Source organism: Corvus cornix, chromosome Z, assembly GCF_000738735.6.
Source record: "Corvus cornix cornix isolate S_Up_H32 chromosome Z, ASM73873v5, whole genome shotgun sequence".
Taxonomy (NCBI): domain Eukaryota; kingdom Metazoa; phylum Chordata; class Aves; order Passeriformes; family Corvidae; genus Corvus; species Corvus cornix.
This window is the reverse complement of record NC_046357.1, coordinates 23757084-24009226: the sequence shown is the minus strand read 5'-3', so window position 1 is coordinate 24009226 and position 252143 is coordinate 23757084. Positions and strand designations below refer to the sequence as shown.

At 41.1% G+C, this 252143-nt stretch overlaps 5 protein-coding genes, 2 long non-coding RNA genes and 1 other non-coding gene across 13 annotated transcripts in view; 2 read left to right on the top strand and 6 right to left on the bottom strand.

Moving 5' to 3' along the window:
• The first annotated feature begins 15773 nt into the window (after positions 1-15773).
• Positions 15774-39385, top strand: AGGF1 (angiogenic factor with G-patch and FHA domains 1). Of its 4 annotated transcripts, none has more exons than XM_039566850.1 (14): positions 15774-15977; positions 17006-17102; positions 17566-17747; positions 18483-18629; positions 20441-20629; positions 29042-29393; positions 30899-31010; positions 32296-32347; positions 34378-34479; positions 34839-35004; positions 35251-35333; positions 36361-36488; positions 37364-37463; positions 38291-39385. In XM_039566850.1, the coding sequence occupies exons 1-14, from the start codon at positions 15789-15791 to the stop codon at positions 38492-38494; spliced, it is 2103 nt and encodes a 700-aa protein (XP_039422784.1). In that variant the 5' UTR covers positions 15774-15788; the 3' UTR covers positions 38495-39385. The 4 variants fall into 4 exon arrangements, with proteins under 4 accessions (XP_039422784.1, XP_039422783.1, XP_039422785.1 ...); XM_039566849.1 differs by having other exon boundaries at positions 17566-17771; XM_039566851.1 differs by lacking the exon at positions 29042-29393 and adding an exon at positions 24485-24554 and having other exon boundaries at positions 17566-17771.
• On the bottom strand, positions 26785-34379 carry LOC120411487. The gene is made up of 2 exons (XR_005603805.1): positions 33643-34379; positions 26785-32367 (listed from the first exon to the last, which is right to left on the bottom strand). It is a non-coding gene; the product is annotated as an uncharacterized LOC120411487 (long non-coding RNA).
• Positions 39296-41748, bottom strand: LOC104698558. The gene is made up of 2 exons (XR_753340.3): positions 41403-41748; positions 39296-40349 (listed from the first exon to the last, which is right to left on the bottom strand). It is a non-coding gene; the product is annotated as an uncharacterized LOC104698558 (long non-coding RNA).
• On the bottom strand, positions 40573-40701 carry LOC120411576. The gene has a single exon (XR_005603981.1). It is a non-coding gene; the product is annotated as a small nucleolar RNA SNORA47 (small nucleolar RNA).
• A 25600-nt stretch (positions 41749-67348) lies between the features above and the next one.
• Positions 67349-140884, top strand: PDE8B (phosphodiesterase 8B). Of its 2 annotated transcripts, none has more exons than XM_039567641.1 (22): positions 67349-67717; positions 99415-99471; positions 104125-104315; positions 105645-105704; positions 107628-107685; positions 111991-112079; positions 114750-114828; positions 115285-115425; positions 116784-116872; positions 117294-117354; positions 123677-123728; positions 126735-126812; positions 127715-127791; positions 128996-129160; positions 129931-129976; positions 130406-130541; positions 131733-131931; positions 132775-132992; positions 134085-134220; positions 136393-136560; positions 138108-138237; positions 138742-140884. In XM_039567641.1, the coding sequence occupies exons 1-22, from the start codon at positions 67406-67408 to the stop codon at positions 138855-138857; spliced, it is 2658 nt and encodes an 885-aa protein (XP_039423575.1). In that variant the 5' UTR covers positions 67349-67405; the 3' UTR covers positions 138858-140884. The 2 variants fall into 2 exon arrangements, with proteins under 2 accessions (XP_039423575.1, XP_039423574.1); XM_039567640.1 differs by having other exon boundaries at positions 99412-99471.
• WDR41 (WD repeat domain 41) lies at positions 140637-169333 on the bottom strand. 2 transcript variants are annotated; one of them, XR_002273219.2, is made up of 14 exons: positions 169209-169333; positions 165065-165180; positions 162103-162151; positions 160143-160274; positions 159711-159773; positions 159133-159244; positions 157719-157781; positions 155524-155634; positions 154057-154241; positions 150437-150558; positions 149376-149464; positions 145746-145879; positions 143651-143863; positions 140637-141114 (listed from the first exon to the last, which is right to left on the bottom strand). XR_002273219.2 is itself a non-coding variant. In XM_010413943.4 (13 exons), exons 1-13 carry the CDS (start codon positions 169257-169259, stop codon positions 143711-143713), a joined length of 1380 nt encoding a protein of 459 aa, XP_010412245.2. In that variant the 5' UTR covers positions 169260-169333; the 3' UTR covers positions 142685-143710. The 2 variants fall into 2 exon arrangements, 1 of the variants encoding a protein (XP_010412245.2); XM_010413943.4 differs by lacking the exon at positions 140637-141114 and having other exon boundaries at positions 142685-143863.
• A 46017-nt stretch (positions 169334-215350) lies between these two features.
• Positions 215351-221666, bottom strand: LOC104698551 (orthopedia homeobox). Its single transcript, XM_039567514.1, has 3 exons — positions 221554-221666; positions 220208-220617; positions 215351-216408 (listed from the first exon to the last, which is right to left on the bottom strand). The coding sequence occupies exons 1-3, from the start codon at positions 221588-221590 to the stop codon at positions 215878-215880; spliced, it is 978 nt and encodes a 325-aa protein (XP_039423448.1). The 5' UTR covers positions 221591-221666; the 3' UTR covers positions 215351-215877.
• An 18879-nt stretch (positions 221667-240545) lies between these two features.
• The window catches only part of TBCA (tubulin folding cofactor A), a 25655-nt gene continuing 14057 nt past the window's right edge, over positions 240546-252143 (bottom strand). The window contains exons 2-4 of the mRNA XM_010413939.4: positions 250223-250328; positions 244250-244336; positions 240546-241046 (exon numbers count right to left, since the gene is read on the bottom strand). Of these exons, the coding sequence (XP_010412241.1) occupies positions 240966-241046; positions 244250-244336; positions 250223-250328 (274 nt within the window). The 3' untranslated portion in view covers positions 240546-240965. The remainder of the gene's footprint in view (positions 241047-244249; positions 244337-250222; positions 250329-252143) is intronic.

Here is a 252143-nt window from a genome sequence, read left to right as displayed (position 1 = left end):
TTCCAAGTCCACCATTAAACCACACACCAAGCACCACATCTATGTGCCTTTTAAATACTTTCCAGAGATGTGACTCCACCACTTCCCTGGAAAGCCTGTTTCAATATTTCACAACTCCTTCCAAGAAAAATTTTTTCTAATATCCAGTTAAGCTTCCCTTGGTGCAACTTGAGGCCATTTTCTCTCATCCTGATGCCTGTTACTTGGGAGAAAAAGCCAACTCCCACCTGGCTACAACCTTCTTTCAGGTAGTTGAAGAGAGTGATAAAGTGTCCCCTGAGCCTCCTTTTCTCCAGGCTGAACAACCCTTCATATTTCTATATTTAGAAGTTGGATTTTATGTAAGGGTTTCTATTATGACTACTTGCTCTCTCAGATATTCATAAAAAATGTATATTATTTGATTTATCACTAACAATTAAAGACAAAAGCCTCCTCTTTAACTCCTGTTAGAGAAAAACTACCCCTCCATTACTCTGTTTTTGAATGCAATTCCACTAGATTAATTGTTTCAGCCATTGTTCCATTTTTCCTGGACGCTGTTTCCATATTTCCTGCCTTTAGGCAATGATGATAAACACAGTCTTCTTTTGCACAGTGACAAACCTACAACACTTCTCCATACCAGCCAGCACCACGATGCAGCAAAGTTATGCAAAAGCCACTAATGCAGCTCAGCTCAGCCTTGGTTGTCCAAAATGGATTTTTGGGGCCCGTAGATATACATTAAAAGCAGTGGGACTATTTAAAGACATCCCTCATAAGCACTGAGACAAAAGGATTGCATGTTAAAGTTACTGTGCAAAAGGATGGCAAAAAACCAGCTCAGAATGTTTGTGGCCTGAAGGGGGCTAATTGTTTCACAGAAGTTGCCTTGCTATCACTTTTTCTTCCTATGCTAAGTTATTCAACATACATCTTGGTCTTGTCCAGACCATATTTTAATTAGTCCTGAGCAGATGGGTAAGAACTGGAGTTCTGTCTCTGAAAAACTTTGAGAGCTCCCTGACATCTGGTGGAGTATAATGATTAAGACTCATGAGCTTCTTGAAATACTTTCTCACATCAGTCTGAGTCATACTTTCAGCCCAAGATGAGAGCTTGTTTGGTAAATAGAATCTGAAGAATAGGCAAAAGAAGTTGTGTGACTGCTTTCTCCTAACTTCCAGCACTGGTAACTTCTGGCATTACTATTTGCAGGCATCTGGGAGCCATGTCTTTGCAGGCATCTTTGAAGCAGGAGGGGAGGGTACCCAGGCTGCTTCAGTGTGGAGTTCATTCTCCTTTTTGGTCAAAGATTGACTCCTGCACAGACAGGAAGAAGTGGTGATGATTTGGAAATGTTTCTTCTGGTATTTCATTGAAGATATACCATTCATGGATTAATAAATGGAAGTATCTCTCCAAAGTGCCTAAAAGAGTATGATCATCTATTTAAGATCTTTCCAAGGAAAAATAATGATGTACTGAAATAGGGTAGCAAATTCATACAATCTTGTAATCAACTGACAAGCTGTAGTATCAACAACAGACATCTTTGATTATACACACAAAAAAAGAAAGTCTGTATTTGAGAACATAAAAAAGACATATGTGGAAGAGCTGGCAAGCCAGTTGATACAGACCTGTGACTAGTGTTCAACTCAGAAATATAATTCTGCTGTATATAAAAAAATAATTTTTGAGACATTATATTACAGTGACAGCTATGTGGCAAAAATTGGCACATTTTTGTAAATGTTTTTTAATGCAGAAGTAGAGCCCAGCTCTGTGAGATCCTGTTTTCTGGCTGAGGAAAGGTGGTGAGGCAAGAATCAAAACTAAGGATGAAATGAACCTACTTAATTAGGTATGAATGAGCACAGAGGCACTTCAGGTTCTGTTTCCCAGTATTTTGCTAATATATTGTAGCACGACTTCCTCTCTACCCCAGAAGAGCTTATCTTTTCTGTCTATCAGGTGGTGCAATAATTCAGGGCATTTTCCCCCTCACATGAATCTGCTAATTGGTGAGATAACCCAAGCCGGATATCTGTCCAGTAGTGAGTTATCTCTGGTGCCATGGAGGTAGCATTCCCAGCTGAAAATAAACCTCTCCCCTTGAGAGCAGATTGAAGAAAGATAAGCCTTGAATTTCAGACTGGCAGACACTTTACAAATTATAAAAGTTACACAAAACTTCCACAAAGCAGAAGTCTTCCACACATTCCCTGGAAATGTATGGGGACCTCTCTTCAAAACAAGGTTGCCTGTCTTCAGCTACTTTCCCAGGAACTGAGTGAAAGGAAAGTCACGTGCTCCATCATCAATTCGGTGGTAAATTATATTGATTTCCTAAATCTATACTATTTCTTCACTAGCTGTAATACAGATACCTTTATCATGCACTGTTTAGGTATCTACTAGTAGTTCTTTTGTTTATCCTGGGTAGTAAGTAGTTTATTAAAATCTTTTGTCTGTTAATCTTGTGTCTACTCAAAAAAGAATTCATTTTATAATAGACCTAATTGGCCATCTTCAAGAACTTGCAAGTGAGAGCAATTTGGGGTGCAGGTCACCTCAAATAAAGCCACTGCCATAAATCTAAGCCTAAGGCAGGACTTGTCTAAGCTCTCACTGCATTTGCAACATACATATATACATTAAACATATATTAACATTACTTAGCTCAAACTTGGGAGACCGTCATAGAATCATAGAATCGTTACGGTTGTAAAAGACCTCCAAGATCATCGGGTCCAACCATCTTGCTGTGTGTGATCCTCAGATTGTGCAGGAGGAAAGAAGGTGAGGGCAAGGATCAAAACTCTTGCGGAGACTGATGGACATTGAAGTAACATGACAAATCCTGTAAAATCTGGTTTGACCTCATTGCTGACTCTGTTCTGGGCAGGAGTTTGCTCTAATGACCTCTGAAGGTCCCTTATGACTTGACTTTTCCTTCAATCCCATAATCAGACACAGACTATAAGGATATTGTTGCTGAAAAGTGGAGATCTACACATTTTTCTGAAATCAGTCACCACAACTGACTTCATTCAATTCACAAAATTCACTTTATTTATAATTTTGATCGCTATATTTAGTGTGTGTAACTACACTTCTGAATAAGAGGGAAATGGCTATCTCAAGAGACAGCATCTTTTAAGTGTTAAAGTTGGAGTCAGATTAGCATTCAAGTACTGCATAGCCCATTGGTATCTGCCATGGCTTGACAGAAAAGTTTTACCACATCATAGAGCTTTAGGCATGTGACTGCTCTTTAAGGATTATTTTAAGAAAGCAAGACACCTACGTCTGGAACCCTCTTTGTACAATATCCTAATTTAAACTTTGCAATTAAAGTATGCAGATGGGGATTTAACTGGAGTCATTATAAGCTACAGTGGTGGCCTACCTGTCACCCACAGCCTTGAATTCACTTGTGATGGGAAGAAAGTCTCCCCTGCTGATCTTTGATTCAAATAGACACAGCACAAATAATTTCCTTTGGTCTTCCTAAGAGAAGGCAGTTCCCAGCCTGAGCAGCTGGGGTTGGCTTTAAGCCCAAAAACGGCTGAATGGATGGATTTAGGTACAGAGTCATAAAATGACTAATCGAAACAGCAGTGCCTAACCCTCTCAATAGTCACATGCTGTGCTGACATTTTCAGTCAGGTCAGCTCCAAGTGGCCCAGTTACTCAGTGGCATTCAAATCAAACCTTACAATGTGGCCCTATTAGGTCCAATCATTAATACCCATTTTTGCCAGTGCTAAAACACTTAGACGAGGCTCCAGGTGACTCTGCAAGCTCTTGAGATGAGAACCTGTAATGAATGTATAACCTGCTGAGTAATGAGGCCATTTCTAGGTAGAGATGAATGTTTACTTGGGAGCAATCTTATGGTTCACTTCACCTGAAAACCTTCTCAGAAAAATGTGAATGTTTCCTTAATGGATTCCAAGGGGAAACATCACCTAAAGAACCCTCCAAGGCTCTAAATTTTAAAAATTTTTATTGTAAAGGATTTCATTGAACAAACACTGGGGGGAAAGACATTTACTTGATCAGATTTTCCAGGATGAAGCATTTTATTAGCAAAGTTAATTTTTGGCTATAGGGAAGAATGTGTAACTTGTGGAACACTACCATGACCCACTACCATGGTGGGTGAAAACATGAGTTACAGGTGCTGATAGCATCTGCATGGAGAACTGAACATTAAAGATTTGAAAATTCTTATAGCTAAAATGGATTTGAAGATGCCCTGCATTTTTATTTGGAAAAAAAAAACCAGTCTGGAGCTGGAATCTTACATAATGGAAACAAATGTTTTCAGTAAACTTAGTACATACAGAACAGTTTGCACTGGATCATGTGGGCTTGTATGATATGTGCAGTGACTGCTCATGCCCTACATGTGTAGAGTATGCCTTCTCTCAGCTAGAGGCACCTTCACTCAGCCCTGATGTGTTCTTCCACATATTGTTCTGTTGGGTTTCTGCCGATCTTCTGCATCTGTCGGACATTTCAGGGAAACTGTTCCTTCTCATTTCTTGTGACCTGGAAGATCCTTGTGCACCAAAGGCCACTGATTATAGAAACAGGAACTTCCTTTTCCCTTCAAATCCTGCCCCACCCTTCTCTTCTCCTCTTTCAATCAGTGACTGGCATATTTTCTGGCTATGATAGAAAATTCAAGCCTGACTATCAAATGACTCACCCTGTTGTGACCCCATTAGAACTGCTGCAGTTCCATTTGTGCTCACAGGCCACAGGCTGGGGCTCACCCAGAGGGGTGAAATAAGCTCATATCACCTTGGAAAACCATGCTGCCAGCAGCATGTGCTTGCACTGCAGTCTACCAGCACCTCACAGGACCAAAAGGTTTTTCTGAACAGACCAGAACAATTTTTCATATTTTCAACCACTGTAGTCAGGTATCTCTGAAGTATCTTAAGAATCACCATATACTTACATACTAAGAAGTTTCTATTTTATTCACAGGACAACTCTGAATGACAATCCTTTGTGAATATCACCACCTTTACATACCAATTCTGTGTAGAGATAAAGAAATAAGATCCATATATGTGACTCCATACTTCATCTGCTGTTTGAAGGGAAATACACAAAACTTTTCACAATGTGCTTAAACTAGTAGGTAAAGGCAGAAGACAGACTCACAGTCTGTCATATGCCTTCAATACTTCAGCATGGGCCTTCTAATCTGGTTAGGGGAGCAACTGAAGGGATATCGCAGCTGCTCCCTGTGTGTGCTGGATGCTTTATAAGATCCGCCTCTGAAGCTTTATCTGTGCCGTACAGTGTGTCTTGCATTAGTGATTTATAGAGTGGTTGCTAGCAAGCAGGTTTATTTACAAAGCACAGTGCTAGCCCTGGTGGTGTCTGTTACCAGTTCTAAGAGTGGTTCAGCTGTGGTACTGTGATACCTGCCCAAGTTAAATTACATTTCCGTGCATGGACCAGATCCAAGTACATCAAAGGCAGCAGCAAGAGCTAGCTCTACCTTAAATCTATCCCAGCTAAAAGTAATTTATTGGTTTTCCTTGAGTGAAGAACTGGAATGTATGCATACAAGAATATGCTAATTATTTAAAGCAAGTTAGTCCCTGGTTGGTCTGCAATGTTTTGAGGTTAAAAAGCTAGGGCGAACTACAGTTCTTTATATAAAACCCAGGGTTAGTCACAGATGATGGATGAAGACAGATACTTCCTGAGTCCAAAGACAAAACCATGCTGTGCTCTGGTCTGAGCTGCAATTCTTCATGGCCACCAGATCCTGGACATCATCCTAATGACAAGATCTTTTCTCTGAGAAACAGAGCATCTCAGCAGCCCACATGAGTACTCAAATACTCCCCCCCTGCAAATTCCGTTAGAAATCCCTGAAAGAAATCTCATTGATCTCAAAATTTTACCACAACATCTCAAGAAAACTGGTCTCAAGAAGGGAAAGGCACAAGAGCCTTGAAGAGTCCTCTCACACACATTCAGTATTCACATACAGCTATGCGAGAGCAGGGAAGGGTAGGCTTGCTTGGGTAACTCCAGAAGCTGAGGAGAAGCTGGAAGGGGGCTGAATAGCGATACAGTACAGTTGTAGTGACACTAATAAAATTCAAGCACACATGGGGACACTCCTGAGCACAATTCCCCAGGACAGCACACTTGTACATCATGCTGGCTGTACCTGGGGCCTTGCCGCACAGGAAGGAAGGGCCCTACTGGCCACCCTTGTCCTAGGGTGGTGGGCAGCTGGCAGAGGAGCCAGTGCCTCTTGGCTCTGACTATGCCAAGGTGAGAGCATGAGGGGCACAGAACCACCAAGGACCTGCTTTTCCCTTCCCCATTCAATTTCTGCATATGCCAGAGGCACTCAAAAAACTGTGCAGAGGCTGAGGACTGGGGCCATGTAGGATGTAGCTGCAGCTGTGGTCTTTACCTGCTCTGTCAGTTCTCCACTCCTGTGAGAGGGTCTGACTTTCCTTGCAGTTTTTGTTCACCAAATCCAGGCTTGAGGGCCCAGATTTCCAACTGCTGATGATGGCTTTTGAACAAGCTAGCCTGGCCTCAGGTATCAGCCCTGACCGTTTCAGAGAAGATCTTTTCCAGTAGCTGTAACCACCTGTAGTCAGGCCTGGCAATCCAGCTCCCAGCTCCTTCACATAACCTCGAAGGGTATCAGAAAGACCCGCAAGAGAGAAAGGATCAAAGTGGCCAGGGGAAACTTCACCACGCTGTGGAACAAAGTGGTCCAAGATGCTTGATTATAAGCAAGAATTTTTGTGTTGTGAAATTTTCCACTTTTCTCTGAAGAGCTATTAGACAAGGATGTGTGCAACAGTGTCACAGACCTTTGCCAGTGGCAGCCATCCAGCCCCTCTGAAAGTTTTAATGGCTTGAGAATATATTTATTTCTCAGTACATTATAGCTGTTTAATAAGTTCCTAATTCTTGCCCAGTTTTACATCAAAATCATCCAGTATTTTTATCTCTCCGTCCCTCCTGGCTACTTCGGCAAAAGATAAATTGTTTGCTGTTAAAATGTCTTGAAAAATCTAGCTAGCACAGGGCAGATTTTTTTCCCCTCTCATCTGAAAAGCTATTTGTATGTTCCTCACGGTAGAGGTGATTAGTTTATACCGGCAACATAGTAATAAAATTTTCTCCTTAACCCTCTCATTATGCACAGGAAAAATACAGATGTTTTCACCAGAATTATGATGCTGGGGCTGATTACTGACCAAGAAGTCATTTGAACAGAGGCATGACAGTGAGTAGCATTACACTTTCATACTACAGTATTTCTGACATGAGTAGCTGGGTTCTGAACATCATTGTGGGTATGAATAGCAACTTCTAGAAGTGTTTGTGCCCCATCTGCAGTGCAAAAGAGGACTGCTGAATGACTTGGCACAGGCAACACTAGCAGCAAGGAAGAGGGAAGAAAGACAAAGAAAAAAGCTAGCAGCCTCATATATAATTTAGGCTTTCATTCAGTTTTGCTACTCTTTCAAAGTTGGTTTTCATCACTAATTCAGTAGCTGGATCAGATATCAAAAACTGCAGTAACAGTGGTAAGTTTGGCTTTCTGTTGGTCTCACTTGTAGCCAGTCTCATACTCCTCAAAAACTGGGCAGGCAAACTGGCACTCTGGACTGAGAATAAGAAGTCCAAATAGTGAGTTTTGGTGTGGTTAATAGTGAGGCAGCTGTCATGCTCTGCAGCTGATGGGGATCTAGACAGAAATTTTGTAGTGACTTGTTTATTTGCACATGTAAATCTCAACAGAAATTTAAGGGAAAAATATAATGGCAAACAAACAGTATAGGCTAGTCAATTTCAAGATAATTCTAGCAAAGGAACTTGGTGTATTTGTGTTAGCAAAGAGAGAAAAGTAGCCATTACCACCTCGGGAACAACCTTCTCCTACATGTTTCTTTACATACTCACCCTGAGGTGCCAATTAAAAAGAAGAGTCTGGTAAACCCAAAGGTTTCAAAGCAGCTGATTTGTAAGAAGAATCTCCATGTGGAAAGAAAACACTGTAATAGCTTCTGGGGAAGACAAAAAGACGTATGAACTGAGGACTGCTTTGAGACCATGGTCTTGGTGGAATTTTCACAGCTAGCCTTCCTGTTTTCAAAACACAGATGCATTCCTGCTTACTTGCTGCACTTTTCTAACACACAGCAAGAAAAGAACTTTTTCAGAGCTCTGCTCATATAAAGAAACACTGAATTTTGTGGTTTATTGATGTTTGGAAGCCAACTAAGCAGAGTGCTGGGACAAGAAAGACCACAAGTTTCACCACCATGCAGAGCAAACCCTCTGAAACACCTGCTACATCTCCCTACTCTGGCTTGTCAGCAGCGTGTTTGGAGTTGAGCTCAACCTCAGCTATTGACCCAAAGTACAGCATGTCCCTTTGAGTGGACAAAGTTCCTAGTCATGCATTGTGTCTTCTTTGCAGTAAATAATATAAATATTTCTGATGAAGATTATGTGAAGGGAATAAATAGAGCCCCTTTAAACAGAGTGACTCAAAACCCCCTGCATTTGTCATGATAAAAGCCCTAAATCCTCTTCAATTCACATGTGTGTGTGTGACATGAAAATACAAGTTAAATGCAGATACAAATTCTGACAGTATATTTACAGTTTTAAAGTTTGTACTGAAAGACCTGTTTTACATGGCAGACTGAAAATACTACAGCCTGAATGTTCTCTTCCAGGACTAATGGGCCCCCAGAAGGAGAAACCACAGGAAAATCATAGGGGTATAATTGGGAACAGGATATCATGTTGAACATTGCTTATCTGACACAACTTTTGTTCCATTCCAAAGGGATGGAAGCTGTTCTGGATGTGAGGAATGAATCAGACTCAAGAGGCTGCCGAGAATGAAAACAGCTAGAACTCCACAATCGTAAATGTTACTTTATCACAGAATAGAAAAGATGGTAATTTTTGCAGAAAAAACCTATGCACTAGATAAATCAGATGTATTGCCTATGTCAACCCAAAGAAATGTAAAAATTAAAAATTTGGCTTAGTATCAAAACTACTGATAGCCTGGACATTGAGTTGCATTTGGTTCACATTTAATGATATAATAATTATATTAAAATTTGACTTTTTTTTTGTTTTAACTAGATTTAATTCCACTTGGCGCCAATTCAGATAATAAAGCTATGAGATAATTTTAACTCATCAGGCTTCCAGCAGAATTTCAGGTAATTCATATGGCATATGAATTATTATGGCATATTAAAACAGGTCACCCCTGATTTGTCCTTAATGAGAGCCTCAACTTAATAATGTTGCAATATGAATAGTTACATGCATCTGTCTATGGCTATAAATGACAGCAGTTTTGGGATCACTACTCCATCTACTTTTTAACAGATTATACACCTATAGAATTTCTGAAGAAATATGAGTCAGGAAGAAACCTGCCAGTTTAATTAACCCAGTGATGAGTTTGCTTACTTTGCTTCCTATTTTCCCTCACAAAACTATGCCTTTTGCTTGTTTTCCCCCCACAATGACCCAGATGGAAAATTACTGCATTTGCAAGAAAAATTCCTTCAAGGAGAGCTTTTTAATTGCCAGCATTTGTTAAAGTGTTTCAGATTCACACCTTCACATCATCCAGTATTTTTTGCTCCTTTTGATTCTTTACTAAAACCAGAACTTAAAAATTATGCAACCTGTAGCATGATGAGAGGAAGTGAGAATACTGCAACTTCCACAAATACGTGTAATAAATAATACTACAAGTATTATAGTGTTATTACTAGCAATTACTAATATTTAAGCATTGCTGATCAAACAGGTGTAAAACCCTGTTTGATGTTCTTACTGTGTGATCGGCCATGGAGAGATGGGCACATTTTCTGCCCTGCTATCATGTGATAAAAAAACCCACACAGGCAGTTTTCTTGGTTTTAGCCATCTGCTTTTTATTGACTTGTGTGACTGTTGTGTGACTGTTTCTCTTCCTGCAACAAGCACTGTCATCTTTGTTTCTGGGGCATGCTACAGGCAGAGAAAGGCCCTGTAGGCAGTGTGCAGGCAAACCACATACTTCTATGTTGTTGCCTGGCCATTGATAGCCTAAGGTTTGCCAGAGGCCAGGGTGAAGAGCAGGAGACATGTCAGCAAGGCTGGTGCAGAAGTGTGGATGGAGAGGATGAAGTGGGTTTGCATATAGGTACTTGGAAAGAGCAGAGTGGGAAGGCATGCTCCTTGGGTGCAAGCACATGACAGGCATTGGACACCACAACACCACACCCCAAGAAAAGAAAGAACTATCTCTCCTGCTGCCCTGACAAAGGGGCATGCATGACACAAGCTAACAAATCCACCATGATTGTCATGCCAGTGGGATCCTTCTGGGATAGGGATGTAGCATTGCAGAGAGGGTTAGCTGCAACTATTTTGGCATCATTAGCATGATGATGATGATGTTTTTTCTGGGATCTTCAGCCTGAGCCCCAGATACTGAACTCCGCTGTCTTCCGAGACCAGTCCTCATTTACTACTTTTGACTCTTACCTGCATTAATCTATTTTTGCCTTTGCAGCTGAGCAAAGTTGTCAAAGTTTATTTGCAAACACTAAGCAAAGATGTCAGATGTTTAGAAGCTTTATGCCACTGAAAAAAAATGTGTTGAATAGCCTTTATAAAACATGTAAGCAAAGTTAGCATCTAAGCGAAAGAGTTTAGGTTGATGCTGTTCCCATGACCTGTCCCTGCTGGCAGGTGGATGGTGACTCACACGTGCTCTGAATGTGCATGTGCTGTTTGAGACAAGCTGTTCAGGGGGCAATGACAAAATGCAGGCATTGTTATCTCTTGTACAGCAAGAAAGGCGCATCCATATTTATTCCTCTGCATCAATAGCAAGTTCAGAAAAGAACATTGTGACATTGGACCTTTGGATTAAGGTATCTGTTCACTCTACAGCACTAAGGATAGAGATATCTCCCAGCAGCAGATATTCCTCAGGAGAAGGGTGGAAAAAAGCTGTCCCTCAGATGCAGGTGATTCACTCTCTCTAGGGTACCAACTCCTACAGAAACAGCAGGTAAGTCCTGTTCCTTTACTCTGCTGGCAGCCCTTAGATCATCTCAAGGAATAGCCAAAAGCCAATTTCAGTGACTCTCTCCAACAGCTGGAGGGAGAGAGGAAACTAGGTTAGCAATCCATTTTGCCTAGTTAGGCAATTTTCAATACTGTGTTTCAGGGTATTAAAAAAATAAAACCGAAAACAAACAAACAAAAAAAAGAAACAAAACACACACAAAAAAGAAAAGAAAAACAAATACAAAGCAAAAACACACCAACGAAACCACAACCACCACCAAACACAATCCTTAAATGCCACCTAGTGGCAAAAGCTATTTTCTTTTAACATCCCTGCCTTACAGGGAAAAGCAAGAGGAAAAGGACCACTGCACGAAGTCACGGTTAGACAAGTTCGGATTTTCTGAGTTCACTTCACATTCTTATCCTTGAATGTCTCAAGGTTAGAAGTTCTAGGAATACTGGAAATATGTTCACAGGGCTCAAGCTCTGCAGTGCTGCGTGCTGTGATGTCTCACTTTCAAATGCCTCAACATGGGACCATTATCCCCAGCTGCAAACTGAGGAGCCTGTCCTTGCAGTAGGACAATGGGTAGGTCTACTACATGCAGTTGGCGTCTGTGTGAACCCAGAAGCCTTAAGATGCTGTGAAGGGAGACAGCCACCCATGGTGCAGGTACAAAAGGAATCTCACATGCAGAAAATTTAAAGCCTTATTAATACTGGTATCTTAAAACCAGTTCAAAGTTGCTGCAGCAAGATTGTAGCAAGTAGTTCACTGATTCTATCTGAAATCTCTGTGCTCTCAACAGTGGCTGAAACGGTCTGCACAGCACGAATTCCAGCTAAAATTACTGACCTTTTGCTGGTACCTGCAGCCTCTCACAAACACATACTGATCCCGCTTGAGAAAACCCTCGTGCCACAATATCATCAGTACCTATCAGAACATAGGTCACCGACCAGTTGTCTTCTGTTTGGATACAGTGTTCTGGGGCTACTTTTCTGCAGAAATACTCCTCACGTCTCTGAGAGGATGCTGCTGGGACCTCTGATCAGCTGGGACCCCCAGACCAGAGCAAAGCTGATATGCCCAAGCTCTGAGGAACTGCATGAAGATCTCTGGCATGACACATTCTGCTTTCCTGTCGTTTTAACTCCCATTACAGCAAAGGAGCTTTTAATCTACCCACAGGCAATTTGCCTTCTTTAAAGCAGCACCATGGCAAGAGGTAGACAATGTGACTCCAGTGGATGTACTAAAGAATTTGTTCTCTGAGAAGTGCCATTCTAGACAATGTTCCCACCTTAAAAAAGCTTAGGACCACACTAGAGAGCATAGATCAAGTTTGGAAGCATCTATTTTTCAAGTAATGTACATCCATATGAAAAGGAGGGTGCTGACAAGGAAGAAAATCTCTGGATTCCCTGCTGAAGAGCTCTGCAGCTTGATCTACTTCAGCTGGTTTTCTCTTTCATTTCCCGGTAGCTGACTTCTCTTTAAGATATATGTGTATGTTGTGATGTGTGCAGTAGTGCTACTATTACTTAAAATAGGTTTTTAGGGCACTGAACTTGGCATTTGTCACTGCCTCATCAAATGTGGTATGATAAAAGAACCATTAAGTTCCAGGAATATTTTTGAGGATTTCCCTGTGAAAATACATAGCTCAAGATATGCTATCACCATCTGAAGAATTTTCTCGAGAATCTCCATGTCATTGCAAGGCTAGAAACAAGTGTCTGACAGGCTCATGATCACCACTTTCTAAGAAACCTCAAACCAGAAAAGTGCAGCCAGAGATTTACCCCAAAACCTGAAGTGCAGTGGGGTTGGCACCCATGTGGAGAAAGAGAAGACAAGAAACAAGGATACACGACTACGAGCATCAAGCTTACAAATCTCAAGGAATTTGGAATCACTACGCTTAAGCTCATTTTTACAATAGAGAACACACGTAATCATACTCATAGCAGCCTTTACCATTTCAGAGGTGGGACAATGCCTTGAAGATGCGATGGCAAGAATAGCTTCAAGCACACCTCTGTGCACTGCCCCTCAGAAGAAGGAACCTGCAAAAAGCAATAGATGAGGACCACATCCTCCCCTGGGGTAGGGCAATGAGGGAACAGAGAGAGCAGTCCTGGAGCCATGCATGCTGGGCTGGCACATGTTCCTGAAACTCTTGGTTGTTCCTGCATAGCATCAGTATAGGGAAAGAATAGACAGTAACAGAGCTCTGTGTCTTCACCCTTCCTACACCTCCAGGCCCTCTCTGACAGCTTTGGGCTCCTGAATTTTGCTTGTGCAGGCAACATGCACTGTGGCATTCTCTTTCAAGGAGATCTGGGCTTGTGACGGCTGTTTGGTGAGGAGAGCTCCCCTGGAAATAATGCCCTTGCCAGACAGCCTGTATTTCAGCAGCCTTGTTGTCCCCACTTCCTACAACCACTTCATCTTTATTCCACAGTACTCTGTCCTTTGGTGGCAAATGCCCCTGCGATTGAAATCCTCACCTCCTTTTAATCAGAAGGTGCAGGAGCTAGGCATCTGTTTTCTGTCTAGCTGGATTGGGATGCCACCTGCACTTCCAAGTGCAACTACCCCATCCCAAAGAATCAAGGAGTACGGACAGGATGGTTGTAACAGCAGTCCATCAGTCCATGTCAAGGGCGCACTAAGAACATGGGTAGGAAAGTGGCATATTCAGAGGCACTGACAGCTTGGTGGCAGGGATGCACATCACAACCCTCTCCATTATCATCTGATGCAAACTTTTAGGAACAGGCACTGTTTGAAGTGCCAGCTTCAGTTTTCATCTTCTTTTCACTGCTTGAATTGCAACATCCATTACTTTTACAATTGAATATTTAACTTGCAGATCAAAGGCCAGTCTTTTAAAAAGAAGCTAGTGCTATTCCCTAAACTTAATGCAATTTAACACAGGGCAGTGAATGAAATCTGCTCTTTCAGGAAGTATCTCCCTCCAGCTCAAGTCCTTTTTTACTTATACACATTAAGCAAAACCATCCTGATACAAATAAAAGCATTACCCAAAATAAAACACTTTTTTGATAGAGACACTAATTCTCAACTGATGAGATATACCTTTCCAATGAGAAATTTCAGAAGAGCAAAACTGACATCTGAAACTCTGTTAGTTATTTTAGTATCTCTTAGGATCTCCAGGCCATGCTAGAGCTTTACTTCCTTTTACAAAATGTTTTAGAGAGGACAAAATACATGTATTTTTTTCCCATTTCCTTTGAGTTAGGATATGGACAGATGTAGATTTGCTTCTTGCCTGCTCATGTAGCCCGCCTTACAGAAGTCAGGCATTTGATCCTGGCGGTTTCCAGTCAGAACAGCACATGACTCCATGTCTTTGCACTGAACAGTAGCATTCTTCTTAAGTTAGCACTGCCAGGTACTGTGGTTTTTGAACTCAGGGTGTATTTGGACTTACTACTTTTTGGAAATGTAATATATTAAAAATATATGCATGTAAATGAAATGGAATACATTACTTGAAGAAACCTGATGAAACCCAAAGTCTAAAGGTGACGCATCATTCAGGACATACCTGAAGGCAGATGCAGATGTCCATGTATGCAATACATTTAATATTGCCAGATCTAAAAGCTATTAGGCTATGACCCACTACAATATACTTCTCATTTCTGCAGCAAGACACAAAAGCAACAGAGTGTATCAGAGAGTTTATTAACAACTGAGAAGCATTGCAATCAGCAGAGAAAGCACACTTCAAATAAGAAGTTTGCGAGGCTAAGTTTGAAAAATTATGGTATTTGAGATGGGGCTCTGGGGGAAAACCCAAGAACCTTCTGCAGCTGCTTCGAGAAATACCAGGAACAGAAGTTTATGCAGGGCTGCAGTACTGCAACTCTCCGCACTGACTGTGAATGCTGTTTAAATGGCTCCAACTGCAATAACGTCCAGACACGGCAATTTTCTAGCCAGGATATGGCGTGGTTTGCCACACTGTTGAAAGAGAAGTCTCAAGAAGCTTCCCCCTCACCATTCCAAAACAAAGAACAAACAAGCACAAAAAAAAAAAAAAAAAAAAAAAAAAAAAAAAAAAAAAAGAACAAAAATATGCCATACTTTTGTATGAAAGTACACGCTAGAATTACTTTTCATTCTGCTATATGATGCAGCTGGAACCCTGAGGCCCACTACCAGCAGCCAACTCTGCCTGGCACGAGTAAGCGCAGGTGACGGCGGAGGTCGGGAAGAGATTCGAGCACATCCGGCCCCGAGACCGCCCCGCCTTTGGGGGCTGCTGCTCATCCTTTCAGCTTTCCCCCGCCGCTGCCGCTGGACCGCGAGCAGCCCCGCGGCCCCCGCTCCCGGTGTGGGCCGTCCCCACGAGGCCCCGCGCTCCGCCCGTCCCGCGGCAGCCGAGCCCTCTCCCGGGCGCACGCGCACTGCCGCGCGCGCCGCTTCCGGCTGCTCCCGCCGCCTTTCCGGGCCGCGCGCCGCGCTCCCGCCCCGCGGGGGACAGCTCTCGGTGCGGCGGCGGCGCGCGCCCCGCGCCGCTTCCTGCCCTCGCGCCCGGCGGGCGCCATGGCCGTGATCGGGGCCGGCGGGCGGGGCCGCGGCAGCGCCGCGGGGCGGGCGGAGGGCGGGCGCTGAGCAGCGGCGGCGGCGCAGGGGCGCGCGGGCGGCCATGGCTTCGCCGCCGGGCGCCGAGAACCGGGCAGACCCGGGCGAGCGGGAGGCAGCGGCGGCGGCGGCGTTGTTGCAGGCGGAGCTAGGCGCGTGCCGCGCGCAGCTGGAGCGGGCGCGGCGGCGGCTGCGGCGCACCCAACGCCTGTACCGCCGGGAGCGGGAGGGCGGCGAGGCGCTCAGGAGGCAGGTAGGGCCCCCCGCCCCGGTTACCGCGGCCTCGGGCCCTTCCACCCCCTCCGGCCCGGGCGGCACGGAACCCCCGCGGCCGCCAGCCCTCGACCGGGTGCCGCACGGACCGCGCTCCGCTTGTCCCGTCCACTCGACGTGCCCGTTCCACCCGGTCCCTCGGCTCCCGGAGCCAGCCGGGCTCTCCTGGCCTGCGGGCGGCCAGAGCCGGTCTGAGGGCTCGAGTCAGACCTTGGTGGTGAGAATGGTAACGCCTTCTCTGCCGCAGGGTTAGATTTGGAGTCAGAAGGAAAGATTACATGTAGCAGAGGAAAAGAAGTCTGTTAAACGAAGTGTGATGTAAAGGAAGAGTGGAAGGACTACCCTGTAAATGCTTCTGACAAAACAGGGAAGTTTATGGGAGCCCTCATCGCAGTGTACAGCTTCCTTGTGAGGGGGGGCAGGCGGACAGCACTGAGCTCTCTGGCAGAGCCCGAGGGAACGGCCTGAAGTTGTGTCAGGGGAGTTTTAGATTGGATATTAGAAAAAGGTTCTTGACACTGGGGATGCTTGGGTAGTACAAGAGGTTCCCCAGTGAAGTGGTCACAGCACCAAGCCTGACAGCTCAGGAAGCGTTTGGACAATGCTCTCAGGCACATGGTGTGATTCTTGGGGATGTCCCATGCAGGGCCAAGAGTTGGACTTGATCCTTGTGGATCCCTTCTAGTTCAGAACATTCTGGGGTTTGTAAATGCCACAGATGTCACCACGGAACAGTGGTCATTGCTTGAAATGCAACTTTACAGGGTGGGCATTTAGGAATAACCTCAGTTAAGTTTCTCTGATCCTTTGTGAGCAGAAATTATGTGTTTCTTTATGCCAGCCGTTCAAGTACAAAATTATCTCCTGCCAAACAAAATCACTTCAAACACCTGTGGTGCCATTATGTTTTGTTTGAATTATGAAATGCAAAATAGGCTGACTCTCTTTTCTGAGATGCAGACCACTAAAATACAGTACTGTGTTCTTAACATGCAATTATTTTTTCAGGTAGAAGAACTCACTAAAGAAATCCATAATAGAAAGGAGAAGGATACGTCTAGTGTAGAAGTACAGACAGAGGACTGTGCTGCATGGTCACAAGCAGGTAGAGGGGGTGGTGATTGTTTAAAAGGGCATCTAGAACAATATCTTAGTTTGAAAATTTTGTAATATAGAATACATTTCAAGTCTATATCCTTTGCTGAATTAAACTCAGTAACTTGACATTATCTTTCAGATTATTTCCTATTTATTCAAGCCATTAATTCAGGATAAAATGTGGCATGGACTAGCAGAATTCATGCCATTGTACTTTGTTACGTAGTAATCTCATGTTGCAAGCATGCATGCTTCACCAATCTTTGAAGTATATTACAATAAGACATAATTTGTTCAGTAAGAGTAGAGTAAATTCAAAGTAGAGGCACTACCTAATATTTGATTTTCGTTAGACTACTTGCATAAATTTCCAGTTTAAATTTGGCATCCTTAAACTGCATTAGTAAAATACTGCATTGCTAATTTATGCAACTTCAACTTTTCTTTCTCTTCCCCCCTCCCCCCTGCAGATTATTACTACTATGAAAATTATTACAATCACACTGATACTCAAGATTGTGCATCTGAACTACCAGTGCAGCACAGTCACGGGACTGAAGGCACTGAGCATAATTCCACAGAAGAATCGGAGACAGGTGCTAATATTCCGCTAAGGAAGGATAGCATCAAAGTTATTGAAGATGGGGAAGAGGAAAGTTTCGTCCAGAATTCACAGGTTTCTTTCTGGACTGTCTGGGGTTTTACTGGTTTTGAAATCAGTACTCTGTTAATATTCCATCTAAAAGATGTGCTTGTGATCCTGACATCTTTGTACAAAATGACTTTTTGTGATAGTCTGGTGCTGATAATATCCTTGTACATCAAAACTAGTTCTCTTTTTAGTATGTAGTAAGTGTATCATCCTCTTAGATTTGTGTTCTGGAGTTTGAGAGTTTTTGTAGAAAGGCACATATATCCCACATAGCCTGGAAGCAGGACCTTTTTTATCAGCAGAGTGTGTCCAGTATGTCCATCCTGATTTTCTTAAATAGTACTTTGTATTTTTTCTTCCATTGACATGAGGAAGCAACATATAAGGAGAACAGCGTTGTTGGTGGGGTTTGTTTATTTTGTGCTGGGTTTTCTTCCCTGCTCTCCAGCCTTCTCTTAGGTCACTCGCTTAACTGAGTTTGTGCCTTAGCATCTAGCAGCTGAAATGGAACAGAGAGCAGAGATCTGTCTTAGGAATGCTCTGAAAGATGTTTTCTGTGTGTATTTTTGATGTGAATCACTTTTGAGTAAATCCAGGATAAAATGAAAGACACAGGCTGAGGTCTTGGTCCTGTTGAAATCAGTAGGCGTTTATCAGTAAATTACAGCCAGATTTTTGCCTTCTGAAACAGTCCACGTTCACAGAGCCCTTACCTTTCTTACTTTCTGTTATCAGGAGACAGAAGAAACTTCAGTACCAGAGGGTTCTTTGGCAGAGAGCTTGAGAGCTGCTGCAGAGGCCGCTGTTTCACAAACCGGATTTATTTATGATGAAAATACAGGATTGTATTATGACCATAGCACTGGATTCTACTACAATTCAGTAAGGATCATTTCCAAAATGCTTGGCATTTTTCTCTATTGCAAAGGTTTTGTTAGTAGAAGTTGATATGAGCAAAGAACTAAGATCCAAGCTGATCTTGCGTTTTGAAAAACAGGTTACTGAAGATAAATAGCGTTAAAAGTTTGTTCATTAATTTTTTAATTATTTCAGTCAAATTAAAGATAGCAGGCTAAGATACAAATTTAGATTTTAATTCAGTTCTTTTTGATGTCTCCTAGATCTTTAAGTTACTTGGCATTGTAGAAATTTTGTGCTGTAAAGTTGATCTGTAACTCTTTCAAACGTAAGAGCTTGAGCTTAAAGATGTCTTGTTTAGAAAAAGACTTATTTCTGAAGTCAGTTATTTCTCCACAGTGAAAAACATGTTGAGAGAAAATACACAAAATGTTTGTGCTTTTACTTGAGTACTGTTACCAACTAGTTTGATGCTACAGGAAAGAAAACACTTCTTTAGAAAAACAGATTAGATGATGGATCATAACTTCTTAATGGTTACTTTTTGTTACACATTTTTATATAGCTTTTGACAAGGTTTTCTTTTTCTCCTATGAGGTGTGTATATATATACAGATATATGGATAGATACGTATACAGTACTGTGCTGAAAACAGAATTTGTTTGCAGTATTATATTCAACTCAACTTTAAAAAATGCATGAGGTACACAACTGTTTATTTTCGGGATGCTTCTGGACTTCATTTTTAAGGTCTTAAAAGGATAGCATTGCTTTTGACATAGTTTGTGGATTTAGTTATACCTAAATGTTTGGGGCTAGAGATTACAGTTTATGGTACAATTATCCAAAATAGTATCTTTTCTTGGTCAGTAAGTGTTCTGAATTACAGGAAATGTTCTTGTAGTGTGTTTACTGGCAAAGTTTTGATGATGGGGCCAGGGACTGCAGAGGTCGCCTCTGTGGGAGGAGGCCAGGGGCTACCTGGGCATGGCTGATTCCACTGCAGGGCACAGCACAGCAATTAGAGAAGCTGGTGGTGCCTCTCTGAAAGCAGCGTGAGAAAGGGTATAACTGTGCACACTGCAGTGTGTATGTGGGGGTGAGTGTGAAAAATAACCCTGTGAACACCAGGGCCAAAGAGGAAGGAACAGGAGGAGGTTCTCCAAGTACTAGACCAGGCCATTTCCTGCAGTCTGTAGAGTGGACCACACTGAAGCTACTCACAGTACAGTCCATGGAGGATCCCACACAGAAGCAGCTCCTTAGGGAACTGACCTGTGGAGAACCCAGGCCAGAGCCCAGAGTAGGTCTTCCAGGTAGGAGCTGTGGGCTCCTGTGACCTGTGGAGGACCCATGCTTGAATCAGTTCTTGAAGGTCCCATGCTGAGCAGGGGAGAAATATTTGCAGCAGAGATCTCAGCCCCTCTACTCCTCATTTCCCTGCACCACTCAGGTGGAGGAAGACCGGCTGAGAAGCTGGGGATGAAGTGGTACAGCTGAACTTGTGAAAAAAAAGAGACTGGGAGACATGTTTTTAATTTGGGCTTTATCTTCCAGCTGTATTTTAAATATTTCCAAGTTGAATCTGGCTTGCCCATGATAGTGACCTCTCTGTCTTGACCTATGAGCTTTTCATCTTATTTTCTTCCCCAGTCTTGTTGAGGAGGGGAATTGGCAAAGTGGTTGGATGGGCATCTGGTAGCCATCCAGGATCAAGCCACCACAGTTCATTCATTTTATCAAACTTCAAATGTGGTTCTTTATTAATCAGATGTTTCTTTGATCAGTGTATTTACTGAAGTGATGATAGTATTGTTCTTCATTTCTTATAAAGGAAAACCAACTGTATTATGACCCAGCAACTGGAATTTATTACTACTGTGATGTGGAAAGCGGCCGATACCAGTTTCATTCACGAGTGGATCTGCAGTCTTACCAGTCCTCTGGTACTAAGCACACCAAGGATAAAAAGGGGAAAAAGAAGAGAAAAGAACCAGAATGGATTGCTGCAGATGAGTATAAGGTAACTTCAGAAATGACAGAGAGAAAATACAAAATCTGTTGGGTTTTTGTCCATGATGCAACTTACAGGTTGTGGGGCTTGGTTTTATGCAGAGAATGTATGCTTATTTTTTGAACTATTTAAACATATGTAAACTATATACAGGAGGTTGCTAACATGTAGTTACTTTCAAATAACTTTCCCATTGAATGATTAAGGGTGAAACTTTTAACTTGGATCCCCTTGCTTTTTCAATATTATTTTATTACTACCCAACTGTAAAGGAGTCTAAAACTGAGTATCAGTGAAGTTTCTTGATTAGCAGGCACACGAGAATGAATTCAGTGTTGTGTGGGTTGGATTTATGTCAGAAATGAAGTGTTAGTGGCAACGTCTTGGGTTTGGGATTTTGGCTTGTGATTTTTTGTTGGTTTTTTGTTCAGTTGGGTTTTTTTCAGATTCACATTAGGAATCAAAAAAGTGTAAATTTTGAAAATACACTTATGCACAATCCTTTCTCTGTGACTGCATTCCAGAGCTTAGTCCACTGGCATTTTACTGTATCTCTGCTATCATTTGGGATTGGTGTCTTGGAGTTCTATTTCTTTGCATATTCTGCTCTCCTATTGATACTTTACTTGGTCAATGTATTTTCATAGTTGTTAGTGTGTGGATAAGCTGTACATCTTAATAAATGCTTATTGTAATTAATTTGTATTTTAAGTTACAAAATTTTTCTGAGTGCTAAGAAAGCATACCATGTGGTGTATAGTGTCTGCCTTGAAAAACATTACTCACTGTAAAACACCAAGAAGTTCTAACACAGCTATTAAACCTCAGGAAGCGCTTCCTTCATGAACAGTCTTATTAATGTTGAGTCCTGTTCTGCCAAGTTGTTCTATTATGTTGAGATAAAATTGAATATATTGATTTCTTGGTTTGCATTCTTCAAAGCTATTGCTTTAACCATTACATAGTTTCGTTATGTAGCCCTCAGACAAGCAGATTGGTTGAAATCTGAAATAATTATTTTACTGTACAGGTACCTGTACATAATAGTCACATAGCATCAGTTAAAAACTTTTAATCAGGATTGAGGTCATCTGAAAGATTTGAAAATAGAAACTATTTACATTAAGGAAAAGTGCAATTAGGTTAAATGGATAGTGGTTGTTGGCTGGTAACACATTTTATAAGCAAATCGTAGCTAATGCAGGAATTCTTACTCCTTGAGGAAACTTCACATGAACCTTCCATTTGGAAAACTTGATCTGGATACTTAGCAACACTAAGTATAATGATTCTTTAGACTTAAGAGACGAGAGCTAATGCAATGGAAGTGCCGTTTTAGCAGCACCCAGGTTCTGGGCCTGCTCTGGGCAAATACTAAATTAGCATTCTGCCACTCTCAAAAGACATTGGTCAATACAGAACTTTATCCATCATGTGTCAGGAAAGAAACATGAAAAACTTGTAGGAGTACCTTTATCATAAACTGATTAATAAGTCTCTTAAATTTAGTTCTGTAATGAACTGTTACCTAAACCAACAAGAGTGTTTATAAAAGTTCTTAGACATGTATAGCTCTGACCTAGCTAATAATGTTCACTACGTTTTTGAATGCCATCACAGTCTGCTTCTGTAATCTGATTAAACTCGAAATAGAGGTTTGTCTTTAACTTACTTTATACTGATATTTTTATTTAAATAGTCTTGTTAACAAATCCTTTCTGTGAGACTTCACAGTCGCAAGGTAGGAGGTGAACATCCGTTTTTTCTCATGTGTTTTATTGATGGTGAACTGAGTACTTTGCTTTATTTGTAAATTCATTTGTTTGACCAACACGGTAACAGGGAAAGCATTTAAGTATACTCTAGTGCACAGATCTTTCCTTCTGTGAACAGGGAGTGAAGGTCAATGTTAAAGAAGTAATCATGGCCTTTTATAATTTTTAAACAAAACCAGGGAGAATATGAAGTGGAACATAAAACACTCTCCATTTTAAACTTCAAAATAAAAGAATGCCTTTTTGTCAGCGCTCTTCTTTGTAAATGCAGTGCTGGCATTAGAAGAAAAAAGTACCTTGCTGACATTGTTTACATACCTAAGACATTTTATTCTTGTACTGTGGTTATTAATCACTTAAAAAATCTATGTTACATTAATATAAAAGATTCAGATTTGCTAAAATAAAAGATTATATTTTTCTGTTATAAAACTGAAAATTTAGTTTATAAACTGCACAGTCAAGTGCATAGACGCATGGTATTTTTTGGGAGTATAATTGTTGTCGAGTTTAGTCTGGTATTATCAAAGGCACTAATTAGTTCATAATAGAATAAAACTAAAAACCTCTGGTTTTAAGTAGGACTTTGTAGTAGAAGCATTGTCTATTGAAATGCTTTTCTCCAAACTTACTGCCCAGCCTTCTGCCCTTTCTTTCCCTGAACACTGTTTAATTTATTAGAGTTATGACAATGCTTTTGAAGACTAGTACCTCATTACTGCTTTTCCCAATCAATTATTAAATTGTGCTGCTAGCCTGAAAAATGGTCCCAACATTGCCTGCTTTTTCTACAGGTGGTACAGGTAGGAGAAAGTTCTGGTTAAATGCCTGGGCTGTGGACCACTAGTGTTAAGAAACCAGGGTGTACTTTTGGAAACAATGTACACCCCCTGAACGTTATAATTCTTAGGGAAGCTGAGGTGGTTTATAAGATTATCCATGTGAAGCAGGGGAAGACAGCTGTAGTTAATCTTAAATTAGCTGTAGAATCTTAAATTTTTTTTCTCTCTTTTTCAGTTAAAGGAATAAATGTAAAAAAATATTGATAGATATTTAGTATTACTTAAAAATTGCCAAATACAAGAAATAAAGAAATTTAGCAGCTATGTGTGTAGATTATCAAGCATATGTTTCTATGTAGATGGTTTTGGTAGCTATGGTTTTGGTAGCTATGGCTATACCAAAATATTGTTGCATTTTCAACAAGCTGAATTACCAAACAAGAAAATACTCATAAGTGTCTGCTAAAATGAATGTACTTCTAATTGTAAAAAAAACAGTAGTGGGGGGAACCATGGACTTGCTGTCACCTGGGGAATGTTCCTAATTTATACAAGAACTTTCATTAAAGAAATCCTTTCTTTTCAGTCACTAAACTGAATATATGACAAATAGTTTTCTTTTGACTTATGAAACAAAGTATACCATCTCTACTTACTTGCTTTTAATAGACAATCAGGATTTTTTTTTTTGCCAGGATGAAGTATTAGCCCCTGTGCAGGTCACATAAAAAGATTAGTGGGATACCTTGAAACTTTTAGGCATATAGTTTAGTTCAGGTATCTTTTTGTAGGGGTAGGTTAGAAAAAAGGTGGGACAAGAAACACGGTATTTTCTCTTGTACAAAAAAACCCCTTAAATAAGTAAATTTGGAAAAGTTTAAAAAGCAAAAAAGTTGGCATAAATAATAATGGGATCCCTGGCCCAATGTGAAGGTCCAGGGCTTTCATACAGTTTGGAGAATAGACTGTGCAGTAGTGATCCTGCAGTTCTAATTGCTCCACTGGCACCATTAGAAACACACAGCAAAATTTAGAAGGAAGGTCTGACACGTGCCATTTTTTCCCATAAATTGTTTTTAAATTTAATTTTTTTTTATTTTCAAAGTACCACCTAGTAAATTCTATTTCAGATTGGTATTCAAAATTAACTTCTAACATATTCTTTCCATTATAGACACATTGTAGCTACTTCTGTAGGAGAGACAAGGCAGTTTCAGTAGTATTTCCCATAGAACTCTTGAAGCAGTGATTTTTACTTTTTTCATCACATGTAGTTTACTTTTTGCTGATATTCATCCCATCTTTAGGTACGTCAGTTGACAGAAACCATGGCTAATCTGAGGATTTCTTCTTTTGGATTGGCAGCTTCTGGTAAAGGTAGAGTTGAGACAACAAACACATTGGTCCACGGATGTTTACCTTTAACCTTGATATTTTTATTAAAGGAAAAATAATATCTAGTAATTGATGTTTAGATACATTTTTTCCTAAAGGAATTAATATTTTTTTTAAGCTATTTGATCAAAATCCATTCACCTGAAAAGTAGCTTTGAAATATATTTTAAATACTGTGTAAGTAGCATCTGAAGAAAACTTTGATGGCATTCTGGAATATTTGGGAAGAGAAGTATTTAGCATCCCTGTGTAATATAAAGGCTCTGGACTAAAGAAACTACTCATTCTTTAGGTAAGGTAAATTACTGTTCTCCATATTTCAGAGCTGTCCACCAGTGTACAAAATGGCTCCTATATGATGTAGGAAGAGCTTTTTTTTCTGGCATTTAATTAGATTTTTTGCACTGGAAAATTGAGTATTGTGTAGGGTGGATGAGAGTAACTGAAGTACTTGTGAAATGGTTTTAGCACATGAAAGCTTAGTCATTTGAGTGAAAGAGCTATTTTTAAGTGTTTGAAAATACTTTTTCAGTAAAATACTGAATTGCAGATTAGTATTTCAAATTGAGAGAGTCAGTGCTAAAGATGTACTATTCAGTCCTGTAGAAGAGTTTTGAGAACCCATGATTCTGTTAAATCACCTACTGAACTTCTAGCAAACCAAGAAAGAACAGGCTACACATTTGAGAAGTTGTATTTGTCTATATTTCTATGTTTTGTATAAAATAAATTTAGAAAAAAATAGTTTAAACAGTGCAGTTCTTAGAATTGAGCTAACTATGTTCACAATAATAAGTTCTAATTTTTAGGCATGCTGAAGAATTGCATGAACATGGATGTTGATCAGTCATAATACAGAAAAATTGAAGTTTTGAAAGACAAAATATCTTGCTCTGTAACAGTAAAGCAAAAAGTATATTTAAATGCTTAAAATATTTTGAATTTTTCAGAAAAACAGTTCAATGACAATGATAATATATATTTTCTAAGTAGAACAATCTGCATTTCAAAAGGTCATTGTAATCAGTAGTTTGTGGCCTATTCTTTATGTAAAACCATCAATTCCACTCACGTAAGCATGATTTGTTATTCTTATAAGATCAGTTCTGATGGGATACATAAAAATCCTGATTTCAAAGTACTTTTGCCTGACTTGGTCAGGGATGCAGAAATGTGAACCAACTCAACTCTATTAAAAAATAGTTTATTATTGATCAGATTGATCACACCTCTCAGCTTAGTGAGAAAAATCCCAGAGATAGTGTGGTAATACCCAGTAGATAGAAAGTTTTTCAGACCTGGGTCACATGGAGTCAGTCCATGTCTAACTCATGACTGTTGGTGTCAGTCTACTATTTAGATGTATTGGGCAAAGCAACACTGAAAAAATGTATGTGCCTAATATCATGGTGTAAAAAATGGCTATAATGAGCATGTACTTGCATACTTTGTGTCTCGTAGCACAAGTTTGGGATGAAGAGTTAGTCACTCATTGAGAAATCAAGTGCATTGCTAGAATTTATTGCATTGTTCAGGGTAATATTTACCAAATGTTGTGCTCACTGCCAGTTCCTGGTTTTTAAGCAATGACTATGTGGAGGCAAGGCATTAGGTGGTGTTTGCATAGTTACGCTTTAATACGTGCTACACGTGTACTGTGTTAGTACTGGTAGTCGGCCATGCTTTAACCCCAGCCAGCAGCTGAGCCCCAGGCAGCTGCTCACTCACTCCACCTTCAGCAGGACTGGAGAGAGAATTGGAAGGATAGGAGTAAGAGGACTTGTGGGTTGAGATACAGCCACATGCGCAGAAGCAAAAGAAAGCAAGAAACTGATTCACTGCTTCCCTGGCTGGGCCGGCAGGTGCTCAGCCATCCCCAGGAAAGCAGGGCTCCAGCACAGGTAATGGTAACTGGGGAAGACAAAGGCCAAACTCTCAACATCCCTCCTGCTTCCTTGTCCCTTCCCTAGGGTTAATTGCTAAGCATGATGCTATGTGGTATGGGATACCCTGTGGACAGTTGAGATTAGCTGGATGGGTCGTGTCTTGTTTCCAACTCCTTGTGCACTCCCAGCCTCCTCACTGGTGGAGTGGTGCAAGAAGCAGAAGAGGCCTTGGTTTGTGTAAGCCCTGCTCAGTAATAAATAAAACATCTCTGTATTATCAACCATGTGTTCAACACGAATCCAAAACACAGCCATACACTAGGCACTGTGAATAAAATTAGCTTTACCCCAGCCAAAACCAGTACATTTTATACATAATGGAAAAGGATTTCTTCACCACAAGATCCTTTCAAATGCTTTAAGGTTCATTCAGTATCCCCATGCTTAATGTTTATACACTTTGTCAAGATCCATATTCAATTTTACAATCCTTATTTCATACAAGGTTTTCTAAATGTGAAGACTGCATTTTTATCAAACTTGACTATTTAGTTTGCTTTCTTAACAGCTGAATGTAGCAAAGTGAAAAAATACAGAAGCTGCTGAGAAGAGGCTTAATGGTCATATTGACAAAATTGTAGAATGAATGTATGAATGGAATCCTTAGTCTGCTTATAAGAGTGTTCTAAAAATTCCTGTTTTCAACACAGAACCAAGTGTGTGTCTTTAGTAGCCAGGCTTTGAACCAGCACCTTTTTACTTTCTAGTTTAAAATACCTGAAATGATGCCAAAAATCCTGGGATATCACGGGATTCACTGTGGAGAAGGAGTTGAGTTGAGTGGTTGGACCATTGTACTTGGGCATTAGTGCATCACAGTCAAGTGTTGTTTCACCTTGCTTCTGATTTGAGCAGATAGTGTAGTTTCTTTGTTTTCAGATTAGATTAGATTAGAACACCCTGAGCTACTTTGTTAGTTTACAGTATTATAGAAGCAATATGTTTTAGATTGCAGAACACCTTGGTATGTTTGGTATCAATCTAATACCCGTACCAAACATAAATATAGACAAAGACAAATACACTGAAAAAACAACTCATAAAAGGGAAAATAAGATTTTCCAAAAATATTTCTAATGGAAGTAATGTGTTTGACATGTCTAAACTGTGTAGGCTTACTTTTGGCAGGATTACTATGCTTTTTGTTTAAAATAAATGACATTACACAGGGACCTTGCAATCCTGTTCCTTTCTGCTCAAGGATTTAGAGGATTCAGGGAGGAGGGCGAGTGCATTATAGAGAAACCCTGAACAAACCAACAGTCTTTCACTTAAAGCATGAAAACCTTTTTAAAAATCACTGGTTTTACCTGAGAACCTGCTGTCTTACTGAAAGTGTTTCAAAAGTGCGCTGGCCTATCCAACAGCTGAGAGGAATTCTTGTGTTTGTCTTAGTCTGTGCCACTGATGCATTTTTACAATTCTGAAAGTGGTTTAATTTCCATGATGTTAACATTCATGTTATTTCACGTATCTTGAAACAGAAACACACGGAAAGAAGTCGAGGAGGTATTTTTTACCTGCTGCATTGCAATATTTGGTACAATTCAAGGCAATTGAATGCATTCACTCTAAACTTAAAATGACACATAATTTAATCTGAGATTTTATCTTTTAAAGGCACTTCTGTTCATTTTTCTCTTTTTTCCTCCTTTTTTTCCTTTTTATTTTTTTCTAAGATAGTTGTCAAGCTACTAGATTGAGAATTACATTTTCAAGGTACTCTAGCAAAAATTAATATGAAATTTTAGATTTCTCAGTTAAAAAAATGTTGGGGTTTTTTTTCTTTCTGATGCTGAAGTAAGTGGAAGTGGAAGAACCCGTAATAATCCAATCTGTCTGATATTCAGTAGAGAAATTGAGAAGTTTCTTGAAGTAGAAAATGGATTTTTAGTAGAACTGTTTCACATACCAGAAGTTAAGCTTATACCCTCTATGCTATCTTGATTAAAGACTCTCTTAAAGATGTACTTTTGAAAGGAGGAAGAACAGGTCTATAGGTGAAGCATGAGTGGGCATTCCAGATATTCTAGACCGTGGTAATAAAAAAGAAGACAAAAACAGGAGGAAGATACAATGAAGATAAATTAAAGACCTTCTAAGCAAGTTGCAAGAATTGAATAAGAGAGGGACAGAAGTGAGTGTCATAAAAGCAAAATAGGAAAATATTCAAAGTGATGTTGTACGCATTTGAAAATGAGGACAAGATTCTAAAGTTTCTAAACATTTCTAAAGTGTGAGAAAAGAGTGAAGTTTAGAAGAGGAATAAGTGAAGTTTAGAAGAGGAGGGCAGTCACACGTTCACAAATAGAAGATGGTCTCAGTCACATAAGATATGGAAATATTTTTACTGAAATGTAAAAGTTCTGCCTACTGCATGTGTAAAACTTTCTGGAAATTTAACTATTTCTTAATAGTTCTAAAAATAATTCTTCCTAAGTGCAGAATTTACTTCCAGGCTAACAGCATTCTTTAGCAAAACTCAGTGTGTAAAGACTGTAACATTGTATAACTCCCCTCCAGGATTTGGACACAGAAGAGCAGAAGTCATCTAACAGTCTGAGTTGCTTTTCCACCACTGAGCAAGTAAGTTCTACTGAAGAAGATGAGTCTCCAAATGTAAGAAAAAAGACTAAAATGGACACAAAACCACGAAACAGTCTATCAGCCAAAGAATCAGTTTCTACAGACAGTATAAATTCACATTCCTATAAAAGTACACCAGATGCTGCAACATATACAGATCACAGTAGAACAGCAGACACAGAGAGTGAACCAGAAGAAGGTGAAATTACAGATTCTGAGGGTGAAGCCTACAGTGAGGAGGAATTAACGAGTGAAGAAACTGGTGATTCAGAAAACTCAGAAAATGAAGGTGAATTATTGTGGATTATATACGATATTACTGTATTTTTCCAGGAGCCTGTTAAAAAAATTACAGTTTGGATAATTAAAAGAAAATATATAAAAGCATTTGACTTGAGATACTTTGAATTAAAAAGTGCTGTATGTTACCAGCATTTCTTTCCCTTTCTTCACTTGCACAAAAGTAAGTAGTAGTGTTTTTATGAAAGCTGTTTCTTGAGTATAACATCTGTGCTTGTGTGGAAACCTCTGGGATTGCAAAAATGTGGTTTGATTAGGAAAGTGAAAGGAGAAAAGAACCTCTGCTGCTAAAACAGGGGTTCTAGACCAGTAATTCACAGTAATTCTATGTATTAACTCTCTTAAACTAATATACAGTATTTCTGATACTGTTTGTAAACCATCATGTACAGTTGAATGCAAGATGGATCTACTGTGGTGAAAAGCAACATGGAGTATTAGTTGAAATCATATTTTGTTTATATTCCAATGGCAACTTGTAAGAAATGGATATAGACAGGAAACCTGTATGCTGTTTTATACCTACGTGTTCTGCTAGGTCCTTAAAAAAAAAAAATGAAGGTTACCTGTGAAAAGCTTGATGCAGCCAGTCAGAGCAAAGGATAAGCCAAATCACAGAATGAAATATAACCTATAGAAAACTGTATTGTATTGTCAGTTTGTTTCCTATGTTTTCATTACTTTACGTAACTACTCAGATTCTAAGTGATTAATGCTAACCAAAATGTGCTTGCTACCATCAGGCTTTCAGACTAAATTGTCTTTTCTTAATATCCAATGCTGCAGTAATGCTGAAGTAACAAAAACTGGAGCATTTCTCTTCCCCCAGTACCTTTAAAGGTTTTGTCTTCTCATCTATCTATTCCTAGCTGAGATCATTGGAGACTGTTTCTACAAATGTACATCCAAGTACAGAATTCATACAGCTGTTAGAATATAGTATTTTAATGGATAATGATGCAAAAAAGCATATGCATCTGTAGGCTCTATTATTTTTTCTAATCCATGTTGATGAATAGTGCTCCTAAGAGAAAAAACTGGTAAAAATACACTTGACATAGAAATTGTCATATATAAAGTTTGATATGCAGGAGGTCTGTGATGTGGTGAACAGAAAGGTGCTGCCTTTTCTCAAAGTAAAATTGTTTTCTAATCTGTTACAATTAATGATCCATAAATTACAATATACTAGTAAATTTTGTGAATGTATATATATTTTACTGCTGTAACTAAAGACTTGTCCACATATAAATAACTAGAATTAGGAAAACATTTGTAATACTTTGATGTGCAGTCAGAAAGCCTTTGAAACAATAATCTCATCAAAGTTTTCTCTCAGATGTGGTTACACATTTCTTTTTATGAAAGTTGCATATTATTCTGCTAGGTAATGCCAGAATGTTTTTCAGTTTTTTAAAAACTATGGACTATAAAGTTAAAACTGTAATTTGTTGGTACTAATGGTGGTGGGGTTTTTTTTCTATACAATTATAGATGAAGAAAAGATCTGGCCTCCTTGTATCAGAGTAATTGTAATAAGATCACCAGTTCTACAGACTGGGTCACTTTATATTATCACTGCTGTGAAGTCTGCTACAATTGGAAGGTAAAACAGAATGAAACTTTTTATATATATATATTTTTTTCTATCTGAAACAACCTCACTTTGACAGCTGTGGAAAGCACTTAACACTACTCTTCATGCTTGTGTTCCTAGGCTGCAGCAGTTCTGTGGTTCTCTGAGTTTGGTTAGTCCACAGTAAGAAATTCAAGTCAGGTCACATAACAGCATGTTGTCGTGATAACATAACAGTATACACAGTTAGTGCAGCTCAGCAGACCTGAAAATTTGTTAGTGGCAACTCGATCTTGTGACCAAGCCCCAGTGGCAGCACAGCTGCAAGTCCTTCTTTGAAAACTTGTTTCCTAGAAAGTAAGTAAATTTTGTTCCAGGCCACTAAAGTACTTTTTTCAAAAATGGAAAAACGCCCTTCAGAAATTCAGGATCACAAGGAAGAATATCCTGGACTTCCTCACACATTCAGATTTCAGTAGGGTTTGTTCATGGGCTTTAGAAAAGTAAGTTGGTTTGTGCTAGACTGTATTCTTACAGTTCTAAATCTGATCTGTTCATTGTGGATGATGAATTTAATGATGATGCAAAGCTTTTTCCATGCTTACTAAAAACCTCACCCTGGAAAAGCTGTTTCTATCTAATGCTGATAGATGTGTTTTGATTTGCTCTTAAAGGTGAAGTCCATGTATGTGAAGATGAACAGACAACTCTACTTTGAATTTGCATATAGGGCTTTTACTAGCTGCATTGCTTCTTAATCCCTTAGTCTAAGAATCTAATACACAATAATAATAATAATACAGTATAATAATACAATAATAATAATACACAAATCCCTTCTTCCTGCTACAGTGTTTTAATAACAAAAAATGTAGACCAACCAAAACCCACCCTGTACAGATTACTCTTTCTTTACTTGTATTGCCTGCCTAATGCGACCAAGAATTTAACTTCACTGTTGAGGACTGATGCCAAGATACACTGAAGAGCCTGAAGGATGCAGAGTTCAGACTGTTACTTACAGGCATTGCATGACAGTTCAGATAGAAATGTCAGGTTTATAGATAAGAATTTAATGGTACCATTTGATCACTTACTAATCACCTGCTTGGTATAGTTTATACAAATGGCAGAAGGGACCTGAAGCAAGTCTTTACATTGTGTATATAGCAATACAATGTTTTGTATCTGTAAAAATTCCTAATAGCTTAGAAGAGAAATACTATATTACGGTTCAACGGAAATACACCTTTTATAAGCCACACAAGACGTATTTCTACTTTGTTGTGATTTGTATATCAACTTGCCTTTCCAGAGAAAAAGATGTTGGACACACACTTCAGATTCCTGAAGTTGGAGTCAGTAAGGTAATTCTTGTTCATGTCTGCTGAAAGGTAGATCAAAAGACATAAATGTATGAATTAAGCTTTCGATTTTATGGCTTTAAATTTGGAAAATCATGTTAATTTTTTGAAAGAACTTTCAGAGTGAGATATGGGTTTAGCCAGACTTGAATTTAGAAAAAAAGAAAACACACACTATTTTACTGAATGGGAGCTTAACACAAACAACAGCATGTTTTCAAAGTCTAGAAAAGCTAAATACTCTTCTAAAATTGGAGTTCTGCTAATCTACAGTGTAATGCACAGTAAAAAAGTTATATTTTGAATCTTGAATTTTATAGTTATTGAACTTGAGGAAAAACCCTGTTAAGTACTAATGGTATATAAAATTTTGATGTCAGATAGTAAGAATTTTTTTACCAAGTAAAGCAGTCCTTGCAGTATGCTCAGAGCAAAATGGTTTATTTTCTTTTTCTTTAAGCAACTGTGGAAATGATGTAGAGGGAGTTTGAAAAATTAACAGAATTCCTTTCAGTGGTAGATTGAATGGAAATTCTTGTTCTGTTATAAATTCTGTGCTCTGTTTTGCTAAATACTTCAACACAGACCCTAAATATAGCACTCATAATAAAAGAAAACTGTAGATTGACGTCGTGTCATCCAAACAAAAAATTAGTTAAAAACATCTGTAAATGCAAGTATCTCATGAAACACACTTTGCTGTGTCTATTTTAAATGATAGTTCTCAGTAATCAGCTGCTGTATATCATACTGAATAATTTCCAGAGCAAATATTTCCCTGCTATTAATAACTTTCTCAGGCATGTGTTTGAAACTGGGCAAATAAAAACCCAAAAGGCTTTTACTTTTCTGTAATGTTACCAGTTTAGTACTTCACAGGTACTGACAGTTTATATAAGAAGTCACTTCACTTTTCAGAGAAGGAGTCAAAGGTGAAAAGATAAATTATATATCTGTGGAAACAAAAAGTTACATACTAGTTTGTTTTCTATAGTATTCTTACTTTTTAGCTGTGGACAACTTTGATGTTTGCTTTTCTTGAGTGGAAAGTGAGATTTTAAAAAATGCTACACCCTGCAGATTTAGCCTCTTTAGAAGTTTTAGTTCTATTCAGTAAAACAGAAGTAGAAAATAAAATATGTATTGAATGAACTAGTCAGTCTCCATCATTATGGGAATATTCCATTTAGTAAGAAATGCTAGCTAATCTTCAAAATATATATTTTTATTTTTTTTATTGAAAGCAGCAACTTCAATTGCCTGAAATTGTCAAATTTGAAACACTTTTCTAGACTTACTGCTTTTATTGGAAGTTCTAGTAGGCTGGAGAAGTTGGTACTTTGGTTTGTTCAGTGGCCTTTTCTGGAGGTTGTGCATCTCTTTATTAAATTTGGCCAGGAGTTGTGCTTTCTCTGGTCTGTGTGGGCTTGGGAGCAATACCTATATAGAACTGCAACAAGACAAAAAAAATAGATTGTTAGTCTCAATATCAGAAAGGAGATGAAAGAAACGGCAAAAGATTGGTACTGATTCTGTCCTAGGTATTAAGATGCAGGAGGGGGTGAATTATGTGAAAGTTACAAAAGCATGGCATTAAGGGAGTTATTTCAGATACGAAAGACCAAGTAAATGGAAGCAGAATGAGATCTTTTTTTAAATGACAATGCTATAACATACCGTAAAAGCAAAAAGCCTGTTATTGACAAGAGCAGTTTAAAAGGCTATATTACTGAATCTTGCAGTTCTTTAAGTAAATCACACTTGCCACATTGGAAGAATATAGTTGTCCAGTCCTGAATCATCGTATGAACAAAACAGTTACATTATTAACTGTATATGTTAGCTCATGCTATTGTGGCTTGTTCATTTACATTGCACAAGAATGAAACCATAAGATGTGAAATACTCTATTAAACCAGAGCTGCTCATTTTTAAGGTCTCAAAATATATTCTGAAATCTTACCTTAAAATAAGATTTAAATTGTGAAGTACTCGCTTGACAAGAACATTTAACTTAGGCTTCTATTTGTCAGTTTCATGCAGAAGTATATTTTGACCACGATTTGCAAAATTATGTTCTTGTGGATCAAGGCAGTCAGAATGGAACAGTGGTTAATGGAAATCAGATTCTCCAGGTGAGTACCTGTTGTTTTAGTGCTCTATACAATGCAGAAAACTAATCTTGTGGCCATTTAAAACATGTTACGGCAAATCACTTACAATGCCATTGTATGTCTTCTTTCATACATGAAGGCCTGTCTTGGTTTCTTTCTGATTTTAGGGCCACATACAGTGCTTAATGTTTGGTTATACTAGGAAAAATTCACTATGGTTGCAGTTGCTAGAGTGAAATACCCACTGTAGTTAAAATACTTGCCTACATTTGTGAGGCCATACTGAATTACTGAGTTGTAAGCAGTGTGCATAAAATAGAGTTCATGTCTTTCATGAGTAGTTTAGTAACTTGGCTGCCAAAACTTTTCTTTTACTGTAGCCTAAAACAAAATGTGATCCCTACGTCCTGGAGCATGGAGATGAAGTGAAGATTGGCGAAACTGTGCTTTCTTTTCATATTCACCCCGGCAGTGATACTTGTGATGGATGTGAACCAGGACAAGTTAGAGCACACCTTCGCCTGGACAAGAAAAAGGAGCCTTCTGGTTAGTCATATTATCACTGGGTATATTTTTTGTTATGGCTATTTACTTTATAAACATAATAACTAGTTCCATTTTCATATCATTTTCTCGTCAACTGGGAATAGTTATATATAATGATGTATTTTCTTCATGGTATATGTATCTTATGTATAATTATGTTAGAACAAAAATTTTCACATTTGTTGTTTGTTTCAAAACATTGTTACATTAGTAATTAGAAATCCAATCCTGTGTTCTTCCTCTTAGTTTGTCCAGCACTTAGCAAAGAAGAGAGAGAGTTAGTCAGAAGAAAAGCATTAAAACAAATACGGGTAAAATACGGTTTACAGGTGAGTTTACAGTAGAAGTTGATTTAAGTTTTTGTGGTTCTTACCACTTTTTTTTTTTTTTTTAATTACTTCGTGATTCCTATTTTAAGCTATAGACTTCGTTAAATAAGCCAAATTTTCAAATGCCCTTAAACCTAGCCTGGTTTGTCTTTTGTACACTAAGTTATTATTCTTTACAAACCTGTACAGAGAAAGATGATGGTAAGAGGGCATGAAAGTTCCATTGAAAATTAGAAGGAAGATCCTTTCAAAGGATCAACAAGATTCCTAGTCCTTTTGAAATTAAGATTTTGCAAGACACTTCTATTTTTATTTCTGCAGAGTAAGTTTTCACTGAATCACAGTCCTATCTTTTATTTGGAAAGGAAACACAATAAGCAACTGAAAAAATTACGGAAGGAAGAAGGAATTTTTTCAGGTTTTTAAGTCCATAGAAGAATATCAACAGGAACATACAGGCAATATAATATATATGTATTCAAATTACTTCTGTTGTAGAGATAATTTTAACTATGTGGTTGCTTCCAGCATTTGTACTAAGTATTAATGTAGAAAACAGAATGCCATAATTTGTATCAAATTCTTCAGGTACCAAAATAATACTGATACAGAATCTGTAAACATGCTTAATTCTGTCATTTATTCTGAAAAAAAGTAGTTGCTGAGGAACAGGATAAATGTTTATATAAAAAGCCAGTGGCATGTCCACATGGTTTTCTGCTTAATATTGAGAGATTTACTCTTTATACCAAGAGAAGATTCAAGAGAATCTGTTATTTTATTTACAGTTTCTGAGAAATTACTGAATTTGACAATATTACATGATGATGGCAATAATGCGATTTACAAGGTATGCCTGCAGGCTAAGAAAATACTAAGTGAGGACTACAGATTTTGTTATAAGATTTAGAATTAATGAAATAGGCTGAAGCTGCTATACTTCTGGAGGGAAAAAGGGAAATTACCAAAAATAAAGAATTTAAACCCCACCCTCTTTGTCATGATGCAATTTAATCTGCTTGGAAAGAACACAGAGTATGAAGACAACAAGGCAGTGAAGAATCCAAAGTACAAAGACAGAGCAGGAAAACGCAGAGAGACCATTGGAAGTGAAGGAACCTTCCAGAGAGATGATGGTTCAGCTTCTGTTCATATGTAAGTTGGGCATGGGAAAGGTATCCCCCATGTCTTTCTCTTGTGAATCTTAAAAAAAATGATCATAAAGTAAGTATCAATTTGTTACTAGCATACAGCTTGTTAGATTACAAATTACCTGTATATATTGTGTTAGGAGAGATAGAAAATTTTAACCTTTCACACTTCCCATTTCACATGGTCTTATTTATTAACTCCTCACCTTCCATACAGAAATTAGCTTGGCCATAAAGATGCTTAGATCACTTCCTTACCAACTCGAAAATTTAAAGAACTCCCCAGCTGCACTACTGACATCTTCAGTAGTGTCTGTTTTTCAAGTGGCTCAATTTTCATTTTTGTGTTCAGTCCCAGTAATATGTATATATAAATGCAGACTTTTTCACCTGCAGCTTCTCTCACTGTCAGTATCCAGCCACTCATAGGACATGTATTTATTTGATGTTCCTTCTGTTGTTATTTTGCCTCTGTAGCTGTAGTTGGGTTTTTTTTTTTAAGAAACATGAACTTGTAGGTGCCTGTAAATTAAAAAAAGGAGGTGTGAGATGATGAAATAGGTGTATTAAGATGATTTGGCAGCGCTACTGCATTTATCCTAGTGTAATCATGCTACCCATGATGTATCTTTTAACTCCTAAAGCAAGCGAGTAGTTCTGGAGTTTTAAGAAAGCTGATATTGACCAGAGGCTTGTTAACCAAAGATATTCTTGCAGGAACTTGCAAAAGGTAGCAAGGATCTTCTGGATAGCTCTTGATGGATTGATTACTGGTTTCTAGAGCAGCATGTGTATGCACATTTCTGTTGTTCAGTAGTTGAAAACATACTCTATACTCTCTAACTCTTGCTTATCAGTTATCTTAAACTTTCTTTGCAGTGAAATCAGCAACAGCAACAAAGGACACAAAATGTTGGAGAAGATGGGATGGAAGAAGGGGGAAGGCCTGGGAAAGGATGGTGGTGGCATGAAGGATCCGGTAGGTCTTTCTGGTTTTCACTTGAAACTAAAATAATGGAAATGTATTTGTAGTGAAAAGTATCTAATTGTATGCCACTATTCACTATGCCATGTTTCAAAACCCCGGTTAGGAAGAAATCATCTCAGTAGGATTAATCTCAAATTATATTTTCCTTGACTAATGAGGTATTTTGAAATTTTTCAGTAGTGTTGTCCCTTCACTAGACTCTGTTCATTAGAAAACTAAGCAAAGGAAGACAGACAGCTTCTAGCCATTGAATTAATAATCTCATGTTTGAATACAAAGTCTGGAGGAAAACTGGAATAATATAAGTGATGTGAATTAAGATTGGTTTAGGGTGGAATTCTTCACTTTCTCGGAGGCTGATGTAGCACAAAAATCAAGCTAGGTGATGGGCCATTAGAGAGGAAAAGCCAGCTGAAGTCACTGTAGCCACCAAGTTGTGGGTCTCTGTGGCAGCCACGTTAGTCCCATTTTTGTCACCAGAGATGTGTTGTCTTTTGGCAGTAATGCTGCTCAGAGCCACTCCATGCCCTGTGTTGTCAAACTAGCCAGCATAGGAATCATATGCTGCTCACTCAGTGAGGTGTATTTCACAGTAGTGTTAGTGGCAGGGGACATAATTCAGCACTCTAGATCATAGTTCCAAAGGTGGTGATTTGACACATCATTTTCATGGTATTGTTTATATATGATCTAGGTGTATTAGAACATGAAAGAGAGCTGCTTGGCGACAGGGGGTGAAATGTGTATTAGAAAAACAGAATTTGTAGTATTTAGAATACCTAACTTGCAATTACAACAATATTTAATGTATTTGACAGATCCAACTTGAGTTACATCAGAAGCATGCAGGTTTGGGTACTAGGAGACCAGCCTCAATTGAAGATGTTCAGCTTGTCCAGAGCAAGAATAAAAAGAACTGGGATAAAGCAAGAGAGAGGTTTGCTGAAAACTTCCAAGACCCTAAATCATCACAAAGGGATACACCTAAGAGTACACCTTGGGTTAGAGGGACTGTAGACTGAAGTATCTAGTCCCACAGCAAGGTAATTCTTGAGTATAAATAGTTGGGAGAGAATTTTTTATTCCTTTTGCTTTTGCTAAAGCAGGAGTTTGGTTATATGTAAAATACAGTGGTGGAAAAACTTATTCAAGATTAACTCTGTTATGTTAATTGGTTTTCTGTAGTCTTCATGCTTTTATACACATTTTTAATAAGAAATGAATGGAGTTTAGAGGGATATTCAAATTGAAGTACTTGAAAATTATTCTCGTCACAAGCAGGAATCTCCCATTGTGTTTTTACATTTACAGAAAATTACACAAAACATCTGTTACATTTAGTTATGATACCTTTAACATTTGAACAGTGATTAAAAATCAAGATTAAAAAAAAAAAATCCCCCAGATCCCTAGTACCATAGTGCTGTTTCTTCATGTTTGCCATTAAATGCTCGACAAGAGGCACACCACTCTTAAATTCGTACAGTTCAGTACTAGCTACATGTCTCAGCATACCTGTGGCAAAGGAAAAGGGGGAAAAAGCTTGGTTTTAAATGACTCAACATTACTGTTCATAAATACTGTACTCCATGAAATAAACTACCAGCATTAGTGAAGAAAACAATGTTCAGAGACAGCTTGTAGCAAAATTTTCTTCTGTGAAGAACTTGTTTGAGATTTGTTTAGTAAATCTGTATCATGCCTTTAAAAGAGGAGGTATGTTTAGAAAACTGCTGTCTGTTTGTATTTATTAACCTCTTTTTCTGATACATCCATTGCTGGCAATGGAGTTTATGCCAGAAAAAAAAAACAACACAAACAACTGATTTTCGATGGGGAAGGATTCCCAAACTAAGCTAAAAGACTGGTATTTATTGAATGTTCCTAAACACAATAAATCATTGTCAATTTAAGCAGTGTGCTTCTTCATACTGTCTTGTCCATATGTTGAATAGGAGTGCTCTTCTAAAATGAGTAAAATTTAATCCCACTTTGTTCAAGTTTAAGTTCTGATACTTGTCCAAGGAAACACGGTATTCTCACCATCCTACCAGATCTTGCAGGCACTGTGGAGTAAAACCAGAACAAGTTACCAGCCATTTGTCTTAATCTAGATGCATACACTATAAAGCAAAAGGTCCAATCTATTATTTAAATCCTGAAATGCACCCTAGTTTACAACCTGAAGCACACCTTACTTCTGCAGACAGAGGTGAAGGTACAGTTATCCGCACTCAATGCCTGGAGCAGCATAACTAAAATTAGTTTACTGTTTGCCTTTGTAAGCAGTTAGTTGTCTACTGATTTAGTGATAGACATGTATTACTGCTCTTGCAATAATATACAGGTATTGCTCTATTATGTACTTTGCTGTTGCATTCCTTTTTATTGGCAACTTCACATTTTCAGAGGCTATCCTTTTCTAGCTGTGCAAAAATGTTGTTCTGTAAGTCCTTTTCTGTACTCATTAAGTTTTAGTTCACCGTTGATCTAAAAAGCTATTCCTGCTAGTAAGAGGAAAAAATCACTGTGTACTAAAAGAACATTTTGGCTCTTTCTTTTTTTTCTTTTTTTACTTCTGCAGTCTTCAGAGTAAATCAAATTATAAGTTTTAATTTGATGTGAGTAAGAACCGTAACTTTCCCTCTCCCCAATTATTCATGTGTAACAGCTCTAAGAAAAGTGAACCACCGAGTTCGCATTTCATGAAATTTTTGAAGTAAGACATCATTTGCCTTCTGTGAGAGGCATGGACTCATGCAGTCAAAACTGACTGCTTTCAGTACTGCATCTTCCTCTTTCAGCAGTTCCATATAAAGGGCTGAAGCTTAGTCTTGGTTCAGTGTCGGTGTGACAAATATTCTCTCTTGATGCTGCCTAGGGAAGTGGAAAAAGCAGTTCCATTAATACACAGATTGTTAACAAAACAACTGGAAGTAAGGTCTGAGTAATCCTCATCAAGCAGTTGTGTGCCTTTATTGAGTAGGAAGACTTGTACTGAGCTAAATGTGACTTCATCCTTTACCTCAGTGACCTCTTGCAAAGTTTTAAGTACAAATGAATGAGGTGAAAACCACCAATGGTGTCCAACCCTTATGTGCAAATGCAGTACTGCTTTCCCTCATGTCAGGAGGGGAACAGGAGTTGCCATTGCACTATTATAATTTTGGAGGCTATAACCAGTAAGATACAGCATAAAGTTTAACTGTCTTACCTTCTCAGTCCTCCAACCATCCCACTGTCTTCCCCAACTTAGGATACTTAGACTTGTGTTTTTATACAGCCAAAGTCAAGTTTTAGCAGTTTGCATTACATATAAATACTGCTAGTGAGTAAGTATAATCCTAAAGTTCTTAAGGATAAAATTAATCCGTTTATATAAACAAACTATTTTCTGTAGTCCTAACAGTGAATTTTGCCAACTTAGCAAGCGTATTTCTGAAATTTAAAATAAACAAAGAATAGTAGGTACATTCTTAAGTGCTGAACAATCCAGCTGACACATAAAGACACGGAGTGCAACCAGTGTTGTGCAAAAGACACTGAACAAAACACCTATGCCAGCAGAGGCCCTGAACTATCTGCGTATGAACCGTTTTTACAAAACATACCATAGGATGAAACTGAAATGTTTGTTTGAGCAAAGCTGCTGCAGCTGGTTGTGTGAAGGGTACCTGACTGGGGCTTTATGCCAGCAGGTACAAATCCTTCACATCAGCAGGAAGAGAAGTCAAAACCAGCATCCTGGTTACCAACAAGACGTACTGAAAGGTGCATTCCAACGGATTTTTTTCTGTGTCGTCTTTTTCCAAGTACGGTGAGCTTTCAGTGTGGGATTTTTTTTTTTCTCTGCGAGTTCTGATTTCTAAACTGAGGGTTTCATCTGCACCTTATTTTAATCCAGCAGTGTCTCTCTGTTGATGAACATACCTGCGTACGGATTTCAGCAGCAGTGATCCTGGTTCAGCCCTTCAGCGCACCACCCGCTGTCCTCCGTCCGTGCCCAAGTGTCCCGGTGTCATTTCAGCGCTGCAAGCAGTACACACGCTGCCTCTCCTGCCGCTCCTGCAGCTCCTCGTTTAGTAGTGCATGGGAAGAAATGTGGGTCACGGTCTAGCTCCCTGCGCTGTGCCGAGGAGGCCGCGCAGCGAGCCGGGCCCCGGCAACAGCTCCCGCCGCAGGCACCGGCCGCGAGCCTCCGCCCCGCCCGGACCCGGCGGCCCTGAGCTGCCGCCATCTTGTGTGGTCTCACGGCGCAGGGGGAAGAGCGGAGCGGGACCCGCCCAGCCCGGCACGGCCGCGGCCGGCACCGCCCCGCCCGGGGCTGCCCCGCCGGGCTCGCCAAGGGAACGGCGCTGGGATGTATGCCTGAGGTTGCGGCTGATGTGCTGCTCTGCAGCTGAGGAGGAGGGAAGGGAGCAGGGAATCCGTCACCTTACCAGAGGACAATCAGACAAGTGAAGACGGCAGCCGTAGATAGTAGTTTAAAAATACACCTACATGACTTTTTTTAACATTTTGACTTACAAATGCTCCTAGGAATGAATGAGAGGCGTCTCAGGAGTGATCTTGATAAAGACATGCCAGGAAGGGCCAGCGCGGCCCACCAAGGGAGCCAGCACTGCAGTAGTCTCAGAGTACCTTATTCACATCGAGCTGACTTAAAATTTGCCATGCCCTGCCCCGTCTGTTGTAAAAGGTCTTATAGTCCCTGCTCCTTAAGCTCCCTGGGCCCTGTCTTCGTCTTCCTTCCCTTTTCTGTCCAAGGACAATGGTAGATTGGTGTTGTCTTGGTAGCCTTCAGTCAAGCCTGGTTGCTACTGCAGATGGTGTGCTTTGGTCGAACCTCAACTGCCGGACTTCGTGGGACTAAAAAGTTCACAGTTTGTCAAGCTAGAATTTGTAGCACCCTGAGTCTTGCACAAAAACCTGCTTACCTCCAACATTTTCCTCCTTCAGTGCTTTCTTTGTTTCTTCCTTTGTTGTTTTCCCTGGCTAATTTTTTTCTTTTAGATCATCAGATTTCTTCATTTAGCTACTTTCTACACATCAAAAAACAGTGTGCTGATTAAGTAAAACTGTGATACTTAAGTTACCACCATCAGATTCCTCACTGGACTTGTTTATTCGTCCTTTTATCCTCTTTACTCAGCCTGTACCACCTCCAGGCAGGAATAGTTTAAAGTGCCCAGTGATGTTGAGTAAGGTTTATTGTGAATCAGAATTATAGTTTCAGTTCCATAACTTCCTTGGCAAATCCTTAATCTTTTGGTTTGATTGTTTAGCTACACACTGGAAATAATACTATTTCCCCCCCCTTTAGAGGTATTCAAAAAGCAACCACTTCTATGTAGCCCTTCTTGAGCAGGAAAGTTGGACAAGATGACCACCAGTTCATTCCAACCTCAGCTGCTTTGCAACTCTGTGATTACCACAGTGAAGAACTGATTGGTATTTAGATATTGCAGGGGTGGAGGCCCAGACATATCAGGCAGACAGAAAGAAGTCTTGAACTCACAATAGCAAGAAAACCAACAAAAAGCCCAAGGAGAGTGGGCAATAGAAGATTTGCCAGCAACGAAAAATCTGCTGTCCACTTTACCTTTCACCAGCTATCCTTGAAGCTGGGATTCATGATCCAACAGAGGTTAAGTTGCAAGAACAATAAGCATGTGATGAGTCTGAATGGTAAATATTGAACCAGTTTTGAAAACTGCTTGGCAAGCTGGCAAGTCCAGCATTCCTCTACTGAGCATAACAAAGAAACAATAGGTTAAAAAAAAAAAGTGGTACAGTCAGTAAGTGTGACAGGAGCCAGAGAGCGAGAAAAGCTGATAGCTGCTCAGGTCTTCTAGCCTTGGTGCCACGAAAGCTGTGGGACAGATAAAAACTCAAGGCAAGAACAAGAAGCACAGACAAAACAAAGCCCAAACCAAGAAAAAGAGGCAAACATGGGACGAACAGGATGACATGACCTGAGCCTCTGGCACAAAAGGATGGTTAGCCAGGACACCACAAGAGGGAATCTGCAAGGACTTGATAGTGTTGCTATGGGAGTAGGGGCAGGGGGGTTTGAGTCTATGGATTTGCCCAGGACTAGTAAACTATAAAACGCTGGTAACTTGTACAATAAGTTGTCTTTGCTTGCTAACACCCAGCAGAGTCCGTGCCTCTTCAATGTCCGCAGCAGTGGACCATTTTGGCTTTTTAAAATGTTGTCACATGCTTTTTAAAGAGGCATTTTCTGTTGTGTAATGTTGTGCAAAGTCCTGGTGTTCCCAAACTTTTGCTCAGAGGCATGTCTGCATGCAACTATCTATTAGACTATCTATTAATGAATGGTTGCTCAGTGTAATGTAGCTCCACTCATCCTCCACAAAGACAGTGGCAGGAAAAACCCCACTGAGCCATATCTGGGGTGTGTTTTCTGTTTGGAGGTCTTTCTGAGAGACTTTCTGACCTGTGTTGAGCAAGAGGTTTGGGTTTTTTGGTTGCGATCGATGTGGGAGAGCAGAGCTTCTGTCTGGGTGTGTTATTTGACCATGAGCAGTTGTTATCTACCACAAAGTCAGTGTGATGGGAACATGATAACCAGGGGCACTAGAAAGTTGGCTTCTTCTGTTTGTTCAGGTTGACCACAAGATAATTGGGTGGACAATTATCCATCAGTTTAGAGCTGTTTAAAGCACTTGATGAGAAGGAGAGTATAACTGGGATGTTCTTGTAAGGAATGATTTTTTTTAATGCAGTAGTTCCATTTTTCGTTTTGCCATATAAATGCTTTGTTTGAGACTTTTATCTTTTTACAATAAAGACTCAACTTGGAAATTGTTCACAATACACAAGTTCCTTAAAATAGCTTTATCCACTATATGTCTTAGGTGTATTTAAAGAAGGATGTATTTTCTGATGAATTTGCAATATGTGGAGCTTTTCTACAAACTGAGGTACTCTTTGTATGCATTGACTTGATGGAGAAATACATGGGAAGGATGACTGTGACCTTCTACTTTATCTGTTTTCCCATGTCTGTATGTGTGGCACCCTACAGACACCGTGCCTTTAAGATGACAGTTGAAATCTGCACCTTGCTTGCTGAAATGCCCATTTACATTGAATTTTGCCGCAGCCAGAGTTTAGTGAAAACTGAATGTGGTTTTTAAGCTTGTAACCTTCCACACTTTGGAAGTATGAACAAGCTGCTACATTCCTTCTTCCTCAGGCCTTTTGCAAAAACCAAGGTTAGCTGATTCTTCCAAGTCTGTTTATTTGTAGTTATTTGAATGATGGTGGAACATTGCAAAAATGTTTAAACAACTGTCTACGACATGTGGCATGATCCTCACCTCTTTCCTCACTGTCCTGTGACTTGCATTCAGTGAAGTATTTTCATTCCCCTAGACACTGCTCACACCTGGCTATGGTAATATGCCAATTCCCAGTATCCACCATTAAAACTAATGAACTGTTGAAGCCTAGATAAATCATTTTAGTCATTACAAATAAATATTAAGAAGGCTTAACTGAGTGTAAGGCTCATTTTTAAAGTGCTGCAGTAGATGTGTTATCAGGAGATCTTTAAGTTGAGATCTCAGGATACTTCAAAGGCCTCCTGTAACAGCTGGCAGGATTATTAATAACTGCCACTACTGATTTAGGTAAAGAGTGTGTTTTCTTGGGGGATTTTAACTAATGAGTCATGTCATTTTCTTCACCATAGTTTTTATTTGTTTTGCTTTGAAAGAAACAAGTTTCTGTTCTCCAGACATGGATATAGACAGTGTGCCTGGGTTTGACAGCTCAAAAGAGCAACCTACAAATTCTGGAATGTAAGGGTAGGAGTCTCAACTGGGATTTCACCATGACTTCAGTGAGTGCACACTGACTGCCATCATCTAATGGCCTGGCTGCTGAAGCTCATAGGCCAGTGTTATTAAATAGATAATGGCTTGAGTGTTGGTACAGAACTCTACACACGTATACACGTGCCCTAGTTCTTCAAGCTGGAGGAGAAATCAAAATGGTTGTGTCAGATTTTGCAGGAACAAAGTAGTGATTTGATGCTGGCTGGATGCCAGGCACCCACAGTGGACGGGAGAGAGAAAATATAACAAAGGGTCATGGACTGAGATAAGGAACTGGACAAGTTGCTCACCAAATACCATCACAGGCATGACAGACTGAACTTGGGGATATTAACTGAATTTATTACTAACAAAATCAGAGCAGGATAATGAAAAGTAAGATAAAATCTTAAAAACTCCTTCCCCACACCCCTGCCTCTTTTCCAAGCTCTACTTCCTACCTGTGCATGGAGACAGGGAATAGGGCTTAGGTTCAGTTCATCATAAGTTGCTCCTGCCTCTGCTCAGGGAGGGGAGTCCATCCCCTGCTCCAGTGTGATGTCCCTCCCACAGGAGACAGTCCTCCACAAACTTCTCCAGTGTGAGTCCATCCTACGGGCAGCAGTTCTCCATTAACTGCTCCAGCATGGGTCCCTTTGCACTGGGTGCAGTCCTTCAGGCACAGCCTGCTCCAGTGTGGGTCCCCCTCAGGGTCACAAGTCCTACCGGGAAACCTGCTCCAGTGTGGGCTCCTCTCTTCATGAGCTCACAGGTCCCTGCCAGGACCCTGCTCCAGCAAAGGCCTCCCACAGGTTCGCAGCCTCCTTTCAGGCATCCACTTGCTCTGATGTGGGACTCCTCCAGGAGCTGCAGCTGGATCTCTGCCCCACCGTGGATCTCCATGGGCGCACCTGCTTCACCTTTTCTGCACCACGGGCTGCAGGGGAATCCTGAGACTTGTGCCTGGATCATCTTGTCCCCATCCTTCTCCACTGACCTTGATGTGTGCACAGCTGTTCCTCTCCCATATTCTCACTCTGCTACATCTGCACAATAACTTTTTTCCTTTTTAAATCTGTTATCAGAGACACCTTACTGCCAGTTCTGATTGGCCCAACCTTGGCCAGCAGTAGATCCATCTCTGAGCCGGCTGGCTTTGGCTTTGTCAGACATGGGGGAAGCTTGTGGCAGTTTCTAACAGAAGCCACCCCTGTAGCACCCCTACTACCAAAATCTGTCCATGCAAACTCAATACAGTCTACACACACATAAACATGCCCTAACTCTTCAAGCTGGAGGAGAAATTTCACAGAATCGCAGAATACTCTGAGTTGGAAGGGACTATCAAGACCCAACTATCAAGTTGGAAGGATTATCAAGACCAGCTCTTAAGCGGATGGTCCATATGGGGATCAAACCCACAACTCCGGCATTATTAGCACCATGCTCTAACAAACTGAGCTAATCTCATTTTGTGACTTAAAATAGTTACGTCAGGCTTTGCAGGAACAGCATGATCCCAAACTGAGTTCTACTTTTGCAGCACCATCCTCCTGCCAAACTATGTATGTTGCACTACTGCAATTAGCCAAGGAAGGTCTTTCTATTGTCATTGATTTAGATCCCCCATGTTTGCTCACCTAAACAAAGCATTTACTGGCTGTTTGTATTCAGCATTTTGGGTGACAGATGCACTAATACTTGGTGTTATCATAGTGCTGGCCAAATTGCCGCAGTGTTACATGTGTCAGGATACTTGCTTATTTTCAAAACACTGCACTTTTCAGATTGTGTATCTTTCTTTTGAATAACTACATGTTTTATATTCTTCTACATACTGTTAAAAACAGCCTAGAGCCTTGAAATACCTAACTCTTGACAGCTGCAGTGGCATTATTTTTCTACTGGCTTCAGTTGGAGTCACTCAATTGACAATTAGCAATGTTTTTAGAAAGTGTATTTTGGAATCCATAAGACTCATTTAGAGTAAAAAATCCTTTTATGCAAAAGCATAACAGTCTTCACTTTAGGCTTTCAGAATGGTATTTTTTGCCAGCTACTTGCCACTTGTAAGTTTCTGTTGATTATGTAAGAATAGGATATTTTTTCATTGATGGTTGCATCTGTTTGTTTATTTGGATTTTTTTATGATGACGCCTCTTTGAGTTCAACACAGTTACTTGGAATTTATGCTAGCATTAATAAGAAGAGAAATACGTTCCTAGCCCTAGATCCTCAGAATGTGAGGTAGTAACCAAAACCAAAACATGGCTGAGCACATTGATACATCACAATGAAAATCAACATAAAGAGTACATTGTTATCCTTGCAGTAAGGCCTTCAAGTGTTGCAGAAATGCAAGAACCATAGTTTCCAGTTGTTGACTGCTTTAACTGCATGGTGCTAACACTGTCATCTCAATGAAGGTTTTTTTGCTTCATGATTTAATGTATAGTTATATTCTCATGCTCTCTTTACTCCCAGAGTCCCTAGCTTTTACTGTGCAGGACCAATGTATTTAGCAAGCAAGCAACTGGATCAGATTTTTTGCCTTCAGTTTCCCTCTCCCCAGTCATGTCTCCTATTCTCATCTTCTGGCCTACAGCAAAAATCTCATGCTGTTTCTTGGATGAACATGTTTCATCACTGGGATTCCCATGCTATCTGCTCTGCACTCTACATCAATACAGCTACAACCAGTGCATGAACATGAGGCTGAAGAAGCTGCAGTAAGTGGTGGCAACAATTGAATTAATGACTCTTTTATGATTTTAAATAGAAGCAGATCAGCTACCTACTGTTTTCATGTAATAGAATCATAGGTTCATAAATAGTTTGAGTTGAAAAGGACCTTAAAGATCACCTAGTTTCACACCCTGCCATGGACAAGGAAACCTTCCACTAGACCAGGTTGCTCAAAGCCCCATCCAACCTGGCCTTGAACACTTCCAGGGATGGGGCATCCGCAGCTTTCCTGAGTACCGTCTTCCAGTGCCTCAATGCCCTCACAGTAAAGAATTCTTCCTGATACCTGTTATAAACCTACCCTCTTTCAGTTCAAAGTCATTCCCCCTTGTCCTATAATTAAACTCCCTGATAATTACACTCCCTCCCGTCTTTCCTGGAGGTTACTACTTAGGTAGTGGGAGGTTTCCCCATGACCTTCTCTTCTCCAAACTGAACAACCCCACCTCTCTCATCCTTTCCGCATATGAGAAGTGCTACAGCTCTCTGGTCAGTTCTGTGGCCCTTCTCTGGACCTGCTCCAGCAGGTTCATGTCTTATGCTGGAGGCCCCACCAGCATGTGCAAAGATCTTCTTTGGGCTGTTAAAGTCTCCATAAGGTTTTCAGCACATATGGAAGAATTTGACCAAATTTCAGCCTTGAGAACTGCAACTCCCATTGGATAAATTTCCTGTGCTGAATTTTCTCTATGCTGTTCCTTGTTGTTTCATGTCAAAAGTGATCATGCTGTAGCTATGCACTGGCATACAATTGCCTTGTTCCTGCAGGGTACTGACATTATCACCAGGAGTGCAAAAGGTGGAGACCACTTTATTTCTAACATGGCCACATAAGTAGAGATTATGATCAGAGTGATGTCACAGAGGAGCACACCCACACAACGTCTCCCAGGAGCAGAAAATATTTCTGCACTGGCCTGACATGGCCTATTACAGGTTGCTGAGGTAGAGGCAGACTGAAAGTATGCAGAGAGTCTGTTATTACCAATCTGGTGGTTTCAACACTTTATAATTGCAGGCACAATTGAAAATTCAGTTGCCTGTTTGGCTGATGGTCAGAGGGACGTGAGACCTGGGTTTTCTCAGATTGGAAGAGTGACTTACACATCTCTGCCTTCATGCTTCTGCAGAATGAAAGCCCTTCTTCTGCATGTAGGAGGAGTGCTAGAAATTTTGGAAAGACTGATTTCACCAAGAGAATGGCAGTGGGTTTTCTCATTATCTACAGCTTCATCTAAATGCACCTCATACTATTATTAGTACATCTCTCAAATTCAGGCATTTGCAAAAGCAACAGAAATCTTTACTTTTCTGAATATGTTTTTCTGAACTCATTTTTCTGAGCTCTTTTTCAGAGTTAAATGAATTCACACGATGCCACTAACCTGCATACTGTGCAACCTTTACATCTTGATGGAGTTGGACTCCGTGTTTTGCATTTCATTTCAGTGTGTTCTGTGAGACTAAGTGGTACTTACAAGGAAATGGATTTTTTTCTAAATTATTTTTTTAATTTATGTCTCTTGGTCATGTTTTCCATTTCATCTCTGATTTCATAGATCTCTGTGTTCTTGGTCTCAGTTTTTCCTGCTGAGAAGTGCTGACTGCTGTGTGGCATACGTTTTTCTTGTAGAAGCACAGCTATAATAGTAAAAAAAAAAGAAAAAAGAAAAAGACTGTCTTCATATTAATCAGGAAAGAACGTGTCCCTAGCAGTTTCTGTTCAATCTGAGCCCAACATGGAGGCTGATATAACAACTTGCAGTACTGATTGAAGTGCCACGTCTGCTACTGAGAAATAAAAACCTGATGAGTGAGCTTTTGTCAGGACCTATTTACACATCTAAAAACTCAAAGGCATTTTTAGTGTGTAGATGTAGATTTAGATGTAAATCAGCTTTGACCCAGCTATGCAGTTTTACACTACCTATTGTGTTTTGCACCAAACACTGTCCTTCATATTGGCAATCTTGCCTCCAGCTATTTAGGACTATAATTTGTGGATCTGTGGATTGGCACATGTGAACATGGCCAAGCAATCCTCAGCAGGTCAAAAGCTCTGGAGCATGGTTTTCTTTAAGGTTGGCCTCGTTCTCCAGATCTGTATTTTTCAGTTTGGATGATCTAGCCTCCCAAGATCATTCAGTGTGAACAAATTGAACAAATATAGCTTCTAATAAAGCTGGCAGGACTTATGTTGCTGAGGTCCTCCAAGAACCTAATGCCTCTTCAGCTGCTTTCAGAAAATTTGGAGGAAGTGAATTCCAAGCAGGGGATTTGCAGCTATGGTAGCCTGATGTGTGTTACACCTACAAGTCCTGGGAGCATGTCCCGTCTTCGCATAATTGAGGTGGGGTAATTAGAGTACTGTAAGCCTAGATGCAGACTTTGCTTTGGCTGAATGGTTTATTTCAGCATAAGCCTGTGCTTCTCTGACCCAAACCTGATGAAATGCTGGGTTTAAACTAAGGGAGGACTGATTTTTGCTGGCTTTTGCACTGAAAAAACTACATCAAGGTTTAAATCACTTCTTTGAAAGAAGACACCACAACTCTGCATGCAGACAAGCCTTTTTAGCTTCAATTTGTTTGTGTGATATACAGACCAGAGAATACAAAGGCCATCCTTATTCTCCCACCAGCTCTGATCCACACATCTCTCTCTTCACTTGTTGTTCTCTGCTGGACCCATGAGGTCATCTCAGTTTGACTGTTCATTTGTGACTGCAATAATAATTTTTTAGAAGATGACGCATGTGGTGAGAATACCTGTCCTAATACTGTTAATGGCATGGTGAAAGGCAGGCTGAGCACCTGTCCAGGGCTGAAAGTAGACTCTAGAAGTGCTATTTTCCTTACCTGGGACTGATTTCAGTTTCAAGTCTATTTGCCAGTGTAACATGCCAACATGCCATCAGATTTCCAAAATACTCAGAGGAAGGATTTGCACTTACAGCTGCACACTGATGAGTGCCCCTTCTGATTCCCCTCCCCCAGCTCATTAACATGCATGTCTTCCCTTATTAGTGTTCGTCATTATGTGAACAGCTGGTAACTGTTCTGTTTTTCTTCTCATCAAAAAGAGGGCTTCACAGCCATGAGGAAAATTAGTATTAGGGACAAGCAATTTTTAATACTGACTCCAGGTCCATTAATTTTTTCATTATCGTTCTCATCATCATCATGGCAAGGGTGGGCAGGTAGGCTGCGGACCTGATTCTCATCTCACTGGGAGGTTATAAAGGGAGAGAAAGTCTTTCAAAGGAGCAGACTTACACCAGTGCAAACTGGGCTAGGTGCAGATCAGGGTCTGGCTCTCATTACATTTTTCATGGCTGCCTTTAAAATATGAGTCGTTTCTCTTCCAAATCCATTTTAACTGTAATTAACTGTAATGAAGATTTTTTTTCTCTGCTTGTATTTCTGAAATACATGCTCCACCAAAGATTTTACATTATCCCTCTGCTACATATCTTCTAATCAAGGTATAAATTATTTCTGTCACGTATTAAGGAGAAGATGAAAAACTAAGAGATAATTGGTAACTAGGCACATTATCTGGGATTCTCACTTTGATTTTTCTCTCAGTAGATGACTGGTTAAGAAGGAATATGCTTTTTTAGTGGACCATTGTGGCTGTGTTCAGGACTCTGAGCAAGGACAGGTCAAAAGATTTTGTGAGTCATCTGAAATACTCCAGCATTTAGATCTCTGCCTTCCAGGCTGTTTACCATTTTGGAGTGATATTTTGCCTTGGATTTTTAAATTACTTGGGATGGTTATTGTCTTCCATGCTTTTCATCCAGCACATATTTTCCATTTTCTCTTCTCCATCCATAAGCCCAAGAACATAGTAATTTTCCATAGGAACCCAAGAAGTATACACATGAAAAAATTTTTTCCTGGTGTGGGAAACTTAGGTAAGCTGTAGTAGAGGTAATAGAATATAAGAGCTGGACTTCTGTCTGACAGCACTAGTTCAACTCTTTCTAACTGCATGTGCTTTTACTATGCAAAGTCTCCAGAAATTATGTCTGGTGGATCTAGAAGTGTTGTAAATATGTGAGATTTCCATAGGAAAAAGATGTCTCATGCTATGTTGGGTGAATTTTATTTTTCTTTTAATAGTGTTTTTAAGTGCAGCTCCTCCCTCAAGGCCCCCTCTCTTCCTCTCCCACCCTGGTGGAATGAGGAGAGAATTGAAATAAAACTTGTATGTTGAGATAAGAATAGTTTATTAATTGAAAATAAAGTAAAATACAATAATAATGGTAAATAATAATAATAATGGTAATAAAAAGGAAAAAAATATGAAATAAAGATAATAATAAAAATGGAAAAGTGCTGCACTCTGCAATTGCTCAACACCCAATGAGCAATGCCAGACCACCCTTCCCAAACCCAGACTGGCTCCCCTTCCAAATAACTCCCCCCAGTTTGTATACTGGGCATGATGTTCTGTGATGTGGAGTAACCCTTTGGTCAGTTTGGGTTGCCTGTCCCAGATAAGCTCCCTCACAGTTGTTTTTTTTTTTTTTTACCTCTTCACTGGCAAAGCACGAGACAAGGGAAAAAAAGAATCTTTGGTTTAGAATAAACAGGACTTAGTAAAAAGCCAAAACATCAGTGTGTTATCAACACCGTTCTCATTCAGAATGCAAAACACAGCACTGTCACAGCTACTGAGAAGAAATTAACTCTACCCTAGCTGAAACCAGGACAAACAGTAAACTGTTTTTACACTTCTTGAACGTTGAACCCAACTGATAACAGACTGTAAGTCAAACAATTGTGGAAAAGAGCAAACACGAAACATATTCTGTACATATGTAAAAACATCTACATATATAAAATTAAGTTCTAATTTTTCCGGAAAAATATGGAACTATAAAGCTGTGATGTATGAACACAACAGATTAGATCACTCTCCAGTCTTTTTCCAGGTTAAATACAAGCGCAAAATAGTGAATAGCCTTGCATTCAAACCAAACAAATTCAGTATGTTCTGCAATTAAGTTAAAATACACTTTGATGCCACAGATATATTGGAAATCAGTTCAAAATTGATTTCTGTTCCCTCCATGTCTCCCTCTGTATTGTTATACAATAGGATTTTTCATTTTTTTCTAATCTCACATTTCAAAGAAAATTAGTTTAAAACAAATTGGGAGAATAGTTTTAAATGAACAGAAGTCTTTAACCAGTCAGATGACATGAAAATTAAGGAAAAGCTGAGAACACAAAGCAGAAAGATAAATAATTAAATTTCTTTTGAACGTTGAGTTGTTACCCTGTCTTCCAAATGAAAACGTACATACAGTCGTCAGTTGTCCGACCAAAGTCAATGAGACACTGCTTTCTTCTGTGTTCGTCCACTTGTGGGATCACGTTTTCGTCTCTGGACCTGTTTATTCTCGGCCACTAGAGGGTGCTCAGATAGCAGTATTACTGGGAGTTTATAAATCGTTTCAGGGATTTGGGGCTTTTATGCAGCTAGCCATGCATTTAATTCTCACGTTCCTACTTGTTTTGGCTGGTTTATTTATTTGCTTGTTTATTTTCAGTCTGTCTCTTTATTTAGAGCTTCTGCAAGGTGAGGGGTTCTTGCTGAATGAGTTAGTTCTTCGTCATCTTGGTGTTATTCTAATGATCAGCACAGCACAAATAGCCTTACCATGTCGCTCCTCATATGGCCAAACATGCCTTACTACTCTGCAAATGTGAAATCAGCGTTAAAAAACAGCTTCCAAGTGATTAAAATAGATGTGATAGAATCCAGGAATTCAGGACTACTGCAGGGTAAGCAATGGTACATGGCTCACTCCCTTCTCTCTCTCCTTCTGAGAAATTCACATCTATGTCTTCTCCAAACATACCAACTTCCATTTCCCATGCAAGGAGACATTCCATGTCGTAAAACTATTCACTCTGTCACTGGTATTAAAAGCCTAAGCAAATGCACAGGTCTTGCATAAGCTTCATGCATGATGAGTGTTTCCACTCTTCTGTAAGTATATTTCACTGCGCTGTGTAGTGTCACCCTGTGTTAAAAATCTCAGCCACGTGGGAGCCTTTGTGGTGACTTCAAAAACTTTGTGTGTAAACTCTTCTATATTCTCCAGGGACAAAGATAGGAAATTTTACATAATCGGGACGTCTGAACAGCTAGCAACCAGCCTCAGATTAACTAGGCTTTAGCAGTAATTGAATAATCTGTGGAACACCACATACCTAGACAGTGCCAACAAAACCCAAACAACATTATTGTTATCCCCCATTTCTGCTTCAGTCTACAACATAGGCCAAGAAACTGTAAAGAACCATTATTTAATTAAAGATAGGTTTGAGAGATTATAGGTCAAAAAAACCCAAACCAAAATGAAGCCCACCTTTTAGGGGATTCCAGGAATGAATGGATTGGAAGGAAAGAGAGCACCCAAAGGACAAGAAGAAAAGTGTGTGTGACTGTAGGCTATTGGCAATTTTCAAAGATGGGTGAGGAAAAGGAGATAAAGTCTCTATAAAGAAAGAGTTCTGGAAAAGTGCCTGACCACCTGTGGATACAGAATTGAGTGCCTTTGCTGTATACAGTTCTGCAGGCATATTGTGTATGAAATTGTTCCAGAGTAAGCCAGAGCTTTTAGTTAGTTGGGTTAGAACGTAATTTTTCAGGGACAAAGACAAGGAGTTTTCTTAGAGTTTCAATTAATTAACTCCCTTTGAGAATAGATAGTACCTGTGATTCTTTTCTTCACTGTCCTGTGCAGAACTGAGTATCACCATTTCTTCAGGGAGGTTTTGCTGATGTTTTTGCTGAAGCAAATATATCTGGGTAATTGTGGTCCTATTAAGTACTAGCTGATGCTAAACTACTCCTTGTACAAAGGAAGATGAGAAAGTCATCCATTTGCCTTCAGTATTATTGATCAGTATTATTTCAGAGTCGTGAGTGAAAGAGCAGCAGTAACTATAGATGATGAACTTGCAATGGGCAGAAGTATCATGTGTGTGCAGTTGGATTAGTTAAATTTTGATCATCCAGCTACTCTTGGTCATAAGAGGATGAACATGTGATGATGGTCACAGATAGGAGAAGGCAGAACTGCATTGGGATAATTTTTTCTCTTGGTTTTATTTGATCATATCTTTTTTCCAGTCTTTTTTGTATTAGAATTGTACTTCTGGTTATGGTCAATCAACTAGAAATTGTGATTGCCCTGTGAGGGAATGGTCACTATCACTACTAGATCTTCCAGCCATGTGGAGGGCTCAGATAGATGGGAATATCATCAGCCTTTAAAAGAACTGTTTGATGGAATAGAGAAAGCAGAAAGCTGATTTAAGGGGTCACCATTTAATTACAGGAAAATTAGGTAGAGAAAGCAAACAGCATAATCCAAAATATTGGAGATGAGAGAAAAATGGTGTGAGAAGGCAGTAGCTTTACAAACTATTATTGCTGAGTAAAAGGTTTTTTGGAATAGAAACCCAAGGTGTGGCCCTGTAGACAGGTGGGGCAAAAGGGCAAAAACTGTAAGGGAGAAAATGCTCACAGAGGTGGAAGAAGACACAGGGAAGGGAGAAGCGATGGGATGAATTTGGAAGTCTGAAGGGAAACTGAGGCAGGGTAGTCTCCACAAAGGCACATTTTAATAAAAATTAATGGGTACTGTCATAAGTCTAAGGCAGCATGGTTTTTTTACTGGGGTTTGTTTCCTTCTTTAGCTGAAGTTGTGGTATTTGTTAGTATCTGGTATAATCCACTATGGAAAAACAACCCCGCTCATACAATGCACTGAGAAACCCATTATGTCATTTTAAAGGTCAGATTTTAAAATGGATTTGAACTTGTTTTGTAGATATGAGCCTGTAAACATTGCACATGGTGATTTGCAACTGCAAATAAAGAATGTTTTACCTACCTGACTTGTGGACAAAAATGGTCTGGGTCAGCAAACAAGTTGCAAAGGGTTGTATATTGTTGCCAATGGTCTTACTTCCCTAGGTTTTTCTAGGAGGCGTTTTCCAGAAGTAGGTAGGACTGCCCCCTGACCTGAGATCTCATGTGTTTATTCTGTTACTAGAAATAAGTTGGGGAAGAATGGTAGCTTTGATAACTTTTGTCCTTGCGCAAGAAGTTGTCACTCAACTGAGTAGTACCTTTGCCTTTGTCTGTGAGTTCTGTGAGGAGTGCTTTTCTTCTGGAGATCTCACAGTCTAAGTGGTGGGGTTTTCCAGCCTAAGGGGCCTGTGAGAAATCAGCCAGTCTCCTAAAGGGGAGCACATTCAGCTGCTGTAATCACAAAAGTCACTACACAGCCATGCAGAGCACATACAGCAACCCAGCACAATGGCAAAGAAGGTGGCAAGACAGTAGGACGTGGTTACCACCCCTCCAGCAAGCCATCCATACCCCTGTGGAGTCTACAGGGACGAACTGCAGACATCGACCAGACTGGGAGTTCTTGGCTTGGCAGATATCATGTTGCCACTTTGTGAGTAAAAGTACTGGTATGCAGCAGGCAATTCAGTGACTCTACCCCCAAGTTTATGAAATTTCAGGCTGCCTTCAGGACTGAGGCACCAAGGGGTAACTGCACCTGTTTGTTGCTGCTCTTAGAGCATTATGCCTTGAACACACCACAGCTTTTTGTACTCTCATTTGCCATGTGCAAAGGACTTCTGTGCCTTTTGTGCAGATATGTTTTTAACACACCTACTACCACAGCTGGGAAGAAAGTAGTGAAGACACTGCTTGGATGCTTCTTGGGGGGGGAACACAAGTCATCTTCATTGCTTGTGGAAATAAGCAGATTGCAGCAGTTGTACTAAAGACAGGACTGTGCAGCTCAGAGAGAAATGTATAGTTCTGCCACCAGATCCTTTGCAAATTGGTACGGTTTATTATGGTCTTTACGGTTTGTTTGTTTGGGTTTTTTTAATGTTGCTGGTTTTAAATTCCTGCTCTGGAAATCGTTTTTCTCCAAGCCTGACATAACTACAACTAATTTGTAGATACGCTGAGACTAATGTATGCAAAGGATATACAGTTTTAATGTTTCATGAAGTAGAATGGTTTGGTGACTTTTTTTCTGCCAGCTGCTGGACCTAGCGAACCTTCACTGTATTTCTAAAATTACATTATTTTAGTCATTCCTAGAGTAACTCATTCTTGTATGTGCTACACTAATTCACCATATGTACAATAGAAAGCAAAAATTCCAAAAAGAGGGTTAAACTTTCTAAACTGAGTCTGTTTGTAGAAAGCCATGACTTGCACATCTGTGTACACCATTTTTTGGTGCAATGGCTCTGCGTTAAACATTATAATATGGAACAGAAAGGATTCTTTCTGCTGTGTCTGTCTCATTAGTTGTTCAGGACTGATTGTGTTTGTGCAAGTTCGCTGCATTATTGCAAAGAGATGAAAAAATTAGATTATTTCTGTACAATGAGCTGGGTAGTATTTTCTTAAGCAATAACATTGGAGAGTTTTCAAATGCACCTGTTAAAATATTTGTATTCTAGCAGGTGCAGAAGCGTTCCTTTGTAAACATCATATTAACACACGTTTTGCACAGGTACATTATCTTTTGCCCCAGAACTGATGAGTTTTTAAAATGTCACGTGAAGTCGTTTTTAAAATGACTCACATGAAGTTTGTATTCATCATAGTTACCTTGGCATGAGCCCTGTGCCTGCCTATCCATGCATGGGTGTCACACAAGTACACAGTCTGTGATGTAATAATCATCTGTGACAAAGGATTGCTTACAACAGGGTCCTGCTGTGGAGTGCTCTAAAATAGTGAATTCATGTTTGTGTGTTTGAAGCGTTACCCTGAGAGATTACAGGCACAGAATGATTCATGCCGCTTCCTTCTTTTGTGCCCCAGCCAAGTAACAGGATTCTGCCAAGTATTTGTAGGTCTTGAAAGCTGTGTTCATGTCTTTCCAGGATGGAAGATATCCTCAGTAAGTACACAGCCTGCCAAAATGAGAAGAAGAATTCCCCTACAATGGCTTAGATGAATATTCCTAGTACTATTTTATAGCAAAATTTATGTCAGTGAATACTCAACAACAAATTCCCAAAGCTATTAGTTACTGTTTGTTTGTGGGAGACAGCAAAAAGTGCAGAGAGCTTTGCTTGAGCTAGAGAAGATTTTTATTTTACACTACTTTTAATATGAGTTTGGTCTGCAATTCCTTATTTTTTGAAGAACACAGTACAAATGAGGAATTGCTGAGTTCTTTTAAACTGTTTTTCAATTAGAAAATGTCTCCTTCCTCTGATTCTGTAAGTGGCATGGCTTACTACAGAAACAGGAGTGGACCATATGATCCACCAATGATGCATAATGATCGAACAAAACAAAGTCTTCATGCTGACAAAAGGACCTGTCCTTAGGTGTCCTAAATATACTTGAGAGTGAGAAAATCTCATCTGAAATATGTGGTGAAATGTATGTTCCCTATTCTAGACAAAAATGTCTTACAGTGCTTAATTCTGCTAGTCTGGCTCCTTGAATTGGGCATTTCAGTATCTGTAGTTCTTCTTCAGTGTTGTGTAGTGTTCTCTTCTGGTTTGCAATAAATCTAGAGAGAAATAATATCCCTCATGAGTATTTGCCTTGTGTGATGTTTGTGGCTTTCTAGTTTATATTTTACAAGTTTTGCTGTGCTATTTTTATACTATTTTTATATTTAATTACTTTTTTTACCTCATAAGAACATAAAATAATTCCATCAGACCACATCTGTAACAATAAATGGATTGTCTGCCAACCAATGAACCACTCCAAGGCAAGACAAGACGCTACTGTATATATCAACTAATACAATTTGTAACATCAGCTGATATGTACTTAAAACATTATGGCATTGGTTGCATATAAAGATTACACTGTGAAAGATTAACTGTGGCAAATTAAATGATTGATACATTCTGAAACCTATAGATAAGAGGATTAGTGAAGTATTCTGCAGCTTTTCACTCATATTAGCAGTCCCATCAAAGTCAAATGGTGTCAGGACTGTCTGAAGCCTGCTGGAAACTCTTTGAACTGACACCCCTCACTCCCTATCCAGTGATTCCATTTCATCCCCCGTGGTTCTGAAAACCAGGCTCAAGAAGTGGGACTGAGAGTGCCCAAGAACCAGGCACCTAAAAAGCAGCATAAAGCCCACTGCTTTGTCACCTTTATCTTTTACATAAAATGGCAGCGAATTGTCCAGGAACGTAAATCTATAGCTATTGTTACTATTGGTAGTAGTAGTAGTAGTAGTAGTAGTAGTAGTAGTAGTGTTACTGATTGACACTTCCTCTCTGAAAATGGTTCCTTCTTAGCCACAAGCAATACTTTTCTGAGTACGCATCACATGATAAATCTCTGTCAGGCAGTGTCCTGTTCATCCAGCTGTGCTCTACTAGAGAGTTTTGTTAGGTATCTGTTTACCTCAGCTTCTAACATCAAACCTTAATGATTTTTTTTCTGTTTGTTCTTGCAGTGATCTGAAAACTTGAGGAGAGATTAAATTCAAGCTGGTATATAAGAACTGCATTAAAAAATAGTGAAGGAGAAATGCAGGGAAAGGACTGTGAGGAAACTGCAAAAAGTCTATGTTGCTGTATCCAAAACTTAGTGCTGGGGGCACTTTTGAGCCTGTGTGTCCAGATGAGCACCCTGCCCTGATTGTGATGCAGTGTCTAGGTAAGATACTTCTTTTGGGTTTTTGTTGCAAACAGAACATGGCTGCATAGAATGGCAAGAGTAATTAATTAGACCCTAATTTGTCCACCTAGGGAAGCAGGCTCCCAGGGCAGACTGTGATGCTTTCTTCTCTGACAATTATTGGAAATAACTGGGCAAAGCTGATTCTGAAATTTCTGGTTGACTGGTTGATACCTGGCACTTTTGCAGAAGAACAAGAATGGTTATACCTCCTCTGAGACTGTATCAGGGCTGCAGTCCCAGGTATCCAAGAATATGACTGCATGCAGCTGAGGCTGTAGGAAACCTCCCACCCACCTCATCCATGCAGGACCAGGACCTTTGAGAGAGTGTCAAGGACATTAGCTCCCAGACAACAGCTCTTGCAGATGTATGGCCACAAAAAGGGGGATGTTCTGACCTGCTTTTGAGGGTATTTCAATATGCGCACTGTCTAGGGTTTCTGGGGAGCTCAGGGATTGTATTTGCTGACTGTGTGTCTTTTTCCCCTAGAAATAGGGCAGATCTTCACAGTCCCTAGCCTCAATCTGACATAACTTGCTGATCCATGCTTGTTCTGCTTCTCCTGTCTAGAACAAATTTTCTGCACAGGTTCAGTGTGCTGGGTTTATTTTGTGTAGTGGTTGGTGGGGTTTTTGGTGGTTTTGGCTAGACAGTTGCTGTAACTTGACCACTACTTGTCCCAAAGCTCCCAATCATCTTTAATATTGCTCTGCTTTTGTGACATTCACATGCTTTCCACTGCCTTGTGTGCAACCCCTTGACTTTTTTGGGTAGGGATTGTTTTCCATGGTGTTGTCTGAGTATCTTACAGAGTTCCCTCATTGAGGCCTTGTGTACCTCTACAAAGCATTGACAATATTAATGAACTTTGCAGAAATAGCAAAAATCCAAAAGGAAAAACAGACATTAACTGTTTTTAAGGCAAGAGGGGAAGAGTAAGAAAATGAGAGAGTCAAGTCAAGCCCAAAGATGTCATACCCAAGATGATGCTTTCCACCTGCCTCGTACTTGCTGTATACTAGAATACCTCAAAGATGAAAATAAGCTGTTTGAAGTATGTTTCCAATCCTGCCTCTGGCAGTTGAGATTTGCTCCAGATCATGGTTATGCTGCTCTCAACTCCAGGCAATTTGTGTCCCTTCTCCTCCTGGGTTTTTCTGGAGGATCCTGAAAAGCACCAGCACCAGCTATCAGCTCTGTGTGTGGATTTACCACTCTCTCTCAAAGGCATAACTTTTAGCTATGTGAATCATGCCAGGCTCAGAGCACCTGGTTTGCTGTACTTCCCCCGGGTGCTTTACCCCATTACCAGATGTTCCCGTCGGGGCAAACAATGATCAGTACAGCGCAGGGGCAAGAGGGTGGCCCGTGTGGGCAGGTTAACTCGGGGAAGCCGTTTTGCGCTCCTTCCCTACGGGAGGCTCAGAGGCGAAACTCATCTTTCTGGAGCGCTTCCAGCAGAGCGGGGCCGGGCGCGGGGCGGTGGCGGGAGCTCCGGGGGCGGGCCAGCCCTGGGGAAGGTGGTGGTGGCCGCCGTGCCCGCCCTGCTCACCTGAACAGAGGCGCCAGCGCTCCGGCGCCGCTCCCTTCCGCTCCTTGGAGGATGAACGGGCCGGGGAGGAAGGTAAGGGAAAGCCGGGCGGGTCAGGGGGTGGCGGGGCAACCCCAGAGGTGCCCGAAGCCGGGACACGACGGCGTCGGGTGCTGACACTTTCCGGGCGTTCTCCTGCTCCGGCCGGCGGGGCTGGAGGAGAAGTGTCCCACCGCCGGTGCCGCCGCGGCGTCTGCCCGGCCCCGCTCAGGGCGGCTCGGCTTCGCCGGGAGTTGTACTCAGCAGTGCCCGGAGCCCCAAAGCCAAGGAGTCAATCTTACCGGTGGTGCCGTGACCACCCGAGAGGGATTTGCTGTGCAGATATTCCCGGAGAGGAATAAATCAAGGGAGAATAGTTCTGTTGTTGAAGTAATAACAAGCAAAGAACAAGCTGCTTGTGACGAAACGACCACTTAAGTGCTTCTGGGGGGACTGTTCAGTGCTGACAGGAGAGCTGCTGTTGCATTTCTTAACTTTTGAGTGCGGTGGAGTATTTGATTCCAGCCAACCCAAAAGGTAAACCAAAGAGTTTGCTCGAGAGCACCAGCCTAAACCTTTTACATGTGGTGTGATCACTGTTGTTCTAGATAATTTGCTCATAACTAGAAGTATTTGGCCACCGTCCTGCCAAAAGTTAAGCTCCTCGGGTAAATGCTACCACCTATTGCTACTGCTAGTGGCTGAAGACTGTTGTTGCTATGTGTTTCTATATGTTACTCTTCGTCTTCAAAGCAGTGTAGTAAAGGTTTGCTGTGTCTCTCAAAATAAAGCTGATAGTAAGGACAGTACCAATTTGGCCCATTCTAGGGAAAATGGCTGCAGAAGTCCATCCCCAGGAGGGAATCTGCATCCCTGGGGCAGCTCATCATCTCTCACCAGTGAGGAGCAAAATCCCAGAACTGCATCTTCTCCTACCCCTAGGGAGGGAGAAACAACTGCGCGACAGAGTAGGGCAGGAACCAATGCACTTCCTTGCTCGCTCACAAAGCGGTGGAGAAGGTAGAGAGTGAAGGAAGGCCCCCTGCCCCTCTCTGCGCTCTCAGAACAATTTGTGCCTGGTACACTTATACAGTGGCAAGGGCTGCTAGTGGAAAGGAAACCAGACTGAGTTTCCTCTTCATCTTTGCTGCCTTGAAACAGGCTTCTTTCCCCACTTGCAAAACATCCATAATGTAAAGTATTTTATGAACTTCTGGGCAAAACTGAACTAAGTGGTGTCCAAGCCAGTCAAAATCTGACTGTTAAAGGAAGATCGAAGTCAAGTTCTATGGTGAGATTAGCAAGCAATTCCAGCAACCTCATTGTATTGAATGATACCTACTGGAGGCTATCTTTTTTGTAGGATTTTGCAACAACTATCAATTTTGTAGTATTAACTGGGAGACTGTTATTCACAGTATGGTAAATTAAAACACAGTTTTGCTGCAATGAGTGATTTTTTCAAAGTTATGAAATTAAAGGAATTTGGTGCAAGAATTTAAAAAAGAATATTTTGCGTTTAGGTTGAGTTTGAGAGACGTCATTGGTGCTAGTGATGTTCCTCTTTATTTTTTTGTTGAGTGAGTAATTGGATTTGTGGACTGAAAACCACACTTTGCTCTTTCTCAAGCAAAAGTAACCTTCACCTCTTGTATTAAATAATCTTTTTGATTTCCAAGTGCCATAATTTCTTGTATTGTTGATGAGTAAAAGCATGAAGTTAGCATTTTATAATATATTATTCATTATCAAAGTACCATAAAGATGGGGGGTTTTAAAATTCAACAGAAGTGTACAAAGAAAAGTTCTATTCTAGCTCTCATGATTATTTTTCTCGTATCTAGTTTAAGTTAGAAACAGTGCACATAGTCTGGATAATTTAAATAATTTTTAGGTATTGACTTTGCTGTAATCTGGGTGTACAGGATGTTAGATTTTACTGTAGTTAAGAAATTTGTTGGACCAATATGAAAGGAGTGAGAAACTGTTGAGCCTCCTAAGAGCCTAGTAAATTTTTTTTTGTACAGGCTTATTTATACATTCGTAAACTGGTTTTACAGTAAATGAACCATGAATAGAGGTAACTGTCTTCAATAGTGGGTTGTCAAGTACCAGATTTTCAAGTCTCTGTAAAATACGACCTCTGAAGTAGTATATTCTTACTGCAATGAACTGGGATTTACAGATGATACTTCCAATAGTGCCGACATTATCTTAGCAATCTACTCGTAGCATAACGCCTTAATATTGAGGTCAAAGGGAAGCCTATGAGTGGCTTTGGAAGGGATATCAAGTTTTGAGGAGTATATTTTCTTCGTTCTGGAGGGATTTGCAGGTGTAAACACCATAGAGAATGTATATCCACTACTTTCTACTCGAAAAAAACCCCAAAAATACAAGATGCTTCAGGGTCCCACTGCTGGCTTCCAGAATCACTCATATGTTTAAATTCATCATGCTGAAATTAGTCTGGTGTAAAAAATGGGTTTCCTGTGAGCATAAAATTAGTTAAGATTTATAAAGTTGCAGTTAAAGCCAGCAAAGGCTCTTTAGTAGTGGAAAAACTGATACATGTGAATATTTTCCTGTAGCTGGATGCACTGACTTCATTCTGGGGCCATACTAAATATGCATTTCTGAGGGCAGATTCTAGTTCAGTATATCTGTCCCTTCTGTAGGTCTTGGCTGGCACATGCTACTTGCAGTAAAGCCTTCTGCTTTAGTGCTCATCAGTCAGGGCATACTGCAGCAAGATGACTTCAGAGGCATGACTGGAGTGTGCTATAAGAGGTGGTGCAAGTGTACATGCGTGTGTTTTAAATAGTCCTTCTTTCTCCTTGTTCAGTAAATCCATGGTTGTCTTCTCCCAGGCAAGATGCAGGAAGAGCACTGATGGTAGGAAAAGGAGTCTTTAACTTTCCTTCAGTTCCTACTTCAGTGACAGACATACTTCCCCTCTGCAGCCATTCACACAGCTCCACTCCAACTTCTGCTCACATTGATCATCACTTTCTTGTTCTGTCCCTCTAAGTTCCTCCTGAGCACCATGCTTCTGAGGAGAGGCTGAGAGTTGAGACTGTTGAGCCTGGAGAAGAGCAGGCTCAGGGCGTATCTCATCAATGTATAACTGGAGGGAGGATGCAAGAAGGACAGACTCCTTTTCAGTGGTGCCCAGTGACAGGTCCAGAGGCAATGGATGTGGAACAAACTGTAGAATGGGGAATTCTCTCTGAACATCAGCAGGGAACTCTAAGGGTGGCTGAGCACTGGAATGAATAGGAAGTCTAGAGGTGTGGTCTTCATACTTTGAGATACAAAAAAATACATCCAGATATGCCCATCCCAAGCAGCCAGCTGTAGGTGGCCCTTCTTGGGTGTGTGGGGGATTTGACCAGATGCTGCTTTCGAACTCAACCATCCTTTGGTTCTATGATTTTGTGATGCTGCTGTCAGGCAAAGCATTGTTACTCTTCCCACTTTTCTGTTGCTTTTCAGCAGTCACATAGTTCCCCATCCTGCAGCCTTCACTCCTCTCAAGCACTCTGGCACTTTGCACAGAGAGGCTCATTCTCTTTAATTGTGCTCTTTCACCATTAACCTAAAGTAAACAGCATGGGGGTTGCTGCTTGAGGGCTGCATTTAGCAACCCTTCTCCAGAATTGTGACTTCTTATTACTACAACTTAATTTCTGGCATCAACTCAAATGTATACCTAAGCAAGGGAAGTCCATGTGAGAATGGGCAGATTCCTGAAATGCTGTCTGAAATCAATAGCAAAGTTGTCACAGGATTCAATAGGAACAGGGCAGAAACCGGAATACTAGGATGTTAAGGAAACTTGAGTATTGACTGACTAACAAAATAACTTATCTGATAATTGATATCAATTCAGAAAAAGGGACTGTGAATAGCTAGCAACACAGTTTAGGGTATGACATAGTATTTTCGCCAAGCTCATGCTGCAAAGTCAAGATATGGTTTATGTTCATATCCTTTATTAAAATTCTAAGTGCTGTTGATACCTGGGATGGATAAAATTCCATGGAAAAAAGTATCAAACTAGATACTCAGCAAATCTTAGAGGTCTTTTGGGTAACATTGCTTACCCAAAAGCGATGGGTTTTGGGTGTACCCCACAAGTGTATGGATTCTGAATGGCATTCCTGTGCTCCTGGCTCTCTTCCAAATCTCAGCTGTGATGTAGGGCAGGCAGCTCAAATCCCCAACTTAAATTTCCCAACCATTAATAGAAAGGAAGAGAGACTTGAGAGTATTGCAAGGAATGCATAAAACTGACTGCTCCTCTTATTAGCTGAGGTTTTAGGACACGTTCATCTGCAACTAAGTGCATTATGCTCTGGGAGGCAGCGAGGTCTCATCCAGAACTGCAGTCTAAGCAGCAAGAAAGGCTACATGGTTGAGTGACGAAACACAGTCTGCTTCATTTTAGTTATACTGAGCCTATCTTCAAGGTTGTCCTCAAAGATAGCCACCAGCAGAGCACTTTGGCAATGGGCAAACATGCAAATATGTAGCATATGCAGGATGTAAGCCACAAGTTTATTTGTGAACAGTGACAACTAGTGGGGAAAACAACTAGAAAAATGTGATCACCAGGGCCAGCACGAGTTCACTGTGGCAACTGGAAATCTGAAAATACTTGGTCAAACAGATTGATGATCTCAGTCCAGTTTCCTGATGGATTAGTGCCTGTCTATATTGCCATAATTGCAATGACCCATGAACTGGATCAAGAGAGACAGAGGCTAAAGGCTCGAAGTCTCTCTAAACTGAGGCATTTTAGCTGTGAACTCATCACTTATGAATAAACTGATATCTAATTCATGAAAGTGCTTCAAAAGCATTAAGAACCAAAATAACATATTCAGACCATTTTGTCATTCAACATCATAATCCTTGCACCAACCACGCTTCACATTTCTGGTATTTTTATACCACTTACTAAAACTAGGTGGAGAAATAGCGGTCAAACATCAGGTAATATTCCAAGAGGAAGAAAAGGTGTATACACAAGCGTTCCTTGGTGACTGGGTATCAGATAAATGTTTTATTAGGCAGGAAGCATACTGCTTGGATGACATTACCAATTCTTGAAGGATTTATTATGTGCCATTGAAAACAGAGAGATTTAAACTAAAATCTTGCAAAGACTTAAAACCTCCATGTTTAGCTTTACACCTCCTACATAGTTTCATTGAGGTCAATGAAACTATTCACTGTGGAAAGCTAAGAAGGTGTGTAAATCTCTGTAGCATTAAACATTTTTCTTGATTATCTCCCCAGGGACTGGAAGCATGGATTGGCAGCTATCAGACACCTAGGGTAAAATGGCAACTTGTGTCATTGAATGCTGGCTTAATTGAAAAACAGCATTAAGAACTGTGAAACAATTCTGGCCTTTTTTCCTTAACTTGCAGTGAGTGCTATGTGGCTCTAAACTGCTCCCTTCAGTACCTCCAAACAGCTGAGATTTGCTCACCCATGGCTAGGGCACATTTTGACTGTCAAAATAAGTGTTTGTAACTTCTTTCTTTGAAAGTATTTAGCATAACTGAGGTTGCAGGGGAGGTGTGTGTGTGTGTAATGTTGTCCATACGGGAGGCTTGAAAGCAGACCCTCTGCCTAGGTCGCGAGGGTGCTGCACCACCGGTGATGATCCTTCTCAACCTTCTTCTCATCCTTGTCCTCATCCTCCTCCCCCCACCCCAGGTGGACACAGCCCGGTGGTCGCAGGCGCTTCGTAAGACGCTGCCGAGGAGGGGAAGGGGCTTGGCGGGTCTGGGGACCCCGGAGGCAGCGCGGGGAGCGGGCGGGGGTGACGGGGAGGCGCCGCAGGGGCGGGAGTGGCCGGGGCAGTGCCAGCGGCGGGGGGAGGCGCCGGTGCCGGCGGCGCGGGGTGCGCGGCGCAGGGGCGGCGGCCCCGCAGCCCGGGCGGGCGGGCGGCAGGTGGGAGCGGAGCCGAGCCGAGCCGAGCCGAGCGGCGGTGCAGCGGGGCGGGGTGGCTGGGAAGGGAAGGGATGGGCTGCGCACCCAGCATCCACGTCTCTCATAGCGGTGTGATATACTGCCGGGACTCGGAGGAGTCCAACTCCCCCCACCAGACCACCACGATCTCGCAGGGCACCACCACCCTGCACGGCCTCTTCGTTAAGACAGACGCGGCCGACTCCATCCCCTCCGTCCTCGCCTACCAGAGCCGGCAGCCGCCGCCCTCCGCCGGCCCCCGCCGCAAGGAGCGCAGGGAGTCCGGCGGCGCCTCCGCCCGGTCCAGGACGCCCCACTGCTGCAGCGTTGAGGCGGAGACCCAGACCAGCAGCTCCAGCCCCAAGGTAAGCGTCGCCGCTCCGGAGGGGTCTCCGGCGGTGCTGATGCTGGTCCCTGCCGGCCGCGGCAGAAGGAGGACGGTGCACGGAGCCAGCGCCTCCCCCGCCGGAGGATGCTCGGCGGGCGGGATGCAGCTGGCGGGAGCGGTGCCCTAGTGCCCACTGACTCACCGCAGCTGCGGCGGCCGGGCCGGGCCGGGCTGGCACTGCTGCGGGGGGGCCGCCTCGCCTGGAGCTCGCCGCGGGGGGAGCAGAAGCCGCCGGGCCCCTCGGGCTCTCTCCGCCTCTCTCCGCCCGGAGCCCACAGCCTTGGTGCTGCTCCGGGGCGCCCTGTGCTGGGATCGATCACGCACGCCCAGCGAGCGGCGAAGGGGTTTGTTTCGAGCTCTGTGACTGATGGCAGAGAGTGGGCGCCTCTGGGAGAGGCGGAATACGATCTTCCCCCCGAGTAATTCTCAACTGCAACAAGCCCCGTACTTAGCGCTGGCTTTACTTCATCCCTTTTTCTTCCCGCCGTATCTGGTTAAAATGGACTGTTGCTACTAGGCGTTGGTGTTCGGCTGAGAACCGAACCACTGTGACCAGCACACGTATGCAGATGCACCTCGCTGGTGTAGGGCTGTGGAGATGTTCCTGGAGGGGCGGGCGGGGGCTGTGTCTGTAGGGTATCTTGAAGGCTTGGGTCCCCCTCTCAGTGCTTAAGGCAGGCACTGCCGCAACCCGTCTGTCAACCTCTTCACTTAAGTTTAGCACTTGAAAAGAGATGATTGCGCTGAATTTTTTTTCCATGATGTTTGTTGGGGTTTTTTTTTAATATCAGAGTAGGTTTTTCATTAACTTCCCTGAAAGCCTTTTAGGAATTAAATTATGCTTTGTTGCCCTCTTCCAAAATTTATTAATATAAAAAGAAAAAAAGGTGTCATGATCCTAGCTGCAACTTAGGTTACTTTTCTGTTGTACTCATAAAGCAGGATATCATGTCACAAAGTAATCCTAGTATTTTGTTAGAATATCAGTAAGAAATTCCAAAGTTATAAATTATTCCCTAATAATTTAAAAATTCAGAAGTCATCTTAAGGAAAACATAAGTGGAAGAAATCACAGAAAAAACCCCAAAAGCCGCCACAAGCCATTGTCAGTTTGTTAGTTCAAATGCTGAGAAACTTGTAGACTTGTCTGCAGTCACATTGACTGTTTTACTCATTCAGATGAAGAACCTGCATCATCAATGACTGGGACAAAATTCAAGCATGACTGGAGTAAAACATTTCTTATATTTTTTGGGTTTGTGGATTTTTTTTTTTTTTCCCATTTCAGAGTGCAATATTTAAGACAAAATATGATTTCTTTTTTAATGTAGAGGAGAGCAAAATGAAAACATTTTCACAGTTGTTTTGAGAGTAGAAAAAAATCAAAAGAATTGAAAAAAATTTTCGAGTGGTAACTCAGTTCTCAATAGTTGTTTATTATACATTATTACATTATGTGCTGTTACAAACAAATACATTTCCCAACTTCCTAGTTATTAAAACTGAATGTATTTCAGATGTTTTTGAACTTTCTGATTTGTATTGTAATATTACTGGTTCAACAAGGCCAAGTGCTGGGTCCTGCCCTTGGGTTACAACAACCACAGGCTGGGGCAGAGTGGCTGCAAAGCTGCCCACCGGAAAAGGACCTGGGGGTGCTGGTGACAGCGACTGAACGTGAACCAGGGTGTGCCCAGGTGGCCAAGAAGGCAAATGGCATCTTGCCCTGGATCAGCAATGGTGTGGCCAGGAGGACCAGGGATTGTCCTCCTTGTTTGGCACTGGTGAGGTCACACCTTGAATCCTGTGTCCAGTTCTGGACCCCTCACTACAAGAAGGACACTGAGGTGCTGGAGCATGTCCAGAGAAGGGCAAGAGAGCTGGTGAAGGGTCTGGAGCACAAGTGAGGAGCAGCTGAGGGAGCTGGGGGTGTTAGCCTGGAGAAGAGGAGGCTCAGGGATGGCCTCACACTCTACAACTGCCTGAAAGGAGGCTATAGCCAGGTGGGGGTCGGCCTCTTCTCCCGGGCAACAAGTGGCAGGATGAGAGGAAACGGCCTCAAACTGCTCCATGGGAGGTTCAGGTGGGACATCAGGAAGAATTTCTTCACATAAAGGATTGTCAAGCATTGGAAGGTACTGCTCAAGAAAGTGATAAAGTCACTATCCCTGGAGTTGTTCAAGAAATGACTGGATGTGGCACTTAGTGCCATGGTCTAATTTACAAGGTGATGTTAGGTCATAGGCTGGACTTGATGATCTCAAAAGTCTTTTCCAACCTAGTTAACTCTGTGATTCTGTGAAAAGATGTCCAAGATTGAATCCAATCTTTGATCAATCACCTCTGTATCAATGAGACCATGGCACAAAGTGCCGCATCCAGTCTTGTCCAACCTAAATGATTCTGTGGTTCAGTGATTATTTTTGATAGCTTCACTTCTTTTCACAAATTATGAGAGTCTGGGATTTTTAAAGTTATTTATCAACTATTTCAATTATGTAGAGAAATATTTCCATTCTTATAAGAATTAAGATCTGTAAAATTTTTTAGATTTTTTTTTTAAGTTGAGGTAGAGCTGCCATTCTTACTGCCAGTCCTGTCATAATTTTGTACATCACCCTAAAGTATTGACTAAAACAGGCTTAGATTATTACAGAACTATCATAAAGGCAAAAGAGTATACTACACTTGACAGAGTATAAGAAGTGGTAAAGTGTGGAAACATGCTTTTCCAGTAGTACATGATAACAATATTTATTTCTACAAAAGTGAGGAAAAGCATTATTTATTTTGATACAGAAAGAGTGTCTAGCAATTCCACATGGTTTTAGCTGCTGTAGTGCTTAGTTGCATGTATTAGCTGTATTGGATATTCCGTACCATATGGCATCACACTCGGGGAAAGAAGGAGAAGGGGGGGACATTTGGAGTGATGGTGTTTGTCTTCCCAAGTAGCCACTGCACATGATGGGGCCCTGCTCTCCTGGGGATGGCTTTACACCTGCCTGCCCATGGGAAGTGGTGACTTAATTCCTTGTTTTGCTTTGCTCATGTGTGCACCTTTTACTTTAGCTACTGAAGTGACAAAATTAATGAGTTGTTTCACTTCTACTCTTCAGATTCTCTCCCCATCCTGCGGGTGATGGAGTGAGTGAGCAGCTGCCTGGGGCTTAGTTGCCATCTGGGGTTAAACCACCACAAAAATCTCATCTAAGTGTATTAGGGGACGAAACCAATATACTGGTCAAATGGCTGTTAGCACTATTATATATTAAAATAATCTTCCAGTTGTGTAACTGCTCAACCTGCTTAAACCATGTTTCTTGATGTGTCTTCATTTTGTGTTCTAAACTGTTCTTTAGCTGTTTACACAATCAAATATTGCAGTATTTACATTTGACCCTGCCTTTTTACAATGTTTTAAAACTCATCCACACCATGGTATGAAACTAGCACTAAAAGTAATCAACCTGTAATAATTTCAACCCTATTCAGTTCAAATAAATAATAAAATAAAAACCAACCAAACAAAAAATTATCCCATGTCACTTAAAACATATGGCTCATCTAAACCTTACTTTCAAAATCAATTTGATCTGTATTCATTTGGCTTGAGGTCAGTGTTGCAATTTTTTTTTTGTTCTCTTTTCTTCTCCTTTCCTTAATGAAAAGTTCTGAACTGTCCAGAGCATTGAGATGTGTTGGTCCCATCCCACTCACACTGTTTATGAGTAACCATTCAGCAGTTTTGGTGGGTGTATGTGTGTTTATTTCAATCTTGAAAGCTTGGTAACAAGTACTGGCAGGTTGCCTGACAAAGATCTCAAGTGGACTTGTTAAGTGTTAGAAGATGCCTCTGCACCCTGATTTGGAAAAGGACCCACAATTCCTGGTGCCCAGCCATACACTGTGCTATTAAGGTACTTGGGCAGAAGCACTCAATTGAAAAAACAGACACTCCTTCCCTTGTACCCTCCTTAACAAAGCCAAGCAGTATCATGAAAAGAAAGAGTAGTAATATCTCAAACCCTCCATCAGCTTTATATAAAGATACAAGGCATTTAGCTTCCATCACTGAAGCATAACAATGAGATGAGAAGGTGCTGATTGTATAATGGCTGCTTGACCCATTGCTCGGTTATTGCTGGTTCTGAAGTGCAACAGTACCAGCTGTTTAGCAAGAAGTAAACAGTTTTTTGGACACTTCCTTGGGGATTTGAAAAGGTAATAAAATGCTTACCTTATCTACTTTTACATCTTTTAATTATGGCCAAATCTTAAGCAGAAGTTGTGAATAGTTCTGCTTTTCTTGAATATCTTGAGACTTTAGCATTAACGAAACCTTACAACAACAGACAAGTTTCAAAGCTCATGTTGCTAAAATATTAGCTAGATGGAAAAAAGCCTCCAAACAATTTGCAGTCTTCCATTGATTGCTTTATTATATTTTTCTTCTTGAAATTACAAGAACAGCAGGTGTAATCATTTGGTTCTTCTTATGCTGTGTTCTTTGTGGAAGAGAAAGACCTGTTTATGAACCTCTCTTGATCAGTCACGATAGGAATAGGTTTTGACAGTTTTCAGGCTTTTATGTAGCAAAATAATTATTAGAAGCAAAGCTCAGAAATAAGAAAAAATATGGTGGGACAGTATGTCTTACCAGCATTGGTCTGTGTTATGTTCCAAGGTAGAAGTATTGGGACAGATCCTCCAAAATGTCAAGGACCTAGCTTTTAGAATTTCTGGGGGGGGGGGGGGGGGGGGGGGTTGTTTGGGTGGGGTTTGGTTTGTTAGGTTTGGGGGGTTTTTTTTGTTTGTTTTTTGGGTTTGTTTTTTTTTTTTGTTTGGTTTTTTTTTTTATCTGGGGGAATATGTGAAAAGAATGCAGCTGCCAAATACAAAGTGGAGAACACTGAGAAATCCAGTCATGAGAGAGTTGCATCTGGTCCACAGGTCCTGGAGAAATGCAGTCATAAGTATTGCCTTGATTTCCAATGCAGTTGCCTTTCAAGCAGTACCATGTGTAAGAAAACTCCATGTACTTCTTGCACTTCTTGTTTTGTTTGAAGTGTACTATGGTTTAACTGGCTGCTAGTAAGTTCTCTGGCATGTGGAATATACCAGATGTAGTGTAAACTTGGAAAATAAACCTCCCAACTCTGCAACTTGGTGTGATGAAGGTGCATTTCACAACTCAGTAGGACACCTGAGACATAAGACACCTCTTGAACATAGCTGAGGTCTGCAGAGTTGGCATAAAAAAATTGAGCAGGCCAAAAAGTTTTGAAATATGTTACTGTGCAGGACCTTGTTAATTTAGGCTAGCTGTTCTCTGAGAGATGCTGGCCTGAATAGCTCTTACCGTAAAGAAAATTGCTACTATAGAAGTGTTCTTCTCTGACTAAGCCCAGACATCTTAAATGAATACACTAAAAGGACTTTTGCTGCTCTTTATCTGACCTTACCATTCCTCCTTCAAATGATGCAGGTAAACTTCAGCAAGCACTGTAGTTATGCTCTTAAGCAATGCTACACAGAAGAACTGTTATAGAACAGATAAAACCATTTCTTCAGAAAATACTAAACCACCTGGCAAAGAGAAGCCTAGTGAATGACTTTGCATTGAGTCACACAACGTTCTGGACTGCAAAAACTGCTCTGGATGATATGCATTTAAATCGTTAAATATAAAATGAGCACATGTGTGTTCACACACACATATATAGGAAAAGTGAATTGCTGAAAGATTGTAAGAGAACCATGAGCCTCAGTTGTTTCATCATTAGAAGTCAACAGGTCCAGGAGCCTTCTAAGTCCTTAAGTAAAAATTTATTTTGGAACATTGGTTTTCAGTACCCAAAATACCAAGCAGTTTTAAGTAAACTGACCACTAGTAGCATCTGTTTTCCACCCCTTACTTTTGCTATGCACGAGACTGAGGTTTTATCTTCTGAGGAGCTTGGAGTGAATCTCTCAAAACTGTCTTTAGTGTACATGTGTAACTTTTCTAAAAGTGCCTTTAGTGAACACTGTGTGTTCACTATATACCTGTGTGGCTGCTAGAAAATAACATGTGAAGTGCTTTATGATGTAGCAGAGTTTACCTCTTTTTGGTGAGTCTTGTCAAACCCAGGATCATAGCTTAAGGCAATGAACAATCACATTTACTCATGTAAAGACAAAAGTACAGAGCATTGTGAAAAGCAGCCTGTGTGTTTGAAGTGATTGAGGGCACGAGCTTACCATAACAACTTCCACCCGATGATCTCTTGTGTAGTACTGTCTCCCTCTGGCACAGATCAGTAGGTGCATTTCTGGCCCAGTAAGTCACCAGCCTTGCAGGGCAGCAACACAACACCTGGCTGTCCCCTTGCTTCTCTGAGGGCATCTTCTCTGGGGCAATCTCATAGGCCATAAAGTAGAATGAGCTCATTCTGCAGGAGCTTCCACAACTCCCCCAAAACACCGGTGCTTTTGGCTTGTGAAGCTTGAGTCACCTTTGCTTCTATGTGAGGAAGAAGTGCTGTCTAAGGATACATTATTAATTTTGAGTTACGGTGACATTCTGTACAGCTTTTTGGAGGTGGTGTCTACTGCAGGTAACTTTCTTCACTTTAGAGGACCATTAGTCCATTTGCTGGTGAACTTTATTTTTCCCTTTCACTTCAGCCATTTGTGTCAACCACAGCCCCATCCTTCAGCATCCAATTATTTATAAATGTCTTTCTCACCCATGTTGTCAGCTATAAAAGAACAAAATGCATTAGGGACATGCTGTTCCTTTGTATTACCTCTGACTCTTTGAATAGAGAGGTACTCTGGAGAATAGTTTAAAAAAATCCCTGTATATCTCTACCCACTGACTTGGCTATCCAGTGCCAAATATTTCGCATCTTGGATATAGAAAGGGTAGAGTATAGATTTATGCTGAGAAACCCCTCAGCTAAATGGTGCTACTTCAGAAACTGTCTCAATATTAAACTCTTAATAATGTGAGTTATTCCCTTTGAAAATGCAGATCTAATTTTGATGTAGATTTACAATTCATTGACCTTTTGCCCTGGATTCAGACTGCATCCGAAGAGGCAGCTTTAGTTCGAAAAGTATGGGAAAACTGGACCAACACAGTTGGTTTCATAGCATGAAAGAGTGGAGCAGGAATTGCAAAGATCTGGGCCACCTGGACTCCAGCACGCAGAATTCACAGACAATGCAGCCAAGTGTGAACATGCGTATAGATATTATTAAACCACATTTAAATAAGAATTCCGATGGAACAACGGCTAATTGAGAGACTCTGCATCAGTAGGGTCAGTAATGTCCACTGCTGAAATGGGAAAAATGGAGTTTTGAAGCAATATAGGTATTAAAAATCAAGCTATTCAACGTCTGTTTGTAAGCCTAGGAGAAACTGCTCACAGCCAGTTTGCATATAGAACTATAGCCTGTTAGATTTAATTCAAATCCGTATGTTTATATTTGGAGGAGTGAGGTCTGATTCCTATCTTGTTATATGCTTGTTTTCATCAGATAGTGATATAGTTACAGGTGGTATACTTGTCAGTGCTGTAAAAAAAAAATCAGTGTAATTGAATGTGGAATTAGATATGAGGTCTCTGGTGTTAGCTTGGTCTCTGGTGTTACCTTTGCTCTTAGGTCAGCATCTTGCCACAGGGACAGTGAGAGAGGCTTTCCTCTTCCCCTGTCACAGATTTGGAAGGATGTCTGAGGGCACTGTGAACTTGAATGTTGTCCGTGGTCATTGTTCTCCTGCAGTTATCGTGTCCATTATGAAATGCAATTTATGAAGCCATTGTGCTAGCCAGAAAACCAAGAAATCTCTTTTAGAAAAGGAGAGAGAAAATGAGGCTTTAGCTTTTTGTGTGTGTTCTTTTCCAAAGTTTATCAAATTTCTTCTGAGCCCCCAGGACAGGCATTAATGTGATGGTTAGGGTGTTTTTTGGAGAGATACCCAAGCTCAAGTCTCTGTTTTGGAAGAGTCTAAAGAAGTTCTCCCATGTGAGTACCCTTCTTCCTGGACTGTTGGCTATTGTGGGTTTCTTTTTCTCTTGCTTCTAAGACTGCTTCCCTGAAATCATGCATTCTGAAGAGTTCCTGCCTGAATTGCTACTTCCTCTTTGTTGCAAAGACAAATCTTTCTTAAACAGCTGTTTAATTATATTGTGAAAAAACACAAGCTTTCAGAAAAGGTGGTTATATTACATTTCAGAATAAAGCCATTCACATGTGTTAAATGGTTAGTGCTGTGTTAATGTTCAAAGCAGCGCTGTGACTCATGGAAGAAGTCAGTAACTGCCATGTCAAACATCTTGCCATGGCCTTGTTCCAGGCTGCTTCATTTTACCTCAAATTGCAATGTGAGGGAGACCAGGATAGCAAGACAAAAAAGTTAAGATTTCTTTCATTCTCATGGACATGGTGTGCTGGTCTGCAGCTGCTGGACAGCACTCCCTCCACATGGAGCTCTGGATGGCAGCCACAGTGTGCTGGTGGAAACCTGGGAAATCTTTGGCTACCTTTATTCTAAAGGTTTGTGCAGACATCAAAAAGGTCAGCTGGAGTACTATGACAGTGTGGTGGCTGGTTAGAGAAGAGATGGATGAAGTGAAGATCTGAGATGGGCTAAGCAGGTGAGGCATCATTGTTCAAGTGGGAAAAAAAGTGATCAATCTAGCCTAAGCTGGGGTGGTTGTGGATGGGTCATATGTTATGGGCTGGGGGAGGTCAGGGCAGAGACATGCCAAAGGGAGTGGGGCTTAAGGGGCATATGGGTGGAGAGATGTTTTGGCAGGAAATAAAAGGTCTTGTCTTGGTGGCACAAGATGTCTTTGACACTTGGGAGTCTTGAGGAGATGCGATTCCCAGTCTAGTGATTTCTGTCCAAGTCTTAGAGCTGTACATCAAAAAAGTGTCTTACCGCTCAGTACTGCTGCAACAGGAATTGCCTCGATGGTGTTCTGTGTACAAAGTTTTAGTAATGTATCCACTACTGCCTAAAGTCACTTGATAGTCTGTGCTTGTCTCTGTTTTATTAACGCGCCCATCACAGTAGCAGAGGACTCCTTCTACATCTTATAATTGAACATTTGAAAGCAAGAGAAAAGTATCTAATATTTGTCTAGACAAATTGAAGATTGTTACAGTGGGGAAACTGTAATACATGTATCAGATAACGAGGCCCGTGGAAAAGAAATATGTATGGACCAATTCTTGCTAGATGTTTCAGAGATGCTTATTTCTCCAGCCGCATGGCCGGAGCTCTGCCGAGGAACTGCTCAATCACAGGACCCGAGGGTCCTTGACCGCGCAGGGGAACACAAAACAACCAGTGAGGAATGAGGCTGACCAGGGGCTCGGGAAACCCAGTGTCTCCCCTCCACAGCCCCTCTCCCAGGACCACATGGTGGGGGGAAAGGGACCCCGACATTTCACCCGTTTATTTTTAACAAAAAGAGATTTAAGACTTAAAATTGAAAACAACTGGATAAACATGAGAGAACAAGAACAGTTTCAAAACAAAACAAGCCACCCTCCTGAGTCTTTAAATGTCCAAACAGATTCTTCAGAACATCTTAAGGCTGACAGAAGGGAGACAGGATTCTCCGGGCATGCTTTGTGGGGAAACTGAGGCAGGAGAGGGTTTATTCCATTTGTACCTGTTGGAACTCTAAACAACAATAGTTAATTTCTTCCTTCCCCCTCTTCATCCCCCACTCAGCATTGGAAAGGGATTTTTGGGGAAACAATTGGCAAAGGTATGGTTTTATGAGGGAAACCATGGATGAAAAAACGGATTGGGAATACACTGGGGGTAATAGGACACAGGATGAAAGGGAAAGGTGGGATTAGGAAAGGGAGACTGTAGGGGGGCCATAATGGATATATTGTCTAACATGACTACAATTTTTAGCATACATACTGCCTTTCACAGAAACTCCATCAGTCCCAGTGACCTCTGCCCCTTGTAACCCTTTTCTACCTTGCACAATTTTGAACTCTACTATTTCTCTATCTCCTAAACTTGGGATGTATTTTTCAAGGTTATTCTTTTTAATTGCAGTTCTAGGAACGAATATGTCTTCTTGGTTGTCACATCTTGTTATAAAACCATAATTTTGTTTAACATTATACCATTTTACTATTCCTAAAACCTTAGCTATGATGATTTTTTCCTTTTTCCAACTGGCTGCTGTTTTCTGTCTCACTGCGTTTTTGCTTTCTCTTTCGCTTTTGCTCGCTCCCGTGTTGGAACTGCCAGGGTTGTCAGTGCTGCTGGGGCCATGGGGGTTGCTCGTGCCTGCGCGCTCTTCCCGGGGTCGCATTCGGGGCCACGCGGGCTGGGCCAGGCTGCACCGCTCAGCTCCCCGTGTGCCAGTGCCTCTGCTCTCAGCTGCGCTGCGCTGCCTGGCACTGCACCCATATCTCAGCCAGGCCCCAGAGCAACGACCCCCCTGTGCCCTGTTCCAGCATGCATTTTGGCTAGGTGCAGCTCCGCTCCACCGCCACCGCCACCCAAGCGCTGCTCCTCTCACGGGGCTTGCTCCACCACGCGCTGCGCGGGGCCGGGCGGGCACCACTGGGTCGCGCCGCTCCCGCCGTGCCCTGCTCTGCTACCGACACTGCAGCTCGCATCGCTCTGCCCAGCGCGCGGGAACTGCCTCGCTGCTGCTTGGAGAGTGCTCGGTGCATGTGGCCTGGGTCTCACGGGCTCTGAGGCACGCTTCCCTCCACCAAGACACAGCTGACATTGCTCAACAGTCTCGGTAATTAAATAATATTCACGAAAGTATTCTTCCATCGGCATATATTTTGACTCAGAAATTTACTGTGTCCAGTCTTCCAAAAGTCTTCAATAAGACTTAAATCCCAAGAAACGTAGAAAAAGTTCTTAAACAACCATGAAAGAAAATGTTTCAGTTCCTTTTGAGCTTGAATTAAGCTAAAATTTACAAATCATTGTTCAAGAATCTTCTCAAGTTTAAGATAAATGTCCATATGCGGCTCGGAGAGCCAAGAGTCCTTCCACGGTTCCTCCATAGTTTAGAGATGGAACAGCAAAACAAGAACAAGAAGAGAAATCCAGAGTTTACTCACAAATCAGTCGCTGTAGGGATTGGGGATCGTTCGACTCGCAATTCTCCACCATTTTTTACAGTGGGGAAACTGCAACATGATATATCAGGTAACGAGGCCTGTGGAAAAGAAATATGTATGGACCGATTTTTGACAGATGTTTCAGAGATGTTTATTTCTCCAGCCGCATGGCTGGGGCTCTGCTGAGGAACTGAGGCAATCACGGGACCTGAGGGTCCTTGCCCACGCAGGGGAACACAAAACAACTAATGGGGAATGAGGCTGACCAGGGGCAGGGAAACCCCATGCCTCCCCTCCAGGGCCCCTCTCCCAGGGCTACATGGCAGGGGGAGGGCCCCAACAGAAGATCACTAACCACCTGTTTTCTGGAGAAAGCTTTGACAAAAGAGAGGCAGAGGTATTCTCCCCAAAACCAAAATTACAACAAAATAACACCAAAGCAAAACAAGTAACCACTAAGAATCCAAATTGTTCTAATATGGAGATATTACTAGTATAACTGGTTTTGGTACAACTTCTGTGATAACTTTGTTGAATGGCAGCATGCACTCCTGCATTGCCATCCCAATTAGAATATTGCCAGGAGAGGACCCATATGGTATGTTAGCTCTGTGAGTCTGGTGCATGGGCATCGTTTAATGTTAATGGTAGTTTTTTCTTTCAAATGCAGCTTCATATAAATGTTGTCATTTTATTTGGTGCAACAGTTTCTTTGATACATTCTGGCATTTTTTTCATTTCAGTGTGACAGAGCTTTTACTACTCTAGTCCTTCAGGTGAACTTGGACTGAGCAACAGAACTGGGGTTTTTTTTCTTACACCATTAGTCGGTTAAAAACTATGTGTTTGATAGATATTATTTAAGGCTCACATTCAAGACAAGAGTTGTGCAAGTCTTAAAGATAATATATTTAAAATGTCATAATTTTAAGTTAGATTCTGTGCTTCCTGGTGTTAGAGATATCAGTCTTTTTCTTTCAGGTTTAGGAAAGTGGAATATAAAATTATCAATAACAGAAAAACTAGTGGGACTGATGAGTATTACACTCAACCAGAATGACTGTTTGCAGATACACATTAAATAGAACAGATGATGCACATACAGATCTCTTCTGCCCCTCTGGCATTTTAGTGGCTTAGAGACTATAACCATACAGTTCAAAGAGTTCAGTAATGAACTATCTTCAAAGAAGGGAATCTTTTTCATGGGTTCCACTGCATTTATACAAGGGGCTATTTTTAGATGAAGGGTTTTTTTGCCCCTTTGCAGCTATAAGACATCTGTGACCTCACCTTTAAATCTGCTGTGCTGGAAGTAACTCCTTTAAGGCCATCCTTTCATGTTTGCTTTATTGTTATTTTTCATTTGGTTGCAAATATTTCCAGATCTGTAGACAGTTTAAAACTGAAAAGGACTCTGTATTTTTTTAGCTCACATGTAAAGTCTTGTCAGAGAATACTGTTTTCCTGTATGGTTGATGCAGATGGTTGCCCATCAAAGGATGACCCTTAATCACCTGAATTTTCTGTGTATCAGTTCCTATCATTGAAGAAATAGAAGCATTTTATTTCAAAATCTAATGAACGATCTTAAAATGCAAAACAGTGTTTAATGATACAACAATAAAAACTTGGTATGATTTTGCACTTCTGGCCCCAGTGCAGAAATGGGAAATGCATACATGTAGCCCAGTAGTCCAAATTCAGCAGTCACCACTCCATATGTTAGAATGAAAATCTTGCATCTGGAAGGACTCCACTGACATCAGTGAGATGAAGACCTGACTTTTTTTAGATAGGCAATGGGCAAAAGGCTATTCAAATTTTCTGAAAATTTTCCCATGTTTTATTTTTAATTCAATAGAAATAAGTGACTGGGCCTTGATACATTCTCTTGTCATTAGGGGGCTAAAAGGGATCAAAACAACCCCTGCACAGCCCTTGACTATTTTAGCTGTACTTGGGCTGGGCAGTGCTGCTCTTCCAAATGGCTTGTTCCTAACTGTCCCTGATAACTGTTCAACATTTCTTGATTGCTGAAGGAGGTAGTGGCAGGGCATCAGTGCAACATACAAGATTTGCATCACTTGGAGATGTCAGCAGTGCTTCTTGCCACCACACCCTTTGGTTCATCTGCCACCCATCCTGTCCCAGGATTTTTATTTTTCACCTGTTCTTTCAGCATAGGATCACTGAGGAAGTGATCACATAGGAAGAGGATAGTCTGCCTTCTGTGAAAAATGGGAGATTCTTTTGTATGTTTGTACATGTACTTGCTGTATTCTTATCTGCAGGTTGGGCGAGCCATCTGCTGGCATCTTTCCTCCAGTTTTGGTTGGTTTTATTGCCAAAATAAATTTTATTTATTTTATTCCCCCTCTCCTTGCCCTTTTGAACAGTTGCAGAGGTATTTCCTTTACTGAAAATGGAATAAAAACAGGATATATTTGAATGTGTGGATTTCTTGGTACTTTTGGGTCACAGTTCACAGCCTGCTTCTACCAGCTGCTAAATATCTTCAATCATTCTTCCTCACTCTGAAGTAGAGCTGTTCTTTGTCTATTCCAAGTATTATCTAAACTGATTAGTATCTGACAATGTACATATATCTTCTTTTCTACTACCAGCATGCATGCCATGGACAGGAAAAATAATGGCATAAATGTGAGACACAAAAAGTACCTTCATGCTGCCTATCACAGGATTAAGCGTAAAACAGGGAAGAGCCTTCTGCGCATCTTCTCTAACCTCCTTCCAAACTTCTCCTGCTTGCCCGCTCAAAAATTCACTTGGCAACTGAGTTGTATGCTAATGGGAAGTCAGTGAGAACTGGATTCTCTGTTTATTTGAAAATTTCACTTCAACAAGGGAAATATTTCAAGGACAAAATTCTGGAAAAATGTTTCACATAAATCAGAAGTCAATATAGTCAATTTGAGATTGTGGTTATCTTTTGATAAAAATCATCACCTGATTTACTGCTTCTTCAAAAGGCTTTATTTCTAATACATTAATATCTTCTATTAGCTGGGAGGATCCAGCTGAAAAATTTTTCACTGTCTGGTATTGCTAACTTCACTTCATGCTGCAGTGCGGAGGTCCAAAGGCATGTTACCATAGAGATACCCACAGTAGTTTTAAACCAACTTTAGGTTACTGAAGCTTGAGTGCTAATGATTACTGCAACATCAGCTGTGGAATGCACGCTGTCAGGCTGGATATATGCTTCAGCAGCTGATTGCATTGACTAGCCCTAACTACAGCCCAACAGTACTCCTTTCTGAAGTTGGAAGCATAGGACTGAGACCTTACAGCTCTTCTGAGACACAGCCACTCTCATACTAGGGGACCTGACCAGGTGCATAAGCACCTCAGTTGTGCCACTATTATTAGGGAGAAGTAGGTGGCCTTTAACGACTAGATCAGATCTACGGAGGCCCAGTGTCTCCCCAGGTGGAATTGCAGTGCTTGCTGCTTTTCCTCATTTGGTAACTGACATGTTTTTTTACTTTTTGTGATGATGTATTTCACATTTTGGGCAGAGGTTGCACTGTTAGATCAATATTCAGGGTGAAAAATAAAATGAGTGATTATTTACTCATCTCACCATCAGCCATAACATCTTCCATGTAGTTACAGATTTGCTCCACTGTGTTTAATGCTTTCAGATGTGTTCAGTGAGCACGTATGGAAATGGAAGTTTAATCCCTTTTGAAGAAAAAGATGAAGTGGAGCACTAAGGTGAAGAACTTAGCAAAAAATCTTTAAATAAATATGGTTTCTGATTTGGTTTCCTTCTGATCCCAAATCAGTCAACAGAAACTAGGCAAGGTGGATGAGTAGGCTGTTGCTGGTTCTGTTGTCATTATCTTTCTTTCTGTGGAGAACCTAGTCATATGAGGAAGCACATGAACGAAATGAAATGCTTTCCTGATACTGCTGGCAGCAATAGAAAGGTCAAATGTATGACAGTGGGTCATGTATGTTCTGCTGTGCATACAAATTCATGAAGACTACTGTGCTGCTTCATGCTGTACACATTTCAGTGAGAAGTAATAATCTCAGGCAGAAACACCTGCAAGTCTACCTGTCAGGAGCAACATAGACAATCATTAAACCAAGCCACCTTAAATAAGATGGGCACTCTTGAAGCTGTTTAATTTTCTCAGAATGTCTGTAAAGTAGTAGTAAAGCATGCTTATAAATCCTTTCAAAGTAGAGTGTATATATTCTTCACTAATCTTCCAAGGATAATAGAGTAATTTGTGGTGGGTACCAGTGAAATTACTGTGTTCATAGTATAATCTAGTTACTTGAACCTGTGTAAACACTGTGCAAACCTGTGTCTAAACCTGTGTAAAGTGCTTTACTACTACTTTACAGACTGATTCTGAGGCCTCCCCAGAAAACACTGGCTGCAGAGACAGTTTCTGCTTTGGGATGAGGATTCCTGCAACACTGCAGAGGTTGTCTCAGTGTGACCAAATGGGAGCAAACTCCCTTGGCTGGAAGGGTAGTTTCCAACACACTCCCAAGAAAAATGGGAACTGTGCCTATGCTTGCTTTTAGTTTGCCTTTGTAAACTTCCAATTATGTATTTCTTAGCTTACTCACGGTAAATGTTTTGAGGCAGTCATATTGTGAGTGCGGTAAGAGTGACTGAATAATTTAAAAATACCTCTGCATACATCATGATTGAAATTAAAATACAAAATTAGAGAGTGACTTCTTTTAATTTTTTATTTTTAATGGCAAAGTGTATTTTTGGGGGCTGTTTTAATGAAGTGAAATGTAAAAAACCAAACAGTTAATGCACATGTATTTCATTGAAGCTTTTATGGGACAAACTGTATCTGCAAATATATGTGTGACTCTACTGTAAGCTGCAAGAGGAATTGAAACTCAAGAAACTTCTAAAACATGAAATATTAAGCATAAGCCAGCACTTCAGACTTTTATGGGGAAATGGCATTTTCTCAGCATTTTGTTTGTATTCAGTATATTTTTTTAAAAAAATTGATGCTGAAATGGGTCAGCAGTGCTGGCTTCTATAAAATCCCAATAATTGTCATCACTAGCAAAATGACTTCTCACCTTCTTTCTCATCTTACTGCTGACTTTTATGGAGGCTTTTTTCCTGAGACCTCCACTTGTCTTTTAGAGTACACAAGGCAAACCCCAATCTCAGAACAGATCTCTCTGCCTGGTAAGTCCACCATGCTGACTGTAAAATTGCCTTTAAGTCTATCAGAGCTGTTGTCTTTGACCTACTGCAGATTCATACCTACTGCAGTGGTGTGTCAATGCTGCTTGTTTTTCAGAGTACACAAGGCAAATTCCCATTTCAGAACAGATCTCTCTCCATGGTAAGTCCACCATGCTGACTGTAAAATTGCCTTTAAGACTATCAGAGCTGTTGTCTCAGACCTACTGTGGATTCAGGGTATGTTGATTCATACCAGCTTTGAAAATATGACTGTATCTACCTAGAGAACTTAAAAATGGCTTTGCTTTATTTTTAATGAAAGTTTTCTGAATAATCTGTATCTTTTACATGGCAGTCTCTATGAAAAACAAAATGACTGCAAATTACAGAATGTGTCAGACTGTGCCATGCTTCTCAGCTATATATAAAAAAGGAGGTAGTGTTCCGTGGTGCACATAGCATGAGCTCCCAGCAAGAGTACAAAAATAAGTAAAAGAGTGATTTTGGGAGGATTAATAAGTTAAAAATTACTTCTGTGTATTTTGGAAATGTCTAAGGCCTTCAGTAGGGAATGGATGTGGCAGGTGTCACATGTGCTTACACTTGGTCTGGTACATATTATCTTGTGTCGACCCTTCTCAGAGATACGATGTTAGTTTGGTGGCTTGATATGACCCTGTGCAGCTGTTATGTCTTCGCAATCCTGACCTTCATTGAAGCCTGACTTAGCAAAATATTTAAGGGCACGAGTAGAACCATCCAGCTTGACTGGAAAAACCAGAGCACTGGTTTGACTTAATATTTTTGCAGGGTCATCGCACTCAGAAGAAGTCTAAAACAGCCTTGGGGTGGTTATGACCTGTGTCTGGCGGCAAAATATGGAGCAGTTGGTTTGTTCCATGCTATCGAGGTCTAAAACGGAAAAGTGGGATTTCTCGAAGAAGTGCATATGTGAAAATTCATTGTTTTATTAATTTTACGTGGATCTGAAGACTTGAGGTATAAAATCTGTAAGGAGTAGTAGTAATATATTTGCAGTGCCATAACTGAAGGGCTATGGGGTGCTCTTGTGTTAGTCATTGTGAGGATCCAGCAATCTGCATTACCACTTCATCGCAGGATTTCTGCAGTTGGGACCAGTGAGCAAATCAGAGTGTTCTATGTGTGCCCAGAAATGAACTCTTTATGTTTCTTGACTATAACAATTACAGACATTTTATTACAGAGGAGGAGGCCTCCCAGCCCAACATTTCTTATTTGCTTTTGGGAAAGCATTTTATCTTCAGCAGTAACTTGCTGTGTAAAGTAAAATGTAATTTCTGGACTCTAGGGTCAGAGAGCTGGCCCTTGCAATTGTCGGAAGCCACCTCCTGTATCTCCTTTGGTTTCATCAAAGCCTTCAAAAAGTTTACTTCTGATCTTCTCTGATTTTCTGATGGGACTCCTAAGCTGCCATCTCTGCTTTTTCTGTTGCATTCAGCTAAAAAGCTTCTAACCAATAGCAACATAACTCTTTGTATTGTTTGAATTTCACCTCATTACTATGACTCCTGCAGTCAAGGTTCTCTGCTACCCTACCTACATTGCAGTTGTTCTTTTTCCTCCAGTTTTTTTAATAGCTTTGCCTGTGGCATTCCAGCAAGCCCTTTTCAGCAGTCTTGAACAGGGCAGGTTTATTAAATTTCCTTTCTCTCAAAAACCACATTTATGATTTTATATGTTTTTGTATTTTGATATACTTTTATAAATATGGTTTTATCTGCACTCATTTTAGAGTGACCCCATACATTTTATGAAATGATATTGAATTGCATTTTCTGTTCAATGTAACTCAATGTTTTTGTTCTTCCATAGAACTCTGTCACGGAGTGACACATGAGCACCGCATGAGCAGCCTGAATGCCCAGATCACTTTACCTGCTCTCTTGGCAGCTCATTTCACCCAGTTTATGCCAATCAAATATTCTTAACTTCTTTGAAAACTGAATGGTACCCAATAAGAAACTTACAGAAGTTACTGTTTCCTGTCTTGTGACATGCACTTGTAATAAGTGCAATATTAACAGGAAATACAACGTATTTCCCTGCAGACTCCATCCAAAAACGGCTGTAAAATAAAGAGATATGTGAGAGAGATATATAACAGAAAACTCAGCAATATACTTTACTGTTGTAATCTCATGGACTGTAGTCTAACAGTGTGAATAATTTACACATAAGCAGTTATTCATTAGAGTTGTACATGATACAGGGTCTAATCCACTGAAGACATCATGTCTTATAAAATCTGTGTTGGTGAAAATGTTTGTCTATGAAATGAAACTAAAATATTTTATGGCTTTCAGAGATTGGATTTCTTAATAAGGGTGGTTGGGAAGTGTCAGGCTTTTAGTGCCCATGTGATCTCTTGGAGAGGAATTTAATACTCTTCCACAATTCATGATATGTATACAGTTCCTGTTGCTTAATAAGGGCTTAATTCAGTGAAATCCTGAACATTTGGGCTATGCTGCCTTTAACTGTAGAAAAAGCCCTTTTTGTCTCCAGAAATATTGCTCATAAAATAGAATAAAACAATTGCTGAGCGGAGTTCACCTTCTGCAATATAAGGTGCATTGAAACTAGTCAATTGCAACTCTTCTTTGGGGAGAGAAAGTTTGGCAGTTAACACTGCACACAGCAGGCAGAACTTCTGCTTTTAATTCTTAAGGGTGGAAGTTCATGCTGTGCATGTGCAGAAGCCATGGGAGAAGATTGATTGCCAAGATATTTGCAAGAGGGTTGTGCTTCACTGTCTGTGGAGAATATAACAGTGCAATTTTTTTATCTTCTCACTAATGTGTTGGTAGGAAGTTGCATAATTACAGCCTAATGATGGGCAATTCCAATGGTGGACAAAAATTACTATATTGTGTTCAAAGAGATGTCAGTACATAAAAACTGGAGTAGCAGTAAGAGGTCTCTGTAGAACATTTGCGTGACTTTTGTAATGCTGGGTCTGAACTGTGGCACTTAATTTGATGGTGCTTCTCCTTGGTAAGGCTGGAACAAAATGTCCAAAAAAAACCTTTTTCCAGAAAGCTTTTAATTTCAAACACACACACTGTGTAAGTAGATGAGTAATACCAAAACTGTTATTGCTTATTGCATAAGTAATAATTCGCACTGATGCAGCAGACCAGGTGAAGGTCTATGGTATGCCTTCTCTCCATGCTTTCGCAGAGCTTATTTGGATTGCAACTGTATGCAAAAGTTAAATCCTAAAATCAGATGCTGATCCTACCTGAATTTACATGAATGGAATAATGGCAGTGAAATTTTCATGATTGCATTCAAGTTTGTAAGACTGAGTAACTAAGTTTCATCAGAGCATTTCTTGCTCCTGCAAGGTATGGATTCCTCAGGTACATCTAACACCTGCTGCTCTGTTCCTCTGAGTCAGCGCTTCCCCTTTCTCCCCACTTCATGTATGTAATTTATACCTACCTTGTATAAATACTCCTTCTACTCTTCCTCACTCTTCATGTCTATTTGGGTAGAGCTTATAGGATCAGTCAGCCCATGTGCCCTATTATAAAAGTGACAGGTGATCTTTGTCTTTGAGAACTGTAAAATAAGTCAGACAAGCTTTGTAAACACTTTAGTCTTGAATGACAGAACACAGAGGGTGGAAATGCTGGGTTTGGGTAATGTCTATGTGGCTTAGTTTGATGAGTCACAAGTGGGCAAGGCACTGTGCATATCCCAGAAGGTGATATGTGGATATCAGTCTTGGAGTATTTGAGATATGACCGCTGCTCTCTGGATTAGCTGCAATGGCTTTGTCTAAACTAAAATAGAAACTTGAGCTGAATTAAATGTAATCATGAATTATTCAGTCAGCATGAGAGCCTTGAAACTGTTTATTTTGATGAGAATTTGGCTTTGATTTTCATTGTCTGGACAATTTTTAGTGTGAGACATGGCACAGACTTTCATGTTGATAATTTGTAGTTTCACAATAACAGACTGTTAAGCTGGAGGCTTTGTTACAGGAGACAGCATCACTTGTGATACTTGAGATGGTAGGGTCTGGTCTGGGAATAATTCTATTTGTGCGTTTCTACCTAAAGGATCAATGGCAAAATAGTTAATTTTGACACATATTTAAATGCTATTTTTGGATTTTAAGATCAATGTTAGACTGTAATGGGAAAAGTGTCCATAAGTGTCTGTTATCCTGAAAACTTGGGAAGATTTAATTTTTGTTTTATTGGTGTTTGTACTGTGTATTTGCAGTTTGGACTGTTGTTGGGTTTTGTATTTTGGGGTTTGGGGATTTTTTCGATAGAGTTCCTAGGCATAATTCTAAGACATATCTTGTGGATGCTAAAGTTTTAATGAAAAGACAAACTAGTTGTTTTCAGTTGCCTTTTCCCAAACTCAACAGTCAAGACAGAAGTGCTGCAAAACAAACACTGTTTGACAAAGTGAAGGAGCAGGGAGGAGAGAACATCATGTTTTCAAAGGATGTATACCTGTCCTTTATGTAAAATATCATGTTCTTTACTGGAGTTTATTTTGGTATTTTTGTAAAATGTAGATCAAAGTTCAATGCTGAGGTTTTTTTCTAACTGCAAGACAATTCAGAAAACTTCAGTAAATGACTCACTCTCATCAGAACATGCTGGTTCTGGGTTTTGTTGGGGTTTTTTTGTCTTTTTTTTTCTTTGTTACAGCAAGAGGAATATATTGTTTTATAGAGGTTATAGTCTGAGATAGTATGTAGGTGGCTTTCAGGAGCTGGCAAAAGAAGATAGGAACAGACCTCTTTGAACCAGGAAAAAAATCCTTCCAGCAATGCCCACCAAGAGAAGAAGTAAGAGGAGGTAATACAAAGCCAAAGCTCTAATGGTGACGTCCATCATGCATCTCTGGAAAAGCAGCCTGGTAACCACTGCAGCCTGGGGTTGATGTTGAAAGCTAGCAGTATCTACAGTGGGTAGTGATGGAGAAGTGGTAGAACAAAGCCACAGGTGTTGGTTTTGTACGGCCTGGCTTTTGGTAGCAGGGGGCCACCGAGGTGGCTTCTGTGAGAAGCTGCTGAAGTTTCCACTGTGTCCAGCAGAGCCAATCCCTGATGGCTCTGAAGATGGACATGGTGCTGGCCAAGGCTGGGCCAATTAGAGATATTGGTAACACCTCTGTGATAACATATTTAAGAAGAAATAAAAACCAAAGTGGGACACAGTTTTTCCTAGAGAAGAGGAGGATTTGAGAACATGTGAGGGAAACAACATGGAGACACCAAGGTCAGTGGAGAAGGAGGGGGGGAGGTGCTCCAGGCAGCAGAGCCGAGGTTCCTCTGCAGGCCGTGGTGCAGACCATGGTGCAGCAGCTGTGCCCCTGCAGCCCATGGGGATCCACAGGGGATGCAGAGATCCACCTGCAGCCCATGGGCGAGGTGCCCCTGCCAGAGTGGGTGGATGTCTGGAGGAGGCTGTGATCCAGTGGGAGACCCAGTGGAGAGAGGGGGCCCTTGCTTCCAGGCCAGAGCAGCCTGTCCTTGGAGAACTGCACCCCGTGGAAGAGTGACCCATGCCACAGCAGTTTTGGGAGGACTGTTTGCCCATGGGAGGAACTCCCGTTGCAGTAGTTCTGGCAGGACTGCTGCTCGTGAGATTGGAACCACGTGGAGAGGTTCACAGAGAACTGTCTCCTGTGGGAGGGACCCCATGGGGTAGCAGGGGAAGGACTCCTCTCCCTGAGCAGTGGAAGAAAACCTCAGGTGATGAACTGACCAAAACCCTATCCTGTCTCCTTGTGCTGTTGGTCGAAAGGAGGGGGAGGGGTTGGGGAAAAAAGGTGTTCTTTAAGGGCTTATTTTTACTTCTCATAATTCTCCTCTGATTTTCTTGGTCATAAACTCACTTTGCATTTCTAAGATGAGCCTGTTTTACCCTTGGAGTGTTTTCTCCCTGTCCTTATCTTGACTCATGAACCCTTTTTCTCTCCTCTGTCCAGCTGTGGCAGGGGAGAGTGAGTGAATGGCTTTTGTGGGTGCCTGGCGTTTGGCCAGTGTCAAACCATGGTGCCACAGCACGTACCTTGGGTCAAATTTTTTTTTCCCTTTTAACCTTTGTAGTAGAGTCCATAGTTACCTACATGTGCACTTGCACACCAGGATTTCAGGTCCTGATTCTGACTGCTCTCAGGCTGTTGAGGGGCATAATCTTAGTGCTTTTGTGTACTTTCAGTAAAACGCTATGTAGTTTATACTAAACAGTGGAAGCCAAGACAACTACATTTTTCAGGTTATCTACTACTGGAAGAGTAACGTTAAATTAATTGAGTATGCAGATAACTCAGGTGGGTGCAGGTAACTTCTGGATGCTTTTTCTTAATCAGTGTTTGGAAGGCAAAGTAAATTTTGCATTTTAAAATGATTGTTTGATTGCAGACTAGCAGTATGCTTCACAAGTTATGGGTATTTACCTAGGCCAAGAGGTGATGGAAGACTATCATGACTATTTAGCTAATATATTCCTGTAATATTATGTTCTAGCTGTTTCTGTTCATATTTCTATGATCATCTTACCCGAAATTTCCAGTATTGAAACTCACTTATTGGGGTTTTTGAATCAATTTTAATAGCCATGCCCAAGAATTGATCTACTGCATTGTAAATCTGTCTGCCTGTTATCTTGTCTTGGGCAAGTGTAAGGAGCCTTAGACAACAGAGAGAAAAGAGGGCAGGTGGAGAGGGATCACTCCCCAGGCTTCTTTTATCTTATAACTGAAGGGCTTGTGAGTTGAGGTTATGTTCCTACTGATGTGTTCTGCAGCAACACAGGGGCCTACCTTTGGTAAGTTTTGTTCAACTGCTTTTTTAACAGTGCAACTTCCAGTGGCCTGCTCTAAGTGCAAGCATTGTATTTCTTGTATTGGGAATACTCTTGGTGCGTCATTCTTCATTCTGCTCTACACTACTCCTGATTTTAGAGATGCCTATTCAGTTCCTTAGGTAGCTCTCTTCCTGGAAGAAGCAGCCTAGCCTTTTTAGTTATCCAAAGATATCTTGAAATTTCCCGATTATTCTTTTTGCTTTCTCTTTAATTTTTCTAGTTTTCATTAATTCATCTCAAGGAAAACAAAAGATTGTGTACAACACTGAAAGTGTTTGTTCACTATAAATTTACGTGGTAGTATAAAGTTGTTTTGTTTGAATCTTTGTTCCTATCCCACGTTGGTTGCTTTTTTGACTACCTCAACATACAAACATGAAAACAAGATTAATTTTTATATCTTTCTTTATCTGTTGTCTTGGGTCTTGCTCTCTCCCAGACACAGTGCACAGTGCATTTTTGAAACAGCTCAGTCTCAGTTGGTGTGTTTTTCCCTAAGGTTGATGTAAAGAGATTTGATTGGGTTCCACAGTAATGTATGTGACTCATGCTCCTGCAAAGTTGAGAATGGACAGTAATGACAGATGGATTTACAGAAAGAAGTCTCACCATGACGATCCATAAGTCTGGACATATTCTGTTCAGTCTGACAGATGTTAGGAAAAGTTTGTTTTCCCCTCACCTCTTCACACTGCAAGGACATTAACATAACTTACCTGCCATGCATATTTAGTGAACTGAAATTTGTGTGCTAACAAAATAAATATACTTTCAGAGAAACTGCTGTTGATAAAGTCAAAAGTATTCAAAATAAACTTGATGCATTCTGTCATTGATTTTCCTTCCAAAAATCTAAGAACACAGTAGTTTGGAAATTAAAGCACTTGTCCAGTAAATGGATTTTAATTCCTCTCTTGTCAGTACAGGCTGGAATGTGGTTGCTGAGCAGCAGCCATGCTGACAAGGGATAGGGAAAGCTGTGGCTGACCTGATCAAGCATTGCAATAGCACCACTTGGAGGGACTAGTCTAGTCTGGAGGGACTGTCTACTTCACCTTCTCCCACCAGGTGAAGGCAAGATGGCCTTCAGGGGTCCCTTCAAGCCAAAAATTTTGTGATTTTTTATTCATTGGTGTTTAATTGAACATCTCAAGCCATTAGCCTGGCCCTTGCTCTTATTCAGGTTCTTAATATCTGGGGGAAGGGGAGGAAGTTTCCCAGTGCTGTGAGTTTTGAGACACTGTACGTGGTCAGTGAAGAAATGGATGATCTTCATTTAAATGCCCTACTGCTTTGCGAGCAGAAAAGCATAAGCTGAGATGAGCTATAAATGTCAAAGTTAGGGGGTGTAAGGGACCATGCACTCTGTGCTTGCCCTGGTTTTGCCTTTTCCAGTTTTCCATCTGCTTTTGGCCACTTCTGAAGACAGGATATTGGGCCAAGACTGGTTGGTCTGGCCGATTTTTTGATTGTTCCTCACAGGATTTTTAAAAATGTGAATGTGTTTAGAAATCTCCCTAGAGATTTTTTGGTGTTTTTTTTAAGGAGCATCTTAATCAAATGTGTTCAGGCAACTGTATCTTGGACACCAAATTTGCTCTGTGCTGACATCAAGAAGCAGAATTTTGGTAGTGGTCCTAGTGGTAGATTGTGATGCTTGAATCCACGTAAGAAAAATCTGTGTGGTGAGAAACTGTGTGTACAAATTGCAGGACAGCTTCTAGATGCTGTTGAAAGCCCTAATGTGCAAATTATAGGAATAAAAGGGATGTGGACTACCTTCTAGGGATTGAGGGTTTCTGAGCCTTTTGTAGCCTTGAAAGGTCTCAAAGTAGCTGCTGCTGTGCACAGAATTGAGGACTGCTCAAAAATGGTAGTTTGTATGCCAAGTGTAGCACCATAATGGCTGAACCAGTGTCTTTTCTGCTTGTTTGTTCTATTGTCCTATTATGATAATGTATTCATAAGGAAGCTGCTACCAAACTGTGAGCAGAATATAAAAAGTCCTAAAATAATATTCTTTCATCAGTTACATGTTTATTATACTAGAGCTCATAGGATTATTTTACAAGTGTCAGCTTCCTTGTTCAAAAAGTCATCTAAAATCTCTATCAACTTGACACGGGTATTTCTTTCTCAATTTTTGTTCTCCTTAGGATGATCCATTAATTATGACCTGTTGGTGCTAACTGCTTCTTGTTTCCCTCTCTCTTCCCCATGTCTTTCAGAGGTTTACCTGCATTCCCCTGTTTGCTTTTCTTCCCTTACCACTGATTTTAAATTGAAACAGCAAGATTATATGATCATTACTGACTTTAGTTGCTTAAAAACAGATTACTTATGTTCTGGGCTGGAGAAAAGGAGTGAGAAATAGAGAAGTAACAGATCTGTGGTTTTGACTACTCATTTCTCTAATTTCTTGTTTGAAACACAAGTCAGGAAACCATATAGAGAGGAATGGGAATGAATGAAGAAAGAAATCTTAACATCTGTTGCTGAAGCTGACTCTGAGACAGATCTTTTCAGCTTTGCACAAAAACAGTTGTAGAAGCGGACTCTGAGAACCAAACACAAAAAACCCCAAACAAATTAAACATTTAATATGTTAACAACTGTGTAATTCTCACAAATTCAACTTTAGGCATTTTATCCTTACTTTGAAGTTTTTATGAAGACTTATTCTTGTCTCCAGAACTCCTGACCATCTTATCTCTACTAGGATATGAAGTCTTGGCACATGGCTCACAGTGAAGAACGTGTGGAGTTCACAGTCAGAGGCATCTCTGTGGCAGGTCCTCTGAGGAACCCAGTCAGGCTGCTATTCAGAGCATGGGAGAAATGCAGGGACTGCAGTGGGCTGGTGGATCTGATATATGGTGTTCTATGCCTAGCCATGCTTGGTTTGAAATGCTTCACTCCCAAATGGGTGCTCTCCCACCAGGTGAAGGCAAGGTTGGTGGGGAAGAAGGAGATGTGAAGAAAGTTAGGGCTTAAGGCTCCTTTTCAGACACAGATCACTGCAAAAAAGGAGCTCAAGGGTCATGGGTGAGAGTATGCAACAGGAGCTGGATTTCATCAGCCAGGAGTAAAAGTAGTAATGGAAGGAAGGGCTCTTTTTCCTCTTGACTTTTTCCGCTCCCTTGTAAATTTCTAATTCTTTTGTGTGCAGACACAATTGGGGGTGTCAATATGGCCTTGTCCCAATTCTTGCTTTTCAGAGGCACAAGAACCAGATGTAGGTTTGTGAACTCTACCCTTGAGCTACATGTAGGTACAAAGTACGGCAGAGCCTGCCAAACATACGTGTCTTGTGGGTTTGGGGTCCAGTGTGTTGCCTGTGCCTGTAGTATTTTCATGCTGCGCACCTCAGTGTGTGTTGTCACACATGTTGTTAGCAGGCCACCACTTCCAAATGCGTATTTTTTACCTGTGTACCTGATGGGTTGGGCTTCTGTTAAGGGTGCTTGCAGAGACTGCAGCAATGAAACTTATTTTTTCTAAGTGGTATGTGTGTTTGATGATTGTTTTCAGAAAAAAAATAGCATGACCTTGCATTAACTTCAGAGTTGAGCTATCCAACCGTCTGATGCTCCTCTGGACTCCTTGGATAAGTGTCAGCCAGCTAGCAAGAGGGGAGCAGCTTGTGGAGCAGAGTGAGTTGGCAGCCCTCTAGTGGGGGCGAGGAAAATGAAGGGCGTGAGCATCTCAGGAAGTAGATGTAAAAGTCATCCGGGAAGCATAGCAAGGAGAATTTGACGGGGAAAAAAATAACAACTACAAAACCCAACAGAATTTGACAACAGAGGTGGCAGAGAGCAGTGCTTCCTGAAAGAGAGTTGTGACAGTAGCTGTACTGGTGGGTGGAGAGGATAAAGAGGCAGTCAGTCAAATGAGTGAGGTAGGGAAAGATGGTTTCTGAAAAGGCCAGGGAGGAAGGTCAGGCCAAAATCCATCTAGCTCAGGACCAAGTCTCCAGCAGTATGAGTATGTACTGTAGGAGTGATTCATCCTACCTAGTCTCCCCCTTTTCCAGCTTATCATTTAGGGGCTTTTTGACTCAGAGTTGAAAAGAGCTCTTCGGTTTTCTCCTGTAAATCTGCCCTTTCTTTATAAACACAAATTGCTAAACAGGTCAAGTGATATTCTGTGTAACAGTTGAAGCTGGCAAAGAAATATAAGGAGACTCCAAACAGAGAAAGAGTGGCCAAGTGTTAAAAACTATACCAAAATGCCAGTGGATTGGAGTTGAATGGACCAGCAGTGATAAAAAAGAGGAGAAAGATTGTGATATAGTTCTACTAAGGAAGACAAGACAAAGAAAAAAAAGGGGAAGAACAGAGAAGTGTAGATTTGCTGTCGTGTGCTCTAGCAGGTGGAGGAACAGGACACCAGCTCCAGGCCAAGGGTGTTGGAGAACAGCTCTTGGCCCTGTGTCTCATAAGGGAATTCATGCAAGACTAAGGCCAGTGTTGAAGTCACACGTTTGTGGACTGCTGTTTGACCAGGCGAAAAAAAAAGCAAAGGGCCTTGAGGTTCAAAGTCAAATCTAGAAATGGTAATAGCCAAGAGAGAGGCTGAGGTGCCAATCTTCACCATCAGTGTGGATAGAGGAAACTGAGCTGCAGGGAAAGAACAAAAGAGCCCTGGCAAAGATAGGGAGATGTGGCCAGGCAAACACAAGGCTGTGGTGAAAGCTGGGTCAAAAAGAGATTCCTGTTAACCTGCTTGAAAAACCGAAGGGGAAGGCATCTGAAAACACTACAGAGCTGAACGAAGGGATGCACCAGGGAAAGGGAATAGGGCAAGGAGCCCTCAGGGCAAAAGGGCATCCAAAGGGACCTTGGCATCTGTGTGTTGCTTCTCAACTGGCACATCCATCCTGAGCCTTTTTAAGAGACTGAGCTCACCAACACCTTTGCTTCACTGCTTGGTTGGCTATAGCTGCTTTTGTTGCTCCGAAGCAGCACAGAATTATGCAAGAAGATGTTGCTGTACTAATTAGTCAACACTAATTACAATGGCGTGTTGGTAATTATTGATGATTCATAAACTGCAAGGGCTGTAAGTCTGCAGCCATAATGAGGTGAAGACTTTTGTTCTGGGGATTTAGAAAGGTGAAAATTCGATGAAGTAGTAAGTGCATTTTGCTTAATGGCCCTGCTACAATAGTAAGATAATTGATGATCACCGATTTACACAAAAGCATAAGAGCTAAGAAAGTGCCATTGACTTTGTCTAATTATTTGTTTCATAGCTGATTCCTTTGGAGGTTGCTTAGGAGATTATAAAATATAAAAAATAGTAAAATAGTATTCAAAAGTTAAAGCTGTTAAACCTTTTTTTTTTACTGTTTTTAAGCTTTTATTATTTCTAGGTGGTTATTTCTTTGCTTTCAACAGAGTGTCTGTTCCTCTGCTCACTGAAATTGGGGATTTTCTCACTGGCCTCTTTGGAATCAGGCTTGTCTCTGCATGTTTTACCAGAAAAGTCTGTTATGAGCTACTACACTAATTGATTTAGGTTGCAGATCTATTAGCAGTCCTTCCTGGCAGCCAGTCAAATAATGAGAGCTTTATTTAAATTGGAAATCATCAGCAATGTGATATCCACTTAAGTGAGGAAATGAACAGAGGTATGGTCATGGTATCACTAATACGGAATGTCCACATGATCAAATTCTTCTGGGAGTTCAGAAGATGTGGAATTATTCCCTCCAGGCCAGTGGGAGATCCATAGGAGATTTGTGAAGGCCAGGAACACATGTCATTATTTTTGCTGCTTCCTTTAGCTGAGTCTTGAAAGAGAAAAGTGAGTCAGTCACTTATACCTGCAGCAATTTGGGCATATAAATCCGAGGGTCTGATTCAGGTTATAAAACAAGACTCAGAACTTAAAGACCAGAAAGGAGGATGTCAGACATAGTTTTTGCTGTATCTAATGAGAAGGTTTATTTATCCTTCCCAAACTCAGGTCCATTACCTGTCTTGATTTGACAGTCCCATCTGTTTCCATCCATTGTATAAGTAATGAAGTTGAGCATTTTAGGGACTTAAAGGCTATACATAGCAATCTTTCAGACATAAGAGCACCTATTCTGCATCCCTGTGTGGTTCTGACCCCATCATGTCTGCACTAAGCAGGACAGGGACAAGTTCACCTACATCAAGGCTCTCAGATTTTCTAATTTTTACCTAGCTTTCCTGCTGTTAGCAAAGACAGGAGCACCCTGAAACTGGAAGGAAGAGAGATAGAGAGAGAAAGACCCTGATTTTTTTGTCCTTCTATTCAAGTGCTTTCTATTCATGAGGCTGACACAGAAAGAGCCAGGAGAAAAACTCTGAGTCAGAGTCTGAGTGAGTGGATTATTTTGTTGCTGTTTTAAAATAAACAGGATAAGAAAAGTGGCTAATCTATAAAGTAATCTCTGTAAAGGATTTGATAGACTTGCCTGCATTGATCTGTGTCTTGGACATAGTTATTCCAGTTTTGACAATACAGAATGACTAACACTGGATGTCCTCTGAAGTGGTAGAAAGTGGAAAGCATTCATATACAATGTGAGTTCCCTAATATTTCTCTGGCATTAATAAATGGATAATAAAATAAATATCTGTGTCTGAACATACATGGATGTGTCTGTATTCCTTTGTTGAAGAATCTCAGGCTCCTGATCCACAGATTCTGAGACAGTTTGAGCTATGTATTGTCAAAAAATAAGCTTTTGCTCTGAGACTGACTGAAGTCTGTTGTGTAATCTTACAGATTTGTCTAATAAGATTACTTCAAAACATTTTTTAAATCAAAGTATATAATGATAAAAGATTTATTTAAGAGCTTTGTACTTAGTTCCATTGGAGTGTGAATGTGCAGGGTTTGGGGTTTTTTGGTTGGGGGAAGAGGGGTTTTGAGCTTTCAGAGGACTGTTTCTTTAACTTACTCTTAACTCATGGCTGATGATGGGTGCTAACTTCCATTTCTGTTCAGATAGTCTTACTGGCACTAAGCTATGTTCTGCTACAGCAGGAGCTCAAGTGGGAAGTGAAGCTTTTCTGTGAGAAAAGGAGAGGTTAACTACACTTATATTGGGGGCAGTTTTTGCTTTGGAAAACAGTGGCAGGCTTTGTAGTTTAATCTTTTGGAGTGCTGCCCGTTACCACCTTCTGACGTACGTTGTTGGGCTGAGAAGAATCGATGTGCAGTGGTGCATGAAAGTCCAACGTGTCAGTTGTAGCTATACATAATTCCACTGTCTCACATGCAGGCAAGGCTGTTAATGCTTAACATGGTATTGTATTCTCTAAAGAAAAGAATGGAATACTGGGAACTTCATCTGCTCTAAATGTTTATACACATTCCTTTGAAAAATACATTTTTTAAGGATTAAGTGTTGCCTGTATCAAAGGCTCAAACTTATGAGTACCACAGAGCAAAATACCACAGAAATAAGGCTCCAGGATTCCTGTGTGTCAGGGAATGGCCTTGGGAATCTGCCTGCAATTAGGGGTTTGGTCAGATTACGTCTTGCAGGGTGATTGCTTTAACTCACCTACACCTGGGGCACCTGGGCTAACTGGTAACCAGGAAACCAAAGAATCTGACTTTTTGGAGATTGGTGACTTGCAACTAATTCTCCATATACATGAACATTTTAAGGGTTTAAAGACTCTTCTCGTTAAGTGTGTGCACCTGTGTGAGGACATATGTATTGTTGAGTTGCTTAACAACCTTCTGTAGCTAATGATCTGAAGTGAAACAAACCAGTAGTGTACAGGAGAAGTGTACTGAAATGTATCAAGACACAAAAATACAAAAAGTATTAGTGTGGTCCAGCTCCTAAGAAGTAAAACAAACAAAGCAGCCACAGCCCACGTCTACTGGCTTTCTTGCAGTAGGTTTAAATTATGATGTGCTCTCATGTCTTCTGAAAATGTCACAGCTCACATGGTAGTGATATTTTTACCTGAAAATTAAAGACTCTGGTTCTGGGAAACAACTTTAAATCTGCAACCCAAACAAGTTCCCTTTTCTGAAAAGTCACTTCTTTCCTAATCAATACCATTAAAACATTATCATTTAGGATATGTCACAAGACCTTAATAAAAATTCTGTACTACATTCAAATGAATAACTTTTGGCCAGAGATAAATAGCTTTCTGTAGCCTTCAGCAAAAACAATCCTTCTATGTAACCAAGGCTGGGGAAGGAGGGAAAAGGAAATGTGTGTTTCTTGCTTCCTTATTTAAAACCCTACAATTTTTAACTTACAGGCAAGTAAAACAAATATACAAATTTGGTAAATATGACCATGTAAGATACACTTCAAAACAACCAAGTTAGGCTGCTAGTCATATGCCACTGTGCCTTTTAGCATCCTTTGTGGTTCTGTTTGATCTTTAATTCTTGTGTGTAAAATGCTATCTCATTAAGAACCAGACTAAAAAAAAAATCTGTATTACTCTTCTTTAGCAGGCTTCAACTACAGAAGTACAAGTTGGGCCCATGAGACTGACACAACACCCAATTCAGGTAAGATGCTCCTTCAGTTTCTGATAGAGCCAATTCAGTGTTAACAGGTGAAGAAATTAAGGTTCAACCTCTATAGTTAAGTATAATATTTTAATTTCACTTGTACAAGGACTGTGAGATGGATAATGTACATTTTGTGTATCTGATTGCTTGAGAAGAGATCTACAAGTAAATTGACTCGGTAAACAAGACATTTAGATTTCCATTAACGTCCCCTAATTCCTTTTATCTGTCCTGCCAGTAGGAGTGTGTGTATGTGCATTAACTGGGGAAAGAGCTGCCCCTATGGATATTAAAAACTGTTCCATTTTGATATACCAAAGCAGAGAGCTTCATGAAGCTTACGTACGTGTTCAGTTTTGCTGGATTTTGCACAACAGGACAGAGAACTGTAACAGGACAGAGAACTATGTTCTACAGACCACCAGTCCAAGAAATCACACGACCTCCAGCAAGATAGGTTGAACTTCAGCTTAAGGAGCAACAGCTCTTATCCATACCTGCTTCTTTTTCTGTAGATTTTGTTCCTGTGACAGTATCAGATCCCAAGTGGGTTTTTTTTTAGCTTATAATGGATGTTGAAACTCTCAGATTATAGGAAATGAAATAAATTTAGCCTTTAACATTGTTTTAGTGATACGTAATTAATCTGAATTAATTTATGGGTCACTTAATTCTGTAAATTACAGAGACATTTAGTCACCAGTCACCCTCTGTGTGAAAAACCTATGTGTGGAAGAAATGCATCATAAGGCTTTACATTTTTATGTCATTACATTCAGTCTTAATGATGACTCAATCTGATGAAATTACTTGTTGATACTGCAATAAGACTGTGGGGCAGTGGCTTCAGCAGTAGAACAGTCTTTGGTTTTGCAGGGAATTTCAACACATAATTGTGGAACTCTTCACGGAAAAATGATTTTAAGTCATGTTCATCTTCAGAAAGATTATCAAGCAGATATTTAACAACTACAAATACTCTCAGTGCTTTGGTCAGGATATTACTTTCTAGAAATTGGATTTGCCCAAGGGAAAGTTGGATTTTTGTTGTTTTTAAAAACTGACATTCTTCTTGGTATCTTTTCAGATGGGGATGTTATTTTGTCCTTACATTGCACAAATGAGAATCTGTGTACGAAAAGAATCTGTCTTAAGCAGAAATTATTAAGGAAAATCATTAACTGAAGAATTTTCCTTCAAGATGTTGCCATAAATTAACTTACTTACAGTAAAGTAAAACACTTTATGTAAACCCACCTCATTTGTTTGTGGAACAAGCCACATTACCTCAGATAATTTGGCAAGTATTGCACACAGCCACGCATTTAAAAAATGGTGTGCTAATCTTTTATTCCATCTTGACAATACAATTATGTGTTTCTCTGTGCAGTGCAAACAGCTACTGAATATCACATTTTAAATGTCTATTTGTGGATGATTAATCATGTTTACAATTGTCTGAGAGAAAGTTCAGTTTGTTAAAACAATTGCTACTGGGGCTTTTCTTAGTGAAGTCCATTTTATTGCTGGTGTGTTTTAGGCGGTTATGGGACACCTGTGCCAACCTCAAAATGGCACACATTTTTTGTCTGAGAAGTGACCTTACTTGTGCCTGTGACCTGCCATAAACCATTTAATAGATTCCCCATTGGACTTTATGACCATATATGTCAGAGGAAAAATCTGGTTTATTTTGTACAGAATTGTGACCCAGGTGCTCCTGGCCTTAAGAGACAAAGGGAAGAGTCCAAAGCAAACCAGCCTACTCCAACTCTCCAAACATCCCATATACAGCTTGCACAGTTGCCTAAATTTTGTGCCAAGTCTTGCAAATAGGAATGGTTTGATTTCAAGACCTCAGAAATGACCGTGCTGAAAGTACGTGAAAATGTGTTTCCTCCAGGGGACACAGGAGATCGGTGGTTTTTATAAACAATTAGTGCACATAAAAAAGGTGTTGGATCCTCTTGCAGAAATGTTTGCTCATAAATGTTTGGGTGTGTTCCTATTCAAATGCTGCATTTTCTCACCTTTTAGGACATTTATCTGCCATCATCTCTTCCACAGTGTTGACACTGTGATTTTCCCCGATGAGCTGCAAATGAAGCACGATGATGCACAGCATTTCACTGTTCCTTCATACCAATATAACAGCAGCCCCTCTGTAAATTTATTCAGAGATACTATGTATTTTCCACCTTGAAAGTCTCTTGCTGGGATATGATGATTTGAAAATAATAAGTAACTTCTTAAGCTGCTGTAATTTTCTTTTTCCATTTGGTAGCCTGTGTGTCCTCAGCTGGTATTTCTTCTTGTTTTTCAAACTCTTTAAAGCAAATTTCTGTCCATTTTCTGTATTTGTATAATGAACTGGGAACAAGATGTGCAATGGTTGTGTGAAGCAAATACTTAGAAAGAGGGTAAAAATTTCAGTACATCACCAAAATTGTAAAGGCCTCTACAGAGAAAGTCCATGGTGTTCCCAGACTAGGCAACATTGAGTAAAATTATCTTTTTACAGTAACATCGGTATACTATGCAGCAAAAGAACAACTACATTTGGCAGTTTTTTGCCAAGGAACACATATTGAATTTAAGCATTTCCTTGATCATGTTGTTTATACGGATTGTTATATTTTTATCTTGACTTCGACAGCATTCTTCAAATGTACTTGTAGTTACGTTATGTTTTGATGATTTATAGTAAGCTTCATACAAATGTTAATGAGAAAGCATAGTATTAATACTTTAAAACAACTTTCAAAGTTAATATTCTCAGAAGGATTTGCACACTGATAATTAGCTACTAGTGAGAGATTGGATGGTTTAATTAATCTCTGTTATTTCACAGCTGGTAAAGGATTGCATTTTGCCATCCTTTGTTTCCAAACTGGGAGTGCTAGAGAAGGAAGAGATCAAAAAATGAGCCGCCCCCAACCTCCTCAAATTTTCTTTCCCCACAATGTTGCAGACTAAGAACAAAATAAAACTAATGGCAGTTGGAACCAAACAGAAAATTGTATCAGAGCAGGGACTTGAATCAGGAATCAGCAAAATCTGCAGCTTGGCCACATCACTGCTTTCCAACACACTGATGGCTGGGAAAAAAATCAGTGATTAGGAGGAGTGACAACAGTTATCTTGGGTGTTAAGTGCCAGTAAACCAAATCTCCTTATTGATAATGGCAATCAAAAACCTTCCAATAAATTGAAACTTTTACATTCTTAATATTTACAGAAATTCTGAGTGTATCATTTTCTTCCATTGTTTAATAAAACTCTGGTTGTCCTGTCACAGTAACAATGATTGATTTTTTTATTGCTTAGAAGTCAACAATACAGACAACTAAAGACAAGAGGAAGGCTACTGTCACCTTTTCTAGCTTCTAGACTGATGGTGTTGAAATTCATGTGCTGACACTCCAGCTGCATAAAGCAAGACAGATAAAGGTTATTGACCTTTCCTACAGGCATTTGGAGCAAATTTTGCATATTTTTCTTAAACAGATTGCTTCAGTAAAGTCAGGGGATGACTTTTATTTGTGAAATGAACAGGATTTTGCTTTATACATAACTAGTCTCTGGGTGCTGACTTTTTGTGCAATTTTAATAGCTGTGGATAAACTTTTGACTTTTTGATGCCTTCTTTTTCACAGCATATTGGCAATAAATGAGCCCTTTTCTATATCTGACACATAGGGTAGCATGGTTAGTTATCAGTAGCCATGGTAAATATGTGCAGTTGTAATGGGAAATGTCTGCACGACTGGTATGAATAAATTGGACGCTGATAATGTGTGCACTGTAGGGCTAGGAAGAAAAATTTATTCTCTCTGAAAAACACTTTGTTTTACATGAGAAGCACAGAAATACAGCTGTTTTCAGCCTCTCTTCTCTATGCCAGCTTGCAAACAGGCTTCCTACAGCATCTCCTTGATCTTTAGATTAGTGCCTCAGTACACTTCCTACCTTGTGTGAGCAGTTCCTTAAGTGTTCAGTTGAAATTGTCTAAACTACTTCATATGCTTAGGGACAATTTGGGACAATTTATTGGGTAAAAAATTCTCGTATTTGAATATTTTTCCTCCATACTCCATCCTGTACATACCTGCTTGTGTGTTGCTCTTTTTGGCTTTGAAGTAATATTGGTTAATGCCATATTTTTTGCATTAAAGGAGAAAGAACAAATAAAACTGTGTTAATTGCTTGCCCATGTCTTCAGGGATGATAAGGGATAACTAAGGCAGTTGCATTTCAGACAGTTCATTACAATCAAAAGTGTGTGCGGCTCGGATGGCCTGATGAGAGTGGCAATGATGTTTGAGAGTGGCAATGATATTTGAACACTCCAGCTGGTTGCTGATTGAATTGGAACAGGAGGGAGGAAAAAATCATCATGTGGCAAGTTGGTTTTGTCCTAAATATCAGTCCTTGTTTAAAACAGGTAACTATTGATTATCTATTGATGACCAGTTTATCCATTAAGAAAGAGGTACTACCGCATTGGCTGTTTTACAACCTGTGGTTCAAGCTTCCCACTTCAAAGCAGACTCAATCTTCTACAGGGCAGAAGTGTTTGTTAAGACTTGCACCATGCAGAGGACTACTTTATGTGTTTAATGTGGTGCTGCTGTTTTCCATCCCCTGCAGGTTTTGCTGGTCTTTGCAAAAGAAGACAACCAAAGCAATGGCTTCTGGTGGGCTTGTGACAGAGCGGGATACAGGTGCCACGTTGCCTGGACTCCAGAGTCAGCGCTTGAATGTTTCCTGGATAAGCATCAGGAAATAATTGTTATAGATCACAGGAACTCCAAATATTTTGATGCAGAAGATATCTGCAGGTAACCTAAAGGACCTTACGCTTCTCTTAAGCTGCAGAATACATTGTACAAAACCAAACCTCCTAATTTTAAAAGAAAAAATAGGGGGGAAAAGAAGATAAAAACAACAAACAAAAAATGAACACCTAAAATTGTAGTAAAATGGAAGTTTGGGGACTGAGGCCAGGAGGTTTGCATACATCTGTAAGAGAATAACGATATGAAAACTACACTATGCCAAAGTTGAATTGTAGAATTGTCTCTAGGTCATAGGGGCTTCTATCAGAGCATAAGCCAAAGCTGTTGTGAAATTATTCCTTGCTCTCTGTGCTGCATCTTTCCTGGCTTACTGCTGCAGCAAAATCTGAAGCTGCAGACTTCAAAGGAATGTGTTTGTCCACAAGGTCAGGCACTGCCAGTTCTTCGCAAAGGTTTTCATCACACTTCCAGTCCACATGGTTGTGTCTAAGGTGCATTAAGATTATGAGTGCATAGTATTGGAATTCTTTGCTAAAATACACTGTTTCAGCTGCAGCATGTATTTTGCACCATACTGTGCTTCTAGTCTGCCATGAGCTGAAATTCGCCGCGTTTATGACAAGGGGCATTTAGTGCTCAAATACTTGTGCTGATGTATGTTCTTCTACCATACTTCTAAAGACCAACAGATGAACATAAAGATTGTTTATTCGGGACAGTGTGATATGAGTCCAAAAACCTATGATTAGACAGTAAAACACAAATGGGGTGTTCTTCTGATAGCTGGTAATATCTTTTTCGGTTTCTCAATAATATGCAGGGTGGTGAAATTTTGCTTATTCTGTATATAATAAACTATAGTCTTTCGTAATTTGTTATGCCCACTTTTCTTACTTGCATGCCTTGAAAGTACTTCCCATCCTGTAAACAAAATTTTGTGATGTCTAGAAGGACAGTGGTAAATATTAGAGGGGGCAGAGATTCTTGTTTAAATTAGTGAAGGGCACTGAAAATGCTTTGCATGGACTGACCTTTCTCAACTCTTGAATTCAGGGCAGTCTGCCCCAGATAAGCTGAGTACACAGGGGAAACCTTCACTAGGTCATGAGAGTGGGTTTGAAAAGCTGATGTTTGTACTCTGTGGTTTTGGAGCTTTTGCCTTCTTACCTGCTTAGAGCAAAATGAGAAATCTGGTGGCAAAATGAAAATGGATTGTCTAAGTGGGGATAGGCAGGTTTGGCAGTGTACTATCGTATTTTCTAGCCTCAGTGGTGTCTTTCAGTCCTGACTTTCATTTATATTTTCAGTGAAGGTACTCAGAACAATATTGAGAAAGCATTCAGTGTAACTGACAAATTTTTGTTTCCTCAGGTCTATTCGTGCCACAGAGCCATCAGAGCATACTGTAATACTTGCTGTGGTTCCACGCACGTAAGTATTACTGGTTTGTGAAAGGTTTTTATTTTACTTTGTAAGAACAGTAATTTAACATAGAACAGTTATATCTTACTAGCAAGTCTTACAGAGTAAATGCAGTATTTTTCACCCAAAATGCGCTAGTGATGTTTTATGTTTTATTTGAGTGTTTTATAACTTTCCTTTAGTGCAGATTAGTATTATCACTGTCACCTTCGGAACGGGTTGTATAGTAAGAAAATCAAACAGGTATGTGTTTTTTCTAAGAGAAAAAGAAAATCCAAACCAAAACCAGAAAGCTGTGTATTACTTTCTAAAGGAAATTACTAGATAAGTAACACGTTGTTTATTGAACTGGGTTCTGGGGAAAACTTCAATCCTGTTGATGCTAAATTCACCAGAATGTTGTCCTGAAACCCTTATTCACTAATTCACACCCCATGCATTTAAGAAGAATTCTTACTGATTTAAATATATATTTATCAAATACCTTCAAATACCCTTGTTATAACTCCTACACACTACTGAATCCATTGTCATTTTATTAATTTCCTAGATCAATTAAAATATTAGGAAATAGAGTGGCAGGAGAACTATTACTGGCAAGATTTGAAAATCAACTAGATTTGCTGCTGAACAAGATTTTGCAACTTAACTTTATCTTAATAACATTTTTTTAAGATTGTTTCTCATAGGATATCACAGAACGTCTTTTATCTTTTTCATACTTTCTTTTTGCAATTGCCTTCTGTGTATGTAAAGAGATACAGGACTTCTCTGGACGACCTGTCAGGTTTGCTGTAGGAATAACTATCAAGCTGTATAAAAGCTGCAAATACCTATAATAGAAGGCTATAGCACCAACTTCTGTAATAGTATGATTTTACGTATGTATTTTAGGAAAAACTCTTCTCACTGAGTTCATTATAGTCAGAGAACTATGTCAAATTCATACCATCTAATCCTCAAGTGTTCTGTGCCCATACAATGTACCAGCCCTGCTTAATATCTGTTTCAATGTCCTGGACAATGGGATTGAGTGCACCCTCGGTCAGTTTGCAGGTGACACCAAGCTGGGTGGGAGTGCTGATCTGCTGGAGGGCAGGAAGGCTCTGCAGAGGGATCTGGACAGGCTGGATCATGGGCTGAGGCCGATGGTGTGAGGTTCAACAAGGGCCAGTGCCAGGTCCTGCTCTTGGGTCACAACAACCCCAGGCAGTGCCACAGGCTGGGGCAGAGTGGCTGGAAAGCTGCCCACAGGAAAAGGACCTGGGGGTGCTGGTGACAGCGACTGAACGTGAGCCAGGGTGTGCCCAGGTGGCCAAGAAGGCCAATGGCATCCTGGCCTGGATCAGCAACAGTGTGGCCAGCAGGACCAGGGTAGGGATTCTCCCCTCATACTCGGCACTGGTGAAGCCACACTTCAAATCTTGTGTCCAGCTCTGGGCCCTCATTACAAAAAGGACATTGAGATGATGTCCAGAGAAGGGCAACAGAGCTGGTGAAGGGTCTGGAGCACAAGTCCTATGAGGAGTGGCTGAGGAAGCTGAGGGTGTTTAGCCTGGAGGAAAGGAGGCTCAGGGATGACCTTGTTTCGCTCTACAACTACCTGAAAGGAGGCTATACCCAGGTGGGGGTGAGTCTTTTCTCCCAAGTAGCAAGGGACCTGACAAGATGAAATGGCCTTAATTTGTGCTAAGAGAGGTTTAGACAGGGCATTAGGAAAAATTTCTTCCCTGAAAGGATTGCAAGCGTTGGAACAGGCTGCTCAGGAGCGTGGAATCATCATCCCTGGAAGTATTTAAAAGATGTGTGGATGTGGCACTTTGGAAATGGTTCTGGTGGGCTTAGCAGTTCTGGGTTAAAGGTTTGACTAGATGATCTTAACAGTCTTTTCCAACCTGAATAATTCTGTGGTTCTGTGATTTTGTTTTGTAGATCTGCTGACCAAGAAGAGACTTCTGTTCTTCCCCTTCTTGATGCAGGCTTTGATAGGGTATGTATAAATTGCCTATGTAATATAGGAAACATAGTAACTTCATCAATTACAGACACTTCCACTTCCTCAAATTGAAAATTATACATCCTTTTCTGTCAGAAATTTATTGTTAAGAAAGCAGTGGCAGTTAATTTACTTTTCTTTTCAACAGTGTGTTCCAGAAGCATATGAAATGAGAAACTCTGTGACGTAGCTAGTCCTTTCAGAATGGCAGGAGTACTGAGATTACTTCCATGTGGTCTGGCTGGGTAGTGGGTGGGTTTTGTTGATGACTGCACTAAAAAACAATGTTGGGAGACTCTGATTAAAATATTGCAACATGCTGGCTCATCACCCAGATCCCCCTGTGTGTCTGAGGCTGCTGGGATTTCTCTTCTAAAGGGACTACAAACCTGTCCAGCTCGTGGTGTGAAGAAGAATTTTTTTTCCCATTATGTCTGTTATGTTGGTTTGCACAGTTCTTCTTAGTACAGAGTTAGAGACACTCCTGTACAAGCAGCAGAAGGGAAGATAACTGTTGACGCTGTTTCTCAAAGGGTTTTGAAGGAGAGAGCCAAAAGGCAGGAGTTCTCAGCTCTGAAAATCTAGGTTGCTTATCCTCTCCTAATCTTTATGTGAGTGGCTTTGGATGGATATTACTGTTACATTACTCTAAAATAAACCAGCTGCATTTTTTAAGTTAGCCATTCATAGGGAAGGATGTGTACTTAAGCAAAAGAAGCACATCTGGAGTTAGAATTAACTGTATTTACTTTCTTAAATATATTTATAGTTAGGAAAATTAACTATAGTAGGTAAAATCAGGGAAGAGATGGAATTAACCCAGCCAAAATCTCATGTTCCTATGCTCATACTGAGTCCAGTGTCTGAGCTAACTCACATTCAGCCCAAGTTTGTTTACACAGCAGAACATGAACCAGAATTACCATTTTCAGATCATCTCCCAAAAAAAGAGGTATAAGATCTTGCCTCTACTGCAAGGGTATTGTGGGGCCAAAGCATTTCTAAAGCACTTAGATGCTCTAAAAATTGGAAAAGGTGAATCTAAGAGAAAGGTCAACCCAAGAAGGCCAGTGCTCTATTAGTGTAGTTTCTCTCTCTCCCTCTCTCTCTCTCTCTCTGGCTTTAATATTTTTCAAAGAAAACTTTATTACTTCTCAGGTCTAGGGTTTCATTCGAACATGATGCAGGGCAATATGTTTTGTGAGCTAGATTGTAACTCTAGGTGTAGCACTGGGTAAAGTCAGAGGAGACTGTGCAGCTGTGAGACACGGCTCAGTGGTGCTCTCTGCCTTGGAAAGAAAAATCTTTTTGCACCTGACAGCTGCAGTAACTACTCTCTCTTGCTGTCCCAAATTTATCAGAGAGCTTGCATAATGTAATAATTCCCTATTGGAATTATTTTCAAGACTTTAAAATGCATCTGATGTCAAGATTTCTACTTTTGCTGTGGGGTGCACATAGGAATCATTTTTGCTTGGATGGGGATCGGTAGGGACTAAATCCATTACCACACAAAGATTTAAAAACACCCTTCTTCAAAGAGAAAGGTGTATTTGTGGGGAGTCTCTTCCTCAGCAGCAAAAATGAAATTTATTTTTGGAAAATCATACCTGCTGAAATCATAAGTTTTTCTTTATGCTGACTTATTTCTGTTTTTTCTTCCTTCTTCTCAAGAATATATTTTATTACATCTTCTGATTTTCCCCCTATATCATTAACAGCTTTTGTGTTTGTGTATTAATGCTGTTGCTAATCCAGTACATTAATTATGCTGATTTTTTTTTCCTCTCAGCCTCATAAATCTGATAGTGGTGGCCTACTTAGGGTGGGCTAATTTGAATAAGCAATTTAGCTTCCTGACTGATTTTTAGCTATGATTTAAATCAGCAAACAGGGGATCTTAACATTTGCAGTTACTGAATTACAAACTTGTATTGTATTTTGAACTTTTTTCCTAAACAAATGTTGATTCTCATTGACCAGATACTATTAAAACTTTCTGGATTGGAATAAAAGAAGTCTTTAATATTAAACCTAATTTTTATTGCTAAGCAAGAAGAATTATGCATCCCTGTTGGCTTATAACTCTTGTGGCTTGTACTAAGTTCCATAAAGAACAACAGCAGAATCCCATTATAATGAAGTAAAAAATAATTTAAGAGTACGTATTACTTAAATCACAATCTACTATATACATACGAAACTTTCTGTAAAGAAAGTGTTTTGTCTGCCTTCTAATATCTGAGAGTTCAGAGATCTTCTTATTCTTGTGTCACATTAGAAGCACAGATTACAAAAGGAAATGTCTCCTGCTATTTTCATGTCCCAGTCAATTTCTCAGCTTTGAGTCAGCCAGCAAATGACCAGCATCAACACTGTGAACGTAGGGAAAGTGATTCTGTACATCTGCAAAAGATTATACAACAGTTAAGAGCACAGTTAGAACTTTGATAAGCTGCAATTCTTGATTCTTAGCAAAAGATTTGTGCCAAGAGTTTTGTAGGTGAACAGCAGTGGTTAAATTTTTTCAGTAAAACACACTACTGTAAAATTTAGTTTATAAAGAGCCTTAGTATATTCTAGTAAGTCTATTTCATAAAATAGGTTGCCATCATTGATAAATTTTATATTATTGATAGATTTGTTCTTATTGTTTTGAATTTAGCACAAATGTATTTGATTATTTAAAAGAGCACCCTAAAACTGAAAATCTAAATCTACACTGCTGTAGAAGAGAAGTTTGTTTGCAGGCAGTTTGATATACAAAAACAAAACTTTGTTTGCTCCTTTGCTTCTGCCAGCTTGATATTGTACCTTTTGTTTTCCCATGCATTCTGTAGTGTATGAAGTGAAAGTTACAGCAATATTTTAAGATCTTAACATTAAGGAGTGAAACAGACCCATGCCAACAGTTGTTTTTAATTTTACTTTTTTTATGTTTTGCTCACAACTTGGAATTAAGCCACTGGTCCCCAAAACAGAGTTTTTCATCCAGGACAGAAGCATAGATTTCTTGAAGGCTCTGCTTTGGACATTTGCATGCTGCTCTGGACTGTGTGTGCAGCTGTGCTGTGAGAACTAGTGACAACACAGGGCATTTCCTGTGATAACTAAAGTCAGTGCACGTGATTGATCAGTAAACTTTAACTGAAGTCAGAGAATCTACTTCTTTTGTAGCAACATAAAATTTCTGATTTCAGCAGGACCAAGCACAAGCACTTTCAAACCTAACAGAGAGAACATTCTCTCCTGTCTAGAGTAAAAGTTTTTTCACTGTGGCCAGCATGCTTCTACTTTATATACTTTTCTGCACTTCTGAATTCACAGTGACAGCTCAGTGAGATTACTTGTGAAGCAAACTTACTTCCTTTTCTGAGCTTCAGCCTTAATATTTGCTTGGAAACAAATGCCAAATATAATTCTTTATCTTTTTCTTTTTTGCATGAATGTTTTTATGTCTCTAAGGTTTTCCATTTCCCTTGTGAATGAAGGATAGGTGTTCAAAATAAAACATCAAGGCAATACTGGTTTTGTGTGAGACTGTGTTTGGGGTTCTTTTAAGAGTATGCGTTGGATTGCTAAAACCAAATGGGAAAATTGAGTTAAGGATTTAGCATATTTTTATGCTTGCTTTGTATTTAGATATTTGTGTTGTCTTAAAAAACAGAAACTCATTCCTGAGGAAAAGATGATTATTCACAACACAAAAGGTACAACCAGAGCTTATTTCTACAGAAAAGGAAAGTATGGTTGAGGTTGGGAGGGACCTCTAGGGGTCATCTTGCCCAACCTCCCTGCTCAAGTACAGCCACCTAAAACAAGTTGTCCAGGACCATGCCACACAGCTTTTGAACATTTCCAGGCATGGAGACTCTGCAACATCTCTGGGCAACCTGTGCCTAGGTCACCCTCACAGTAAAAAAAAAAAAAAAAAAAAAAAACCCAAAAAAAAAAAAAAAAAAAACCCCACCCTGTTGCCTGATGTTCAGGTTCCCTGAACCTCCTGTGCTTCTGTTTGTGCCCATTGCCTCTGGTCCTGTCACTGGGTACCACTAGAAAGAAGCTGGCTATGTCTCCTTATAGTCTTCCTTCAGATATTTATATACTTTGATAAGTTCTCCACTTCAGCCTTCTCCTTTTCGGGCTGAGACAGCTCTCTTGGCCTGTCTCATGGTAGAGGTGCTTAATCACCCTTGTGACCTTCACTGGCCTCGTGCCAGCTCTCTTTAAAAAGTTTAAGTTTTAGATGCAGGAACAGAAATAACAGCCTATTTAATACACTCTTGATTTGTCTTCCAGCAATTCATGGAGAACAGCAGTGTCACTGCTTGTTACAATGAACTGGTTCAAATAGAATACGGGGAAGTGCGATCTCAGTTCAAATTACGGTATGTAGAAGTGTGAGAAACTGCAAACATCAACCTCCTGGTCTAAATAATTGTATCATGTTGCTTTCTGCTTCTTCCCAGCTCTGCATATGTGTGTCTTGCATCTGTATGTATGTGTATGTATGTATGTAATACACTACATTTTATATTTTCTCCTCCTGTTATTTTGTAAAGGACAAACTGAAGTGCCTTAGTAACTGGTACCCAGAGAAAGCTCAGTCAATGTAGGTATGGACTGCGAATTTACATGATGGTAAAATTTCACAGAGTCATTCTTGATCTTGCGTGTCTGAGATTTCATATTCAAAGGCTTGATCTGAATACGATCTTGATTCAGCTCTGAGTTTTTATTTTCTTGCTTGGCCGAGACTTGGCAGGCCAGGAGCACAGTTGTATATGATAGTGAGAAGTTAAATTATGTTTATTCCCACATGCACTTTTTCCTTAATGTGACTAATTCTATATTTAATATAGGTGCTTTTGCATGCATGTAGATATTTGTGCAATGTAACCATATGAAATGATAGGAAAGAAATGCAGAGAAAGGGCTGTTCTCTCTGTGGCATAAATTAATTCCAGTTCCATCTACAGAAAATACTATCACTTTTCTACAAGTTTCAGTGTGTCTATTTAAGAAGGTGATTTTTCTAAGATTTTCTTTGCAAACTGATACCAAAGTGACTTCACATTTCACATGATTGCATGTTCATGCATGCAAACTGCAATTACAGTAAAATTTCAGGGAAAAAAAAATTGAATTTTGGTTTACACAATTTTAAAAGTTGTTTTCCATAACTCAGCAGGAATTCCCCCTACCTCTGTCTTATTAGGCAGATGCCATTAAAAACTAATCAGAACTGATACTGGTTATAGCGTTCAGGTACAATTCTTTTTTTTCATTTGTGTGGTTTAATTAAGTGGGGAAAAAGGTGCTGCACTTCATGTCAGTGCCACTTGCCAGTGATCTGCAAGTCTTCTACACAGCTTTGTAAAAGTGAAAGGGAAGAGAATGCAGGAAGTTTGTTGAGAGAATTAAACCCAGGATATGTCACATGTTCAGACACAAGAGAAATGTGATGAAAAACTAGCACCAGCCCCAGAGAGCAGTATATGAGGTCACATCAGCGGTCAGAAGTGTCTTTCTGTTCCTAGCATGGACTCCACTTTTCCACATAGCTGGTTCTGGTTTGAAACTTGGTTGGACATCTGTGTGCTAATTAAAGGGGATATGGGCCATTTTAACTTGTAATTTTGCTGGCTTGCTTGCCAGATCAAAAGAAAATACTAAGGCTTGAATAGTGCAAATATATGTGTGTTTTCTTACAGAAATTCTGTGTAATTACATTTGTTAGCAGCTGATGTACCAGACAGGCATCTATCACTGAGACAAATTAGTTCCTTCACACAGCACAAAATCACACTCGGGAACCAGCTTGAACTGCTAGAAAATCACATATAAAATTATACTCCGAGCTCCTTTTACTCTATGAGCAGAAACACTTCTGTCATCTTCCGTATAAAACACTTACTTCCTACAAATCTTCATCCACATAACTGTGTGTCTGTGTTTCTGTGTATATCTCTTCATGTATCCTATTTGGTTTTGAGTTACTTCTGTAATAAGGAGAAGTAGCAATGTTCTGTATTTCTTAATTCTCTAGTCACTGGTATTAATTCAAACTCTGCTATGCAGCCTGGAAGCAAGATGTTCCTTTTAGGTAAATACTGTATACAGGAATGTTTATGCACAGTGCGGTTTTGCTCCCGCAATGAGACTTATTTAGAATATAATTAGTCTTTAGTGCAAATCAAAGATGAAGTACTGATACCTATCAAAAGAAGTATGCCTGGGTTGTTTCTTCTAGTATGTACTCTTCCTGGCCATGGTAGGGTGTTGGAACTACATGGTCTTCATGTCCCTTCCAACCCAAATCATCCTATGATTCTATGAGATATACATTTTTCCCTAGTATTAGGAGCCTATATTAATGTTAATGTCGTCCTGTATAAATCATAATTTAAGCAATTTGAATTCTGTAGCAAGAAGATAAGGCTTCTGTTTTCTGGCATTAGTTCAAGGATAGCCCTGGAAAAAAAATGGGGATCAAAGATCATCTGGGTTCTTAAAGATCAGGATGTATGGAAGTCCAGTCACTGCATTATTACTTGGAAGCAAGAAAATTGGTATTTTTTGAACTAGAACTTTGACATGGTTCTATTGCTTCCTTTAACTGTGTTGTATTACAGTTTCTTTTACAGTGCCAATCTACTTGCTGTATTGAAAACTTTGTATATACCTGCTGTCGTGATTTTTGTGTTCCAAATTTTTAATGATCACAAAACATTTTGATGTAATAGTATGTGTTATTTTTACTGCTCACTGTTAGTTCCTGCTGTCCAAAGCATGTATGTAGGTACAAGTATACTATTAAGATGCTGCAGTATCTATGAGCACTTTTATAATGTAATCTGCAGTAAAAGCACGTTAACAACAGGGATGTCTGAGGCTGGATGTTTTGAAAAAGTCATAATAAAGATAGTGACATGGTCTAGTCAAAACAACTGCTACTTTGTGGTTCATCTACTGATAAGTACAATTTAATCATGTATTTATAGTGAACAAAATGTTCTAACAAAAAAACTAATGTGCTAATCATTTGCTAATTTCAGGGCTTGTAATGCAGTGTTTACAGCATTAGACCATTGTCAGGAAGCTGTAGAAATAACCAGTGAAGATCATGTCATTCAGGTAGGGGGGAAAATGTTAACTATCTTACAGAATTTGAAAAGAGGAAACCCAAAGTAGTCCCTGTTCTATTTCAGTATTTTAGCTTTGTTGCCCATTAGAAAGCCTTGTAAAATGAACTGCCTAATTTCTGGTTGCTGCACACTGATGCCTGCTGAATTTTTACGGATTTTCCTTCTGTAACTTCATTTAGATGGTAGTTTTCAGTAATGTTTTTTCTCTGCATTCACTGTCTTTCTGTGCTTTCTGATAGATTACATATCACCTTCTCTGTTCAGCCTCTTACTTGAATAAAATGTTTCACCATTACGTAGTATTTTATATGAGAAACACTGAGTTGTAGGGATGAGTGGTTGTGCCTTTAGCTATATAACTTGTCACACTTCGATACTTATATAAGTTATTATCCTTGAAATAAATTCTTTTTGATATTGTCCTAATGTACCTTTGTTTTGGCAGTATGTTAATCCAGCCTTTGAACGGATGATGGGGTACTGCAAGGGAGAGCTTATTGGCAAGGAGCTCACTGAACTACCTAAAAGTGATAAAAACTCTACAGACCTTTTGGACAACATAAACACATTTATTAAAAAAGGAAAGGTAAGCAAATAAAACAAACTCCTTTGAAACTGCTACAGAGTTCTATTCTGCTTTGGTTTTTATTGCTGTAGGTTTAAGAACACAAGATGTGTTTTTCATGAATATACATGTAAGACCAGAATTCTGCTTCTCAGATGTCTAAGCACAACAGCTCATATCACAGACAAGTGACTACAGATCTCATTAGCTTTGCTTTTAGGATCTGACTGAACTCCTGCTGATTTGTTGGCTTAAGATCAGTATCAGAATGTTTTCTGTGTTTCTGTTTTGCTTAGAGCCCATGGAGCTTTTGTTAGTTGGAATGTAACAGTTTGTCCCTCAGTCAGTCTCTCAGGTGGCTGAATCATCCAAACAAAATGTGTAACTGTTCTGTCAAACAGCAGAGCCTTCACTAACTGCATACTTAAAGCACCAAAATGTATTGGCAACCAGTGGGGTTTGCTTTCCTAATAACTGTAGTTAGAATATCTGCAGTGCACTGTGAACTCCTGTCGTTGGGGTGATGAGCCTGGCAATACATTCTCCTAACACATGCAACAGTCTCCTATCCCATCTCCCCTGGGCTGCAGAAATACCTGTTGCCCTTCCCACTCTCATGTTCTGCTTCAAGAACTTTGGGGAGTTCTTGAACCTTTGAGTCACATCCAGCAATGATCTGAGCTTTGTGAGTCACTGTCTGGAGTTGTTTGCAGGTTCACCTTGGTTCATTAGCAGTACCCACAGGCCACTCCTGCTGTGCTCCTCCTCATTTATATGGGCTGCCCAGGAGCTAGTACTGCCTGCTCAAAGGTGTCTTTTACCCATTTTCCGACTTCATCCTACTCTGCTGCCAGGTAGTTCCCTCCTTAAAATTATTCCTCTTTGAGATTAGTTGAAGGACATCTTTAGATCAAAGACTTCTGAAATTTAGCATATATATTGCATGACAACCAACAACTTCAAAGCTGAATGGTGCTTGGCACAGGGTTCGCTTCTGCTGGTCCCAAGGGATATCCTTTTGTTGCAGCCACTGCTTCTTATGGTGGCACCTAGCAAGAATGTTTGTCACCTCTTTAAGTAGATGATACCTAAAGTTCCTTGTAAAAATTGTAAAGTTCCTTGTAAAAAATACTTTCTCCCAAGAGAAATATAATTATACTGTCCTTACATCAGTTAAAGGTGCTGCTCTCCACTGGGTGAGTAGTTGCTGCTCTCTCTCTGTTATACTTAATAGTATATTAATTTTATACTATTTTTAAGAAGACAACCATGAAATAAAAATAATAATTTAGTACATAAGGACTATGCAATAATAAATGAATATTTGACTGTAAGCTATGTGTGCTCAGATGCTGTCACTGTTGTGTGTGTTTCCTTAGGAATGGCAAGGAGTTTACTACGCAAGAAAAAAATCAGGAGACAGTATCCAGCAGCACGTGAAGATAACACCTGTGGTCGGTCAAGGAGGGTAACTAACTTGTCCGGAACATAATTGATTTCTGGGTTTTAGGGCCTTCTCTCTGCTTTCTGCATCTGTAAGTTTGACATGAACCTCCATGTATTTAGCAACTGGACAACCCCATGTTCGTGTGTGTGCTTGTACATGTTCCCACCTTCGCAGTTTAGAATGGACACATTGCCAAATTCAGCTCCAAGATCTGCAGGAGAATTCCTGGAGCAACAGAAGGATCAGGTGTCCTGGGATAAAAACCTCAATGTTATGCTTCATGAAGGAGTGAGTGCTAGTCACCCAGTTGTCTTGCTGGTTTTGGGCTTGGTATCTGGTATCAGGACGGCTTGGAGATCTCTCCTTTAGAAAATATCAGTGTATCACTTCACTTCTCTCTTTACAATTTGATACAGTAACAAGTGATTATTTCTGTTGGTAGGCAAATAAGACACTTTGTGTCCCTCAAAAGGCTGCATTGTACCAATGAAAACAACAAACAGGTATTGTATTTCTTTCATGTGATAATTTTCATAGCTTTTAGTAAACTGATATTTTTTGGCTTAAAATTTTTTCAAGAAGATGTGATCTATATTGTCAATGAGATTCTCATTGATTGTTGGGTCAAGCAAGAAAACTTCAACATTTGCCTGCACTATTCTCCTTTTGCAAGACTCCTGAGTAGAGGAACAACATACTTAATTTTCTGGAGCATGGATATGACAGTTGAGTCCATGATGCTGTGGAGCAACACAGACCACAGTTCAAAGGGAGTTCAGGGCTTTTTTTGTAGAGCTGTTCTTGCCAGCCTGATCTGGTGTACTTATGCCAATTAATGACCTATGCTCAGTGGTCCCAAGATTTGGCAATGTGTGGTACTTATATGAAGTGCAGCCTTCATGCAGGCCCTGAGACTTCACACATCTGCCAGAACAGGTGCTGTGAAAGGGTGTAACTCAAGCCATAACCCGAGTAACGTGGCAGTAGTGGCTGAGCTGGGTCTCTGCAGTCCAGGCACAAATCCACACCAGCTGCTCCTGCAACAAACTTGGTGGTGCGGAGAGCTGTTTGCTGTCATCTTCTCCTGGTTTCCTCCCTCTGACAGTGTCTGAGGCAGATGACCACATCACATACTTTGCCCCAAAAATACTCTACTAAGTGCCTTGTAGCGTAAAGTCTGGACTTTTGTGAGCAAAGGAGTGAAGCCTGTCTTTGGCATATGGTCTGTAGGGGGTGAGATAGAAAGTGGGAAGCATAAGAAGTGGCTGGAAACACTTTAGACCAAGCATGTGCTTGGGAAATAGGATATGTTTCCATGTTGTTTAGGGAAGGGGTTCTGTATCTTGTTCTATTTAGAATTTTATGTGCTTTTATCCATGATGTGGGAAAAGACACACAGGAAAAGTATTTAGAAAATCTCTAGTATGTCTAGTTGCCCTTTCTTGAGTAGAACAATACTGAATATTAACACATTATTGGAAAACCACTACTGCTAGAGGAATTTCATTGGTGGTAACATTTGACCACTGAAACCATCCTTGTTTAACAAGTTTTTGTGGAAGTAGGTAGTAAAAAATCAAGGAGAAATCTGCATAATTCCCGGAAGAACTTTGCATGTCTATCACTGAAAAATAAGACTCATAGTATTTTAAACTTATGAGGCTCTTTGAACTAAAACGTGTATTTTAGTATTAGCAAAGTGTCATTTACAGTCACAGGATGTTTTAAAATGCTCAGGCTAGAGTGCAACAGAGTTTTATAATAAAAGCAGTGATAAAGTTACATGTATTTCTTTTTAATTCATTGCTTAAACCTCATAAATGTTGTTTCATTTATAGGTGCTTTGATGTTGATTTGAAAGTAAGACATAATCTGATGGCTTTTTCTATATTATACACACAACTGAAAGACTGGTACAGGGAGGTGTATATATGATATTCTTAATGCAAGATAATGGGTTCAAAATAATTACAAACTTGTATCCATATGTAAAAACAGCAGTAGGAATATAGGAAAAAAGTCCTTTTCTTTTGTTTTTCTTTGCCCTGTAGATTGGACTGCTTAAACCAGTAAGAATCATAGAATCATACAATCACAGAATCATAGATTGATATGGAAAGGGACCTTAAAGATCACCTAGTTTCAACCTCCTTGTCACAGGCAGGATCACCTCCCACTATACCAGGTTGCTCAAAGCCCCATCCAACCTGAACTTCCAGGGATAGGGCATCCACCACTCCCCTGGGGAACCTGTTCCAGTGTCTGACCACCCTCACAGTAAAGAATTTCTTCCTGATACCTAATTTAAACCTATCCTCTTTCAGCTTAAAACCATTCCCCCTTGTCCTATCACTACACACCCTTGTAAAACTTCCTTCATTTTCTTGTGGGGCCTTTACATACTGGAAGGTGCTACAAAACATCCCAGACTTTTCTTCTCCAAACTGAACAACCCCAACTCTCACATCCTTTCCACATAAGAGAGATGTTACAGCTCTCCGGTCAGTTCCGTGGCCCTTCTCTGGACCTGCCCCAGGAGGTTCATGTCTTATGCTGGAGGCCTCCAGCATGTTATGGCCCCTCAAGCAGTCGTGACACCACAAAGCTTGGTGTCATTAGCCAACCTGCTGCTGGTGCACCTGATCCCACTGTCTGTGTCCCTGACAAAGATACTGGCCCTAGTGCAGACCCCCGAGGAGCACCACTCATCACTCCTCTCCACCCGGACTCCTGGTCATTGGCCACAACTCTTTAAGCAGGACCATTCAGTCAATTCCTTATCTACTGAGTGGTCGACCTGTCAAATCCAGGTCTCTCCACTGTAGTCAAGGGTGTGCCTGGAAGCATCAAATGCTTTGTACAAGTCCAGTTAGATGACATTCCCTTATCCACCCATCGTAGGAGGCCACCAAATATGTCAGGTATGATTTGCCCTTAGTAAAGCTGTGCCTGTTGTCTCCAGTTATCTCCTTATTTTCCATGTGTCTTAGCGTAGCTTCCAGGAGGATCTGCTCCATGAATTGCAGAGCACAGAGATGAGACTGACTGGCCTGTCGTTCCCTGGGTTTTCCTTTTTCTTTTTTAATCTTTAGAAATGACAGTTCTAAGTTTCCCCATTTCCAGTCACTGGAAACTTCACTGGACTGCCATGACTTCTGAAATATGATAGATAGCAGCTTAGCCATTTCCTCCACCAACTCCCTCAGGACTCACAAATGATGATCAGGTCCTGTGATCCTGTGCACCTTCAGGTTCCTTGGATGTTCCCAAACCTGATCTTCTCCTGCAGTGGGTGGGTTTTCATTTTCCCAGTCCCTGCCTTTACCTCCTGTGACTCGGACAGTGTATGTAGCTGGAGCACTTGCTGGTGAAGACCAAGGCAAAATATTCATAGAGTACTTCAGCCTTCTTTGTGTCCCGGGTAACCACACCTCCCGTTTCCTTCCAGAGAGGGACAACATTTTCCCTAATCTTTCTTTAATTCACCACAGTACCTATAGAAACTTTTCTTCTTGTCCTTTATGCTGCTGGCCAGATTTAATTCGATCAGGGCTTTAGCTTTCCTAACATGATCCCTGGCTCTTCAGACATTCTCTCTGTATTACTCCCAGGCCACCAGCTCTTGTTTCCACTCTCTGTAGTCTTCCTTCTTTTGTTTGTCAACAAGTTCTTTGCTCATCCACACAGGCCTCCTGGCATTTCTGCCTGACTTCTCTTTGTTGGGATGCATCACTCCTAAGCTTGGAAGACGTGATCTTTGAATATTAGCCAGTTCTCTTGGGCCCCTCTTCTCTCCAGGGCTTTATTCCATGGCACTCTACCAAGCAGGTTCCTGAAGAGGCCCAAGTCTACTCTCCTGAGGTCCAAGGTAGTGAGCTTGCTGTGTGCCTTCCTCACTGGCGTGAGGATCTTGTACTCCTCTTATTTCATGATTACTGCAGCCCAGGCTGCCCTTGAACTTCATGTGCCCCATCAGCCTCTCCTTGTTGGTGAGAACAAGGGAAGTTAAGAAACAAATTTTATTTAAGGACTTGTGTCCAAGGTGACATTCATATCCTCCTGTACTGCTGGAAAGTACAATCCACTCTTGTCTTTTTAGTAGTTTCATGAGAAGCTACTGGTAAATTCAGCACTTATTTGATGATCTATAGGCCTGGGGAGCTTTACACATTTGGTGATCCCAGGGAATATGGCCTTGAAAAGGTTCTCCACAGGTACAGAGGTCTGCCACAAAGGTTAAGGACCACAGCCTAAGAGAAAATATGCTCTGTGGAGATTTAAGGTCCCTTAAAAAACAAGGTGTATCTGACAGAGAATGTAATTGTTCCGTTTCACTTCTGTCATGGAAATACCTCGTACCTGTAGGAGATCCTGGACAATGCAGTTTTCCTTATGTCCATTCCTGAATGCTTGCAGCAGTAGAACTTTTCCTTACACTAAAAAAATTAGGTTCCCTTTCAAGCCACAGATAAATCTTTATGGAAGGACAAAAGGAAATCAAATGAAACATTTACTTAAGTTACAGAGCAGTAAAAGCTGTCATAATTCAAATATTCATGCAAATGTAATATTTCACTGCATCAACATAATTTTAAACAGCTTGATTTCAGCATTCAGACAGTGTGTGCTGACGTCAAAACATCCTTACATTATTATGCATTGTTTCACCTTAAAAAATGTATCTGTTTTTTGCCATTTGTGACAGCCTCTGTAAGGGATATCAGAGACTACTGGAACCTTCATGTATTTCCATGCCAGATTTATCACACAGAAAAACCTAGCATGTTAAATTTATGCATGGAAAAAAAAAATATCTAAAAGAGCATTAAGCATTCTTACAGTGAAGATTTATGAATGGGGATTGACTTTCATGTGACTATTCCTGTGTGCTGAGCCTAGGTAATTATTAATGCTGCCATTGTCAACTTGAGACCTGGCAGGATAGAGTCCAGTGTTTTCACATTCATAAATTTACAAGAGAGGTGTTGTTTCTTTCAAGAACATATTGACCCAAGATTAACTGTATAACTGCCCTCGTAACTTACCTTACATGGCTCTTTCAGGACATGCCTGCAGAAGGGGAAGAGGAGTATTCAGAACAGAAATGTGGTTTATTTTTTTAGTAGAGCACTTGGAGAACTGCACCAAGGTTTCTGCCAGTTGTGCAGTAGACGGAGATATATCCATTGGCTTTGAGAGAAGCTCCAGGCTGGGGCCAGAACAAGCAGTTCAGATGCCTTGTGTCTCTGTACAATACTTGATGAGATTTCCTTAACCTTACTCTGTTTGGATGAGATTATTTCTCTGAGAGTTTCCTGGATACAAGAAAGGTGTTCAAGCTTTTAAAATTTTTTTGGATGAAGAGTCACTTCTTACACTCCCCTGAACAAGATTTATATGGAACATGAGCCCAGGGTTTCCCTTTCTTCTTTTTTTTTTTCATTACAAAAAGCCATGCCTGAATTTTTTGGGGTTTTATTCCTTCCCATTTTCTTTTCTTTTCCTTTCACCCTCTTTACCTACCTCCCCCCACAGCAGACAGGAAAAAAAAAAAGATGTGCGAGAATGACAGAAAGAGAATTTTTATCATTCCTTTACTTTCTTTCCTGAATAATCCTCATGAGGACCCTGCAGCATTGCACTGTCACAAACTGATACAGACACTAAGAGCATACAAGTGCAACCCTGTCGTACTGTCCTTTAACCTGACAGGTTGCAACCATGGATTTCATGCTTCCATGCAATCTAGTGCTTCGCTACAGGCAGGTGATTGATTTGGTCAGAGGAACCAGTCACCATATGACAGTAATGGACTCCTAAATATTATGTGTACTGAATAATGTGTAATTACAGTGTCAAGCACTGACAATTATTCATCTGAAGTAAGAGGGTACGTGCATCATCTCTAGTGACTGCAGTAAAAAAAGTAATGTGTTATTTCTAATCTTTCTCTGTGTCTCTGTTAGCTATGCTTAAATACATCATGTGCCAATTTTCAAGGGAAGACTTGAGAAACTGCCATTTCTGGTCAGTTTTCCTACAAACAGCAAAATACTTTCTTCTAACCACATAACAAAGGAAAGGGGCGAGGTGATTAGCAGGTATTACACTGTTGTGAACTGGCCAGTACTTCTGTTTCTGAGAAGAATGAAAAAGCAGAGGAACATTTCATCTGTGTTATTGCAGATCAAGCAACAGATGTAAATATTAAGATATGGAAATATCTTATCTAAATTCTAAGAAAGCTTGAAATACCTACTGTTGGAGCTACCCAAGATGTTTCAGAAGGACAAAGAATTAAGATGCTGTGTTTAATTTTTCATTCTTGAGAATGATTAAAAACTACATAGAAATTAAGGTCTGATGAACAACACCTACCTCTACCCCTTATTTCCTGGAGAGTTATTTTTATAACTGAGTTTTTTTAAGTCCAGTTTATCAGTGACCCATGAAAGGATGCATTCAAAATTTGCTTCAATAGTTCTAAGAAAAAAATGGTTTTTTTTCATTTTATTCTTTTAGGTTCATATGCAAGTTGCACTTAAAACACTACCTAAACCGAGTATCAGTTCTCTTGTAAACACAGGCATTAAACAGGAATTTAGTACATAAAAGCACTTGTATCTGTGATCTTCTGCATGACACATCTGTTTGCTTTCGTATTATTTCTCTACATCTAATTACACCTGAAGAAGAGTCTTCGCCAAACACTTTTTTTAAAATAGCTGAACGGAAAATGCTGGATATGGACAGTGTTGAATGCAGCCTGTTTAAAGATTTTTTGTATTCTTTTTCCTTACATATATATTTTACTCTTATCTCCAGCTCTACAAGAGTCACCGTGAGGATAAGTACACAGGAGACAATTCCCAGTCAGGTTAGAATACTATAATTTACCTCTACATTCTGCCGTGCTGGAAGTTGTGCTGGGGGTTCTCTGCTGGTATGAATTGTCTCTTCCTTCTGTCCAGCTAGTGGTCAGAGCTGATGGCCAATGACAGATGCCAGCTGCTTCTGATGTAACACCATGAATTGGACTTAAAATCATCAATAACTGAGTCTCCTGTGCAGACCTCTTGCTGTGCATTTGAAGTTAAGAGGCATTGTTCTTTGTTGTATTAAAACACTGTGTTTGATCCCATGGCTGGTGTACCTTGGCACCTCTTTGTGTTTGAAATGTGGAATGTGCTGATTTGTGCCAGCACACCTGCCACAGTGTTTCCAAGTTTAGGACCTGTCAGCAGGCCGTTGGTTTGGCCCCAGCACAGGCAAAGACAGTTGTCTGAGGTGTCCAGGCCCGAGCAACTCAGTTCCAGTCAGCGCTGAGTTGCTGTAGCATGTCTGCAACCCTTGTCTTGTGTCTCAGGTGGGTTTGCTTACCCACAGACAGCACACTCCAGCCCTCTTTGAGTTCTGCAGAGAGCTTTTGACTAGAAGTGTGGCGCATAAAGGAATAATCCTTCCCTCCAGTGCTGTGTAGTGTTTGGAATAACACTTTTCCCTAAGGAAGGAGGCACTTAAGGCCAATTTTAAGCTTCTGAATCTACTGGTCTCAGCCAGACTGATGTCTTATTATGAGTGAAAAGGTTCTCATGCCTTGTTGCCTTCTGGCACCTGAGGCCTCTCCTGCTATGAAAGGTGAGACAATGTTGCTGTGCAACTTCAAGCAGCTTCTGGTTTTCACATGGGAGGAAGATATAACATACTAAGAGCATGCAATGTGACTGCTTGACATCCCCTGCTGTTTCAAGTAGCCTAAGAATACCTACAAACATCTGAGAGCTTTGTGATGCCAAATAACAGTGGGCAGGGGGAAGAAGAGACCATATGCAATTGGCTGCCCTCATTCCCTTTGCTGCCACCAGAACTGATCCACAGTTTGCTCCTGTAGAGCAGAACATCACAGAACCATTTGCTCCTGTAACCCTGTAATAAAACCAGACTTTCTTCTCACTGTTTATTTCCTGAAAACAGGAAGGTGAAGAAGCCCATAAATTAAGCAGGACACTTGTTACTAATTAACACATTGACATTAGCTTACTAATGTTTTACATTTGTTCATTGTTGTGACAGATTTCAGCAACACTGGGAAGCCTCATACTAGGCACCACATTGATGAGTACAGTGCAGTAAAGTAGGCAACCTCAGAGCATGTCATGTAGGTTACCCTTCCCTGCAGTCCATGGCTGTGATCCAAGAATAAATTTCCAGAGCCATGGGCATATACCAATGTGATGAGCACAGAAAAGTAATCCATGTGTATCATGCTGTTTGAGGTGGTGTGATTTGTAACAAATCTGGATGATTAGATTTGATGCTCACCAGGCAAAGAAAAAATTTTTACCTAGGCATTTAAATATTTACAAATGAAATTGTAGTATGGCACAGAGTAGCTTTTATGCACCTGTGACTCTCTGGGGGGCATAGGCAAGGTTTCTGACTTGCTAGGTGGTATTTAACACAAGGAGAGTTGTTTGTCAGCTACAGCCACTCACAGCTCTGTCTATATATAAATGCTTGGTCCCACTCAAGTGCCTTACGATAAACTCATCCAAATGCAAGAATGGGGTTTGTAAGAGGAGTACTATAAAATAAATAAATAAATAAAATTATTTAACATGCATTAGTTATGCCTTGCTCTTAGGCGTCAACAGAGGAAAATGCTTCCAGTTTTTCCAGTTCAGACTACAACACAGAAGACCCAAGCTGTCCTATAAATCTGTGGTAGAAAAAGGGAATTAAGACAGAAACTACAGAAACTATTTCAGTAACTTTTAAGACGGATGAACTTTTAATTCTAGAGAATTGTATATATAAAGGCACAAAGTTAATTTCTGGGCATAGAGCAGCGACAGGGGATACACATCATAAAGTCACCCCAGGACAACATTTTATTTTGCTAAAGACAGGCTGCATACATCCTGTCTTGTGGTATAATCATGAACATTGGTCTTTATGTTAAGAATATCGCAGCTATGATACTTCTGATTCTTCAAATGGTTTTATCTGCTTTTGATCCTTGCTAGGGTCTCTGATCCTTGGGTGGCATTTTAGATACTCTGGGAATAGGTACGATAGAGACTCTTGAAAAGAGGTAAACAGATGCATGGTTGCTGTTTTTAAACATAAGGGAGAGTGCAGAATTTAATATACTGGAGAAAAATGAAATTTTACCTGATTTTTTTTTTTTTTAGGCTCTTTCCTGGCATTTCATCCAGCTTTTGAATTGGACTGCATGGGATTAATTTCCCTTGCTTTAGCAAACAGCAGTTTCAAGAATAACAGCTTGTTGCATGGCTAATTTTCACAAGAAATAAATTTATTTTTTTATCATTCTCAGCAGGTTGGATTTTCCTTAAACACAGGGTACAAATAATTATTGCAAATAAAAGCAAAAGCTGTCTGAGTTTGAATTATGCTTTGGCTTGAAGTGTGTAGACTGAGATGAGATTTTTCTCATTTGGCTGAGGTTTTAGGCAGTTAAACTCAGCCTTGTTCAGTGGTCAGAGGAGAGCAAAAAGAACTCACACAAGGGGTTCAGCCCACCTGCCTGAGACATCTCTCCTGAAGCAGGATATCTGATAACCTTAGATGATGACAGCCTGCAAGACTGCTGCTTTTAGGGAGCTAAAGTTAGGTGAAGCAAGTCTCTGTTACACAAGGCATCTTGACTTGCAAAACACCTTTCCAGGTGACTTCAGACAAGTTGCTTTAAAATGATAGGCACTGAGTTCCTTGTGCTAGTGTGCAGAAATTACAATATTTCCCCCATGTATGTGATATTGTTAAGAGCACTTAATTAAATTTTCATCATTTTAGATGAAGGAGATTTTGTAGAGGTTTTTCTTGATGCATTTTTAAAGCTTTTGTTTTGTACTTACAGAATCCGGTTCTTACAAGTGCAAGAACAGAAGGAAAGACTCAGTTGATGTTAAGTCAATAACATCTCAAAGTAGTGATGGTAAGAAAGCAAGCTGCCAAGAAATATTGTATTATATGTATGTGCAATACTATATATTAATATATATTTATAAATAAATAAAGAACAAACTTTGCTTGGGCAATGAAACTGCAGACCAAAAGAATAACCAGACAGATTCACAGCTGATTAAACAGAGATTACTTCATTTTTTTATAATTGCTGTAAAATTTCTTCGTTTTGATTTGAAAAGCAGTGCCCCAGCCTGAGTAGCAGCATTGCTATACAATGCATGGCAATGCTTACTGCCTCCATAGGGAGGAGCAGTGACTGTGCCAAGGGATGGGAGCAGCTTGCTAGAAGTGTGTGGTGAAGTGTTAGTGCCACCTCTCTTAGAAAGCTGCAGCTTATGCTCCTGAACACGAACTTTTGGTTTTTTAATGTTTAACACGAAGGAATATATTGCTGCTAGCTACTGGAGAGCAGTACTTCTACTAATCCCACTTGTGACTGCTTACAAGTGAGACAGTGGTGGCAGAGATTTCTTTCTGCCCCTATATGTTGTGAGAGAAGCACTGCTTAGGGGGAGCAAAATGGTTTTCATTAGAGCAGCTGTACCATCAAGATGAGGGACACACACAGACTTACAGGAGGAGCCATGTCTGACACAGATCTATTGCAATCAAAGGGCATGAAGTGTAAGTACAGCTCCATTCTGAAGTGAAGGATGGATGGATGGATAATCTGACATCAAAAGTGAAGGGTGGCTGCCAAAGAGGCAGACAACAGTGCAAGAAATGAAACAATGAAGTAAGAACTTGCAGGAGGAGAGATACAGGAGAAATGGGATACAAGACTCTTATTTCATTGTGCTGTTCCCCGGCCTTCCACACTCTCCAAATGCTGTCATCTGATTTACACTCTGTGGCTCTCTTTAATGGCAGCTCCAAGTTTACAGACCCGACGGTACTCTTCAATGGCACGGATTCACTCTATGACAATAGAAGCTCCTATCACAAAGGTGAGTCCTGAGCAGACTTTTCCACAAACTCCAGTCTGGAGTTGCACTCATATGTCATTTCTGAACAGAGAAGCAGAGGTTTCCTGTACTTTGTATTTAACAGAATAATATAAGTAATTTTTTTTTTTAATACCACTTTCTATATCTCATCATGGCATTCCAAATGCTAGTCATAACAAAGAATATTAAGGAGGGGAGAAGGGTGCCCTTGCTAGATGCATGGCTTCTGGCAGGAAGGGGACACTGCTCTGTTGGGTCATGTATGAGTAGGAGAATGTTCTTCCAGTCTCACCTTTGCTCTCACTATTGATATTTATAAGATACCGGACAGAGGAGGGAGCACCTGCACCATCTTCTGTCTTTCCCACTTTCTGCAGTCTTTTCTTCACTATCTGTTTTATACAAACTCTGCTGTCACAAACCAGCTGCACAGTCACTTGTAACACATGAGGGTGTCCGGTATCTTCCACTTTCAAACCATTTTTTCCTTTCTCCCCATTTTTTCTTCTATCATCAAGCTCTTATTTCCCAGAACCTCTGTGACTCTAAGAGCAACTGGGTCTTTTCCTTTTCCTTATCCTCGGTTGTACCCACAAGGGAGGCTTGTAGTGGCTGTGTAGCTTCATCTGGCTCCTGGAGAAGACAGCAATGGAACTTTCTCCCTGTCAGTTTTGGCAGAGCCAGGAGCAGTCACTGCTGCATTCCCAGATCGTCACTGAGGCACAGTGTGGGTTTCAAACAGCCATCCTCTTCTCCCACAGCCCAGCTCTTTCTGCTCTCTGCCCTTCATTTCTACATGGAGAAAACTAAGGCTTTACATCCAATATCAGGATATCTGAGTCACATCCAAGAGTTGTTTGTTTGGGTTTTCCTCTAGGGATTGAATAATTGCTTCAGAGCAGACCTGGACATGCTGAAGGACTGGGACATTGCTAGTTTTTGGTCCACCCACCTGCAACAATTTCAGATACTTCACACCGTTCTGCTTTCACTTCTCAGGAGTTTGCCAGTCAAAAATAGCAGATGGATACCAGGAAATCCGAGCACAAATTTACATTTTCAGAGTTGTACCTCAAGGGTTGTAGGGAACTACACTGCATTTCCTAAATGAGAATTAGCATAATCAAGCCAAGAATAAAAATTTTGTAATAAGAAAAAAAGTGCCATTCACTTTTCTTTGCCTGCCTCCTTAATCTGCTTTCAGGTTATTAACATAATTAATGCTGCCCAAGAAAACAGCCCTATCACAGTAGCAGAGGCCTTGGACAGAGTTCTGGAAATCCTGCGGACAACAGAACTTTATTCCCCTCAGCTAGGTACCAAAGATGAAGATCCTCACACAAGTGATCTTGTTGGAGGTCTGATGAATGTGAGTAAAATTAGTAAAGACGAAATTGCTGCTACCAGTGTCCTACATCACAGTTCAGTGCTCTGCTGTGCTAAAATTTCCCAAGCAATGGGAAGGGGACTCATAATTCATCACCATTTCAGTTAAGTATTTTGGCCTCTTTGCTAGCAGTAGGCACTAGGATGTAGATGGCCACATCTCAGTCTACTGGGTGCATTCCTCTTCACATACAAGTGAATGAGGTTGCCATTAGAAACTACATCCAGTCTCTGGATTTGTCTCAGAAGATACTGAAGGAGATACTTTTTAGAAACTCTAGAAGCTTATATGGGATTAGAGGGATTGCTCTATAGGTGGTCCATTGTATCAGTGAAGTTGCTTTAATCAGGTTCTGATTTTGGTCCTGTAACAGCAGCAAGATAGAGACTATCTAAATTTTGTCATGAATTTACTCATTTTTTAATAGACACTGAGCTAATCCCTGCCAAATAATATAAAGAAAATTTAAAATAAATTATAGTGGCCAATTTGAATGATGAAGTCCTGCAGGTGCCAATGAGAGGATCAAGGAGGGCAATATACTGTGTATTTAATATCTTTTCTGGAGATCCCATACCAGTGTTCCCGGGATCCTCACATATTTATTCTGAAAGACCCTAAAACAAGGATTATGCTATACTGCTGCAATAAGAGCAGTGCTTTTAGTACCTGGGAATAGCGGCTGAAGTGCATGTAGTGTTCTTGCAACTAGTGATACAAAAAACGTAAGATAAACTTGCTTTCTTTTTCAGGATGGCTTGAGAAGACTGTCAGGAAATGAGTATGTGTTTTCTAAGAGTAAGCCACCATTTTAAACTTCCCTTTGCACGTGTGACTTCTTTTGTCGATACTGCTAACATACAGCTTCAGGCTTATTTGCAGTGGGATATATGTCTCTGGAAATGGTTGTCTAAATGACTGCAGCACAAGTGCTAGACTGCCTCCATTTTGGTGTTGAAGCAGGCTCAAATAATTAAATTAATGTATTTCAAAATGTTAGCAAAAAACCAAACTGTCACTCAAAGAAATGTTCACTGATCTTTTTGGTTTATGTTCGAATGCTCTGTAATAAACCTTTATATTATAGGCATTTACAGACTTTTTCATGTCAGGAAAAAGAGTTGTTTTTCTCAAAGTTGTTTTCTAAACGGAATTCTGAAGAGGGGCTGTGGTAGTGTAGGGGGAATAACCTGGAAATGTGTTAATTCCCAAATTCCATTTCAACAGATATGAACCTGAGCCATACTCACCTTCCAGTGCCGAACACCATCAATGATGTTCCACCCTGTATTGCACAGCTCCTAGATAATGAGGAAAGCTGGGACTTCAATATTTTTGAGTTGGAGGCTGTTACAAATAAAAGGTACTGGACTCCTTTCCCTGGGTGCCCAGACAAAGTTTGTTGAGGAGCTGTAGCTCTGGAAAAAATGAAGCACGACACAGCAAATCTGTGAGAGCCGTCTTGCTTGACTCACATCCACTCTGTCCAGCTGACACTGTTCAACATAGTCTGATGTTGCTATGTGCTGGATGCCCTCCAGATGGCCCTTTCTCCTGCTCATGTGCAAATGGTCATGCTGGCAAAAGCAAACCTCTCCCCTTCCTCACCTAAATCATCCTACAGTTTGGGAAGATCTAAAGCAACTATGGCTTTTGATTATAGGGATAAAAAAATGGGATGGAGGATAAACCAGTGATAGGATCAAAAGACTGGGATTTTAAAGTTTATAATGAAAACAGACATCAGTAGCCTTGAGGTCATGCAGACCGCAAAAATAAGCACATCATCCAGAGAGAAAAGTGGTTTTCATTCCAAGATGCAAAGAATCAAACAAGCTACCCGTTCTTTTGTACTCTCTTAGCACAAAATGGCCACTTTTGAAATTTGCATTTGTCCGGTTTTAATCTGCAGATGTTGGGGTTTGGTTATGCCCTTCTCAGCTCAGAGGCTTTGTAGGTCATCTTGCAGGAGTGAAAAATGTGACTGATGGACCCTCTCACAGGCAACACAGAGTAAAAGACAACCCAGAGTGGATTTGGATACAAGAATCAAAAAGATTAGAGGCTTTACTCTGTTTACTGTTTCACACATGGGCTTCCCAGCATTGAGCAAACACACAGACACAGCACTTGACAATTGACATTTGACCTTTTTTTTGCTTAGGGCTTTTTAGCCTTTGGGATGTGCCCATGTCATGTTCAAAGTCTGCTTTTTCTCCTCAGGAAAAAGATAAACGAAATTTTGTTTATTTGACAGATACTAAACACAAAAAATTGGGCTTTTAAGATTTTTTTTTCTGAAGCCACACAAATTGTTGAAACTCTAATGGAACTGCATCATTTCTACAAAACGTATTAAAATAATGTCTGAAAGGATGGTAGATGCAATAATTTGTAACCTTGGCCAGACTTTTTAGAGATTATAGATATGCAATTTAAAAATGTTTAGCATTCCCCCTTTTTAAGGTCTTGGTTTCTTTGTTGAATATATCGCTTTTAGAACATCACAAGTTCCTATTTTACAGCACTGCTTTTTTCTTCTATTGTTTTTCAGGCCATTAGTGTATTTGGGTTTAAAAGTTTTTGCCCGGTTTGGGGTCTCAGAGTTTTTAAACTGTTCAGAAGCAACACTACGGGCATGGCTGCAGGTCATTGAAGCCAACTACCATTCCTCCAACTCATACCACAACTCCACACATGCGGCAGATGTCCTGCATGCTACCGCCTTCTTTCTTGGGAAGGAGAGAGTTAAGGTAGAACCATCACCTAGGAGTTCTCTGGGCTAGGATTTCAACGTGTTTGCCATTTTATGTGTGTCATTCAGAAGTCAGATGTTTAAATAATGGTCCTGGCTTCATAAACTCTCTCTGTCTTTGAAGTCTTCCTGTGATGAAAGCAAGCTCACACTGTTTCTCTAAAGTCTGTTTATAAAAATTTACATTTTTAAGTAGCAATGATGGGGGTGGGGAGGGAACCTGGTTCTTTTCTGTCTCTTGATAACTGGCTGTATGTAACACTTCTTAATAACGCTTCACAAAAGCTTTGGAGAGGGAGATGTGAGCTATTCTCCCTGGTACTCAGCAACAGGGCATGTGGGAAAGGTTCAAAGCTGTGCCAGGGGAGCTTCAGACTGAACATTAGGAAACATTTCTTTACTGAGTGGTTAAATACTGGAACAGTAATTCCCAGAGAGGTGGTTGATGCCCCAAGCCTGTCAGTGTTTAAGGAGCATTTGGACAATGCCCATAATAAAACATAGAGGGTGTGTAGCAGCAGAGTCCATACAGATGCGTTCAGGCAAGCATATAAAGTGCAAGGAAACCATTAGGTGATCTATCCATTAAAGAATGCTATGCAAAGATATTGCTTGGGTGACAGCAATGTAAAAAGCTTCATTAATGAAAGCATATTTGGGTAAGGGTAAGAGTGGGAGTTTTGTGGTAGGTAATCTGTGGGCACAGGGAATGGAAAATGATTGCAAGGAGGTAGAATCCCTGCTTAAGTTTACATTTGTGTAATTGTGGGTACCTGGAAGTAATCAGAAAATATCTACTGTAATTTTTGTGCCACATTCTAATTTTTCTCTCTTCCTGTAGGGAAGTCTGGACCATTTAGATGAGGTAGCTGCATTAATAGCTGCCACCATTCATGATGTAGACCATCCTGGACGGACCAACTCCTTCCTGTGCAATGCAGGCAGTGAACTAGCTGTCCTTTACAATGATACAGCTGTATTAGAGAGCCATCACACAGCACTGGCGTTTCAGCTTACAACAAAAGACAGCAAATACAACATTTTCAAGAACATTGATAGGTGTGTCTGCTGGAGAAGGGGAGTGTGCTTGTGTGGATTGCTTGTTTGGAATTTAGTTTGGGGCAAATTGAGAGCCTATCTTCTAAACAAGAATACACAGTTTAAATACACATATTAATATTTAACCTCTTGCAGAATCCTATGTTCCATGATTTATAAAAAGGCTTTCATTTCCCCCTTACCCTCCCTGTCTTCCAACTTGTAATTACTGGAAGCTTAGATAGATGTTTAATAATCTTTTATGGATTACATTAGGATTTCAGGAGTACTTTGCACAGGTACGTATATTTTTATGATTTAACTATTGTATTACGTCCAGAAGCACACACTGGCTGATCTGCTGTTCCACACAGGGTCTGCCTGCTGTCACCACGGAGTCCAGTTTTGGTCCCATTAACAGTCCCAAGGCCCACTGCCTTTTCATTGAAGGAGCCTCGGCATTACTTTTCTGGGGTGTGTTTTCCACCCCAGCAGCTAGATGCTGCATGTTATGTCTGCACAAGGTCCTATGCATCCCAGCACTACTGCATTCACATGGAATGGAAAGGGTGATGGCAGAGGACATAAAGCTCTGGGAGAGCTGGAAGCTCCCTGTGGTTGGCTGGGCATGCAAGTAGCCCAGGAGTTCCCACTGCATGACCCTTACTTTCGTAGGGACAAGGTGAGAGAGAAAGAGGTCTGAAAGGGAAAGGGCCTGACCCCAAAGAGGTAACTGATTTGTTTACTTCCCACAACACTGCTGTTTTTGAAAAACCTGAGATGTGCACTCCAAGCTAACATACTAACATACAGTGCAATGGACGCATTGGTGCCATTCCTGGAGAAGTTATCTTAGTCTTAAAGCATTATGAAACTGAGTTGTTTTTGTTGACCTCACAGGACTGATTTTCATTAGCTAAAAATAACAGAGCAGGGGGAACTCAGAGAGGCATCTTGTCCATTCCTCCATCCCCAGACTGTTCCTAACTCTGAAGGTGCCAGCTTGTGGCTGAGCCCCGGAGCAGTGTTTTGCAGCACTGTCTGGGCAGGGATGAGGAAAGGGCAGAGCTCTGTCTGGCAAGCTTGTGAGCAAGAACTATTTTTCTTTCCTAGAAATCGCTACCGGACATTGCGACAGGCCATTATTGACATGGTTTTGGCAACAGAGATGACGAAGCACTTTGAGCATGTGAACAAATTTGTGAACAGTATCAACAAGCCGGTGGCATCTGAGGAGACCAGCCCACAAGTAAGTGCTTGCTTCACGCCTTGACACATTTCAGTGAAGTTCTTCCAAGACAACCTTAAGTATCATTTTCATTCACCTTGCATAAATTTGCATTGTGGTAATGCCACAATTACACAAATGGATTTGTAGCCTCACATATCAAAGTGTGAAAAAATACTCTTCTTTTCTTTTCTGCTCTTAGTTCATTTAAACACTTCATTTTATAAGCCTTGTGTTCAAAACCATCTTGTATTCAGGAAATGTACGGGTGGATGTTGTTTTACATGGAAAATTCTGTGCACGGAGCCAGGTTGGCACCTGTGCCTATGGTCCTGTCTTCAAACAGTGGGATTTGTCTGAGCCTAGGACTGTAATTGAGGAACCTCCTTGACAGTTTTGTGTCTGTGTAATCTGGAGCCTTCAAGTCCTGAGGAATAACTTCCTGAGAGCTTTCCACTCCTGACTGTATTAAGAGATGTCCAAGCCTTTTTGTGTAACAGTTATACACCCTAATGTTCCACCACCAGCCAAGGTTTATTTATAAGCTGCCTCTGAGTTTCCCATCCCCTCTTACCTGCTCTTGCCACCTCCTGAGGCTGAGCACTCAGGGCCTGACCAGGTTCTTCAGGGCAGTGTTACCTGAGGAAAGACTATCTTAACCCACCTTAGTGAAAATAATGCTTTGTTGGAAACATGCAAAAAAAAAAAATCAGACAAAATTGAAGGTCAGCAATACTAAACCCAAATAGAAGTAGCTTCTGTTACCTATCCATAACTGGACTTTGTACTGTAGACTGTCATGGGTGCCGTTTACAACTTTAAAGACAACATTCTGTCAGCTGAAATTACCTGCTTCTAGGGACTGCTGAGCTCCACTCTTCCAACAGTCTGAGCTGGAAATCACAAACACTGCTGAACTCATGTCACAATAAAAATTGAGGACAGAACCACTTGCACTACAGACTTCTTGTTTTCCTTCAGTATTAGGTTGTTCTGTTCTTTACTGTTAGCAGTGGCTCTTTCTGGTTTGGATCTTGAACAGCACTTAAGGTACAGGGTTAATTAGAAAGCTCTTTGATGGGCTACCCATGCTGAAAAAGGATTAACTGCTAAACATAAAGTTCGAAGATTAATGCCTGAATTAGCAAAAGTCACTGCAAAGTATTTCCCCATAAACCACAAAGACATTAATTTAGCTGTGGTGGCGAAAAGTACTTATGTTCAGTTTTTGACTCAAGAGTTGAATTTAGCAGTGAAGGGAGGCCAAAATCACACAATATATTATTTTGAGAATAGCATTAATGCCATGTGAGCAGAGGTGGAGGCCTTTCATTACTCCATAATACACCTGTGCCTTTCTGAACTGTTCAAGACCCAGAATATGATGCCACAGCAGGCCCGGAACAACTACCTTGTCACCTCCACCTGGTCTCCAGAGCAGTCAGTAAGAAGTTTGGTTTTTTACTGTCTAGGAAGCCAAGAATGTCTGTAGTCGGTCTGTCGCTCCTGTGATTTCCTACTGTTAATCTCATAGATTATGTAAAATTTCACCCTCACTGGGAACTAAAGTCAAAGATTATTCCAGGCTAAGGGTTCAAAATCTGGCACAAAGAAAGCAGTTCTACTCAAAACCATGCTGGAACTGAATGTCAGCGACCGGCTTTTCAGTGTGTAAAAGAAACTGTTGTGCAAGTCAGTTTAGCCCCCTGTGCCTGTCTCAGTTTTTTCACTTAGGAATAAAAATCTAACTCCGGAAATTCCCCTAAGTGAAGTAGTCGCCTACCATCACCATCCCTGCATTCAAACATTTAGAAGTGAGGAGTGTTTATGAGCTTGAAGTCAGTGAATGCATCCCCTGTCATGGCCTCTTCCAAGCGGGCAAGGCTGGGATGCAGAGAAGGTAACATCTTACCTGATGAAGAGCCTGTGGCTCTTTATTTCACTAACTTTGATACTAATTTTGAGAATCTTCACAATTATAATATGTATTTGGGTTATCATTAGTTACTTAGCAAAGCTCCAGCTCTCAGACATCACTTTCTTCTCCAAGGTCCTGGTGTTCTGCATGAAACTGTAAGGCAGCAGACTGGGTGCCTGCCTAGTGCCTAAGTGCAGTAGAGCTGATAATGACGCCCTCACTCCTGCTAGCAGGGGATGCTGCCACTGGCCCCTGTAACCAACTCTCCTTTACAGAGCGAAGGCAGCGACAGTGAAGGTACAGCCAACATAAAGAATTTTCCAGACAACCAGACACTGATCAAGCGCATGATGATTAAATGTGCAGATGTAGCAAATCCATGTCGCCCCCTAGAGCTATGTATCGAATGGGCAGGCAGGATTTCAGAGGAGTACTTTGCACAGGTACGTGTATCTTTATGATTTAACTATTGTACTATATCCAGAAATGCACACTGGCTGATCTTCTTTTCCACACAGGATCTGCCTGGTGTCACCACAGAGTCCAGACGTATGTTTTTTGTTCACAGTCAGAACTGGCCCCTCAATTTCATGCAGAAAAATTCACTCCAAGCAGTTAGCTAGTTTGCTTACCGTGAAGCTCGTTGTACAGAATGGTGGAAAGGAGGTTTTACACTTTCTTCATCTGACCAAAATTATTTCATTAGTCCTACTCAATTTAACTGGCTGAAATTCAAGACAGTCAGCACTCTAGCTTCTTGTCCCAGTACCTTCCCTGAAGATTCATGCCTCAGCTGAACTATTAGGATGGCCCTTTCTCTTCTAAGATGGCATGTGAACTACTATCATTGTAGGCAGAAGTAGTGCAGGCATGTGGGCAATTTAAATACTTATCACACATGGGATGTCTCCAGACAGAACTGGAAGCTCGGCTTTCTTTCTCCAGATTCAGTTTTTCTGACGGAAGAGCAACCAGCTTCCTGAAACACTCTTTTAGCTCTTCAATTAACAACTGACAAAATCATAGCTTTTATTTGCCAGTAATGGTGCGGAAGCAAAAGCTATGAGTGGAGAGAAAGAAGTGGGCATGCCTACCCTTCAAATTCAGATCACACATGTGATAGTTACTACTGAAAGAAAATTGTAGCTACTACCTGAGACATGTCTGAATTTCATTTTCATCACAGTAAATAAATTCTGTCATGTCCTAAAAAAGATCAAGAATTGCTTATGTCGTATCTCCCTAGCAGTCAAGGTATCACAAACTAGTTTTAAATTGCCCAAATTAAGCACTAGCCTACTTGCAGCAATGTAAGGTGCAGAGAACTGTTCTGCTGTTCATTCACCTCTGCTAATTTTGGAGACTGCTCTGTTGCCAATTCATGTATTAAGTACTGCCTGTACTACTTAAAAGGGGATGTTATTTGGAATTATATTCTAAGAAATTGCTGAGGTGATCTGATCCTCCACCATACCGAGTACAACAAAACCAGGCCTTTTCCAGTTGAGGACACAGAGTTAAAGGGCATACTTTTACTTCCATTCATCTTATAACCTGATACAAGCAGAGGCAGCAGCACCAGCAACAACCTCTTCTTACTTAAAAGAGAAATGGTTTGAAACACCCACTACAGATGTGGAAAAATGAGAGATCAAACCTGTTCTCTGCTGAAGGACTCTGCAACCCCATTTTCCATCTTTTTAGCTGGTGTACCCTAATCACTAGATCATAGCATTCTGTCTTGTTGGAGCTAAGTGCAAGTACTTACTTTTTACTGCAGTAAAAAAGAGTACTTGTGAAAGGGAAGAGATGCTGATTTCAGTCCCTGTTCCAGACAAAATAACATGCATGAAACTAAGGCAGTTCACCTCAGAGGTTCTAAGGCTTGTCTCAAATCTCCTATTGCAATTCATCTAATGCCCTGACCTCTGCTACTCCAGCATGAAAGTCAGCAAAGCTCTAGTTGCTAACTGGAGTTTTATCTTCTTAGACTGATGAAGAGAAGAGACAGGGTCTGCCTGTTGTAATGCCAGTATTTGACAGAAACACCTGCAGCATCCCCAAGTCTCAGATTTCCTTCATTGATTATTTTATAACAGATATGTTCGATGCATGGGATGGTAAGTACAGTTTTTTTCTTCCTTGCTCTGAAACAGAGATTCCTACAGACCAAAATGACCAATCTCAAGCGGCCCTTGTGTCCACTTTTTTCAGAGGCAGTATCCACATATAAGCAGCACAGCACAGGACACTGTGCAATCATGACACTGAAGCCTGTTTCACTGCCTGCTATGAAGTTGAGCACTTACCAGGCAATCTATGTAGAGAAGGAGTACTGGCTTAAAACAAAGAGCTTTTTTCATCTTTGTATTTTTTTTCCTTTAGCAGTGTATTTCTTCTGAGCAGCACCGTGGCTGCATGTTAGCATAATTTAATGAAGTCACCATGCATTTGGAAAGGGATTTTCTTGAAAGAGAAACACACCAAAAAGAATCTTTCCCCTTCTAGTATTACTTTAAGGAGTTGGAAGACAAAAGAGAGTAGAATGCCAATTTCAGATTAGGCTGGGCTGTTCTTCTGCCCATTCAATATAGATGGTAAAACTCTCTTTCCTGTTCTTTCAGCATTTGCACATCTGCCTGTTTTGATGCAACATTTGGCTAATAACTACAAACACTGGAAAACACTGGATGATTTGAAGTGCAAGAGTCTCAGGCTCCCACCAGAAAACAACAACTAACACTAAGTCAAGAAAACCAGACCTCCTGCTCTACCAGTTTCACTGTGAATCATTTACAGAGACTCTTGGCTACAAAGGGGATTAATGTTGCCTTTCCAGTGAAATTAAGACTGCGTGACAAGAAGGAAATATTTTACTCATTTTTACACTTCTATGAATTCTACAGAAAAATGTTTTTAGAGGCTGTATAAACCACAGATGACTAAGTGCTCTTTGGAAATAATATTTTGTGGCAGAAAATGTACTTCTGAAACTAGTTTCTAATACTGAATATACACTTGTTGAATCTTGTAGTTGATACAACTGTATTCACTAACACTTCACACAACTGTTTCTCAGAGAGAGGGGTAATCTAGTCACCAGTAGAGTAAGAATAGCCTGACAAATAAGCATAGAAACATCCCACGTATTTATCATAAATTTGTTCCAATTCTATCAATGTTCTTCAGCTCTCTGAACCATACTTCTAAAGAGAACATGCACAGCAAAACAAGTAAGCCTCAAACTGGATACATAAAAAACCCAAACACGACACCTTTTAAAACAACCTTCTTACTACAGAGACTCTCTCAGAGCACCACCTGCTCTTTCTTTTCCATATAAAATCTTGGTAGGAGTCAATGTTCTCTAAAATTGATCATATAAAAAAAGAAAATAAGCATGTTCTGTATAGTTAGTGCCATCCACATGGTTCTCTGCCATCTTCCAGATGTTATCACACACATTCATCAAATTTTACACGAAAAACTATTGTGGCACTTGATCACCACCCTTTTTTATAAAAATGGTGTTTGTACACATGGTCATCAGTTTTATTACACTGATCTAAATTTTATGGTAAGTTCATTTATTGTGCAACTTCTAGGATGAACCTATCACTTTTTAAAAAAAAGTTTCCAGGCTATAATTTATAAAAGCATTATAATTTGTACTGCTTTATCCTCCTAATAAAATGCTGGTTGGTTTTGTGATGTAGAAAGTACTTCAAAATATGTAAATCAGTTGGAAATCAAACATAGTTCTTCATTAGTTCTAAGATACGAAATTTATGCTAAGGCTTTCAAAGTACAAATGCATATTTTTGTACATCTCATTTTAATCACATGCAGAACATGAGTTTAAATTTTAGATTATTCTCAGAGTATTCAGTAAATAAATACTAGCAGAACTGCTGATTTTTAACACTGTGCACTCTAGGCTGCAAGCAAGACTCTCAAAGCTGTGGCTGCAGTTAAAGAAGCAGTCCACCTACCCTGTGCTGTATCAAAAATCAAACTGGGTAAAGGAAAAGGGGGAAAAAAATAAAGCAAACAGCATAGATGCTACGGAAGAATAGTGACAATGCTGTTTACTGCAGGTAGCTTACATATGTGCCAACCTTTTTTGTATGTTTTGTACCAAGTTCTGAAACAAAAGGCAACATTCATAAAATGTATGTGCAGAAAAATGTATAGAAGCTATATTTTTGTTAGAATTGTAACAGATCCTTACTTTTGTCATAGCCAAGGCAGGTTGCTGTGTATTAAAATGCCGCATTGTGTATATTTGAAGAATGGTGTTTCTGGTGAAGCATGGTTATTCATTCTTTCCTATTATCTATGGCAACATTTTTCAGTGGATTTTTATTCAGAGAACTTGAACCTCTGCTTTTTAATACTGTATACTGTTTGCTTTTACTATTTCTTTATTTAGAACTAGTGCTCTTGGTGGTTGTACCTTAACTATTCTGATAACTGAACACTCACTGCAGCTTGCATTAGAGAAAAGAATTTCCCAAGATTTAAGCTTTGTTAATTTAATTTGTTAGATACAGCAACATTGTAAGACCACATCCATGTAAAACAATTCATAATTTCTGTCACACTTCTGTCACACAGAACAAAATGTCAACAGTGGAAGGCATCAAAAAAATAAAGTTCAACTTGTGAACCAGAACTGAGGCCAAGGCATTAATACAGAATCAACATATTTGTTGCAAGATCTTGTGATTCCTCCTAGAGTCAGACAAAGAAAAAAAAAAAAAAAAAGTAGTGTGGAATAGGTCCTCTTTAACAGCAAAATAAATCAGCACAGATTAATCATCATCTGCCACTTGTGTCAGATCTCCTAGACCAGTCCAGTTTACTAAGAGCTGCTTGTTTCATGCTGTTGTCAGTGCGCAGATGTAAAACAGCCACCTCAGAGTTGTAAAAGTATTAAGAGTAAGTCTGATAAAGATATTTACTTCCACGGTGTGAACATACGAAATTCAGTGTTGCTGTAAGGTGGAAAAAAATTTAGAAGGACACCAGTTAGATGTAAAAAGTCTCATCTGGTTACCATAATTCTGCTCTCTGCATCTCCCAACAGCAAGTAACAAACTCTTATTTAACAAAGGAGTGGGATATATACCTATGTTCTGTGTTACACTCAAAGTTCATTTGTAAAACAAAGAACTCAGTATTTTCAAGTCAGCCATCTTTAAAGATGAGACCCTTGGGAGATTGGAGTGTATCTGAGAACAGTGGTACTTCTGTTAAGTAGAAATATTTATACATGCATGTAGGACTATTTAAAGCTGAATTACATCCCTGTAAAATGCACAGCGAGTTTTGTGACTAGAACTGTTCAGTTAAATAGGTCTGTTTCTCTACCAGGTATTCACTTAAAAGCAGTCACATAAAAAGGAAATAGTTGTTCTCACACTATAAGAGAAGAGATAATAAAAATATGATCTTCCTTCTCTCTAGTTATGACTGATTATAGCAGTAGGCTCTCCAAAAAACCTAAGTTTTATAAGCTTTCACTGTAAAGGTTTCGTAACAATGTGTAAACACAAGCATTATATACAACCAAGAAAAAAAGATCCAAAGAGAGGTTTTATCTCCCCAGCTCCTCCTGGGTAAGCCAAAAATGCAACATCTGCTGATGAAGGCAAGCTGAAGCAACGTAGACTTAACATGCTTTCCTCTCTCAAGTTTAATACCATATACCCAAAGGCATGTTATCCTCAGCTGTAATCCAAATGCCTTTCCTACACTGGTCAACAGAATAGCCAGCCTTGGCAAAGAAAATGCAGCTCAAGCTTTAACACTGATTTAACCTTCCTGAATTGAAAGGAGAGGGTAATTTAACAATTCCTCCATCTGTTTTGTGGTTTTGAAATATGTTATTTTGAGCTCTATACTCAAGTAAGATTAGCTGTACAACTTGGCTAAGGTAGGGAAAAAATACAATTCAAAATCTTACTGTCCCTCTGCTCTGCTTTCCAGAGAAGATTACAGTCTCATAATAAGATCCAAGAGGCAAAGGTTGGTTTCTGGATGGTTGGAGAAAGGCAAGTGCCCACTGCTGCTGGGGGAAGCAAGTCTAAAAGGTTCTTTGGTTTCTTCTAGGAAGCTAGGAGCTTTCTCCTTTTGCTTCTGCTCTTGCGATAATCTGCTTAGCCCTTTCTTTTAATTGCACTTACTGCAACCACTGTATCTGAAGTCTGGAATTACAGCCATGTATTTCCTGTACTGAAAACAATTCTCACTGATTCAAAGGGAAGAGATGGCACTAAAAAGTTGCACAAGACTTGTTCCTACACCATTTAAGTGCTGTATCTTCTGAATAGACCTGAGTACAGTAGCATCCTCTTCTACATAGTTTTATGACCACTAAGTTCCCAAACTTTCCCTTTTCCCTAGCTCTTCCCTGTTCAAATGGTAATGTACCACTCATTATCTTGTCTGCCCTCACACTTTCTTTGTATCAGTTCTGGGTTTAACTTGGCTTCATTTTTTGGTTTGTTGTGGTGTGCGGGGTTGCTTCCTTGTTTGTTTGTAGATTAGGTTTTTGCTGTTGTGTTTTTGTTTGAGCTTTATGTTTTAGTTTGCATTTCTTTCCCTTCTCCTGTTTAGCTGCTGCTATCTCAGACTGTTAGTACATGTGTAGTTAGGTGCTTATTTTTTAACTTTGAAATACTATTTACCCTTACAAACTTGGTGCACATTTCTCTGAAGTCAGACTTCAGCTGAGAATTTAGTATTTGTATGGCAAAACACAGTTTCACTACTATTGAACATATCAAGTACTACCGCTTAAGAAAGCGTTCTACATTCTGAAAATTCATGGTAATGCAAATGCTTTTTATTAAAGACAAATTAATTTAATGAATGCACTATGGAAAGACCAAGCTAAACTAATCACACTGCATGCTAGATTTGGTAATGGTGCTGTATAAACTCCAGTAATGTAGGCTAATCCAAGTAAAACTGCAGCTACTACTAGCAAGAAGTATCTATGTACCTCAGTTTGCCAAAAATTAAAACCAGACAAACTGGCATTGCCTACCACTTTTTCTTGCCACTGGTGCAGGATAGTAACTTCAAATGCAAAAATTCTGTTTGAGAACACTTTCTTTTGGGGTTACTGTATACACACAAATCTGAGCCACCACTGAGGAAAATTTAGCTTCTAGAAATAAATTAGATAAAGCAGAAAGCTGCAGATTTTTTCCCATGCCTTCTTCCTGCACATAGCACTGTGGATGCTCTCAACTGCTTTAATTATGATCCATTTAAGGTATTTCACAGTTCTTAATTTTGACATTCACCCACGATAATTTTAAACGTTAGGAATAATACTAGAAACTATTTAATGAGTCATCATTACCTTTGGTCTTTCAAGAGAACACCATTTCTGCTTACAGAGTATACCAACACGCAAAGTTCTCCTTTGAGAAGAGTAGCAACTAGTAGAAGTTCGAACACAACACATGACATTAAGTGTAAGCCTTACTGGTAGTCAAATTCCCAGTAGCTCAGACGTACCTTTACACTCAGGTTTAACACATATCCAGTTCATATATATGCAGCCTATATTAAAATAATTTAAAGTTTGAGCTGCAAATCACCATTTTGTGCCAATTTTTTAAATAGTGCTAAACTGCGGAGGCTAGATTCTCGTTCACCATCCTTCCACAAAATAATGAGGTGGTCAGCAGAGCATGTAGCCAATCCCAGTTCACCAAAGTACAGGAACATCTGCAATGAAACAACTATTATTACCATGATGTTTGCATGAGATAAGTCAACTTGCTTCATTATTTAGTGCATAGATGGACTGAACACATACATAGATCTGAAATGGCTCTGCTTATAGATAGGAATACAAAATTACATACTGTCTGTATGTTTGAGATGCCATAAAATTGCTACACAAAAACAACTCCCTAAAATTGCTACACAAAAACAAACTCTTTAAGCACTTCATACTGAAATATCTCCATCTAAACAAAGCAGGAAAGCCTTACAGATAGGAAAGCTGAAGGAGAGAATCCTGAAGAAACTTGTTTCAAGTCAGCAGTAGAAAAGTGAATGACTTGCATGAACTCTGATCTGGTTTTTTGGGAACAGAAGCCACTGTTCTGTTCACTCGGTACACTGTCCCCTCTCCCCTCTACAACAAAACAGGGTACTAGCAGCAGGCCTGGAAAGATCAAAGAATGAAAAACTGTGACAGACATCAGCAATCAGCACATGCCTAGTCACACAGAGGAAGTCAAACAAGCAAGAAACACAACACTGGAGGGAAGTACAGCACCAGTGGAAGGATTTTGCAAACCCAATGGAGCTGACAAATCATGAGTTAACCCCTGACTTCTGAGATCTTCACAAGACTGCCTCAAATTAACCAGTAACTGCAGTTCGACATGACAGCAAATGGAACCAATGATGTCACTATGACATACTCACAGTGCCCTGACTCTTCATTTTGTTAAATGGATCTGCTGGGAGAAGCATTCAGGCCAAAGCCTATGTGCCCTGGAATTGGTCACTTATAGCTACAAGGTTCCAGTAGAATCAGTCTGCCAAGCCCTCATCTTGGCCATCACATTTCATCACTACTCAACATTTTCTTCCGCAACAGCTCCTGTCTGCCCAGAGTTTAAAAAAACCCAAAATTTTCCCTATGTAGAATATTGCAGGAAACCACATCCACCATCATCTCCATTACTCCTTTGCTCTGCATCACAGCCAAGACCCAACATATGCCTCTCACCTTCTTTGTGCCTCTTGCTGAATTGCACACTGTGTCCTCTTTCTTAGATAGCAACTTTCCAATTGGACAACAAGACCCTTTTCAACAGTTTTTCGAGAGAAAGATGGCAGAAAGGAACAGAGAGCCTTGCAGAAATCCCTCTAGCAAAAGAGTTCACCTTAGCAAATAAGAAAAGCTTTCAAGTTTTAGCAGCGGCAGTTCTGAAATCCAGTCTGTCTCACAAATACTTGTGAGTAAAGCTACTCCAGAACCACACCATCCCCTTCTATCTGCCCTTCCCCCTGCTCCTGCCAAGAATGTGTGTAAAAGTCCACTGTAATGAAGTGCTTTGCTACTCCAATATGTTCTTCACAAAAGAGTGCGGAGGGAAAATGCCATTTAAAACAAAAACATACTGTATTAGGCAGATAGAAGCATAGAATAGTACTAGTAGGACTGCTAAAATTAAAAGACCTCCTTAATGCTCGCAGCACAGAGGGGTAAGAAATTACTCAAAGTGTATTCGTTTTGGGGTTTTTTGTAGGAGCCCTTGCTTAGATTGTGAACTTAAGATGAAATGTGGGTCATGTACATGGCTCCCAGCTGTACTGGCTGCAGTCTATGAACAAAACCAAACGCTCTGTCAGATTATCTCTAGCATATATTTGCACATGCAATCCTCAGGCGTCAGTGAGAGAGCTGTCATTAGAATATTAAGTCAGTATGTATTACTGTTTTCACACTGCACTAAAGATACCCCACAAACAATGTGCTCCTAGCCTCCAGAGCCAGACAGTCAAAAGTTACAGCTGTTTAAGAAATGCTGTCAAATTTATGTTACTTACTAACATTCACTTTTTCTCATTCTTACTAAAGCTGGCTTACCTGCACAGCTGATGAATGACCAATCAAATCACCAACCAGCTCCAAGAAATACATAGGTGTATTCTCCTGCATCTTCTTAGCAGCTTGGTTTGCCTGCTTGTTTGACCTTCCAAATCCCCACATGTTGAAAAACCCTGAGAGGGAAAAAAAGCCTCTTGTTTTGGCAAAAATCACAAATACAATTTATTTCCTCTAGCTAAAGAGAGAACTACAAAAGCCACATAAAATCTAAAAGCAGGACACTCTGTATGGCAAAAGGACAGAAGCATTGTACTGTGCAGCACTTCAACATCTGGATTATTCATCTGGAGGGAAAAGGAAACACAGCTACTTAAATTACTTAAGGTAATTTAGAAAACAGGCTGAAGTACCTGGACAAGACAATACACAGATTTAGAACAAACACAAAGACTTCTAAAAGAACAAACTGAACAGCAAAGGTAGATGCAGGACAACGGATGTTTATCTTTGCTCTGCCCTTCTGAACTGTTACTTGTGGAAAGAGCACAAAAATGAGGTGTCAATCTCTCCCCTGTATGTTCTGCACTACAGCATTTAAGTGCTGGCTCATTGCCTCCTTCCTTCAGGTTTAAAAAGATCAGCCAGTGGGGAGTGTAAAGACAGTACTCCACATGTTCCATTTAGATAGCACAAAAGTACACAGCCACAGCCCCCAGAACTGTGCAATAGTACTGACACAAGTAAGAAGGTTGGCTTCTGTTGACAATGCAGTTCAGACTTTTATTCCCAATCCTTCCCTCAGCCCTATCAGCACATAAAACTAGAATTGTGCTAAACCACTGCCCTGGTGCAAGGGAGATAACTGGTGAGATGAACAACTTCTCAGGGGATCCCTAGAATAAAAATAGTGCAAATCAACAGCAAAATCTCCCTATGGTTTTTTCAAACATCTTGATTCATAGAAGTTAAAAATTTCTAATGTGAAACCAAGTACCACCTGTCACTGTGTAGATCAGCCTGTCACCAGCAATGCTGAAGACAGAACATTCCTGAAAAAGTACTTCTAAATCCACCGAGGCAGCAAAAATGTATTTTCAGAAGTTACCGAGAGATGAACAGCCAGGTAGACAAGATGCATCAAGAAAATTATTCACACCTTGAATAAAAAATTCCTTTAGAAGAGCAACAGTCTATTGCTGTTCCCAGTCCTTGATACTAATTATACTGTCCAGAGCACCAGTCGAAGACCACAAGTGCCAGTGTGCAGGGGGGCATGGTCAAAGAGTAGCAAGTACTTCAAAGGAACTGTCATTACTTAAGCATAAGCAGGAAATACACAGGAGATGGAAGTACGGTCAGGCCACTTGGAATGAATATAGAGAGGCTGTCAAGAGTAAATAAAAAATAGACAAGGAAGGCCAAGATGAATCTGGAATTAAAACTGCCCAAGGATGTCAAAGACAGCAAGAAGGGCTTCTTCAAATATATCAATAACAAAAGGAAAACTAAGGATAATGTGGGCCTGTTACTAAATGGAGGGAGGGACCCTGGTAAAACAGAATGCAGACAAGTCAGATCCTGAACTATGCTTTGGTCTTCAGCGACAAGACCAGCCCTCAGTATTCTCTGACCCAGAAGACCAGGGTAAAGAAATGTTTGAAGGAAGGCTTTCTCTTGGTCGAGGATTTAGGTTAGAAGCCGTCTAGGCAAAACTGACATCCACAAGTCCATGGGCCCTGAGTGGATGCATCCATGAGTGCTGAGAGACCTGGTGGACACCACTGCAAGGCCACTCAAGATCATCTTTAAAAGGTCATGGAGATCAGGAGAGGTGCTGTGGATTGGAAGAAAGCAAATGCCACCCAGGTCTTCAAAAGGGGCAAGAAGGAGGACCTAGGAAACTACCAGCCAGTGGGCCTCACCTCGATCCCTGGGAAACTGATGGTGCACCTCATTCTGGAGACCATCTCTATCCACACGGGTGACAAGATGATGAGGAATAGTCAGCATGGGTTCAATAAAGGTAAGTCATGCTTGACCAACCTGATTGCCTTCTACAATGAAACAACTGCTTGGATGGATGAGGGGAAAGCAGTGGATATTGTCTACTTGACTTCAGCAAGGATTTCAACACTGTCTCTCACAACATCCTCATAGACAAACTCAGGGATGTGGGCTGGATGAGTGGACAGTGAGGTGGGTCAAGAAATGGCTGAACAACAGATCCCAGATGGTCAAAATCAGTGGTACAGTTAGAGGCCTGTCACTGGTGGTGTCCCCCAAGGTTCAATACTGGGCCCAGAACTATTTAACTTGTTCATCCTTGACTTGTAAAAAGGGGAATGTGCCTCCTCAGCAAATTCACTGACAACACAAAGCTGGGAGGAATGGCCAACACACCCAGGCATGCTCTGCAGCCCTTCAGAAGGACCTTGACAGGATGGAGAGATGGGCAGAGAAGAACCATCTGAAATTCAGCAAAGGCAAATGCCAGGTCCTGCACCTGGGGAGGAACAAGCCCAGGCACCAGCACAGACTGGGGCTGACCTGCTGGGGGGCAGCTCTGCAGACCTGCAGGTCCTGGTGGACACCAAGCTGTCCATGAGCCAGCAGAGTGTCCTGGTGGCCAAGGAGGCCAGTGGTATGCTGGGGGGCATTAGGAATGGCATTGCCAACAGGTCATGGAAGGCGATTCTGCCCCTGTACTCAGCCCTAGAGAGGTCACCCCAGGAGTGCTGTGTCCAGTTCTGGACTCCTCAGGACAAGCAAGCGGGTCAAGCAGAGGGCTGCAAAGATAATGAGGGGACTGGAGCAGCTGGACAGGCTGAGGGAACTGGGCCTTGAGAGGGGACCTCATCAACGTCTATAGGTATCTGAAGGGGGGGTATCAAGACAATGAACCAGGCTCTTCTCAGGGATATCACGCAATAGGACAATATGCAATGGGCAGAAACTGATGCACATGAAATTCCACCTGAATATGAGGACGAACTTCTTTACTGTGTGGGTGACTGAGCACTGGAACCACCTGGACACAATCCCACGCAATGTGCTCCAGGATGATCCTGTTTGAGCAGGGAGGTTGGACCACGTGACCCACCGTGGTACCTTCCAGCTTTATCCATTCTGTGATTCTATGAATGTCTGTACTTGGGGGAAATGCTTCCTGTAACACTACCACCTAGCTCTGAGGACTCTGTGTGCCCAGTGAGTTTGGATACAGCTTCAAAGTAAGTCCCAATATCATTCCCAGTTCAAAGAGGAAATGTGGAATACACTTTTTTTTGGTAGCAGCTGCTTATCTGCAAGCCTTCTTCACAAGGTCCTGCAACTATTTACTCTTGTATGGTATAGAATTCAGCACTACTCAGTACAAGGAGGAAAAAATCAAGGTTCGTCAGGTCATTTTTTTTTTAACCGGCTCATACAACTGTAAACTCTAAGCAAGCTTTATGGCACAGAATTGCTTCAGCTGGACCTTCTACCATCCTGTATCAGATCCTGGAGGACTTGTACGCCCATGCTCTCTTCAGTTTCCCTCCCACACCTGTAATCAACTGGTTAAACACAAGACATCATCTCTCTTTACAAAGCCTGAAAGCCTCTCTGATCCTATATGGTGAATACTGGGTTTTTTAATGTTTTTTTCACTTCCCACTACTAGCAAACCTGTCGGAACTGGTTCAGCTGGCAGCTGCTGCTTTTCTCTGACTTCCCAAATGCGTACACTGCCATCTTCTGAACAGGAGATCAGCTGCCTGTAAAAACAGTTGAGAAGCAACACTAGCATGGATAGCTCTGCAAATCACCTTGTGATGCTTCTATGAAAGAGACAGTAAATGCCTTAGCTTCCACACAAGTTTACTAGAACTCTTAAATGTAGCAAGGTGTGCAGATGTTCCACAGAAAACAAAATTCCTTAGTAGCAAACAAACGATAATAGACTTGTAGAATAAGTGAAAAAAAATAAACCTTTTCAACCCCATACTAAAAGCATACCACTATATAAACCAAAACATAACCAATCTAGACTCTACAAACACAGTTCCACTAATTGGTTTCCATAAGTTTACTGTCATTAAGCAAAACCCTATATTTTTCTTATGGAAAGATAACTAAAGGAAAGGTACTCTGTTTCATTACACATTTAAAACACCTTAGCACATGCATTTACAAGACCAAGGCCTCAGTTTTTATCTTCTGACAGACTCTGCCCTATTGAACATAGGATCTAGCACCACTATTAGCATATACACATAAATGCAACAACTTGTCCAAGCTGGCTGTCAAAACAAGTTCCAGCTGGAAATTCTGCACTAACAAGCAAAAGCTGCAAGTTATTACTTTTTCTTAAAACATTTCAAGTGTTACAAAATAATTAGTGAAAAATATATTCTGAATATGCCATATGCCTTTGCTTTCTAGAAGTAAAATGCCATTAAGCTATATTTCACAATACAGACATAAGGGCTTCATCAAATCTGATTTTGAAAATAGCTGAGATATTTTCAGCCTGTGTACCTGTCATACTGGAATACAGGTTTTCCCACTGAATTACAATGACAAATTTTCCTAAATCAGATCAACAAGCTCTACCTAATAAAAGCAGTTCAAACTGATGATCAAGTCCGTGCCCTAGAAATCCAATGTAGCTTTGCAGTCTGTCTCTAGTCACCCTTCCAAGTTTTGCTTTCCTTTATTGCATTAACAAAATGTACTATGTTCTGTACCTGTTTGGAAGCTTCTCAATGTGCAGCACAGAGGAGTCGTGAGCAGTTCTCTGGCAGGCAATCACACGCTTCATTTGAAGATTATATACGTATATGCCTTTCCCAACAGCAGCAAACACACACTGGAAAAAAAATTCAATAGAACAACTTACAGAAACATACTGAGAAATCACCTTGCATGTAATGAATTTCCAGCGATACTATAACCCAGCTTGTTTCTGTCCTCATGTTACTGCTTTATCCCAAACATATGAAATTAGCAACGTATAAAAAGAGATAGATTTTTTAAAAGTAAATGTGGGATATGATCCTATATTACTCTAAGCAGTAATTTAATGTCTGTATTTTTCTCCTGTACCTCACAGTCTAAGCAGAAACTAAGGATAACAACAAATCAACACACTTCTGCAATTAAATGCTTATGTTTTTCCAGTAAAATAATGCTCCATGTTTTGAAAAACTCTTGGTTTATCAAGAAAGACTGAGAATACAGGAAACTGTTCTGCATTTTTGACTTTTTTTGAATTTAACTGAAGATAGAGATAGATAAAGAGGCCTTGCTCAAGTATTTGGGCTCTACTGAATACAGAAAAGGAACTCTCACAAGAAAGTATTACAAAATAATCCATTTTGCATTCAATGCTCTTCTTCAGAAGAGTGCAGGCATTCCATCTCATAACCATCATGACCCTATGTCCTAGGTTACAATGTAAGATGTAACCAAAAGTATGTATTCTATTATCATCTTCACAAGCTGTTAAAGCAGATGGGGCAGTGCTCGTTATCTCCTACCATGACTCATCCCTGATAACTCCCTCTGGAAACTATCTCTGTTTAATGGGCTATCAAGGACCCACTGCATGACTCATAAAATGACATCATTCCATTGTGAGATGCTCCACCCAGGGGGAGGAACCAAGCATTCCTACCTGGATATAATCTGAGGTTTGGAACAGCACAAGCAGCCCTTACCTACTGGGTGCCCAGAGGACAAGAGCTACATAGCCACCACTGGACCTTCAGAGGAAGGACCAGACCCTTCTACAGGACCACAGCTTCAACAGAACCACTTCAAAGAGGACTGCAGACACCACTTAATCAGACTGCTACCACCACTCTGCCCAGCAGGGTGTCAGGTCGTATCCTGACTCTCTCAGGTTGTGTCAGTATTTCTGCATTATTGCCTTGTTATATACACTAGTAAAGAACTGTTATTCCTATTTCTCATATAATTGCCCAAAAGCCCCTTAATTTCAAAATTACAGTAATTTGGAGGGAAGTGGCTTACATTTTCCATTCCAAGGGAGGCTCCTGCCTTCCTTAGCAGACATCTGTCTTTCAAACCAAGACACCCTAAGAAGCCAGAAACAGTTTACAGATCTTTGGACCTGGACCGCTTCATGACTTGTGATGAACTTAAAGAGGACAAGTGTATAATTGTATGTATGTACACATGATTAATATTCAGTACCAGAGGAGTGCAAGGTGTTTCCATTCAGTACATATTTGCAGTTCTGAACACACCTTGTTTAGGTGACAGTGTGCTAGAACAGTTCCCTGAACAGCCTGCTTCCATTTACACAACCCAAACTTTAACATCTCATATGCAATTCACACTACATGCTGTCAACACTTTGTACAACTTGTAACCTAGGGTCTTTGACTAAAATTTCCTATATATGTTCAACAATGTTTTGACATTGTTCAAAACTCTTTGTCCAGGTTTTTAATCTTTCTTTTTTTTCTTACGTGTATCTGTTGTGGGAGAACGGAAACTAAACAGATAGCACCATTGCCAAATCAAGACAAAAACAAACCACTGAGCCCATTATCCTAGTTTTGCATAAGGTTCAAATTCACATAACTCTTCCACTTTGAGCCCTACTCTTAAAGTTTTGCAAAAGATGCTCTTCATGGAGCACTCTTTTTTTTCCACAAGCCTTGGCAAAATCCTCGTCATCTCAAAATCCAAGAACATAAAAGATGAAAAGCATAAACTGTACACCTCTCTTAACAGGCAAGCTGAACACACACGTACCAGGAGAGCGGATGCACTCCTTAGCACTGTTTCCTAGTATTGCCAAACCTTTACCATCCCATTTGTTTCTGAACCATGTTTTGCCTACAAGCTCAGTGTCATACTAGACAAGTGTATCTTCTCCAACTACCTAACTACCAGGTCTAGAAAACAGAGAAAACATACATTTTACACTATTTTTTTTAACATGAAGACCAGTGTTCTGCTTTGAGGAAGCAGGTAACAAAGTAATACATTATATAAATACATTTTTGCACCACCTTTTAAGTAGGAACTTTACAATACAGACAGCTCTACCTTAAAAGCACCTTCTATTTTGATATGTAACACTAGAACCACCTTTATTCCCACCATTCAAAACTCTCACAATAAAAAAAAAATTCACAGCAATTTATTTAGTTCAGTTACATGAATGGAAGAAAGACTTCAGCTTTCTTTTAAACCCTCAGATTCCACACTGGATGTTTTAACAACTTCTGACCTTCCCCACATTCTTTTCTACTTCCCTAAAATACATCATATGTAGCTTTCAAGCATGGAATGAAAGTGTTTTGAAGCCAAATTATAGAACTTATCGTAAACAAAATTCGCTTTTGGCTCATTGTAGAAATAAGCACTGACAACAAAATCAGTGGAAATCCCACCTCTAAAGACAACCACATCTTTTTTAGCCCCCACATCCCACAGTAATTCTCTCTCCAGGGTTTTACAAAAGTTCTATTCAGAAAAAGGCAAATGCATCAGGTGACTACTTGGTCCTTACCCTATATTCAGGCTTTTCCATAGCTTTTATTTTGTTATAGCTTATATATCTGAACTCATTTCCAAGAATCCCTTTCTTAATCATTCCCAATAACTGTGTAACTCCCTACATACCCCAAAACAAAATCCCACTGTACCTCAACAATGAAACATCTTTTACTTTGCCACTAACAGCTGGTAACATTTCACAAAATTAAATATCAACCTCAGTATTTTTAGTGTTTGCTGAACAGTAACTGGATTCTGACTGAGTATTCTGACCAAGAACTTATCTCTAAAATAGGAATATAGTAGACTGGATCTTGGAAACGTATTTGAGCATACAACTGCGTACAGCCCATCTGAACAGAAAGAGCAATACTCATTTACTATAAAGCATAGACATATTCCTACTCTTAAATAGTACCCTCATAGTATTCTCACAGTACCCTCAGCTATAACTGCTCAAAGAGGTGCATTATTGGGAAAACTGCATTTCCAGAAGCTGGAACACGAAAGATGCATGCCATCAAAACACACACCCTCATATGTGTATTTCTCTAGTGGTATTGTTAACAAGTAATGAATCTTTGTTAGTCAAAAACAAATGCTGTTGTGACAGTTTGTTATGTTAGTTTCCATACCATCAACATATTTTAACTTTCATACAGGTCAACAGTCAATACTTTATATAAAAAAATGTGGACCATATAAAATAGCTGTGCACACTTAAAAGAAGCCTCTCATACTAAAACAAAGAAACTGAAAATAGAAACCACTCAGTCTTCCGTGGTAAGATCATCCTAGTTTACTTAAAGTAATTCACTCTGAAGCTTTTTACCTCCTCGTCAGATGTTAAGTGTTGAACTGAAGTTTCATTAGGGCTTTGGGATAACTTTATTTCTGGCTGTACATCTGGATGGACAGAGGAGTCCCAGAAGCTGCACTCAGCTGCCTGCTTTGTCCAGTCAAGTGCATCCCAAACTATTAACTCACCGATGTGAGAACCTGTCACAAAAGTCAGATCTGGAGGGGGAAAAAAACCACACATAGAAACCACATTATATTAAAAAAAATAAATTTCACACAAAGTTACAGCCCTAGAAAGGGAAGACAGCCCATTTATGCAGAAAGCTATGTAGAGTGTGCAATACATAACTGACTGGACAAAAACCTCTCTCTTTGAGTAAATACTCACCTAATTACCTAGCATAGCTCAGATGAGCTCTCTTATAAAATTAGAACTAGGAAGGAGAACATTCACTGGCCACAGTGCACAGTACAGAGTTGCAAAGGCAAGAACACCACCAGAAGTGTGTACAAGTATTTGAACTTCATTTCTGCATCTAAAGCCCTTCTATTCCTTGGAGAAGCAGGTGTACAGACACAACAAAGTATGTCTTTGCCATAAATAGAAATACTGATCACAAGTTAAATGATTGAGTTAATGGCAATATGGAAGTAGCTGCTCATGAATTTGTTTATCACACATGGAAAGGAACTTCTACAACAATATTTAATGCAGGTAGCATCCTGTGTTTGTAAGCCAAACACTGCTTGCCTCTCATAATCAAAAAGGAGAAAATAATGGCAGCAGTTAAGCTGAGAAACAAGTACCATAGAATCCAAGTTTTCTCTTTTCCAGCCACTTGCTCCCTCTGTAACATAGCCCCTTTGTGCCAACGAGGCAGACACAGATACACCCAAGGACAAATATACACTCTCTATCCCACCAGTAATACCTTTTCCTGGGATCTGGAGGTGCTCCATTAAAAAAAAAAGATAGGGAAGAACAGCATAGAAGGAGATGATACTTGCAGCAGAGTAGACAGAATTTCAAGTATTAGTTCAGTATTACCCTAATGAGCAGCATAGATCACATCATCTTCCAGACCCTCTCTATAATGGATCTATATGCAGGCTCACACCTGCACACACAGAACCTTCAGTTACCTCAGGACTACAACTGCAAGGGACATGGCACTACATATCCCATTTTAAGAATAAGAAGAAACAAGAAAAAAAAAAGTATCATTTTTAGTTTCCCAACAGAAAGACCAAGAGTTCCATTTCCATCAATGACATTGACTCTTCTACAGTGCAACTTGCTTGGTTTCATTTCATTGTTAATCCATAAACACAGGAATTACATTTTGTCATATCACTACCTTTGCAGCTACACAAAAAGGTACATCCACTAGTTAGTAAGTTTCACTCCAGTTAAAACTTTGGTTCCAATAAAAACTCAATAGGTGAAATATCCCACCAGTAACTAAGAAAATCAGTAGCATTATAAAATCACTCTTACCATTGACACTGACTAATGATGAAATGTTATCCTGATGGTCAACAAGGCGCTTTACTTCAAGGACATTCCAACCTTCAGACCCATTCTTAGAAGCACTCAACCTAAAAATTACTTCAAAGATAGAAAAATTGTCTAAATAAGCTTTTTCATTTGGATTAAGATGGAACTATGCATAAATAAAACATCATTTTCAGAGACACAAACTAAAACATTTTAAGTGACACCACACAAGAGCCACTTATGATCACTCATAACATCAAAAAACAGGAAGGAATTATTTCAGCATTACCACTAAAGCCTCTTACCACAGCAAATACAGGATAAAACACGTCAGCCTAGTAACTCTGAAATTCAAAGAACTGGTCAACACCAGAAGTGCAAAGTATCAGACACCTTTATGGATAAGCAACTAAAACTGAAACATGTTTCTTGAGGACTCATCTCACTGAAAAATTAATATTCAAAAACAATGCAATATCCTCTAGTAAGGCAATCAATATTGTCAGAAATTAAGAATTTTAACGAGTCTTGGAATTTCTTTTGTATCTTAAGGATACTACAAAAGAAGTATGGGATGTTCAGATGAAAGTCTGTATTGTATACCAGTGTCTAAACACAAGAGGACTATTTTCAATTTGTTCCTGCTTCTTCAATCAGAGTATCAGGTTGCTCTTTTTCAACTAGGTGTTTAACCACCTCATTGTTTTGCTGATATAGTGCTCTACTTTTTCTCTTGGATTTTATTCCCTATTTTGAAATCTCAGCTATTTTACACAACACTTATCAAAAAGCTTCTTCACCAACAGCTAGCCAATGACTTACAGTTGGCATACACAGAAAACTCTGTCTCCAACTAAGCAAGAGAAATCATCATATTGTCTCTATAGCTTTGAATAGTAAGAAATCAGCAATATCTCATACTTCCAATCCTGGGATAAGGAGGTTCTAGAGAAGCCAAGTATCTGACAGCTCAAGTAAGCAGTTCCAGACCTCCAGAAGAAAAAATGCCAATTGCTACAATCAGATCTGGACAGAGTGGCACTAACGCTGAGGGGGCTGGCAGAGGAGCTCACCATTTATCATCAGTCCTCATTAACCAGGGAGGTCCCAGTCAACTAGCGATTGACCAATGTGATGCCCATCTGCACAACTGATTGAAAGAAGGATCCAGGGAACTACAGGCCTGTCAGCATAACCCCAGTGCCAGGTAAAGTGATGGAACAAATTATCTTGAGTGTGATCACACAGCACATACCGGACAACCAGGGAATCAGGCCCAGACAGCAGGGGTTTAAGAAACACAGGTCCTGCTTGACCAACACGAGCCAGGGCATGCCCAGGTGGCCAGGAAGTCCAGCGGCATCTTGGTCTGCATCAGCAGTAGTGTGGCCAGCAGGACCAGGGCAGTGATTGTCCCCCAGTACTTGGCTCTGTAGCCACAACCGCCACTTGAGGTCACACCTCAGGTTCTGTGTTCTGTTCTGGGTCCCTCATGACAGGTAATATACGGAGGTGCTGGAGTGTGTCCAAAGAACAGCAATGGAGATGGTAAAGGGTCTGGGACACAAGTCTTATGAGGAGAGAGCTTGGGTTGTTTAGCCTGGAGAAAAGGAGCCTAAGGGAGACCTCATCACTTCTTAAAACTACCTGAGAGAAGGTTGTGGCAAAGTGGGCACTGGCCTCTTCTCCCGGGCCACAAGTGACAGGACAAAAGGAAGTGGCCTCAAGCTGTGCAAGGGGAGGTTCAGGTTGAACATCAGGAAGAATTTCTTCACTGAAGGGGTAGTCAGGCATTGGAATGGGTTGCCCAGGGATGTGGAAGGAGTCAGTATCCCTGAAGGTGTTCAAGAAATTACTGGACATGATACTCAGTGGTATGGTTTAGTCGGCATGGTGATGATTGGTTAAAGCTTGGACTCAAAGATCTTGGAGACCTTTTCCAATCTTAATGATTCTGTGATTCTAAATATAGAAAAGTTTGGTCTTTGTATGTCATGCAGCTCTCTAAAACATTCTTGAGTAAGATTAGTATTGCCTCCTCTTTGTCAAATAATGGTAAAAGAAAAAATACTGCTGACGACACCCTAATACCATTTTCTTTTCCTATGCAAATCCAGCAGCATGCTCTTCATATGTATCTCTGATAAACAGCCATTATGGAGGAACATGAACACTGGAAAATGCAAGATACTCACTTAGCTCCTTGCCAACTGCTGCTGCAACACAATTTTTGGGCAATTCAACCAAAGCACTGATGCCTTTAAAAAAAAAGGGGGGGATAAGGGAGAAAAGGATATTAACTGGTCACACAAAAACACAACAAACTGTTAATTCCTTATTAACAAAGTTCTTAACAATCTTCTTTCCGCTTATCAAAACAGAAGTATATTGCCTGAAGTGAAAGCTAAATGGCATCAGAAATGAACAGATTATCTCAAACAGAGGTACGGTCAAGAGTCCTGGTCCTGAATCCAGCAGAATTCTGAACATCAAACTTGTGGTGAGGCTGAAAGTAAATTATCTTTTTATTTTAAACACTATTAAGATATTTACATCCTAATGCTGGACAGTATTTAAAAAAACATGGAAATTATTGTGACTCTAAATACAGGCAGTACCAAATTAGATACTGATGCTACCTCAGTATACACAATTCTAAAATACTACGCAGAGCAAGATGAAGAAGAATCAAGCATATGATAAAATACCCAGCTTGCTGTTCAGAATTTCCACAGTCTGTGCCAAAGCACTGTTAGAGGAAAATTCCCCAAGGAATAAGTAATCTCTTCCCCAACAAAGGAAGTCAGAGATTAGGACAGAAGAGAAGGTCCATGCCACACATTCCATTGACTCCTTGTACCAAAGTTTCAACAGCACTCCATGCTAAGCACCACAGCATGATGACCAACTGGTATTTACCATGAGATTTCATACTGAACCAAAACAAGTATTAATATCCTCAAGGATTCAGAAGGCTTTGCCTACCACTACTCTATTCTATGACAAAAATAAGGCCATATTGGTTCCACCTTTGAATGTGATTCACAGCTTTGTAAGCATTTTGGTAAAATACAGCAATAACATGCAACAATTTTCTTCACATGGACAGATAATATAAAAGTTTATTAATAGAAAAGCATGATTAACATTGATTTCTGATTAGGTTTATTACATTCCTATCAAAACGTGCATTTTCTACATCAAAAGTACTGATTCTTAACAGTAAAAAGTCATCTTTACTGCTCTACTATTACAAACCTTCACTTAGGAATATAATAAAACTCCCACTCAATCACACAAAAAGCCAGTCAAAGGATCTGGTACACGTTATGGCAAACACATAAATCAGCATCTGAGCTCTAGCCCTCTAAGTCCAAGATAATGTACAGTTACTGGTATCTGAAATATTCTGAAATTCACACAGCATAGAACATTAAAAGCAGTCTTAGTTTGGAATCCTATTAAATCTGACATTAAAAAAATAGAGTTGCTCTAATACATAATGTTATCTTTAGAATTAAAATTAATTTGCCGAGTTGGTTTTGCATCATTATAGAGATCCATTTTACTTGGACTTTAACAGCTATAATGAGTCATTTTCATTTTTACCTGCATCAGTAAGATGACTGGTCTTACACAAGAGATCTAATTTTCGGTTCCAAACACATAGATCACTCCCTCCAGACAACCATACATTCAGTCTTTGAAGAACTGTCAAACACTGCAGAACAAAAATCAGATATATGTCTCCTGCAAAAGTTCTACAGGGAATGTCTGTATTTCTCAGTGAAATGATCATGAGCCTTAGCTAGATAAATGTTTAAGTACTTTGAAATACAATATCAAGGTCTCTGAGAAATACATATTTAATTACATACTAATACGTTAAATTTTTCATCAACAATGCAAAAACTTTAAATGTTGCAGGTCGCCTTTTCCAACACAGTAACAAAACCGAGTCACAGCATTACCTTTGTTCTACGTCCTTTCAAAAAGAAAACCGAGGTACTAAGACTTCCAAAAACAAATTAAGAATTGTGCCCACTTCTCAGCCACTCATTATGTACCTATTATTAAACAAAATGCCATTCATTCTAACACACCTGCCCGCATGACCCATGAGTCAGACATAATAGCTTAATGTATACAACAAAACAACAGACATTCATAGGGTTTCCTCAGCATACCTTTACAGTAGAATGGAAACATGACACTTTCTGAACCTGTCTGCCACTAGTGCAGTCCCAAATCTGTCTTTATTCATTAAGGAAACTGAAAGGTTTCTATGTGTTATAAATGTAAATGCTGTGTTGGTAACTAAATGACAGGTTAGGAAAGAGCTATGCAGAGACTCCGTCTCCTAAATCTGACAGTCTTTTCAATATTCAGCCTAAATGACATATTCATAAAGGCCTGTTACAGATTCATTTTTGTAGCAAGGATTGTATCTACATGTCAGCAATAACTAGTGAAACCCCTGTGTAACCCAATTACACCCAGTGGATATTATTAGCCATTAAGTTTTGAAATGGGCTACAGGCTTGTGTCAGTGTTACCTTTAAAAGTAAAAACCACAAAAAGCCCATAGAAATTTAAATTCTCTCCAGACCAAAGGATACAATAACTGTTCTATCAGCTGATGCTGTTATAATCATATCAGTTTTTTCTTCAGTACCATCTGATGAGGAAAATGGTGCTATAGCTGTAATTTTGTGCGTGTGCCCATGAAGTTCATAAAGTTTTTCTCCAGTCTGAAAAACGAAAAACATGGAAAACTAAGGGTAAAATATGAAAATGCCTCCTGTAGCATCAAATAGAGGTATTAAATGACTTTTGAAAGCAAGAATTTCTAAAGAGTCTAAAATTTCCCTTCCTAAAGTAATTTAAGGATTTGCTAGTTACTACCTTCAGTGCTGTTCAAGATCTTAAATTAAATAACATATTACGTGTAAGTTTAAAGATGTGGTACATAATGCAAATTACTCTCTGAGTAAAAAACCTCTAAAAGCCCTTAAGAACAAAATTCTGTATTAAACTAATTTAATTTTAAGGCAAATACTGGCCATTCACCCCTCTTAATGACTACTACAGCAATTCAGATTTGTTGACAATCCCTCACTTTAAAATGTATTTATTTTCAATTTTAATTATTGGAAAAGTCTGACCTATATTTATGGCAAACTTCCTGCCAGATTTGTTTAGTATGCACATTATCTATAGATTCAAGCTGGTGCTTTAGACAACTACAGCAACTTCTACTAACATTTTTAGTTAAATGGCAAAACACTACAAACAAACATGCAGAAGCATAGTGGCATTTTAAACATGCAGCTAAAATGCAGGGTAATTTAAACTGCAAACTTCTTTACAGATGTGGATTAATGTTTTAAATTAAAACTACAAAGATTTGCTTTAAAAAATACAACAAAAGTCCTACAAAAGTAGAAGATGGAACTCAGTTCATAAGCTCGATATCCAAATGAGTTTTACATTCACAAACTGCTCAGAACACTGGGCATATATATTCACATACATGGGTTTTAATATTCAAATCCCTTTACTTTTCCAAATTATAGAATTATAAAATTATAAAAGGCCATCAAAACCAGCAAAGCACTAATGGAAACTGCTTAAAAGAGAAGTTTCAAGTCTCTCCTTTTGTATTTTAAAATTACACCATCATGAATGTCACATAAAATTTTCAGAAGATTTTAAAGAAAATTTAAAGTCTGAAATTTTTTCTTCCTCAGTTCAATGTTACTGTAGACAGTACAGTATGCCTCCCCTTCAAGCTTCTTATTAAACAATGTAACTCATTGTTATACTAGAGATATAACTCATATACTAGACTTCCTTAACAAAGGTCTAATATTCATCAGTTCTCTACAATTTTGTCAACAAAACAGAGTAGAAGAGCAGAACGGAAGGTGCCACACTTACAGAGCACAATTTGTATGATAAAACTAATGTCTTAGTAAGGTTTTAAAAAGTTATGAGAAGATTTTTATTACAGCAAGCAATTAAGGGCCTGTTCCTGCAAGGCATGCAATCTTTAATTTCCACTGACTTTGTTATCTTTCCAATATAATTTTGTGATAGCTCTCTATTAATCAGTCATACTACAAAGAAGTATTACTAATAGAGCCATTGAAATGCATCTAAATCTTAAGTGTAAGGCAGGTTTGGGATCTTGCTACATATTTGTTGAGTTACAAGTCAGCATTTCAGCATTTACACAAACACAGAATAAACTTTCAAAGAGTAATTAAAACCACAATTTCATAAACACTTCTGCTTTTAACAACATGATTTAATCTGAAATTTCTCTAAAATCACTGTTGTCCCAAAACATTCTAACTTTGAAAACTTACACTTCTCTTGGGTTCACCCAACTTCTACTTCCCTAACTTACCTTTGTAAACAAAGATTCAACACTCCTTCCACTTTTACATTTTCAAACAGTAGCTCTGCAGCAATTCTTATTCATTCTGCTTTTTTGCTCCTAGACATTTCTACCTCTTCTTTACAACTTCTACCCTCTCCACAGCACACAAGCCATCCCTATAAAAGATGCCTAACCTGAGCATTCCAAAGAAATACGATCCCGTCATCTCCTGCAGATGCAAACCTGGGGAAAAAAAAAAAAAAAAAAAAAAACAACAAAAACCACAACAAACTGAAAACTTCATTATAGCATAATGTAATGGAAAAACAGTAAATACTTACAGAAGAAAAAATACTTACAAGACGTATCAGACTCTAAGTAATAGGCATGTATTTGTAAATTACAGTTTCTAATCTGAAGTCAGTATATTTAAATAGGTGGTTATCAACATATACTTAATATAAGAACAAGACTTAAGAATTCCAATACTATTATAAAAAGAATGTTCTCATGGATCACCTCAGTCTTTTCCAGTCATGATCATCACCATCTATAACCTTGTCTGTTTCCTGAAGAAGCAAGGAATGGTCAAATGATCAACAAAAAAGCCTATTTTTAAAATGTGTTATGAACACTGTTTAATTTAATGTGTCAATGTAGAGTATTACTTGCAATTTTATCTCAGTCCAGTTTTTGGAAGACTCTTGCTGAGACTTAGCCTTCTTTAGTGATCTTCCAATCAATATGAGCCTTACTTCATGTTCAAAAAGTACACGAGCAAAGAAGAAAAAAAAAACAAAAAAACCAACCAGCTTTCTGTTACATTCATAGAGGATTTATTTAGTATCTTCAAAAACCAATCTGAGAAAATTTTCCACTCACTGGTTTTAGCTGAGCCACTGAGAAAACAAGAAAATCCTTCTGTAAAATTCTCACTAAGATGATATTATCTAAAGACTTGAAGCGTGAAACTTGGCTTACAATAGCTGACAAAAAGCACACAACGGAATAGCTGCAGAAACTAAATAAAAACATTTCAGAAGCCGAGTAACAATACTAATCTTACTGAAAAGAATCAAGTGAAAAATATTATGTGTTTAACAATATAGAAAATACCATATTCTTGATAAATAAAAATTTAGAATTACTGTCCAGCAAAACAACTCCATTAAACTCCTCAAACTCTCAGAATACTAACCAGCTATACAATTTACTCCTTATTCATATGCTATTTGATAACCTATCTTAAATGTAGCCACTCAGACTTTAGTTTTACAATGATTATCATTATTTTAGCTTTAGTAATTTACCTGCTACCAAATAACAAAGTGCAAAACGGTAAAAGACTTCTTTGTAACAGACAGTGTATGCAAGCTAAGAATACTGTGGTGTTTCTACAAAGATGAATTACACCGATTCAGTATGCATTTTGAGAAAAACATACTTTGATAAAGGGTTATTTTAATAACTTGTCTGGGAAAAAAAGGACTGAAGAAACCACACGAGATTCTTCCATTTTAATATGAATCTTCTGGTGGACTACTACAATGTAAAAATAACTTTCATGATAATGCATGTAACTTTTCTGACATACATATATTTACGACATTAAAAATAAAAACTGGCAAGCCAAAAATCCTCCATGAAGTCTTCCGTAAAATTTTTATTTGTATGAGTGTGTGTGTATATATATATGCACACACATATATATAAAATATATTAGAAAATAAGATTCTGTGAGCATTTCTGAACTGGAAGAGACCACTGGCATGGTCTCTTCCAGTCAATGTGCATGGGGAGGGAGAGAACCTTTCTTCACAAAACACCTGCTGTATGCTGCAAGGATATAAAACAAACTCTTGCCCACGTTAACTTCATGTAGTGAATTGATGAATATATTAGAATTTCCCTTCTCTGTCTAATCCATAAAAGATATAAATTACTACAGCTCCTTAACAGAGCTACTCCCACCTATTACTTATGTTCTTAGTCATTAAACATTTTCTATTTAATTCTCCGCATCAGCCAAGAGTCACTACATTTTATGACTGACTAAAGACTTCACAACCTTACTTTTAAGGCAGAAAATTATTTCTTCTCTTGTAGAATTAAGTTAAATTAAAGAACATGCAAGGCTAATCTAGAGAAAACTAGAATAGAAACTAGGTTGTAATGTACAACTATCATAATTCATTCTCTCAGTCACACTTCCTAAGTGACATAGGTAAATACAAGTACTTCATCTTAACCAGTTTTCCAGTTTTCAGATAACTCTGTCCTCAGAAGATAGATAACCCAGTCTTCAGAAGTTACTGATAAAGACTGTCAGGAAATATAAAGAAAGGTGCATACAGCTGAAACCTGAAGGAGAGAAACAAAGGAATTGTCAGGTTTCAAAGAGGTATAGCAAGTTGAATCAGATCAATCTGGAAGAGAAATGTAATGCAGAGGTTAGGCACATGGTGACTTTTGCTAAGTAGTCATGCTGAATAAAGTAGCTGAAAATTTTAAAACTTGAAAAGTTAAAAAAAAATTCCATCAACCAAAGGTCAAGTGAATTTAGCACCCTAGCACCAACAGAAAGTGCAACAAAAAATTGGAAAGAGAGAAAAAGCAACACTCGGTATTGTTGATGTCATGTCCAGTTGCTACAGCATATCTGTAGGAGTCTATTACATTCTTTCATAGAACCAGAAGGTAAAATAACAGCTATCCTCAATTCAGAAATACACAACACATGCATCCTGTCAGAACAGCAGCAGACAGTACTGCATATTGTTCTGCGAGAATCTATGCATGTACAAAGTGCAACACTCAGACCAGGAACAGACTGAAAAAGAACAGCTGAATCAGCTAAAGGCAATTCTTACAAACAAATGAATTTGTACTGAGAAACATAAACAAAACAATTGCTTTGTTTATGTTTCTCAGTACAAAAAATTATCACCATTATTTTCTCATTAAACTATAACTTAAAAGAGAAACCAAAAGACATAGTAACATAGCAAGAAAAGGGAGTATTCATCCCTTGCCTTTTTTAACACCAGTTTTTCCTGCCCTCCCCCATCAAAAGTAAAAAGAATTAAAAATGTTACCACATTTTTACAAAAGTATTGCTAAGAACATTGTGAAACAATTTGAAATGGCATTTCATACCTGCAATCATCTATTTGCACTAGAAATCGTACTATATCTTGATGGCCTTTCAACACAAGGAGCTCTGTGTAAGGATTCTGTATTTGTTCTTCACCAATTGTCTGTACAGAGGATTTCTAAAATTCATAAAAAAGGAAGTAAATTTATTTTGTACTAACATAATTATTTTCATCATGTCTTTGTAATGTCTAACAATCTACATAGAGACATGTGTGAAGTTTCTGAAATACCATTCTGACTTAATGAAAATCATTATAAAATACAGTTTTCTGTTTTTTCAAGTAAATAAAAGCTTTCTATAGCATGTATTTTAAATTATGATATACCATTTTCTGTCTAACAAAAACATTTTGTACCGATTTAATCACTGATACAGTGAGATGAAACCCCAGCTTAGTTATGAGCTGTCATGAGGAGGCAGTTTCATGACTCAATTCACGATATATTCAGATTTTCATTAAATTACACCTGTTACGAGATGGCTGTGAACCTCTCATATCTTTCATCTACTGTTCAATTTTAAAATCCTATATTAAGACAACATATTTAAAACAAATGAGAACAAATGCTGTTTTGTTCCATAATATATAAATCACCCATTGGTACTCTACTCACAAAATACCAAAGCAAACCGCTTAAAAAACCATAGAGAATGATTAATCATTTTATAGAACAGCATCTGCAATTACCCCCAACTAGACTATTAATTAAAAGAACAATCAATCACTTGGAGAAAGCTGATCACTAGGCAGGGTCAATAAAATACTGCATAGCACTGCATTTTCAAGGCAGAGGAGTTCTGCCAATCTCAATCATAATTTTATTTCAAGACAACTTTTTTGTAATTAAGGTCTTAAACATTCTGTAACAACTTGTTGTCAGATATTATTTTTTAAAAAAACCATCTAAACAGTTCGGTAGTTACTCAGTGACAGCACTCTCTTCCCTCTGGATTTATTTTACACAACAGTCAACATCACACTACTTCCAAGACTGTCCTTTCTTTGAGGACTTCAACACAATGTACATTGTAAAACAGCAACTACAGAACACTGTACAACATCCAGCACACGACAGGTAATACCACATGAAAGAGAAACATGTTATCCTCAGAAACTTGAACTTTTTCTTGCAAGATTAATAAATTATTTTCTATTACTTTGATATTGGTACTATGGTAATATTCTTCAGAAACTAAGAATGACATAGTTAATAAATATGGATGGAAAGAAACCTTTATTTGGCCTGCGGATGGAAAGAAACCTTCATTTGAAGAGTTCTCAATTTTTAAATGAAGCTCTTGTGATTTTATCTTGGTTTTGTGCTATCTGGGGCATTTCATGAAGCAACTGTTCCTCATTTTATGCAATCACATGAGAATAGCAGTTCCCATTTATAATACAACAAGTAGAATCTGCATGGCTATAATAAATATAAAAACTTAGAATTCAGCCATCCAAAGCTAATCAAAACATTCCTTAAAAAAAAATGACAGTTCTAAAAATCCTAAGTAAATCTCAGTACATTAGCAATACTGCATTCAGAAAACATTCAGCAAGCAATTTTAACACCATTCAGAGAAACTCAGAATTTGTATCATTAATATTCCAATCCTACAGTCTGTTGTTGCTTCCTATTCAGTACAAGATGGTGCTATTTCTTCTGAACAATATGTCTAATCTTAATTCTAACAATGCCTGTGAATATTGGAAGATACAGTGCTGATGAGGTACCTATAGATGAGAACAAAATAACATCTTTTCCCCCAGAAATCTCATACAACAAGTTATGCTCTCTTCAGATCTCCATTCATATTTATTCAAGTGTTGGGTTAGATGAGCGTTCTTTCTCTAAGAAATCTATATACAAACTATTAACTGGTCTCTCTTCCAGCAACACCAAGATTTTTGGCGATAAAAGCTGGATGCTGATGTTAATGGAATCTATTCCCAACTTGCATGTTTTTATGCATGACCTGTAAGCAACAATAATCAGAAAAAAACAAACAAACAAACAAAATGTTCATCTCAACCTCAAAATTTCCTATAACCTCCATGATGTGAAGCACTTAAAAAGTGGGAGTTTCAAAAGCAATTCATGAAAACCACGTATACAAGACTACACAGGAATACTGATTTATGGATCACGGAGCATGACAAAACAGCTCCTATGGACCATAATGCTCCTGCACTTAAGCGCTCCAACTACCAGAGCCACCCTGCCTAAACCATGGCTGGCCATCAACTGAAGAGATTCAGGAGCTTAAGTCTAAACGACTTCCAGTTCTACAGTAAAATAAAAAAAGAAATGGGTAAGGAGAAATTTCCATTTCACAAACTTAGGACAGCTTTGCCAGAGGCTTCCTCTATTCACCCAGTGCAATGCCACTCTTAACACATCTGTCTGAAGTCACAGCGCAAGAAACAAACACCGTTAAGTCCATAGCCCACACACTGCTGTGGGCTTTCTTACCTATTGAAGAACTAATGGTTATGAAGATTATTAGATGAAACAATATTGCATCGTACTAAGGGTCTAACCCTTAGCAATACTTGTTCTTCAAATTTTCCACAGAGAAGCAAAATTATTACTATCATTCCACAAAATGTGATGACAATGAGAACAAAAGTCCTGTGGATTTAACCAAGGCATGAACGGCAGAATGGAAGAACCGGGCCACACCTTGATTCATGCTCATGCTTTATTAAATCACAGTACATAAACCAGAGCCAGAGTTTAAACTTTGGAAAGGGACACACAACAACACGGTTTTCTAGCACATCTTAGAAAACTGCATCATATTTCCCATCCTCCTTCTAAAAACAACTGCACACAAACCTGCAAGTATGGCTGAGATCCAACTGCCATTTCGACTGACAACAAAAGTCACAGGTAATCCCACACATCGTCCTTCCAAACTGGTGCAGACCCAAATTTCCACCAAATTAAGTACTGACCTTTGAAGTCAACCACGATATTGACATAACTTGCTCATGAACAGCAGCTGGAAAATAATTATTTCCTCATACTTGTCTAGATTATAAAAGCACTAAGTATATGGAGCGCAGCAATACTTTTAATTAACTCTTGTTAAATCTGCAATGAGAACTTCAGCAGACTCTTACGGACATGAAAATTCCAATAATCTCTCCCTCTAATTCAGTAACATTACTCAATCTGAGTAGCAGGAAGGATGTCAGCGTACTACATAACAAAGCGTATTTCGTAGATGAGGAACCAAGAAGAAATGCTGGAAGGCTACTACAAACTGCTGTGACACATAAATAAAAACTCACTGCCTATAATTTACATTATCGACCTCAGAGTCCTGAAGGCAGGACTTGCAAGAACTGCACGTAAGCTACACACCATAACCCCACCGAGCGGGAGGGGCCGGGATGCTCCCGATAGCTCCCGGGCGAGCTCTGCTCGGTCGTTCTGCTGCTCACAGAATCAGCTACGTTGCAAAGGACCTCTGAGATCAAGCCCAACCCATGACAAACACCACCATGTCAACTAGACCACGGCACTGAGTGCCACGTCCAGTCCTTAATACCTCGAGAGATGGTGATTCCACTACCACCCTGAGCAGTCCATTCCAATACCTTTCTGTGAAGAAATTCTTCCTTATGTCTAACCTGGACCTCCCCTAGTGCAGCTTGAGACTATGTCCTCTTGTCCTGTCGCTGGCTGCCTGGGAGAAGAGACCAGCCCCCACGGCTACAGCCTACTTTCAGGTAGTTGGAAAGAGTGACAAGATATCCCCTGAGCCTCCGTTTCCCCAGGATAAAACACCCAAGCTACGTCAGCCGCTCCGCACAGGACTTGTGCTCCAAACCCTGCACCACTTCCGCCGCCCTTTTCTCGACACGCTCCAGCTCCATGTCCGCCTTGAACTGAAGTGCCCACACCTGGACACAGTCCTTGAGGTTCGCTTCTGTGCCTTCCCACCTCCCCTGGTTCCCTTCGAGGACGCCCGCAAGTCGTTTTATCAGTCCGACCGTCTCGAAGGCCGAGAGCCGGCCCGGAGCACGGCCCATCACGGGGCCCCGACCCACCCAGCGGGAAAGGCCACGGCCCAGCGCATCCCGACCTCATGGCACCACTCGCCCCAAGCCTAAGGCTCCGCAGGGAGCCGCCTCACCTCCGCCAAGCCCTGCGGCTCCCGGCCGCCGCCGATCAGCCACCGCAGCATCGGGAGCGAGCCCGAGACCGCTTCCGGGCCCCGCAGCGGCAGCGCTGAGGTACAGGCTGCTCAATCGAGCTTCGCGGGAGACCCGCCCGCCGGTGGGCGGGGCCGGGCGCGGCCGGAGCAGTCGATCGCCGAGCGGGTGTGCCGTGAGGGGCGGCGGGTGGTGTGCCCGTCCCGAGCGTGTTTGCACGGCTTCGTAAGGCGGACAAGTGAAATATTTATTGGCGTTTTATCTCGCTGTCTTCCGACGTCAGAGAAGATTTATGCTATTACCAGATTGATGCTATTATTTTACATATTACCATATTGCATAGTCCCACATCACAATTACGTTATTGCCATTTTATTGTGACTGTCTTCAACTGTTTTGTGAAGTGGAATGAGCACCAAAATGTTTTCTAACTAACAGATTTCCCTTGGCTATGGCTATTTCCATCCTCCCTGGGGTCTTTGATGGTCCCATCAGGATGGAGCAACATATACGAGTAAACTCACCTGATTCACTGTCCTGCTCCTCTGCTGCCCTTCACGGAATCACAGAACCCCAGGATGGGTCAGGTTAGGTGGGACCACAGTGGGTCATCTGGTCCAACCTCCCTGCTCAAGCAAGATCATCCTAGAGCACCTGGTACAACACTGTGCCCGGGAAGTTCTTGAATATCTCCAGTGAGGGAGACTCCAGAACCTCTGTGGTCAGTCTGTTCCAGTGCACGGTCACCCACACAGTAAAGTTCTTCCTCATGTTCAGGTGGAATTTCCTGTGCATCAGTTTCTGCCCATTGCCTCTTGTCCCATTGCTTGGCACCACAGAGAAGAGCCTGGATCTCCTTCACACTCTTTAGACAACTATAGACATTGATGATGCGGTGCATTAATCTTGGAAGCCTTTTGAGTTTTAGGTGAATGTGGGGCAAGATCGCAAAACCTATCCCGAAAGACCACACAAACCCCGTTCTTGAGCAGACACAACTGGCAGAGGAGGTGTTCAGACACATCCAGCAGGCACTGCTCTGAGCATCTGAATATACACAGATCACTTGCCCTGATGGTTTTTTGCCCACATTTTTTCAGATAACACCGCACAATGCCTAAGATTTCTCACAGGGCAGGAGATTATGGTGCTTCTCTAAATCACAGAACCACTGAATTGTTTGGGTTGGAAGGGACCTTACAGATCATCTAGTTCCAACTCCTCTACCATGGGCCCAGCCACCTTCCACTAGACCAGATTGTTCAAATCCCCATCCAGCCTGGCCTTGAACACTGCCAGGGATGGGGCATCCAGAACTTCTCTGGGCAACCTGTTCCTGTGCCTCACCACCCTCACAGTAAAGAATTCCTTCCTAATGCCCAATCAAAATCTACCCTCTTTCAGTTCAAAGCCATTCCCTCTTGTCCTGTCACTTCATGCCCTTGTCAAAGGACCGTCTCCATCTTTCTTAGGTCCCTTCAGGAGCTGCAAGGCCACAAAAGGGTTAACTCAGAGCCTTCTGTTCTCCAGGCTCAACAATCTCAATATTCTCAGCCTTTCTTCACAGGAGAGGTGTTCCACCCCTCCTGAACGTCGGTTAATGAGCAGCCTCTGTGTATAAAGCATGGGATGCATCTCAGATCTAGGATGAAATGACACTGTAGTAACCTACGTTCAACAAATATTTGTGATGTGTCACCTGAGTTTTACCATTTGTTAACTGCTGTGAATTCCTTGCAGCTTTGTAACAAACTGAGGTTGATAACAGTCATAAACCAGTTTTAAAGCAGCTGTTTACCTATTTTAGCAAACTTCTGCTTTTTCATTTCAGTGCAATCACACTGATTTCCATCTTAGAGGTGCAATTCCTGCAGACTAAAGGCACAGCCAGTGAATTACTTGGTGCATGCAGATACAGCCACAAAGGTTTCCATGGTAATGTTTTGTCATACCAGTCTGGTCCTCGGCAGTGTCCCTAAATAATTTGGTATATTCTCCAAACTGGCAAGTGTTGAGTCATTTTGTTACATTTTATTTATTGGAAGGAAGGACTGCACAGCATAATGCTACTTACAGCTGTATGACCTGTATGAGCACGTGAGTTGAACCAACCACAACCTCCTTCCACCATCCCCCTGCACATCTGAAGGAGGAAGAGAATTTGTGAGTAAAGTTGAGCCCAGAAAGAAGGAAGAAGTGGAGGGAAGATGTAAGATGTTTTTTCCCTTATCTCTCATTATCTTACTTACTCTGATTTGATTGGCAATAAATTAAATTAAATTTTTCCCACGTGTAGTGTGTTTCCCCTTGATGGTAATTGGTGACTGGTGTCTCCCTGTCCTTATCTTGACCCATGAGATTTTTGTTGTACTTTCTCTCCCCTGTCCAGCTGAGAAGGGGAGTGATAAAGCAGCTCAGTGGGTACCTGGCATCCAACCAGGGTCAACAGGCCACAGATGGACTTCAGGAGAGTGCTTTTTGTCTCCTTAATTAGAACTGACTTCAGAATTCTGCTTCTGAGCATCTTTTAATTCCTTTAAAAATGCTGTCTGCTTCCAGAATTTTTACTCCATTTTCCATTTCTCTGCCTTTGTAGGTTGTATGAATTTCTGTACATTTCTTCTTTGAATGCTTCTTGCATTCTTAAAAAAACAGTTCTGTTGTTACTATTTCAAACATCTAGTGTACTGTACACTTCCAGGAAGCAGAAGCAACTTCTCTGTTTCCCAGTGTGGTTGGTACAGGTGCTGCGTTTGTCGGGATTCCTGGGTAAAGAGTGCAGTCGATCACACCATTGCATTTGATAGGCCAAGATGCAGTGTCTTCTGCAATTTATGGCTTGTTGCTGTCAACCATTGGCAGAGGATTGTGTTCAGGCTCTTAAACTATGTGAAAGTGATGGAGTGTTAGAGGATAACACTCACTGCAGTAAATTTGCAGCACATGTTGTGATTACACATGCACACTTTTCCACAAATGTGACATTTCTTGTCCCCAGGCTTTTGTATCTGAATGGAGGAATACTTTTTCTTCCTGCTTTCTAGCACAATGGCTTCCCCTTCAACCCTTGCCCCAGTGAGATCCTGGCCTCTTCTGTAGGGACTAGGCATAGAAACTGTCACTAGGTCACCTCATGCTCTCTTAACTAACATTTCCAGTATGTCACATTAATTGTATATCTCTTATAAGTTGTAAGAGATATATAAGTTATAAGTTATATAAGTTATAAGTTTATAAGTTATATAAACTTACATATATATATATAAGTTTATATAACTTATATAGTTAAGTTATAACTTATAAGTTGCTTATAAGTTGCTGAAGCCTATTAACAGTTTCCTCAAGTTACACAGTTCAAATTTTTCTATAGATTTTATTCATTGAATGGAGTCCCTAGGAACAAGTGAACAATTTACAATCAGTCTTACTGTAAGAATTACTTGGAGAGATTTTTATCAAGGAACTACTAGAAAGCATTCTTTTTGAAGTGACTTCTCTAAATCAGACCATATACCTTTGAGATATAATTGTGATTCAGTTTCAAAATGCCTAACCCAGATAGTATTTTCCTTTAGAGCAGCTGAAAAGTGCCTGCAAGGATTTCACACTCTGCCAAGATCAAATACACTTCACATATTAAAGAAACAGAGTTAGAGTAGTCCAGACAACAGATGATATATCAATGGACAGCATATGCTACAGTCCTCCACAACCATCATATAAGTCTTAAAAATCCATGCTGCTCTTCCTTGTGTTCAATGGTGGTTAAATCCGCCCCCTCAGGAAATGGCTAACTTTGCATTCCCAGTTCAGGTGAGTGATACAGAAGCTCAGATATCTATTATTCCTACAGAGAAATTATCCCTTTCAATCCGTACGCCCTCTTAGAAGTGCAATGTGTCGGTGATTGAACACGTACTTCGATGGGTGCGTGCAAAGCCAAATTTTATTGTACAAGGCACATCTTTACATATTGTTACAAACTAACAGTTCAGCAGCTACAAAACTTCAGTTTCTAAGGTCACATGTTTTACATCTCCAACGACCACAGATTACAATCTCTTTGTCCAATCTCCCATTAACTATCCTACTCTTTTTTTCGCCTGCTCCTTGTCTCGCCTCTGCCAAATGCGGCCCTCCCGTCTCTCCCAAGGCCCTATGCCAGACAGAGCCATTCTCCTTGGCGACACTCTGAGCTCCCACACAAGGTGGTCTGGATGATGGGAGCTAACATAGCTGAGTGTCACTTGCATCTTTCTGGTGCTTGAGGCCATGCTGTCTAACCAGTTCACTTTGTGACTGAAGGTGATAAAAAGTGCTGAGAAAAAATGGACTCAGTGTCTCCTGCCAGTTCAAGGGTGCTCTTGTAGACCTGCAGTGTGCCACCAGGGCACCCTCGTGGCATTCCTTAGAGGATTCAATTTATTTTGTCACATGACCACCTATCTCCCAACTAACCACCAGCATCTAGAGGTTTAGGAAAAGAGTAGATCATCCAGCAATACCACTTGAGCACAATGAGTTTCCCTTCTTGGCCTGAATTCTGGTTGCAGTAGACCTGGGATATTGGCTGGATTTAGGTGAGCCTGAATCTAAAGTCTAGGAACTTGTGAGGGAATGGAAGTTCAACCATGGGTGGTAATTAACTCAACCCTACATATCCTAAGGTGATCTCTGCAGCTCCAGCCGTGGCATTGTATCTGAGAGAAATGTTTCCCTATGTGAAAAACGAGGTTCACTCTCCTGTGAGAATTTAAAGAGTTTAATATAAAGACAATAAGAGGCACATAAAATAAAGCAAAGAGGTAACGGCCGGGTGCCTTGGCGCTCTGCCAAGAGCACGCCTGATGCTCGAGGTGAGTCCTTTTTATACCATTTTTACTGTCTGTTCTCTATGCATATTCAAACTTTTCCAGGAGCTGTTCTGCATGGCCACTCCTTGGTTCCGCCTTTTTAGAGCACGCATATTCTTCTGCCTTGCAATTTTATTTCTTTTGATTCTTGGGCTTGGGCTCACTAGGTAAGAGTCGATGGTAGAGTGGACCTCTCAATTCTCCAGGCAGTCAGGGCTGATTGCAGCTTTGGGCCTCTTTGCCCTCCGGGCAGATCGGTGATAGCGGCTCTGGGCCCCCCTGGCCCCCCCATTCTCCGGGCGGAGTAGCCTTTGGGCCCTTTTGTTCCCTGGACAAAGTGTTGATTAGCAGCTTCTCGGGCCTCATCCTCTGTTCGCTTGGAGGTTATCTTACTTGCTCACACTTGCTAACATTCTTGCTAAAAAGAGAGAAAACTACATCCACACAGCAAAAAAGCATTTCTAACATTATATAATATCTACCTTTATACTTGTGAGAAGCCAATATTACAATATATGTTTATAACACCTACCTTCATGGAAGGTTCAGCTGCTTTCATCATGAAATTCTGGAGTTGCTCACAGGCCAAAGAAATGTATGGGTTCAGATTCGTAGATGAAAATAAATAAATTTGTATTTTTTTCTAGATTTTTGTGGCTGCAAGAAAAGGCTCTGTCACCCCTACCAGTCAATGGCTTCAGCTACCCTTGAAGCCACAGTAGAAAATCACATTGCCCAATTATATGAGGTCACCTTTGCATTCTGTCTTTTTTCTGTGTCAGTCAAATGACCAGTGATGTGAGAAAACACAAAATAGCTCTGCCCCTAGAGACAGACATCCTTCATGGTCCACAAGGACAACCAAGTTCCCAGATCCTTGGTCCCAGAGCAGCTCACTCGATGGAAGGACCCATGAGTAGGTACTTGAGTCCTTCAGCTCTTAGGACCATGATGCAGCTCATCATACAAGCTGAGATGGAGCCAAGCAGTGCAGTGCTCCTATCCACCCCTTCACGGAGAATTTCAGCAGACTGGAGAGAAGTGGAGAAGGGTATCACACTGCTCCTGGCCAAGGGAAAACTAAATGGTGCCTTGATTAAATTCTCAAGAAAATCTCCTCTCTTCCCTTGGCCTTAGATTTAACATCTAAGTGTGCAAAACATATAATAATTTCTCCTGCCTGTTCAGATTCAGAAAAGTTCACCAGAAGTGCAGATGAATACTAGTAGTGTGGAGATGCTACTCACATACTAACAGCCTTCATTTCTATTAAGCTGTAATTTCTGGGAAAGACTCATATGAGTTCTCACTTTTGTCATACTGGGTTCACAAGCCCTGAAAATAAAGTTGAGGAAACTCTTACTTTTAACACTAGTTTAATGGATTAGAGTTATTTGCTGTATATTTCCATTTTTAATGCTTTGATGTTGCAGTTTATCTGTGCCTTAACAATCACTTTTCTGCTTCTGCAAACTGTGGCCTTCTCTGTCTGATGTAATCTAGTCTTTTCTATGTGTTGTCAATAAATAAGCTTATTTTTGTGTTTCTTGTGTTTGGTTTATATTTATCTGTGAAAAACAGAGTACCTCACGCAGTGTGTAATGCTGTGTTTCTCTTCACAAAGCAAATTGGTTTGCTTCTTCACTGCCTATTTCTTGTATTATGTTCTTGCTGAAGGTTTAAGGAAACAAGTGCCATAAAATGGAATAACACCTGCATGAATTCCTCAAAGTCTGACTGTACTTTGTGAAGAAAATGGAGGGAACAATTTTTTTATCTGACAGTACAAATTGCATGCTGCTCTGATCTAAAGTGGAGTGTGATGGCAATATAAGCCCCCAGGTGGCATTCTAACCTTGTTTTTCTAAATCGCTTGTTTTCATAAGGAATGGATCTGATTCTTTTGTTTAAAAAGAAATTTTCTTCACCCTCATGGTAGATTTAAACAAAGAAATTAAAGCCATAAGCTGATCCTTTTTCTTTCTTGAGTTTTCCAATTTGTACATGTTTTGGTGATTCAAATGCAGTAGCCTAAAACCCAGCTTGAAATCTGATAGATGTTTGATGGAATGATGTAAATTATACTATATTCCAGATATTAAAGTCCATAACCGGATGATGTCCTGCAACAGCTATTCAATAAAAGATACCATTTTAATTTGGAAGATCACAGTTGCAGTAAAGTACTTTGCAACTAATTTATGAGAAAAGCGTAAATCCAGTTGTGGCTAATACCTTACAACATACGGATATTAACTGATGCTGGGTTACAATGAAATCCAGGCAGAATTCAATATTATGACTACATGAAACCAGTGTGATTCTGGTTGGATTTGTTTGCTTCCAGGAGTACCAGGTAGGCCTTTGCAAAGAGCACAACTTGTACCTCCTAACATAGTCACTCTGTTTATGTACAGAGGGTGCTTATGGCTCATCTTCAGGTCCCTCATTCACCAGAGGAGGGATGGCTCCCACAGAGATTTACTCAGACTACCCCACGTAGCTCCTCAGCTGAGTTGCTCCCTGCTGAAGCATTTCTTTCGCCATCAGCTTCACGGTTCAAAGCTGGGGTCTAGTGTCACTTTTGCAGTGTTTATTCCCTTTCAGCTCTCTCATACCCAGATGTTACTTTGCTAGTGAATACCTAAGTGCTTTCTTCCACACTGTCTGGTACTGTCTGGTGGGAAGAGTGCCCACAAAAAAACTTCATGTTCGCCCCTCAAATCCTTTCTTCCAAGTTTTCTCTGCAACAAAACCCACAACTCCCTTAGAAACCATTGGGCTGATGTGCTGCAAGTTGTCCTTACAGCTCTGACCAAAATTGTCACCTAATCATGTGCACCAGGGGCTGCCCCACCTGCAACTCTTTGCAACCTCTGCTTTTATTTGGATTTTAACCTCTTTGAAAGGCAGACCATTTTAGTTTGTATTTGTGCAACACTCAGACAAATGGAATCTTTGTCCCTCTTTAGGATTCCAGTGGGATACAGAGCACAAACACACAGTAATCATATTTAATAAAGCAAATGGAGCTAATTTAAATTACTGCTAAAATATATCAGTATGTAATAGGTCATAAATAAAAATCGACCTACACGCTGCCCTGGATATCTTTAAGAGTGTACTTTAGGAGGAGTTACTAAATCAGAGTATTATCAATTACAGTTCCTAAAGCAAAAAAACCCAAATTGCTGCCGCACTGTAAGACTGTGAGTAGCCAGAAGGCACAGAGGGAATGTTTGAAATTCAAGCTTCATCTGTCTTTGTTGTGTTTCAGCCCTAAAGCTCTCAATGGTCTTTCTGAAAAGTCATTCCAGTATATTTTTCAGTATAAGGACCAAGCCTTGGTTTATACAAGACTTTTGCCGGTGGTGGGCTGGACAAATGAAAAACTTCTTGAATTTAAATGGATTTTGAAACAAAGCCATGTATATTTGTTCACAAAGGTTTATGAGTTACCCTTTGGGCTGTCTTGCACATTACACATTTCTGTTCAGTTGTTTTCGTATTTGTCAAACACATTTTTTCATCCTAAGTTTTCTAGCGATATTTAGTTAAGGATATGTTTAAATCTATGGATAGACTTAAAATTTTAACACCCTGTCCCCTTCATAGAAAGTCCAGAAATTATCACAAGGTATTCTCTTCTTCCCTAATTCAGAAAAGCTTGAGAGAATCCCTTGCCCTTACAAAAAAGAAAACTCATCTTGACAGGTAAAATATAGCCTGACAGCTGATCACAGTAAAGTTTCATACATGTAGCAAAGAGGTCCAAAATGGAAAAAGCCTCACTGTCCCAGCTGTAGTGAATACTCTGGCAGCTACAGCAAAATACCTTCAATACCTACAGCACATTAAGTAATCACAATGAAAGGACAGGTCACTTCTTACCTTGCCAAAGAAGAAGTTATTGAATGTCCTCGAATGTTAATTTTTTTAATTCCCTTGGGGTGACACTCAGTTCTTGCCCATATGAGTGCACTGGCAGTGTGATGCAAATGTGCAGCTAATCTCTGCAGCTACAATGGTGAGGTACTTCTAGTACAGATATTTATAGAGACCAGCATACAGGATGCTAGGCAAGACCTGATGCACCATGTCATCTGCAAGTCTGGCTCTCCACTAAGTCACACCCATGCATGAGTGTGGAGCAGTCACCTTAACCCCAAGGCTCATCATATCATGTGACACCAGAAATTCAGCTCAACCAAACACAGGTGAAAAGGGGACAACAGCGCTGCCTTGTGTATCATGGAGACACTAGAAGGAGGCTGGTAATTGGGAAGGTTTTTTATCAAAAGCAAGGTTTTGGTCACAGAAGCTCTTAAGGGGCTGCATAATGGCACACAGAGGTGGTGGTTATCCTGGAAAACCCCTTTGATGCTCCTGTCATCGTGCACCAGTCTGGCAGAAGGCCACTAAGTAATGAGCAGGGACATACAATTAGATAGATATGAAAGATGCGTATACCTATCTCTTATCTCTGAACTGAGCAAGGTGGTGATGGGGAAATTTCAGCATTTGTTTTATAAGATCCAATATAGCAAAGTATTTCCATCACATGTGCTATGTGCAGTGCCTGAATTGTGTCACCAAAATATTAAAAGGCATTCTGTGTGTAAGAATGCTGCCTGAACACTATGTGGGCCACATGCTGATAACTGGGTTTCATGCCCTTTCTGTTATTCAAGAGAAATCTTCCTGCTCAGGTTAAAAGAATAAAGCCAAATCCTTGAGCATATTATTTATTAATTTATTCGAAGTAACTTACTTGGAATTAGTCAACTAATTCTAAATATCTGAAGGAGTAAAGGCTCAGTCATAAAATACAAGATATGGTGTGACTGTGAAGTCCAGCCTCCAGTTAAGAAATACACCAAAGTACAGGTTACATGAGCACCAGATATTGAGGTTTTTTTCTTTCACATTTCAGTCTGCAGAGTTTGAAATAAAATGTCATTCAACTTTACATAATAAGTTCAAACAAAAATTATAATTGATGAGCAATAATGATTTATAAGATTAGCTAGGGAAAAGTTCCTTTCTATGCATACCATGGTTAAAAAATATTACTATGTTAATTCATACTGTGTCAATAAGTACAATGATTTTCTAATTCTGACTCCCTTCTCTGTGTGAAACTACTGAAATGCCACAAGAAGACCAGTGGTATTAGGCCTTATCCTTTGCTGCCTTTTCATACAAATTCTGCCTTGAAGTAATTTGTAAGGTTAAGTCAGGAGAGGTCCCCATTTTCTTTGGCCTTGATCTCTTAAATCCTTAGAGAATGTACAGTTGGAAGCTTAGAAATGTTGTTCTCAAGGCCAATTTTGGGGCAGAAGAGTCTGGATGATACAGCACTCAGTGTCTGACTGTTACCTAACCAGCTGTGTCATTTGTTCTGTTGCTGTGTGACTTTCCTTGCCTCCTTCCAGTTGAAACTTGCTGTGGTTGTTTTCCAGAGCAAGTACAAGCAAATGCTGCATCTGGACTACAAGACAATTTGGGTGAGACCTGCAATCTTCCATTAAGTGTGTAAATGATTCAAAATAACCTGTTCCCTTATACCTTTCATGACAAAAAGGGTAAAAAAGGCTCACAAAAATTGTTAAAATGAATGACCAATGATAGTGGGAACCTTGGTCGACAGAACAACCTGGTGTAGAAGCAACATGTATTTCAGGAGAATCAGATTCCCTGGCTAAACAGGGATCCTCAAAATTACACTCCAACTCCTGTCTCCTCTTCCTCTTATAATAGGACAGGCTATGTTGATACCAACATTGGTCAAGGTTATCTCTTCTTTTTCAAAACTGCTTTCTTGAGTAGTGCATTGTCTCCACAGTGTCCTGGCTTGAGGAGCATTTCAATAAGCTTTCAGACCTCTCTAAACATTTCCACTTCTTTTCTCCCAGGCATTCTTCCAAACAAGCCTATCACCTCAGAAATAAATTATAAGCCAGAAAGAGCTACTTACTGTGTTTGGTAACTCATATCTTCCATGTAACACAAACCAGAACACTTCACCCAACCATTTCTATAGCCAGCTTCCACACAAGCTGCAGTGAATCCTCATAAAGGCAGATGTTCTCCATGTAGGGATTTCATGTGACCGAGTCCAGCATGCACGTTTTCCAGCTACTTCAGGGCTTGATTCACCTCACTGTTTAAAAATGTTTAAAAACATCTTGAATTTTTTTCTGACTGTGACATCCAGTGACAAGGATCATGGTATGTATTCTTCTACCAGATTTCAATAGCTAATCTGTTCATTCCCGGACAAGTCAGCAAAGTGAGAAACAAAGTATTCCTATGTACTTTTCTGTACTTCTGAACTGTTCTTTTTCCTTCTTTCCAAGATATAATTTTGCTCTCCACCTCAGCATCTGGGCTCTCCTTCCTGACCTCTTTATTATACTGATGCTGGGAGGTTGCAAACCCATTCATACCTCCTCTTTGGTCCATAGACTTGTGAGACTGCAAACTCTGTAGCATAGTCTCACCTTGTCTCACTACTCATTTTTGATTAAATAAAGAATCAGAGGATGGTGTCTATCAGAGACCATGTGTAATTTTGTGAGAGGATTGTACTTGAGGGAACCTCCATAAGTAAAAACTGAAACTTCTGATATGACTGAAATGTAGACTTTGAGGACAGATGGTTTTAGCATTTTGTCATTCAGCATGGAGCTGAAGAGACAAAAAGCCCAGTTATTGATTTTTGCAGGCAAGAGCTGCTTTTTACAAGGAGCCACCATACAGGCAGCCTCAGCCTGTCTGAAAAAATTAGGGGACAAAAAAGATATGTTCCTGCCCTGGGGCTAGCCACAGCTGCTGCCTCATGTGAGGGAATGGGGAAACACCAGGCCCATTGCTCCTCTCCTTCCTCTGACAGCCTTTAAAAATGATGGTGTTCTGAACAGATAAAAATGATGTGGTGCGTGATTCAGCAGCTTTGACCATGTTCAGCACCCTGGCAGGCTCAAGGATAACCTCCTCAGTATGAGCGGGGAAGGATGGAGGTGAGACAGAATTTGCGGGGACTCAGTCGGTCACAAGTTGAAAAACGGACATCTTTGGTCTCTTGCTCTTCTCTTCTTGGGACATGTTAAACATGTTTCCCATCAAGAACTACCAAGGGTCTAAGTGCCAGTGAACCTTTGAAGAACAAAGCTCAGTAGCTTCCACCTTGAATGACCACATTTTGGGGTGTTTTGGTGTGGGGTGGCAGGCTTAAGGTGCTTTTTCAGAAGTGCTGAGTGCTGTTCACCAAAGAAAGGCTGCCCGCAGCTGTCAGTGCTCACTGCCTCAGGGAAACACAACTTAAGGGGTTCTAAACAGCCAAAAATCAGGAACAGCTTTTGGAATGTGTAGACTTACAAAGCAGCTGAAGCAGCTGTGCCACTAACCAGGCAGCTTGCTACACTGCCATTCAGGTCTGGTCCAGCACCAGCTTTTAAAAAGAGATTGTTGAATAGCATGGCCATTTCTGCAAGTGCTTCTTTGTGAATATGGCCTTGGAACCACCATCTCCTTTTTTTTTTGTAGCTGTGGTTATATCCAAATGGTACCTTTGCTGCATCAGTTCTGGATCCAAGAGAGAATTCAAGAGAAGCAAAGGAAAAGGATGAGGTTGTTAAAGGAGAAGCCACAGCCCAAGAATTCTCTCACCATTCAAGGAGTGTCACACACACCACCCAGGCTTTCCCTGCTGGGACTGGAGTCTGTTCTCAGCGGGGCTGATGGGCTCCCTTTCAAATCCTTGCACAAACGCTCACTCTCAGGTGTACTTCCTCCTTTAGGAACCCTTTATTTATCCTGGGTTTTCCGCAGCAGAGTCTCAGGTGTCAGATTCATAAAAAGAAATAATTTAATAGAGTGGTACAGCACCAGACCAGCTTATACTGACCCAGAAGAAAAAAATCTCCAGGCAATTAGACCTCAGGATTTATGCACCTGCCCTCACGCTCTCTTCACATGATTTCAAGTCCAGTGGTGATTTTTGGGCTGGGGTCTTCTAACACCTTATTGGATTCTTTCTCTGTCTCCCCTCAGCCCGGCTGTTAACTGCTCTTATCTTGTCGAGCTGTAGCTTCCGCTGATGGCTGCAGCTCCTTGTCTTCTGGTTTGTGTTTCTTGTGCACTAAATCAGTCAGGACATAGTAATGAAAAAAGGCCTAGACTTGGGATAAAAATCACTTAGCAACAACTAAACATCACTGTGTTATTAATATTCTTCCCAAACTAAAGAAAAAACACAACACTGTACCAGCTAGTAAGCAAATCCACTCTGTTCCAACATATCTGGGTGAAAGTTCCCAGCTTGAGGCCCAGGGCTCCAGCAAATCCAGCTGCTTGTGCTGAGCAAGTAGAGCCAAGCAAAGAGCAGATTAAGTCACACACTATTATAATTTTGAGCAACCCATTCTGTTTAAAACTTCCTTATTTAAGCTAAACAGAAAGTATCTCTTAACAGAGAAGATTTTTTTTTCTTCACAGCTAAAGAACAGTCAGAGCCCCTTGCCTGCACTTTCTAGATAGCCATCTGGAATTCCATGCATATCCACCTGTGTCTGGATCTGGATATCCACATTAGCATTATATGAAGGTGATGACATGGTTTTCCCTTTTTTTATTTTAGTGGGGCTAGAACTTCACTCAGATTCTTCACAGAGTCAAGGAAAATTGTGTATACATCCTTGGAGACAGAGCTTTGCTTTCTTGTGCAAGGTAGTAGAACTCCTAACAGTCAGTGTGTGTAGAAAAGTCTGGTTCCTAGGCATGGTCCTTGTCAACACCAACTCTGCCTTCAGACCACATCAATGAGTTGCTGCAGTTGATACCAACACTGCCACCACCTGCACTGCGCTCTCCATGTCAGCCCATGAGTGAGATGTGGACTCAGGGTACAGTGGATACCTTTTCGCTTTCTCAGGTCTGGAGTAGAGGCAACTTTTGTGATTAAAACAGATGTGAAACAAAACAGAGTTACTGGACCTGTGATTTAAGCTCCACGTTGTGTCATACTCTGTGATAGTGACTTAGGCTGCTTCTGCTTTCTGCCCATAGCTGCAGGTGAGGGGAAGTGTTTCCCTGGACAGAGGCAGCCAAGAGATACCAACAACTGAGTGAACACAAAATGACAAATACATAAAGCTTGTAGGCAGTCATTCCCATCTTTGCCAGGCGCCTGAGCTCCTCTTGTCATCTCCTATGTTAGACAAAGAGCCTGTCAAAGCCAAACAGATTGGTAGATTACAAAAGCCCCTCTGACCCACTCTCTTCTCCCAAGAGGATTCTCTTCCTTTCAGCTTTCACATCATTAGCACTCCCACGGCAGGCAGGGGGTCATTTCTAATTTGTGAATGCCCTTGGACCACAAGCTGGGATTTTAATTTGTTTACCTTGCATATTAAGCAGTACTTTCAAAGGTACTGTCAATAAATCCTCTATGAATCAGGATCTTCACTCCAGACCTTTTTGTTACTTTCACTTTTTTGATTTGACTAGACAAGATTAAAAAAATTCTGTAAGGGCAGTCTCAGTCACCAAACACAGTGTCATCCCCAAAATCCCCAGGGCAAACCTCTAGGGCTTTGTGACATGAGGGAAGAGCATGACTTTGCAAAGGAAAGTCAAACCAAGCCGCTACATCGTATCTACAAGTGGGGACTCAGCTCCTAGGGTTGTGGCACTGAAAAATGCCTCTTGGGAGAAACTCACGAAGGGCCTCTTCCTATTAAGAGGGATAAAGGGTGCTGTATCACCTTGCCCAGGGTACCCTTGGGAGTACCTAGACATAAGCACCAACAGGGAAATCTCAATTAGTTCATCAGCGTAGCATTCCCTCAGAGTCCACGCCATGAAGGAAAGTATAGTACTCAACACAGCTGTTACAGCCTTACATCTTCTTAAAACCTTGCTTGTAACCTTGTCCCTCTTATCTCTTCTCCAAGGGTAAAGGAGGAAGTTTTATTTACTTTTCATGTTTTGAATTCACAAAATAGTTCTATTAAGTTTATAGGGCAAAAAGGGAAATGCTTGCATATATTTGAACGTAAATGCGTGACAGTAGATCACTAGTGCTCACGCTTTCTCCCCATCTCTGGCTGATTGGTGGTGTTGCAGGGCTATTGAAATGTGGCACTGTTCACATATAGAGCCACATGAAACTCAGCAGTTTCGGTTCACAGGGCTTCTGCTAACCTTGCTTCCACTTTTAGCTCCTGGGAGGTTTGCTCACACATATAGACCAGGTCTGAGTCTCAGAACACCTAAAACTTTGGAGTAAAACTTAGCTCAGCTTCTCGTGGAAACTGTAGCAAAGCCATCACATTTAATAATATGTAATCAAATGGTCATTGGAAAGAGGCACAGTCAAAACTGTCCTATATTTGGTCTTTTTTATTCTAAAATTAATTCAAAATTTTGTCCCATTTCCCAAAGGTGTGGAAATTAGAGCAAATATGTAAGGACCCAAGAGATCCCCATTGAGCACAGGTGAGTTTAATGATAGATTGGTTTCCTGGTCCTTCTACTCTGGTACATCCCAGTAAATTTCACTGGACGCTTCATAGGAAGCTGCAACAGGGGAAAGAGATAAAAAAATAATATGAAAGAAAAGCAAACCACAAACTACCTCTCAAGCAGTTAAGACTTCACCTTCTCCAGGGTAAAGGGTAAACTATCTTTCAAATAATTATGTTTAGAGCTTACCTTATATCCTGAAATGTCAAGGATATTCTATAACACAGCATGGGAAAAGAAAAGAATATTGTCAAACTAAACATATACTTGAGCAAACACTGTCAGCCAAGGGACACTTACTATCTCAAAAGATGCTTTACATTTTCATTACCTCCTGGCCTTCCCCTCTGCTTCATCATGAGCAGCTGCTGCAGTGGTCACAGCTTCCTCTTCTACCCATCCTTGTCTGTGGTACCTGGGTCTTCCAGGTAGGGCTGCTCCATCATGGAGAAGAGTTGGTTACATCAAGCAGTCTCTCCAGAGGGTAGCAGGAGTGTGAACAGAAAAACAAAGCAAAGAAGAGGCGGAGAGGAAGTGGGTAACCTTTGGCTGAGACCACAAAGAGCCACCTCTGCAGAATGTCTCAGCATTTATCTTCCTAGCTGGATCTTCCCTCCAACACTCCTCACCAGCATTCTCTTTCCTGTGTTCAGTGCCGTGAGTCTGGGCTCAGGGATTGTGTCCTGCCTATAGTCTTTTTGCAGATGCACTTCCACTGCCCCATGGAAAGTCAACCAGTGCAAATGACCATCTGTGTCTAACACAGCTGCACAAGAAATGCCGTAGAGCCTCTGTGAACAGGGGTGTGGAGCCACACTGGTGATGGGAGCAGCACCACGAGGGCCCTGCAATAGGACCCTCCTGCAAAGTGGTGCACTGGAGTGGAGAGACTGTGGCCACACCAAGAGGGACAGCCAGCTTCATAGACGGAGGCCCCTGGAAAGGAGAATGAGAGGCCAGAAGAGCCCCTTAGACAATGAATTATCTAAATCAGGCAGTAAGATGTAACGCTGATTGAAAAGCTTGTTCAAATTGCTTTCACTGTGATTCATAAACTCTTCATGTAAATTCATATGTTAGGATGAGCACAAAAAATTAGAAAGCTGGAATAAGATTGCTTTAATTTAAATAAGAGACATGGTTGTGAATATTAGGCCTTTACACTGTTAGCAGTAACCCATCAGATGTTAACAAAATCTGATATGCAACAGTTTTACATATCCCCTTGTGGGAGAAAGATCAACTTGCAAACTGCTTTATAAATCAGCCACACTGTTAGAGTTAGGCTACTGTATCTAAATGGCTTTTAGATATGCTTCCTGTTTTCAGCTACCATATTTACAAATGAAAGCTTTTTCAAACCACGTCTTTTAATATAATTTGCATATTTAGTAATACATTGATTAACATTAAACACGGATTATTGCAATTTATTTCAGAAACAGATGGGATGCATTAAGTGAAAAGCCAGAGCGTTTAAACAGAGTACACTCCCAGGCTGACTTCCGATGATTGATGAATACAAAAACTTTATTAACTATCAAGAAAAAGAAAAAGGAAAAAGGAGAGGACACTTCATGCTGACTTCTTTTCAGGCAGCTCCCTCACTCAAGAGTATACAAAACTGCCATTATGGGGAGTTTAAATAAAATAATGCCATTCAGATGTGTGCATGGCTTTATGGAAGGCACAAGGAAGACAAAATTCTGACCCTAGGTTCCAGCTAAAAGGAGGAAAATCCTGCCCCCAGGAGCCGGGGACTGGTCCCCCGCCGCGGACTCGTCCCCGGTGCCAGTAGGTGGCAGCCGCCCACAACGCACATTTCCAAGGCACGTTTGGGTTGGTTGGGTTTTTTTTTTCAGTGTTCGCGGGAAACTTCTCGGGCTGGGGGAAAGCTCCGTTAGGTTTCCTTCTCTTCGCAGTGGCCTCGCACCACCTGGCTGTCAAGTACGCTGCCTTCAGTTGGTACCTGATAGTAGGAAAACCCTGAGATATGTTGTGGTACTCTTGTGTGTGCGTGTGTGCGAGTATATAGGTGTAATTTTGACACAAAACCAAGATGCACATAAACTGTATAGAATGATCTATGAATCAGTCACATGTACAAGGATGTGCATGGTTTTTTAATAGCAAAATGAGCATTTAGAGCAGCAATGCAATGTAAATAAGGCCTTCATGTTTACAAATGTTCTCCTCGAAGGGAAACCTTCATTTCCCAAAAACAAGGTGGCAAGTCTTTAATCTTTATTTAGGAATATACATTGCAATAGTCAAGAAAGGAATAGGCAGCGTCATTGAAAGGTAGGTCCATTGGTGGTTTTAAAACATGACAATTCATGAGCCATGGAAGTGTGGTACAGGAGGGATTACTTCTGTATATGCCCTGCTTCTTACACTCTTTTAAGAGAATGTATCCACTGCTGGGCACTGATTAACCCACAGCCTGACCCGGTGCATTGGTTTGTATCTTATTTAAATTAGCTTTCTGTATAATTAATGATGCAGCCAATTAGTCTGACAGAGCCTGGATACCATAGCTAAAATAAGCTTTGACACTTCAATAGATCACTTCAAGTAGATTACATAAATGTTATTTCTATACTACCCATTCAGAGTCTTTCCTTTTGTCTCACATTTCTAGCAGGAATGGTCCTTCCCAAAGCAGGAGGTGGTCTCCAAAAGGAAGCAGTTTTACCTTCCCCCTTCAGGTCATTTTATTTCCAAGTGGGCCTTATTTTCCTCTCATGCAGTTGCATGTGAGCTTTGCAATTTAGTATAGTGAAGGAAGGGAAAACATTCTGTCCTCCACACAAATACAGACTCACATGCAGCATAATTGTATTCTTTTCTTTCTGCATGCAGAATATATGTTACTGTAGAGCTAGGAAAATAAGACTCTGTCTGTCAGAGCATACAGTTGGTCTTGGGGGAGTAAGAGCGACCCCCCTTGAGCAAAGTATGAGCGAAGAGACCTGGGAAAGGGAAGGCAATTTTATCTAGGGTTCACCTGGGGGGTCTACTCCAAAATTTGTCCAAAGAGAAGGAGCAAAATCAGCTGGGACTGATTGTACTGATGCTGGGACTTAACTCCCAAATTCCCAAATTTTCCCGAGTTCTCTGTGAACCCAGGGGAAACTAGCAGAGGGAACCTGTGTGCTCAGTCCTCAGTAAGTCAGCCCACCACCCCTGCAGTCAGGTGTCTGTAAGATGAGAGGACACTCCAAACTCCAGGCCCAGGGCTGAGCAGGGAGATCAGCCACTGGTGAATACAGGGGAAGAAACTCTTTCTTTTTTTATCCTTCACCCCTGTTCCTCCTTCTCTGTCCTCTTGATCCTAAGGCCTCTTTAGTGGGAAATGATTTTCAACACCTCTACTTTCTGTGAAGGGAAGAAGGAGAGCTGTGTATGACACAGGCATCTCCTGCCCAGACCCCAGCAGGAAGATCAGCTTGTACATATCCACACCAGTTTGGGTGATCATATGCAGCACGGCCAGACATACAGCCTGGCTGAGACATGACACATGGCTTGGCCAGTTCATACCCTACTCTTCAAACTCTCCTCATCTCCTTTCAAATTTGGCTGTAGACCTTTCTTGACTGCCTTATTTAAACCCCTTAATCAACAATCCCTCTATTTTCTGTTCGTTTATCTTTGCCTGCTGTTACAGTATGCAAATCTGGACATTCCTTTAGGTCACAATTTTAGGAAAGATGCTCTGCACAACTGTATCTTCACTTAAATCTCTTTCAGATTAATCCACTGTTTAAGGTTACTTGAGTAAGTTTCTCTGCATTTACTAGAACAGGGAGTATTTAGGGAAAAAATAATAGAGAGTACTAATTCATGAGCTTGCTAATACATACGAGCTCTCCCAGCTCTGGGAAAGAAATTCTTTGTTAATATTTTGGGTTGCCCTGGCACAGAGCCAATGTTTCAGTTACACTACAAAAAGCACCCAAAAATTACCAATACCTCTTTTCCCTGTCTTCAAACTTTTATTAAATACTCAAAAGTATTTAAAAGGTCAGTTACCCATTTTGCTGCTATCAGGAGATTACTCTAACATGATGTGTTTGTCTCCTATTGTGAGTAGTGAAAATCCCCCTGTATCCAGTGTGTTTTGTTTGGATTGAGATGGCATGCAGCTGATGGCTGTGACCTTCATGGTGGCTTAGATCCCTGGCTGGCACTGATTTTTGATTTAGTGCCGATCTGCTGCGCTTGTCACAGGCTGCAAGGTGCTTTCCATGCACTAATGGAACAGCTCAAGGGCAGAGGGGCCCTGTAAATGTCTATCTTTCACCAACACTGTGCTAAATAGAGAGCTGAGTTTTCTACATGTGAATGACAGAACCTGAGATTATATACAGGAGTGAACTGGGAGTTCTTTCACCTGGGCTGATGTTCAGCCGTAAATAAATGTCACTGTAAAATGAGAAGTTTTTATTATTCTGAGTGGTAATGAATATAAGTGTACAATATTAAACAGGATACTTAATATTGCCTATATATCTGCATCTGAAGACAGGAACTAGCTCTATACAGGCCATGTCCTCATAAGCAGTTATTTCCTTTGAATACCAGAGGATTTGTACCAGAGTTCAGTTTGACTCTGTCTGCATTAATAAGTCATTAATAAATCCTGTTCCTTAATGACATATTCAACTGAAAATGAATTCACCCTGAGCTCTCCCTCGCAGGAAACCAGCACACCGGATTGCAAATGGCAAAGGATTCCAGGTTAACTCTTTGCTTATTCACTAAAGTTAGGAATGGATGAAGGGCCAAGACTACACAGGAAAAAACTCCTACTAGGCTTGATGGAGGTCTCTTTGACTATGAGTGCTTGCCTCAGCCTCCCTCTTATAGGGAGTAAAGCAGTGTATTCTAGCTTCATATTAATTTTATAGTTTCTTTTTAACAAAACAGGTTTTAACAGGATAAACGTATTTCTTGCACTCAAGACCTCCTGGGGAACTCCATTGTAATTTCCATATATTAGATACAAGCTGGAATATTCAGATAACATAAACAAATGGGATAATAAATACATGCCCTCTAAAGTATAGTGAACCAGATCATACCATCAGTTTCTGCAAAGGAATCCTGAGTGAAATCAAACTTAAGAACTATGCATGGGCTTGAAGTGGAACGAGGGATTCTGCTTACAAGCCAGAACTGCCTCTTTCTCTCAGTTGATCACCTCTCTCCTCATAATTGGAAAATTATCTAGGTTTTAAATACTTAACTGCTTTTTTGAGTTGTTGGTTTAATCAGCAAGGTTTCCATCACTAATTTCTAAGGTGGGAGATGAAAGGAAAGAGGCCGCTGCTTCCTTGTTCTGCCTCTTGACAGCTAAGTCCATTCTCAAGACTACAGAAAACAGCATTTTGCTGCCCATTGCCACATGGAGAAGCAAGGGGTAATTGTAACCTGGGAGCACTTTGGCTGTGGAGTCATGCTCAGGACCAGCTTTGCTGACTTCGGTCCATGTCCTGGGTGAAACCACTAAACCACTTTTCTAACCAAAGGGGTACAAAAAAGGCATAGCAAAAGAAAATTATTCAACTTATTTTTCAAACCAGTTTTCTTGCTTATGGAAAACAAACAAAACTATGACATTGAATGAATGCATTATGAGTATATAAATTATTAAATCAACCAAGGAATTTTTATGGGGAAGGTAGAGGGAGTAACATCCACTATAGAATTTTGTAATACAGGGATTTAGTGTAATCTTCTCCAAGCCCTCTTTTTTCTAGCAGTAATGAGTACTCTGTGAGTTTTGTCTGTAGGAAAAGACCTATAGGAGAGGACCCATAGCCCTCTCATTTGGCCCATGAATGTCCTGTCATTGGTTTTGACAGTCAGAGGCCAAGCAGGATCAGGCTATAGGCTACGGAGCCTCAGTTTCCTCATCTGTGGCAGAGAAGTGCTTTTCCTAAGGGTCTTGTTGGGCTAATTAATTGCCTTTATCAGACTGCAACAAATCTTACCTGGACAAGAGTGAGAAGCTATCAGTCCCACCTAGGGCTGAGCTCTCTATTGGGCTTCGGCCTGAGCCTTGGCTCAGAGGAAGATGATTTGGGAGATGAGGGTGACATGGTACAGTTTCAGGCTGTAGAGGACTGGGCTTTCTCTGCAGCACCTGCTGCTGCCTGGGGTTCATTTGAGTACTGTGGTGGTTTGGAAGACCTTGAGAGGGACACCTGGAGCTGTCAAATCACACACTGCCCAAAGCTGCCAGGCTGGCCTCCTGCCTACGTCCAGATTGCAGCTGGGCACAAAGCTATCTCTGCCACCCGTAAGGGAGCCAGAATCTGGCAACCCCATACCACTGCATTCCTCCTCCCTGCATAAAATCAGACACTGCAAGAAGTTCAATATCTTACAGTCTTTTCTGCCACAAGTAGAGGGCTTAGTGTTTTTTGGATGCTGTTCAAGTACGCTGAAGTGCACTGTGTTGTGACAAAGCCTGGACCTCACTTGTGAGGAAACAAGTGCCACCTCCTCTGCACCTTGCCCTGGGGCTGTCCCCATGGTCCCAAGACCCCGATACCTGAACTTCTGGACACGTCTGTTTAAACAGTGCTGGGACAAGGCTTGTCCTGGTGGTAAAATCGGGATCTTGGAAAAGCTGCTGCAAGAAAGGCCTGGACATCACTAGTCAAGATCTGGTGTGGAATATCACAGGTGTTGACAGGGTGATGGGAGACTACAGACAGGCATGTGTATTGGTGGCCATACTTAAAAGACAATATGCCTTTTGCTTTGGTGTGCATGTGATGGTTTAACACAAATTAGCATCCCTGGATACTCATATATTCCTTAGCATGGAACTAACTTTAGGGGGGAACAATAAAATTACTCAGTTCACCTCTTCATTGTTCTTATTTTATAAGAAACAAACAGATCTAGGAAGTAAATGGTTTTTGCCCCAGCCACAATAAAACTATCATCGGAAATTCAAGACCTATATGGACAGCATGTGAGAGCATGGATTTACCTAACGTGTAAATGACGTTATTTGAGAATGCTTCACCTTCACATTAACTTTTTCCTATAAAGCTGCCAAGGTCAGCAAGACCTTGGTTCATCTGCTGCATAAGTGCCAGTTGTTTAAAGCAGAGTTTCTGTGGAACAGGACTCTTGAAATATTCCTACTTTCCAAATTTGTGAATTTGTGGAGAATCTCAAATATGTGTTTCAGAGCCTTTACCAGCTCTCCTTATCCCCTACTGCCGTTTAGGGTTTCTAATGCAGCATATTTCTATGTATTCCTCTGAACACCCCTGAGCTCTGCTATTTTGAGAAAATCAGGTATTATCTGAAAACTTGCTTTGCAAAACTTACAAGAAGTATTCAACATGCTCTTTCTTGTTCAACTTAACAGTGACACGTACAGTACATAATGCATGTGAACAATAGATCCCTATGGCTGATCCACTCTGTAGAGCTATCAATAGATGGATGACGCAGTCATCACATCCTATGAAAGACCTTTTCCTTCTTTTTAATATTTTTGCCATTGCCTTTTTGACTAGAGCTAACTTAAGACCAAATTCTGAGGGAGTCCCTGGGCCCACGGCCTGATCTCTTTTTGTGTGCATGACGCTGAGCACTCAGTCGCTCAAATGGCTGGAGAGTCCCAAAGTGAGGGATATTAAAACCTAATTTTCAGACTTAATTTTAGAAAAAGCTGCTTCAGTGTTATGTGGTACAAGATATCTCATTAGCTCTTACCAGATCCCTGCCTTTGGAGGGCTCTTTCACTGTGCTAATGGCACTTTGACATTTTGTGGATTACTCTTTCAGGTTCCATAATCAATTTAACATTAACATTCATGTAAACTATTAATGAAATAATATTAAAAAAGAAAAATGTTCCTACAATACTGCAACATTTTAATGCCTCATTAAAATCATTAGTAATGCTAATATTAAAGAACTTACTTCATCTTTCAGAGAACCCCAAAATAAATCATAATCAAATGTTTGCTAACGTACAGCCAGAGAAATAATTTATACATTGCTGGCATATAGGCATCACGTACACTAAAGATGACACCGTAAGGTCACATTATTAAGCACTCACAACTAGTTCTGGGTTTGGAAACTCATTGTACACAGTATTATTTTATAATTATCATTAAACATACTGAATATTGTTTGTGGTTTTTATTTATGAGGAAAAAAGTATATAGTGTGCCTCTCAGCCAGCCAGGGCTTTCATGGAATTCAAGTTGCAAACAATGACATGCTTCACTGACCTCAATGACTTACAAAGGCCATTTATATTCAGTACTCTCATTTACTCTATCTTTAAAAATTCGTAAGAGACATATATTAATAGCAAGAAACCGGGAGAATGATTACATCACTACCCATCTCCAGACTTATTGCAACACCTCATTCTCCAGGACTTGAACTGGCATGGGAATGTAAATGTCATAGGTAATATTTACATAAATTTTTCCTGCATGTGTAAGGGTAGGCCTGTGGTCCTCCCTTTGTTGGCCAATTTTTTTGCATATCATCCTGAAGAGCTGTAGCCACAGGGGTAGCCTTTAATCAGTGAATTGTAAGGGTGAATACCAGAGCAGAGTTCTGATTTGGGGCACACCAGAGCTTTAGCCATGTAACAGAGCCATCCTTAGCAGTGGGCTGGGAGGAAAGCTGTCTCCAGGTGGGTTCAGCACTTCATCACACCAGCAGCCTCTAGGGAGTGCTCTAGAGGAGTGACAAGGCAGATGCTATTGCTGAGCTGGAAAGCTTTCCCAAATGGGTATATCATTTGGTTTAAATCACTGTGGACATTCATTTATACCAACGAGCCACCCATTCCCAGACCAACAGTCCTGTGATGTAAAGTGGCAAACGGGCAGGTGACTGAGCATCCAAACCCACAGCAAGGAACCAGAGAAAGACCCCCTCCAGCCTTTCCCTAAGAGCCCCACGCTGCCAACCAGTTCAGCAGTGCAGGTACCAGGATTCAGCCCCCTAGCCCCTCTCAGGGTGAGCCCCACGGACACAAGCTCCCTTTCAAGTCAGGGTTGCCCCCTCCAGCATAGCTGAGCTAGGCAGGGCTGCTCCAAGGGCAACTGCAGCTTTCCCTGCCATGAGCCAAGGTCATTATGTTAGGCTGGGGACATGCTGTACTGCTGCACTCAAAAAAGGAGTTAGCTTGGCTTGGATCTTCTCTCCATTAAACCACAGCATTCAGTTCATCCCTCATTCTGGAGCAAAACACACACGATTTCAAAAAATCACCTCCTCACCATTGGGTTTTGCTGGTTGCTGTGCCAGGTATTTGAGGCCACTGGATTAAAGAGGAGCTTTAGTCTTAACTTCCAAAAATGAGATACCTGACCTTTCCCACACAGTGTCCCAATCCACTCATGGAACACCATTCCCCCTTATAGCAAACACAGCCTTGAATGTCCTCCCTTAATTTCCAGTATCAGCTGAACCAAGCCCTCATTGCTGAACAGATTTTGCTTTGCAAAACCTCCTTGAGGAATCTCAGCAAATAAATCCATTGGCATAGCCTTCTGAATTCAAAATCAGAGGGCTGATTCTGGCATGGTTTACATTTTCTGTTTTAATTTGTCATTTGGTTTAGATGAAAGGTTAATTGCGTTTTCTCTTAATATATTTAATATATTGTAGTAACAAGCAAGCTCTAGAAATGATGAAGTAATTTGTTAAAAAACTCAGCTACATCATCTTTAGCCATTCATGTTCCCTTCAGAGAGAAAATTAATTGTTCCAATCTAGTAAGCTACAAAAGAAATACAGCCGACAAAGGGTGAAATATGAACATCAATGGTAAGTTTCAAATTTACCCTATTTATTTTGAATGTAAGATCTTGTGACCCACTAAAATTCAGTTCACAGTGTTTTATGAAAAATAATGGCTGAAATTGAATGTCTTAATTTACATTTAATGCAATTAAGAATGGTTTAAATTATGACTGATGAACAGCACACACAGATGTCAGTCAGTTTCATCAGAATAAATTGAAGTCAGTGTCAATGAATGCTCCACTGATAAATCCCACTTTACATAAAATTAATAAAAATAAGGAAATATAATCCTTAGCTAATTGCAAAATGTTCTGGAATTCCCCTGAATTTTGGAGGGGGTGGGGGACTGTAAGTAGAGAAAGCCACAAAGTAGAGTATGAGGAGTGATTTATTTTCAAAGATGCCCTGTGTGAAATTGTGTAATGGTCTGAAAGTTTACTGTAAAGGGTGCTTCTGTGCAGAAATACCTTGCCTTACTGAAATGAGTTATGGCAGATTGAGGAAGACGCCTGTAATGTGCAGCTGTGCATGATCACAAAAGAGCTGTTCTCCTTGCAGTTTTCTGGGAAGTGCTGTGCCTCCACACAGGGTGCAGCAGCTGAACTGGTATTTCCCCTGCTTTTGCATCTTGTTGGGGATCTGACTTACCTTCGCCAAACCTGGTGTCAGCAAGAATTAGCCCAGAGTTTTCAACCCTCTGCAGTGATGCAATGGAAGTATCATTTAGTGCTCTCACACGTAAGGAGTGTCAACTCCTCCACACAGGCATCATCTTTCAGCTCTCTTTTGGCACAGGATCTGGCACGGCAGCATCGTGGCTCATTGTGGGTCCCCTAAACACTTCCACAGTTAGGAAGGTAATTTTCATAAAATTAATGTAAATTTAGACTGATTTATAGAAAGTTTTTGAGGTAAAGCAAGCATACACTGGAATTTCACCAAACATTTGATAAATGTTTTTCATGCTAACACACGAGGGCAGCTTTCATTCTGCATTCTGCATTGAATAGATACTGTTGCTTCCTAAACAAATACAAAATATTTTTCAGTCTGCCTTCCTGGAGTAAACATCAAATGTAGGGAGTGCTGTAAGCTCAGCATTTGGCTTACAGAGTAGTTACGGAACAGTCTTGCAGTCCTAGTGCAGGAAAGAGATCCAGCAAATGCTGAAGTTGGGAGACTTTAGAGCATTTCTTCTGTTTCTCTAAGGACTGCAGAGGCTGATTTTAACAAATTTAAATTCTCAGGATAAACAAAAATTCTTTCTGTGAAGATCAGGGCAATGCAGGAGAACACTGAGCTTCCTCATCGCAAATGCCTACACGTGCTTCTGGTGGTCACTGTTACCAAAAAAAGCTCTGGAGAACAGGGTTATCTGACACACGTGAGCTGTCTCCTGTGATTTCAAAGGTTTCATAAACACTTTCCTTGGTAGAGGCTGCAGGTTACCAACCATTTGTTTGTGTTTACATAAAGACAAACACCTCTGAGATACTCCCTTTTTCACATCAAACTATTTTCAGCCAAGTTGGAGAAGTTTTGTGCAAAGGAAAAACCATACTCTTCTAAGACCAAGGCACCACACCTTCTAAAATGGTGGGAAAGACAAATTATGATGCTAGTGTAACTAAACCTCCCAATAGTATTTTGCAGTTAGAAGTTCATATTTTCGTGTGGCAATTGTAGAACAGGTGGCAACAGTGCAAGCTGAAGTTGGAACTTAAATGTACATGGTACACATTTGCATAGGTAGGAAATTACTCCTGACCTCTTTCAGGACATGCCTACTTCCTGTTTTATGTCTGTTCTGTGGTATCAGATTAATCAGGATGCCTTACTTGTGTATTCTCTCTGGGTGCAAGTGTTCATTGTCTGTATGTTAAAGAGTTGAGTGTCCTACCTGTCCTTATACTACATGACCACTGGGCCAGTCTGTGCCCTAGATCGGTCAGTTGAAAAACATATTAGCCCAAGGGAACTGGAATGATTTATGCAGCTCCTTTCTGGTGCCCAAAAGCAAAAGGACATGAATTTAGGGCACCGTAGTGTCCTGCACTCCTGCTCACACTTTCTGCTCCTGTGAAATGTTTGCCTGCCATGCCAAGTTCAAGTTGCTGGGCTTGCTTTTCCAAAGCCCTGTGCAAAACCAGACACTGACCCAAAGTCATGGGAAGCACCTGCCACCAACAGGAGCTGAGCACTACTCCCTGTTCAAATCCATAGGAGCTGTGGATGCTTCACACCTGGTGTTAGCCAAGTCTCTCACTTCGCCTATGGACCATACAGCTCATTTAATTCTTGCCAGAGACTGCAAAAGCACCACTTTAAGCACTTACCTAGGGCCAAATTCTCAAAATGGAAGTGCCCAAGACTGCCAGCCAAAAAATGAGGTATGTTCAGGAGTGCACTCAGAATTGCATGCAATATTAGTACAGTGTGTCTTTGCTATGCCCTTATTATCTTGTAGATATATGGTGTAATTTATGCTAATAGACAGACTCCCAAATTTACCCTTGCTGTGTTAGTTACTTTTCTAGAAAGTAAAAACGGCACACTGTTAGCAAAGAACCAGAAAAAATTGGAAACAGAGGGCAGGGGAGCAGCCCCTGGTGATCCATCCCAGACTGCAGTGCACAGAAAAGTGCCTTATCTTTTATTCTTCTTATATTTTCTAATGCTTCTTCAGTTTATTTTCAAATGCATAGGGCTTCATGTGACGGAGCTCCTCTGCTTCACATGAGAAATTGCTCCAGAGCTGTATTATATATTTTGCTCTCAGGAAGCTTTTCCTGATTCTTAACCTAAATTTTTTGTTCGTTAACTTCATTGTATTAGTCCTAGTTATATCTGTTTTGTCGGCCTAAATAACTTTCCCCCCTCATTTGATAGCTGTACCATTCAAACATTTGTAGCATGCCATCCTATTCTCCCCTAGTGTAGTCAAGCTACATATGTTTTGAGGGTTTAACCCTTTTTTCCAGTCATTCTTTCCATTCCCTTACATTTGTTGCTCTTCTCCACAGTTTGCCCTTTTGTTCAGACAAGAAAGCAAAGTATATTCTAAATGCATGTTTCTCTTGAAAATAAATACTATGGGTTTTTTGCTTGCCTCCTCCATCTACAAATTTTCCCCCTTGTAGGCTAAACATATAGAGAGGAGCACAAATGAAGGAGGCAGGATTTGCATAGGCATGTAGACTGCCTTGGAGTGACACAGAATGCTAATAAAAGTGGTTTAAGGGGTTTTTCTAAGTGCATTTTTTTTCCGTTTGACTTTAAGAGATCATCGCTCAATGTTATTTCTTAAACTGAAGAATCTAAGGCGAATGCTTTGACTTGATTTTAAAGACATTGAATTTTTTCTGCTGGTATAAATACTATGGACACAGTAAAAGTACTTGAGAGAGCCTAATGAACCATTTCTTACACCCCATTACCTTTAGTCTGATATGACTGAGAGTACGGGCACTAATTATCCTCTTTTTCACAGGCACCGACATAGATCTACAGTAGGTCTTAAAACACAATATTCCATACAACTCTTAGCAGTACTTCATGTAATACATTTCTGTATTTTTTTCTAATCGAAATTTAAATTAGAGGCATGCCACTTTCCATCTACCTGCCACTTATATATGTTTTATGAACAATTCTTTTAGATTATTTCCTACCAAAAAAAAGTGCAGGTAGCACACAGCCAGTGAGTGAGTCCTAAAAATTAAAGGATTTTTCTTTGAAAGGAGTGAGGCAACCATACTGCTCTAATGACAGAGAAGCTCTGCACAGTGGAGACTAGCACAGGAAAGCTGCCAGTTGAGGGAATCAAGGGAGTGTGAGATGAGCACAAGATCAGAGCTCATTTCCCCTGAGTCTCTCAGAAAATGGAAAATTACTTTTACTAGTTTAGCTCTGCTCTTCTGTACAAGAAAAGAGCGGGGAGCAAGGCTGATCTAGGGGCGTAGGAAATCATGCATTGCTCTGCACTGCTTTGCATTTCACAGATAGCCTTGCCGAGGTGATGCAGGTGCATCAGGCAAGATGTATGCCTGTCACTCTCAGTGGCTATGCTTTTGCACATTATTTTTTGGACTTCCCAGGCACAGGTCACGTGAGGAAGCTTGCCGGCATCCTCCAAATTCTAGCCTTGTTGATCCACCTGGAATGCGAAGTGCAAGGTTCCAACACCTCACTGCCCTGGGGCAAATGCTCCCACCTGGAGTGCTGATTTGCACAACTGTAACTGAGCTTGAACCTTTATCTCACGTCAGATGGAAGATGAAGTTTTCTGCTGGTTAACGAGGAAACACTTGGAAACATATGAGCTGCATATTGGGATGCAGATGGTTCTATAAGACAGTACATACATTTATAAAGGAGACATGTAAGGTCATTGGGAACCATCTGCTTTAAATATTTAAATGTCCTTACACTAAACGTATGAGTAGTTTTGCCCTGGACTTGTAATATTAGCCATCTACCAATTTTTTATAATAACGGTGAAACAAAAGAAAAATGGGAAGGTGGGAGACAAGGCATGGCAACAAATTTACAGCATCTGGGCCCTACACAGCCAGCTCAGCAGCAACACAACCTGTCCAGGAACAGTTTGCTCTTTTTGCAGTGGTTCACCCCCAGGCAAGAGTGCATCTTCTGGGGCTGTCATAAAGCCCTGTGCTGCTCTGACCTGGCAGAAGGGAAGTCACTTAGCAATCTTAACTATCAGGAAACCTCTATGATCCTGCTCCTCTTGGACAGGGTGTTTCCATAAGGGGGTAGTTTTGGCATGATTTGCCTTGTCCAAACAGCAATCAAAGAGATTTCCCTTGCACTAGTCCATAGTCTAACTGAGCATCGGAGAGCTATGGTTCCTTAGCTGCCCTAAGTCCCACCTACGCAGACCCATTCTTTTTCTGAAGACAAATGTAGTGGTAAACCACTTTGGTCCTCCTTTACTCTACTGAAGTATTTTTCACCAAACAGAACCACCCAGGTAGAGAGAGAGGAGCTGGAGATCTTCCAGGAATGCAGTAATGCTCCAACCCTGACTCTCAGCTGCTCCTGTGGAGCCCACAGCCTTGCAGTGCTGCCCAGATGTCCCAAGGAGGAGCAGTCCAGAAGGATCCACATACTCCGGGTTTAGTTCCTCACTGCAGCTCCTGTAATCAACACGGGAAGGCAGAGAGCACCAGCTTCTTTCCATCTCTGGGCTTCTCATCTGGGTTTGTCTAAGACAGGTGCCTGTGGCTCCCTGGGCTAGTGTACTCATGGTGCTAACAGTACTGAACAGCCCTGCTGGGGCAGGCTGGACATGGTACCCACAGCAGGCAGAGCTGCTGCTTGTGCCTGTACCACCAGCAGAGTAGTTTCTTCATGTATTTTGTGTCTGTACCTCTATAATCTGAGGAACAGAATCCACACAGTCAAATTTTTAAATGGTCATCCAGTTTCACACCCTTTCCTGGGAATATACATATACCATATTCATGTGGCTGTATTTTTCCTGGGGTCACATTTTCTCTGAGGTCTGTCCCTGCCATACAGTTCTCCTGTTCAGTCTCTCTATCAAACATATGCCAGTATAAGGATTAATGAATTTACCAGGACAGATGGACTACTTTTAATGGTAAAAATCTGTTACTAAAAGAAGGAAAGCTGTTCTGTTGCTCTTCTCTGGAAATAAATGGGGAATAAAGCCACAGCCAAAACCATTTGTGAATGTTTTTTAGTCTGAATCATTCTCCCTCAGACTGCCTTGAACTGTAAGAACAGTTCTGCCTGCAATTACCAAAGCCTAGGAGCATACCAGGATAACCTCCTTCCCCAACATGAAGCCTTCGATTGTACTATTGAAAATGACAGTTGGTTGTTGTTGCTACTGCATTTCACTGATGTTATGATTTAGAGCCTTGTCTTACACCTACTGAGGAGAAAAGACAAACTCCACCACCTTCTGGGAGCCCCCACGCTCTTCCAAGTTCTCTTTGAGATTGTTTGGTTTAGGTTTGTTGGGCTTTCTTTGTTTTCCCCAGGAGACCTTATTCTGTGTTATTACAGATTCACTATATCTAGCTTATCTTCATTTCAGTATTTCTGTCCTTTTTAAAGATCGCTTTACAAATGTTACTTGCACCATCTTGATAGCAGCTTTCAATTCAGAGCAACAATTTGATTTCTTAATGAAATTTGTGCATCTATGTATCCTGGGATAATATTCACAGCAAGCCTCAAATGGCCACCCAGAGAAAGAGTGAAGAATCTGGGAAAAAGGATAGATGAAAAGCAAAAGTGTGAGAAATAATTGCACTGCTCTGCTCACACAATTAAAAAGCATATTGCAGAAAACCAGTTAAATTAACTCACTGAGTTCATACAGGAGTTTTAAAGCTCTAGTGTCAGCTCAATTGAAAACATAACAACAGCACACTGATTTATAAAGCAGATGACATTCTCAAACAACCTGAGATGGTCTCTGTGACACCACCGTCAGCCACCTCCTCCTGCTTTCCTTGTCCTTTGGAACATTATAGACTACCCAGGATGATTTCAGACTGTCAGGGCTCAAAAACAGCTGTTCCTTTTCTGGAAACTAAACAGCCCAGCCTTCCACTTTCTATGGCAACAACAGTGAGCCCTTCGCAATCTGACCTGCCGAGGAAAACCTGCTGTTAATTAAATGTTAATTGCCTTAATGCGGTATGCATTATGTGGAAAAATGCAAGTTATTATAATCTGTATTTTAAAGAACATATCTGAGGCTTAAAATGCCAGGCAGAAGTACCTTATAAATTGACCAATATATATTGCTTTTGCCCCTTTGGTGTTAGAAGAGACTCTTATGAGTTTAATAGAGGTGTTGTTCTATTATTTTTCAGACTTTCAGGTCTCTTTCTGGCAATTTAATTTTATTTCTGTGAAAACCCAAATGCAGCATTAATAAGCAATTTTGAGTGATATTAAGATGCATTTTTTAATTACCTCAATTATTTAATTTTATTTTGAAATAAATCAGAGGCTAAGCCTTTCTAATTCCTGCAGACAGAGTGTGTGATTTCATTGACAGACCTTTACTCCTGGAGAGATACGAACACCTTTGTGTTGCCCCCTCTGTGGTAGGCAGGCACTCGTACAACCATCCTCAGAGGGGCCATGCCACACACCACTTCCAGTACCCTGAGGGGAATAGGATTGTCTGCTTCTCAATTTGAAGGGCTTCTCTAAAGCAAACTGTCTCCCTCCTGCAGTTTCTGCTCAAACACCTTGCCTTCCTTTAAACTACTTAGCACTTGGGCAAAAAACCTCATTACTGCAGCTATTTTTCTGCTAGCTTGGCCCAGGCCCTGAAGAGACTTTCCACCCTGAGACTGAGGTGATGGGGATGAGAGGAACTAGAAAGCACAAACTCTTTTTTTGTGTGTAGGGAACAACTTCTCCATAGCTGCTGGTTCTGGCCAAAATTCATTGTAATGGCTGCCATGGAGTGCCCAAAGGTTCCTGTCCAGGGCTGGCTGGGTGTGCTACACTGCTTTTTCTCCAGGCCAAGTTTATTATTCTATTTTACCTTAGACTGCTGCAAATGCTACGATGGTCTGTGTGGGGCATTGCAGGTGATGCAACAGAAATCCCAACACAAAAAAAAAAAGTTCCATTAACTTTTGGCTGACTCAAGAAGCAATGGAGATGAAACAAGGTATCCCACAATGAGTGCTTGTGTAAAACCACTGATCATGTACCTATGTTGCCCAAACTGTCTTTTGGGAAGAATAAACTGTGCAGGGGTATAAAAGACAGACCTGATAGCACCACCGACAAATACATCACTCTCCCTCCTTCCCTTTTTCTGCAATTCACAAAGGCAAAATACCAAAGTTAACAGTAGGGAAGGTCTGCTGGTCAGCTTCTTTGCTGTGCAAACTGATAAACTGAAGCTGATGAAGTTCCACTGGTTTACACTAGCACCAAATACCACTTAAAATAAGCTGCACACGTGCTGCAGCAGTCTCATGGGAATGTGGGAATACTGCTTCTGTGATTTGATGCAAAACTATTTATAGCCTCGGAATTTAACCTCCAAGACAAGATGGTGCCAGAAGGAAGATGTCAGTGGAGGCAAGTGCTGTAGGGAAAGTGATGGCACTGCCAGCACAGCCCAGGGCCCAGCCTAAACATGGAGTCAACATCCATTCCAGAGACCTGAGCCTCTCTCAACCACATTTGGATTTAATCTCCAATGTTTACAAATCTGGGGAGTGTCTCAGTGGTTTTCGACTGCTACATGCATTATTTTTCTCATCTTAAAGCTGCCCATGTAGAGCAAAACACAAGACTTCAGTAACAGTTACCAGCATGATTTGCTTTTATTACCTTTCTGTTCAAGACCCTTGTTTCCCCTTGTAGCATGTCAAATTGCCCCCAAAACCATATTATACAGCAGAGAAATGTCGTTCACACTTCACTGGCTATTGATTTACTTTACTTATTGGCACAAAATCAGCCTGAGATAAACATTTTGTCCCCCATTTCCACTATTGTAAGCAATATAGTTCACTGCAAGATAGGCAAACCCCAATGTGCTGGGTCACAATTCGACATGGCTTTCTAATCAATGTGTGAAAAATTACCTAATGAATAATGGGTTGCACATTTCCACAAACAAATTAACCAGGGTGAGACTGAAACTAATGATTATATTTATCTAATGTAATTTCACATCTGTTACTAGAGCTAGTAATTTTTTTTTTCTTTCCATGGCATTCTTAGAATTGCAGCCAGATTTTGGGAGATAGATATTTTACACCCATTCAAACACATAATGTTCAAGTTTCTTATATACATAATTTTAAAACCACAACATATTTGGGAAATTTGTTATTATTTTACAACATTTTCTGGGGGTTGAACTGCCTTTTGGAATGTGCTGTGGTTCTCACACCAGAGCCAGGGTGCTCCAACTGACAACACCTCCCACACAAGGAACAACAAAAGTGATCTTTTCCCCAGTATGCTGCCTGATAATTTTCACTGGAGTTAGACTAACGTTATTTGCTGAGGAAAAAGTGTGACAGTGGGAAGAAACATCACAGGCATGTTATTTTTCTTCTTCTTAAAATAGATTTGTGTTTTCCTGATGAAATTATCAGTTTCGTAAAGCAGATGCTCCTGGAATCCGATTGCCAACCCCACACATGTTCAGAAAGTAGCCAGGACTCGATGCAGCAGGATCTTCTCAGAATGGGGAAAACAACTGGCTCTGTAGGGTTTGCTTTCCAGTTGGGGCTTTTTATTATCCGGGCATATTAAAATGTTTTGCTTGGGGTGGCAAAAGTTGCTTAGACATCCTCCCTGGCCATCAAAATATGAGGCATTAACTCGTCTGTCCCTCTCCCAAGAGAAGTGTTTCAAAGAAGTGCTTGTAAGACAGGCCACCAGGGAAGGACAAAGAGGACAATGTTGGGGTTTCCTCCCCTAAAGTTGGAGGATACAGAGCTCCGCTTGCAGCAAACACCTTCCATCCTACTGCAGGGGGCTGTGTCTGCTCTGTAACATCTGCCAGCTTCCAGTTGTCTTTAAAGATGTTGCAAGAAAAGCAAGAGTCTCCAAATTATGTCACTGCTTGAGTCAACATTATTAAACAATTTCACAATCTGTCTCAGTCGTGGTGGCAGCTTTCATAAGGATTTATTATCCAGAAAGAGAAGAAGAGAGGGGGCTGAGAGTGCACAGAGGTTTGAAAGTCATTGTACCGAGAGTTTAATTATTGTATTTTTCACTGAAGTTTAAAGTATTGAGGAAAATCTAACCAATTTCATATTACCTCATTTGATTAAAGAAGTTGTATGATTGTTCAGAATGTGTAATTGCCATTCAGTACAGCTGAGCTGAAAAAAGCTTTTTGACTTCACATTCTTAATACTTGGTGATATTTTGTAGCCTCATTGGACTAGCCGAACAAAACTGGGAAAACAGAACCAGCTTTATTCCGAAAATATTCTGATAAGTGTTTTGACTGAAAATTATAGTAACTTAATATGTATTTCTGTTTGGATTTGTGTGTATCTGCTGGTTTTTAGTAGTATATGTTTATCTCATCGCCATCAGGAAGAGACCTCTATATAACTGTGTCATATATGGTGCAATATATAACTTCACATGTGGGTTTTCAAACCACAGGAAATAAAGCTTGACACAATATCTTGTTTATTACAAGGAGTAAGACATGCAGATATCCGGCAGTTCTGTGCCTTATAAGCCTACAGTGATGTTTTGTTTTTCAAGTACTGGTTTTTATTTGATTTCTTGTTTGAGAAGAGAGACTCTAGGTGTGTACTACTACAAATTTTTTTTTTTTTTTCACTGCAGACAGCCCTCATTCCTTTCAATGTTGGTTCCAGAAATAAATGACCTTGTTCTCTACCCAGAAGCTTTAGGACGGCTGAGGAACATTCTGTCTGAGTCACTCTTAAACTGTTTGGTTACATAGTAGACCTCTGGATCTCCTGATTTGGAGACTCCTTGTTCCGCTAGCTACGCAAGAGGTGTCTATGTACTACTAGCACACCGCCTAATGAAAAATGGATTGCATATTTCTACAAACAAGATAACCAGAGAAATAGACACTATCAAATGTCAGCCAGCCTGGCAATGGTTGAGCTGCATCCTTCTGTGGGGGTATCTTCTGCAGTAGCTTGTTAATCCCACCTATGCGGAGGAGGACTGTGGTGTAACACCTGAAGAGCAGTGTTTCTGACGTCTGGAGTGTGAATGGACTGGGATAACACCAGTGCATCCATTGTTGTAACTGCTAGATTTAGCTTAACACGCTGTAGCTCCTGAGAGCTCAGCAGGGGTTACCCAGGCCAATGCGACCCGGTCACATCCCGCAGTCCATTTCGGATGGCCCCGCGATATTGCTCTGGTCAGCTATCAGCTTTACAACAGTGATGACAGAGGAGGCGAGAAGGGTCTCTCATGAGACCTGAGATGGCTTTAATCACATCTTGCCCTGCTGACCCTCAGAGGCAGACAGATCTCGCGATCTGGGTGCAGGATGGTTTTGTCAGGGGCTCAGGGGCGGTCCCTGGGCAGGGTTGGGGTACAGGAACCAATAGGGAGAGCCCGGGGGAGTGGCCAAGGCAAGGGCAGGGGAGAGCAGGGAGGGGAACGTGGCATCACTAAAGCTGTGGCTTAACAGGCTACCACAATCCATTCCAGCTGAAGTCCACTCATGGAGATCAAGATACATGCTGGCACTGGGGGAGGCAGGATGTGTGTAGGTGCCAGGCACGTCCCTCTGCACTGGGACAGCTGAGCAGCTTGACAGTCACCACCTGACTCAGAGGTAACTTTGGTGGAGTTCTGGGGCCCATGTGACGGCAGCTGAAAAGCAGTATGAAAATAGAGCATGACATACTAGAGACAAACTGGTGTGTAGCTGCCCTGTCCCAAACGCTTGATTTCCCAAATGTACCGTTCTTCCTAAAGTGCCTTCTTTTCCCTACTGTGAGCAGGTTGACTGCAGTGTGTCCCAGGCTGCCGCAGACTGCAGCAGCCACACAGTGGGAGAGCTTTGACCAGGCACGGAAAACCCAGAGATCTCTTTTTTCCTGTGGACCACAGTGACAGATACAGGTAGAGTTGCTTGGGGACTGAGCTCAGGAAAACATTTGATGCCAGCTGAAAACAAGCATATTCACTCAGTTATTTTTACTTCTCCTTTATCCAGCACATTTGCTTCAGTTAATGCCTCTTAGCCTAAGTCAGGCTCACTCAGTCCTGAAGATAGAACTCAATAAAAGCAATTCCTCTTTTAATAATAATTCACTGTTTGCTGCATAGGTGTTTGTTGCTGGAGAAAGTAGTGAACTCTGTTAACTGAAGAAAACAAAGAATGTTGATGTAAGCACAGTGCAGAGCTGTCCAGAGAGACTCAGAGCACTTGTAGGGAAAACACACCAAAAATAATCTAAGCATCAGTTTTTCTAGCAGAGGCAGTCTGAGTGTCTCAGCCTGAGTCCGGAAGGAGGTCACACAAGAGAGGCATGGCGTGACGACAGCCTCCGCACCTTTTCATGATAACCAGGCTGCACCATTTGTGTTTCTCATTTTCCCTCTGGTACAAATTTCTCACTGAGGGTTTTGACAATTTTCAAATATTGTCATGGAGAGTGTGACAACACGAAATGAGAGTAGAGCACAATGATGCAGTAAATAGTTACATTATTAGAAAGGCAGATGCTGGCATTGAAGCAGGGTTGTTGGCCTAAAAAAAATAGATTAGGAGGGAGAAAATAGAAAAAAATCTGTCAGATATCAGAAGCAGTTGATAGCATAATAACATTCATATGCAAGCAAGGGTTTTCTGTGGCAGTGTGAATCAGCTCACATGCTAATATGACCAGTAAATAAACCATAGTAGGATTCTGCAACTGATATTATTATTCACCAAATACAGCTCCAGGGCAGTGACTCATGTCGGGGATTGCATTTTGGACTCCAAACCCTGACACTGGTACCCAACAGGCAAGACAAAGTCCTGCAGCAGTGCTTGAGTAATACCCAGCCATCTATAGAAAATCTAAATTAATCATAAACCTGGTGTTTTGTATTTCCTATTGGCTTATCCTTGTCACTCCTTAGAGCCCTCGGAGATACACCCTGAGTGAGTGCAGGGATACTGGTGAAATTTGGGACTTTTGAATGTGCTGTGGTACCTAAAATTCAGTGAGCAAGGCTGCTGCAGCCTGGTCCCCGACTTAGGCAATTGTGAGGAATGGGTTCTCCTCATTCTGCTGTGAAAGCTGTTGCCCATTCCTTGTGCCTATTGTCCTCTACCCAAAAGATTATAAACTGCTAAAAAAGGCTAAATTCAGCTCACAAGAATGAACTTAAGAGTATCTGAGGATCTTCTACATGCTTCCAGGATCCAGTGACTCATGTAACAATCTGATATTCTGATTCTCTGAGAATTTAATATTCAGAGAGCCTAGGCATCAACAACTCCAGCTTGAAAAGTTTCAGCAACCACTACCTCGAAAATCAACCCCAACTGTATTGATGCAGGCACCCAAATAAACTGTGAATTTGGCAAACTCACCTTTAGCAAATGTAGGAGTGCTGCTATAATCCTTGGTAATGCCATGGTAAGTGAGAGCCACTTGTTCTGTAGAATAATGCTGTAAAGCAGAACAGTCAAAGCAGTATGTCAGCTGTCTGTGCTTAAATGCAGCATGTTGCATTACGGATATTCCTCCACAGGAAAGCAGAAAGAAAATTTCATGTGTTGCTTTATTGCACATGGCAGGGCAGACTCAGAGGGAAACAGAGGCATCCCATGGAGGTACTCCCTGACAATGTTAGTCTCTCAGAATCTGTGGAAGCGATGGCCTGGCCCCATGCACAGCTACTCTGGCCAGCACGTGTCAGCTAGAGTGCAGGTGGGACTCCAACTGCCTTTGCCAGTCAAGCTGCTTCCCTGGGAGCCCCTAGAGAATGTGCTGAGGCAAACAAGACATCTTTGGGATTTTCCACTGCTGCATAGACCCTGATACGAGGCAGGACCAATTAAAATTGCCCTGAGTAAGTAGAAGGAGGAAGGCTTTTGCCGCTAAACAATTTGCTGATGAGTCAAGTGCCATATGGTTTGAATTTTGTCTGCCAATTTGGAAATGAGAAGACCTAGATGTAACATAGATATATCAAAGTCATTTCATGGAGGTTCAGTGCCACCACCAGTTGAGTGGCACCCATGATGACACCTGAAGGTGAGGGCAAAAGGCATAGCCAGGGATGATGCTCCAAATTGCTTTTCACCTGGAGTGATTCACACAGGTAGTCACAAGAGTATGAGATGTGTCAAATCCTAGAGGCAGCAGTGAAAGCAGGAGGAGGCTGGTAGATAATCTTTCACATAGAAGGTCATAAACTGCTTTGGATCTGTACTGGGTCTGGCTAAGATGGAGTTCATTTTCCCATAGCTACTCTCACAGTGCTGTGCTTTGCACTGGTAGCTGATTATGAAGCTAGAGGCAAAATATAAGGATCAAAATTATATTTAAACATGAGATGGGACTTTGTGGCTTGGTAGAAAGAGCACCTCTGCAATGACTGGACAACTGCAACATTAAAGGTGGCCAGAATCAGAACGGTGAAGTTAATGGAAAGCAAAGGTTTGTGTATTTGTATAGATTATCAATAGAGCAAGTAGGGATGACATCATTTGATAAAGAAGAAGGTCATGAACTAGTTGTGGAGTTTGATAAGAAGCTAGTGAAAGTAACAAGAGCATTAAAACTGATGAAATTTGGCAGCCTACATTACTTTGAAGAGGAGAGTTGGGCACCAAAATGCTTGGATGCTTTTCAAACAAATGCCTGCACCACTGGATGCTTTCATTTAGTAGGTAATGGTGTAACCAGCTGCTGTCAGAGTTATAACGCTAAGGAGGAAGTGTGTGGAAAGCATCAACAAGCAACAGGCTGGCTTCGTGGTTTGGGTGTAATCCATGAATGAAATCTGTAGATTTACACCCTACTGGAGAGGCCAGGAGAGGAGGTGATAATGAATGAATGACTATTGGAGCAATTTATTGTAGATAGAACAAGAATCATCATCATCAACTGAAATGAGAAAGGTCTGATTTAAGAGAGGATACACAAAGCACGTGATGAGTGAGTCAGAGGCAGCAGCTTCCTGTGTGAGATATGAAGACAGGCCAGAGCAATTAGCTAATAACACAGGGTCCTGCATCCTTTAGAAAACATCTCTATTGTAGCTGTCTCTGCCTAGACAGGGTCCCCCAGAGCCCAGCAGCATTCCCCACACTGGCAGGGATATGTCCAGTCACAGTTCGAGCAAACACAAGCTTAAAATTGCAGAGCAGTTAAAGCAGAAAGGACAAAGTGACTATAATATAAAATACAGTGGAATTATCTTCAAGTATTTCTTACAGTAATTAAAATTTAAGGAATAAAGTATGAGTCATTTATTTGCTACCAAGACCTGAAGAACACAAGCTGACAACGAATACAGTTGTGGGTGTTAATTACTGCTTAAAATAGACAAAAATATTAGAGCCAAAAACTGTACCAAGTATAATTCTTTATTTAGTAATTTAATATTCTTCCCTTTTCATTTCAATGCATTTTTATATGTCTGACCTTCTGTAGACTCCTCATTTTGTTCTCCAGTTGAAAGAGCAAAGCTGGTTAATTTCTGGTGACATTTTGTGGCCATGTAGAGGCTGAAATACCTTTTTACACTTGGTTTTGTTTATAAATCTGAATTCGGTGGATATTTCCCTAGCCACACAAGCCTGTAAGCTGGGTGATGTTACTGAAATGAGAGCCTATTCCTTCCCAGGGACTCCCTGAGTGGAGTGTATCCTGTTCTCAAGGGCCCAGGGGACGGTGAGAAGTGCCCTATAATGGCTTTAGCCATGGCAAACAGCTCGACCACTCTATGTCTTCTTCGTGTGTCTTCTACTCTCCCAGTGTATCATTGACTCACACGGACTGTGATTATGGCACCACCAAATCCTTCAGAGTCCATGGCATGGGGAGTCTTGGTGTCACAATCAAATCAAGTTTTGCCTGGGCTTTGATATAAGGCAGGAAGTTCAAAATCACAGTACATAGGAATTTCATTATAAAGTAATGTTTATGCCTTGAAACGGGGACTGGTGCTCCCTCTTATTTATTAGACACCAAAAACAGGGAAGGATGCTCGTAGCCATTCTGAACTGCTCTTTAAAAAGGTAGCAAAAAAATAAACCTTAAAAGCTTGTAAAGGAGCCATAGGGAATCATAGCTGCCACTTAAATTATATTAAGGGGCAATAAATTGAAACCAGTAAAAAAGAAATGTGTCCTTACAGGGTGCATTGTCAGCTTATGAAATTCACTGTAGCGGGAGGTCAGTGAAAGAAAGTCCATAGTTTGTTTCTTCCCAAAGTACTTTTTGGATCACTACCATGATGCTTCCAGTGCTGTGAGAAAAGGCTAATCAAACTTCATACTCCAAGGCACAAACTATCTATGGGGGTCAGGAGAGAACGTCACCCTCAGAGACAGTGTATTAAGCATATTCTGCATTTTCCCTCTTGACCTTCGAAAGAGGGTAAGGATCTCTGCAGAATTGTTATATAACCTCCAAAGGCAAATTCTGCACAAGTGCCTCTGGATTCCTTGCTCCTGGGGAGCGATTCTCCTCTGGCAGATTTCAACACCTCTAGGAACATAATTTTAGCTCTGAAAAATGTATTTAAGCATTAGGATTGATGAATGATGCAACATAAAGGGTGCAGCAGCACTCTCGAGCCTCAAAGACAGCCATGGGAGAAGCTGAAACAGACACCATTTATTGGCAAACAAGAGAGGTGGCCTCCCACCCATACCATTGTACAACGTCCCAGGTGGAAGACAAAGACAAACTCTGTGCATGAGCCTTGGCTGTGAGAAGCATGAGAAGGGAATCACCCTCTCCCAGTTTTTCACTGAAGCGTAGAAGTAAATCTCACAGAAGGCCATTACATGACTATTAATAAAACCCCTCAAGCACAGCTTAAACACAAAGATGCTGGTTAATCAAACAGCATCCCCTACCACATCCCAGGCAAGACCATCCCCTTTGACTCTTGCTGCTATTCATGTGTCAACCAGGTGAAAAATTAAAACTGGTGTACCTACTGTTCCCGTCCACCACTGCCACCACCTCTGTTTTGCTCTCCCAGTTCCATCACTGCATCGGTAATGATTGGTCCATGATATTTAGAAGCAGCCAGTGGGTTCTGCCTCTGCTTCTCTAAGTCATGGCTGCCAGCTGTCTGATAAAGTTTGGGTATATCACATGCATTCATGAAGTCAAACTGGCTCTCAAGCCCCAGCTTTTACCTCATTGATGGCTGGGTGAGCTGATGTGGTATGAGCTGTGGTCAGACACTTGAATGTGATTCATGTGTGGTCCTCTTATCTCTTCAGAAAAGGAAGTTTCTTATCTCTTTCAGAAGAGGAAGTTGTTCACTGTGAGAAAGATGAGTGGCAGAGCAATTTGGAGCACCAATCCTGCAAATGTTCACACATGCATCTGCTGAATTCACTGCCAGGTCAGTATGGGCTCTAAAGGCTGCAAGGTCAGGGTCTTTGCTTCTTTGTCTCTACTGTCCAAGCTGTAACTCTATTTCAGCTACCAAACAGTTGAGACATATCTGTGACTTTACAGGTTGCTAATTTCCGAGGATTCCTCTCCCGTTCCCTTCTGTGGAATTTGGATTTTCGCTGCTTATAACACACATGAGGGAAAAACTAAAATTCCTTTGTTCTCCCTTTCACCTCTATGCTGAAAAGGCCATGTTTCCCAGAACAACTACCCTGAGCTCAGCCTTAACAGCAGGCAAGAGGTGGTTGTCTCCCTGTCAGAGCTTGCTTTAGAATGAAAAGAGACTTAATTCCAGCACTGGGAATTAAGAAGATTTTGGTTTTAGCTCTCATGTTAATAATTTAGAAAATACATGCCAAATCACTGTGTTCTCTCAGTTCTCTCTGAACACAGCTGCAAACTGCATTAGGTGTTAGAGTGAATGGATATATTTCAGATGAAATATTTGTACTGAATTATTAGAGTAGTCTGTATTACGAAATTACTAATAAACATTGCTTCTGGCTCAATTTAGCCTGAACTCAGTGAACCTAGCCAGTGGTGAGAAATCGAAAATTCTGAAATACCCGATGAATGAATCTAACTAATCAAGAAGCCCTGCAGGAAGTAGATGCCAGGATTAATGAGCCAGTGGTTTCACCATGCCATGCTGTTATTTCTTCACATAAATGCCCTCAGATGAGATTACCTTTGTCATGAAAAGGAGAAAAGGAAGGTTACATACTTTCAACTGACAGGTTAACTGCCATACCTCCATTACTGCAAGATACATTTTCATGTGCAGAGATTTTTATTCTGAAAAATGAAAATTTAAATACCACAACACAAATTAAACCACATTTTCATTTCTAAGAGCAGGGATCATTACTGCTAGTACAATAATATAATCCGTGCTGCAATGTTACCTGATCCCTTGCCTTGCAAAAACTTTCTTCCCATATTAGTAATTGCTCAGTGATTGCAATCTCCAGCAGCGGGCAAGAGCAGATTCTGCCTTCCATGGGGATTTAAGCAGAGGGAGAGAAGAGAGAGAGAGTGTCAAAGCATTTCATCAAGAGAGCAAATGAAAGGTTCAGTGACATTATCTTTATGTATATTCCTTAGACATTAGGGGTGATGTTGTGTTTAGAGGAAAGTAGAATTACATGAATATGTGCCGACGTGGAAATGAATCCATACATAAGAACATAAATCTCAGTCTACTTACACACTGGGTGGAACAGCTTAAGGCTAAAATGCACCTTAACATAAGCAAACAAGCCCAGCTTGTAACAGCCCCAGTGCCTGGTGTTACCTACTTAGTCAGTAATAGGCTAATTGTTATTCAGCATAACTATTCCCTCTCAATTTATATGGAATTCAGTCATTTATTTTGATCACTTTACGTGAATGAAGGAAAGCTGTTCATGTTGTTAGATAGAACTGGTTTGTGCTGTTTAATTTTTATCTTTTAACATCAGCAAGATTGAGACTTTATAGTAAAATAATTCAGACAAAGCATGTAGCATATGTGAGTGAAGCCTGTGGTCTCCTTCCTTTCACCCACGTTAAACACATAAGAGCATCACCTTAGATGTTTTATGCTGCAAAGCTTCAGCGGGTGCAAAGGGTACATATAATTTCAAAAATCTCCAGGACTCAGAACACCAGGATCTATTGCTATGGAAACAAATCAAATTTGTATCAAATTGTGTAGGATCAAAAAGCTTTGCTCATAACCAGGACTACAGTTGCATTAGAATATGGAGGAAATGATGGATGTTTTAGGAGCGAGCATTAAGCCGAAGGACCTTTGTAAGGCCCCTTTCACAGAGCTGGAAATGTTCAGTGTCAGGAGTTGGATCTTACAGGTTGCGTCTCAATCCCCTGCCCCCAGCCAGAGAGAGCATTTTTCTCCACCATTAAAAAATTTTTTAAGATCTTCCATACCACACTTTACAACATTCCTACATCATAAAGCTGTCTTGCTTATAGCAATATAAAGCAGGTGTAAAAATTACGTGCTTGTAAACAACCTTCCATACATTTGGAAGAAGTAAAGTGAGATCTGCACTCTTCTGCATGTAAGTGGAGACTTTTTGCCCTCCTGGCAGGCCACAATATGGGAAAGAGAACACTGTGGAACTGGGAAGACCAAGGGATATCCCAGCTGGGCTGCTACTCCCCTTGGCCCATGCAGGGTGACCCATTGGATAGGGAAGCTGGAGGTAGTCTAACCAGCTCTGCTCCATAGGCACCCTGTGTGCCCACATCTTTGATGGCTGGTCTAAACTGATCACAAACTTCCATCTCAGAGCTAAGCCTGGGTGTATGCAGGCAGCTGCTCTGCCCCAAGGCTGAGCTATGGGCTAGAGGGAGGGCTGGGAGGAGAGACGGAACATGGTGACTCCTTTTCCCAAGTGCTACCATGGTATGGATTGTGGTATGGGACATCTCTTGCCTAGCCTAGACTACCTCAGGTTGAGCATCCTGGGTTGTTTCAGCACCTGCAGGAGCAGACTCCTGCAGAAGGGCATAGGGCTGTTTCCTCAGGTGACTCCCAGAGGACTCACTCGTGGTCTGGATCACCAGTAATTTATTCTGCTTTTATTTCTCTTTTAAATTAAATATGCATATGTAATATGTACTTTGGAGCGGGCAAGGACCCTTCTGTGGGTGCCTGTGGAGTCGGGCATTCTCAGGTGTGTAATTAAGAGGTGTGTAATTGATGTACAAGGAGAAGAGATCTCAGTGTATTGCATAAAAGGCAAGGGCGAGGGGGGAAGAAGGAAAAAAGAAGCCTAAACCTGGATGTATGATGCTTGGAAATGTACTGCGCTTCTTTTTCCCACCATATCAAAGTTTGCACAGGAGTAAACCCAGAGTTCTCTCTTCCATGGGGTTCGCTTCACCAGCCATGCCCTCATTTCATGTTCTGAAAAAATGAATCATTCCTCCACTGCCTGCTGCCCGGCCTCCTGCTGACCCACTTCTTCACCCCTTGCCCCTGCCCTGCTTCGCCCCGGAACTTCTTGTTACTTGCAGTTTAAAGGCCAACCACACAGAAAGATTAACAAAAGTTTATTAATCATGAAGTATTAAAATTGTGACAAGTGAAAGGCATCAATGCAAAGTTAAGCAAGCAAACTATCCCCAAACTTGTGACAAAGGACTCAGTGAATACCACAGAAGGAAGTCCTGTCTTTTTTTTTTTTTGCCTGCAGTTGAAGACACCTCTCATATCTCACACGCCACATCAAAATCTATAATTCTTCATATCACATACTGAAAATGATTTTATTTATTCATTCACATTCACTTGATATAAACGTGTCCAGAAAAGTCAAGTAATATGTTTTATATTAGCTCAAACATTTATTAAGTAACCCAAAATTCAATAAATAAGCACAGACAATAAGTTAAAACATATCACGAATCGACCAGTATGTAACAAGAATGCTTTATCTACACAAAACATCCTATTTCACATCGTTTGTTCATTCCTCCAGCGGCCCTGCCCTGCGGCGGGGTGACCGGCACATGCAGGCTGGCGGGCCGCGGGGCCGAGCCGGGCCGGGCCGAGCCGGGCCAGGCGGGGCGGGGGGCGCGGCGGCGCCTCCGCCGGCGCTGCGGAGGGACAATAGCAGCAGGAACGTAAATAAATGCGTAAATAAAGGTAGGGAGGATCGGCAACTCAAGTGTCACGAAATCAAAGATCCGAAAAAGGGAAGCGCTCTTGCGCGCTTTTTTCTTCCCCCTTTTATCCCCTTTGTTTTTTACAAAAAGAAGCTTTTAGGTTTTTTTCTCTTTTCCCCATCACATTCGCTCTCGCTCATCAATGCTTAATCAAAATGGGTTTGATTCTCTCTGGGGTCTCCGTGCCGTTTCGCGAACCCGCCCGGCCGCCCCCCGACGGCGCTCTCGCAGCTGAAAGGAGCCGGCGGCAGGTCGCCGCTCCTAAATAAACCATAAAAATTATGAAAACAGAAACAAAAATGCGTTTCTTTGCAAAGCCAAAGCCGGACGGGCGGACGGCGGGAGAGCCGGGTCGTGGCGACGGAGGGAGGCAGAGCCGGGCTCGGGGCGGCCCCGAGTCCTCCCGCCGCCGGGCGGAGAAAACCGCGGGGCACAGGGGTGCGCGGGTGATGCGCGGGGTGGAGGGGGCTTGGGGAGGATCGGGGGGTGTTTCTCGGCCCACAAACCAGTCTGTTGGTGTCTGATTTCAGATCCTGAGTCGACTCCCTGGTAAGTCGGGTGGGGGAAGGCGGGGGCGCGGGGCGAGGCGGGGGCGCGGGGCGAGGCGGCGGGGGCGGCGCGGGGCGAGGCGCCGGCCATTAGGTGAAACTCATGGAGACTGTGTGCTCTAGTGCTTTGCGGCGGAGGGAGGCGATGCTGGTTCCCCGCCACACGTCGCTGCTGTCCGGGGAGCTGCAGAGCTGGGGCGAGCCCGTCACGTTGCTGGGGCCGGGCAGGGAGGCGGGCACCATGCCGGGGAAGGCGGGCTGGTAGAGGTGGGACTGCAGCCCGGCGCCGTTGGAGCCCGCCAGGCTGTTGGAGAGGCCCATGGAGTTGGGCGGCGGGCCGGCCGCCAGGCTGCACTGGGACAGGGACTGCGCCATGGCTTGCTGCCGTCCCAGCGCCGGCGGCAGCGGCAGCTGCGACACGCCGGGCATGGCGGCGGCGGCCCAGCGCGTGTCGTTGGCGTGGAAGGAGCACAGGCTGTCCCCCATGGCGGCGGCGGCGGCTGCGGCGGCCGAGGGGAACTGCGGCAGCCCCGGTGTCGGCAGCAGCGTGCCCGGGGCGCGGAACACGTTCGTGGTCTTCTTGCGTTTCTTCCACTTGGCGCGGCGGTTCTGGAACCAGACCTGCGGGCGGCGGGCAGCGACACGCTCCGTTAGCCACCACCACCCCCCGCGGCCGGGGGCCCCGCGGGACCCCCGCCCCGGCTCCCGCCGCCCCCCGAGCCTCGCCCCCGCCGGCCACGGTAGCTCTTCACACCCGCAGTCCCACGCGTGTCCCCGTCACAGGCTGACGAAACCGCTGGAACTTTTAATAACGAAATCGATTGATTTGTCCGTCCCGGGCGGAAGACTGCAGGAGAGGAGCCTGGCCTTCCCACGAAAAAAAGAAAAAAAGAAAGAAAAAAAAGAAACAAGAAAACCCGACCAGCCTACATCTCTGGCCCTTGCGTGGATGCGTTCCCGAGCCGCCATCGGGGCGCGGCGGGCGGAGAGCTCTGCCCCGGGCCAGCCGCCTCTCCCCGTGCCGCCGGGGCCCGGCCAGGAAACCCTTGCACCAAACCACACGCATTTGGGTTTAAAAAACCCAAAACATAGCAAAACCAAACCTATAACAACAAAAACAGGGGTATTTTAGGTGAGTGGGTGCCCGTGGTGGCACCATGGCAGGGATGACTTGGTGGGTCTCGCCGCACCGCGGCCGAAAGCAACTGAGACAGTCGTAAAATGGGAGGACGCGCGTCCACCTGAAATCCGAGGGAGCGCAGTGCCCCAATCTGCTGGATTGCACGGGCTCAGACTCCATACGCGGACTGAGAAAGGCGGACGCCCATTAGCTGGAATGAACGGCCGTGAGGGAGCTAAATATTATATGAATAATCGAAAAATCGCGTTCAATTATGTTTTAGGGTTAATAGTCAAATTGCGGCTACAAAATCTTTTTATGTTTCATGGTTTGTTGGTGGTGTAAAGAATCTCCATCAGGTCTGATCGCCTAAGTTCATAGCTACGTTGCATATGCTTTTAAAATGTGAATGTTTCCAGTTGAAAACTGGTGCATGACAGATTAAAATGCAAGGAAAACCTGGGGGAGATTTTGAAAATGCACACATGACAACTCTAGAAATATATTAACCATGAGCATTTGGCAACTTTGAACTCCTTTTAAAATGCAACTAGCCCCTGAAAATTATTAATACAACAGTGAGAATCTAATGGAGGTTGGAATCTGAAAATCTACCTTGATGATATCTGCTGTTACAGTAATATAGACATACTGTAAATATGTTTTAAAATATACAGCCCATTTAATTCCCCAGCTATAAACGGGTGAGAGAGAGTGAAAGCAATAGAGAGAAGGGGAGACAATATCACTTTTGTTTTTCTTCTTCTTTTTTTTAATTTTCTTTTTTTCTTTTTCATTTTTTCTTCTTTTTTTTTTTTAGAAGCCGAAGCTTTATGAAGATCTCATTGGAATCCAGCAGATGATTAATGTGAAGATTTGGTAGGAAATCTGGAGAGCTGTATTAAAGCTCAGATCTCAGGTTCATTTCGATCAGCCAGCCGTGAACTCTGGGCCGAATTCATTACACTTTAATAGTGCTGGGAGAGGAAGAAAATGCAATTTCTCATTCCATTAGAAAACTAGAAAATACTCTCAGCTTGTCCCCTATTAAGATGTGGCAGGTGACGGGACCATTGTGGGGGACACGGTCAATGGAATTACAGCACATTATTTTTGTTCGTATAAAATATTGGAAGGCAAGCCTGACTGTGCAGAAGTTATTTCACTGATTTAGTTTTTATGTAAATAAAATATTGAAAGTTAATTAATCCGTGCTAGAGACTAATGATTATGCTTATTATATTGCATTTGATCGCGTAATTTGCATGATTCTCGCATTGCTGCTTAATAAGCCATTCCAGGTTATAAATAATTCTGAAATTGGTTTCTAATAATGGCATGCTATAAAAAGAATGGTTTTATTACAGCAGCTTGAAAAGCAGAGCAATATCAGATGTGGAATTGGACTCCCGTTTAAGCATCAGCCGGTTTAATAATTATTTAAATGTATCATATACATTAAATACGGATCTAAAATAAGGAAAGTGGTGATTTATCCTAGCATCTAAAACCCTTAAAAACATATACAGCCGCTATAAATTAAGCATTTGGAGCATTCCTTAATCAGTGTGGAGCCCACTTACTGAAAAGAATCTATAGGCTATCTGTTAACTATAAAGAAAACTGTAAAGTACTTGTATAAGAACATAAACTAATTACTATTTAATTTGAATTTGATCAAGGAGCAGTGATACATTGGATTGTGAAGTAAATATATTAAATTTTTTTTGCCTTAGATTACATAATGTTAATCATTTTGAAGTGTTAATTAAGAAGGTTATGTTGATCTGATTACTTTTTAAATTACAAAACATTATTGTAAAAAATATTTAAATTGACACTCTATTAAACTGTTTTTATCAGCAGTCTCGAGCTATTAGCATTGGTTTAAGATTATGCCAGAGCCATTAAAACACTTTGTCTTTCTTCCTACGAATTTCTTTGATGTGCTGTTAGAAAATAACTATTTCCATTTTATATTTTACTTCATTTACCACACTCCTAATATTGAAATTGGTATCATTAACCTTTGGGAAACCCAATAAAGTTTAATAGACCTCGTTTTCTTTTTTTCATAGAGTCAGTTGTCCAATTATATTTTATTTGTGAATCTAATTTCTTTTTTAATTTAACCTAATTATAGTTCTGTGTAGGCTGAGTCAAATTGTTTTACTTTTTAAAAGCAGACGTGCTTTTTCTGTCACATTCAAGAACGGGATCTGTTTTCCTTCATTAAAACGCTCATTTAGGGATTTCTCTTGACGTGTCTTTATTTAGCTCAGGAGCCTATGCTTGCCGAGAGGGATTTTGAGCAGTGACTGCGCTGAAGTGCGGCGGCAGTCCCGGTGCGCGGTACTGAGCTGGGGTGCGCATCCCACAAGTGCTTCTATTGTGCAGGCTTTCGCTCCTCGGAACGGACTCGCCCAGAAAGTCGCTAAAATAACCTTATACACACAAAAGCTGCATCTGAGCAGTCTAGCGCTTTGAACCTTCTCCTTTACCAAATTTCGTTTGCATTTATTTGCCTAAATAGTTTCCTACTGTCCTGTGTGCAAATATATATATATATGTATTTTAGGGAACAAAATGCACCCTGATGTTGAAGTTACTCACTACCCCTGCCATCGCCAGGCATTATAAAAGCCAGTATGAGGAAACTCCGAGTCCAAACACAACTGGCTTTTAGCGAAGTGCCTTTTTAGGAGCCGGTATGCCTTTCCTCGCACCCCACCTCCGCTCTCAGGGCTGTGGGCACCGGCGGACGCCCCTTCCCGGCGGTGCCGCGGCCGTGCCGCCGTCAGCACCCTGGACAGCGGCCCTGGCGTCGGCTCCTTGGACAGCGGCCCCACGGTCGCCACCGGACTCCGCTCCGGTGGAAAAGGAGTCATTCCCGGGAGGTTCGGCTCGACCCTTAGCGCCGGGCTATTGCGAGGACTGAGACCGTTCTTCTCGGGCTATCCCTCCCCGGACTTTTTCCTGCCGCGGGTCGGGCCGTGGAGCTGAGGGAAGCTCAGCCTGCGCCTCGCTCGGGACCACCGCGCTGCAGGTGGGTAGGATAGAGGACAAGGGGACACCCCAAGGTGACAGCTTTGCGGAAAGGGGAGCGACGCACGTCTGATTTCAAGGCTTCCTGACCAAATTGTTGCTTTCAGGGTTGGGTTATTTCCCACGCCGTCGGGCTGAAGTTTGGGGCACCCACCCCCTCCCCGTTGTGCCTGGCCTCGCCGCCGGCCGGCCGTGTCGCCGTCGGTGCGACCGGGTAAGGGCCGGCAGGCGCTGCGCGGGGGCGGCTTTTCATACCTGCACCCGGGACTCGGTGAGACCGATGCGCAGGGCCAGCTCCTCCCGCATGAAGATGTCCGGGTAGTGGGTCTTGGCGAAGCTCCTCTCCAGCTCGTTGAGCTGCGCCGGCGTGAAGCGGGTGCGGTGCCGCTTCTGCTTCTGCTGACCCTGCTGCTGCCCGGCCTGGCTGGGGTTCTGGCCGCCCTGCTGGCCTTGCTGCTTGTCAGGGTCTTTGGCGCTGACAGCGAGGGAGCTGGGGTTGGATCCCACCGTGGTGATGTCCTCCCCCGGCAGCAGGGTGGTCCCTTCCACCGTGTCCGAGTTGGGAGCCATGTCTCCCGGGTGTCCCCCCGGATCCGAGCCCCCTACGCCCAGCCGACACTTCACCGCCTCCCGGTGTCCCAGCAGCTCGGCCGCATCTTTCATCCCTGTGGAAGCAAAGGAGCGGTAGTCACTCGCCTGCAGCTGAGCATGGATCCATCAGAGCCGCTCTCCAGTGCATTGAACTGGCGAGAGACATCCAATCACCGCCACCGCCTCCGCCCCGCCGTCCCCCGGCCGGCCGCCCGCCAGACCCGCAGCCCTGCTCGGGTCGACGACACGCAGAGACCCTGGCCTGGCGCGACCCGGGCAGAGGGGAGAAAACTTTACATCGAGCAGCTCCTCTTCCTGCTGAAATAACCAGTTCCCTGCCCGGCCTCCCCTTGCGAGAGCAAGGGAAGGGAAGAGAGGGAGAGCAAGTTTTCCCGGGTTCAACTTGGATTTTCCAGCGGAGCTGGTAAGAGAAAGAGACGGAGAGAAAGAAGTAAGGCTCGAACCGCCCTGCTGCCGGGAGCATTACCTCCCCGAAAGATGCGCGGGAACCTCGGTCAGTCTTGCCGATCTTTCCCCTCTCCTCCCTCCGCTTCTCTAAACAAACTCATAAATAACCATAAATAGATAGACACAGATGTTTCTCCCTTTTTTTTAGAAGGAAAAGAAGGAGGGAGAAAGGAAACGGGCGAGCAAGAAAAGGCCACACAGAACTCCGTAAACATCATAGAGCTCATCTGTCCTAAAATAATAATCATCATCATAATAATGTGTAGGTACGTATACAAAAACTGGGGAGAGAAAAATTAAATGATCCACAACTCGCTGTAGATCTACATACTCCGTAGGTCTCACTCTCTCTTCTTTTTTATGTTAAATCAAATTAAACTTTAACACAGTACAATTACTTTTAAAGGAATTAGCCCATTTAGATCGCATTAAGGTAAAATAAGGAACAAATTGTCAATTTCCTGCCCCGGCTTCTTCCCCGCTCGCCGCCGCCGCCGCCGGTGCAGCCGCCGCGGGGCGGGGGGGTGCCGGGGGAAACTCACCGAGACGGGCATCCAGGAGGTCGGCGTGAGACAGCATCGCGCACCGCTCCAGGGCGAAGGCTGTTCCCCCCCAAATTTTAGCGGCCTTAAGTTATTTAAAATAGATATAAGATATGAGATATATATATATATATAGATATAGATATATATATATATAGATCGTCTAAATGAAAGAAAATTCGGTGTGTGGTTAAAAAGGGGGTCTCTTGCATTATAATGTCCTTTAGAGAGACGGGGAGGTGCTTAACACTTCAATGAACCCGTGAGCAGCTCGGCGCGGGGACCAATCAGGAGGGCAGCCTGCAAATGTCAGCGCCCGGAGCGCCCCGCTCCGCCCGCCCGCCGCCCGCCCGCCGCCGCCGCCCCGGCCTCCTGCCGCCCCGGCCCGGCCCGGCCCGCACCGCGCCCGCGCTCCCTTACCTTGCTCCGCTCGCCTTGGCCGCCCGCCTTCTCCCTCTCTCCTTCTCTTCCAAGTGCACAATTGCCACACTCGTCCGCTCCGGGTCGCCCCTGATTTATCGGCTTTTACTGTTTTTAATGCCTCTTCGGAGCGCACCCTCGCACCGACCCGATGAGTCTCCCGGGGGTCTCGTAAGCTCAGCGCCCACCGAGGGCTGCGAGCGGGGGAGACGGGCGGCGCGGGGTCGGGCAGCGCTGCCCCGCCGGCCGGCGGCCCCGGGGAACCGGTGGCGGGAGCGGCAGGGGAGACCGCGGCCAGGCTCTCACCCACCCGAGCCCCGACGGCTGCTGGGCGTCGAGGAAAGAGAAACTTGCCCGAGTTCCCGCAGCGGGCCGCGCTGCACAGGCTCGCCTGGCCCCCGAGACTGCCCGCCACCTCGGCCCTGCCCCGCCCTGCGCCGAGGCAGTGCGCAACGAGGGGCAAGGGAGCCCAGCACCATGCGTCCCGGCCGGCCGGGGAGCTCTGCCTCCCCGCCCGGGATTTAAACGCCCGTAAGCCCTATTTTTCGGGTAAAGTCTCCAAGTTCGGCTAACCTACAAACTCAGCTTAAAGCAGTAAATAAAGTTAAATGCTTTTTATTTTCCTCTTGAATATGTTAAACTACTTGAACAATTTAAAGTGCTTTGCAGAAGTGAAGCGAACCATTTCTAATGTTCTGATTTTTCAAAGCCAGCCAACAACAAAGTTTAGATTAGTAATATATTTCTAACCAGAGTAATTTTCAAGATCATTAGGCATTTATGTAATTAGTGCCAAATCTATAAGCTTTTATTACGATTATTAGAGTAAAATCAGTATAAATTTGTACTAATTTACTACTGTTTAGACTTGGCTGTCAAGCCAAGAGGTTCTTATTGTAAATGATAACTGAGGAAATTAAGTGCAAAATTCTGTACCATTTCTGATCTGCTCCTAAACAATCCGTTTCAATTGTATTTGTAGCAGAACATAATGCCCTTTTAAAGTTATTTGACTTGTATTTTTATTTGCAAAACAAGAAAAATACCCTCTACCCGGGCACAATGAAAACTGATATTTACTACTTCCAGCTTGATTAACATTGATTTTTAATTCAAAACTGATGCAATTAGGATTATTCATTTAGTGCAAATAAAGCTTCCACCAAAAAGGGATTCCAGTGAAGTCTATGTTAAATAATACGGCGCCAATGGCTTTTTTTTTTTTCCGCCATCCAATTGACTTACACAAAACATTGTAAATACTGCATGCGAACAGATGCAAGAGCGGTTTTGTTTGCAGCTCAGATGTGCAGGGGTTTCGGCAGAGACTGAAGAAGGAGACAAAGGAACCGGCCGACCGATCTCTAGGGCAGTTTTGCTGCCTTTTTTTTCCCTCCTCCCAGCTCAGGCTACATTGATTCAATTCATCTTTCGAGGCGTCGGGCTGTTGAGAGAACCTGAGTGCTCGGGAACGGCCGCTCAGAGCAGGGACAGAGACCCAGAGCCGGGCCACAATTTAGCCGGAGACAGAGAGGAGATGGAGGTGGGGTGGGAGTTTCGGGATATTTTTTTTCCCCGGCTGGATGGGGGACTGCGGAGATAGCACATTTGCTGTGCTTTTTTCCTTTGAAAATTATTCTCTGTGTGCAGCTGTAGGGCAGGAGGGGAAGACCCGGCGGTGGAAATTGCCTGGAGGAGCCCCCCGGCCCGCTGCCGGGCGTCGGACGCGCGGAGCGGAGCCGGCGGAGTCGCTGGCGGGGAGACGGGCCGGCGGCGCGGGGGCGGCGCGCAGCCTTCCGCGGGCGCGGGAGTCTGGCCCTGCCCGGGCCGGGGTGACGCGAGCGGTCAGGGGCTGGCCGGGGCACCTGGGGTTCAGTTTTAGCTGTATGTGTCGGCACAAGTATGCGGGCGCTCAAGGTGCTTGCAGTCGGCTTCTGCCGACCGCGCCGCGGGCGAGGTGGCACGGCGTGTGTGTGCATCTATTCCGTGTTGTTGTATGTTTCAGGTCGATAAATAAATGTGTAATAGTTAATGTGCAGACACATCAAAGTAATAACAATGGGATGAAATCAAAGGATTATCAATCTCTGTTAGTAACTGCTGAATAACAATGTTGCAGTGTGATTGATAGCGCGCTTCATTTTATGACTTTTCTATTGCTCTTGATTTTTATAGCAGTATAAACAAACTAAATCATTTCTTCCAAGACTTCAGAGCGCAATCGTCTTAAGGGAAGGGGGGAAATCAGAGAAGGAATTTTGCGGGAGAGAAAAGAGCGGACTGGACTGACACTTAGACATGTCAGAAAGAAAATGACAATGGGGCACATGTAAAATACCGTAATCACATTCCGCTTTCACACACTCCGGTTTTGTCAAGTGCCCGAATTCACCTGGGCAGCGTTGGATATGTATTTACAAGGATTTTATTCCCCGTCATCATTCCATTTTCCCAGTGTAGCCAGAAAAGTGCCAGTCAAGTCCATTCCCTGTTACAATTTACGGTATTCCCCACATGATCATAGGAACTGAAGTTCCTAACAAGGAAAGGCTTTAGCACAATGGCCAAAAATCTTCAGAGTGACACGAGTGTCTTCAGAAATCACTTCAGAGCAAAGTAAAAGGATTTTCTATGACGGATCCAGTGATTTTTCCTCAATAAATAGGTTTTAGATTGTTACACACACGTAGAACTGGAACAAAGGGCAGTACCAGAAAATATATTGGTTGCCCCTAATAAAATTTATTTAGACAGTTTATTTCTCATAAAAAATAGAGATTGAATTTCGTACAGAAGCGGCTGCCAAGAGGCCAGGCACTGGGAGATCATCTCCCCCCGCACCTTCCTTTGCCTTTCTTTCCTTTTCCATCCCATCTCTTCCTTTCCCTGCCCTGCCCGGCGGCGCCCGGCGGGCCCGATCCCGGGGTCCCGGCCGGGGCCGGCTCTGCTCTCCCCTGACGGCCCCCCGCCCACGGCAGCCGATCCGCCCGAGCGAGCGCCGCGGGAGCGGGGCGTGCCGCGTTTGGGAGTAATATAACCCTAATTCTCCAGCGCTGTGACCCTGGTAAGAAAGGGTAGAGAACTTTCCAACCCCCAGAGCTTCCCCTCTCCCCTCCGCGCTAAACTCAAGCCCTGATTGAATGAGGCTGTAATACAAACAAGTGTATTTAACCAATTCTGCTCTGATTTAGAAACAGAACCTTCTTTTATCAGAATAATTATATTTGGAGCGAGAAACACAGTAAAATAAGGTTAAACGCTAAAGTCAGCAGGGTGGCTTTGCTGATAAGATGGCTGATAAGATTTGTAATTTGATATTTTATTTATGTATTTCTTGAGCATCCATCCAGTTAAGGCGGCTGCTGTATGCAGAGCACCGTAATTGGTTTTTACACGTAGCAACGCTCACAGCGTTTACCAAATACAACTTTTGGTTGCTGGCTTGTTCGTGCGGCTTTGTTTTTAAATTTTTTTTTTTCATTTTTATTTCCAGACAGTAGCGCTGAAATATCGGATATTATTATTCACATTCCGACTGTTCAGTGCTGCATTGTAACATTGTTCGCTTTAATGAGAAGCGCCTCCCTCAATAATTAACGACCTCACATTTCCCTATTTTCTTGCCTGATGAAAAGAATCAATTTTAATTCATTGTAAATTACAGCTATGCTTTTGAGTGTTACTTGCTTACTTTTCCACATCGACATACCCTAAACACAAATGACAAATCAAACTATATCCTTTCGTTAGGGGTAATTTGGAGTTAAGAAATGGAAAAGCATAAACACGTGTTTTCATTTCAATCAACCCTCTCGAAAATATGACTTCTTTGGAAACGAAGGACCAGGCTGCCAGCAGCTACAGATCCCAATTTATACATTCTAGTCAGAGCTAAACGTGACGATGATCATCGCCGCTTTACGACATTAGGCTGCATGTAGCGTTTTGTCTCTGCAATAAATATACTTCTTTGAAAACAACTTTATGAAGTTTAAAGGCATCTGTGGCAAGAGCGCTCGCAGCTCATCAGAAACGTAGCCGTCAGGTGTCCCGAAAACAGCCTCCCTACGGTCGGCGGGGAGAGCTCGGGCCACCTGACACCTCTTCTCAAACACTGTTAAGAACAGCATTTTCCCATTTGCTTATTTATCTAAACATCTGCATCCGGCTACGGCGGAGCCAAAGGCAGCGCCTGCGAGCGTCTCCTCGCGGGCAGGCTGCGGGCAATCTCTCGACAGCGAAGCGGTTACTTTAGATTGAAAGGATGGCTTCTATCAATTAATTTTAATCAGAGCGATGACAACCAGTCTTTTATGGGGAAAAAGCTATTTTAATATAAAGGAATGCCTGACACCCCTGCCCGCTCTCACCCGGACAGATGCAAACTCTTTATACACAAAAGTCACCTCCCCCTCTCCATCCAGCTTCGTATGCATGCATGTATTAGGTATGTATAGGCTTTTGACATAATATTAAGTTTATAAACTTAAAAATGCGGAGCCCAAGCGTAACGCACGGGACTATAGCTTATGCAGTCGTACAGGAATTATTTGGGCTGCCCCGAAAGGCGAAGGGAACACCGGTATAAATAATTTTTCAGGTACATCTCTGTTTAGGCAAACAGCACACTTCCGGGAAGACTTCTACTACTGAGCCTTGAGGAATTTATTTAACACATACCTGTATTTTTTAAAATCCCCTTCCGCCAGATGTAGCAATGACAAAATATACACCAGAGGCTAACGCGGATGGAGTATTTAACTTTCTCCCCTTTTAAGGCCACAATTTTAATCCCTTCAATTGTATAGGTGGTATATAGTAATAAAGAACATACATATTTTGTTTGTATGTGTTAAGTTGGCTGCTTTTCTGATTTCTATTTACTCAAGATAAATAATCATATATCAGTTATTCAGTTAGGTGACAAGTCTAGTAATTGGAATAAAAAGAAAACATCTCATCCTTATCTCTTCCTCTAACTAGATATAGCGCTAATAAGACTGCATCAATCTTATCTGGCAAATAAATAAAATAGACAAACAAACAAATTCGCCTCCAACAAGTTAATGTGGTGTATCTGAGTGGAAAGTAGATATTTTCACGCATTCTGGAGATGAGGAGTGACTTTTAATAAAATCACAAGAAAAACAAATGTAATTCTGTAAGCAATTTCAGAGCTCAGCCATCTCTCTCCCGCGCCGTTACTTAGCATTCTCCAGCTGTCCTAACCTTTTCTTTTAAAAACCAGTTAGTTCCAGAAATATGACTGTCACTCAATCGGGGACCTTTCGATCCACCTTCCTTTATTATTTGGGGGGCAATCCTAGAGGTAATATGGCTTATTTTACAAGGATGATTTTTGTTGACTTTTTTCTTTCCCTCCCTCTCCCTTTCCTTTCCCCTCTTGCCCGAGCGCGGCTAATTCGGGGCGTCTATATTCACTCAATTAGAGAAATCTAAAGAGAAAATCGATCTTCCATCTGCAGAAATGCCAGCTTAACAAATTAGATTCTTGTTTCGTGCAGGTGATTTGGTGACAGTCGGGGAATTAGAAGTAATAAGTTGTTGTGTTTGAGACCACCTCCTCGCCCCCGGCCCTCCGCCCTGCCCCCGGCCGGGCCGCGCCAGGGGAGCGCCGCGCCCGCGCCTCCTCCGCCGGCCGGGCGGGCGAGCCGCTGCCGCCACCGCATCTCCCGCTGTAATTAGTGCTGCTGCCCTCCATGTGGGCTCGATTAAACCGTGATTTAGCCGAAAGAAATATAATTATGGCTGCAAATAAAATAATCAGCATTGAAGAGCGATTTCCTTAATGAGATGGAGCGGTTGCACGTCACGGAGTAAAGGGGTCTCATTAGGAGGTGGTAATGAGGCTTGGGTGAATATTGGGAGTTACACAAAATATCTAAACTGCTGAGAACACCCAGCGCCGGGCTTGGGCTGTGGTTCCCGCTCCCGGCCGGGCCCAGAGACCCCCGGCCGCTGTCCCCCGCCCTCCCTCTGTGTCTCAGCCACCCCCAGCCCGGTCTTGGGTTCCCTGTCCCCCCTCCCCCCCCCCGCGGACGCCGCCGCAGGACGGGCATTCGCGGCCACTGCGCTCTGCCCGCCCGCAGGCAGCGCCTGGAGATGCGCGTTTCGAGTACGGCTAATTTAAAGAGCCGGCAGCGCGGCCATTTTAACGAGAGGAGCAGCAGCGCCGGCGGCCGCCTCCCGCTGCGGGCTCGCCCGGTGCTCCCGACGGCCGCCAGCCCCAACCATCGCGGCTCCTTCGCGGAGCGCGGCCCGGAGAGCTGCGCCCGGCGGCCAGGCGGGGAGCACAGGGCGAGGCCCCGAGCCGATGTGACCAGCCCACGCGCCGAGCGGCAGCGTAGGGCCGAACGGCGCAGTCGGAGAACGTGAATTATTCCCGATACGGCCAATTAGGGAAATGGATCCCGGCTCGCCCGTCACAGAGCGCCTGGGCGCCGCAGGCGCGAAGCCGCCAAGATGGTGGCGCCGGCGGCCGCCTGCCGCGCATGCGCCGCGCGGGCAGCGAGGGGATGGCGCCGGCAGAGCGCCGGGGCTCCGTGAGGGGCAGGCCCGGGATCCGTGAGGGGCAGGCGCCCGCCTCGCCGGGAGTAACCGGGAATAACCGGGAACAACCGGGAACACGGGCTGCTTCCTCCGTCAAACTGTGTGATGGCTCTGCCGTGTAGCGGAAGGAAACGCGCTGTTTTGTATTCTTCCCCACTCCCCCGCAGCTCTGTGTTTGGTTTTTAATAGTGTAAAATGGGGCACGTCTTGGTGTTTTGTGGTCTAATCAAGAAAAACGACTCGTATATGAAATACTAAAATAAAGGCCAGGGTATTTGTCATTCTCTGCTCATGCACTCCGTAACTTAAAGAGGAGATGGAATCTACATTTTGTTCTCGTTATCACTGAAAACATTTCACTCTTCAGCCTGATGCCTGCAATAGATATAAAGGTCAAGTTTCTTGATGAGGAACAAAGTCTGTGTGACATTAGCAAAAATGTGGGGAGGCTGTGCTTGGCAGCAGGGTAGAGGAGCTGCAAGAGCACTGATGACCCCTGCGTTGAAGACTTGTCCTACTCCTCTACCGTGGAGAGGTGATTTTTTTTTCTTTTTTCTTTTTTTTGGCTTGTTTTGTTGTTGGTTGTTTTTTTTTTTTTAACTGAGTATCTCTGTGTTTTCACTGTAGCAGTGTTTGTAGTCTTAAGGTGTTTATAACACATATATATATATATACACACATACACACACGCACACACACATCCCAGTCAGTGATATTTGTCTCCTATTTTGGTACTTTGTACAACAATGGAGTTGTGCCAGCACCAGCCAGACTCTAGTTCAGGATATCCTGTTGGAAGTACTTAATGTTTATAACCATAACCATGTTAGTTCTAAGGGACAGCTCTTTCTTAAGGCTGTGGTTTTTTGGTTTTCTTCTTCTGGGAAAAAAACATTTTGGGTTTTGACTGTTTGGTTCTGTTGGGAGAAATTGCAGATAATGTTTAGGGGAAAAAAAAATCAGGATTATCAGGAGACTCTCTTGCTGGTTGGAAAAGATAAATGTTTTCTCAACAAACACTCTTTTTGAGTTTTTGGGTTTCATTTTCAGACCTTCTACCACTGTTTATTTAATCCATGTTCTTTTTTCTGTACCGACACAAACTCTTTTGCCAGAGGTCTCTGTCCTCCTGACCGGTGGTTGATAGTTAGTCATGGCTTACAGTGTTTGAAATTACATTCTGCACAAAGAAGCATCTTTGTCTCCTAAAGTTGTCATGAATGTGGTACAGTTTTCTCATGCTTCACCTGTAGCAAGGACTTGTACAAACCTCAACCTAAGTCTTTCGGATTTCCTCACATTTAAAGCTAGCTGTCCCTTCTCAACCAAAAACACAGGCTACCTACAGTAGGTGTTTACTGTACGCAGAGTGCCGCAAGGTAAGCTGAGAGTCAGCACTCAGAATTTTGTATCTTCTGTTTCTGGGGAAGCTACAGAATGGAAAACCAGTTTTTCTTTATGCTCCAGTTGAGAATAAGGTAGGAGATTTTGTAATGAGCAGAAGGTACTTGATGTATTGGGAGAAACAGTGTGTTTGGGGAACTGCAGCATGGTACAGAAGAAGCATTTTATTTATGTGTAGAATAGTGATCAGACATGAAATTATCAGAGCCTTGAAACCTCTTTGCCTGACCCTGACTGAGAGAGCAGGCTCTTGTGCTCGTGGTCCCATGATTGCAGCTGCCCTGGCTGCGGGTGCCTCATTCTTTAGTGACAAGCACAGGTGGGATGGTACTTGAGTAATAGAGGCTTCCAGTCAACACAGTGCAGCAATAACATGTCACAAGTATGGTAAGTGTTTGACTAGGTTTATCTTCACCTGGCATTACTGAAGTCTGCTCTAAGTGAATTACTTTCAGCCTAGAATAACAGTTATTACCTGGATGGGTAAACTTCTTTGAATGCACACCTGAGAGTCATAGCATGAAAGAGTTTGATATGATAGACACAGGGATCTGTGCTGGGGCCAGTCCTGTTTCATATCTTCATTGATGATCTGGACAAGGGGATTGAGTCCACCATCAGTAAATTTGCAGGTGACACCAAGCTGGGAGCAAGTGTCAATCTGTTGGAGAGTAGGAGGGCTCTGCAAAGGGACCTGGACAGGCTGGGCCAAGTCCAACAACATGAAGTTTAACAAGTCCAAGTGCCGAGTCCTGCACTTTGGCTACCACAACCCCCTGCAGCACTACAGGCTGGGGACAGTGTGGCTGGACAGCGCCCAGGCAGAAAGGGACCTGGGGGTACTGGTTGACAGCCGACTGAACATGAGCCAGCAGTGTGCCCAGGTGGCCAAGGCGGCCAACGACATCCTGGCCTGTATCAGGAATAGTGTGGCCAGCAGGACCAGGAAAGTAATTCTTCCCCTGTACTCAACACTGGTGAGGCCGCACCTTCAGTGCTGCGTCTAGTTCTGGGCCCCTCAATTTAGGAAGGACGTTGAGATGCTCAAACACATCCAGAGGAGGGCAACAAGACTGGGGAAGGGCTTGGAACACAAGCCCTATGAAGAACGGCTGAGAGAGCTGGGGTTGTTTATCCTGGAGAAAAGGAGGCTCAGGAGAGACCTTATCACTCCCTACAACTGCCTGAAAGGAGGCTGTAGCCAGGTGGGGTGGATCTCTTCTCCCAGGCAACAACTGACAGAATGAGAGGACACAGTCTTAAGCTGCGCCAGGGGAAGTTTAGGTTAGACATTAAGGAAAAATTCTTCACTGAGTGATTGGGCACTGGAATCGTCTGCCCAAGGAGGTGGTGGAGTGTTTAAAAAAACACTGGTAGCTGGACATGTTTAAAACAAGAAAGACTGGAAGTGGCACTTAGTGCCATCGTGTAGTTGATGAGGAGGTGTCAGGTGATAGGTTGGGCTTGATGATCTCAAAGGTCTTTTCCAACCAAGTTCATTTTGTGATTCTGTGAGAAAATGCAGAACATGGTGGCAATATATCTTGTAAGACTGGGCTGAAAGTGGCCTTTTTCAGCAATTCCATCATAATTACCGCTTTTTTCATGCTCAGATGGGCAATGTGAGAGTAGTTTTCAAGTGGAAGTACTGGGTTTTCTTTTTTAGCATTGGAGGCAAGCATGGTGTTATTTATTTTCACTCTGAGGGTGAGGAACTAGAGAGAGAGTCGTGTGTTGGGGTGTCCAGACTGGGAAGGGACCAGAACCTATTGTGCGGCTTGGTTGCTGGTAATCAGCAAATCAAGTCTCCTTGTGCAATGCTGATCTCTCCGAATGTTAAAAAAGTTCTTTTTCCTTCTTAAGCCACATCATTTACAGCTAATGAAGCAGTGAGGGGGTGCAGGAGAGAGTCTATTGTAAGGGATGGTGACATGCTGGGGGAGGAAACCTCCTTGCAAATGGCCTTCCTTACTTTAGTTGGCTCCCAGCTGTCACTGCTCTTCTCTCCTCTGAGAGACTCTGCTGTCCTCAGAGTGTGCCTGCTTTTTGCACTGCAGGGAGAAAATTAGAGAGGCAGAGTTAAAATAGCCTGATACAGTCAGGATGAGTGTGTTCCTTTTTGAATTCAATGTTTGAAAACAGTAGTGGGCTCCTTGGACTGCTTATTGAGATTCCTAGTGGAAATAAGAGCTCAAGGGAGGCTGGTTTCCATGTAAGCATTGGTTAAATTCTCTTACGTAGTTGTAGCTCAAAAGGAAGCTGAAAGGATGAATGCTTTGTCTTGTAACATCTTTGTAAGATTTTTATTCTGGTTTGCAAAGCATTTGATCCTTTGTGATCATCTTGCCATGATCTATCATGGTTCTACGTTTAGCATGATGTATGTGGTTTTGAGCAGCTTTCGGGTTTCCGAAGGCACAGCCATTCTCTCTTTGGCTTGAGGTAGCATTCGGATTCATCTCCAGCCTGTAGTCCACGTCTTGTGCATCCAGAGTTAGCCTAACCACCTGGCAAAAGACTCTCCAGCTCATTCCTCTTCATCCTGCCCTCTCCTCTCTGCCTGGACACTTAGTCAGATTTACCACCATTGACAACCTGAGCTCTAGTGCAGAAGACTTTAAAAAAACAGCTAGAGATTTCAAGTACCTTTCATATGTTACTCTTGCAATGAGTGTGATTTTTCTCTTGTAAGGGAGTAATTGCTTCTGTTTGGTGAACAGTATTAACTACCTGTATTATACTGCATAATCCTGGGATGATTAACTTCTGTGCTTAAAATTGTCAAAAAGTTCTGAAGCTTGTGTGTAAACTTAAAAGCACTTCTTGCTTTTTCAGTTTAGTGTAGTTTGTTCACTTACCCTAGAGGACAGAAGTACTAAAATGAAATAACATCACCACTGGGAGAACAAACTTGAAACATTTAGGTTTGAATTGGTTTTTTGGGTTTTTTTTTGGGGGGTGTGGTTTGTTTGGATTTTGTTGTTGTTTGGGGGGTGTTGTATTTGGGTTTTGGTTTTTTGGGGGTGTTTTGTTTGTTTGTTTTGGGGCTTTTTCTGTGGAAAAGTGAAGTAAGGGTTGGAGAGACTAATTGATGTTCTGAATAACAACAAAATGAAACTGCGGTGCTATTGGTAACCTGTCCTGGTAATAGTGGTCTACTGCTCTGCCTAGCAATCAAAGATGAGGTACAGCTTGTCTGGCTAGTCCAGTGTGTGGGCTTTCCTTTTGTCCGCAGACCTGCAGAGCATTCTCTACATTTTCCTGTTTGAGCTTCATGCAGGAGATGTAAAGTTGAAAGTGAATCATCTATTTCTGAAGGAACTCTTACCTGAAGAGTAGCATATCTCTTTGACATTAAGCCAGCTATGAAGTGCTTTTAATCATAGGCAGCTGATGATGTAATTTTTGAGTTGAGCTTGGTATTTGGGTATCTAAATAAAGTATTGGTCTAGTTCCAATTGAGTTTTTTATTAAAAAGTTAATTGGAGCCTTTCTGAAAGGTGCTGTGTTTGGTGCAGAAGGAACTGGAATTTTCTCTTTATCTGCAAAATGTTCAGTCTTGAAAAAAACGTCACCATTCTTACCTTGACTCCTCATTTCTGTGATGTGTTGTGATGTTACTTTGGCAGCACTGTTTTTAATTGTCAGTTTAATGAAAGAAAGTAGTTTCCATGTCAGCTCAGATCTAGGCTCCTTTGAAGGGGCTAGTACTGAGGACATGGGTTCTGCTCTCTTGCCCTGGCACAGTGAAAACCTAATGTGATGGCTTTTTAGGTCTGTCTTTGTAAAAGTTCAATGGTATTCAGAAATGGACAAGGTTCACCAGCTCACTTTGTGTAGGCTGGTGGAACAGTATGTAGGTAATGTTGATAATTACCAGTTTAAAATTGGTTTGAGCAAGTAATCTGAGGTTTGTTAGCTCTGATGTGAAAATTGCTTCATTTTCATCACTCTAAAAGCTTTTCTTTCCTCCCCACTGGCTCCATCTACTGTGCCTGAGGATACATGTAGAATTTCAGATGTCTTCAGAGTGGATTCTCATCAGTTCATAGTAGCCAGAAATTGCCAGTTGACTCAATATTCCTTGAATTAGTGGGTAGCACTCCAAAAATAGCAAAGACAAACAAAATGAGTTTATTACTGGCCCATTAAAAAACAAATGGTTTCAAAAGTTCAGTATACAGTAGTTGTATATTTTTTACTATCACTGTTTAAAACTTTAGTTTCAGTTATAACCTTCTTAATTTAAAAAAGTATAAAACCAAAGTTTGCAGCTGTTTAATTTGCTTAACGAAGAATCTTTAGTTAATTGCATTTTTTCCCACATTGTTAAAAAGCCAGTTTCCTCCCTTGTGCTGGTTAGAGTTGGTATTGCAATTTTGTTTGAATGTGACAAATAGTATTTGATGGATTCATCGAGGTGAGGTCCATCAGAAGGCATTGGCCATGACAAAGCCTTTGAGGAAGGAAGCTTCTTAACTCACTGATTTCTCTGACAAAGCCTTCCTAGTTCTCATCAAGGGTTACTGTTAATACTTGTTGTTATTCTTGTCTTCCCTCGCGTTTTGGCTGTTGGCTTTTGTGCTCCCCAAATGTCCCCAGCTCAAGTGCACGAATACAGCTCCCTGATGCCACCACAAAATGCAATGGAGTTTCCTTCATTTGGGAAAACAGCAGGAGTGTCAGGGTGTATGTTTGCCCTCAGGAGCACTGCAGTCCTGCTTGACATGTTTTCTCTGACTTCTGCTGATGGCAGGATGACTAGGGGAAAAGACCCCTTGGTCAGGGTCTGATATCAGGAGCTGTTCTGGCTTCTTACAAATCCTGTTGTGTTCTGAGTGTTAGTGCTCAAACCTTCCTTTTACAGATTCAGCATTGGTTCAGTTTGGTGCCTAGATATTGTGTAAGTGACCTGAGAAAATGAATAACAGATTAGTCCTTTTATGGAGGCACTGATTTTTATACTTTATAAAATATGAAGTTTATCTTTTGTGTTGAAAACAGAAGACAAGCCAAATCTGATCAATTCGTTTTGAAAGATACTCTCTTTGTTTACAAATGAAGGGGTTTTTTACTTATTTTTAACCTGCTCCTTTAGAAATGTGTAGAAGCTGTAAAAGAGCAGAAAGCTGAGTCACTAAAAGCATCCAGAGGAATTTCATTTTATTTTCATCAACTAATCTACCCACTCACATCTATCTGTGTAAACTAATTACTTTTTTAATTAGGTAGCCTTTTGGATTGCTTATGGAGAGCTGTGGTGAAATTTACTGCTAATTATGCAGGGGCAGGAGGAGGCCTCTGGATTGTTAGCAAAGATGAGAAAATTTTATTTCCTTTTGTTGAAATGGAGAGCAAGTAGTAATTGATACATAAATAATGTGCTTATTTTTCCAATTTCAACCTCAGCCTCTGTTAACCTTATTAATTGAGGCTCTTTCTGTGGGTTACTGAGTTTCCTTCTATCTAATGTAACATCCACAGTAACTTCAGGACAGTTAAGAAAACAAAACTGTTGTAGAATTTTTTTTCCTTCTGTTAAAGGTAATGTTTATGTTGAGTGGTTCTAGAGTGGAGATGTTTGCCCTGAAATACTGGATCCTGGGACGTGCTAGCAAGTAGTCTGCAAAGTTCAAGAGCTGATTTTTTTCAACGTTGTTGAATTTGTATTCAGAAAACTGGGGAAGGTGGCCATTACACATCCCTTTTGCCATCACCTTTGAAGTCCTAAGCCTGTTATTTGGATTTATTGTGAGCCCTCTGTTACATGTGACAACAGAGCATAGCCAAGATTGCACATGGAAGAGAACCCAGAAGTGGTTCTCCTTTGTATTTTCTGTTCAGTGTTCTTACAATTGGGTTCCCTGAGAGATTGGACAGAAGGGTTGTTAAAATGGTTAGGCCATAGGAAACACATTTTCTTCCTTCCCTCAGCTTGTAGTCCTGCTCTGAGTATGAATGGTGAGACTTTGAACTAAATTTGCTACTTCCCTCACAGGTGTTTCCAGCAGGCCCCACAGTTCACTTCTTGCCTTGCAAGTTCCATCCTTCTGATTTCAGCTACATTTCAAACTTTTGGCTTCCTATCTTTGCCCTGAATGAGCTAGTTTGTGCACAAATTAACACATGAAATAAAATGACAAGTGGGAACCTGAAGTATTTTTGACATTTTGTGTGTTTCATGAGTGTCCAGAAATGTGAATAGGAAGTGGAAAGTCAGAAAAAACTATTTCATCTGGTTCTTTCATTAAGGAAGACCATTTTCACCTTCTTGAGTCCTCTGTGTTGTGCAGTGCAAGATCTGAAAAGTTGGGTAGGTATCACTGAATTGTCTCCTTTGAGGGGACTCGGGATCTCCTCTGTGCTGTATTCAAAGTAGTTAATTTCAGCTGTGTCACAAATCTCTTGTATTTTTGAGTGAGGTGGTAAGTGCTGCTCAGGAAGGATGAATGCTCATGCACCTTTGGATGCTCTTGTAATGTGTAAATATGAGGAAGGATCAGCTGTCCCTGTGTCATGAGTGACTGAGCTGCCTGGTCATGAGAAGACCTCTAGGAAGGCATCTCCAACAGCCTCCGTGGGCAGTCTGTTCCAGAGCTTCATCTGTCTTACTTGTTTCCTGAGGAAGGAACCTGTCCAGTATTTTTCCCCTCACTGTAACTAAAGCTCATTGCATCTTACTCTGTCTGCCAAGAAAATGTTACTATTTTCTTCTGTAATTCTGTATATGCTTGAAGACTATTACCACTGCTACCCTCAGTATTTTCCAGGCTAAAATGTCTGGATTTGTTCCTTCTTTTGCACAGACCATTTTTCAGTCTTTTTAGTAGTTTTCACTGTTTTCTTGTGAATCCTTCTTATTTGTTCATCCCTTTTAGTTGCAGCTTCTAGCTGCAATAATGCTTCTAGATAAAGCCTTTCTAATAAGAAGGGTAGTGTAAGGGTTGTTGCCCATGTCTTATGAGCTAATGTTTTGCATGTAATTCACTAAAATTCTTTTATATCACTCAGAAATGGTGTCTAGCACTTACTTTTTCCTATGTTGGTGCAGTAGAAAATTGCTGCTGCCATGTCTAAGTTTGCTTTATTTTCTTATTTAAATACATCCTTACTAAAAGAAGTATTTTAAAATTTCTCCAGTTAGTCAGAAACCTTTTGATTTCTGATATTGTCCTTGAAGATACTGAACACCCTTGTATCACCCACATATTAAATGCACACACTTCCTATTCTACTTTTGTCATACAGGTCTGTTGAAGAGAATGTCAGAGACTGAAATATTATAATTTATGACTTAAACATTCTCTTGAAGGACTTTTAAGACTGTATTACAAAGGCTGCAAAGAAGACTACTGCACCCTGAATGGGGCCCTGGCTGATGAAGACAAGATAAAGTAAAAACTCGCTGGGGACATTTCACAAAGCACAAGCTTAACACCTCCAAAGGTGGAGACCACAGCCCCAGGGCTATCAGCTGCCAGGCTTGAACAGACTCTCCACCAAAGGGCAGAGGGAGGAGAGGCTTTGGGTATCTGGGAAAAGCCTCTGGTCAGAGGCACAGTGACTGCCCATCCTCCACCGGGCAGACGGTGTGTGGTGTGGTGGTGTGTGGTAGCGTGGCCACAGCAGTGACGGGGGACCCTCACCACAAGCAGACCAGATGGAGGGGAGCAACGAGACATCGTTGGGACCCTCGGATGGGTGATCTGCTTCCACCTAACCCCTGTCACCTCTCCCTGTCCCCCACACACACTTTTCTTTCCTTTCTTTCTTTCTTTCCTTTTCTTTCCTTTTTTTCTTTCTTTCCTTTTCTTTCCTTTTTTCTTTTCCTTTTTTTTTTCTTTTCTTTTTTTCTTTTCTTTCTTTTCTTTTTTTTTCTTTTCTTTCTTTTCCTTTTTCTTTCTTTTCTTTCTTTTTCTCTTTCTTTCTTTCTTTCTCTTTCTTTCTTTCTTTTCTTTCTCTTTCTTTCTTTCTTTCTTTCGTTCTTTCTTTCTTTCTTTTCTCTTCCCTTCCCTTCTCTTCACCTCTTTTACTATTAAATAAAATACATCCATTTTTTGGCATCAACATCTAACCTCATTTGGTTTTAATCTCGTTTCTGGGGATATTTTGAACCTTCTAAGTTCTTTCCGGTTTATGCACACAGACTTAGCTTGCTTTGCTTTTCTGGGTTTAAACTGGATCGCAACAGAGAACTGTACCTTTTGGGGTGATCAGACCACCCAATTTTACTAGTAAATTCTTGGTGATTGTCCAGTCTTAAGGAGCTGTGCAGCCACCAGTCATACTAACGTGGCAATTCTGAGGACCCCAAACTATTAGGAGTAAGTATGGCCCGGTTATTGAGCATCTCCCTTGATCTGAACCTCCTGAGTTAGACCAAGGACTTGAAGTCTCTCCCCCACCCCCACGTGTTTGAATGCAGATTGACTGGAGCTCTGTTGAAAGGTTTCACCAGATATGGGGAAGGTGGGTTGCCAAAACAGGATGTTGTTACAGGGAAATAGAACAGCTCTGTGTGGTTTAGGCTTTTTGTGGATTTAACCCAAAATACTTGTGTACAGTTAGCTCTTTCCTTCTCCTAAAGGATGTTGGCAGTCTGAAAACATGCTGCTGTCCCCTTCAGATGTTAGACAGTTCCAGAGGTATCTGGAGACAAAGTATTTTCAGGTGTGAACATACCTTGATTTTCATCAGTGAGGCTGGCTACTTCCTGTACTACAGAACATGCCCATTTTTAGAGAAGTGAGTGGTATATCACAGTATCATCTTGGTTCATGATGCAGTAGTAGGAAGCTAGGAAATGGCTTGGACAGAGACATATTAGACAAACATGAGAAACCAGTCACCCTAGAAACTACTGTAGCAAGAAACTTTTCCCTGGAGTTTATGTAATAGTTAAAGGCTGTGTGACTTTCATTCTAAATGCCAACTTAAACCATATGACAATCCTACTTGCCTTTAGCCACTATGGGTCACACCTGTCTAGCTCTCATATACATTTCTTGTGGTACTCAGCAACTGCATATCATTTTTCTGTGGGCTTTTTTCCCAGAAGTGTATATTCTTTCTTCTGAAGAAAAGCAATTTTTATTCTAAATCCTGTTTACCCAGCAGACTTGGCATCTCCCTACACCTCCTTTTCAGCGCAGCATTTATTCACCACACTCCACTCAATGGCTGCAAGTAGACTCATGGCTGTCAGCTGAGACACACGACCTGCTTTGTGCACTCCAGCCACCTTTCCCAGTGAAGGTCCATAGAAGAAAACTGGTGAAATGAGTATCCAAAGACAGATGTTTTCCTCAATAGCAGTTCATATGTGCTGTGAACCAGGCAGTGTCTGCTTGGCAGTTCCATGCCTAGAACACAATGCTGGTAAGAAGGTATGCATGTCCTCTTATGAAACTGTACTGTCAAAGCAGGTTTCACCTCTTAGCCCTCTCTGGTACTGGTCTGGGGCCACTTCAAAAGTATATCATTCTGACTGATTCAATCAGCAATCTTTTGGTGTTGATCTGTCAGAGCAGTGCTTTAAGAGTGATGGAGAAGTAGACATTACTCTAAATGTGCTTAAGGTACATAATAAGTACTGAAACAGCAGTTTACTCCAACTCAGGCAAATTAACAAAGAATTTTATTGAGTATTCAATTTAGCACCACACAAAAGGTACACTGTGCTTTGTGTTGCCTTTAAGAAACATGCCAGAACACTTTCAAACTATAAAAACTAATGTAAAAAGCTTTCTTGTTTATCAACAGAACTTACTATTTGCTTTAGAGAAGCTACTCTGAAAAAACCACAGCTTTTGTACATAATGTTTTAATGGTCTTCCAGGGCAGACTAAGTGTTGTTCCCTTACCCATTAGCTCTCTTCCATGTCCTGGGGTTTGACCTTGTTAAAAAAAAAATCACTTAGGCCAAGGTGCTTTCAAGAAAAGCATTCAGTCCAGAACTCTTATTAGCAGATGGAACTCACAATATACTAGTCACCTGCTACATTCTGCTTCTTGAAAAGTAGAATAATTTTGATCAATGGAAATTGTATGAATTGGGCTCTACAAATCAGTTCCATGCTCACTGAGAAAGATCTGGAGTCAGCTTTTAGTTTTGTCTTGGACTCAAGATAAACAAGGAGTACATACTTGATAAAACTACAGAAAAATTGTACCACAGAGAAAAGGTGGGTGACTGGGAAGGGTCTTGTTACAGTGGGGATTACTGTAACACGCATATATCAAACCAGGAGTCCCATGGAAAAGAAATATATATGGACAGATAAATTCTTGGTAGATGTTTCAGAGATGTTTATTTCTCCAGCCGCATGCCCCTGCTCAGCCTCGTTCCCCATTGGTTGTTTTGTGTTTCCCTGCGCGGGCAAGGACCCTCGGGTCCGGTGACTGTGACAGTTCCTCGGCAGAGCCCCGGCCATGCGGCTGGAGAAATAAACATCTCTGAAACATCTAGCAAGAATCTATCCATATATATTTCTTTTCCACGGGACTCCTGGTTTGATATATGCGTGTTACAGTATCCGCACTGTAACAGTCATTTAGTCTACTTTCTCTTTCAATACAGATTTTTATGCTGTAATGGCTTGAAATTATTTCAAATATAAGGTGCTTCTAAAGCCCATGTCAGGGGGTTGGAACTAGATAGAACCTTTCCAATCCAAACCATTCTATGATGCTATTTCATTCTGAACTATTTACTGGTCCCTCACATAGCCAAACTTCAACTGTTCAGATTTAAGTTCTCTATATTAACTATTACACTAACTTTAAATGGGCTTTATTTTTCTTTTTTTAATTGAGGTGAACTGGAAATGTATCTATTTTGCCTGAATATGGAACACACAAATATTTCAGAACATTCTTTGATGCACCTTGCAGTTAGAGAAAGCCCAGTTTGCATAAACGGAACTTTAGCAAGTCAACAATAGTAGTAGAGCCATAGTCAAATGAAACTGTGGAATAGACCCCGTGCTAATGCATATAAAGAGAGAACTGGAAAACAGCTAGGCTTCCAGCTTCACTGACTCCAGTATGGAACGTGCTTCTTTATACTCTTCAGCTTCTTCCAATTCTTTTTCGTTTTCCTGTAATCAAAAACAACATTTTTGAGTACTCTGAAAATAACTGTTGTGGGATTAAATTTAAGAAGGTAAAAAAACTGCTAGCAAATGTTGCTGCCTGTTCCGAGCTTCCCCTCCCTGAGACAAGCCAGGACTTGCCTCTGTCATGTGCTCTGAAGCCCTTTGTTCCAAACGAGGGCAAAACCAAATGTAACTCAAACTCTTCAGCAGTGTCTCATTGGCCGGTCACCCTGGGTACGCCCCCAGTCCTCCCCTTTCCCCTTCTCCCAATAAAAGAAAGGACCAAGAGGGGGCCCGGCCTCTTTGGCTTGCACCCTTTCTGCGAACGTCTTGTCTCTGTTTCTATTTGAAAGCTTCTAATTGCAGGAATTGGCAACCAAAAGCTGTATTTCTCCCTCTTTGCTTCTGCTGGTGGTATCAGCTTTGCAGCTACTATTGCTGCTCTTAGAGCTACTGAAATGCTGGATTGCCCGTGCTACCTCTCTAGGCTGCCCGAGGCTTTCTAAGGCATTGAACTACGAGCCTAGCTGGTAAAAAGCTGTAAGTATACCTCCTCAAGCAAATATGAAGGCTGAGGTACTCAACAATGTTTTTGTCTTACTGGCAGCTTCTTCCCACACCTCTGAAGTGGACAGACTATGAAATAGGGACTGGGAGAGCAAAGTCCCTCCCATTCTAAGTAAAGATTAGGTTTTTTATCTAATCTTTACCTTATCAGGATGACCACCTGAGGAACCTGAATGTACCTAAATCTACAGGACCTGACAAGATGCTTCCCAGATTCCTGGGGGAATTGCCTGATGTAGTTGTCAAGATCCTCTCTATAACATTTGAAAAGTCATGGTAGTCAGGTGAAGTCCTTAAAGAAAACAAAAAGGGAATTGTCATTGTGGACTTCCTGGACCCTCACAACATCCTTCTCTGTAAATTGGAGAGAGGTGGATTTGATGGGTGGACTCTTCACTCGATAAGGAATTGGCTGGATGGTCACAGCCAGAGAAGTGGTCAATGACTGAATGTTTGGATGGAAATCAGTGACAAGTGGTGTCCCTTGGGTGTCTGTATGGTGACCAGTGTTATTTAATATCTTCATTAATGACATAGAAAGTGAGACCAGTGAATGTGCAGATAAACCAAGCTGAGTAGTGCAGCTGATGCACCTGAAGGATGGGATGCCACCCAGAGGAACACGGACAAGCTTGAGAAGTGGGCCCATGAAAATCTCATGAGGTTTAACAAGGCCAAGTGCAAGGTGCTGCACCTGGGTCAGAGCAACCCTGGTATCAGCACAGGCTGGGGGATGGACAGATCAGAGCAGCCCTGCCCAGAAGGACTTGGGGGTGCTGGTGGCTGAGAGGCTGGACATGACCCAGCCATGGGCACTCACAGCCCAGAGAGCCAAACGTGTCCTGGGCTGCATCCAAAGCAGCGCGGCCAGCAGGGCCAGGGAGGGGATTCTGCCCCTCTGCTCTGCTCTGCTGGGACCCCACCTGCAGTGCTGCATCCAGCTCTGAGGTCCCAGCACAGGAAGGACATGGAGATGTTGGAGCGAGTCCAGAGGTGGTCACGGAGATGATCAGAGGGCTGGAGCACCTCCCCTTTTAGGACAGGCTGAGAGTTGGGTTTGCTCAGCCTGGAGAACAGGCGGCTCTGAGCAGCCCTCATAGCAGCCTTTCAGTACTTAATGGGGGCCTACAAGAAAGGTGGGGACAAACTTTTTAGTAGGGCCTGTTGTGACAGGACAAGGGGTGGTGGCTTTAAACTAGAAGAGGATAGATTCAGACTAGATATAAAGAAGTTTTTTACAGTGAGGGTGATGAAACTATAGGACAGGTTGCCCAGAGAGGTGGTAGGTGCCACATCCATGTAAATATTCACTGTGAGGCTGGATGAGGCTCTAAGCAACCTGATGTAGTTGAAGATGTTCCTGGTCATTGCAAGGGAGTTGGAACAGATGATCTATAAAGGTTCGTTGTAACCCAAACCATTCTATGAAAGAGGAATATAAAACTTTTGAAAACGCACATTCTATGTTACTAAAAGCACAGGTAAATTCTTTTGTCCTGCTTAAGGTCCCAGATAATGGCTGGCATGTGCAAGTAGATACACATACCTTTATTTTATCACGTTAAATATTTAAAACCAAGGTATCAGTAAGAACAAACTTCAGACCAAGAGTCCTCTTAGAAAATTGTCAGTAGACTGACAACTGAAAAACATACTACGGATACAGTAAATTTTAATAAAAGCATTGAAGGTGAGCTAAGCACAGAAAGCAACACATGAAGACTTCCAAATTCTTAACAATAGTAACTGCCCCCATTCCTTGTTTTAAGTTTGCATACTATGAGTCAATAGCATCATTTCTTCATGCCACTGAAATCTAGACTTACTAACTGTTAAGTAAGTAGTTGAATGACAAAAAGACCCTAAATCCTGCCAAGTACTGAGCATTTATTCTGGAAAACAGTAGAGGCAAACTACCTGAGACTAGAACACCTTGACTTTTCCATTAAAAAAGTATTTGCATTTTAGCTATCACTATATCTGGGACACAATTTAGGCTGTATATTTTTAGACTCACAATACCATTTATTGTGTACGAACACATGTAGCTGAGTTCTTGATGAGACGTCAGCTTTTAAAATAAGCATGATCATCTCCAAACGTAGTACAGGTTCAGTGAATCTATTTGTACAAAATACTCTTTATTTCTGCAAGTATTTGTATCTTTAAAAACATGGCAGTACTGCTCACTTCACTAATAAAACATAAAGAAATAGTCAGCAAAGACTCATCTGACTTGTCCATAGCAGAATAAAGGCAGTAACCAAAGTATTTTGACTATTTCAGTTCCCTACAAGCATATTATATACATTTATACTATCTATAAAACCAAAAGTGGGTGAACTGATTCCTCTGATGATGGAACTAGCACAGGAGTTTTGAGTCCATTTTCACAGTCTGGTGTAAGCGTTATGTCAAAGGTACATTCCATTAAAGGTAACTTCTAACACACACAGTCTTCACATACTGAAGACCAAGTCTGCAAAGACAGTTATCTAAAGCAAAATACTGGTATCTCACAGGATGCTGATCTTTGGACCCACGGAAACAAATTCTTTAATCCAGCTTTAATTTGCTGCAGTTGTTTATCCAAGTGCACCTAGCACTTCTTGATCAGTGGGGTGTGGTGCAATACTCACTAGTAGTTGAGTAAGCTCTGCATGTGCAACTTCTAGTCTGCGCTGGCAGTCTGGAATCATCATTCGTGACTCTTGCAAGATCTCGATCTGTGAAAATTGGAAGTCAAATTAGAATATATTCCAGATAGAAACATTATCTTTTAGGATAAGGCTTTACTCTGAAAAATCAGCAATCTAGTCATTACCTAGGAACTTCAGAACAGTTGCCTATCTTCTGAATAGGCTTCTTTTCTTACAAGATACTCACTTGGCATAACTGCCTAAAACTCTGTTAATTTACAGGACATTTCCATTTACTCTGTGCTTAACTGAATATCAAGTATTAAGTGCAAGACAGTATTCAGAATAATCTTTCCCTTGGGAAAAAAGTACAGCTTAGTAAGGTTTTCAGCATCTGTTAAAAAGTCTATTTAAAACAAACTTTCTCCTGCTGTCACGAAGCAGCTTCATCCAAAATGGGATCAGCTGGTTATATAAATATCTCCTGCATCTTTTGGGTAATAAAGAAAAAGAGTGTTCAGATAATACCCCATAGAGATAATTACTGCATGAAAAAAGTTATTGAGTTATTGATCACATTGTGTGCAGACTGCAGGAGGCTCTGACTGAAAGACAAAGGTAAAGAAAAATGAAAAGCAAAGACCAGCAGGCTCATATTTTTGATACTTATCATGCATAAAAAGTTATTACATATCCTTGTGCTTCATTTTAGGATAAAGATTATTCTCACCATGCACTTTGAACAAAATTACTTAACTGGCACCCCACTGAATCTGAAAATCCTGCCACCTCCTAAAGAAAACAACATCAGTTTTAAGAAAGGGAAAATTTATTTCATGGAGCATTTCTGGATCTGAACACCAAATACTGAGAAGAAAAGATGTGCAGAGTTGTTCAGTGATGTTAAATCTATTTATAAATGAAAATCTGTTATATATTTAAATATGAAACATCTACATTCAGGATAACCTGCAACAGAAAACCTCCCCTTTAAATGGCTTATTTCTGTCATTCCTATGTTGTATTGTCCTGCTAGTATGAGTGCTGCTCTACCAAAAGGTCATTGTAAAAGGTATGTTAAGCTATAGCTAAGAATGTATTTATGTATTCAGGAAGGCTTTATGTAAACAAGACATTATCACCATGTTTTTAAGTGTCACTTAGTCCATTTGGTTTTTGAGAGAAAAAACTTAGTTTCTAATTTTACACTTTCATCAGTCAATGTAACATCCATAGAGTGAGGTGTGCCATAAACGGCATGAGATGATGCCTTTTGCTTTATGAAGTAGAATACCTATAGGAGTGAGAATATCCAATAATTACTTCCTTGCACCAGCATTGCTAAAGATTTGTGTGTTGTAAAGCTGGGAGATGGTATGAAATTAGTAACTTACTTGGTATGTGCCACTAGGTAAGTGACTTGGAAAGGCATATAAATCTAAAATCTGTAAACTGTAGTCCTGCCTGCTCTAAGAAATGAACAAATCTACCCAAATCATTCTATTTGAAACAATACTGACTAATTTCCAAAGGGTTACCCAAGTTTTATTTATATTTGCCTACGGTTATGCAATGATGAATAAAAATCAGAAGGATGATAAATCCTAGAATTATATTCAGTAGGTGCAAACAGCTGGAGACTACAACAGGAATTTAGTGGAACCATTATCATTTAACTTTGGCATAAACCACTTTTTTTCAAGTAATGCTGATAGTCCCAGACAGACTATTTACCTTTACAAATATACGTAATAAAGCAAAATCAAAAGCTCAAATAATTATATAAGCTTTAGGACTGGACTTTTAAAAGTGTTCGTTCTTCAAATTCTATCAAAATTCTGCCTGACTTTTGGCCAAAACTGTAAGGGTAACAAGCACAATAGCCACTCAAACTCCAGTGCCAGCCATCCATCCCTGTGACATGCACTGCAGCTACTCAAATTCCACTGAGGGGACTGGGGCAATTCCAGTTCTAGCTAAGGACTGTTGTTTAACCCCAGTCAGCAACTGAGTACCCTGCAGCAGCTCACTTGCTCCTGCCTGATACGGAGAAGGTAACAGGAAGAAAAGGTAAACTGTCTGGGCTAAGAACAATTTAATAACTTTAAAAAATGCGGCAATAATAATGAGGGAGGGAGAGATATCAGTTTTATCAGCTTCAAAAAGACAGAAGCAGAGTATGCTGATTTGGGTTTTTTTCCCAGCTGACCCACATCCAACCAAGAGATTTAGAGATATGCAGATCCACAAATAATTTGAAAGCTACGAAAAACAAAAGAAAAAAAACCAAAACCCAAACCAACCCAACCCAACCCAGAAAAACCAAAAATAAAACCAAAAAACCCCCCACCAAACCTCCACAGGGATCTCCTTGCTCTTAGGACAGCCTGATATACTACTGGGTCACAGGGTATAATGGCAGTATTGTTTCATGTGACAAGAGTGGTGCTCGAAACAGAAGAGGTAGGCTAAAAACTGTGACAAATGTAAATGAGTCATATATGTACCAATTATATATACATATATGAATATAAAGTCTAGCTTTCAAATACTGTCACATAATCACTTGCCCAGTTTCTGTTGTACAGATAATCCTAACAGTATGGATCTACTCAAAGATGAGAGTTAAGAAAAGATATGCAGATAATTGTTTGCTAAAACAAGTGCTACGGGTTTGAACTACTTTTCCTCAAAAAGTCTGTAAAACACTTGGAATCCACTAATTACAGCCATATCTGGTGGAAGGACAGGAACCTAAAAGAAAAAAAGCAATCTCTAAGTATCACAAACACCAAAGGTTCCAAAATTTAGTAATCTCACTAAGTAAGAGATTGTAGCATACAAAAAATAATCATGGTAAGGCTATTGGTTGGTTAATTCTTATTTGTAACTTAAATCCACACCATTGTAGTACTTCTCACCTCAGCAGTAAACAGGGAGTAGTATCAAGGCACTGGGTCTTGGTAATATCAGTGTGCTTGGCCAGGATGGTGGGGTGGTGTGGTGTGGGGATACAGAGAGTAGAACAGCATAGATGCTGTAGGAAAAAGCTGGGCATAGGGAAGGCAGGAACTCAAAAGGAGATACAGCACTAAGGTGAATTTGGACAGGAAAAAACCCCACAAATACACACAAGAATTGTAGGAAACCCAGCTTTATGATTTCTACTTCCTTTCAGGCCCAAAAGAAGCCTGAGCTATCCACAAATACAGGATACAACAGCCCACTTGCTGTAGGCAAGTTGTCAAATACATTGATCAAAAGACTCCTGAAGGACCTTGAAGGAAAGCTTCAGTAAAAAACTGGAGAACACTGTTTTGTTTCTACAGTGTTTGAGTGCCTGAAGAAATGGCAATGTGTCAACAACAAACCACCTACCACTTCTAGCATGAAAGCTGAAGGAGGAGCTCTTTCCAACCAGGCAGGGTCTCTTCCAACCTGGTGATTCTGTTATTCTGTGAAACTAAGACTTCATTATGACAAAATCTGCAGGGAGGTAGAACTACACTACTTCTTGCTACCCAGAGAAACCATAAGCAGCATTTGCACCTGGTGGGATAAATCAAAAGTATTTTAATATTTGTTATCATAATGAAGTCTTCTTGCACGCTAAAATGGAATCTTCAAATTATAATTTTGGTCAGCACCTACCAGCACTGCAAGGAAACTGTCCTTTTCCTTTTTCTGGTATTGAACCTGCTCCTCACTAAGCAAGTCCTTCTGGACAGTTCAGATGCAGGCTAGCATCGAACAATTGCCAACCACTGCAGATGGTCACTGCCTCAGCTAGACAACACTTGAGTCCACTGGAATCATGAGCTGCCCCACTGCATAAGGAGTTAGGAGAAAAATACTGAGTCACACCCTACTGCTCTTCAAAGGGACTGATCCTTCATTACAGACCAGACACACTCTGAAGAATACATATGCTGTAGAAATGGCACTATTCACCTTGAAGTGAAACTTTCCATATTCACTTTTGTATGTAAAACTGTGTGTTCTGAGTTATAACTAGAAAACTAAATGTGAACAGTAGTACATCAAGAGAAAGTATTGCTTTTAAGCTTTTTAAGAATCCTTTCCAGAACTCTGGATTGATGTGTGTGTGTATATAAATACGTAAATATACACACACACACATATATGATTTAGCTAATACCTCAGCTAAACTAATAGTTAAAACTTTTCTCCTAGTCTCAAGCGACTGAATTTGTTCCCATCCCCTAACTGTTACTTTTCATTACCAAAATAAAGACTACACCTGTATTTTAAGTGTTACTCACCCTAGAAAAGAAATTAGAGATTATTAACTCTCAGAGGCAATTCTTAAAATGTGTAACCTCCAGATATTTATCTGAAAAACATCTCAAAGTCTTATCTGTATCCAAAATACTGTTTTGAGCAAACTCGCCTGGTACTATATAACTTTAATTCTCCAAATTTTTAATAACCTAAAATATTAACAACTTCCAGAATGCGAAGTGCACTAAATGAACAAGAAGTGAAGACATCATTGCAAGAACTGATTGCTTTCAAAGTGGATCAGGCAACTTCTGAATGAATCCAAGACTGTTCCTGTGAAGGCTTTTGTCATTGGTCTCTGAAAATACCTTCAAGTAGTATGTAACACTTAATTTCGGCAGAAGTTCCCAGCCATTGCTGGTTTTGACTTCCATGATATCTTGCAGGTCACTGTGGAAATACCATGATGCAGTCAAATAATCTGATGAATGGGCAACACTTAAAATAGGAATTGAATTCATTAGTTCTTGTTAGTACCAGATCTTCAAAAAGGGTACTGTTTGGGAGGATCTTCAAGTCTCAGTCGGGTGAGGCAGAAGACAGCTCCACTCTATAAATACAAATCTTTATTTGTCTACAAATGCTTTATTTGTATTTCATTCCCATGGCATAATGAAAGCAAGGCAGGACATAGACATATGAACTGAAATACGAATTTACTAAAAAAAGTTGGTTTAGCTTGTTCTAAAAGTGCATTCTCCTATCTTATGTTAATTTTATATTTGAATTCTCTTTAACCTATTCTTCCATTGTTTAAAAATAAAGACAGGACACCAGAAGGTTATGTTTATGACTATTAAGTGAAAATAATTTTAGTTTACAGTTTTGATTTCTGTGAAGATTTGAGAGAAAGTATCTGGGAAATACCTGGGGGGAAAAAAAGTAATCAAAAGGTAACACAGTTAGTTGAAAGAATATAAAGACCACAGTGAAACACAGACATTTCATACTTCTGTAGAGAATAAACAGCAATCTCCCAAACCCAAGCCTTCTCCGCATGAGCAGGAAATGCGACATTTTTTCTTCCAAAAGGGTATGTATCAACTGCCTGCAACCACTATCCCTGTGGGAAACCTTCCAAGAAAAAATGTAATGATACTGTAACAGTGACACTAAACCATACTCTTGAGAAGACCAAAGTACAGCATGCTACTTTCCTAATCTATGACTTCACTACAAACTCCAGCAGCTCCGCATCTGCATACCCACTGCTCTCTTTCTCTGAGGTCTGTGATTTTACCGAAAGGATACTGGTGTACTCGAGAGCTGGAATGTTTCCCCTTCATATTAAGTATCAGGCATTCTCACTTTGCTGTAACACTTCCACTTAGCAGCAAGCACTTAATTTACCTATATGCATCCAGACCATGTATTTACTACCGGTTCTTAGTATTTCTGAGAAACAGTTCGTGATGGCTCCACACACAGTTACTGAGTAACAGCCATCCTGACACAAAGTGCTAAGTAATCTATCTATCTATCTATCTATCTATCTATTATAATCCCTATAGTTTAACACCTAAAAGAAATTTCTACAGCTGCTTTTTATGACTTCTATAATTGACAGGATTTTAGTCTAGTATTTATATAACAAGAGTCTGGAAAAAAGTACAGGAGATTCCTCGATCTAAAAATTACTGTGATTAAATGAAAACAAATAAGGATTTTTACCTGCTTCTTAATTCCATAATCATCACATGCTTCAGCTTTCATTTTTTCAATCTTTTCTTCTTGCTGTTTTGCTTCTTTTTCATACATAACTTTTTCTTTTGCCAGCCTGCAATTAATAAACAATTGATTGGGTTAATCTGGTTCTATTTCAGTAAAAAGTTACATCAGTGTTAATAGCCCCCACCCAAAAGTTACAGGCCTGGAAGGTAATATGCAGTTTTATAAAAAAAGGCTTTTAACCACTGCAAAAAACCCTTGTATCTAGGAAATGCTGAATTTAGTTTTAATGAATAATGAGAATTTTCTCCACTTATCTTGATGCTGGTTTGGGGGTCATAGACAAAAGTAACAGTTCCATAATTTATATTACAACAATTTTCTTTATTTCCTATCTTTCAAAGGAAAAGGAATCCATGTTTTGATCCTAATAATGAACCCATACCTGGGAGCAGGATGTTTTTTGCTAACAGGCACAGATTCAAGAGTAATGTAAATAAGTTTGAAGGTCAGAGAAATATTAAGCTAGTCTAATACGATGTTCTACAGTAATTATTACACTGCAATCCCATTATCAAACTTTATGTTGCATCTCCCACTTTATTACATATGTTCATTAGGTATATGCTACATTACACAATACCAGATAAGAACCAAAACATCCCTCAGGATATGAAAAATACTGGAACAATTTCTGTCTTCAGCTAGTTCAAGAGCAGAACAAAGATTGAGATGCTACCGCAGACCTGAGATCATGCTGAAGAAAATCCTTCCCCAAACAAGAGTTAGAAAAAGATCAGCCTATATAAGATTGTTTGAGAAGAATTTAATATCCAAAAAACCACAACCAGATCCAAGAAGCAAAGAATATATTATACCATGAAAGGAGAATAAATAAAGGTCTAGTAGAGAGCTTCATGACCACATTAGTACATCAGCGCAAATTAATTCATAATCTGTCACCGTTAAGTGCCCTACTAGAAGCGCTGAGGATGCACAGAATGTTATCAGGGTGACAAGAATCTCTGTGAACTGAAGCTGCCACAAAAGCACCAAAAGCAGCTGTATTGCACAAAAAATTCCATCAAGAATATACTGATAATGCAGCAGCCAGAACTCTCCCTCTTTTTTGTAAGAGTTTACATCAGCAAAACTGGTTTTGCTAAAATAGCCTTAAGATGTGGCTCCACAGCAGTCAGTCTAAGCTGGGCTGTGGCAGAACACACCTGAACTCATTTCAGTCCTGCTAGAGTCACACAACCAGACAGGGCCTTCAGCCTTACAAAGCATCTTCACCTGCATGCAAAGCGCATACTCTGGGTATCAGCTCGGCCAGTTTCTACAAGTAAGCCAAGTACTAGCTTTGAGAAGTAGAACTGGAGAAAGACAGGAGCCTAATTACTACTAATAAAGACACTAAATCAGTGGCTGTAATTCCAACTATTGGAACTAGTTCCAGTATTAGCATCAGTAAATATTGATTTAATAGAGGATGAGTTAATTGTTTGATCAAGGTTACTTGATTTAATTCCAGACAACATTAGTTGCTTTGCTACTTTTAGGTTCCAAAAAAGTTCATTTTAATCAATCTGTGAGACAGATGACTTTTTTTGAATGAGAACCACAAATTCCCTTGAGGAGCACGGGGAGACATATGACTGAACAAAGTTGTTATGTGATTCACTTACTGAAGCGTGTATCCCAGTGAAACTAAAGGCAACTTGTAATGCTGAATAAAACATTTTAAATTATTTTAAATTTTAGCTAAAACAAAAGTTTCAATGCTTGTCATTATTTATATTTTCACATTCACATCTCCTATGCACACTAACTTTTCAAACTGACTGTTCAGTCAAGTTTGCATACTTTTATCAAACAGGAAAAGACTGCATGTTCTGACGTAGTTTAGAACTAACTTGAACTT

Excerpts from the sequence above, each read along its gene's own strand:
- AGGF1 (XM_039566849.1), top strand. The coding sequence starts at position 15,789 with ATGGCTTCGCCGCCGGGCGCCGAGAACCGGGCAGACCCGGGCGAGCGG. Across the intron at positions 29,394-30,898 it reads AGAAAACTCAGAAAATGAAG|ATGAAGAAAAGATCTGGCCT; the intron begins GTGAATTATTGT and ends ATACAATTATAG. Across the intron at positions 32,348-34,377 it reads CTGAAGTTGGAGTCAGTAAG|TTTCATGCAGAAGTATATTT; the intron begins GTAATTCTTGTT and ends TCTATTTGTCAG.
- PDE8B (XM_039567640.1), top strand. The coding sequence starts at position 67,406 with ATGGGCTGCGCACCCAGCATCCACGTCTCTCATAGCGGTGTGATATAC. Across the intron at positions 127,792-128,995 it reads TAGAAGCTCCTATCACAAAG|GTTATTAACATAATTAATGC; the intron begins GTGAGTCCTGAG and ends ATCTGCTTTCAG. Across the intron at positions 132,993-134,084 it reads ATTTTCAAGAACATTGATAG|AAATCGCTACCGGACATTGC; the intron begins GTGTGTCTGCTG and ends TTTCTTTCCTAG.
- WDR41 (XM_010413943.4), bottom strand. The coding sequence starts at position 169,259 with ATGCTGCGGTGGCTGATCGGCGGCGGCCGGGAGCCGCAGGGCTTGGCG. Across the intron at positions 159,245-159,710 it reads GTTTCCATTCTACTGTAAAG|TGTTTGACAGTTCTTCAAAG; the intron begins GTATGCTGAGGA and ends TTTGTTCTGCAG. Across the intron at positions 157,782-159,132 it reads CAGTCATCTTACTGATGCAG|GCATCAGTGCTTTGGTTGAA; the intron begins GTAAAAATGAAA and ends TTTTTTTTAAAG.
- LOC104698551 (XM_039567514.1), bottom strand. The coding sequence starts at position 221,590 with ATGCTGTCTCACGCCGACCTCCTGGATGCCCGTCTCG. Across the intron at positions 220,618-221,553 it reads CCTCCTGGATGCCCGTCTCG|GGATGAAAGATGCGGCCGAG; the intron begins GTGAGTTTCCCC and ends TTGCTTCCACAG. Across the intron at positions 216,409-220,207 it reads TCACCGAGTCCCGGGTGCAG|GTCTGGTTCCAGAACCGCCG; the intron begins GTATGAAAAGCC and ends CGCCGCCCGCAG.